Consider the following 288,358-nt stretch of genomic DNA (forward strand, 5'->3'; position numbering starts at 1 on the left):
CAACAGGATAGGGGATAACTTGCTGATAAGTGAGTATCTCACTGCTGATACCCCCCCAGAATAAGACTGGGACTCCAGTTTCCTGCTCTACCAGTCACTGTGGGGGTTTCTCACCCCCCCCCCCCTCACCCCCACCCCCATTCGTATCAAAGGGGTTGATGGTAATGCCCTAACGTAGTACTCTGTTTCACCGCCTTTAGCTTGGATACAAGATGTGATACCGGGGGGCATGGATGCTCTAGTGTTAAGTGGGGCCACCTTTTGCTTGGATACAAGATGTGATACGGGCTGGCATGGAATCTCTAGTGCCCTGTTGGTCCAGCTTTCATATAAGATGTGATACGGTTGGGCATGGAGGCTCCAGTTCACTGTTGTACCACCTCTAACAGCTGAGCTGTCATTAGCTCCCTTCCGACAATGCTTTCAGTTTTCAGGCGCCATAAGTTATTGCACCGCTGAGGTTCAGCTGCAGCACCACCGGCCGCACTGTGTTCTAATGCCAATTTGGAGCCATTACTCTAGGCCCGGGCCTATGGCTGCTTTGAGATGCCCATAATGAATCTCCTTGTGGGTGGTGCTACACTAACCAAAAAGCTACAGCGTCAGCCAATCACAGTGCTTGCTCAGTGACATATGCAAATGAGCAGGTGGTATAAGGCACATGACAAAGCAACAGTTTTCTCAATGGAAATCTCCTAATGGGTAATGTCAGTTGGCTCTTTCGGCGTTTTCAGGGAAAATGCAGTGTCTAAATAAACTTTGTTGTGTCGTCATGATTTCACTTTTGTTGGTTTTCAACTATTCTCTAATTAGAGTAAAAGGATGTTAAATGAGTCCTTAATTTAATACAGAGCCCAGAAGGTTGCGTCTCGTACAAACCCTAGGCCCCTACGGTAAAAGTAAAGTCTACTGGTGCAAGCACCGAGTCGTGAGTGACATAACATCACTGCTGATATCCCTCGCCCCCCCAGAATGAGAATGGGACTCCGTTTTTTTGCTCTACCTGTCACCGTGGGGGTTTCTTCCCCCGCCCCATTCGTATCAAAGGAGTTGTTGGTAATGTCCTAGCATAGTACCCTGTTTCACTGCCTTTAGCTTGGATACAAGATGCGATACTGGGGGGCATGGATGCTCTAATGTTAAGTAGGGCCACCATTTGCTTGGATACAAGATGTGAGATACAGGCTGGCATGGAAGCTCTAGTGCCCTGTTGGTCGAGCTTTCATATAAGATGTGATACGGTTGGGCATGAAGGCTTCAGCTCACCGTTGTACCACCTCTGATAGATGAGCTGTCATCAGCTCCCTTCCGACAATGCTTTCAGTTTTCAGGCCCCTGAGGTTCAGCTGCAGCACCACCGGCCGCACTGTGTTCTAATGCCAATTTGGAGCCATTATCCTAGGCCCGGGCCTATGGCTGCTTTGAGATGCCCATAATGAATCTCCTTGTGGGTGGTGCTACACTAACCATAAAGCTACAGTGTCAGCCAATCACAGCGCTTGCTCAGTGACATATGCAAATGAGCTGGTGGAATAAGCAGATAGGCAGTGACAAAGTAACAGTTTTCTCAATGGAAATCTCCTAATGGGTAATCTCAGTTGGCTCTTTCGGCGTTTTCAGCAGGCGGAGATAATATTTTGGCAGGAATTTTCCGTTCTGTTTTTATAAGTAAAATGCGTGCGTCTCCCTAAGGACAAAGACTCTGCGGTTGGCGGCATATAAATAGTGCTCAGGTTTACAGTCATGATTGGGTGGTACTATGGGTCGACCGTCACAACGACAAGTGGATGTGGTGGAGTTTGTGAGGCCCGGTGAGCCAAGGCAGGTGAGGGTCAGCGTCACTCATTGCCACCTACATTTTTGGTGGCTAACAGCTTCGTGGACAGTGCAGCGTTCGGGTGACGGGTACAAATCGCGCCTTGGCAACATCTGCACAATGTAAGAGACCTGTAATGATTTTCTCTGGTCTTCTATATAGAAACTGTTAGGTTAAATGGATGTCCATGGAGGGGGTGGAGCTTGCCGATGGCGTGATAAGTCGAGAGTGAGAAGAGCTCCGACGGCAGCGGCTACTTACAGGCTCTCTCTCTCTCTCTCTCTCTCTCTCTCTCTCTCTCTCTCTTTCTCTCTTTCTCTCTTTCTCTCTCTCTCTCTCTCTCTCATCTTTTCATCTATCTATAAAAAAAGCCAATAAACAGAAAGACTCCCGTTTGCTTCCATTCCTTCTGGTTTCCGTTTTTTTGGACAGTAAAATAGCGCAGTCTGCAGCAAATCATGGAGATGACCGGACTTAGATTGTGCCAGCAATATTTTGATCGAAAACCAGCCTGCTTTAGTAAATCCCTGCAGCCCTGTAAAGTAACAATTCTATTCTGCTCTTAGAACTCTACAGGCTACAAAATGTAACATTGCAGCAATAATCAGCTGCAGTCACAACACAGAGCTGCTATGGAGCTGAGAACTGCAAGCCTGAGAATCGCAGACCTCCTTCACCTGTATTGGGGCTCTCTCACACCAGCGCTTTCCGTGTACGTATCTGCTGCGCAGGAGCCTGCAGCAAGTACGCAAGGAATCACATTTGCTGTGTGCCGACAACCCCCATACACTACCTATGGGTTTTAATAGTTGCTGTTCCTTCGCCCAATTTTCTGCGCACAAAATTGCCTATATGAGGTCGCCCTTAATGTCAGATTGGTGATGCGTATTAGGCCAGGCTCAGACAGATGGAGTGGAATTGCGCAGGCATTTAAAGGCATGTACTGTAGCTTTTTTTCGTTCACACATTTAAATATGAATTGCGTATTACGCGAGAGGAAAATAATTGTAACATGCTTTATTTTGCCACGGACGGCCTTCATTGAAGTCAGTGGAGGCCATCCAACCTCGAGCCCATACGCAATTGACTTTATGTATGGGCTGCAGGTACTCAAGTCATCACTTACCGACGAAATAAAAACATTGTAGAAAACAAACTGTACTGTGCATGGCTGATGGGTAGCCACATCTATCTATCTATCTATCTAATCGTCTGCTATGGTCTACAGCCACCCCGCTCTGACATGGAGGTATTAGCAGCTAAAAATGTAACCCTAACACAGAAACAACCCCTAACCCTAAGCCTCCATCCCAGCATTAAGTAAATCCCCACACTGCTAGGACCTTTGAGTACCTTGCTGCACGCAGCCAATCAGCAGCATGTGGGCGTGCACTTGGTGTCAAAAACTGGGGTCCGTGCTCTGGAATTCCCTAGGAAAACTGCCCGCAGCCACTGTCCCTACCTACTTGCCCCCCTGGGCTAACCCCCAGGGTGACAACTGGGTGATGGTCCCTATTCTACTCTAGGGATGTGGGGCAGTAGTCAGGTTACAACCAAACACTGAGACAAACAACACAAAGGCTGGTCAAGAAATCCGGATCTGCAACAGGAGGGTACACAGTACAAAGGGTCAGGCAAAGGCAAGGTCAGGGTACACGCAGGAGTAAATCAGAAAGTCAGTCAAAAAACAAGGAACATGAGTGCTGTAGAAGAACAAACAAACACTGGCAAAAACAGGAGGTAACAGAGGAGTTTAAGGCCTCATGTCCACGGGGAAAATCAGGGATGCCGCGGATTCTCCATGCAGAATCCCGCAGCGAGTCCCTCCTTTCCCGGGGACAAGAGGCTAAAAATAAGAATAAACTCACATGTCCGAATGATGCAGATTTTCCCTCCGTTGCGGCCGGATCTTCTTTCTTCGGCCCAGCGGATGTGCTCGGCACGCCGGCAGCGTGCCGCGCCCATGCACCGGGCACATCCCCCGGGCCGAGGAAAGAAGATCCGGCCGCATCGTCCGGACACGGAAGTTTTAATTCTGGTACAGGTGTTCCGTGGATCCGGACGGCTTCCATAGGCTTCAATAGAAGCCTGCGGGAGCCGTCCCCGCGGGAGACCCGCACTAAAATGGAGCATGTCGCGTTTTTTTGCCCGCACGCAGATGCGCACCTGAAGGGAAAAATGACATCCGCAGGTATTTAACTACCTGCGGGTGTCCAATGCATCTCTATGGGGCACGGATCCGCGTGCAGGAAAAAAGCTGCAGATTTTAAAGGCCTAAATGCTGCCAGAATTCCTGCCCCAGCGGCTGGTTGGGGCAGAGAGTCCTGACAGCCACAGGAACCAATCACAAGGCGCTGGGAGAACCAGCCCCCCGGCCGCAGCATAACCAACCGAGCCAAGCCGCCCAAGTGTCATGGCAATGGGATGTGGCGTGGGGCAGCACATCCGCGCCCCTAGCAACCCAGCGACGTCCAGGATACCTGCAACCAGGGGAGGTCACAAAGACCGGAGTCCCCTTGCCTCGCACCCCTGCAGCCCAGGTGCCAGGACTGGCAGTGAGGACACAGAGACCTCGAGAGCCACCGGTCCTGACACTGGGTGGATACAGGCCATCACTAGCTCTCCACCCATTCTGCTAGTGGTGACAAGATACAATAATACCGATAATTTTTTAGGCCACATGAAAGATGTAATCACCTGACAAACAAGCATTCACTTATTCATCGCATTATTGGCGGCACCTACACACAGCCTGATGATCAGGAAACAAAGTCTAAATAGCTCCCAAGTTCCGAATGGGGCTGCCCTTGTCAGGGTGCTTGACCCACTTTAGGAAGGTTCCGTCATGCCAGTTTGGTTAGTGTTAGCACTCCCCTTCTCATTTGTGTTATCGCTATTAACCTGTTTTATATGTCTGCGTTCTTGTTAAAATATGTGTTTAAGGACAGAGGACATTCAGGACAGAGAACTGACCACTCCGAGGAAACCGCGCCAAGTAAATATATAAAGGGGATTCAAGAAGAATGCTGCAAAAGGAACGCTGATTTATTCATCTGTGTAAGGAACATCCAACAGCCGGAAAGACAGGAAAAGACAGAAGAACTCTTCAAGTTTTTAATGCATCTTACAGATGTTTGATGGGGGGGCGTTGGTGACACAACAAATGTCAAGTCGGTAGTCCAGTTGTGGCCACAAGCGTCCCGGCATATCCTCTGTTAGAGATTCCACCGCAGCAGACATGCAATGTCTTAGGTCATCTATCACCAGCAAAGGAGCCGACATCGAGTGTCTGTAAGGTGTAAGAAAGCAGGTTTCATCACCAACACAGAAGGGGGTTCTTTACTGTAAGAGCAGTGAGACTGTGGAACTCTCTGCCTGCGGATGTGGTGATGGCAAAATCGATAGAGGAGTTTAAGAGAGGACTAGATGTCTTTCTAGAGCGGAAGGATATTACAGGATATAGACATTAGGTGACCAGCAGGTTGTTGATCCGGGTCTACAGACAGGTAGGAACTATGAGAGGTTGATCCAGGGATTATTCTGATTGCCATTATGGAGTCGGGAAGGAATTTTTCCCTCAAAGGGTCTAATTGGCTTCTGCCTCTTGGGGTTTTTGCCTTCCTCTGGATCAACAAGGAGAGAGAAACAGGCTGAACTAGATGGACATTGTCTTCATTCAGCCTAACATACTGTTACTATGTATTAGCACATGCGCCCATGTGGTTTTGCCCTGTGTTCCCCAGTTTAAAAAATGCATACCCTGCAATATACTTTTAAAGGGGTTGTACCACAATTAGGGCCTATTCACACAAACACATTTGCACTGTGTATTACACATTTGAAATTTCCCCGTACAACACGCAGTGTATATAACCAGCTGATTTCAATGGGCTCACTCACATGTACATTCTTTCCATGCGATTTCAGTTGTGGAAGAGAATCCCACTTCATGACCTATTTTGGTGCTTATTACACATTTATCTTAATTGATCTTTGAAATTAAAGGGAGCATGCTTGCTTGCTTATCGCGCATATAATTACGCAGGGCATGCGCGCATGAAGAATACAGTAAAATACACACAGCCGTGCGCAAAAATGCTACATGCAACGCTCAAATAGACAGAGTAAATACGTCCATGTGAAGCTGGTCTTACATGTGATCCCCTAGCAACAGGATAGGGGATAACTTGCTGATAAGTGAGTATCTCACTGCTGATACCCCCCCAGAATAAGACTGGGACTCCAGTTTCCTGCTCTACCTGTCACTGTGGGGGTTTCCCCCCCCCCTCACCCCCACCCCCATTCGTATCAAAGAGGTTGATAGTAATGCCCTAGCGTAGTACCCTGTTTCACTGCCTTTAGCTTGGATACAAGATGTGATACGGGGGAGCATGGATGCTCTAGTGTTAAGTAGGGCCACCTTTTGCTTGGATACAAGATGTGATACCGCCTGGCATGCAATCTCTAGTGCCCTGTTGGTCCAGCTTTCATATAAGATGTGATACCGTTGGGCATGGAGGCTCCAGTTTACTGTTGTACCACCTCTAACAGCTGAGCTGTCATCAGCTCCCTTCCGACAATGCTTTCAGTTTTCAGGCCCCATAAGTTATTGCACCTCTGGGGTCCAGCTGCAGCACCACCGGCCGCACTGTGTTCTAATGCCAATTTGGAGCCATTACCCTAGGCCCGGGCCTATGGCTGCTTTGAGATGCCCATAATGAATCTCCTTGTGGGTGGTGCTACACTAACCATAAAGCTACAGTGTCAGCCAATCACAGCGCTTGCTCGGTGACATATGCAAATGAGCTGGTGGAATAAGCAGATAGGCACGTGACAAAGCAACAGTTTTCTCAATGGGAATCTCCTAATGGGTAATGTCAGTTGGTTCTTTCGGCGTTTTCAGCAGGCGGAGCTAATATTTTGGCAGGAATTTTCCTTTCTGTTGTGATAAGTAAAATGCGTGCGTCTCCCTAAGGACAAAGACTCTGCGGTTGGCGGCATATAAATAGTGCTCAGGTTTACAGTCATGATTGGGTGGTACTATGGGTCGACCGTCACAACGGCAAGTGGGTGCGGCAGTGGAGTTGTGAGGCCCGGTGAGCCAAGGCAGGTGAGGGTTAGCGTCACCCATAGCCACCTACCTTTTTGGTGGCTAACAGCTTGGTGGGCAGTGCAGCGTTCGGGTGACGGCTACAAATCGCGCCTTGGCAACATCTGCAATGTAAGAGACCTGTAATGATTTTCTCTGGTCTTCTATATAGAAACTGTTAGGTTAAATGGATGTCCATGGCGCTGTGGGTAGAGTGTATGTGTGGTGGGAAAGTGCAGTGTCTAAATAAACTTTGTTGTGTCGTCATGATTTCACTTTTGTTGGTTTATAATTATTCTCTAATTAGAGTAAAAGGATGTGAAATGAGTCCTTAATTTAATACAGAGCCCAGAAGGTTGGGTCTTGTACAAACCCTAGGCCCCTACGGTAAAAGTAAAGTCCACTGGTACAAGCACTGAGTTATGAGTGATGTGGTATGCCTTCACCAGTAATCTTTACCCCCCAGCAAGCTAGGTACTCATTGTACCAACCTTGGAACGATGAGTCGACCCAGAGCCGGCTACCAAATGCATGCAGGGATGGAACCCGCAAGCTCCCGGTCATGAGCAAGAGCTTAGGACCACATACTGCTGGCCTAACACACAAGGCTCACAAGGTAACTAAGAACCCGCTTACATATACAAGCCTCATCCAGTGTCTAGCTTGGAAGCATGATGTGATGTAGACAGGCATGAAGGGTCTAGTATCCTGTTGTACCGCCTATCTTTTAAGCCCTTCCCCGAAAATTACTACACCACTGGCTGGCAGCTCATTGCTTTCAATGGAGCTGGCTGTATTGCCTGTTACATAGAATTCAATGGGAGAACATCATTCTCCTCTGCCACAGCTGTGACAGATGAGGATCACAAACACAACTGTCAGACGTGCGTACAAACACCCGTGTGACCGAGCCCTTGGGGCTTTTACCCGCTAGCATTTTTTTAAATGCTGTGATATCGCTGCATTTTTTTCAATGGGACTTTCTAATGTTAAAATCGCATCGCACAAAAATCGCAACAGCACAAACTTGCAATTTTTGTGCGATGCGATTTTAATATTACAAAGTCCCATCTAAAAAAAAACCAGCGATATCGCAGCATTAAAAAAACCGCTAGTGGGTTAAAGCCCTAAACCGAGCACATAGTGACAGTGTTCACAGCTACAGTCAGATTACAGCCTGAATAGAACAGGCTGATACTTTGTATCTCTTTGATTTGTGTTTATAAACACTTCACAGGATTACATATAACAAGTAACTAACTTCACCCCTGTGTGCAAAAGTTCATCCTACTCCGAAGACCTGGAGACAGACAAGTGGAATGTAGACACACGTTTCCTATCGAGTTTCCTATTGTTTGCACAACGCACGCTGCGCAGTATATTTTCCCGCCCCATTGAAAACAATGGGCGATGCGTTCTGAGGAATGAGAAAATATAGGACATGCCAGGAAATTTTTCCTGCACCACATCGCTCGTGTATATGACTCCATTCAAAAGAATTGGGTTCATTTTTGTGCAAGATTTGTGTGTTTTGTAACTGCGATTACTGTGACATTTTGAACGCCGCGGTAATCGCAATATAATGTTCTCATTCATTTTAGTTTAGTTAACCTGCACCTGTAAGGGTTCGACTACACCGAGTAAATTTCCCCTCCCTCACAAGCTCAGTGTCCTTTGAAGCCGGTGGAGTTTAGGTCTGTTGAAGCCTGTGGGGCATGAGGCCCTGAGGTCTATGTGGACCTGGTGCATGAAGCGGACAAGGGGTAGTCGGCCCCTTGCTTTTCGCCTGTTAGGGCGGAGTCACCTTCCTGGAAGGATGCTGAAAGAAGCAGTATGCGTTACTGCTACGTTCTAAACACTGATGGTGTGTGCACTGTGACCTACAACAGTGCAAAGCTGCATATGGTATGCTGGACTGTATGTGTATGCTGGACTTTTTTTTATGTTTTTGGACATCATTGCGGTGCTGCCACCCCTGGGCAAGTGAAAGATCCCAGGCAAGTAGCCTGTACTTCCCACAACATTATATGGCATATTAAATAGTGCCATTGAAAAACATAACCAAGCCCTAATATGACTCGCCTTAAAAATAAAAAAGTTATGTGGGGGGTCTGGAACGCAGACCGAAATGCGAATGTTGCCTGTGTCCAAATTAAAAGGAAATATTATATAGAGTACTCATAGAGAACCATAATAAATCACTACACATAAGACCGTCTAGTGATCAGAATGAATTCTGTTTATTGTTGTACATTGCTAGTTTATATGCAAGTTGTAAAGAAGGCGTTTCCAAATGTTACCTGATGCCTGGTTACAAAGTACTTTTGGCGACTGTAAATCAACAAGCTTTTCTAAACAAAAGGTATCAACAAAACTGTTTGAAGTAGACATAAAAACAGTTACAGTGTGATAATAAAGATTGATTCCTGGCTGTCTACTGGCTGAGTACCTTGTTAATTACATTTCTCGTTTGACTAGAAGTGTAATCTTCAAAGTTCATCAACAATTTGCACATCAAAAGAGGGGACATTGTTTTTAGTTTACACATAGACAAAACTGGTTCAGCCACCTACTCGGGAGTCAGCACAAAGTTGGTAAGTTGGTATTCAGTAAGATAGCTGAATAAAATCTAATTGATCATACATTTAGTATTCTAAAATCAATATTCAAATAAACGCTTGAATATACCTTTTTACATATTATTCTATATCCAAATTCTACTAGCAACTTCCGGAATGTTTTACATATAATACATAACATTATATAACCAAATAACTAATGTCACATTTATTACACTGTTCCCTTATCTTTCTTATGTTAGGTTATTAAAAATAATGATTGACCCCTATCATTCCCCCATTTGGACATCAGAGCCACCATTATCTCCTGGTACTGTCACCCATAGGTGCTGGGTTCCCAGGTAGGAATGGTGCACTCTATGTCCATCTAGGATATGAAGACATAATATCAAATATTGCAAGTCAATCAAGTTTACAATACAGTAATCTTAGATTTATCAACATCAATATCATCATAGTCATATTAGACACTTAAAGGGGTGTAGAAAATCGGCATTCAGTACATTTAGCTATGCATAAAATTATTACCTTAATTGCAATATATATATATATATATACACATAAGATTATACTAGTCGGACGATTGCAGAGTAGCTGTTACTTCTGTTGCCTTAATTCGTTGGCATTTCCCGATTTCATTAGAGTCACAAGTAAAATTACAACATTCTTCAGCCAACGCAACATTTCTCACCTAAAACCGAGTTATATTCGTCCAATGTGTATATTCAATGGTATCGCAATGGGGACAATATTCAAATAAATTAAGGAAGGTGTTTTCCTGAACAACATTGTCATCTACTTCATCACTATCATTGTGTACTATTGAGCGTATGTCTCGAAGAGTCTCTACAGGAATGGGGACAGATAATAGAAAAGTCCGCAAAATGTCCTCTCCACTCCTGAGGTTGGGCATACATGTGTGGGAAATATTTGCTCATCCAGTCCATCGCTTCTCCATGTGGATCGTTCGTAGTGGTGTTTCCCAATAAGAAGACAGTCCAATAAGACAAATGCAAAAGTCAAAATCAAAATGTCCATTACCTCCCCCACCCAAACAACGCCGGGATCCCACCCATCATTTTTCCTCTGGCTCGGGAACTTTCTTGCAGTGGGAGGCATGTATCCACTTTTACAGAAGTAGGCGTTGACAACAGAACTTGGTATGGTCGTCAAACCTTGGGTCCAAGGCCTTTATTACGTGTCTTTTTGCGACCACCCAGTCTCCAGGCTGCAAGAAATGAGTCCCCTCTAGATTGTCAGGGTCTGGAATTGGGGAAAACACTAGATCGGGTGTTATTTTCAGTTTACGACATAGTTCTTGTACATATTCAATAACCTTATCACACCCCTGCTGTAGGGCCTGTGGATGGTACAGGCCTAATCTTGGCATAGAGCCAAACAACACTTCTTTTAACTTAAGCATATAATTTTAGTTCTTTCAACTTTGTTAAACTCTGCGGGTGGTATGGAGTGTAAAACGCTTGTTCCACCCCAAGGCTGACATCACCTCTCGCATCACTTAACCTGTAAATTGTGTACCTCTGTCACTCTCAATTGTCTCTAGTACCCCAAATCTACATACAAGTTCTGACACAAGTTTAGTCACTGTACATTGTGCGGTGGCTTTGAACAGGTCCACGCACACAAGGACGTACTCATACCTGCCTGATTTGGGAAGCCGGATGTAATCGATTTGTAATCTCTGAATAGGATACAGTGGTCTGGGGGTGCACTTCACATGCCTTCACATATGCCTTTGCCAACCTGTCGAACCCTGGAGCATACTATACCTTGTCCACAACAGAAACCATGGCATTCCAAGAGGCATGCACTTTCCCGTGAGCTAGGACGGCGAGGTGGGTGTAGGCAGCCGCTGGTACATCATCTACGTCCCGTAGGACGCCAAATCCCAAATCAACAAGAGTGGTGGGACCAAGATCCAACTTACAGCACAAGGGGTCTTGCGTCCTGTCCTAGGAGAGCTGCAGCCTTGGCTGCCCTATCCCCTTGCTCTCTGGTGACTGCCCCTGCGTGTGTGCTTTAACCTTTATTATGGCCACCTGTCCTGGCAACATGATAGCTTAATGGGCTTGCCTTGTGCCGTGAGAAAGCTCCTGGACCGCCAGATGGGTCCATAATCGTGTGCAGTACCAAAGGCGTACCTGGAATCAGTGTAGATATTAGTAGTGGTATATTTTTCAATCGTACAGGCCTCAGTTCCTGCGCTGACATGTATGGCGGCAGTGGCTTTTGTACAAGCATCTCATTCAGTGTGACTACTTCAAAACCTGTTACAAACCTTCCTTCGTCATTCAGGTATCTAGATCCATCCACAAACATTTCAAGGTGGGGGTTTAGGAGGGGTTTGTCAGTGACATGTGCGAACCCAGCTGTAATCATGCTGGCGTTCTGCGTCAAAAGGCCTCCTCTTCATCAGTCAGAGAATTTGCAAAAAGCTGGTCCTCTGTACTTACTCCCCCATTTGAATCAGTGTCACCTAATGGTAATAAGGTGGCCGGATTCAAAGTGGTGCAACGTTGAAATGAGACATTGGATGAAGAGTGTAAATGCAAGTTCCATTTTGATCTGTCTAGCACGGGACAGATGTCTATGGCTTACCTGTGTCAGGATACCATGTATGTCATGTGGGGTGTAGATCACCATGGTGTGATCTAAGAAGTTTCTCTTTGCTGGCTTTGCAGCCATTCTACTCTGATGGAGGAAACACAAAAGGCTTAGTGATGCATTGAGGTAACTATTTGTGTCAGCAGTACATAAAAGAAAATAAAAACAAATCATCAACATATTACAAGAGGGCGGTGCCCTTGGGAATTGGCCAGGTGTCTAATACCAGTTTCATGAATCTGGTGAACTGGTTTTGGGCTATTCTGTGCCCCTTGTGGCAGCACTATCCAACAGTACTGCTTTCCTCTGAAATTAAATACAAACAAATACAGACAGTCTGTCGAGGTCCGTCTGACTGGTAGCCCAAAGGCTCGAAGGAACGACACTAAGAACTTGTTTCTCTGCGTGCGTAAAAGTGAAGACAGGTAGAGGTGTCGCTAGGTCTGCTGCCATCCGACAGAAGGTCGGGTGACTTTCAGACCTGGGGTGTATACGAGCCCCACCGGACGAGTGAAGTTCGATACAAGATCCCAAGGATCCCATCATTTCGGTTCCCAATATGCTTTCAGGACTTTCCAGCACAAGGAAGCGCATGAGGCATCGTGACCCTTTAAACATTACCTCTAGTGGTTCAGTTTCTGCCAGCTGAATCGGCACTCCTGAAACCCTTTGCACCGATTACTGCTAGACAATCAGGCTGGTATTCTATTTAAAATAGATCAGAACCTTGTTGCAAAAAAAAAATTAAAAATTTAGAAATTGCTGACCTGCAATACCTGGATCAATTATGTCAGATGTCCAGTTCCTTGGGCTAAGCAATGACTCAGGAATTGGAGTTTGTCTTGGAGGTGGCTTACTATTTGTCAGGACCTGCAGAAAGCTGAGTTTCTGCAGTAGCTATCAAGACAAATACATGAGCCGGATCCACCAAGAGAGCAGTTAGTTTACAAACCTCCTCTGAACTGTAACTTGAGGTCTCAACCCGTACCGATCCATCCGGTGAAAATTTGATGGATGCAGATAAGGCTTGTAAGATATCAGTACAAATAACAGAGACATAAATTACAACAAGGCAGAATAATCCACAAACATCTATCCACATTGAAATATGATATTCCTTAAGCAAATTCATTATTAATCTGATCCTGCCTGCAATGTCTCATCAAATTTGAGAAGGAAAAAAAAACTTTTCCTAACTGCCCAAGCTCCTCACCCCCTCCCTTTGTAGACAAAAGAAGGATGAAACATTACCTACTTTTACATTATCTAACTCCACCCCTTGATGCTGGTCGTCTGCATGTCTCTCCTTCAGAACATTCTCTCAGAGACAGTGCAGTACTAACAGCATTTAGCAGTGATATAGACGTCCAACCAATCACAGAACTGAGATTTACCCAAAAAGCAAAAAAATATATCTTAAAATCCCTATGTTCTCTATTTTTAAGACCGTATAATTCACATAATTCATTACAAGTTTCTTATTTCATCAGCGTCTGTCTTCCTTTCTATGACACTGAATTTTATCTCTCTATGAAACAGAACAATAGCTAAGATATTAATAAGCAACTAAAACATTCAGACTTTAAACAGCATTAATTATTAGTAATTACAAGACGTATACTTCTCTCCTAGGATGGTCTGTGTTGAGGGTGGAGCAAGACCTCTTCCTATTGTTCTTCCCTCCCATCTCCTTACATCACCTAGCTCCACCCCCTGTGGTCTGGCTCAGCGTTTGGTCTTTCTTGCCTCATTTAGTTTCTAGCCACCTGACAGTATATACCATATAACACAAGTATCTCATGTGAAGTAGAAACTGGGATTGTATTTACTGTTCATAGAACTTCCCATATTGAACAAAGTATATATATAAGAAAAACTCTTATGTACCGCGGTTTTTACATATTTTGTTCAGAATAGGCTATCCAATGACAAACATAATACAACTTATGCCCATTTCCACCTACATATTTATATTCCCCACTCCAAATAGCAACTATTATTACCGTGCATTGTTAAACCTTCTACCTTTCCTTAACTCATTGACTTGCTTTTTTATTTACTATAACCTTCAGCTAAAATTGCTTACATCAACTTTACACTCAGGAAAAAAAAAACCACACAGTATATATACTTCATTGTTCTTTTGAACCCCCACAGATGTGAGTGGGGTATAACTTTCTTACACTTACATGAAAAAGACTAAGACGTACAACAAAGATTAGTTTACATAACAACAAGACTTACAAGACAAACAATAATGGTTATTTGTCACATAATTGTCCACAGATTTTGCATGAACTTACTTTATGTCCCAGAGGGACACAAACTATAAGAGGATTCCCTTTCTCTGATAACCCCTTACTGCCGTATCTATACTTGCCTTAATCCATCTGTCTAACATATTTTTATACAACCTTTTGACTATCTCTGAATCTTTTCCCCAAACTTGCTGGTCTAAGACTCCCAAAATTCTAAACACCTTACTACATTCTTCTTCCCACAGCTAACGTGCCTTATTTGTCTTTTTCTATTTCTCTAGCTGATTTCCATATAGGCATACTACTTGCCCTGTACGTTTCCCATATTGTCTGTTCCTTTATCTAAACCGGCGTCTCTGATATCTTTCATATGCTTTTTCCCGTACTATTGCCAGAACCCATAGTTAAAGGTTCCCGCTTTTCTAAGTCCTATCTGTCTATATATTTTATACGTTTGTCTGCGTACGTCTCCCCCTTCCCTTTCTCTTATGGACTTACCTCTTGATTTACCACTGTTACACAGCATTGAGGATGCATACGGCTTTCCTCAGATAAATCTGGCGGTCCCTTCTTACCAAGCCCGCAGCTGGCAGGACAATTATTTCTCACACAGACCTCTATTTCCCACTATTCATCACCAAGTAAAACAGGACCTGATATCACATAGTAAACTTAGGACCCCTGGTCCCTGGTCCTGGAATAGTTTTACGGACTCCTTAAGGGGGGGGGGGGTTTAGGGGACTTCTGGTGATATTATAACAGACTCAGTAAAAGCAAATTATGGCTAACATGACACAGACTATCAACGTACAGATTTCAACAATTACTACAGGCAACATGGCAATATACACACAAGGGTTCTTCCGTCTAGCACGGTCACTAAGAACACCGTAAATAACAGGCAGAAGCGTCTTATATAACATACAGCCACTCACCCCCTGTCAACACGAGACTGAATGAAGCCAGGAGAGCCCAGAGCTTGAGTGGTAAGTCAAGAGCTTACCGTATACCGGTGTTTTGTAGATCTGGGGTCCCGTGGCCTCTGGTCCGGCTGGTCGGCAGGTAGTGTCGTCAGGTATTGGCTGCAGTAAGGAGTTAGCTTCTGCCCCACGTTGGGCGCCAAATAAACTGTGGGGGGTCTGGAACGCAGACCGAAATGCGAATGTTGCCTGTGTCCAAATTAAAAGGAAATATTATATAGAGTACTCATAGAGAACCATAATAAATCACTACACATAAGACCGTCTAGTGATCAGAATGAATTCTGTTTATTGTTGTACATTGCTAGTTTATATGCAAGTTGTAAAGAAGGCGTTTCCAAATGTTACCTGATGCCTAGTTACAAAGTACTTTTGGCGACTGTAAATCAACAAGCTTTTCTAAACAAAAGGTATCAACAAAACTGTTTGAAGTAGACATAAAAACAGTTACAGTGTGATAATAAAGATTGATTCCTGGCTGTCTACTGGCTGAGTACCTTGTTAATTACATTTCTCGTTTGACTAGAAGTGTAATCTTCAAAGTTCATCAACAATTTGCACATCAAAAGAGGGGAAATTGTTTTTAGTTTACACATAGACAAAACTGGTTCAGCCACCTACTCGGGAGTCAGCACAAAGTTGGTAAGTTGGTATTCAGTAAGATAGCTGAATAAAATCTAATTGATCATACATTTAGTATTCTAAAATCAATATTCAAATAAACGCTTGAATATACCTTTTTACATATTATTCTATATCCAAATTCTACTAGCAACTTCCGGAATGTTTTACATATAATACATAACATTATATAACCAAATAACTAATGTCACATTTATTACACTGTTCCCTTATCTTTCTTATGTTAGGTTATTAAAAATAATGATTGACCCCTATCAGTTATGATATTTTTTTTGAAAGTTGGAGGGGAAAAAAAAAATGGCTGCAGTGAGAAGAAATTAAGGAGCTCCTTCGTTGCAATTTGCATCTTCTCTCTTGTTGCTGTCATCCGTGCCGAGTAAGAAAAGAATTGAAGATGCACAGTGCCGGGTGCCACAATATCAACAATACATATATTGTGTATACAGCACCAGTTCTCTCCTCTTGCCACCCATTATAGGAATGCATCAGAGCATGAATTGTCGTGTCGATTCATCCCATCTTCAATATACCACCAAAAAGCTTCAGAATATCAGCATATCCATATGGGTACTTTATTAGGCACCAAAAGCATAGACAAAATACAGCAACGTTTCGGTTGTTACCAAACTTTTTAAACTTTTTTAGGTCTGTTCTACTCCCATTCACTTCATTGAGAGCTACAGAAACAGCACTGTGTTAAGCGCTTGGCTCTTTCCATAAGCTCAGGCTAGGATGACGAAAGCCATGACATCAGTTTCCCTTCTTGTCTTTCCCAAAAGCCAAGATCGGAATACTCTTGTAAAGGGTTGCCTTGCGCTATTACTGTTGAGAACAGGTTTTCTCCTCTGAGCCCCCATCCCATACTCAGCCAACTTATCTCCACAAAAACAGAAGGATTGAGCATGTTCATCCTCCTCTCCGCAATATCTGCCATCGGGAAGAATAAAGTTCGGAGTAGGTTGCAGACAGGTAAGTGTCCAATACAGCAAGCCGACAACAGAAGTGGAGGGCAGATTTATAAAGCATGCTTTTTTATATTTTAAAAGCCATCTTGTGTCCAATTTTCAGAATTACAATGTAGATTTGCAAGATGGAGCAGAAATGAGGACCTCTAGTGGAGGACGTTAACAATCTAGATGTAAACTGGGAGGCTGAAACCTGTGGATTTCATGAAGGTACCCACTTTCTGTAAGTAACTAAAGATAATTAATTTTACCCAACTTTTACAGCACCTATCTAGATGGATGGCTATTTTGGACTTCATAGACAACAGACCTGAGAGGATAACAAGGGTGCAAGTTGGGGGGCACCTGGGAAATAAATAAAATCTTGTTATTTGTATAGCACAAACTTATTCCACAGCGCTTTCAGATAATTTATTACCTCCACCAAGCTGCGTGCTCATTTTACTGATCTCAGAAGGATGGAAGGCTGAGTTAACCCTGATCCGGCTATCTGAACCACACGGGGATTGATCCTACAACATTCAGGTTGTGAGTGAGAGCTTAGGACTGCATTTCTCCTGCCTTAACATTCTGTGCCACATTAATGACCATAACATAATAAATTTCCACTTGTCTTTCAAAAGACAGTTTTATTGGGGAGCTTCGAAAATACTAAACTTTAAGAAGGCCAAGTTGGTTATGCTCAGAGATGCCCTTAACCTTATTGACTGGGACAATGCCCTCAAAAATAAGAGTACAAACAATAAATGGGAAATGTTTAAAAACATCCTGATTATAAAAACTTAACTCCTTCTCTTAATCCCCCCATCCGTAAATACCCTAAGGCTCTAATTATCAAAATGGTACACACTGGTTAAATGTTATTTCTTCTAATTGGAGCATTGGTAGATCCTGCTATCAAATCAGGGCTTATATCTAGACCAGTCCCTTTGATTTCCCTGGTGGGTAACTCCGGTACATCAGGCAGTTCCTTGACGGCCATGATAGAGGACCCTGTTTCACCCACACTGATTAGCCACATTATATAAACCTGGAACTGCCTCTCTCTCAGTGTGTGATTATTGTGCTCCCATCCAGTAAGCAAGCTTTCTCACCAGCTGCTCCTGTATTCTGCTACCTAATATACCTACCTGTGTACCGACCTCTGGCTTAACTTACCACACCAGTTACAACAAAGGGACTCTAACCCTGATCCAGTTCATTACAGTCCTCTATATTAGCCCCAGTAGTAATAGTGACCTCTACAGTGGCCTAATTAGCAATAGCATCCCCTATATTAGCCCCAGTAGTAATAGTGACATCTACAGTGGCCTCATTAGTATATCATCCTCCATATTAGCCCCAGTAGTAATAGTGACCTGTACAGTGGCCTCAGTAGTAATAGTGTCCCCTATATTAGCCGCAGTAGTAAATGTCACCCTCACAGTGGCCTCAGTAGTAATAGTGCCCCCATATTAGCCCCAGTAGTAATAGTGACATCTACAGTGGCCTCAGTAGTAATACTGACCTCTACAGTGGCCTTAGTAGTAATAGTGACCGCTATATTAGCCCCAGTAGTAATATAGCCCGGACTCCTCCTCCCTTCTCCTCCTGTGCAATTAAAGGGGTTGTCCCGCGGCAGCAAGTGGGTCTATACACTTCTGTATGGCCATATTAATGCACTTTGTAATGTACATTGTGCATTAATTATGAGCCATACAGAAGTTATCAAAAGTTTTATACTTACCTGCTCCGTTGCTGGCGTCCTCGTCTCCATGGTGCCGACTAATTTTCGGCCTCCGATGGCCAAATTAGCCGCGCTTGCGCAGTCCGGGTCTTCTGCTGTCTTCAATGGGGCCGCTCGTGCAGAATGCCGGCTCAATGGGGCCGCTCGTGCAGAATGCCGGCTCCGTGTAGCTCCGCCCCATCACGTGCCGATTCCAGCCAATCAGGAGGCTGGAATCGGCAATGGACCGCACAGAAGAGCTGCGGTCCACGGAGGGAGCAGACCCCGGCGGCCATCTTCAGCAGGTGAGTATGAAGACGCCGGACCGCCGGGATTCAGGTAAGCACTCTCCGGTTTGTTTTTTTAACCCCTGCATCGGGGTTGTCTCGCGCCGAACGGGGGGTTAAAAAAAAAATAAAACCCGTTTCGGCGCGGGACAACCCCTTTAATGAGGAGAGGTCAGGGGAGGAGGATCCCGGGTGCACACACTGCTGTCAGATTTATCAGGCCATCCATACTCTTCTAGGAAATATGCAAATGGGAAGATGGAACAATACCTCTGCAGCGCCACCTATTGGAAGGCAATCACCCCGAAACAGCTGTCAGTGTATTCTAGCTTTGGCTAACAATTCTCAGCCATTGTTATCAGGCTTGCTTAAAAAGTCTGACATTGACTTGTAGGAATGCTGCCTTTCTATAGATGGCAATTCAGAGGTATTGTTCCATCGCCCATTTGCGTAAGGAAAGATATGAAGCACGTATTAATAGAATTTGATCTGGGGACAATTAGACAGCAGTGGAAGAAAATGATGTACCGAGTGATGAAGATGATACTGGAGACTGGAGCAGGTGATGGAACCGAAATAGCAACCGGAAATAAACACTGTCCTTTGCTAGATCTCTCTAATTCTGTTCCCCGATCTCCTCCTAATGTTATCCCTCACACTGACACCACTATCCCTAGGTCACCCTCAGCTATCCCTTCTGAAATGTCCCTGACTGCAATATTGTCTCTAATTTCCTGAGGGCACAAATGCCCAGACAATACTGGAAATAAAGCTGTCGGGTCAGCGGACATGGATCCACTAAGCCACAGACTGGTTCCGCTATGAGTCAAATTTTGAGACGACCCGGGTCTTCACTCTTCAACCCCACCAATCGGGATGTGGTCTTCGTTGTGAGGTCCCCAGGCTGTTACTCAAGATGTGGTCCCAGTATTGTGGCAACTGACACTACTTTAGGCCTAGGCATGGTACCTGAGTGTGTGAACAAGAGCATAGTCAGACATACTTCAACATGAGGAACAAGACAGAGGCCAGACAGAAGTGTATAACAAGCTGGTGTCAGGAGTAGAGACAGGAATGTAGTTAGGGTTGTCAGCCAATGTCAGGAAGCCAAAGAAACAGAACAAACTTCATAACACCTTGAGTGAGTTCAAAATGACCACAATACTCAGGCACCCTCCACAGGAGGAGGATGTCTAATATAACCAGGGCTCAACTATGACTGGAGGCATTTATTTAGGCATACTGTCCATTTAAGAGTGCGGCCGAAAAGGCACGCACCCTCCGGGCTGCTGTAACAGACAGTGCAGATGCCAGAGCCAGGCATCTGCCACAAAGATGAGCTGTGAGCACGCCGCAGATGCCAGAAGGGGTAAGTCAGCAGTTCCACACTGTAACAAAAGCAAACCAGACTGAGACAAACAAGGAGCACAGACTAGACTAGGCCCGAATACCAAGGGTAATTCTCACTGACTAGACAGACAGAAAATCCTTGAACTCAGGACCACATGCTGAAGACTAAGAACTAGAAATAATGGATGACAATAATTGTCACAGCTATCAGCCGCAGACTACTACAGCGAGGCTAGCAAATAGCAACTCCACCGTAATAGGCTGAACACAGTGTTCAATTGACCCAGTCCAATGGCTCAGCCCCCAGGAACAGCTGGGTGGCAACTTACACCACACGAACTTAGAAGTGAGAAGATAATGTTGCCAGGCATTGTCCTGTTGATCGTAACATAGTAGTGTTGATAAAATGGGTAACAATGCTTCATGCACTCTTTGTCGAAACAATTCAACAGCTAGAAGAAGTTGTCGTTTTGCAGCAAAACGTGGCATGCAGAATACATCTTAGGCAGATATGCAAATGATTAGCGTTGTGATGTGATTAGGTCAGCGGTCTTGTCACCGGAGGCCCTGAAACTGGTTGCCCCTTGGCCTATAAAAGGCTCTCGGAGGCTCCTTGTGTGTAGTGACCTCTTCTTCTGCTTGTGTAGAGCTTGTTGACTGCTAGATGCCTCTACGATGCAGAGAAGAGATGTCACCCCGTTACCAGAGTCTGAGAGGGGCACATTATTGGGATGTGAGAAGCCGGATGGTCGTATTGATGAATTGTCCCCCACTGGCCGATCTGACCAGACTGTTAGGGGGTGTTGGAACCAGTGGAGACATGAGGGCACACAAGGCAACCGGCCTCAGGAAACACCCTCAACAGACCACCAGTAGAGAGCATTGTCCGACAAGCACGAGAAGCCCCAACTGTTTCATTTTCCACCATCCAGAGTCCGGTGGTCTCACGGCCCCCATTACATGTGCTGCCTTTGACACCCACTGTCGCCTTAGTTTGCAGTGGTGTCATGAACAACAAAACTGAACTGCTATGGAGTAGAACCGGGTTGTCTTCAGCGATGAATCCAGGTTTAGTTTGGGCGCTGATGATGGCCGTGTTTGTGTCCAGGAAACTAGAGCTGAGCACCTCAATCCTGCCTTTGCTGTGGAGTGGCACACTGCCCCCTGCTGGTGTGATGGTCTGGGGGCCACCGCATACAACAGTCGGTCACCCCTAGTAGTGGTACAAGGTACAATCATAGCTCAGCGATATGTTCAGGAAATCCTACAGCCACATGTGTTCCTCTCATGGCGGCTTCCAGCAGAATAATGCTCGGCCGCACAAATAAGGGGGTCACAGGAGCCCCCACAACATTGTCACACTTCCATGGCTGGCCAGTGGCCAGATTTATCACCAATAGAACACGTATAGGACCATCCGGGATGCCAATTTCAACAGCCTACGAGTTTGCTCGATCACCAAACACATAGGCTGTTGATAAAAAATGTAAAAATCACATCACATTCACATGAACATTACAGAAAAGTAGAGCATGCTGCGATTTTTCAATCTCACAGCATTGCCAGGAGAGAAAAATTGCACATGTAAATAGACCCATTGAAAACAATGGGGTCTATGTCTGTGCAAGTTTTGAGCATTTTCCAATACACAAAACTTGCATGGGAAATTTGCCTGTATAAACACACCCTCAGGATAGGTTTCCATCTGCGTTAATCATTTTTCATTTTCTCTTCCATTATTGGAACAGAAAACCAAAACTATACAGAGCAGCTCCATCATATGACAGCCGATCCAGACACAATGGACTTAATAGGTTATGCCATGGAGTCTGGCATTTTACTCGAAAAAAACTGCTGCATGTGTTGCGACCAAGCGCAGACCTTAAAGGGGGTGCAAGGGGGAAAATGGTGGCTCTGCTGCCCCCCATCTGAAGGTAAAACGCGGCCTGGCTCGGCTGCACACAGTGGTAAAATCAGGCAGTTCTCATAACCTGCTTCCCACGGAGTCAGGTAAAGTAAGATGTCAGTCTGTCGTGATGCCAGCCTGTCAACGGGTAGGGACCTGTTCCAGGCAGAAACCATAAATATAAAAAGTGGAGAACTCAACAATAATAGGGGTAGTAGTCCTTGTCCCTGGAGCACTAAGTGTAGTACCTCAGTGCAGTGTATCGATGAGGGAAAGACACTTCAGGAAACAGACTGCAGCTGATGAAAACAGTTCAACCTTTTATTTGCAGGGAGCGAGGGTTCTTGACTTTGCATTTACATTTACTAGCAGTAACTGTTAAATAACATTGACTTGAGATAGTTGACGACTCGGCATTGCATTAGTAGACATTGCATTGAAACACTTTTTCAGGGGGGCTGTGGCAACATATTGCAGTACAACACTTCCAGATTTCATTCCTAGCTTTGACTAATGCTTTGCAGACAAATTACTGACTTGCTGACTTGTTCCTTTCCTGTACTGCTCTTCTCTGTCTTTCCACTCTCTCTCTCCTCTGCTAAAACTCCAGCCACCACTTCTCTTGTTAGGTACTCACACTTAGATGTTCTCCTTGTGCAGCGACCGAGAACCCGGCCCTTGGCCGTGGAGACAGCGGGGTACAAGATGGCAGCGGTTCACGGTGGCTTTACCGTCTCCTTCCCCAAAGACTGAAGTATAGCCCAGCTCAGTCACTAGCAAGGGAGATAAGATTTTAGCAGACTTGCTTACCACAGAACTGTCCTAGATTATTGTTGTGACGCCAGTGTCCCTAGATAAGCAACAAGTTACTCGCGATGAATAAATGAATCCACAAACAAAGGTGCTTTTCAAAACCAGGGACACACAGTTTCCTTTAACTCATGATCCAACTTTGATTTTCCAACACAGCAAATTACTTGTACGTCTCAACATGAAGATACAGGCTTCAGAATAGATTTTTGAGCTCTACCTTTACGAACACACTCTACAACAGAAAGTTCTTTTTCCTAAAGCACACACATCCTCAGTCGCTGTTATCTAAAGGACACTATCTTGGGTTACACAGCCTTTCAAATCACTCTTACTTTAGCTGTTAGCTGTAACGGACTTTTGCGCTTCCCCTCTGGATGCAGTTTAGCGGGAGTACGTGCGGCACTTGCATTCTCACACCAACTCTCAAGCAGCATCTCCTGTGCTTGCATCCCCAGGGGAGACAAGCTTCTAGCAGCAGAGACATCACTGTGGCTTAGCCCCGGCAGGAGCATCAGCCTGTCTCTCCTGCGTGCACCCCCTTCTCTGACCACCAACTACTCTCTTCCCCATTTTTCTCTCACACAACTCCTCCCCCTATTCCCAAACTACCAATCACATCACAGTAATAGGACAAGGAGACATACAAACTTAACTTACTAAAAGACAAACAGACTTACATATGATGGAGGGACCCTAACTCTTGGTCACTACACTTGTAACTCCATGACTAGGCTCCAGAACTAGACTACCTCTTAGAAGACTTTGTGTAGATGTTCGCCTTGTAACTCCCTGATCTCTATCTATGTCTGTCTTCTCTCAGCTATCTCCAAGACTAGACTTTCTCCATGGCTGAGCTCCAGGACTAGACTGCCTAACCACACCCAAGTACTAGCTTTTATACCTTCCCACTAACCAATCCTGGACTCGAGGAAATTCCTTCTACCCAATCCCAGAGCTAGCTAGAGGTAGTTGACAAGACACAGAACAAGTTGGGTTACATTCTGCAAAGTCATTTGCAAATTAGCTAGAGAGACAGCAAACATTGACCTTTTGGTGACTTGCCTAGGCCAATACACATAACCAAACACAGTTTAACAGAAATACACACATCCACTTCACTTGAAGTAGCTAATAAAGTGCTGTGGGGACCCACTATCTCTGGGCCACTGCACATGCTGCTATATTTTTCATTTAATGGTGAAGTAACTGCAACATAAACGTGAACCTAGCCATGTGCTGGATTCTTACACAGCGTATTTAGGCATTTTTAACGGTTTGCTTTTTAGCATGCTCTTGAACAGTTGACAGGAAGGGTTCATCGACTCATGCTGCTTGCACCAGATTCTGCCCCTCCCATCAGCATGGTGCAACAGAAATTTGGATTGATCTGACCAGATGATGATTATCACTGCTCAGTAACATAATTTTTGCACACAGGAGTCCCGCCTTTCTGTTTCTCTTAGGGCTCCTACACACTTGCGTTTTTCTTGCGCGTTTTTTCACGCGATATTGCTGTGTTTTTTTAATTGCGATTGTCAGTGGGATTTTTTAATGTTAAAAACGCATCGCAGGTTGGTGCTTTGCAATTTTTGTGTGATGCGTTTTTAACATTAGAAAGTCCCATTGACGATCACGGGGAAAAAACGCAGCGATATCGCGTGAAAAAAAACGTGCAAGAAAAACGCAAGAGTGCATGAGCCCTAAGACAGCAATGGCGCTGGAACTGGTCGTCTGCTATTATAGCCCATCCGCGCTAAAGAACAGTGAGTTGTGAATTCAGACGTGTTAGTTGGAGCACTAGCGATGCATTCAGTGTCAATTTGCTTGCTAGCAAATTGTTCAGTGCTTCTCCATCAGTGCGATTCCAAAAATCCTCCTCAGACCCCTTTCGCTAGCGATTTGTTTACATTCACAGGATCCCCTTTCACTGGATGTTTTTCCTCAATCATACTTTTCTACACGGCTGCATGAAAGGAATCCCACAAGGTTGGCAGTGAAATCCTGACCCCGGCTAGTCTAGCAACAATGACCAGGCCTCGCTGGAAGTCACCCAGATCGCTGGATTTTCCTAATGTGGATTAATACTAAATGTGATCCTCGGAAAACTTGATCCTTGATCATACGCTGCAATCTGGGCATGTACAGTGTATATATATATATATATATATATATATATGAGGGGCTGCTGATAAGTCTCTGGCTTTGTGTTCCTTTTCTGTTTCTATGGTAACGGGTGTTACATCACATGAAAGCCTTATGTGTCTAATATATGTTCAAAATTCAAAAGCCTGCGAGTGAAAACGTCCCGGTCCATTTGTCAGCGTTTCTGGACTGATAAGAACTTCCTGGATCGACTGGTCACTATGGATGAGACCTGGATTTATTTGTATGACCCTGAAACCAAGGAGCAGTCAAAAGAGTGGAGGCACAGTGGTTCTCCTTGCCCAAAGAAGTTCAGCCACTAAGGTGATGGTGTCTGTGTTCTGGGATAAGGAGGGTGGGCTGCTAGAGGACGACCTTCACAATGGTTCCACCATCAATGCCAGGTATTACATTGAACTTTTGGACCAATTGAAGGCAGCTCTGAAGGCCAAAAGGTGTGTCAAGCTGTCCAAAGGAATCTTGTTCCTGCAACACAACGCCTCCGCTCACTGCACAAGCGACCACGGCAAAACTGGTGGAGCTAGGCTTCCAGCTGGTTGACCACCCACCTTATTCACCAGATCTAGCTCCCTCCGACTATCATCTGTTTCCAAACCTGAAGAAACACCACAGGGGGACCAAATTTCACACCATTTCTGATGCCATGGCTGCTACAGATGACTGGTTTGAGGCACAACCGAAATCCTTCTTTTTGCAAGGCTTACAGAACTTGGAATTCAGATGTAAGAAGTGTGTTGGCATCAGTGGAGAGTATGTGGAAGAAATGGAAAGTTTCATCTTCCTATCTCGTTTCTTTCTGGGTAAAGCCAAAGACTTATCAGCAGCCTCTCTTATATATGCAAGAGCATTTTTTTATTGCGTGTAAAGTGTGCAATCGTATACCGGAGAAGCCCAGGTTACACCAGATCACTATATACATGCTGGTATAACCTGGGTATCTCCTGTATATAATTATATTTGTATAGCTGATATAAGTTATACATCCTGTATATAGTGATATGGACCATACTGGTATAACCTGTGAATCTCCTGTATATAATTATTCATGTACAGCTGATATAAGGTATACATCTCCCTGTATATAGTGATATAGACCATGCTGGTATAACCTGGGTATCTTCTATATATAATTATATATGTACAGCTGGTATAAGTTATACATCTTCTGTATATAGTGATATGGACCATGCTGGTATAACCTGCGTATCTCCTATATATAATTATATACTGTATGTACAGCTGGTATAAGTTATACATCTTCTGTATATAGTGATATGGACCATGCTGTTATTACCTGGGTATTTCCTGTATATAAGTATATATATGCAAGCTAGTATAAGCTAGGGTGGGGTCACACGAGCGTGATTGGCTGAGCACTTCAGAGCTACCAGCAGGCGGGGATTTTAAATCCCTGGGCTCTGATAGCTCAGAACTACAGAGCCGGGGACAGCTGCAGAAGCCGCAGCTGAGCCCCGACCGGTGAGTATTGTTTTTTTCTGTTTTTTACACTATTTTAAATGGCTTTTCAAGGAAGGGCTTATGAAGTCCTTCCCTGAAAAGCCATTGACGGCTGCCGGGGCTCAGCGGCGACTTCTGCCTCTGTCCCTGCCTCTGTAGTGCTGCTGAGCTATCAGCAGCTGGGGATTTAAAATCCCCGCCTGCTGGTAGCTCTGATTGTGATTGGCTGAAGCACTCAGCCAATCACAATCAGAGCTACCAGCAGGCGGGGATTTTGAATCCCCGGCTGCTGATAGCTGAGAACTACAGTGTCGAGGACAGTGGCAGAAGTTGTGGTTGAGCCCCGGCAGGTGATTATTGATTTTCTTTTTTGTACACTTTTTTGAAATGGCTTTTTAGGGAGGGGCTTATGAAGCCCTTCCCTGAAAAGCCATTGACGGCTGCCGGGGCTCAGCGGCAACTTCTGCCGCTGTCCCTGGCTCTATAGTTCTCATCTATCAGCAGCCAGGGATTTAAAATCCCCGCCTGCTGGTAGCTCTGATTGTGATTGGCTGAAGCGCTCAGCCAATTACAATCAGAGCTACCAGCAGGCGGGGATTCTAAATCCCCAACTGCTGATAGCTGAGAACTACAGAGCCGGGGACAGCGCCAGAAGTCGTGGCTAAGCCCCGGCAGCTGAAGGAAGGCTTTTTTGTTGTTTTTTTTTTTTTAACACCACTTTTCTTGGATTTTCAGGGAAGGGCTTATGTTTAAAGCCCTTCCCTGAAATCCAATGACGGCAATGCCGGCAGCAGGATTCTCTACCGCAGCTGTCATGTGTGACAGCTGCAGTAGAGAATTGAATAATTCCTCTGCTGCATCTGCCAACAGATGTAGCAGCAGGGAATTCTTTTAACTAGCGGGGGTGAAGGAAACATGCGGCAGATGTGTTCTTCATGCCTGCGGGGCATGCGGCGGAGATGTAAGTATTTTTTTTTTTTTTTTTACACTAAAATGTTTCTTTTTCAGGGAAGGGCTTATATGTAAAGCCCTTCCCTGAAAAAGAATGTAGGGGGCCGACAGAGCATTGTTTTCAATGGAGCTGCCGGCAGCAGCTGCGGCTCCATTGAAAACAATGTGTGCATTCCCAATGGTGCGCATGTCCTATCTTTGCAGGCACGCACCTGCAAAGTACGCACATGTGCACACACCATTGGGAATACAATGTTGCAAATACAAGCATGTTTTTGTGCGTGCGTATGCACGCACAAAAAACACGCTCATGTGATCCCACCCTTACATGCCACCCTTACCAGCTATACATGTGTAGTGCACACACTCTGGTTACACTGCATAGTCCGCTCCATCGGACGGACAAATCACATGGTCGCCAGTGCACTGATAGACTGCAGTTGTGATGAATCAGTGGTAGGCAGGACCACGTGCCAAGGGAGTCCGCAGCATGGAATTGTCTGCCGGTTGTCCCTGGTAACGGCTCTCCCCTCGCTGAGCGTCACCCAGAGCCGGCTGGCGGTAGTGAAGCAGCATATGGCAGAGGCCCGTCGGCTCCCATTCGCTGGGTCACAATTGCGCCCCCCAGCAGTACGCCAGTGATATATAGTATACTCATTTGAATAATTGCAGCACTCCTTATGGCTACTAGATGAGCTCCAAAGGTCATTCTGTCTTGAATCAAAGCGTTCATTGTTCTTATTCCAGAAATATTTTCTTGAGAAATATGTAAAGGTCACGCAAAACTATTCACTGTTTGGTAAGCTGTTAACTTAGAGTAATAATTGATTTTTTTTTTCCGTCATGGAGGAAATTCCTGACATTACAAATCTTCTAATGTACACAAGGTTCCTCCAGACAATCATCAGCAATAAGCTGCTTTTAGCGAGCCGTCTCAGATACAATCTCCTATATGTAATGGCATCAGCAGTCTATTGACTTGCTAAGAGCCATTAATAGCGATGAGTGCCTCCTTGAAGAAGGGAGAATTTCTTTACTACATAAAACTGGCGGCTATTAGAACCAATGGTTTCCTATGGGAACGCTTCTAAAATTCCTTCATCTGAACTTGCCCATAAGAAACCATTGATTCTAATAGCCGTGCAAAAATCACACGCGTAGGTCCCCATGTGAAAGAGGCCTAATAGTTATACTTACCACCTAAAAGCAATAGTGCCAGATGCAGAAGGCGATAGCATCTCTTTCTTCCCTCCAGTATCATTTCTTCCCTCCAAAATATTATCTTTCCTCTCCCACCGATATCATCTGCCCATCTGACTCCCCTAGAATGACCTCTTATCCTAGTAACATCTCTCCCCCATATCATTTCTCCACCAAAGTATCCTCTACCCATTACCTCTACCCCACTAGTATAATTCCCCCCACCCCAGTAGCATCTCTCCCACATTTCTATTGCCATCACCATCATTTCTCGCCCCAATATTATAATCTCCCCTCCAATATAAACCCTTCCCCAACTATAACTGATTTCCCCCTTACAGTATATCTCTCTCTCCTCCCACACAGTAGGGTCCCTATTGCTAGGTGGGGGCCACTATTACTAGAAAGGAGCCACCCAGCAAGCACACTATTACTAGGTAGGGGCCACCCAGTGGGGGCACTACTACAAGGTGGGGCCATTTAGCAGGGTCACTATAACTAGATGGGGGCCACACAACAGGGGCGCTATATATTACAAGGTGGGGACCACTATTACAATAGGAGGGAAATGAGATGTTCATTAGCTGTATAGGAAGAGTGCACAGAAGTGAGTAGTGGATGGAAGAAATCTCAGTGGTGGTCTTGACCCAAAAAGAAGCAAAGTGAATATGTGCGACTCCAAACAGAGATGACATCACCTGTGATCCCTGGAGGTAAAGGCCCATTTACACACAATGATTATCGCTCAAAATTGTCTCAAAAGCCAATTGTTTGAGCAATAATCGTCGTGTGTAAATGCTCCCATCTTTCACTCTTCGGCTGAACGATGATTTTTAGGTAAGCATAAAAGCCATCGTTCATCCGGAGAGAAGATAACACAGACCGCATGCTGTGTTTTCTGTCCATGGTGCTGTATTTTCCACAGGAGTGCTGATTACATTGTATTCCACTTGCAGCCCTGCGGCAGAACAAAGGAGCTGAATGCTATTCTGAATGCTGACCACCTGCTGTTCCCTGCATACAACTCCTGGAGGCTCATTTACATGCAAATGAAGGTGATAATCTGCTAATGGACATTAGAGTCCATTAGCAGTTTATACAAAACTATCACTCAAAACCTATCTTTTGAACCATTATTTATGCGTATAAATGGGCCATTACTGCACTGCAACCACTATCACTGTGCAGAGCTGTTATTTGAGTACATTACATGGTAACTGTATAATTTAGAGGTATACTACAGCTGAGCTGCTGCCATATTAAAAAGGTTGTCTTTTAAAATATATATATAACTTTTTTCTTGGGGGTGCAAATTCTGAGTTTTGCTATGGAGTTCTATGAGTTCTTTGTATGCCCCTGCTTCTACTTTCAGCCCAAACCTTTCTTAGATCCCTGTAATTCGGTGAGTTTAGGTCAGTACGCCTGTGTTCAGGCTGGGACGCTCCTCATGTAAAACGCACCCGCAATATGTTCATCTAAAACCGTCCATATAGAGAAGAAATATAGTTCTTGGTTCTGGGGCTGTATTTATGTTATGATTTAGGTTCTGGGGCTACATTTATGTTAGGAGCTTGGTTGTGGTGAGGCATTTATGTGTTGGGCTTGGTTCTGGTGCTGTTTATTTCTTCATTAAAGTTAGTTCTGGTACCGTATTTATGTTAAATGAACAGGTTAAGAGTAAAAGAACACAGTTGGGGCTGGCTTCATATGGCTAAATCACGCCCACCCGCAGTGGATAACGGCCACATACATGTTGCCAGTAATTTGTGTGGGCAGGGTTTTCCGTGGTTTTGGCCAGCTGCAATGTGTGTTTCCATCCTAAAGTTGCATTCACATGTAGCGGAGTTTCCACAGAAGAAAAATCTGAAGCAAATCCATACCTTTGGGTGCAAATTTGGATGCATATTTTGGTACGATTTCACCCTGCCACATGTGAACATACTGCAAGGATGGCAAAGGGTCAGTGTTGTGTGCTTGCCACCCAGGTTAAAATGTGCTAGCCAGCCCCTTCCTCCCACACAGTATATCTCCCCCACTGTATATCTGTTCCTCCCACAATATATCTCTTTTCTCCAACATTATATCTCTCACCCAACAGTATCTCCCCCCACCCTACAGTATATCCTCTCACAGTATCTCTCACCCAACAGTATATCTGCTGCCCACAGTATCTCCCCCCACCCTACAGTATATCCTCTCACAGTATCTCTCACCCAACAGTATATCTGCTGCCCACAGTATCTCCCCCCACCCCACAGTATATCCTCTCACAGTATCTCTCACTCCCCCAATAGTATATCTGTACCCCACATAATATATCTATTTACCCCCACTATATTTCTGCCTCCCCCACAATATCGCGCTCTCTTCTCAACAGTATATGTGCCCCTCTACATTATACTTCTTTTGGCCGACCCCATAGTATATCTATCCACCAAAGCATATCTTTCTCTTCCACCCAAACAGTATTTGAAGTACGGCATAAGCGACTTCGTATGTAACCTTATAAAGTGTAAATTGTCCAACAACTGAAGCCAGACGACAAGCGGCGGAGATAAGAATTCGCTATCAAAATGCTTGATCCTATCAACACCGACTGTCACTTTCTTGGAAGCATCTTGTTTGTCTGGATATGTAAATTGGCATAAAGTGCGGATAAGGGGAACAGATAACCCCCATGTCTACAAGGAACATGTCCCAGATAACCCGAAATTGGATGCTTGCTGTGATCTAATGAAGGATAGGATTATCAAGCCATTTTTTTCAGTGAACGTACAGTAACTGGCCCTGTATATCTTGACATATTGAAACAGTTACTGTATAAGTAGACGATCTTTAACCTAACATCATCATCCAGCAAGATGCATCTCCTCCACATTGGAATATGGATGTTCAGTGTTCCCTCAATAGCACCTTTTCAGATCACTGGTGGTCGCCCCATTCACAAGATCATACATGGATGAATTTCTTCCTCTGGGGTTATGTAAAGGACCGAATATTTGGGACTACAGTGAAATCTTCAAGATTTGTGTGATACGACAATACCCAGTCATTGTTACAAGGCCTGTATAAAGAGTGTAATATTGACTAGCAGGAATGTTGCCTTCCAATAAGTGGCGCTGCAGAGGTATTGTTTCATCTCCCTTATTTACATATTACCCAGAGGAGTATGAAAGTCTCCTCACTCACCTTCTAGGTGCTTTACCTAAGGAGAAAAGATAGTGTTCCTAATGATTGGAACTGTAACAGTGGACATGTTGGAGAGAACATAATAAGAGTACAGACTGGATATTGTCGTGTCACCAAGGGGCACATGCAGAGATTTTTTAGTGTGTGCCAAAAACAAGTACAGTGATACCTTGGGTTGGGAGTGCCTCAGCTTACAAGCTTTTTGACTTGAGTGCAGGCTCTCTCCCACATTTTTGCTCTGATTTAAGAACTAAAACTTGAGTTACGAGCCTTGCTCTCAATGGGGCACCGCTGCTGCTGGTGGCCCCATTGAATGCAATGGCCTCCCGGCAACCCCTGCAGTGATTTTCGGGGAAGAGCTTTAAAGGAGATGTCTCGAGGAAGCAGTGAATTTTTTTTTTGCCCAGTCCCCCTAATTAAACATACATTACTAATTACCCCTGTAAATTACTTTCCTAGCTGGTTTCTACTTACCGTTCCAGCGTTTCAGCAACTTATAAAACTTTTTCCCAAGATGGCCGCCAGCTCTTTTCGCATCGCTTGCTGTAGCCCGACGTGCGCGCTCCCGAGACGCTACCAGCTGTGTCTCCATGGCAACCAGACACCCCGCAGCCGCCGACCGGACCCCTGGAGTGAACACCGCCGACCTGTCACCCACCGCCAGGCACAAGGTAAGCGGCGCAGCCCCCCCCCCCCCCATCACAGCCCCCCCGGCCCAGCGACAGCCCCCCCCCCGGCCCAGCGCTAGTTCCCCCGGCGCAGCGGCAGCCCCCCCGGCCTAGCGACAGCCCCCCGGCCTAGCGACAGCCCCCCCCATCGCAGCGGCAGCCCCCCCGGCCTAGCGACAGCCCCCCCCCCATCGCAGCGGCAGCCCCCCCGGCCTAGCGCTAGTTCCCCCGGCGCAGCGGCAGCCCCCCCGGCCTAGCGACAGCCCCCCCCCATCGCAGCGGCAGCCCCCCCGGCCTAGCGCTAGTTCCCTCGGCGCAGCGGCAGCCCCCCCGGCTCATCACTTACCAGGACAGCTGGACGGCGGGACAGCTGGGCGGCTTCTCCGGAGGCTCGGCAGCTCTGCACCTTCCTCTAACAGAGGAAGGTACAGAATGGCCGCTCCAGCGCGCTCCCGAGCAGTGACAGCTCGTCTGCGCATGCGCAGAAGAGCTGTAGCGGGGAGCACACTGAAGCGGCTTGTGCTGAATGAGAAGACCGGACTGCGCAAGCGCGTCTAAAAAAGCAAGCTGCCGGCGAATTTAGACGGAACCATGGAGACGAGGACGCTAGCAACGGAGCAGGTAAGTGGAATAACTTCTGTATGGCTCATATTTAATGCACGATGTATATTACAAAGTGCATTAATATGGCCATACGGAAGTGTATAACCCCACTTGGTTTCGCGAGACCACCCCTTTAAATATAAATCATCCTTAGCTGTAGTAAAAAATATATACCCACCTGTCCGCCGCTGCCAGGGCTCAGGCGTGTCTAGCCGTCGATTGTTCTCTCTGCATTTTTAATCCCCGCTTGCTGAAAAGCTTCAGAGCAGTGCAGGGAGAACAAGCGGCAGCTAGACGCGCCTGAGCCCCAGCAGACAAGTGAGTATATATATTTTTTATTTTTTTACTACAGCTAGGGATGATTTTCAGGGAAGAGCTTATATTTAAATCCCTTCCCTGAAAATCACTGCAGGGGTGCCTGCGTCCTATTGCTTTCAATGGGGCAACGCCATTCCCATTGAAATCAGTGGGAGAGCTTCGCGATCCAGAACGGATTAATGGCTTTTCCATTCATTTCAATGGGGAAAATTGATTTGACTTACAAGTGTTTTGGGTTAAGAGCTCCATCACCGAACGAATGAAACTCTTAACCCAAGGCACCACTGTAGTTTCATTTTCCTACCATTCTTACTTTCTGCCCTGCAAACTGATAAAATGTAGGAGGTTTGAATGGAACACCTTCTATTTAAGACAGTGTAGCAGTAAACCTTTATAGCACGTCAGGCTTAGGGTGCATTTACACGAAACGATTATTGTTCAAACAAACAAAAGTGAACAATAATCGTTCAGTTTAAATGTTAGCCAAAGACGAACCAGAATTGTGCGCTTCTTGTTCGTTGTTCAATAAAAACCATCGTCGGCTCGTTGGCTTTTTGTTGCGTTTAAACCCTTTTCCTTCAGTGTTTCCCATAGGAATGTGAAGAGGTGAACGAGAAGTTCACGATTCCCAATGAGGATTTGCCTGTCTAAATAGACTGCACGAGTGCGAGTGAGCTGGTGATGACGTCAGCAGCTCGTTCACGTGGGCAAAGGAAAATCGTGAGGTTCTGGTTTTGTGTAAAAGGAGCATTAGGTACAGTGGTTCAGCTCTAGTACACCTCTAAATAATGCAGTCAGCAAATAATAGATACCAGCCCTACACAGTGATAGTGATTACCGCCAGTGACTCAGATGACGTCTTCTCTGATTGGTGTTGTTTACTTTGTTTTCTTCTCCATCTGTGTCCAAGACTGCCATGCCCGCCATGTCTTACCTTTGCACACTATTCCGCCCTGCTGCCATCCTTGCCCCTCTCAGTGTCCACCATACAAAGTAACAGATCATCTTTTGGAAGAACTGGCCAATTCACTCACCTTACTCCAGTGTTTGTGTATCATTGACAACTAGGGTTGCCACACAGCCAGTTACTCACCGGCCTGGCTGGTAACTAAGTCTAAAGGCCGGTGCCAATATTTACTAGCCATATCAATGGCTATTAAACAATAATTGTCAGTTGTGAGCATATTTAGCCGGGCAGCAACCGCACAGCATCTAGTATATCACTCACTCTCTAGCTTCAACCCTAATCAGAGCTGTGACCCCTGACCTCCCTTCCCAGCGTCTGTGTTCCTGCACATCCTGTAGGCAGTGCAGACTCCGGGAGGAGAGGTCAGGGGTTACAGCTCTGATCACAGCGGCAGTGTAGTGGCCCAGAACAACATCCTGGTCCCCTCCATAAATATCATACATGTTTTGTCTTATGTAGATGCATTGTTTAAAGCTGTCGTGCCATTTTATGTATGTGTGTTGCACAGCTGCAGCATCTGAAGCGTTAACTTCAATAAAATCATAGCATGCCTGTAAATGTATCAGTTGGCCTTGTCATTTGGTACAAGTGAGGTTATAAATGTGAGTGTATGAGAGCGGGAAAGGAGTCCATCTTGTCCATCTGTGAGTGCTACCACAGAGCCACATGGAAGGACCTTTAGTTTCCATGTAGGTGAAGATGAAGGAAGAAGAGCAACATCCCATAGCATTTGGAGTGTGGATGTGAGAGGAGTGAGTCCCTGCAACAGAGAGAGCGCACTACCCCAGTTTGTAAAACAGGTACCCGTTCACATCACAGGCTTTTCCTGTGTGGCCGTCCATGGTTAGGATCACTGCACAGAGGTACTCTATTGAGACACCCACGTATCTGCTCTGCGGGGTGTATATTGGCTAAGCCTTCTTTAGAAATTGCCTGCCAGAGTGTCTTAGGGGTGACTCCTACCCCCCTTCCTCTTCTGGAGTGCTTCCAATCCAGGACCCAGTGACATACAGATAATGTAGACTTTAAAGCCGTATTCATCCTGTGTATCCTCCGTACCGCTGAGCTTTAGCTTGTAACTACCTGAAGTGAATTGTACCTGTATTACCTGTTATACACGTTTATTACCAAGTAAAAGTTTTACTGGCCCCTAACCGTTCCTGGGGACCAGAGGTACTACACACAAGTCTCTGTATTCATTTCTCTGCCACATAGAATAACAGTGTGTGGGAATGGTGGCGTCACGAGTGATAATTACTACTACTTCCCCCATCCCATTTATTGGCAGTCCCTGCCAAAGAAGTGTCGAAGCTGGCCTGTGATCATGCTCTAGCCTTGGCTACATGTCATCCCTCAGGGACCAGAGCCTGGTAAGCGCCACCGTGATGAGACAACACTTATCTCTCCCAGCTCTTCATGTTAGCCAGGTGCCCAGGGTCACCCCTCTAGGGTGTTGCAGCAGGATGCTAAAGAGACAGAGAGATGGAGTGACATACTAGATGATGTAGGATTGCTGCCTGTCCGCAGGTTCAGGCTTTATTCACACAAGCGTATATACGCAGCTATTTGCTCGCGTAAATATGCCAGCCATCAGATAGAATGCATTGGATTCAATGCATTCATTCAGCCGGCTCGGCATATTTACGCAGGTAAATAGCTGCGTATATACGCTTGTGTGAATAAAGCCTCAGGGTGCGGAGAGTACAGAGATGGCCCTATTATTATTGTGGCCACAATTGGGGCATCATTACTACTGGGGGCACTGTTAATATTGGGACCACAACTGGGTCTATAACTACTATTAGGGGCATTATTGCTTTTGAGTCCGCAACTGGGTGCACAATTACTGGCCACATCTGGTTGCACTGTTACTATTGGGGCCACAACTGGTTTTGCTGTTACTATTGGGGTCACAACTGGGTGCAATAACACTATTGGGGGCACTATTACTATTGGGGCCACTATTGCAGGCACTATTACTATTAGGGCCACTGAAGGGGCACAGTTACTATTTGGGCCACTGCTATGGGCATTATTAGTATTGAGGCCACAACTAGAGGCACTATTACTATTGAAGACACTACTAAGGGTATTATTACTATTTGGGCACCACAACTGGGGGTACTATTACTATTGGAGCCACCAACGGTGGCACAATTACTAGTTGCGACCACTAGAATAATGGAGATAAAAATGTACATCATTATACACACCCCTAAACCACAGCCGCTTTTACCTTGGCCAGTATTTTTTTTTGTGTGACAAAGGTGTCAAACCTATTAGTAGCAGTTTTAGGCTGAGTGTAGACTGTGAAATAGCTTTCTGCTGGGGCTATTAAAGAAACCCAAGTTTTTCACTTTTTTTAAAACTTTGTTTGCCTCACTGAAGTCACTGGTTCCCCTGTTGGTTCCATTTGACTAGAGTTTTCGGGTATTCATAACTAACCCTATGCCAAAAAATAATCATCTTTTTCTACATATATAACTCCTTTCAGCTGTACAGTATGACTTGGACAATGTATTATTTAGGTAGCATCTAGTCAAGGAGGCCATCTTGAAGTTAATGCATTAAGAATAATGTCTCCAACCCCTTGGCCTCTCTCTTCATGGTTTAACTTACATCAGTCAGGTTCTAGCCAAACATTCTAATCCAATGGGCACAAATAGTGAATTTGTACGTAGGATTGTGGCATCAGCTAGTTTCACATGCAATTAAGGCTTTGTATTGACAGTATTTTTCACTACACTGTGGAATTCCGTCTGGGTGTTCCATCACTGATGCCGAAAACAGCATTGTGATGAACCAGTCACTGCCATTAGTGGTAACGAGACCAATTTAGTGTCCGTTTAACAAAGGTTCCATTTGTTTCCGTTATATTTGAAGTTATAGAATAATGTAGTCAACTACAATGTGGATTTTCTGAGCCTTCAACTCTTCAAAAGAGGGGGCGAAATCAGCACAAATCCATGTAAAAAACTGGATGAAAATCCTATTTTTTTGCTGATTTTGGCTTGAATCCGCACCAAATTTTATCAGGCTTTGTATGCCTTTACCTAATGTGCAAAGCACCTGGGAAACGCAAGTGCAGAAGCCAGGGAGGGCCTGGGAAATTTAAAATCTCCTTGCTCCTGACTACCAAAAGTAGGCAAGAACCTGGAGCAGTGACTGGGGGCCTCGTTCAGCGGTCCATGGTATAACTCCTCATCACAGCGGTATAACTCCTCATCAGCATGGGTTCATGAGGGGTCGCTCATGTCAGACCAATTTGATCAGCTTCTACAATGAAGTAAGTTCTAGGCCGGACCTGGGAGAGTCTATTGATCTTGTATATATGGATTTTTCTAAAGCATTTGACACCGTGCCGCATAATAGGTTGATATATGAAAGGGGACAGCTCGGCCTGGGCGAAAACGTGTGTAAGTGGGTAAAGAAGTGGCTCAGAGATAGAAAGCAGAGGGTGGTAATAAATGGTTCGTACTCTGATTGGACCACAGTCACTAGCGGGGTGCCACAGGGTTCAGTATTAGGCCCCATTCTGTTCAAATATATTTATCAATGACCTGATAGAGGGACTGCACAGTAAAATATCAATATTTGCAAAGGAGGACGATGTACGGCTGCAAATGGACCTGGATAAGCTGGGGGCTTGGGTAGAAAAATGGCAAATGAAGTTCAATGTGGATAAGATTATGCACATGGGCAGGAGAAACGGATGTCAGTAATATACACTAAATGGGGTACTGCTAGGGGAAAGTGATATGGAAAAAGACCTGGGGATACTAATTTACTGTAGACTTAACTGGAGCAATCAATGCCAGTCAGCTGCTGCAAAGGCAAATAAAGTTTTGGGGTGCATTAAAAAAGGTATAGGGGCGAAGGATGGGAACATTATCCTTCCACTATATAAGGCATTTGTCAGGCCTCATCTGGAATACTGCGTACAGTTTTGGTCACCGGGGCTCAGGAAAGATGTTGCAGTGCTTGAGAGGGTTCAAAGAAGGGCAACTAAATTAATAAACGAAATGGGAGAACTGGAATACCCAGAGAGGCTATGAAAATTGGAAAAAAGACGGCCAAGGGGCGATCAAATAACTATGTATAAATACATTAGGGAACAATACAAGGATCTCTCCCATGATCTGTTTATACCCAGGACTGCGACGGTAACAGGAAGGCATCCGCTACGTCTAGAAGAAAGCAGGTTTCATCACCAACACAGAAGGGGGTTCCTTACTGTACGGGCAGTGAGACTGTGGAACTCTCTGCCTGAGGACGTGGTGATGGCAAAATCCATAGAGGAGTTTAAGAGGGGACTAGATGTCTTTCTAGAGCGCTACGATATTACAGGATATAGACAATGAATAACCAGAGAGGTTGTTAATCCGGGTCTTGGAGTCAGGTAGAAACTTTCAAACGTTGATCCAGGGATTATTCTGATGGCCATTATGGGGTCGGGAAGGAAATTTTCCCCCTAAATGGGCTAAATTGGCTTCTGCCTCATTGGGAATTTTTTTGCCTTCCTCTGAATCAACAAGTGGGGGTGGAAACAGGCTAAATTGGATGGACATTGTCCTCTTTCAGCCTAACATACTATGTTACTATGTATTTTACTACTGTGTGTTCCCTGAAAATAAGACCTACCCCGATAATAAGCCCTACTCTGATTTTTGGGTGGGTGAGGCTTAAAATATAAGCCATCCCCTGAAAATAAGCCTTAGCTAAACTACATTAAAAAAAGCAATACTCACCTAGTTGGCGGTGGTCGGGTCCCTCGCCCTGGTCTCCAGCGTTGCTGCAGGCTTCTGCGTAGTCCTGAATGCCAATAGAGCATTTCTACCTGGTAGCGGGGCTTGAATACTCCGCCTCCAGCAAGCGATTGCTCTGATTGGTTCATCGAGCGCTGCCTTAGCCAATCAGAGCCGGTGGTCAATTAACCAATCACAGCCATTCAATAATATCATTCAGTGCGGATATCTTTACTTTACTGCGGATATCTGTGACTTAGAGCCCATTGTGCTCTATGGTAGTGGATATACCAGCAGCCCATACGCAATTATATTGTTTATGGGCTGCGGGTACAGGTGTCATCACTAAGCGATGGCGTGGGAAATACAAGCAAACAAAAAAAGGTGTACTGTGCATGACCACCTGTGTAAGTACGCAGTTATGCGCAGTACATTACGCGGCCGTACACAGGGCCACGGCCGGGCTCACAGCTGGGATCTTCTGCAGGCCTCCTCAAGTGGATTCCACATACGGCCGTGTGAGCCTGGCATTATTCAGACCACTACCTGTAATACGTAATTTACAAGAAGCCCCAGGAACACTCGACCTTCCTGCAGTTCTGGGCGCCTTCTATTTGAGACCGCCGCACCCCAACAAGCTACGAAGCCTCACAGAGTGCCACTTTTTACAGCCCATCCCTGCCACTGAGGTCAAGAAATACTTCCCAAAAAAGTGTCAGGTTTGAAGCAAACATGGGAGGAGGGATACCCGGTTTTATTGCCCCATGTACCCCTTCCAACCAGGCCTCAGTAATTACCCCTGTTTTGAGACATACCACACAGTTTACATTATTACTTTTATCTGAGATTTAGGGAATGCCAAAAGGGAGGGGGGATTATTTTTAGGGAGTAATTTTTTTTCTGCACAAGTGCGCAATTGGGCCTGGAATTTATTCAGTTTTGCCCTGAATTCCAATGGGTGTTCCTTCCATTACAGGCCTAGCCATGCGTCCAGTAAGCAGATTGGGGCTAGAATGGGGGTATTGCTAAATACAGAAGAACCAGTGCTATAAAATTTGGGGTGCATCTCCCCAGTTTTCCCTGCTTGAAACAAAGAAAGCAGTCATGAAAGTGACATTTATGAAAAAAAATAATTTTACTTATATTTCACATTTTTCATAATTTTGGGGTCAAAATTAGAGATGAGCGAGCGTACTCGGAAAAGCACTACTCGCTCGAGTAATGTGCTTTATCCGAGTATCGCTGTGCTCGGGTCTGAAGATTCGGGTGCCGCTGCGGCTGACAGGTGAGTCGCAGCGGGGAGCAGGGGAGAGCGGGCGGGAGAGAGGGAGAGAAAGATCTTACCTCCGTTCCTCCCCGCTCTCCCCTGCAGCTCCCCGCTCCGTGCCGGCACCCGAATCTTCAGACCCGAGCACAGCGATACTCGGATAAAGCAAATTACTCGAGCGAGTAGTGCTTTTCCGAGTACGCTCGCTCATCTCTAGTCAAAATGCTCAGTACACACCTAGATAAATGGACTAAGGGGTGTCAATTTCAAAATGAAGTCGTTTGTGGGGGCGTTCTATCAAAAATGGGGGGAAAAACGGCTGTACCTATCATTCTGACACCTATGAGCCTTTGCAATCTTGGCTTGGTGTAAGAAAACAAAATGTTCCTCAAATTTTTTGGAACTAATGTTAAATTTGCACATCTCCTAAATAGTTTTTTAAAAAGCTAAAGTTTTTCAAATGTGCTTCCAGAATAAAGTAAACAGATGGAAATATATATATATTATCAAAAATTTGAACAGTATGAAGCTATGTTGAGTGAGTCTATGCTAGAGATTCTGCTTTTGGTTCTTCTTGAAAGAGACAGTTAGTTAGCAGGCGAGAGAGAAGTCAGCCCCACAGACACAGATTGGTCTGTGCGTGAACAGAATGGAAGAAGCTGAGCGATTCCCTTCTGCTTGGCCAGGGACCAGTCTACCCAGGATATGCTGGTGCTACTACTAAGCACTGAGTGAGAAAGAGGGACAGCTGCTTGAAAGAGAAAGGCACCAGAAGCGTTAATGTTGACAGGTAGAGTGTTGGAGAGAGACAGAGTCGCCAGGTGCGGGATCACAAAGATAACTAGGACTGTGGATTGTCCGGATACTCTGAGAATCCTCCCTGTCACACCACCTTCTCCTGCAGTAATTGTGCCAAACCGTTGTTGTAAAGTGAACTGTTGCTGAAGTTACAGTAAACAGGCATTACCGACCGTTCCTGGCTTGTCCAAAAATTTTCCCTGTGTGTGGACTAAGATATTTACTTCCTCAAGATTCACCGTAGAGGACGGAACGGAGGCGTCACGAGTGACAAGAAGATTACAGGTAACCTCTGGTTACTTTTCCCTGTGACCTCCCCCAGCAGTAACTTGGTCGGGTCATGAGCTACCCTCAGGGGAGGAGATGGTAGAGCCAACATGACAAAAATTCTTATCTACCCCACCATCTCCTCGGCTGTGGGCCCGCTCCTCGGACGCTGCACATCATTACTGTGAAATGGCAATCCTCAGGTGCGTGTTTCACACATTTTAGAGGTTTGCAAGTGTTTCGCATTAATTTCAATGGGAAACATCACATCGCACTTGCATGCAATATCTTTAAAGGTCCCGTTGAAAACAATTGGCGAGGCTTTCTGAGGGAACGCCAAAAGATAGAACATGCTGAAATATTTTTTACACGCAACATCGCCATTTCAAGTCCATTCAAAAAAATGTAGTTTGCATTTGTGCCAGTTTTGTGCGTCTCGCAATGCACAAACCTCACGCGAGATTCTCGCCCCTGTGAATGTAGTCTAACGCTGCTTTCAGACGAGCGTATTTCACATGTGTATTTGGTCTGTATTTTGCGGACCGTAATACAGAGTTAATGTTAATCTACAGGGCTATTTAGATGGCCATATTTTATATGTCCTATTTTTTGTGTATTTGCCTCAGTATTTGGATTCTTTTCTATTGGGTAAATACGATTTGGTATTTTCCAAGTAGAAATAAAAATATATAGAGGTAAATGCTGAGGAAAATACTGATATCATATGAATGCCATATCCTCTGTAATTTGACACGTGTACGCATTCGCATTGCGGACATACAGTTAGGGCCAGAAATATTTGGACAGTAACACAATTTTCGCGAGTTGGGCTCTGCATGCCATCGCATTGGATTTGAAATGAAGCCTCTACAACAGAATTCAAGTGCAGATTGTAACGTTTAATTTAAAGGGTTGAGCAAAAATATTTGATAGAAAATGTAGGAATTGTACACATTTCTTTACAAACACTCCACATTTAAGGAGCTCAAAAGTAATTGGACAAATAAACATAACCCAAACAAAATATTTTTTGGTTCAATATTTTGTTGCGAATCCTTTGGAGGCAATCACTGCCTTAAGTCTGGAACCCATGGACATCACCAAACGCTGGGTTTCCTCCTTCTTAATGCTTTGCCAGGCCTTTACAGCCGCAGCCTTCAGGTCTTGCTTGTTTGTGGGTCTTTCCGTCTGAAGTCTGGATTTGAGCAAGTGAAATGCATGCTCAATTGGGTTAAGATCTGGTGATTGACTTGGCCATTGCAGAATGTTCCACTTTTTTGCACTCATGAACTCCTGGGTAGCTTTGGCTGTATGCTTGGGGTCATTGTCCATCTGTACTGTGAAGCGCCGTCTGATCAACTTTGCAGCATTTGGCTGAATCTGGGCTGAAAGTATATCCCGGTACACTTCAGAATTCATCCGGCTACTCTTGTCTGCTGTTATGTCATCAATAAACACAAGTGACCCAGTGCCATTGAAAGCCATGCATGCCCATGCCATCACGTTGCCTCCACCATGTTTTACAGAGGATGTGGTGTGCCTTGGATCATGTGCCGTTCCCTTTCTTCTCCAAACTTTTTTCTTCCCATCATTCTGGTACAGGTTGATCTTTGTCTCATCTGTCCATAGAATACTTTTCCAGAACTGGGCTGGCTTCTTGAGGTGTTTTTCGGCAAATTTAACTCTGGCCTCTCTATTTTTGGAATTGATGAATGGTTTGCATCTAGATGTGAACCCTTTGTATTTACTTTCATGGAGTCTTCTCTTTACTGTTGACTTAGAGACAGATACACCTACTTCCCTGAGAGTGTTCTGGACTTCAGTTGATGTTGTAAACAGGTTCTTCTTCACCAAAGAAAGTATGCGGCGATCATCCACCACCGTTGTCTTCCGTGGACGCCCAGGCCTTTTTGAGTTCCCAAGCTCACCAGTGAATTCCTTTTTTCTCAGAATGTACCCGACTGTTGATTTTGCTACTCCAAGCATGTCTGCTATCTCTCTGATGGATTTTTTCTTTTTTTTCAGCCTCAGGATGTTCTGCTTCACCTCAATTGAGAGTTCCTTTGACTGCATGTTGTCTGGTCACAGCAACAGCTTCCAAATGCAAACCCACACACCTGGAATCAACCCCAGACCTTTTAACTACTTAATTGATTACAGGTTAACGAGGGAGATGCCTTCTGAGTTAATTGCAGCCCTTAGATTCCATTGTCCAATTACTTTTGGTCCCTTGAAAAAGAGGAGGCTATGCATTACAGAGGTATGATTCCTAAACCCTTTCTCCGATTTGGATGTGGAAACTCTCATATTGCAGCTGGGAGTGTGCACTTTCAGCCCATATTATATATAAAATTGTATTTCTGAACATGTTTTTGTAAACAGCTAAAATAACAAAACTTGTGTCACTGTCCAAATATTTCTGGCCCTAACTGTATGACAATACGCTTGTCTGTAGCCAGCCTAACACAGAGGTTGACTTCCTTTTTCTCCCTGCCCTGTGGATGTTTACTCAAAATGCTCAATAAAAGATGTAAATAATTGAAAGTTTTTTTATTGCAGAATTTAATCTTGCGGTTTTGAAGTAAAGATGCGCAAATTTGATCACGTGCGATATTCCAGCCCTAAAGGTATAACATTTGGCACATAAATGTCTGCGCGGACTAATTCCACCCCACGTGAAAGGCCTCTTACATGAAGCAACTATTGTACAGATAGTCGCTCAGAAAACTTGTTCCCCCAATACCTATGTATGTGTTCATGAAGACACCCCAGGTTCCTATTGCATATTAAAGGGATTGTCAGGTTACTGGACAATCCAACTTCAATGGAGCTGAAGGGGTTAAAATAATAAACTGAAACATAGTTACCCCTCTGTGGCTGCTGGGATCCAGCACTGCTGTAGTCCCGGTGGTTGTTGTGATTGCTGATGTCACAGGAACTCAAGTGACGGCTACAGAGTCACGTTCCTGAACTCCTGGTGTCATGGCGCTCAGGATGTGAATGCCGATACTAGGGTAATGAGCGATGATGCTGCAGCCTCTCATTGGCTGCAGTGGTCACCTGAGTTCCTGTGAAATCAACAATCACAACAACCACCGGGACCACAGCGAGTCTGCTAAGCTGGATCCCAGTTCCCACGGATGGTTAAGTATGATTTCAATGGGTTCACGCAAAAAAACAAAAAAAAAGCGTGGCATTCTGTATTTTTCTGCACATGAAAACAGCCCATATTGAACTAATTAGCTTAATTGCCCATTTCAATGAATGGGAGCATGGTCACATGTTTTTTTGCGTGTGCGCAAATGCCATGGTTTTCCAATGTGGTTATTGGCCATGTCATTTTTACTGGTGAAACATGTAAAATAAATGTTTCAGCTGTAAAAAAAATAAGTGGCCAATTACTAAATTGTAAATCCCTTATCTGCAAGCCAAACGAACTGACTGTTGGGGAGTTGGAGCACATATGGACAGCAATCTCCATTCAAGTCTATGATGTTCATGAAAACAGAGCAGCAAACACAGACCAGATGCCAGGAAGACTTCCGCCATACCACCAGTCAGAGCAAGGGCCTTCTATATAGTTGTAGGAGTGTAGCAGAAGTCACAATCCTGGAAGGCACCCCATGAAGTGGCGGTATGAAGAGTTTTCCACCTGGTTAAATCCGCATCAAGCATCGAGGCTCATTATGTCCAATGTCTACTTTGCAGATGGTTTGTGCTTTAGTTCTATGGGGTGGTTTTGAGAGGTTAATCGTCATGTTGCTAGGTGTGCTGGAAGTCTCGCACAGGTATGCTTTAGTTAAAGTTTAGTTAAAGTCTACTCCGGGTGTGGAAGGTCCATGAGTTTGTGCAGGTGGAGCAAAAGGAACCGGGGGTATATCGTTTAACGGGAGAGTTGGGTAGAGTGAACTGGATAGATCAACAACACCTTGAGGGGGAATAGAAGAAACATAAGATGACAAACTAAACTGGCCCAATTTCTTCTCTATAGCCTGGACTCTTGTGGCTAAGTTATCGATTTACTCTCAGTCCTGAGGAATATCTCCTTACGAGTCTTCTAAATTGTCCACTCGACTCAAGGTTTCCACTAACTTTAACAAGCCCTCGATCCGAGGTTGGCCCAAGGCTTCTGAGCTTCCGCCACTTTCAGTGCTCCCCGGACTTGACCCAATGTTAGACCCTTGTCCACTGCTGCCATCTCTACTGTCGACTCTATCTCTTCTTGAGTCATCAGGTTGGCCATCCTCATGGAGATTTTCGCTTTTCTTCTGCTCTTCTCTAGTTCCTGTCCTGCTTTCCCTTGACATTGCCGATATCAACCAACCTAAGCCTGCTTGCCCTTGCAAGGATGTATTTATAGGCCATTCTCACACATGCATTTGAAATTGCAGCAATTTTACTGTTATTTTGAGCTGTGTTTTTTAACGCATGTCACAGCTTTGGCCGGTTGCACACTGGTAGATTTTAATTGCAGAATCCACGATCGTCACTCACGCGTATTCCGGAACACATTAAAAGAATGTAACATTCACATGTCGCTCACATGAGCAGATAGCGATTGTAATTTCCATGAGCGGGCATGCGTTGGACCTGGTCCAGAGCAGGGGCAGCCAATTATAGGGACTTAATTATGTGGTTTCTATGAAAACCCATAATGGGGAGTTAGGTTCTGCATAAATTGGTGGAATTTGGGCTAAACGGGCTGCCTTGTAATAGTTAAGGAGGTTAGGTACCAAAAGGGCCCCTGATTTCTTGTGATGGAACATTATGTTCTTTGGTATTCTATGACGTTTATGGGACCAGATAAAGGACATGATTCGTTTTTGTAGAGCCAGTATGACCTGATGTGGTACTGGGACCGGGACCGTTCTCAATAGGTATAACATACCATTTTGATACTGTGTATCCAGCCTATCTAGGAGAGGTAGGGGCATTCCCACTTTAGCAGGTCCTGTTTAAGCTTCTGGAAGAAGGGTTCATAATTCCAGTTATGGATAGAGTCTATGTTATTTGTTAGCCTAATCCCAAGATAAGGTAGGAATTGTGGACAGATGCGGAAATTGGAAATTAATTTCAATAGGTTTTTGAGTGTGGGAGGGGACACTACAGTGAAGAATTTCAGACTTAGATTGGCTAATTTTAAGGCCGGATGCCGTTTCGAAATTCCCTATCTCTGACAGTAAATTAGGGAGAGAAGTAATGGGTTTTGTCAGTGTCAGGAGAAGGTCGTCAGCGAAGAGGATACGTTTTGTTTTTGAGAATCCACAGGGACTCCGACTATGTTAGGATTATAGTGTATGGCTATAGCTAGGGGTTCTATCACCAGTGTGAACAAGGCTGGAGAGAGTGGGCACCCCTGTCTAGTGCCTCTTGATGTATTAACTGGAATAGGTTTGGTAGAGGGGACTTTAAGGAAGGCTGTGGGTTTAGATTAGAGGGCTGTAATATGCTTTAGGAAGGGGCCTCCAAATCCCATCCGGAGGAGAACGAGTTGTAGGTAAGACCACGACAGGCTATCAAAAGCTTTTTCAATGTCAAGGGTAAGAACTGTTACTGGTGTTTTTTGGAGGTTTGCCATGTAAATGAGGTTCAATATTTTGCGAACGTTATCGGGGTCTGTCTACCTGGGATGAATCTCACCTGATCTCGATGTACCAGGGAAGGCAGAAGTTTAACCCATTAGTGACGAAGCCAAATTTTGGAAATCTGACATGCGTCGTTCAACGTAGCATAACTCCGTAAAGGCTTTACATATCCAAGTGATTCTGACATTGTTTTTTCGCCACATGTTGTTCTTCATTTTGGTTGTAAAAAGAGACCGATATAATTAGTGTATATTTATTAAAAGCGCCGAAAGTGCGAAAATTTTCAACTGTAATATCTCAAAAATGTCCTAACATACTGTACAAATTTTTGATAAGATATATATTTCCATCTGTTTACTTTATTCTGAATGCACACTTGAAAAACTTTTGTGTTTTTTTAACCATTTAGATGACGTACAAATTTAACATTACTTTTCAGCATTTTGAAGAACACTTTGTTTTCCTGCACCAAGCCAAGTTTGCAAAGGCTCATTAGTGTCAGAATAATAGATACCCCCCCAAATGACCCCATTTTAAAAACTACACCCCTGAATGTATCCACTGAGGGGTGTCATGAGTATTTTGACCCCACCTTTTTTTTTCAGGAATTAATTAAATTTAGAGGAGAAAAAATAAAATTTCATATTTTTGCAAATATGTCATTTTAAAGACATATATTGTTTTCCTATAGTGCACATGAAAATGAGGATTTACACCCCAAAATGGATACCCCCGTTTCTCCTGTGTTCAGAGACATACCCATTGTGGCCCTAATCTTTTGTCTGGATGCACAAAGGGACCCAAAATGAAAGGAGTAGTCGGTGTCTTTCAGAACATAAATTTTGCTTGAAGGCGTTTTAGGCCCCATTGCCCACTTGTAGAGCCCTTGAGCGGCCAAAATGACAAAGAACCCCCACAAGTGACCCCATTTTGAAAACTACACCCCTTAACGAATTTATCTAGGGGTGTACTGTGTATTTTTACACTACAATTTTTGAATAAATCTAAGCAAAGCAGTAGGAAAAAAATTACAATTTTCATTTTTTTGGCAGTTGTATCAATTTAAAAACTGTTTTTTTGTACAGCACACATAGGAATGAAGACTTTCACCCCAAAATGGATACCCCTGTTTGTCCCGTGTTCAGAACCATACCCCTAGTGGCCCTAATCTACTTAAAGGACACATGGCTAGGCCTATAATAGAAGGAGCACCCGTTGGATTTCAGGGTACAACGGAATAAATTCCAGGCCCCATCGCCCACTTATAGAGCCATTGAGTGGCCAAAACGATAAAGAACCCCCACAAATGACCCCTTTTTAAAAACTAGACCCCTTAACGAATTCATCTAGGGGTGTACTGCATATTTTGACCTCACAGTATTTGAATAAATCTAAGCAAAGCAGAAGGAAAAAATTAAGATTTTCATTTTTTTGGCAATTTTCGTCAATTTAAAAACAGGTTTTTTTGTACAGTGTACATAGGAATGAAGACCTTCACCCCAAAATGGATACCCCCGTTTGTCCCGTGTTCAAAAACATACCCATTGTGGCCCTAATCTACTTACAGGAAACATGGCAAGGCCTATAATGGAGGGAACACCTGTTGGATTGCAGGGTACAACTGAATAAATTCCAGGCCCCATTGCCCACTTGTACGGAATAAAAATTGACACCTTAAAAAAATATCCCCCCCCTTTCCCCCGCCCACACACACTCTGCACCCTTTTCGGCGTTCCCCAAACCTTAGATAAAAGTAATAATGTGAACTGTGTAGTATTTCCGAAGACAGGGGTAATTACGGAGGCTGGTTGGAATGGGTACATGGGGCAATAAAACCGTGTTTCCCCCCTTCTCTCATGCTTTTTGGGGGTATTTCGTGACCTCAGTAGCGGGTATGGGGTGTAAAAAGTGGCACTCTGTGAGTCTCCGTAAGCTTGATGAGGTGCGGTGGTCTCGCACAGAAGGTGCTCAACAAGCTGCTCCTGTAACTGCAGGAAGGCGAGCGTTCCGCGGGCTTCTTGTAAATTACGGATTACAGGTAGCGGTCTGAACAACGCCGGGCTCACGCAGCCGTAGGCGGAATCCGCAGCGGATCCCGGCTGTGACCCTGCATACGGCCACGTAATGTACTACACATAACTGCCTACTCAGACAGGCGGTCATGCGCAGTACTTTTTTTTTGTTTGCATTTCCCGCACCTTCGTTTAGCGATGACACGGGTACCCGCAGCCCGTATACAACGTAGTTGCACATGGGCTGCGGGTATATCCGCGACCATGGAGCACAATGGGCTCTATGTTGCGGATATCTGCGGTAAAATAGAACATGCTGCGTTCTCTTTTCTGCGAGTAGATTACGAAATTCCGACCCGCTAATGTGAGTGGAATTGTGTAATCCAATGCAATTGATCTGCATATTACCGCGGATAAGACGCATGCGGAATCCGTAATTCGTATCCGGTCATGTGAGACCGGCCTAAGGTAGATCGCTACCTTTTTATCACGTGACCGGGGACCGCTCAACGAGGCCACCCGTCACTGCTCCAGGCTCTCGGCGACCGTTGGTCGCCGAGAGCAAGGTGATTTTAAATTTCCTAGGCTCCCAGACTCCTGCGCATGTGTCCGGTGTTTTACCGGCGTTCGCATGCGCAGAATCCGGGAAACTTCACGGAGGAAGATCGCATCTGGGTGCAAATACGGAGGCCTCCGGTAAAAAGTTTCATCTCCTCTCACCGATCACATCGGTGAGGGGAGATGAAACTTCACCTTTTTTTTACTTTTACGTGATCGTCATTATCCATTGGATAACGGCGAACACGTGATCAGGAACCGCTCACCGCGGCCCCCCGTGACATCTCCAGGCTCTCCGCTAAGTTTTGTAGCCAGGAGCAGGGAGATTTTAAATTACCACAGCTTTTGCGCATGCGCCTGCCATTTTGGCGACAGGCGCGTGCGCAGAAGCTGGGGTAAGGTCCGCGGATAAATCCGCGAGCCTTAGGTACGTCATTTCATCCTCCCTCACAGATATGATCCGTGGGGGGAGATGAAACGCAAGCTTTTTTAACTTTTTTAAACTTTTTTTTTTACTTTTAACACTTTTTTTTTTTTTTTACTTTTTACCCCCTTTTTTTACTTTTTACACTTTTTTTTAACTTTACATGATCACTGTCATCCATTGGATGACAGTGATCACGTCCCCAGTGACATCTCTCTGCTCCTGGCTACACATGGCAGCCAGGAGCAGAGGGATTTTAAATTTCCCGGGGCTCGAGCCCCTCTGTGCACGCGCCCAATGATTGACATCAGGCGCAGATGGGCACTTAGGGTCCCGGGACATCGCAGAGAACCCGAGGTAAGTATTTTCACCTCCCCTCATAGATCCGATCCATGAGGGGCGGTGAAACTTTACTTTTTTAAAACTTTTTCGCAATCGCCGCTATCCAATGGATAGCGGCGATCACGTGCCCGGGGAACGCTCACAGCGGTCCCCGGTAACACCTCCTGGTTCTCAGCTACCTTCAGGAGCCGGGAGCCAGGAGTTTTTAAATTTGCCGGGGGCCCCCGGGCTTCTGCGCATGCGCGTGACGTCAACATCTGGCGCGCATGCGCAGAAGGCCGGCGGCGGGTCCGGGAGGACCAGATCTCCGGGGGACACCGCAGACAAGCCGGGTGAGTATTTTCAGCTACCCTGATGGATCCGATCCATCAGGGCAGCTGAATATCTGACTTTTTTACTACTTTTATTTACTGTATTGCGATCGGCGCTAGCGCCGCTCGCAATGCCGGGGGGGACTGCCCGCATCCTGGGATGACAGCTCCATGCTGTCGGCTACTTGTGGGCACTGACAGCATGGAGCTGTCACGTCCTCAGGCAAGTGGGCATTAATCCTAAGAGGACGCATAAAACTACGTCCTCTAGGATTAAAGCCCACTTGCTGAGGACGTAGTTTCCCGATGGGGCAGTCGTTAAGGGGTTAAATCTGGAGGCCATGATGGATGTAAGGAGTTTGAGGTCAATATTTAGGAGGGATATATAGTTAGATGGGGTAGTGGGATCTTTCCCGAGTTTCGGTATGGTCGTTATGAGGTGGATTTTGCCTTGTTGTAGGATGTGGTTGTATGGGCAACTGCTTTACGTTTCCTTCATACTAATTTAAACTCCTTAGTAGACATAATCACACATCATAATGACCTGTATGTATGTGAAAAGGCGGCAGTGCATGTAAGGGCGAGCACCCACTGGCGTTTGCGTTTTCCGCGGGAAAACAACGCAGCGTTTTCGCCGCGTTTCCCGCAATTTTTCCGCGCGTTTTTCGCGGCGTTTTCGCGGCTTTTCCATTAATTTCCATTGACTTTCATGGGTGCATTAGGAGAAAAATAAGGACACATATGCAACTGACAGTTCCTATGTTAAAAACGCAAACGCAACTCAAAAAAAACGCCAGTGGACAGGAACACATGTTATCTCTATGCCTGTGCAGGAAAAACGCAAAACGCAAAACGCAGGTAAAAAAACGCCAGTGGGTGCTCGCCCTAAGTGAGGAGGCGCAGGACATGTTTGTGAGGAGGCGTCAGGAGATGTATGTGAGGAGGCTCTGCGGCAAGTATGGGAGCAGTCACTGAGACATGTATATGAGGAGATACCAGGACATATATGTGAGGATGCATCAGGACATGTATGTGAGGAAACGGCAGTACATGTATGTGAGGAAACGGCAGTACATGTATGTGAGGAGGCGGCAGTACATGCATGTGAAGAGGCGCAGGACATGTTTGTGAGGAGGTGCCAAGACATGTATATGAGGAGGTGCCAAGACATGTATGTGAGGAGGCGGCAAGACACATATGTGAGAAGGTGGCAAGACACGTATGTGAGAAGGTGGCAAGACATGTATGTGAGGAGACGGCAGGACATGTATATGAGGAGGTACCAGGACATGTATGTGAGGATGCATCAGGACATGTATGTGAGGAAGGGGCCAGTACATGTGTGTGAGGAGGTGGTAGGACATGTATGTGAGGAAAGGGTCAGGACATGTATGTGAGCAAGCGGCAGGACATGATTGTGAGGAAGGGGGAAAGGACATGTATGTGAGGTGGCGGCAGGACATGTATGTGAGGAGGCGGCGGGACATGTATGTGAAGAAGGGGACAGAACATGTATGTGAGGAGGTCCCAGGACATGTATGTGAGGGGGCCTAGGGACATGTATATGGGGAAGGGGCCAGGACATGTATGTGAGGAGGCACACGGGCATGTATGTGAGGAAGGGGCTAGGACATGTATGTGAGGGGGTACCGAGACATGTATGTGAGGAGGCGGTGGGACATGTATGTGAGGAAGCGGCAGTACATGTATGTGACGAGGTGCAGAGGCATGTATGTGAGGGGGCGCAGGGATATGTAAGTGAGGGGGCGCCGAGACATGTATGTGAGGAGGCGGCTGGACATGTATGTGAGGAGGTGCAGGACATGTATGTGAGGGGGTGCCGAGACATGTATGTGAGGAGGCGGCGGGACATGTATGTGAGGAGGCGGCAGTACATGTTTCTGAGGAGGTGCAGGGGCATGTATGTGAGGGGGCGCTGGGATATGTATGTGAGGGGGTACCGAGACATGTATGTGAGGAGACGGTGGGACGTGTATGTGAGGAGGCGGAAGTACATGTATGTGACGAGGTGCAGGGGCATTTATGTGAGGGGGCGCAGGGATATGTAAGTGAGGGGGCGCCGAGACATGTGAGGAGGCAGTGGGACATGTATGTGAGGAGGTGCAGGACATGTATGTGAAGAGGCGGCGAGACATGTATGTGAGGAGGCGGCAGTACATGTATCTGAGGAGGTGCAGGGGCATGTATGTGAGGGGGCGCCGGGATATGTATGTGAGGGGGCGCCGGGACATGTATGTGAGAGGGCGCAGGATATGTATGTGAGGGGGCGCCGGGATACGTATGTGAGGGGGCGCTGGGACATGTATGTGAGGGGGCGCTGGGACATGTATGTGAGGAGGCTACACGTATGTGAGGAGGTGGCGGGACATGTGAGAAAGCGGCAGTACATGTATGTAAGGGGGTGACAGTACATGTATGTGAGGGGGCGCCAGAACATGTATGTGAGGGTGTCCCGGGACATGTATGTGAGGGGGCCCAGGGACATGTATGTGAGAGGGCGCAGGATATGTATGTGAGGGGGCGCCGGGATACGTATGTGAGGGGGCGCTGGGACATGTATGTGAGGGGGCGCTGGGACATGTATGTGAGGAGGCTACACGTATGTGAGGAGGTGGCGGGACATGTGAGAAAGCGGCAGTACATGTATGTAAGGGGGTGACAGTACATGTATGTGAGGGGGCGCCAGAACATGTATGTGAGGGTGTCCCGGGACATGTATGTGAGGGGGCCCAGGGACATGTATGTGAGGAACGGGCCAGGACATGTATGTGAGGGGGCCCAGGGACATGTATATGAGGAAGGGGCCAGGACATGTATGTGAGGAGACGCAAGGGCATGTATGTAAGGAGGGGGCTAGGACATGTATGTGAGGGGGTACCGAGACATGTATGTAAGGAGACGGCGGGACATGGATGTGAGGAGATGCAGGACATGTATGTGAGCGGGTGCCGAGACATGTATGTGAGGAGGTGGCAGTACATGTATGTGAGGAGGTGCAGGGGCATGTATGTAAGGGGGCATCGGGACATGTATGTGGGGGGGAGGTAGGACATATATGTGAGGGGTAGCAGGACATGTATGTGAGGAGGCGCTGGGACATGTATGTGAGGGGGCGCAGGAACATGTATGTGAGGGGGCGCTGTATGTGAGGAGGCTACACGTATGTGAGGAGGTGGCGGGACATGTATGTGAGAAGGTGGCAGTACATGTGTGTGAGGGGGCGGCAGTACATGTATGTGAGGGGGCGCCAGAACATGTGTGTGAGGAGGTCCTGGGACATGTATGTGAGGGGGCCCAGGGACATGTATATGAGAAAGGGGTCAAGACATGTATGTGAGGAGGCGCACGGACATGTATGTGAGGAAGGGGCTAGGACATGTATGTGAGGAGGCAGAGAGACATGCATATAAGGAGGCGGCGGGACATGTATGTGAGGAGGTGCAGGACATGCATGTGAGGGGGTGCCGAGACATGTATGTGAGGAGGTGGCGGGACATGTATGCGAGGGGGCGGCAGTACATTCGTGTGAGGAGGCGCAGGGACATGTATGTGAGGAGGCTACACGTATGCGAAGAGGTGGCGGCACATGTATGTGAGAAGGCAGCGGTACATGTATGTGCGGGGGTGCCGGAACATGTATGTGAGGAGGCAGTGAGATATGTATGTGAGGAGGCGCAGGGACATGTATGTGAGGGGGCGCCGGAACATGAATGTGAGGAGGTGCAGGGGCATGTATGTGAGGAGGCACAGGGACATGTATGTGAGGGGGCGCCGGAACATGAATGTGAGGAGGTGCAGGGGCATGTATGTGAGGAGGCGCAGGGACATGTATGTGAGGGGGCGCCGGAACATGAATGTGAGGAGGTGCAGGGGCATGTATGTGAGGAGGCACAGGGACATGTATGTGAGGGGGCACCGGGACATGTATGTGAGGGGGCGCAGGGACATGTATGTGAGGAAGGGGCTAGGACAGTTATGTGAGGAGGTGCAGGGGCATGTATGTAAGGAATGGACCAGGACATGTATGTTAGGGGGCGCCGGGACATGTATGTGAGGAAGGGGCCAGAACATGTATGTGAGGGGGCACCGGGACATGTATGTGAGGAAGGGGCCAGAACATATATGTGAGGGGGCACCGGGACATGTATGTGAAGAAGGGGCCAGGTCATGTACGTAAGGGGGCACCGGGACATGTATGTGAGGGGGTGCGGGTGCATGTACGTGAGGAGGCGCAGGGACATGTATGTGAAGAAGGGGCCAGAACATGTATGTGAGGGGGCGCCGGGACATGTATGTGAGGAAGGGACCAGAACATGTACGTGAGGAGGCGCAGGGATATGTATGTGAGGGGGCGCAGGGACATGTATGTGAGGGGGCGCCGGGACATGTACGTGAGGGGGCGCCGGGACATGCATGCCCGGCCGGGTGTGCCGAGCCGTGGGCTGCCGCCCCTCACACCCGTCACACCCGCCGGCGCCGCATCTCCTGCTTGCTGTTGTTATTGTTATTATTTTGCTCTAATGCTGATGTCATGACGTCACCGCTCAGCCGCTTAAGACACGGCTTCCTATTGGCCGCCCGCCGCTCGCAGCTCAGCCAATCCCATGTCTCACCGGCCGCGGGTGCAGGGTGACGTCACGCAGTTCCCGTCTGCTTTATTTTGCTTCTTCGGTCTCCGGAGCCGCCATTACAGGAAGAAAAGAACCGGAGCGCGGCGAGCTGGAGAACTCCGGAGCGGGCCAGAGCTGGGGGGACCGGACGAGCGGAAACCAGGGGGAGTCCGGTCCCGGGGGAGATGAGCGGGAGAGGGAAGCCGGCCACGGGATAAAGCCAGGTGAGCCCGCCGGTTACACGGAGTCCGCGCAGGTACTAGTGGTCGGCTATGTCCGCCATACACCCCGCAGCCGGCCTGTCGGCCTTTAGAGTGTCAGCTCTGCGGGCGAGGAGCTGTGGTCGCAGGAGGGCGCCCTCTCCTGCTGGCAGCCCGCATTATCACCTCCCAAGTCCTTGAAGTGTCCTCTCCTGGCAGCCCCCCTGTGGGGGACCCCTCTGAGGGCCTCCCTCCCCTCCCCCTCTGGGGCCACCACCCAGCTTTCCTGGCTCCTGACCGGTAGCCGACCCCAGCCCCCTATTAGCCCCCACATTGGATGTCGCCCGCTCTTGTAGCGACCGGCGCAGCGCCGAAAGTGCGAAATACGATTGCCATACGAATGCGGACTGATATATTAGCGGTCCGTCCCACTTATTCCAGCCCGTAAAGGGTTAATCTAGCGGTTGCCAGGACAACCAGAGTTGTATTTCTTGTTGGCGGACCCTTTGGTGTTGCGTTGTCTGCCGGCCGCTCTGCTCTACCAATCGGAAAGGGGGATAACTGAACGGGTTGTGCTGATTGGCTGGGAGCGGTTGGGTGTTGAGGCTCCTCCCTTGAGTCCTTTCCAGTTGGATGCCGGGCGCAGATCGGGAGAAATTGGCGACCGCTGGATTAACGGGGTATTCTCCGACTCTTGCGCCATCCACAGGGTAACGGTATGATGGGTGGCGTCCGCTGGGGCCCCCTCTTCTAGAGTCATGGCGGCACGCGCCTGCTGACGGAGATTATCGCCGCAGGCCCGCTGGGATGGAGCGGTACTGAGTGACCATTCAGTCTCGGGGTCAGTGGGGGTCTCTGCAGTTACCCCAGGACCAGAGGGGGTAGTTGACCTGCTTCCACGCCGTTCTTCCACGCTTTCCCTCTTTGGTCTTCCAAGATGGCCGCCGCGCTCCGGGTGTTTGCTGCTTTTGGATTGGTCAGCGCAGGTCGCATGAGAAATACTGTAAACCGGTGTCGTGCGCTACTAGTGTGCCGCATCGGAGAAGGGCTGCGGCCATCTTGGAGGAGGGAACGTCCGGTCACAGCTCCACCGATGTCCGCAGGTAGTATTACTAATGTTACCCTCCCCCGCCCAACTGGTGGCCGCTTTAACGGACCTCCGTCATCACGTTTGGGTCCCATGAACTGTTATGTGGCTTAAAAGGGGAGCGGCGCTGCACCCTCGCGCTTGTGAGCATGACGTGTTTCAAGCGGGAAAATAAAAAGCGTTTGGCGCTATATATATATATATATATATATTTTTTTTTAACTGCCCTAATAAATAACGGGCGATGTCGCCCCCCCCCCCCCCCCCAAAATGTGAAAAATTGCTGGGAGAAAAAAAAAAAATCGCCCGAGTAAATAGTTCTATTGCAAATAATGGATTCCACATCCGTGCCGTAGAAAACTAAAAACTATACCATACAAGTACGGCCCTATAGTGATACCCTGCAGCAACGCCCTAGAGTGGGCGGTGCCCGGGTATAAGGTTACCCGCTAACCACAGGATAGGACATGGCTTTATGATTGGTGCCCGCGGCCCCGAGAACGCTGCAGCTCCATTCACTTAAACAACAGCGCCAAAGTGTCTCAAAGCGCTTGAACTCTGTAATTCCCAGTAACGTGTCTGTGGGGCCCCTCGCTCTATTCACTCCGGACCCCTGTTCTCTAGATCGGTGGCGGCCATAAAGTTATCCTGTTGATGGGGGATAAGTTTGTAACTTGCCACATCCCCTTTAAAGGCTGGGCCATTAAAGGGGTTTCCAGGAAGTTTGTAGAGTCTTGAAGGCCCGATCCCGTTCTTGGCCATCTTGTCCGCTCACTTCTGGGCCGCAGCGGATGAGTGCTTCCAGGGGGCCAGGAGACTGCGGGGGCATTGAAGTGGCTGGAGGAGCGAAATAGTGTTTACTTGCAGTTGATGATTGCTCTCTAACAAGCCCTTGTATAGGGGTGACCTCCGGTGGACACCCATTGGTTGCTTGCTGTTGCTCCGTGTGATGTGTGCGGCCACTTATCGTGGTACGGCCATACTTGCGGCGTTGTCTGCAGGAGCGGTCGCTGTAAAGTGATCATCACGTGTTACACATGTAGCGTGTTACATGGCTGGGACGGTCGCTGGTGCCGCAGGCCTGTATACCTTGTACTGAAAGTGAATACTGTTTACTACGGGCGGACTAAAGCGTCCGGCGAAGTGTATAACCAGCGTCCAGTGGGGTGGGTGACATCGGGGCCTCCGCTGCTGTCACCGTGCCCATCTATACGGGGGATGGGCTGCTTGTCAACAGTGTTCCCACCCGTCTGCCCATTGTACCAGAGCATTAGCTGCACACTGTGTGACCTCGGGTGGCTGATGGTGCTGACGGCCTGTCACCTGCCGGCGGCACCCATGGAGGCTGGCGCTGGGTTTTACTATGTTTGTTACTCGTGTAACTCGTTTGCTCTCCTATTTTGGACTAACAGTTTCTATTTATGTAGCGATTTGTACTCCTCCGGTCTTGTGACTCACCTGACTCCGCAGGCCCGCATGTACATTCCGCCGTGAGCTCCTCCTGGCGCATAAATTACCGGACGTGGCAGCGAGGTGCCTTTAATAGGTGTCATCGCCGGCGGCTGACTGTGACGCGGTCCGGCAAGAGCGGGCAAAAACCCATTGCTTGACGTCACGTCATCCAGGCGGTCGGACATGGTTCAAAAGTGCAGGGGCGCTGGAACTTCCTTATGCTTCTGGGATAGAAAAGCGTAGCGCTCTGTGTTTTTCTGCACGCCCGGCTTACGCGGTTCTTAAAGGGGTTTTTTTTTTTTTGTAATTTTACTAAATTTAAACGTGTAGAACTACAGCCGTTCGGGTTGCGCTCGCGAATGCGGTGGTGCTCTGAAAAACTGGTGGTTTTCTAGCGCATTTTAATGCATGATCTGTTTGTCCTGCATAAAAAAAATAGCAAGTTTTTTTTTTGTTTGTTTGTTTTTTCTGCCTTATTTGTTTTTACCACTTCTAAAGAAAATAATGGGCGATTTGTGAACAAGAATCTATCAAAAAATGGGACATTCAGCAATTTTTCGAACTGGGTCAGCGGGTGTATTTACGCGGATGATGTTCCGTGCTTCGCACTTATATAGAAGCCGTTATAGGAAAGGCTGAAGGAGAAAAATATCCCATGGAAATTAACCCATAATTGCCTGTGTGACTATATCCGTAGTCCAAGTTTGACAAATAGCAGCGTGTCCGATATTTGGATGTTATCCCCATTATCCTGTAAAGAACCAAAAAACAATTACGTCGCCCTCGCATCCCATGTGATATACATGTGATTTTTATTTATTTATTTTTTTCTTTTCTTCCTCTATTGAAACATGATATTTTTCATGCATGTGCAGAGATGTGATGTATTTTTTTGTAAAATGCATCACACTTGCAGAAAAACGCAGGTCCCTGCGCAGTACAGCGAACCCGGAAGTGGATATGCATGTAAGCGGGGCTCATTGGCCGCGGGCAGTGCGGCATTCCCTGCGTGCCGTGGACAGGAGGCCTTACGCTCACATCTGCGTTTCAGCCAACAGCCCTAAATAGTGCAGCATGCCAGAACCCCAATGGACCCTATTATGGTCCGCGGGGTCTCTTGGGTGCCGTTTGGGTCCAGCAGGTACCGGATCCGGCGCTGCTTCGTTCCTCAACTCCTGTGATTGAGTAGAACGGGATTTATCTAGTCTTCCAGCCGCTTCTTAGTAACGGCGCTGGCAACCACTGTTGGCGTTATGGAAGGTCTCCGGAGGGCCGCAGGCTCCGACACCTGCTTACAGCCGCTCTACCTGAGATACCAGGCCTGCGCGATGCTCATATGTCCCCATAGAGAGGAGTGGGGGCTGTGCAGGAAGTTGGACAGAACCCGTTATATTCAATGTCTGCCAGCCGGGACTTACTACAACCAGAGCTGAACAGGTTAATGCTGATGTGACCCGGTTCTGTCTCCAATGAGAACAAGGGATCGGGTACGATGAGATCCAGTATAACGGATACGGCTTTCCCTGGAGGACCCCAGAAACGGTAGATGGTCAGCTGGTTCCTCCAAGGTGGTCAGGTTCGCCTAGATGTAATCGGGGCCGTACTTTACTTCTCGGAGGGCTCCTTCACACTGGCGCGAAAATTAGGCGATTTTCTTTTTCTTTTTTTTTTTTTTTTCTTGCGATGCGAAAGGGAGTGAAAGTACATGATTATGAAACCAATGGTTTTCAGTGGTTTATGCTCATTTGCGATGTTTTCACTCCTGCGATGCTGCGTTAGGCCGCCTGCACACGAGCGGAAATCCCGCCGCGGGATTTCCGCCGCTGAAAGTTTGCATAGGAGTGCATTAAAATACGCACTCCTATGCAGACGGCCGCGGTTTGGCCGCGCGAAATCTCGCGCAGCAAACAAACCGCGGCATGCCCTAATTTTCTGCGGGGCACGCAGTCACCCGGCCGCCGGCTCCAGTCTGCGCATGCGCCGGCTGCCGCGCCAGCCGGCACATGAAAGAGCCGGGGCCGCCAGGCGCGGGTGAGTACGCGCTCGTCCCTGCAGGCGCTTGGGTTGGATCGCGCAGCGAGAATTCTCGCTGCCGGAGCCGACCCGCTCTTCTGCAGGCGGCCTTAATAAAAGAAAAAATCACAGCATTCCCCTTTTTTTCTCTTTTTGTAATATCGGCCATTGTTTTCAATGGGGCCGGGGGCAGCAGCGTCGGCACCATTGAAATCAATGGGAGAAGATCGCTATCCCCTACCGCAGCTGTGACGGCTGCAGCAGGGGGGGATTCCTTCATCCCCGCAGGCATGTTAGGCTGTCGCATCCAGGGGTTTTCAATGGGGCCGGGGGCAGCAGCGGTGGTCCCATTGTAAACAGTGTGATAACATCGCGATCTCCTGCTGCTGCGGTGGGGATGAAGGGAACCCCATGGGGATGCCAGGCTGTTTTCATGTTAAAACCGCTTTGCATCCTGGGGATTTCAGAAGGATTGCGAAGGCGATTTCGGGCTGCGATTCACAGCTGGATATCGCCCTCGCCAGTGTGCAGGAGCCCTAGGGGCTTCATAACGGGGGTTTGTGTGCGCATAATCCCTTTTTTTTTCCCCCTTTTAATGCGATCAAATCAACGTGGTTTATTCCGTCTTAAGCGCGAAATGCAGAATGTAAATACATCAAAGCGATCGAGGCTTTAAAACTAAAGATTGGCGTGTTCCACGCAGAAGCGCCGTATGGCGGTACGTGGAGTACCAGTGAGCCTGTAGTATGGGAGCTGCTGGGACCCTCCAGTAGATCTGCCGTTGACATGACTAGTAGCAGCGGTCAGCCGTGTTCGTTGGCAGTAAGGGGTTAAAGACTGAAGATCTTGCGCCCCCTCCATCTCCGGTGGAGTGTGGGCTTGAGTTGCCCTGTAACATGGTAACCGGATTCCTCGCTCTGTCCGGCCTTCACACGTCTATTGCGGTCTGTGGAATGTATTTTGCACGCTTCTAAACTGCAACGTGATCACAAATTCCTCCCCTGGACGTCCTTCAGTCGTGGCGGGATTGTTCCCATGCACATTCTTGTACGGCGGCAGGAAGTGCAGTCAGGTGGGGCCGAGGCCGTCACAATGTGCCCCTCCAGGATGTGGTGTTATACCGGCGCGCTCACAGTCCTTCAGCCTTTCACATTCGCTGTGACCAAGAGGGACTGAGCGCCCAACGCTAAGCGAACGACGAGATTTTCATGCCTGCGTAAAAGTGTACGACGATCAAAAAGTGAAGGATTATTGTTCAGTCTAAACACGGGCCAGCGGCGATCGTTCTCTTGCGCTCTCTTGGATGATCATCATTCCATCTAAAAGCACCTGCAGTCTTGGATGTGACCTGTAGGGCATCTTACGGAGCTCTTCTTCCTCATTTGATATGCTGCATTTTCTAGCAAACATGTAAGGCGCTTGGCTCATGAGGAATTGGCGTACGTTCACGCTTTGTGGAAATGCAGGATTGGTTGCAGCAATTCGGCGGCAGTTTGCAGTACGGATGAGACATCCAGAAGTCCCGTCCACATGCTGTATAAAGAGACCTAAAGACTTTACCCCCGCGGAAGAACTGCGGCAAATTAAAGGGGATTAGCAGGCAATTCTTATCAAGGACCTAAACTCAGGATAGGTTATCAAAAGTTGATTGGTGGGGGTCCGTCACTCAGAACCCCAACTGATTGGCTGTTGGGGCATCCGCGATCACCGTAAAACACGCAGACTACTGAGCAGAAGCGGATCGCTCTGCCCCTTGTGTAGTGGGCTGAGCCTGTAAACACCAGCGCCGGCCACTACACCACATCTGCGTCTGCTCTGTACTCCTGGGTGGTCTGCCCTTGACAGCTGAATGGTTGGAATCCTGAGCGGCAAACCCCAGCTGATGACTACTGATGCCCTTTTCTGAGGATCGGTCATCAGAAAACCTGGAAAATCCCTTTGAGCCCTTAGTGACAATACGCCTTTTTATGACCGTTACTAATGGGCTTTTAAAGGGGCTATTCAGGGATATAAATTATTTATCTGCTGAGTTCAGACAAGGAGTCACATGGTATTGCGATGCTGTTACCGGGTGTGACGGAGCAAGGTGGTGGGTTGCTTTTTTTTTTTTTTTTTTTTTCTTTATCTGAGTCCCATGCCCGCTCTCTCCCATGTAAGTCTATGGCACGGCACGGGACTCTGTAAAGAGACTATCATGTGCCGCCGGGACTTCAGAGGAGGACACTGCTAGATTCAGGAAGCGGACGAGTATTTGTTTCCCTTGCCATCGCTTAGCATAATTGCGTATGGGCGGCGGGTATATCCGTGACCACAGAGAACAATGGGTTTTATGTCACGGATATCCGCGGAAAAATAGAGCATGCTACATTCTATTTTCTGCATGCGGATTACCCAATTCTGACCTGCTAATATGAGCGGAACTGTAAAATTCAATGCACTTGATTGAACCACTTATTACCGCGGATCAAACGCTTACGGAATCCGCAATTCAAATCCGGTCGTGTGAGACCGGCCTTTCGTATTTGCAAAAATAACAAATAAGCCTAAAAGGTCCTATTATTATTATTTTTTTTTTTTTTGCGTCTCTTCTGCATTTCTTGGATAAACGAACTACGGATTGTAGTGGTTATTGTTTTGCTTGCGTGACCCGTGTTAAACTGGTATGCCTTGGCATACGGACTACTACGGGACTAGCCAGATGTAGACCGACCGCACACAGACTGAAAATGCGCATGGTGTCATGGGCTGCAGAAATTGAGCAACTCGGTGAAAGTTGCACAGAACTTCTTGCCTGCTCTACCCCCGGGCTTTACTTACACCTGTCCATCGAGGGTTAAGTCGAGGTTTCCATTACATTCAATGGCAAGAATCCTGCAGCATGTGGGGCTATTGTTATAAAATCATTGGAGACGTCAATGGAACCCGGATGGAGCTCTTTATTGTAAGGTGCTGACTGATGAGGCTCGGCGCCGTACAGCTCGATATACACAGAAGCCCAGATGTTGGCAGAGGTGACCAAAGTCGGCATGTACCCCTGTATACTGTAGACGAGGGCATGAATGATGGTAAATGTCAACTAATGTGATCTTAAAACGGTTACCTGGTTCCTTGCAAGTGATGTCCCATCCTTGGTATGGTGCCAATATCAGATTGCTGGGGGCTGACTTTCGGCACCTCCACTGATCAACTTCTTGAAGGGGCTGTGGCTCCAGCAGGTTCCGAGACCCCTTATACACCATATAATTAGTAGTGTCTGTTCCTGGTATGTACCTCAGTTCAAATCTCTTTAATGGGCTGAAGCCGTAGTGAACTGTAATACCAGTTACAACCACTACCAAAAGTACAGCACTGTCACTCGTAAACAGTGTGGCGGGAATGACAGAGGCCCTTCAACAGCAGGTTAGGGGTGCTGAGAATCCAAATCCCCACTGATCTGATATTGAACCAGTTGTGCCAAATTATAAAGTTCCACCGGATAGGGGATGATATGATCTTTCGGGTCCAACCGTTGGGTCCCCCACTGGTCCTGAGAACAGGTGTCTGGTTGGTTCCTCAGTGAATGGAGCAGTGGCACCGCTGCGTGACCTTCACTCAGGAACCCCCTGCACCTCCATTCTTGTAGGGTTGGTAGGGGTGCCAGTGGGCAGTCTCCCTATCAGGGACTAATTTATAATTTGGTACAACTCTTTAAGTCCTCTGCAGATTTGCTGCTCTGGTACATGGAGTTCTTCAAGCACTGTTGGCCATGGGTGGATGCACTGTCTACATACGTGTAGGCTTGTCCCACTACACATGGAAAGAATCCGTCCGTGGGCTGTCCGGGACACCGAAGTCCTATTCTTGTGCGCGACTCGGACAAAAACGGGACAGGCTGCGATCTTTCTATCTTGCATTGGTGAGGGCAAAAAATCGCTCATGTACATCAACCCACTGGAAAGAATGGCGTGAGGTCCGTGCGTCTCACAATCGCACAGAACGTGTGTGCTGTTCACAGCCAAGAATTTTATTTATTTTTTTAGATGGCCGAATCGTTGCCTGTCCTTCCTGTTGGCCGTTATCAACCATTATTTTCTGTGGGAGCAAAAAAAAAAATGTAGTAAATTGCATGGCACAGGCATGGCAACGTGATTTTCATACAATCATGTGTTTCTTTTCTATTGCCACATGCAGTTTTTTTTAATGCGCGTGAAAATTTAATGTGCAGTGATGCATTTTTTCTTGCAAAACACATCACGCTTGCAGGCAAAATCGTAGCTTTGTAAAGGCAACAGCGGTCAAAGTTTCTTGGGCCAATATCGTGCTCGCCCGTGTAAATCCAGCATTGATTACAAGAGAAGCACTGGGAAAGATGCCGGGGGGATCATCGGCACTGACCGTGTACTCCAGGCGGCCGTGTATTTTTGGGCGTGAAGGCGATGCTCGTTACATGGATGGAGCATACTGTGTGGGTAGAAACTTGGCAGCCCTGGTATGGGAACCTTGTGCCCATCCTACGTGATACATTGTAACAGTCGTCTATTGTCTACTGGTGAAGCATTCCTCCAACCGATGCCGTTCCGTTTCTGGCCATTTATTGTTGGGGAAGCTACAGATTGCTTTCATGTCTCTTGTGGTTGTTTCTTACATGCTTTGTCCAAAAAAAAAATCCCACCCCTAGGAGTTGTCTGTCTCTTTTGCTGCCAAACTCGTCCTGGAGAGTTGTGGTGATTAGATGGACGGTCTTGCCACCCAAGACCCTATAAGTGGTTCCCCCCCTTGGCCTATAAGAGGCTCTCGGAGGCTCCTTGTGTGTAGTGGCCTCTTCTCCGATTGTGTAGAGCTTGTTGACCACTAGACGCCTCTACGACGCAGAGAAGAGATTTCACCCCGTTACCAGAGTCTGAGAGGGGCGAATTATTGGGATGTGAGAACCTGGAGGGTCGTATCCATGAATTGTCCCCCACCGGCCGTTCTGACCGGACTGTTAGGATTTAGAACCAGTGGATGGGGGCACACAAGGTGACCGGACTCAGGACGCCCCCTTCAGACCACCAGTAGAGGATTGTCACACAAGCAGCTCCAACTGTTTCACTGTCCAGCATCCAGAGACAGGGGGCGCCGTTGTTGCACCTTGTCTGTCGGAACCATTTCCAGGCACTTGGCTGAAGGACATTTAGTCTTGGGGCGCTCATTATGTGTACCACCTTTGACACCCACCCACCATCACCTCTGTTTGCAGTGGTAAAGTGAGCGACTAAACTAGAACCGGAATGTCCTCAGTGATGAATCCCGGTTTAGTTTGGGCGCTGACGATGGCTGTGTTCGTGTCTGTAGATCTCGAGGTGAGCGCCTCAATCCTGCCTTTGATGTGGAGCGTCACACTGCCCCCTGCTGCTGTGGTGGTCTGGGGTGGGATGTCATCACATACAACAGTCGGTCACCCCTAGTAGTGGTACCAGGGACAATGACAGCTCAGTGATATGTTCAGGACATCCTGCAGCCACATGTGTTCCTCTCATGGCGGCTTCCAGCAGGATTATGCTCGGCCGCAGACACAAGGGGGTCACAGGAGCCCCCACAATATTGTCACACTTCTGTGGCTTCCAGGGAACTAGATTTATCACCAATAGGACTTGTGTGGGACCAACTGGGATGCAACTTACAAGTTTGCATGATCTAGAGGCTACAGCAAATGTAGACCAATATGCCACAGGATGACATACAGAACCTGTATCCCTCTTTGCCCGCCTGTATCACATTACAACAGGGTACTAGAGCCTCCATGCCTGCCTGTATCACATCTTGTATCCAAGCTAGAGGACGTACAACAGAGTACTAGAGCCTCCATGCCTGCCTGTATTACATCTTGTATCCAAGCTAGAGGTGGTACAACAGGGTACTAGAGCCTCCATGCCCGCCCGTATCACATCTTATATCCAAGCTAGAGGCGGGCCAACAGGGTACTAGAGCCTCCATGCCCACCCGTATCACATCTTGTATCCAAGCTAGAGGCAGCCCAACAGGGTACTAGAGCCTCCATGCCCGCCTGTATCACATCTCGTATCAAAGCTAGAGGCGGTACAGCAGGATACTAGAGCCTCCATGCCTGCCCGTATCACATCTTGTATCCAAGCTAGAGGCGGGCCAACAGGGTACTAGAGCCTCCATGCCCGCCTGTATCACATCTCGTATCCAAGCTAGAGGCGGTACAACAGGGTACTAGAGCCTCCATGCCCACCCGTATCACATCTTGTATCCAAGCTAGAGGCAGCCCAACAGGGTACTAGAGCCTCCATGCCCGCCTGTATCACATCTCGTATCCAAGCTAGAGGCGGTACAGCAGGATACTAGAGCCTCCATGCCCGCCTGTATCACATCTCGTATCCAAGCTAGAGGCGGTACAGCAGGATACTAGAGCCTCCATGCCCCCCCGTATCACATCTTGTATCCAAGCTAGAGGCGGTACAACAGGGTAGTAGAGCCTCCATTCCAGGGGTCATTTTTCTGCAATACATTATCCTTTTGCTCCATTTTAATCACTTTTATCAACTTTAGTCGCACATGGAAAGCTTTATTAGATTCCGACAACCCCTTCTGGGGGGAAGGTTTGGGGATTTCTTTTTTGACAGTGAGTGTATTTTTTTGCTTGTTTTTTAGCGTAGTTTTACAGTTCGGTACGAACACACTTCATGCAGAATAGTAGACATCTGTATGTACTCCTTGCATTGAAGTACTGGGGGAAGGGATTACAGACGTTACATAATCTCTCGCGATGGAGCCTGCGAGTCGAAATATGTTGTATTTTATGGACATTTCTGATTAGGAGCGACCACGGAGCACGGATGACTGACGCATTAATCTTCTCACGGAGCGTCACAGAGGAAATCCTTCTCCTGCTTGGGGGGGCTACAAGGCGTACACTCCGCCGTTTAATAAAGGGCAAGAAGCTTTTATTCCTTTTTTTTTTTTTCTCTCTCTCTTCGGAGACTCTAATTATAAATTACGCTTAGAATGACTTTGAGGCGTTCTAATCAGGATTGCACTCCCGTACATGTGATCACCAGGTGACAACTGCGAGAGATGTCTGCCGCCAGGGTAGGAATTCTAAGAAATGAACTTGATCTTGGAATGACTTGTCGCTGTTGGGTTGTGTTTCACCGCCCCGGAGCTGCGCCTGAAGTGCCCGTTACTGAGCTTTAATTATTAAGCATGTGCCACTTTATCCCCTATTCGGTATAACATTCAGAGAGGGCATAAACAGGGATGTAGTAATCAATTTTGTTTTTGCTACGAGAGTACCGCTCGGGTATAATCACACAAGGCAGACTTGTTGCAGAGATTTCTCTTTTTATCTAAGTGGGGTTATAGAAATTCGTGCACATGCCGCCGGACAAAAATGTCGCATCAGATGTATGATGGCACGTAAATAATGGTGGTGTCAAATACAGTAACACATGCCTCAGCACTCACACCTCAATAAAACCGCATAACCATTTATACTAACCACAAAAAGATGCCAACTTCCTGGTGCGCCTTTTGATCAAAGCATGTGTGCCCATCTGCCACGTGCAGGCAAACCTTATTGGATGGGTACCTCTTTTGGGCAGAAGTCCCCTAAATGTATGTAGAAGTGAGTTACCTGGATATATAGTCACTGAAGCACCTGGGACAGATGGGTGAATGGAGTGCACGACAAAAGTATAGGCAGCCACTCCTGCACAAATGCACGTGCAACAAAAGATAGTCAGCGCTTCCAACAAATAAATGTGGTGATACGCTTACGGCATGGCTGCAACATATACACAAACAGAAGCGTCTCAGCACCTGTGCAACTTATGCAGATATGTACAACTGTTTATAGTAGGCACATAAAAATGCAAGGTTCTTGGTGCACATCGTGATCAAAACACGTGGACCCATGTGCTTGTCCAGGTGAACCGTATTGGTTCAACCATCTATCCCATGTGCTTTACTGACAGTGGATGGCCAAGTTAGAACAAAGGGTTATACCAGCAGCACTTATAAGAAACCCACCCTGGGTAGGACCAAGAAGTTGCAGCAGCCAAACAAGGATCCGAACCATAGTTCCTATAGATAATCCAGATATGAAGGCGACTTGGCAGCATAAACGGCGCAAACAAAGTAGATTTGTTTGATTCTCCCGTAACGCAAAGATACAGCTATGTTTTGCCCATTATAGTCTGGGTCAAGCTTGGCAAGGACTATATGGTCGAAACGTAGCTGTATTTGTGCGTTATGGGAGAATCAAACAAATCTACTTTGTTTGCACCGATTTATGCTGCCAAGTCATCTTTATATTAGATAGCCAAGTATTCTGCTTTCCCATTTAGGCCTGATGTCCACCGGCAGGTCAGATTCCGTGGGCAGGAGCCCGCAGCAGAATCCCACCCTGCCCGCGGCAAGAGGACATTACTTGCCCATCCTGGATCCTCTGCATGGCTGTGCTGGTCTTCCATCTTCTCCACTGTGGATACGCATTTTTTTTGGGGGGGGGGGGGGGGCTTTTCTTCTGCTTTCCGGCAGAAGCCGTGGCCCCTCGGCAGTGTCAGCTGCGGGCAGGCCACTGATCGGACTGTTATCCATTTGACTTCAACAGAAGACGTCCGTGCGAGACCCGCAGCTAAATGGAGCATGGCGCGATTTGGTTGTCTATGGGCGGCTTGAACTTCGGATCGTCCGCAGGTGTCCCGTGCCGATTCAGCACATCAGTTCTGCCCATGGACATTGGGCCTTATTTGGAGGATTTTTGCCTAAAGAGCTGACTGTAAAGTTATAAACCCATACAATATGGTTTACTTTGACATGGTGGATGGGCTCACATGTTTTGATCAAAATGTGTGCTAAGAACCTTGTATCTTTTTATGTGGTTAGTATAAACTAGAGATGTGCAATTTTATTCATGTATGCAATGTGTATGGGCACTGTGGCACCTGTTACTGTGCCCTTTTGTCTGCACGGTGCCAGGCTGTCTGGCTGTAGATAGTAGGATGGCCTTCGCAGGTCCGTTCAAAATCTCATATGATTTTGTCGGACATGATGATAAATGGGTACTAATGCGGTCATGGAGGGCCGCGCCATGGCACGTAGCCAAGTAACTTCGCATCGAGAAGTTTGCTGCTAGCGCTTCACTTTCTGGGTTGCTTTCTATTGATGTGTCAACCACTTCAAAGGGGTTTTCCATCTCTTAATTATTGATGACCTGTCCTCCGGCTAGCTCATCAATAGCTGGTTGGCCGCTTGAGACTGCTAGCGATCAGCTGTAGGAAGCAGATGGCTTTGTACACAGTAAAGCAGCCCTGGAGAACAGTCGACCAGCGGGTGCTCCAAGTGGCAGACCTCCGTGATCACCAATTGATGACCCGTCTTCAGTAGTCAAGAGGTGGACAACCCTTCAGTGCCACACTCTGCCATTAAAGAAGCTGGGGAAGGTTTAGGATTATGAAAACGGCATAATCTAGTGTACGCCCCGCACGCGCAAAAACTTTGCAACTTTTTGCAGGATAAAAGGGGGTATGACTTGTCAGAGGGCCGTGGTTGCCCCAGCTTCATGTAAAACTTTTGCTAGAAACGCGCCCCCCACCCCCATGCAGATTCGCGTATAGATTTGGCCACGACCAACCGGGCAAACTTGTACTACTTGGTATCGTCACGCACAGAAGTGCGAGGCAATTTTTTTCTTTTCTTGCGTAATGGTCTTTTTACGCGCTCCAAGTGGGGATCGGCACGCGCGTCCATCAGCTTTCATTTCATTTTCCTCCCATGTGGGCCGAGAACCTTCTTATGGGATCGCTAATCTCTCTCATCCCTCTCGGTTGGCTGTACGCCTCCATGTTCACACGGGTACATATACCGCAGAGCGGTGAGCATTTCTATGCTGGCCTAAAAGCTAATCGGCCCAACGCTGGTTGATGGATCTTTTCCACAACCTCAATGATCGGCACATGTAAAAAGATCCTAAATGTGTTTGGTTTGGCTGGTAACCTTGAATTACGAAGGGTGGGATAATTGCATTCATGCCTAATTGTTTGGTCATGTAGGGCTTTTTAAATAAAGATTGGTCTCGGAAATGAAAAAAAAACTTTCGATGAGCTGAAAGCTTGATGTATGCATTGAAGGCCGTGGTCAAGCAAGGGTTACCAATTCTCTAATGAACCCTGTGTGTATAGTCGGTAGAGCAATAAATCAGGCCAGATTGCCATATTGCATTAGCATTGGTTTGGCCTTGTAGCTATAATGTCATTTTTCACGGTCCTCGGGCTCATGTAGCGTTCTGCTTTATGGGTTAACAATCCATAGCTTCTCATAAGCTGCGTAGAGGTGACTGGAGCTGATCTCCTTGATGCCAGCTGTGCCGCGGATGACGGGCTGGGCACAGCCGTCGTAGAGAACTAGCATTGGATGGCCGCACTCCTGCAGTGGGTTGCAGTTTCTGTGTACCGATGACTTTCTGTCACACCATTTGGTGTAGTGTGAAGATGTCGGCCCGCCGTTCGGAGAAATGTTTTGCACCCCGGAACATTGGCTATAACCGTACAGTGTCCGGCAGCGCCAAAGAGTTTAGTTAAAGGGGTTGTCCGGTTACTGAACAACCCCGCTCAATAGGATCCCCTGTTTTAGAATAATGAAGTGAACTATAGGGGGGAAAAAAAACACGGAATACACCTATGTGAATGAGCTCGAATGTCCCTACAGAGAAGCTCCCGCCGGGGCCGTTCAGTGTAGATTAATTCTGTAGAACCTATAAACTTGCATGTGTCAACCGCCTCCAGGCCTTTACAATAGATAGTAAGTGCCGGCATTCCTGTTCGCCCACTGATGCTCTTCATTCCTTCTGCATGCCGCTGCTCAGTAGTCATTCTCTTCACTCCTGGTATAATGATGCCGAGTTCCCAGATCAAGAGCAATGAAGGCAAATGACCTGAAGAAAATGCGACAAAACCGACGTGCGTGGGTGGCGATCAGGGAGATTCGCACTGGGGATTTCCTCGTCTTCTGTCCACATCTTTTCCATTACAACCGAGCTTAATTCAAAGCACATCATCTTGGGGGGGACTTGGTAACGGACGGCTGTGTTTGGCTCCCGTCTGGACTGATGCATTATTGTGTGACATTACAGAGCGGTTTTATTCATGAGATGGGCTTGTTGGCAGGAACTTTCCCCCGAACACGGCGAAGAAGGAAGTTGTTTAATTGGATTTTGCATGCTGTAAAGTTTTTTTTTTTTGCTTTTGATAAACATTCAAGACGACTCGGCATGACTGGAACTCGTCTGTCCTGCGGAAGAGCCACGCGGTTTAGTGCATAAAAATAGACGGAATTTTACGGTATATTTTTTTGCGTACAACTTTTTTTTTTTTTTTTCATAACTGAATACATGCGTGTAAATATGCCCATATGTGGGCACCTAGACTTGGTGATGGCATTGTATAGAGCTCAGGATTGCAACCAAACAGCACAATGCTGTCCGCCGGAGCGAGAACAGTAAGCGGAGCTATAAATGGCCGTGTGACATTGCATTTCAGATTCCAACGGCACAATTGACAGAATAGGACAACAGGGGCATTGGCGTAATGCTGAACGTGGCAGCCGTAAGCTCTGGAGACCTTCTGCTCCGCTGCAGGGTTAGAGGCCTTCCTCTGGGGGGCGTACGAGGAGCCGTGGGTAATGAGCACAGATGAACCATAGCGGTGGCCTTTCATGCTTTCGCTCCGGATCAGCGTCGCTCCGCTTCCACTGCATTACCTTACAGGACTTGTACAAATCCACAATGTTACATTGGTTGTACGACAAGTGATCCTGTGTATTCTCAGTGCGGGGATAGCTTTCATATGGGATATGTGCAGCATGTATACACCTACAATAACAATATAATATGCAATAAAAATGTCGCAGGCGGTGACCACCGAGCAATTGGGCGTCCTTCAAATTTTGGGATTCTGATAGAGTATCTCAACTGCTGTCGTTAGGACAAACCCCGTCCCCCCGCCGGGCCCTGCTTAACATATAAAAAAAACTAGGGTATACTCTTTCCTGCTGGAGTCGCGGGACGTAGTTCAGTCGCCTCTGGTATTCGGCAGTGACTTGCAGGTAGTTAGATGGCTGAAGCCCGTGACCGCTAAAGCCAACCAGAGGCTGTAGCGCCATCACCTGCGTTCCTGGCATCAGCTGTCATATCATGGGCACCGTGATGCCAGGAATTTGGAGGCAGGACGCTGCCGCCTTTGATTGGCCAGTTGTCATTGGCTTCTGCCATCTGACTACGTGGAATGCCCGACACTCGCTCCCATGCTATTACACAGGAGCGAGTATCTCTGGCTCGCTCGCAGAGCGGCCAGCAGGGGACCCGGGCGGCTGAGGGAGATATCGCTCCTCGTGCTCCCCCACCCCTCTCCATACACGTAACACAGCGGCCATTCGGTACTGAACGGCTGCTGTTTACACTGAACGATCAGCTCATCGCCCATCGTTTAGGCTGCATTCAATCCTGAACCATGAGCGTTCAGTGTAAATAGCAGCTGTTCAGTACTCAGTGGCCGCTATGTTAAATGAATGGAGAGGGGCGGGGGAGAGCGAGGAGAGAAATCTCCTGCAGCCGCCTCGCCCCCCTGCTGGCCGCTGTGTGAGCGAGCCAGAGATACTTGCTCCAGGAGCGGGTACGTGCGGGGACAAGTGTTGGGCACCGTTTGCCCGACATTATATCCCATTTAGCCCGTACTTGCCCGAGCGTATCTGGCGGTGTTCAGGCTGCGAGATATACGTTCGCAGCACACAGCCAGCAAGTAATGACTTTTGCATATTGGCTGTGTGCCACCCATAGCCAATACAGAATCTCGACGTGTACCTAATATGCGCCAAGATAGAACATGCTGTGATTTTTCTTGCATGTGTGTTTTACATAAGTCAAATGAGCGGCAACATGGCTGCCTATGGCAGACTGGCACACCGTGTCTTACGTGTGCAAGACTTGTGACCCCCGGTGTGAAACGGACTGCCCGAGCGCAGACAAGATGGTGATGACATCAGCAGCTCGTCCGTACAAACGAGAATCGCGTGATTCTTGTTCGGCCTAAATGGGCCATTACACGGAACAAGCAGTCATTGGAACGATGACTGTAGTGGCTTTTCGGGGGACTGTGGCAGTTAATGGAACGACTGAGCGATCACTTTGCAAGTCATTGCATGTAAAAATGAACAAATCTTACTGTACGGTTTTACATGATCCAACTTTTTTTTGAGTTGCAATACCAGACACAACCAGTGGACAGTGTGGCGCTGTCTCTAGGAATAAATCTGCTATGTTTCTTTAGTCATGAAAGACAGCATTCAGGAAAATGACTAGGATGCCTATGGCACCTCGGACAAAGTATAGCATGTCCTCCGTCTGCAGCCCTGTAGGCAGTCTCCTGCATTGGCGCAAGCAGGGTAGGTCTCCATGCTTTCTGGTTTGCACTTTCTGAAGTTCTCCCCCACTTTCCCGTATCTGCCGCTCACTCTCATGATGCGTTTTTTGCTTACTATGACAGGCGGCTGGCAGCGGGTCTGGGGGGGGGTTATATTACTGATAGAGCTGGCCTGCTAGATGTTCCCCCAAATTCTCATGCCTTCCAGTTCCATCATGATGTCATCAGCCGTTACCATAGCGACTCCGGGTGAGTGATGTGTCTCAGCAGTCATCATACATCTGGGAGCTGAAGAAAAGCCGCTCCAAGACACATTGGTGGGGCTGGAAGCTGTCTGGATGCATTAAACATAGATGTTTGCCCTTAAAAGAAAAGCGGATCCCCAGGCGCTCCGCCGAGAAGTGCAAAAACTTACTTAAAAGCAGAGGGTTTTTTATTTATTTTTTTTTGCAGTTCATGCAATACTAAGCAGCGAGGCGGTCGGCTCTGATTGTCGGGATACTGGCTGAATCAGGTTTTACTGGCCGCAGTCCAACGCTTCCCATACATAGGCGGCTACAAGACAAAAGCGTGTCATGTCTTACGGACGCTGTAAATGCTTGTAATTTACCATTTAATCTGCTCCTTCAGAAAGTGGCTCGTGCTTAGAAGAAAACGGAAGAAGCTCATGTCACGGAGAGACGCTGGGCCGGCTTCACAACCCCCTGGGGAGGGGGTCCTGCCGCAGACCCTTAAGAGTTACCCCGGAGCTCCGGAAATTAACCCAACGGCTCAAAATGTTGTAAAAATGAATAATTCTAAACGAATTGGGTGATAAAACGGGCATTCACGAAGTTAGTTTACTAACCATGCAAGTCTGAGCATACTTGTGGAATCGGAGGTGTGGCCTGGGCGCACACAGACGGGTCAGACCGGCGATCATCCGCGGGAAGTAACTGCGAAGGATTGCGGATGCGAGTGGTTTTCCGTGCGGATGCACGCCATGTCCATGTAGAAGAACGATCTCCATCTCCCTTCCAGCTTTTCTATCTTGCTTTCCTTTTGACTTGCGAGGGTTTCCGCCGCTCATATTTAATCTTAATTGCGTACGGGCGACGGAGCGCTCGCATCCATTGACTTCACTGCGGGCTGTCCGCTAAAATAGAGCATGATGAGATTCTGCTTCCGCTCGCGGAACACACAGGACGTACCTGCGAGTGCGAACGAAAAGTCACATAATGCCTTCCAATGCCCACGTTGTACCACAGATCTTCCACGCAGACTGCGGTCGTGGATTCCGCAATTAAAATACATTCATAGGAGACTCCCCCTTAAGTAATTCCCCCCCCCCCCCCCTTTACAAAGCGGATTTGAATCCCACGCATAGAAAAATCGTTACAGACCGCGGCGCATAAACCAGAAGAAATGAACGGGACATTTCTGTCGTCGTTGCTGAGGATTTGGTTTGGATGCTGCGTACATCGGGAAGGACGGCCTCTAAATACCGGCATCTGCTCCTATTACATATAAGTAGCGGTGACTTACCTCCCTACATTGTTACAAGCGCCTACCTGGTAATTGTTACATGTCTGTGTGTTGTATCAGAGGTGTCTGTCGCTTCATGTTCTTATCCCGCTATTAATGGCCAAGCTACACAATGATTCATGTGAAATGTATTATTATATAGGAGGGAGGGTACGGGTTATTCATCGCATGCTCTTATGTACATTCACTTCCTATTCCAGCAGACAGGAGGTCAGTGCCGACTGAAAATGTTGTTTTCCCTATTCCCAGTTTTTCCCTTTGGTTAGTGGAGACCTCTTGTCCTGGTTGGAAGACTCATCAGGCCTGAGCAGATCTTGGATGGGCCGTACACCTTATATCTGTTGGCCTAAAGAGCGATCTCCCCTGATGCCGCCTCCATCCATACCCTCTATACGGCCTTTGTAGTGCGGGAAGTAAGCTTCTGCCAGCAGCTTATCTCCCCAAGAACAGAAAAGTTGAAATCCAACACTGCTGTTTGAGGCCCCCATAGATGGTTGACCTGTTCCACCGACCTGTTTCGAAGCGCCGGACGCGTTGTCATGTGGTCACGGTGGAACATGTGCATTTTTTTTTTACGCCACATGAAAATGCAGCGTGCCGCAGACCCAAAGGCCATGTAGCTGGCAAACTAGATGTAGGCAAACACTGCAGAAGTTTGCCTACTACTGCACCACCACCAAAAGAAGAGAAACAAATTCTGCAGGAAGTGGTCCCAGCCGTCCCCCGCTGACTTCAGGTCTACGCGAAGGCTGACCCGTGTAGGCAGTGCACAGTGCCCACCCCGGTGTGCTCTCCTTGGACGGTCTGTAGCGGCATCTTGCTGCTACCATCGTTGGCTTCCTCTTAGAGCCTCGTGTAAGGAAGCTGTTCCTGCTGATTTCCTCTATTTAGGTATCAGTGATTGAAAATCACTAGTGCATCTATCGGCACATGCAGCTGTGGTCTGCCAACCGGGACGTGGCGGCTAGAAGCCACGTCGGGGGTTTTCTTGGGAAAGAGTGCGCACTCGCACACGCACACACACGCGCGCACGCACACACACACACGAGGATATTGGCCTGATGACAAATTGGTTACCGGTTCTACCCTATGGAGGTGCTTGGGGTTCTGTAGGGCAACAAGGGATGTAACATACGAAGGTATAGCGCTTAATAGATGTAGAAGATTTGCACAAACAAGTCACGCCACTTTGTAGCACCTTCAAAATAGCAATATTGATGTAAGCAAACGCACGATATCACATAGAACACAACTGTGATCGCTGCCATTTTTCTCACAGCCATATCACTGTCACCCCATGTATAAGAGGCCTAACTCTGCAGCGCCAACTACTGGAAGGCAGCATTCCTGCAAGTCCGTGTTCTAGTCTTTCGACAAGCCTTCTAACAATGACTGGATATTGAAAGCCAAGCACAATCCCCACACATGGGCAGCTGTTGTGGGGTTCTTACCCGTGTGCAGTAGGTTTCTGGCCTGGCTAAGGAGATGTCTATAAACATGGGACAGAAGGGTATGGCTTCTCCTTTAAGTAGGTGTGTGAGATGACTTATAAGGCCAAGTTCAGGACACTATATCCTGCTGCAGAGGGACCCCAGGACCGGTGAGATCGGCGGCGGCGGTGTGGCTTTAGGGGTCGGCACCGTGCGCCCCTGTGTTCCTCCGCTCGCACATGACTCGCTGCCGCCTCTCGCTGTATATCCGTCCTCTGGAATTTGTGCTCCACTTCTATTCCCAAACAATGTAACCTGAGAAGCAGAAGCTTTCTAGCCTCGGCCACAAGGGCCCACCCTTCCTTCTCAGGCCTCTGCAGCAGAACAAAACCTCACCGCAGGCGCTCCACCGTGCCTTCATTGTAGAAATGGCTTCATGTGCGGATGGCAGACAGTAGCTAACATATACACAGTCCGATGCCGCACTTATATGCTGGAGCTCGGGACAGTGAGTATTGTAGGCCGCGGCGGGGGAAGGCGGCTCCTTGTTTGCATGAGAGACATTTAAAGGGACATTCCGGGTTTAGCAAAGACATGTTATTGTTTGAATATGTTCGTCTTTCAATCTCAAGACCTCTGCTTGCTGTTGTTGAATAGGAACTTGTGGTTTCACCTTTTGGGGTAAATATCTGCGCTGTGATGGGGACACGGGTGCCCGATTTACTTGGATGACAGAGCTCTAACTAGACTGTAGCAAGCCGTGTACATCGCGTGTTCACAAACACATGCTGTACCCTCTGGACAAACTGTGACACTATGAAACTGCAACACGGTAGCTGCAGGTGGCATGATGCCACTTTGTAACTGCTGCCAGTTGGGTATACCTTGCTGGGTTTCTGCTGTAATGTAACTTTGAGGTGAAAGTAAAACTTCACGTGCACAAAACCAGCTGCACACAAGGATTGTTTCCACTAACTACAAATATGTAAGTCTGCCTTTTGGATGGTGGTGTGATTTGGTGGAGGGGCGACTTCCAGCACTGCCAATAATCGGCAGAACAAAGTGGCCTTTTTTCAGCACCGCTCTTGTCCGTGTGCCTGTGTTTAAAGGGCTGGGGTGCTGTAGACGCTGTCCTATTGAGTGTGGGATGTTCCTCGGGGGTTGGACTTCCTCGAGCCACACTTCAATGACTTATTGAACATATAGACGACGTCGTTATAAGCGGGAAGCCCCCTATAAAAGATTTGTGAAGTAACTGTTGCCGCCACCACCTTTTCTTCTTGGCATCACTCAAGAAAGAAATGGGTGTTGAGTTATCTGGTTCTTTAAGACTGATGGCCTATCTTTAGGGCCCTTTTACAAGGGCCAACTTATCATTTTGGCTCATTCGCTCTTGTGCAGCCTGTTTTTATACAGGCAGATACAAGGTCGACTCCTGCAAAAGAGAATCATTCAGTCCTTTATATGCACTTATACAACGATTGTCAAAGACTGAACAACTACTGTTTTAAACCGAATGAGAAGTGAATGTCTGCATATAGCGAACGGTTTTCGTTTGTCATTTGCTGACGCTTGTTGGAATGATTATAGGTAAAAAAATATATATATATATAATCTTGTTTAATGTAATAGGACCCTTAGACTCTCAGCATCCCCAGGAATCAGTTGTTTGCTCCCATAAATGACGATTCCCCTTCTTTATTAACTAGGTACAGCGCCATACTTTTCAGTAGTGGCTGTGCCTGGTATTACAAGCCACTGCAACTTCGTCTCATACAAGTGAATGGCACTGAGCTGTAATACCTAGTATAGTTGTTGAAAAGAAAGTATCGAGCCGTATAAACTATAGAGCGTGAGAGCCATGACCCTTCAGTCGGTTAGGTGATCAGCGGGGTGCTGCGTTTGACTCTCGGTGAGCTAAATATTGATGGCCTAGCCAAAGGTAGTCGTACAAATCCATTTAGTGAGTGTATTAAAAGTATCCTTGGTGGCGAAAGAGTTAGTGCATGTCAGTGGGCAGCCAGAGATTCTGCTGGTTGTTTTTTTTTCTTATACCATGGCCATTCTTTAAGGGGGTTATCCAGACGTTAAAAACTGATAGCCTATCCTCAGGGTAGGCCATCAATATCTGATGGGTGAGGTACGAGCCTATACTATAACAGCTCTCACACGGGTGGCGGACCCCCACCGATCACACATTGATGATCTATTCTGATGCTAGGCCATCAATTTTCCAAAACCCGGATGACCCTTTAACACATACCGTCCTCTGACAGTTTCCCGATGGCTCCACAAGGGTTCTAGTAACACAGCGCAGGGCGACGCCGGGAGGATGTGTCAGCTGTTGCTAGGAAGCGGTTTACAATGTGGTTGTGGTAACTATGTAGTAATTCAGACACTTGCATCAGATGTTCTCTAGTACAACAGGAAGTCATGTGACAAGGTAGCATCACTAGATACTCCGTCTCCACTAATACTCAGCAGCCCTGGCCTGTCCGCACAGACCTCCATATGTGATGGGAGCCGCAGTACATGGATGTCACGGAGGAACGGAGTAGGTGAAACAATGCCAGGCAGGAAACTCCAGGATGTAGAAGGAAAAGTGCCAGCAGGAACATTTTTCCCTCTTTAGGCACCAGGAAACAAGCCTTGAAATAGAAGCTAATCTGTTTTCTGACTTGTTTTCCCTTTTTAAAAAAAATAAATAAAAATTCACTGCAGATGACCGACTGCGTGAATATGCGGTCATGCACAGTACATTACATGGAGTCAAGGCCGGGCTCACAGTTGGAATCCGCAAACTGATTCCACATATGGCCGTGTGAGCTCGTCCTTACTCAGGATAGGTAAACAGTATATTGGTGCAGTTCCCCCCCCCCCCCTGCAACCTCACTGATCAGCTGTTCACCGGGCCAATACGCTTGTGCACTGAACTGATTTCTGCAGGAAGCGGACAGCTCTGTTCCCACTGCAGTGGTGAAGATTGATAATGTAGCCAGTGTCTTTCATCTCAATGGGAACTTGGCCTGCAACACCAAACATGGCCACTACTTTTGAAACAGAGCTGTCTGCTTCCTGTAGAAATGAGCTTGGTGCACAAACGCACTGGCCCAGAAAACTGCTGATGGGTGGGGTCCTTGATGCCGGATCTCCATTGATCTATTATTGACCTATCCCGAGGATAGCTCATTAGTAGTGTACGCCTGGACAACTCGTTTTAAAGGGCTTATCACTAAAACCCCCTTCTGCATGCAGTAACGTAACAAATAGGCATATACTTGTCTGTCTTAACTTTCATTGTTGGCTGTGTATCCCCTTTTACACAGTGAGATGTCGTACGAACATAAAATCGGACACGCATGTTTACTCAAGGCAATGTTCAGGAACATGCATTTGGCCAAATATCAGCCTGTGTAAAAGGGCCTCTGGATGGCAGCAGGAAGGGGAATGCATCCAAGTCTTCAGAGAAGGCAGATCACACAGATATGTACTTTATATGTCCAAATAGAGAGGACACACAAGGCAGTCTGCAAGGGGAAGGGGTTGAATTGGAGAAGCTGGGTCTCAGTAGATAGAGAACCCATGGCAGACTCTGCAGAGGTAGGGAAGGGGAAATCCCCCATCTACCAAGCCATCAGTGTCTGTTGGCTCGGTAGATGGGGCATTTCCCTATGGCATTCCAAAAAACATTTGGAAACCCCGTCCCACTTCTGAGGCTAGCATAGTAAAGTCTGATCTGCCAGTGATTACTGGTCACTGGAGGGGCTTCCAGTTAATCTGCCATCATTGGGTTGTCACTATTACCGCCACCCTTGAGTCTGCTGTGTACGGGAAGGTGCCGCGATACTCTTGTACACAAGTACATGGTGACATAGTACATCAGAATCTGAAAACTATTTCTGGCCGTCAGTCTTGGCCTATTTCTGGACTAAAATAAACCTTGGGCTCTGAGCTTCCCCCGGCTGAGAATCCTCTGTTCTGGTTTAGGATAATGGAACAGATGGGGCCCGACCCTTGGAGGTCTGCGGATTATTCCTGAAAGGAGGCGCTGTCACTGCACAATGCTGCTGCCGTGGAGGGAGGGTATTTGGCACTTATTTATTTTATACCCCCTATTGCTTTAATGTCACCTTGAGCCGTTTATGGTCTCTGAACACCATGTCTTTTAGATCGCATAATTTAAATTACTACATTTAAAGGGGTCATACCGGAATCAACTTTTTGGGAAAAGTGTGATTGGTGGGCACCTCACAGCTGAGACCAACACGGATCCCAAGAACGGGGGTCCCGTGTCCCCAGTTCCTTATCACTGTGTGATAACTGCACAGTGATAAGGGGGGGGGGGTGTTCACAGGCTGGCACCCCTACACTTAGGCTGGGGTCACACAGGACGGAAAACTCATGGAATGACAGCAACGAAAAACCCCACGTTTTCCCCGGGATAAGCGCAGCTTCACCGCCTGCATTTCCACTGCGGCCATCTCTCCCCATAGAGAGGAGAGAGCTCGCAGTGGAAATAAAAAAAAGAATTGACATGCTGTGTCTTTTGTTTTCCATGTTGCACGTACGTTTCCGCGCGGTTTGGCTGCGGCGTGTGGACGAAACTTATTTTCAAAATCTCGTCCGCTTTGCTGGCTAATCCCGGGATTAGGAGCCGCGGGTGGAATTGCCATGCGGACGTTCCACGGCAATTCTGTCCCGTGTGAACACAGCCTGCAGGCTGACAGATCTGCAGACTGTTATAATCTCCATAGTCTCCGCCTCTCCTGCTGTTGCATCGTCTGTGTGCACACATTATATTGGCTTTACTAACCATTTGGCCAGAATGTCTCTGAATACCTGAATCCTCCTGGAAAAGCAGAGAGGTGGGCAATCAGATACTGCTGATTAGACCAGAGACAGTGCAATGCAGCATGGGAAGTCGGGGCAAAGAAGTCAGGACAGGGAACTACAGAGGCTTTATACGCAACTCCTCACTGATAGTGAATTGCCAACAGCAGAAAAACGGGGAGGACCACCTGAAAATCACAACTTGGGTGCCAAGTAATAACAGATGAGGGTGAGGAGAGCCTGGTGTGTTTTAGAAAACTTTTTGAAAACTTGGGCACCCTTTTTAACCATTCTGGCAAGTGTGGGAGGGTCCTGAGCGGGCAGCACAGTTAGTGTCCTTATCCCCTGATGGGCAAGTAGTATAGTCCAGGTTAGCCGCGTGGAGAGTTTGTTGCAGGTACAAGTCCGAGAGATGATAAAAACCAAGGGTGCGGACGAGAGGAGTCTTCCTGCCTCTGCCCTGGTTGGACCTTCAGATACTTTACAAGCCGGTGTGTAATAGTTGTGTGGCGCATGGACTTTGGCCCGTTCGCTGCTGGCAGAGCTGCGCTCCTTCCTGTAATGTTTGGGCTCCGCGCTGCTTTTACAGACAAGTTATTTAGTCTATTGTTATGTAGTTTGGAATAGTTGTGGGAAAGGTTCTAAATAAAGTTACACAAGCTAAATCCGGAGCTGGGGAGTCGGGGATGTACGTTTTTGGCTTTCTAGCTGAATATATAAAATGTCCCCCTAGAGAACTCATGTGGGGTCTTGTCAAGCGCTAAGAAACGAAACCTGCTTTGTCGGGCCACTCAAGTGCTTGGCTTTGAAGGCGGCAACCATATTTGACGCCAATAACGTACCCGGAGCATTTGTCATTATGGGGCAGGTTTTATAAAGTGACTTGCACTGCTTTTATATGGAACCATTATTGTTCAGATTCTCGCTGGATCACTTGGATCTGAACGAATCATTCTGCACCCGACAATCCTCCCATGTAAAAAGCCACTTTATAGGGATTATTTAACTTTTAAATGATTGCTTGATCTGATGTTTTGATAGGTCCTCAATAGCTAATCAGTTGGATTCTGTCACTTGGGATCCCCACTTATTAGTTCATGGCTAGCGCACAGCTCCATACACCATGTAGTGGCTCGGCATGGTATTGCAGGCACAAATTTCATTGATGCTTCCTTCCTGCAGTATCTGCCTTTGGGGAAAAGTTAAAACACCCCAATAAACGTGAGATAGTTGGATTCACTGAAATCTGCTTTCCTCTCCCAGAACGGCTCTACCTGCCCAGGTTCCGTGCAACCTGTAACCAGAGCTACTGCTTGGTATTAAAGGGAACCTGTCAACACCTTTTGAGCCCCATAAACTACGTTATGGGGCTCAGAAGTGAGGGAGGCTGAGGAACGGTGTTTAATACTCCACGGGTACCCTGTTCCGGTACTATGTCCGCATAAAGTTAGCACACGCTAGCTTGACCTTCTGTGTGCACAACTCCCATTCATCTCTGAGAGGTACGCATGCGGAGAGTTAATCTGCTGATACACTTCGCAGGGGCACACTGCTGAAACGGGGCGCCCAATGAGTAGGAAACGCAACTTTTTGAGCCTCCTAACGTAGTTCATGGAGCTTAAAGCTGATGACTGTGTCCCCTTTTTATAGGGGTATTCTGGTAATGTAAAGTTATCCACAGGCTGGGGCATAACTTGCCAATCAGAGATCCAACCATTGGGACCCCCATCACGCCATTCTCTTCGCTGTGATCTGCTAGAGATGGTCGAGTTCAAGTGCTTGGCAATCTCCAGCAGTCCTACTGAAGTGAATGGGACCGCGGGAGATTGCCGACAGCTTGAACTCTGCTTTCTCTGGCTGTTCCCGCTGAAGTGACTAGTGCACATGTGCAGACACCGCTGCTGAATTTTAGGGACATGCTGGCTTGTGAAATCTCTGGAATGGTGGGGGTCCCATCGGTCAGACCCCCACAGTTCAACATGGTTTCACCTAACATAACTTTAGATTACCACAATACCTCTTTTCATGTAGCTATAGGCACTAGAGGAACCCACAACCGCCTAGGGGCTTGAAAAAATGAGACCTGCCAGGAGATGACCTGTTTAAGGGTTTAATTGGTGCAAACTTTCTACAACTGAATATCCGCAGCAAAAAAGTGTCAAAATCTGCACTATTGATGCAGAAATTTGCCAAAGCTCCGCTGCAGACTTCAATTGGAAGGCTGAAATCTGCTGCAGACCCGTGGCAAAAATTGCTTCAAAATTTGCACCAAAAAATGCAGATTTTGACACTATGTGTAAAAACGCCCTATTAGTATTTTATTTCTGACCCTATTCCGCCTCCTTATCTAATAAGCCTTGTATTCCTCTCTTTCCAGCTTCCTGACAGACACCGCTGTCCAACCCTGGGAGTGTCACCATGACGGAGCATGGCATAAAGTGGGCTTGCGAATATTGTACTTACGAGAACTGGCCGTCGGCTATCAAATGCACAATGTGTCGTGCCCAGAGACCCAGCGGTGCTATCATCACAGAAGAACCGTTCAAAAGTAGTGCCCCTAACGTGGGTACTATAGAAAGAGGCGGCGGAAGTCCATTAATTTGCCCGGACTCCAGCGCCAGACCACGTGTGAAAACCTCATTTAGCATGGAAAACAGCAGTAAGTGGTCTTGCCACATGTGTACCTACCTGAACTGGCCCCGAGCCATCCGATGCACACAGTGTTTGTCCCAACGTAGGACACGTAGCCCCACAGAATCTCCGCAGTCCTCCGGATCAGGTTTACGGTCTGTCCCCAGCCCCGTCGACCCATGCGAGGAGTATAACGACCGCAATAAACTGAACATTAAAGGCCAGCACTGGACTTGTTCTGCTTGTACCTACGAGAACGGTGCAAAGGCCAAAAAATGTGTAGTGTGCGACCACCCTTCACCCAACAACATAGACTCCATAGAGCTGGCCGATACGGATGAGGCCTCCTCTATTATCAATGAGCAAGACCGGGCTCGCTGGAGAAGCGGCTGCAGCAGCAGCATCAGCCAGCGGAGGTCCCCGCCGATGCCCAAGCGAGATTCCGAGATGGATTTCCAAAGGATTGAACTAGCCGGGGCGGCTGGCAACAAGGATGAGCTAGAATTGGACCTCAAGAAGTTGAAGCAAATTAGAAACCGAATGAGGAAGACAGATTGGCTGTTCCTGAATGCGTGCGTGGGTAAGTGATGATGGAGATCTGTACGGTAACGCGTGCAGAGCAGTGGAGAAGATCTAGAAATGTGTTGCACAGAGTGGAAGATGAGCCAGCTTTTTTAATAATTAACCCTTTAACCACCTGTATGCTTCTCTACTATGGTGATTTACGGAGTGTCCGTGACGTCCTAGCTCCTGCTCTGATGCGGTTTAACCCTTCAATCGCCATAGTTGAGCGGCTGTAGCATGATCAAGGGGTTCTCATTCCCCCTCCCCACATGAGCATAGACTAGGAAGGAACCTAGAATGGATGCCATGGCTGTCTGCTAGGGCACGGCAGCCTATGTTCTAGTGACGCAGCTCGTAATATAGCATCTTGCACAAGTATGCTAACACACACTGTAAGATTTAAAATAAACCTCTAAAATGGTTATCTTTTTAGGAACTAAACACCCTGGTCCTTTAGGGGTTAAAGGACCAGACACTTTATAGGGATTTTACCCATGTGGGGGTTTTACAGCCAAGGACCCGACCTGGTCTTGCTTGATTGCAGGAGCAGAGACTTTAATAATCCCATGCCATACTTCTGCTATTGGCCGAGATTAAAGACCAGGACCAAGCGTCATATATTTACTGCACTTGGTTCTTTAGGGGTTAAAGGGGTATTCTGGGATTTTATTTTCTATTGATAACCGACAGGAATCCGCTGCTCGGATCCTTAGGGCTCATGTCCACGGGCAAAATAAGAATTAAAATCCGCAGCAGATTTTAACTCTTCTCCTGCCCGCGGATCCGCGCCCCATAGGGATGCATTGACCACCCGCGGGGTAGATAAATACCCGCGGATGGTCAGTAAAAGTGAATAAAAAAAAAATGGAGCATGAAAAAATCTGGACCATGCTCCATTTTCGTGCGGGTCTCCCGCGGGGACGGCTCCCGCGGGCTTCTATGGAAGCCGTCCGGATCCGCAGGAGACAAAAATCAGATTTTACTCACCCGCTCCGTTTCTTCTCTTCGCCGCGGCGCCATCTTTTCTCAGTCGCGGCCGGATCATTTTGCTTCGGGCCGGCACATGCGCGGGGCACGTCACCGACGTCATCCTGCGCATCCGCCTAGCCGAAGAAAGAAGATCCGGCCGCGACGCAGAGAAGATGACGCCGCATCGAAGGAAGTATCCGGAGCGTGCGGGAGGTCAGTTAATTCTGATTTATTCCTATTTTCAGCGCTCATGTCCGTGGGGCAGGAGGGACCCACTACGGATTCTCCATGGAGAATCTGCAGCGGATCTGATTTTCCCCGTGGACATGAGGCCTTACTAATCGGCTGACTTCTGTTTGTAGAAGGTTCCTCCTAAGGAATCCTCCATTATTTTCTATTTAAAATCCTATCGCGCTCGCATGCTGTACCATGTGACTTTTACTGTTTGAAAACACTGGAAACCCTTTTCTTTTCAATTGTTGGGAAAATTACTTCTATATGAAGCGGGGAGCATTTACACGCAGCGAGAATCCTGTGATCCAGCTATTTGGTTTTTTTGGTGCTGACAGGAAGAGAAAGAAAAGTAACTATTTTTTTTTTTGCCATTTAATCGGCCCAATTGTTCAATTTCGTTCGCTTCTATGGATTTTCAGCAGTAATTGTTCCGTGTAAATGACCCTTATGTCTGTGGGGGAGTGTCCGCTTTACGTATGAGAAGTGCTCCCCCGTGCTTCACAGGTCCCGCATGTGGAATCCGGCTCCGCCATGTGCAGGCTGTGTAAGGCCCGATGTCCATGGGCAAACCTGATTTGTTGGGAGATCCGAAAATCAATCTGCCCACAGAGATGCGTGGGCGTCCACAAATGGATTCAAACTTGCAAATTTGATTTGCGGACCTTTTTGGTCCAGAAAACAAACCTCAGTCTGCTCCATTTTGGTACGGTTCTCACACGCACTGCTTCCATTGAAGTCAATGGAAGCCGGCCGATCCGCTGATATTGCTGATATACCGCGGGAAAGCAAGAGATTTAAAAAAACAAAACTAAAGAAAACTTTACTGCGCATGTCCGTCAGCGAGCTGTGAGTACAGCAAACCGGAAGTGGAGGAAACCGCACGGCTGCCGGGGAAATGTACCTCTGCACACCCAACAGCTGGTTCCACAGATTATTGCGCCTGTGTCTTACACAGAAGTAAATAGTTTAGGGTTGGTGGCGGAGCGCGCCGGGGAACACTGCAAACCACTCCGCAAGCGGCAGCCTCCCCAATTACTCCTGTAATCAGGTCGGCAAAAAGGTACAAAAGTGGAGAATCTAGTGCGCCGACGACCGGAGAACACTTTAAGGGCCAAGTGAAGACCCCAGTTCAACATAGGAAAAAAAAGTGTTGCTGTTAAAGGGGTTGTCCCGCGGCAGCAAGTAGGGTTATACACTTCTGTATGGCCATATTAATGCACTTTGTAATGTACATCGTGCATTAAATATAAGCCATACAGAAGTTATTCACTTACCTGTTCTGTTGCTGGCGTCCCCGTCGCCATGGTGCCGTCTAATTTCAGCGTCTAATCGCCCGATTAGACGCGCTTGCGCAGATGGGTCTTTTCCGTTCGGCTCGGCAGCAGCGGCGTTCTGGCTCCGCCCCCTTGTACGCGTCATCGCGTAGCTCTGCCCCGTCACATGTGCCGATTCCAGCCTCCTGATTGGCTGGAATCGGCACACGTGACAGGGCGGAGCTACGCGATGACGCGTACAAGGGGCGGAGCCAGAACACCGCTGCTGCCGAGCCGAGCGGAAAAGACCCATCTGCACAAGCGCGTCTAATCGGGCAATTAGACGCTGAAATTAGACGGCACCATGGCGACGGGGACGCTAGCAACGGAACAGGTAAGTGAATAACTTCTGTATGGCTCATATTTAATGCATGATGTACATTACAAAGTGCATTAATATGGCCATACAGAAGTGCATAACCCTACTTGCTATCGCGGGACAACCCCTTTAAGGCTTTGACTTGAGCCCCGGGTCTCCGGTCGTTGGGGGGGGGGCAGATTCTCCACTTTCATACTTTTTTGCGGTCCTGTTTACATGGGCCATCAGTCAGTTGGTTAGCTCGGTGCCCAGTCATGGTTGCTTGTACATGGCACAACTATGGCCTGAATTTGCCATTTCCAGCGATTATTTGGGCAATGATCGCCCCATGTAAAGGAATCTTAATAGTCTGACCGTTCAGGTTCTGTAGAGAAAACTATTTATTAGTCATCTCCTTATCCTTACTGGCAGGATTACAAAGGAAGGTAAGCACCTATATTTAGCTAACACAGGATCCACCCTAGGGGATTTTTCCAGCTCACCTCCTCCCCCTCTCTGCAGAATAACCTCTGTATAGGTCCCAGGGCATGCCTGAAAAAGATTCACAGAAGTTGGGGGGGGAACAATCCCGTTCACGCTATGGCCCATGACACTGCTGTAAAGCATCTCTGTAAATAATGTTAAGAGCAGCTCAGGCAGGATAGCGCCCCCTATAGTCATCTACAGACAATGCAATAAGAAAAATTCTACAATCTGAGAATAAAACCAGAATATAAAAATGGAAAAGGTTTGTCTATTTGGTTTCAATTAGTGGAAGAGAATAGGCGTTGTGTTCCCTTTAATGCGGCGCCCGTCTCCTCCGCAGGGATGTTTACCGTCTCGCCCCGAGATGCTAGAGAGCAGCAGGAGGAGACAGATGTGCCTTGTTCCGTGGACTGGATGGAGTCGCTGGGGCTTCTATAAATAGTGCGGATGAGTCACGGCGCGGCCGTGTAAAGTGCGTCCAGCGGAGCCGCTGATCTCTCCAGCTCTCTTGTAGCTGAGCTGTTCTCGGCGCCGCTTTATGATGAGGCTATTGTGAATCACTGGTTCATCTTGTGTGTAATATATGTATATAATAATGCATCAACGCTAGTGGTGATCTACCTGCTGGCCTCCGTGAACCGCAGGCGGGTTTGTAGGGGTTGGATTAGAACTACAAGTTATCCCTCATCTGGATGGGGGATAATCTGATGATCGATCCCTGCTGAAACACAACTGATCCTGAGAACGGGGGTCCCGTGTCCCCCTGCTATCACTACAGAGATGCCCCTCACACTGAATAGAGCGCTGGCCCCATCATGCGCGGTTGACGCTCCATACATTTCCATGGGGCCAACGGACATATCCAATTGCTTTCCACTGCACCAAATGTGTGAAAATGAATGGAGTGTGCCTGTGCGCCCGTCAGTGGAGGATGAGGGACAGGTGACCCCATTCTTGGGATCAGAGGGAGGTTTCAGCGGTGAGGGCCCCACCGATCAGCAAATTTAATCCCTCTCCTGTGGATACCTTGTAATTCTGGTACGACCCCTTTAATGCTACAGGCCATACATTTATGTCCCGGGGTTAAGTGTTTGTATGGAGGGGGATTGCAGAAACTTTGCCGGGAGCTTGGAGCAGGGAAACAGCTGTATGCAGAATACAAGCGGGGACACCCTGCTTGTCTTCTGCATCCTCCGCTGACAGCGCACGGTGATCGCTCATCTTGAGCTGTAAATGACACAACAATGATCGCTCAAAAGTCGCTTGAGCGACATCTTTTGAGCGATTATCGTTGCGTCTAAATGAGCCTTTAGACATTTAAAAAAGTTTTTTAGTACATCATGTGGTATCATCGAGAAATACAACTTGTCCCGTCAAAGGTGAGCCTTCAACGTCGATGGATAAATAAGTTATGATTTTTTTATTTTATTTTTTTTAAAGGGGAGAGGGGGAAAAAATGAAAATGAAAAGGGGGGTGGGACTTGTCCTTGAGGGATAAAAAGGGTTGTCTTCGGTACTGAGGACTTTTCCTCAGGATAGGTCATCAGTAGTTGATCGGTGGAGGTCTGCCGCTGTCAGTACAGCTGAGCCTGACTGTTATCGGTGGTCCGGCCTGGAAATGTAATGGACAACTTCACTCTAATTGAAATCAACGGGAGCAATGCCTTCTAGTAGACTTCCAGCACCTCATTGTGGTCAGAGCCGGAAGTGCACCAGAAGGCATCACTCCCATTATTACAATTCTGGCTCTGACCATCAATGCATAGCGGCTGTTGGATCAGCAGGGATCCGGAGTGGCAGACCGCCGCCAATCAACTGTTGATGATCTAGTCTATGGATGGGCCTTCAGTAGTAATTGCAGGGAAGACCCTTTTCTTTTCTAGCCATCATGCTTGTAATACTAGTTTAAAGACCAGCATCATCATCTGAGAGGTTTTGAGCATCATGCCGTTGCTTTGGCATCCATGCCACGCGATCTGCCAGCGGCGCCTTACACTGTCTGGTTGAACTCTCTGGCATCCGAACAGGGCAGCCCCTAACCATTATATCCAGTTATGCCTGAGCTGGTAAATGGTGATCATGGTGGCAGATGTGGCGTCGGCGCAGGCCTACTAATCGCAATCGTATTCAACATGGCAATTAAAGAAGATGGAACAATACCTCTGCAGCGCCACCTATTGGATGGAAGCGTTCCTGCATATCCATGTCGGAGCCTTTATAACAATGCCTGGGAATTAAGGTGGTATAGTTTCATCTTCCTTATTCGCATATTTCCCAGAGGAGGAACATGGCTTTATAAGGCCGGGCTGAAACGACCGTATTGTGTATTACGCAGGCTCTGTACGCCCGTGTGATACGATTACATTGCCTTACGCAGTACCGCTCTCAGCGTGTTGGAATTGCGTAATCTTCAATCGCAAAATAGAACGCAGCATATTCTATTTTGCCACGTATATACGTGAAATAAAGCCCACTGTTCTCTTTTGTTGCGTATATTCCCGGCAGCCCATGCGCCATTACATAGCGGGTATACGCATCATTGTTAAGCGACAGCTCGGGATATATATATGTTATACGTATGTACGTATATGCATACATAAGGATGTAATGTCCGGCCTAAGCCTCCTCCCAAATCTAGGTGCGCTCCCAAAGGAGATGATGCCCTTTCCGACCCACATTCCATATGATATGAATTATTGCTATAACTTATGTGCATCTGTCGGAGGTAGACGCACTCCTCCGACTTGCAGGCATCGCATGATGTTTACAGGGATCAGCCCTCTTCTAGCTATCGATGATCTGTTCTCAGGATAATACCTTGTAGTGGGACACTGCAGGGCGTCCTGTCATATCCCAGCAAGTGTATTGTGGAAGGGAATACACCCAGCGTCAGGTTAGATAACCGTTGGCAGATTGGCGCCTTTGACCCGCGGCGATCAGTTGTTCCTCCCTGGCTAGTGTCTGAGTACAGAGGTGTCTAGAGACCGGAAGCAGACAGCGCCTTTAAACTGTGCAATGGCCAAGGTTGGTATTGCAGGCCAAGTTCCGTTCACCTCCAGCTGCACCAACCCAGGCCACTGGCAGAAAGTAATCTGCTTCCGGCAGCAAAACTGCACCATACACCGACACTAACACTAACCTGGGGGAACAACTGATCACTTGGGGTCCCGGGCAGTGGACCCCTCCCAACCTACTATTAATGACCTACTTGAGGTTAGGGTATTAATGGATGGGAGTGGGACAACTGTTTTGGTTGGCGTCGGCAACCCCAGCAGCCCCAGTTACAATTAAAAACATCCCCTGTAATGACAATAGTCACTGGCAGAGCTGGTCAGGGTCTGATAGGACCCTTCAGCTCTGCTATAACGGGGGGCTCCCTGCAGTCACATGATCGCCAGGTCGCATAGTGGAAGAAACACTTAAACTTTCACTTCTTAGTACATAGCGATCATTCAGCACTATGTACCCGAGAAAGAAGACAGAAGTGGTTAAAAACCGCTTCTCCCTTCTCCTCCGGGTCCTCGGCTGTGTCTAAGAGCTGACGACCCGACCTGCTCCTGCTTGATTGCAGGAACAGAGGCTTTAATCCCGTGCTGTATTTTTGCTATCAGCTGGGATTTAAGCCCAGGACCAAGTATTGGGTTATTTACAGCGCTTGGTCCTTAAGAGGCATCTCTCCTATTGATTTCAATGGTAGTGAAGCAGTCTATTAACCCCTTATTACACTTCGTTGCAGTCAGTCAGCAGTGTAATATGGGCCATTGCTGCCATTGATTTCAGTAGGAGTGAAGCCTTTCTATTACACTTGCAACCCTGATCCCGAATGACTGCCTCTGGCCCCAGCTGATTGGTAGGGGTTCACAGCTCAGGATCCTCTCCAATCAACCATTGATGACCCCTCCTGTGCGTGGGTCATCAGTGGTAAAAGCCCAGAAAACCCCTTTAAGGGATTGAGTGTGAGCGACTACTCCCTGAAATCCCTGCCCTGGCAACAGAAGAGCTGCAGCCTCCGCGGGGTTAAGGCCTCTGAATACGATGCTTGTGCGCACATTTATTGATGTGTCAAATGACCACGTTCCAGTATGGGACAGTTCACCCCAGGAGTTGGGGCTCATGTCCACGAGCGTAAATACGCCGTGGGAGTACAGTGTTTAAAAACGCGATGGTGCCTGCGAATGATTGCGGATTTTCGGGGTCTCCATTAATATGCTAGATCAGGGGTCCCCAACCGCCGGGCCGCGGACCGGGGCCGGGCCGTTGGGTGTTTAGCGCCGGTCCGCGGCACCGCCGGGAACTTTCACTCTAAACACAAGGCCTGCGGGCCGAATCCGGCCCGCTGCCTTGTGCTATGTGGCCCGCGGCGTGCCGACGCCGCTGACCACCGAAGCGATTACCAGCGAGGGCGCCGCAGCTCCCCGCTGGTAATCGCGCTGATGCCGGCGCACACTGACGTCTGTGCAGCCAGGATACTCTTCCCCGAGTCCCCTGCTCATTAGTTCCGCAGGAGAGGACTCGGGGAGGAAGCGTTCCGGGCTGACGTCAGGGCAAGCAGACAGAGAGCGACAGCAGGGAGGAGGTAAGTATATGGGTTGGGGGGCTGCCTATTATGGGGGGGGCTGCCTATTACAGGGGAAGGGGCTGCCAATTACTGGGAGGGCTGGTTATTACTGGGGGCTACTTATTACAGGGGAAGGGGCTGCCTATTACTGGGAGGGCTGGTTATTACTGGGGGCTACTTATTACAGGGGAAGGGGCTGCCTGTTACTGGGGGGGGCTGGTTATTACTGGGGGCTACTTATTACAGGGGAAGGGGCTGCCTGTTACTGGGGGGGGGGCTGGTTATTACTGGGGGCTACTTATTACAGGGGAAGGGGCTGCCTATTACTGGGGGGGGCTGGTTATTACTGGGGGCTACTTATTACAGGGGAAGGGGCTGCCTATTACTGGGGGGCTGGTTATTACTGGGGGGTGGGGGCTACTTATTACAGGGGAAGGGGCTGTCTGTTACTGGGGGGGGCTGGTTATTACTGGGGGCTACTTATTACAGGGGAAGGGGCTGCCTATTACTGGGGGGGGGGCTGGTTATTACTGGGGGCTACTTATTACAGGGGAAGGGGCTGCCTATTACTGGGGGGGGGCTGCTTATTACTGGGGGCTACTTATTACAGGGGAAGGGGCTGCCTATTACTGGGGGGCTGGTTATTACTGGGGGGTGGGGGCTACTTATTACAGGGGAAGGGGCTGCCTATTACTGGGGGGGCTACTTACTACTGGGGGACCTGCTTATTACTGAGGGGGAGGGCTACTTATTACAGGGGAAGGGGCTGCTTATTACTGGGGGGGGGCTGGTTATTACTGGGGGCTACTTATTACAGGGGAAGGGGCTGCCTATTACTGGGGGGGGGGGCTGCTTATTACTGGGGGCTACTTATTACAGGGGAAGGGGCTGCCTATTACTGGGGGGCTGGTTATTACTGGGGGGTGGGGGCTACTTATTACAGGGGAAGGGGCTGCCTATTACTGGGGGACCTGCTTATTACAGGGGGGACCTGCTTATTACTGAGGGGGAGGGCTACTTATTACAGGGGAAGGGGCTGCTTATTACTGGGGGGGGGGGGCTGGTTATTACTGGGGGGGGGGCTACTTATTACAGGGGAAGGGGCTGCCTATTACTGGGGGGCTGCCTATTACAGGGGGGGCTGCCTATTACTGGGGGGGGGGGACCTGCTTATTACTGGAGGGGTTGCTTACTGGGGGGGCTGCTTATTACTGGGGGGGGGGGCTACTTATTACAGGGGAAGGGGCTGTCTATTACTGGGGGGGGCTGCCTATTACTGGCTGGGGGGACCTGCTTATTACTGGGGGGAACCTGCTTATTACTGGGGGGGCTGCTTATTACTGGGGGGGTGTTCTTATTACAGGGGAATGGGGTTGCTTATTACTGTGGGGACTGGTTATTACTGGGGGGGGGACCTGCGTATTACTGGGGGGGATTGCTTACTGGGGGGGGCTGCTTATTACTGGGGTGGGGTGGGGGCTACTTATTACAGGGGAAGGGGCTGCCTATTACTGGGGAGGCTGCCTATTACTGGGGGGGGGCTGCCGCCTAGTACTTGGGGGGGGGGGGGCTGCCTATTACTTGGGGGGGTGGGGCGCTGCCTATTACTGGGGGGGATGGCGCTGCCTATTACTGGGGGGGGGGACCTGCTTATTACTGGGGGGGGACCTGCTTATTACTGGGAGGGGACCTGCTTATTACTGGGGGGGGGACCTGCTTATTACAGGGGGAGGGGCTGCTAATTACTGAGAGGTGGGGGCTGTCTATTACTGAGGGATGGGGGCTGTCTATTACTGGGGGGGGAGATAAATTATATGCTGCCCTATGTGTGTGCTGGGGGGGGGGGGGAGATTATACACCGCCCTATGTGTGTACTGCCAGGACATTCTAATGTCATAACTAAATAAGAATGCACTAAACTCCAACCCCCTTCATAACCCCGCCCCCTATAACCAAAGCCCCGCCCATGTCCCGCCCAACCCTGCTGGGCCTTGTAAAAATGGTCTTGCTTGAAGCCGGTCCCTGGTGCCAAAAAGGTTGGGGACCACTGTGCTAGATTACCTCCCACAGCATAAATCCGCTGCAAACAGAACATGCCGCAATTTATTTCCTGCAGCGGAATTCCGCAAGTGATCATTGGCAGGCAGAAAGCGGTTAGGTTAGGCATCCGTGAATCATGTATGTTCTTATACAAAAAAAAAACCTGCTGCGGCCTGGGTATTTGTGCCGGCTTCTGCCGGTTTTGCCGTGACCGATTTGGCGGTCCCGTGTGGATGAGATTTTTGACACATGTCCACGTGGCAGGCTAACCCCAGGATTAGCGGCCGCAGGTGGATTTGATGCAGTGAAATTCTGCACGGAATCTCCGCGGCAAATCCATTCTGTGTGAACCCAGCCGGACACTTCATGTATCGGTCAAACGTAGATCAAGTGCCTACCCCTGACTGTTTGACCTCCGGTATGTTTGTGAACATGTTGTTTTTGGATGTTTTTTTTCTGTGCATTCGTCCATCACCGGTGTAAGCTGGAGGTCTCCATAAGCCTAATGTATGTTATCCAGGGCCTTAAAGGAAAACCTGTTCAGCTACACAAAGTTTAAGTTTTAAGAATGTTCAGGTTTGCTTGAAACGGTGTCCGTTTGGGGGAATTAAAAAGCAAAAAACAACTTGAGGCCTGCACACGGCGGGTCGGACCCACATGCAGGATTCCCACGGCGAGTTCGACCCAGTGCCCGGTCGGCGACCCCAGCCACGTGAGAAGATCGCTTAGTGGTACATTTACACATTGTGGAAATGCTAAAACAGAATCCAAATTTGCCCCATTAGGCCGCCGACACACGGCCGGATTTGTATTGCAGAAACCAGAGCTGGCGCCCGCCTCCAGGTTCCGCAGCAAACACCTTCCATAGCATGCTATGGAAACGCAATCTTTCCTGCCCACAAGCGGAAATCAATTGTGAAATCAATAGGCAGATTCAGTGCGGACGGCTTCCATTGAAGTAAATGGAAGCCATCCAACCGGCGGCCTTTCCGCAATCATCATTGCGGGAAAGCCACGGAGTCCGTGACATCTCATAGCAACGGCACAGCAAAATCTGTACTGCGCATGTGTGCCGGACGGGACATCCACAGTACAGAATAAAGGTACGCTGTGGTCACCGGCCGGGCACAGGGTCAGATCCCACATGCAGAATCCGACCCGGTCGTGTGCCGACAACCTTGGCACAGATGATACAGCGCTTCCAGTACCCAGCGGCCTCTAGTGAGCGCAGGCGGCCAGATGATGCTGGGGAGCGCTGACAGTGCAAAAACTTCAGAGGTGGGTGGGGGGGCGCTGCAACTTCTGAAATCGGATACAGATGCGCAGCCCTTTTTTTTTTTTTTTTCTTCAAAATCCGCAAAATGACTGTTTTTCATGCAGAGTTTGCCGTGGCAGAAATTCCGCAGCATTTCTAGTAAACATACCCCAGGCATCATGTTCCCCGCTGAGCTGCGCCGATTCTCCGTCGGGTGCCTCGTGTCAGATGCTCTTCTAGAAGCTGTCGTTACAGGGGAGAATACCGTCGTGATCTGGCACTGATGTGTAAACCTACCTTTTTTTTTTTTGCAAAGTTCTCGCTGATTTTTAGATGCCAGATCAAAATAATTTCAGTTATTATGTATAAATAATTTTGGGGGAAATCCCGCGATTTTATAAGAGTTCTGGGTAGCACCTCAAGAGTTCTGAAGAAAACTCTTAATGCCTGAAGCTCTAGAACCCATATTTACAATGTTCTTGCTGATTTTTAGATGCCGGATCCAAAAATTTCAGTTATGTGTAAATAATTTTGGGGGGAAATTCTGCGATTTTATAAGAGTTCTGGGTAGCACCTCAAGAGTTCTGAAAAAAAACCTCTTATTGCTCGAAGCTCTAATACCCATATTTACAAAGTTCTCGCTGATTTAGTAATATCATTTTTGGAAGTTAGCACCGCAGAGATTTGTTGCTTTTTTTTTTTTTGCTTAATTTGCTAGAACTATTTTTAAAATTAATTGGGAACTCTAGAACTCTTTGGGGTGCATCCAGAACTTATGAAAAAATCAACTTTTTTGAATGATGGGGTGCTGACTTCACAGAGGTGTAGAATACAGTTAAAATTATTGATACATCAAGTTGAATGAATGATGGCAGAATTGGCATATGTACCGTACTCCAAAAAATATAAAATTGGGGGGCTTGGATTGCAAAGATAAAAAAAAATGTAAGGGGGGCATGCTTGTTCTTTTTACAGGGGCTTTTCCAGTATTTAAAAAAATAAAATAAAATCCGGCCCCTAGGTACACTGCACAGTGGTCCAAATTAGTACTGCAAGATGAGTCCCATTCACTTGTATGGGACTCAGCCTGCAGTGCCAACTCTGGCCACTGCACAATGTACGGAGCTGCCTGTTTCCTGCAACAAAACTGAAAAATGGTAGAGGTTAATGAGCGCTGGTGACTCTTGATGGATTTCTCCTGCTTCTCTTTGGTTAAACTAATCCTGTAAGGAGTCCTCACAAGCCTGAACTTGTCTGCAAACGTCCGTGTGCTTTCTTTCTCAGGTGTGGTGGAGGGCGACCTATCGGCCGTGGAGGCTTACAAGACGTCAGGAGGAGACATCGCCCGGCAACTTTCTGCGGATGAAGTTCGTCTTTTGAACCGTCCATCGGCCTTCGATGTGGGTTACACTCTGGTGCACCTATCTATTCGCTTCCAGAGGCAGGACATGCTGGCCATACTTCTAACAGAAGTGAGCAGCTTTTCTAGTGCGGAGCTGCGCTCCTTCCGGTACCGCCGCCTGTGTACATTATGCCTGTGATAGTATTGGCTTGTCACATAGTTCCTTGTTACTCGCACTGTAGTTGCTTGTAGCTTCTCGGGGATGTGGGGGATATTCGGTTATATTCAGACTTGTGGATGAAGGACCTTACCCCCCAAATGACTGTAATCCCCATAGAGGTGCCTGGTAACTCATGTCTCCTGTTGTGGCTTCTGTACTTGCAGGTGTCTCAGCATGCAGCCAAATGCATCCCGGCCATGGTGTGTCCCGAACTTACCGAGCAAATCAGGAGGGAGATCGCCGCTTCCATGCACCAGAGGAAGGGAGACTTCGCTTGCTACTTCCTGACGGACCTCGTAACTTTCACTTTACCCGCAGGTAATCGCCGCGCCGCCTCCAATGTGTCTATACAGCACAGACGGATCCTTCTGTAGTGCAGGCAGTGTATTACTTGCATCAGTTCCCGCTCCTCTAAGGCCTTGTTCACTTGGTGTCCTCGGAGAAACACCGACCAATGCAAATGTTTGTTTTGCATCAGTTTGTGTTACATTTACGTGTGAGCGGCATCAAAGGGTGTTTGCATTCTATGCGAGCGCATTTTTGTTTCTCACTCATCCATTGACTTTTTAATGGACTATTTTTGTGAAACTGCAGTAAAACGGGGCAATCTGCAGCGTGCGGAGGAGTATTTCACTGTCAGACTAGGCAATGACACCGAATTGCTGGCAGAGAGGAGCAATTTTCAAATCTACATCAAAATCCACGTTAAACTTGCAGATTTTGCTGTGCATTTTTCCACACCCTAAGGCTAACTTCACTTGGGCGAGTGCTGTGAACCCCGCCCCCCCTATAGCGCACTCTCCAGCATGTCAATTCCCTAGGGATGTGAGGTGTCTTCATGGCAAAACGGCCTTGCGTCACTTTGTAGTGATTCGCTGTCGGGGTGGAGGATTGCAGAGTTTCTCCCATTGTTTTCAATGGAAGACATGGCATCACGTGCCCCTATCACAGTGATGGGAACCTTTTAGAGACGGAGTGCCCAAACTGCAACCCAAAACACACTTATTTACTACAAACTGCCAACATGTCAGTGGGCGGGGCTTATCACGACGTATGATTTTTAATCCCATTGTTCCCAAGGTGCACCAGCGATAATAGTGACAAACACCTGGGCAGAAACTACATGGACCCATTGTAGTCAGCAGGGGCTACTTAGTAGCGTTCTGGTCAGTCATTAAACTGATACTATTGGCCAATGAGTTTCTCTTTTTTTAACTCTGGTAATGGAGCAGGAAAACTGAATCTATTCGGCAAAGGTGAACGAGCAGCTTAGAAAAACATGGCTGCTTTCTTCCAGAAACTGCAGCAAGCCTGTCCATGGGTTGTTTGTCATTGCAGCTCAGTCCCATTCACTTCATGTTAAGCTGCAATACCGCACACTGCCCATGGACAGGTGAGTTCTTTTACGTTCTCTGACTTTCTGTAAAAAAAACCCCCACACTATGCAGAAACCGTCCCATTCACATTTATGGAATGACTTTTCAGAAGGCAGAAATTTCTCTAAGAGCTTTCATTAACGATGACCGTTTTTATTAAGCTTTGTAAGGCTCTGGTCACACATGCGTTGGAGACACTCGAAGCCTCCAGCCAAGATCCAGTACGAAATACTGCAGCATGCGGTATAGTTTTTGTCCAGAAGAATGCTGGGCAACATAGCCAAAACCCAAAGGACCCAATTATACTGGGTTTTCCCCGAAAATAAGACACTGTCTTATATCAATTTTTGCCCCAAAAGGGGCACAGGGTCTTATTTTCGGGTGATGTCTTATGCTCACCTAGCAGTTCCTATCTGGGTCCCTCCCGCTTGCCTCCCGCAAGCTTCTGTGTAATCCTCAACGCCAATTGAGCTTCTCTTGCTGGTGACGGGGCTTGAATACCCCGCCTCCAGCAAGTGATTGTCCTGATTGGCTAAGGCGACACTCGTGAACCAATCGCAGCCATTCAATGAATTGGCTGATTGGCTGAGGCGCCACTCGTGAACCAATCGCAGCCATTCAATGAATTGGCTGATTGGCTGAGGCGACGCTCGTGAACCAATCACAGCCATTCCATGAATTGGCTGATTGGCTGAGGCGGCGCTCGTGAACCAATCGCTTCCTGGAGGCTTTTTTTTTTTCTTCAAGTTAATTGCTCTTCACATGCAGTATTACTTCAGTGATTCATTGCCCCTTCTGTCTGCAGACATAGAGGATCTCCCTCCCCCTGTTCAGGAGAAACTGTTCGATGAAGTTCTGGACCGGGACGTTCAGAAAGGCAAGTGTGGTGCTGATCGAACAAACTTTTGCCTTTTAACCTAAAGCTGAATTAGTAACTTACGATCTGTGCGCTCCGTTCCAGAGCTAGAGGAGGAATCCCCAATTATTAACTGGTCGCTGGAGCTGGGGACCCGTCTGGACAGCAGACTTTATGCACTTTGGAACCGCACTGCAGGCGACTGCCTGCTGGACTCCGTACTACAAGCAACCTGGGGCATCTACGACAAAGACTCGGTGCTACGGAAGGCGCTGCACGACAGCCTCCACGACTGCTCCCACTGGTAAGAGCTCAAGGGGTCTTCACACTCAGGTTTGCGGTTTGTGTTCCCCCTTTTTGCTTTTGTAAAACTCTGTGATCTTGCAAGATTGTTTCTTGTAATCTTAATCCCTTAGTAACCGGCCTGTCTTGTGCCTCGAGGACCAAGCGATTCTCAGTGTTGTATTGCAAGAGCCGTAACTCATTGACATACAAATGAGGGCTTCTGTTTTGTGGGATCACTTGTATTTTTTTAATTGTATCAATATGGGGTACATAGAATGTGTTTTTATTAGCGAGCGCTGTGATTTGGCTGCCGGCACTCAATTAGCCAATCACAGCCCTCGCTTTGCTGGAGGCGGGGTATTCAAAGCCCCGTCACCAGCAGAATCTCCGCTGTGAGACGGGGAGGATGCAGATTACCGCAGTGCCGCCGAAGACCATTGGGATGCCGCGGAGCAAGTGAGTATTGTATTTTGTTTTCTTTGTGGGGCAGCTGAGCTAGATCCTCTTTTCGGGGGAGGCCTTATATTTCAAGCCTTCCCCGAAAACCCGATAGGTCCTACCCCAATAGTAAGACCTATTTTCGGGGAAACACGGTACGTACATACATACATACATACAAATTTTTATGCACAAAACCCCTTTCTAAACTTCGGTTTACAATAAATACTACATTTTCTAATGCGGGTTGTTTTTTTTTTTGGGTCCCTCAAAAGCAGTTGAAGATGAGATTGTACGATTGCTAGGATACTACACTGCATTACTTATGTAATTAATACTAGGTTGAGGTCACAGGCTTGGTAGAAGAGGATCTAATACGCTGAGTTACATGGCAGACACCGAGGCCCCCAGCTGCCAAGGGAAACCATCTGGCACCTTGCGATTGCGTTGTAGGGTGCTGATGGGTAATAAAAGGAGCCCCCTCCCCCTGTCATCTGCTTGCATGCTGCAGTTGCTATCGATTGTGGCATGGAAAGGGTTAAGCTACCAGGATTTGAATTTCCTGGCAGTTAGAGCCGGAACCTGCCTGTCCGTAGTTGGCTAAGCCACTGCTTTTTAACCCTTTCCTGCTATAGGATGTACAGTCACATCCTGGGGGTCGGGGTATATAAAAAGAGATCGCGGGGAGACCTCCCTTTATACAACGCGGGCACAAGCTGTTTATTGCAGCTGACAACTGCGGGCCATAGCTGTAATCAGCCGCGCGGCTGATCACTGTTAACCCTTTAAATGCCCTGAACGATGTTTGGGGGTCCCATATGGCCCACACCCCGCGATGAGATCGTAGGGAGCCGAGCGAGTATTATGGCAGCTAGGGGCCCTTCTGGGCTGTCTTGGGAGAATGCCTATTAAATAGAGATGAGCGAGTATACTCACTAAGGCACATTACTCGAGCGAGTGTTGCCTTAGCCGAGTATCTCCCCGCTTGTTTCTAAAGATTCGAGGGGTGGGGGAGAGCGGGGAGGAACTGAGGGGAGATCTCTCTCCCCCTGCTCCCCGCCGCAACTCACCTGTCACCCGCGCCGGCCCCCGAATCTTGAGACGAGCGGGGAGATGCTCTGCTAAGGCACTACTCGCTCGAGTAATGTGCCTTAGTGAGTATACTCACTCATCTCTACTATTAAACCATCCCGTGGGGTGGCTTGATGGACTTCCTGCCCGATCACAATATGATGTAATGCTATGGCATTACATCATACTGCAGGAGCGATCAAAGCATCACTAGTTGTGGTCCCTTAGGAGGGCTAAAAAAAGAGTAAAAATAATATGAATAAAGTTTTACTAATTCATTAAAAAAAAGTAATAAAAGTTTAAATCGCACCCCTTTTGCCATAACTACCGTATATACCGGCGTATAAGACGACTTTTGAACCCCGAAAAATCTGCTCTGAAGTCGGGGGTCGTCTTATACGCCGGTAATACCAAAAAAAAAGTGTAAAAAAAAAAATCATTACTCACCTCCCCCGGCGTTCTGTCGCGCTCCGGCAGGATGTCGCTCGCTCCTCGTCCCCGGCGCAGCATTGCTTTCTGAATGCGGGGCTTGGAATCCCCGCCTCCAGAAAGCTAATACACACGCCGTCAGCCAGTTACAGCCATTCAATGACAGCATTGAATGGCTGTGATTGGCTGAAGGCGCACATGGCTTCAGCCAATCACACTATTCAATGACATCATTGAATGGGTGTGATTGGCTGAAGCCACGTGCGCCTTCAGCCAATCACAGCCATTCAATGCTGTCATTGAATGGCTGTAACTGGCTGACGGCGTGTGTATTAGCTTTCTGGAGGCGGGGATTCCAAGCCCCGCATTCAGAAAGCAATGCTGCGCCGGGGACGAGGAGCGAGCGACATCCTGCCGGAGCGCGACAGAACGCCGGGGGAGGTGAGTAATTTTTTTTTTTTTACACTATATTACCGGCGTATAAGGTGAAAGTTGGGGGGTCGTCTTATACGCCGGTATATACGGTATATTATAAAAGAATCTAAATCCTAAAACAAAAATACATGTTTAGTATTGCTGCGTCCGTAAATGTCCGCTCTATCAAAGTAACGCGTTATTTACCCCGCACGGTGAACGTCGTCCGAAAAAATAAAAACGCCAGAAATGCACTTTTGGTCACCCTGTCTTCCAGAAAAATGCAATAAAAAGCTATCAAAAAGTCATATGTATTCCAAAATGGTATCAACGTAAACTACAGGGCGCCCCGCAAACAATGAGCCCTGCGTCGACTGAAAAGAAAAACAAAAAACACTAGTACTGCAAAAAAAAAAAAAAAAACCTATATAGGTTTGGTATCGTACCGAGCCATAGAATAAAGTTAGGTCATTTGTGTTGCAGTTTGTGCGCCGTAGAAACAAAACGCACCGAAAGATGGCGGAATGGCTTTTTTTTTTTTCCATTTTACTCCACTAGGCATTTTCTCCACATTTTTCAGTACATTAAATAGCACCATTGAAAACTACAACTTGTTCCGCAAAGAAACAAGCCCTCATACAGCGGCGGCGATGGATAAATAAAGGAGCTACGTTTTTGTTTTTTTTTTTGTTTTTTTTTAAAGGGGCGAGAAAAAAATGAAAAGGGCAGGGAAAAAACGCATCCTTAAGGGGTTCAGATGTATGTGGAGGTGTAAAGCCCATTAGTGAAGTCAGTATAAAGGTGTATTGGTCAGTAAGGGGTTAAGGATGTCACATGATGCTGCTTCACCCATTCTCCCAGCAGGGCATACTGATGGGCAATCTTGTGTTCTTCTTGTATTCAGGTTTTACAGCCGTTGGAAGGAGTGGGAGTCTTGGTACTCGCAGAGCTTCGGACTACACTTCTCTCTAAGAGAGGAACAATGGCAGGAAGACTGGGCTTTTATTCTCTCACTAGCAAGCCAGGTAAGGAGCGACAATCCTCCGTGTGCGGCATCCAAGGAGAGCACAAGAAAGGCTTTCAGAAGCCTCAGACGTTGTAATCGGTAGGACTTGCTGCGGTGTGCGGCAGCCTCCTACTGAGATCAGAGCAGATCCCTGACACATCTGAACATGGGGAGAGGCGAACATCATGTATCCTGGTGTATATGGGCGTGGTAGCGGTTGGATCGCGTTTACTAGGCCAATGGTTGCTTCTGCTTTACAGTGTGGACTATTGATTCCTTTTTTAAAAGGGTTGTCCCACTTTTAGCTGTTTTGCTGCAGCTCTGTGCATTGTTCAATGGCCCCAGGTGATACTGCATTCACTTCAAGAAGACTCAGACTGCAGTACCAACCCAGGCCACTGCGTAATGTACGGAGCTGTCTGCTTCCTGCAGCAAAACTGCAGGAAAATCCCTTTTAACAATATTGCGGCTTCTGTGTCCTTTTTTATCAGCACACAATTTGTTCAGCTGTACAAAGCGAATCAAAGGGGTTTTCTTTTAAGCGTTTTTTCAGATTTAGGAAAACTGCTGCTGTCTTCTGGAACGGGCTGCCCAGCTTGGTTGTGTCTGGTATGGCAGCTCCGCTCTATTGAAGTGATTGGGCTGAAGTACCAAACAGAGCCCATGGACAGGTTTAAGTAACACTGGTTTTGGAAGAAACCAGCAAGGTTTTTCTAATCTTGGAAGTCCTCTTCAAGCTTGAGCTCTGCTGCATAGACAAAGCTTTACAACATAATGTTCTGGATTCCTGCAGCTGCCACTAGAGGAAGCCAAGAGCTCATTACATAATGTTCTGTTCAATATATAACAGTAGGCAGGAAACTCCCTCTAGTGGTGGCTGCAGAACATGCAGCACATTGGTTCATATTTATGAAGAATGACCTTTTGCACCAATTTAAAGTGTCTTTTTTTTTTTTTTCTTTCTTTTCATCTTTTTAATAAGTTTGGCACATTTGAGGTTGTCTACAAGACCACAAATGACGTCTGTAGATTTGCAACAAAATCTGCATCATTTTCTGCTTAATAAATTCTGACTTCAAGCATGGGCCCAGTCCACGGGTTTATCGCAGATTTGGTGCACACTGATAAAAGTTGCAAGTTTTTATGCAAATCCATGATTATCAATTTTTTTTCTTTTTTTTTTTCTTTTTTAAATTCTTTATTGCAGCTTATTCCAAAAACTAGCGCAGTGCTTAGAGCGACCTTTCGGTCCTGGACAAACAATAATGGTGGTACTGCTTCTTGGACTACATGATGCACACTTAATGGTATGGGTCAGTAGTCTTAGACTCCACATGCTGCTCTGGCTGGCCACTGCTGCTCACATGGGTAGCATTGACCTATCAAAGCAGAGTGTAGTATCTTGTACTACTGATGCAGATTAATGCTCTGGGCATCAGGTAGTCAGAGAAGCGGTGCGGCCATCTTTTTGTCCAAGACCGGAGGGTGGCTTTAAAGGTGTTGGCCAATGAATGTTTTTAGTGAGACATCCACAGGATATAGGTGATGCAATTTGTTGACAAAAGTATTGGGACACCCATAGAAGGTGATGAAATTCACTTTTATTCACATTTCCCAATATAGTGTTGGGCGCCCTTTGGCCTCAATGACTGCAGTAGCCCTTCTAGGCATGTGGTTCCACCAAATTCCGATTGATCTGTGGAGGGATTTGCCTCCTTCACACGGTCGATGTTTTGTAGCCCATGTTTCTCTATGGAGCCTTCCTCTCTGTTGCATCACACAAACACGCGGTGACAGTAGGAAATATAAGCCCTAGCTGCAGTAAAAAAATAAAAAAACACATCACCTAGAAGCGCTGTCGGCTCCGGCACGTCTTCTTCCTGGCACTGGTCTACAGCATCTCTTCGGGCGGGGATTGGAAAATTCCCGTGCCCAGGAAGAGCTGCCTTTGGCTGAGCCGTGGCCCTCAGCTCTTCGAACCAAGGTTTGATGAATGGCTGTAATTGGTTCGGAGAGGTTCAGATAATGATGTGGGGAATGATGGACGTGTACAGCTACGCCAATCTAGTATGTCCCAAAAATACTCTATTGGATTGAGATCGGCAGATGTTCTGCTCCTCAAACCAAGCCTAACACTTTGTGCCGTAGGACATGGTGCACGGTCATGTTGGTAGAGACACCAAAGTATTGCCACAGGGTAGATAATGCCACATGGTACAGGATGTCTCTATACCCATTGGTGTTGAGGGTCCGAGTCCTTCCCAGCAGAAACACCCCCACATCATACTAGAACCTGTACTATACCTAACTGTTGGGACAATGTAGTCACGTAGTAACAGCACTTCGTGCAGCCGCCATACCCAAGTGTGGCCATCTGATTGGAAGATGGTGTACAGTGATTCATCTGTCCAACAATTCCACTCTGTTACAGTCCAAGAACGACGCTCCAGGCCCCATCGCAGGCGCTTCTGTGCATTCACTACTGTGATGTGCAGCTGCTCGTCCATGGTAACCCTTCACATGCAGTTCCCTACGAAGGGTTCAGGTGCTAACTGCTGTCCCAATGGCCTGTGAGACCTAAGCGAGGGCAGACCATGCCTTCATAGCTTCTCTACGTGCTGTCGGTCTACGAGATCTTCCTGGATGTGCCTGCACGCACACACCAAATGGCTCCCATTTCTGAATTTCCTAGCTAACAGTGAACTTTGGGTGGTCCCAAAGTGCTGCCATACGGAGTGGTTGCTCAGGTGACCTCCCACCACCAGACCCCGTTGGAAGTCGATCAGCTCTACACCTGGTGACATTCTGATGGTTCCTGTGCTGGGATACACCTGTGTGATACTCTCCTTTTATATCTAATGCTCTCACGGCCGATTTGTATATCCTCTTCATCTGAAAACACCGCACTGGTGGGGGTCCCAATATGAATAACTTGTGGGGGTCCCAATACTTTTGTCAATATAGCGTATAAGTGCGATTGTTGTGTGTCTGACTGCTGGGAACCCCCTTAGATCACAAGCATGTCGAAATGCAAAGTCCTCCTGGGTGACTGGCTGGGCGGTGCACATGTATGATCACGACTGTATTGTCTTTTGAGTCATTGCCTTTGGAGCCATTTTCTTTTACCCTGTATACACGTGTTGTAATGCCATTGGTTTGTGTGCACATACATGTACATTCCCTCCAGAGCCTCTGCCGTGTATGATGTCTCTTCTAGAAGCTTTATTTTTTTGTTATATAAGCCGGCTTATTAATCCTGTATGTTCTATCTCCTTCTGTTGTAGCCAGGGGCCAGCCTGGAGCAAACGCACATCTTTGTTCTTGCGCATATTCTCAGAAGACCAATTATAGTATATGGAGTGAAATATTACAAGAGCTTCCGTGGGGAGACTTTGGGATACACTCGTTTTCAAGGTATAAGTTAGGCCTACTACATCACACCAGTACAATATGCATAATCTGTTGTCTATGCACACTTCTACACCCTCCAGGTGGTGCACAATTTGTGCTTTCTAGGTGCTGAGTAGTTGAAGTCACTTGTTACAGACTTGGCTTTGTAATGGTGCCATATAATCACAGACTGGTAGAGTTGGAAGGGACCTCCAGGGTCATCGGGTCCAACCCCCTGCTCAGTGCAGGATTTACTAAATCATCCCAGACAGATGTCTGTCTAGCCTTTGTTTGAAGACTTACATTGAAGGAGAACTCTCCACCTCCCGTAGTAACCTGTTCCAATCATTGATCACCCTCGCTGTCTAATATCTAATCTTTGCAAGCTAAACATTCCCAGATCCTTTAACCGTTCCTCATAGGACATGATTTGCAGACCGTTCACCATTTGGTAACTCTTCTCTGAACTTGATTGAGTTTGTCAATGTGTTGTTTTTGGTTTTTTGTTTTGGTTTTTTTTAATTATTTTAATCGGGGTGCCCAGAACTGGACACAGTATTCCATTTGCGGTCCGATCAAGAATGAGTAGAGGGAAATAATGACCACACATGATCTAGACTCTATGCTTCTCTTAATACATCCCAGAATTGTTTGCTTTTTTGGCTGCTGCATCACATTGTTTACTCATGTTCAGTCTGTGATCTATTAGTATACCCAAGTCTTTTTCACATGTCCTGCTGCTTAGCTCAGTTGCTCCAATTTGTTGTCCTTTTTTTCATTTTTCTTGCTCAAATGTAGAACTTTGCATCTTTTTCCCCTATTTAAATACCATTCTGTTAGTCACTGCCCACTGTTCAAGCTTTTCTAGATCTTTCTGAATCCTCTTTCTCTCTTCCCTAGTGTTAGCTATCCCTCCTAGCTTTGTGTCGTCAGCAAATTTGATCAGTTTCCCATCAATTCCCTCTTCTAGATCATTAAAAAATGTTGAACATTACTGGGCCTAGGACAGAGCCTTGTGGTCCCCGCTTCAGACATTCTTCCACTTAGATGGATTCACAACCAGCCAAGTGATCATGCTCAAAGAGTGGTCATAAATGGCTGCACATCCAGCAGTTGCATTGTCAATCCTCCTAATTGGTCATCCTTTCAATAAGGATGGTATGAGCTACTTTGTCAAATGCTTTACTAAAGTCAAGATATAGTAGAGCTACTGCATTTCCCTGATCAACTCTGTCTATGATTCTGTAATAGAAGAAAATTAGATTAGTCTGGCATGACTTGTTTGTTACAAACCCATGCTGGCTCTGGTTAATTACTCCATTTTCATCCAAGTACTTGCATACATGCTGTTTATTAATTTGTTCAAAGATCTTTCCCAGTATAGAAGTCAGGCTCACAGGCCTGTAGTTTCCTGGATCCACCTTGGGGGAGAATGGGGACAACCTTTGCCTGTCTCCGGTCTTCTCAGACTTCTCCTGTTCTTCAAAAGTTTTTAAAGATTGTGGCGGGTGGTTCAGTTACCTCCACTGCTTCCTTTAGTGTCCTAGGATGTAATTCATCTGGACCTTGAGACTTGAATTCATTTAAGTTAGCTAAGAGCTCCCTCACCATCTCCCTGCTTATAGAGAAGCTGATTTTTTTTTTATTTTTTAATTCCCCCAATAGCACAGGGAAGATCAGTTGATGTTACATCTACTTTCTGAGAGAAAACAGATACAAAAATAGGAATTTAAAAGTTTGGCCTTCTCAACATCATTTGTAAACAATTCACAATTTTTATCTTGTAAACCTCTTATAGCATCATTTTTTTAAGCTATGCCCCCACACTTTCCATTTTGATAAATACATACTAAAAAGTCACTAAATGCTTCCCATTCTTCTTTTAGGGATTGTTAACGATTTGCGAAATGAGATTCTCAAAGCACAAACTTGCCATCCTCCTTGGACATTTGTGACTGTCTTATCATAGAACTTCAATCTCGTGAAAGTGTATACTTGCACTCAGATGCAACTGCTTCTCTTGACTCTGACATCATAGCTTCATCAGGGAAGTCTTGTCACAGTCCTGCACAGGCCACACCAGCAAGTTTGTGTAACTACTTCATGATACACCCCCTTAAATCTTGGCCGTACTAGCATAAAGTTACTTAAAGGGGTTGTTCTACCAAAACACATTGTTCCCTTTTCACGAGATGGGGAATAACTAACTGATCAGTGGGGGGGGGGGGGGGGTAACTGCTGGAACCCCCATGATGATGAGTACTGGTGATCCCTGAGGATCCCTTAGTGAATGGTGTGGCTGCCACTCCATTCATTTCAGTAGTACTGTCAGAGAGCTGAGCACTAAGTCTGCTATCTCTAGCAGTTCCATTGAAATGGAGTGATGGTGCATCACTCCGTTCATTTGGGAACTGTCAGGGTTCCAGCAGTTTGACCCTCCTGATTAGCTAATTATCCCCTATCAACAGGATAGGGACTAAGTTCTTTCAGTGGGACAACCCCTTAGTGTCCTTTTGCAGGCTTTCGTACATTGCCGCTTAGCTTAAAGGTCCAACTAAACCATTCATTTGACACGGCTGCTTTCTTTTTCCAGGAGTGTACTTGCCGCTTCTGTGGGAGCAGAGTTTCTGCTGGAAGAGCCCCATTGCTTTGGGTTACACGAGGGGACACTTCTCAGCCCTGGTAGCAATGGAGAACGACGGCTATGACAATCGCGGAGCCGGTGCAAACCTGAACACAGATGACGATGTAACGGTTACATTTCTGCCTCTGGTGGACAGTGAGAGGAAGCTCCTGCACATTCACTTCCTGTCGGCCCAAGAGGTAAGTAGTCGTGTTACCTGCTTCATTCTTCTTACTTGGGATATGTTCACACATCTGGTTTAGCTGGAGCAGGAATCTTGTAGACAGCGTTTGGTTCTTCGGTATGAGAGACTCCCACTACAGACTTGTAGAAGGCATCGGTGCCTGTGAATGAGGCATCGGCCTTGGCTTCTGTTCACACCACATTTTATACTCTATTATATATGTTGGGGAAACGACTCCTCCCGTAGAAGTCTACCAGAATGCTGCAATGTATACTGCCTAGGCATATAATGGGGTATGTCTCCCATAGGAGAAGGAAGCCCTATTCATACGCTTGGCACATTTCCCCATTGTATATTTCAAGCATTGGGCTGCAAAGGGAGGTGAGCGCAGCCTTAGAAATGATGGCAATCAGATGCCGTAATAATGGGAATGTATCTCCTGTGGATGGGGAATAACTTGCTGATCGGTGGGGGTCTTACTGATAAGACCCCCGCCCATCTCGATCTGTATCCCCCATGTACCTGTCACTGTGGGATTGCTTCTTCGCCTGCAGTGATTTCAAAACAAGTGGAACACTGCCTTACAATTGCGCATCCACCGCCACCCCATTAATGTCAATGGGGCTGATGGAATGCCCGAGCGCTTGCCACTCGTCTGGGTCTGCAGTCCCAATGAAAGTGAATAACCATCGCCGCTTGCACGACCAGCGCTACATTAAAGCTCCTCCTCACTGCGGGGGTGCATTGATGATGATGATGGGTGACACAAGGACCTCCGTTCTTGGGATCATGGAGGTCTCAGTGAGACCCCATCAGCAAGTAATTCTGGTACAACCCCATTTAACATGTCTTGCAGCGTGACTAAGTATGTAAGCCAAACCAGAATACCCATGTATTCTGTAGACCAGTGTTCCCCAACTCCAGTCCTCAGGGACCACCAACAGGTCATGTTTTCAGGATTTCCTCAGTGTTGCACAGGTGATGTAATTATAGTCGGCGCCTCACACATTACCACAGGTGTTCTCACCATAGGATATCCTGAAAGCATGACCTGTTGGTGGTCCCTGAGGACTGGAGTTGGGGACCCCTGCTGTAGACAACTGGTTTTAAGGTTCTTGCCCCTCATCAGAGCCTAGTTGGGTCCAGTTGGTGGCATTGAGAGGCCATCAATGTGAGTCCAGGGGGGGAAGGTTGTATTGTTTCTGTGTGCTACCACTTCTATATGGAGCGATTGTGATAGACGATCGATGGGTGCAGTCACTTTTTCTGGCGCCCCCATTCTGGGTTAGATCCTCAGTATACTTTTCGCTGTGCGGCCGGTAACTTTGGTACTCTTGAGACTCTACATACTCGTATCACATGTAACATTCTGTATGACTTGTATGGCATCGTACTTCTCTGTACATATAAAGACGGTTACACAATGGCATTATCTTGTCTTTCAGCTTGGCAACGAGGACCAGCAGGAAAAGCTCCTGCGAGAATGGTTGGACTGTTGTGTGACTGAAGGCGGCGTGTTGGTCGCCATGCAGAAAAGCTCCCGCCGCCGTAACCACCCCCTAGTGACGCAGATGGTGGAAAAGTGGTTAGACGGTTACCGTCAGATCCGCCCGTGTACGGCACTGTCTGACGGAGAGGAAGACGAAGAAGACGAGGACGAGTGAGAAGAAGCTCTAGCGTTTGAAGGCTTGATGTCTGAACCGCACGTGATGTGGGTCATGACTGGGACCTGAGGTAATGGGACCCTGCCTCAAATGTATGAGGCCTGACACATGGAGGAATGCTCGAGCCCACCTAATCCTGAGGAAACGGCACCTGTAGCTCCGAAGAAGACATCCTCGTCATTGAGACTGGACACTTTTTTTTTTTTTTTTTCTCATTTTGTCTCTCCCTCCTCCTCTGGGTTGTAAATCTTGGCGTATAATGCATGTGTTGTGCAATGGTGGGGGGAGAGTACTATGAAGGTGAAAATCCCATGGTCAACCCGTCAGCATAATGGGCTGGTCACTCTTTGCTTTCCCCTAGTTCCTGACTTTTTTTTTTCTTTTTGTTTTAATTGCAAGGCTTATGTTTCCCTTTCACTTATTTTTAAATTTGCCCCTCACTTGATTTTAACCCCGGCGTTCCTAGACAGGCCGAGATTCGTATATTGCACACTTATAGACAAAAGGCTTGTGTCTGTCTTAAGCAATAAAGGGGTTAACCATATTTTTAGGATTCTATATGCAAAGTGGTAAGAACACGTCCCCGGCCTGCCTTCCTGCACACGGTCTCCGATGGCGACCGAGTCCATTTTTCTTGGTTTTATTTTCCTTTTTGTTTTTGTGGTATTGAAATTTAGTAAATGGGAGAAAAGTTGAAGACTTATTTTGGGTTCTTTTTTTTTTTTTACCCCCCTCTGAAGTCGGCTTTTTGCTTCATCTTTCTTCCATGTCACCCGAGTATTTTTTTGTTGTTTTCAGAAAACTAAATATATTTATTTGTCCCCTCCTCCTACGCAGGAATTAGGCTCTAAAGCGATTGTGTGCAGTTTTCCAGCTTGGACTTGATTGCGAATGTGGCACAAATACATCGTCTTGCTGTGAACCTCGCGCTGCTCTCTGTCTCACTTTGTACTAGTCGTCTGGAAGGGTTTAACCTGAGTTGAAGGCCGTATTAGCACGGTTGATTTTTCTTGTGAGTTTTACGTATCGCGTGACGCGCACAAGAACAGAACCCGATATTTGCAATGGCTCTATTCATACAATTTTTTTTTTTTTTTTTTTTTTTTTTCTTTCCGCGCAGCGATACTGCAAGACAGAGAAATAACAGCATGTCCTACTTTTGGCAGTCTCGCCCATTACTTCATCTGGGGCCAAAAAAACGGATTGCACGCGAGTGTAAGGAAATGCCGTGTGATCCTACTGCTAATGTACCGGAGAAAAGGTTTTCGTGTGTGTTTTAAAAAACAAAGGCTGAATGCCCACAGATGGATTTTTGCGGCAGAATTCGTGGCCAGACGCCCGCCACAAATTCCATGATAAGATTCCAGGATTTAAATTTATTTTTTATTTTTTTTTAATTGCTCCCTCAGAAAATAATGTGCAGATATTTTCCACAAAATGACACATGCCACACATTTTCTATCTTGCGGCATCAATGCCAGAGGAAAAACACGCACTTGTGAGATGCACAAAACCTACCAAAATACAACCCATTCTGCGATGGGTATAAGTTACAACACGCAAAACTCGGGTGTGAATACGGCCTCAAGGGAGTCTGGCACAAGAGAGAAGTCTTAGAGAGAAGTTTACACCTGCCTTTTGGGCAAATCTCATTAGCATTACTGTGGGAGCAGCACGCTCTGGGTTAAAATTTTCAGAGGTCATCTGTCACACTGAAGTGGTCTCTGTTGTCTGCAACCCCTCCACTCTCCGAATGACGGCTCTAGAGTTCAGCTCCAGCTGTTGGAGGGATGCTGATCACAACAGAGAAGAAGCTTTGGTTTTGGCAGTCGCCTTCTGGCCACTTGTGGGGGGGTGTGGCGGTTGCCTTCTGGCCACTTGTGGGGGGGTGTGGCGGTCGCCTTCTGGCCACTTGTGGGGGGGTGTGGCGGTCGCCTTCTGGCCACTTGTGGGGGGGTGTGGCGGTCGCCTTCTGGCCACTTGTGCGGGGGGTGTGGCGGTCGCCTTCTGGCCACTTGTGCGGGGGGGGGTGGCGGTCGCCTTCTGGCCACTTGTGCGGGGGGTGTGGCGGTCGCCTTCTGGCCACTTGTGCGGGGGGTGTGGCGGTCGCCTTCTGGCCACTTGTGCGGGGGGTGTGGCGGTCGCCTTCTGGCCACTTGTGCGGGGGGTGTGGCGGTCGCCTTCTGGCCACTTGTGCGGGGGGTGTGGCGGTCGCCTTCTGGCCACTTGTGGGGGGGGGGGGTGTGGCGGTCGCCTTCTGGCCACTTGTGGGGGGGGGGGGGGTGTGGCGGTCGCCTTCTGGCCACTTGTGGGGGGGGGGGGGGTGGTGGCGGTCGCCTTCTGGCCACTTGTGGGGGGGGGGGGGGGGTGGCGGTCGCCTTCTGGCCACTTGTGGGGGGGGGGGGTGGCGGTCGCCTTCTGGCCACTTGTGGGGGGGGGGGGGGGGGTGGCGGTCGCCTTCTGGCCACTTGTGTGGGGGGGGTGGCGGTCGCCTTCTGGCCACTTGTGGGGGGGGGGGGGGGGGTGTGTGGCGGTCGCCTTCTGGCCACTTGTGGGGGGGGGGGGGGTGGCGGTCGCCTTCTGGCCACTTGTGGGGGGGGGGGGGTGGCGGCGGTCGCCTTCTGGCCACTTGTGGGGGGTAGCGGAGACCATTGACAACACAAAAAAGAACACATCTGGGACTCGGACTAATTGGTCTTCTCAAGCAGTGCATCTTTGCCACGCACTAACGAACATACCTTGCACGTGGAAAAAGTACAGTAAATACACCGAAGTGCGCGCAAAAAAAAAGCGTAGTTTATTCCGTAAATACACGCGTTAGGCGTGTGCATCTAGCCTTCGGCCTCCTTCCCACGATCCTCTGCTCATGGCCACACAGCACTGATTTGCTGCTGATATCTGAGCAGACTCTCCACACAGAAAACCAGCATTTCCGCAGTAGCAGCAAAGTGGATGAGATTTTAAAAACCTTGTGCCTGCGCTGTGGGGGGAAAAAAAAACACTGTGGCAAGTGACCTGCAGAGCAGATTTTTGGTCCGCAACATTACAGCACCAGATCCTCTGTGTGGATTCCTCCTCTCCAAACTAGGGGGGTGAATTCTGCAGCAAATGGTGCAGTTTTTAATGTGCATTTTCCACTGTGGAAAGTTTTTTTTTTACTGGAGACGTTTCGCAGCAAATGTGTCCCGTGTGGCAATGAGACGTCTTACTAACGATGGGCTATATTGCAGTCACTTCCATACAGTGCAGCATCCGGCCTGATGCATCTTGCTGCGGAGAATTCTCCCTGCTCACTCTCTATGCTCCAACACTCCCATGATGCATCAGCACAACATTACATGAGCAGCTACAGTGTGTACCATCTCTGCCTGCAGGGAGGACATTGCAGCTCAGTTATAGCAGATTATATCTTTATAGTGAGGAGGCTAATGGATCAACCTGTCCATAAGGCTGATATTTACACAGGCATATTGAGTTTTCGGCAGCACAATATCTATTGGTTTTCAGACCAAAACTGGACATTCCCTGCCTATTGCGGGTTTTTCGGGTCTGTCCCCATCTAATGAGCTTGTGTGGTAGAGCCCAGCACACAGACATTAAGCTGACTGAAGAACTGACTTTTTGTGAGAACATAAAGCGAAGTAATTCCCAGGTGGTCAGGAGGGTAAGGGTATTTTAGATTTATTTTGACTTGTGTTCTGCACTTGCTTGGCATTCTGAAGCTAGAGCGCGCTCCAGGCACCAAGGCCGGCTTTTCACGGGCGAGAAGATTGCTCTGTGAGATGCATGAATATGAACCCCATTCTATTTATTGTTTCCTCTTCCCATAGCGCAGCAAACAAATTGTGGCACGTCCTATCTGCGGGCGGGCCCTCGCGTCACACCTACTATTGCTTTCAATGGGGCTGTTGGCTAGCGCTACACATGAGTGCGATGCGAGGTTTCACCAGTGAAAATAATGGGAGAAACTCTGTGATCCTCCGCTACAGTTGATCACTACTTCCACCACCTCATCTACCGTGATTCACGGTCCAATATCTCACTCGCCCTGTGACGTTAGCCTCACGCAGTAACTCTTACACACTGGTGTACGGTCGTGTGAGCCTGGCCTAGACATACGGTAGAAGAGCCAATGTTCTTATCCCACTTTTGGGTGCAGTGACCATAACATAAAGGTCCGAGTGATAACCGCCAACCCGGATTGGACCATTTTTTTTTTTATAGTCCTGCTCTTCCACCACCGGACGTGGACGTGTTTCTAGGTGGACTTCTATCATCACCGCAATCCGGCCCTCATGGCCTTCCTTGCATAACTGATATGGCAGATGCTGACCAGGATTGACACTTACCCCATGAAAGGCAACTAAGAAAATATGGCTAAGGCTCCTTCACACAAGCATGTGGGTATTTGTGCGCGGCGTAGTTTGTAAACAAAGATCCATTGATTACCAGAGCTAATTAGCCTAAGTGTGAGATTTTTCCTGCACAATTCATAAAGCTCCTTGCATATTTTGTACAACCCTATTGACTCCTAGGGGGATGTTTAGTGCGCAAATGTGCAGGAAAATTCACATATGGATTTTAATAGGTTTGCTCATAAGTTCTATTCACTGCGTATTGCGCTTGCTCATATACCTGTTTGAAGGGGACCTAACCCTTTTCTTCCTGGGATAATGTATTGTGCTCCCCTGCATGAGGTTACATACAGTTCGAAGAACCCCCTTCCCAAAACTCGTTCAGTCCATTTTGCAAAGTTTTCAGGAGAGTGGGTGGTGCGGGGGTGAAAGGGGGAATTTTAGATGTATTTTTCCTGGAGTTCTACAGCTAGGGGGCGCTCCGGGCTCCAAATACAAAAGCTTGACATTTTTAGCTCTCCGCAATAGACACCTATGATCCGAATAAGCACCAATTTCAGTGCACACACTCATCTAAGTAAGGATTACAGATCCTTATCCCCATATCGCAACGCACTACTGTCTAGTTCAGTGGGCGGCACTTGTTTTCACGAAGATAATGCGGGCTTCTCTATTGATTTTCGGAATGATTCTCCTACTTCAAGGGGTTTTCCAGGGACATTCTAGTGATGTATCCTCCAGTCATCACAGTGGATCACCTCGGGTCCATTGCTTGGGACCTAGGCCGATCAGCTGCCTGGGCATTGAGGTACAGAGTAAAAGCTGCTACTCCGACCCTTGTATAGTGGCTGGTGCTTGAAACTGCAGCTACAGTTGCCATTGATTTGAGGGGGTGGAGCAGTGGCCAGCAATAGTATTTCCCTGGAACCCCCTTTACTAGAGTAGCCAACCCGCATCACATTAGTGGATGGGACACACTTTCAGCACTTTTTTCGGGGACCGAGCTCTTCGCTTCCATCGGCATAAAATGAAGAATGCCACATTTTTAAAATTTATTTTACTTCAAAGTCAGTGGGCTCGTCTTTCTGGCGCCTGAATTTATAGTCCATTTAAAAAAACAAAAACCAAAGCCCAGTTGAGAACACACAGTATGAGAAGTGAAATACTAGAGTCACTCTACAACAACCTAAAGGGGAAAATGGGAATATAAAGAAAAATAGTGATTTAGAATAACAAAATACAATTGTTTTGCATGTAGACAACAGACATTTGGTTTCCTGAGCCAGTGGAGCATTAGGACAAACGAGAGACAAACGTCACACTAATTGATTCCTTCCAGGCTGGTGTCATAGGAGCTCTAATGCAGGAATGTGGTGTCACGAACCTGCTGGGCAGCCGGTCCTGCGCCCGGCCCTTCATCCCTCCGCAGGTCGTACGGAACCGTAGGATATGGTTTGTGACGCCTATTATGTGGATGGATGAAGAGCTTGCTCCTGTACCCTGTCATATCTACTTCCCAGTATGTTGTGGCCATGTTGGCTACCACTGCTGGTTCGTCACCTTGTGTCCATGTTGTGTTAGATGCACTTTTTGTCCCAAGGTGCAACATGGTCAGTTCCTTTTTTTTTTTTTTGTTTGCCAGGCAATGGCCTGTGTGATTGCCAGAGCCGCTTCCTATTGCTAAATGCAGCCTTTGTGTGAGGCTGCTGGACGGTGTGGGCACTGTGGGCTGATTGAGCGGAAGGTATCCCTTGTCAAGAGTTATTCCTTCTGACGGCAGGAGGGCTGGCCAGAGCTGGTAAGGGACCTGGAGACAAAAATAAAAAGTCAGAATAGACAAAATTATACCTGGAGGAGAGTTAGAGCTCATACCACTTACAGGTGTCATATGTCAACTCTAGCAGTATGTCAAGCCCCTCAGCAAATTAGACAAAACTACCCTTTACGACCAAAGGTATCCAATGCCTGAGCAAGAATCCTAAGTAGTATGGATTTACAGATGTTAGTTCTTAGTTGGGCCTCCTTTGGCCCTATTAACATTGGATACTCTCCATGACATACTTTCTGCTAACATCTGATACTTCAGCTGGTATTTCCCTCCATTCATCCTGCAAACAGCTGGTGCATTCTTGTAAAGAAAACAAATGTTATTCACATTTCCTGACTCGACGTTCCAGTTTGTTTCAAAGAGGTGCAGCCAGTCCAATCGTGGAACTATTGTTAACAGGGCTAGATTTGTGACAAGGCGCGTTGTCTTGTTGGAAGTATTGCTGACCATTCCCAGAATATTACCACATCGTCAGCAGCACATTATCTAGAATGTCGAGGTATATCTCCTTCAAAAAGAGTTTTTGCCACTACAACCAAAGGACCTCTGCCGTACTTAACTGTTGGTACAACACACTTAGGCATAGCTCTTTCCCGGGCGCCCTCCACACCCAGGTACATCCATCTGATATGAAGATGGAGTAGTGTAATTTGTCACGCCATTGAACGTTCTCCTATTCCTCGACTGTCCAATGATGACGCTCCTTGAACCATTGTAAATGAGTCGATGGATCTTTTGTTGTAGAACTCTCCAGCAATTTGCAGGATGAATGGAGGGAAATGCCAGCTAAAGTGTATTGGACATTAGCAGAAAGTATGTCATGTAAATGTATCCGGTGCCATTAGGGCCAAGGGAGCCCCATTAAGTATTAACTTATGGTAGCACAGTGTATCTGGTTATAGATCCGCATAGCTTCAGTGACAAACACAGCCGCTGCTGTGGTTGTATCGATTTTATATATTTTGGGCACGGGGTGCGAAACTCTATAAAACGTAACACACAGAGAATAGAAGCCATTGTTTTCAAGCATGCAAGGGGTTCCCTCACATTGTTTTTGTGCACAAAATACATAACAGGCTCTATTTTTGTGCGCATTTGCACACAAAAGGCCTCATAGGATATGGGGGCGCGCAAATGTACCCCAGAGCTGTACAAAATCACGTAATGAGTTGTGCGATTGTGCAGGGAAATTGAACAGGCAGCCTAATTAGTCCCTGTTGTTATCAATCACTACGGCAGTGGGTCCTGCGCCGATATGAACGGTCCCGGCCGAGCAGAAAAGTACGGTAAAAGAAGTGCAATTACATCACACTATGGCGAGCATGCCTACGCTCATCTGCCGGAGCTCTTATGCCTACTCGTGTGTTATGTCTGTTAAATCCGCAAAAAAAAAAAGAAACTGAAACCGAGCCAAATTTCGTGTTCTGCATTATTCAAAGGAGAGGAAAAAAAAAAAGACTGACATCTGTTTTTTTTTTTTTTTTTATTTCATCCCCATTGACTTGAATGGGCAGATCTCACTGATACAACAGATCAGCATAGGGCATGTGATGAGGGTTTTCACGTAGGCACTGCTGCACCATGGACTAATATAGGCCTATAGACGGTCTGGTTTTTGGATTTTTTTTTTCTTCTATATTACTTATGTCTAAAATGAAAATAAAAAACAAGACGCCTACAAACTTGGCAAGAAAGAGGCTTAAATATATGCGCTCCTCTCACTCCCTCACAATACATTAAGAAATTGAAAATCTCTTAGACCGAGTAACTTTTAAAGAAATCCTTTATAACAATACAGATCTTATATTTCATGAAGCCTTAGACCGGAGCGAAGATCTTAAACATCACAACTATAAGGCAGGTCAGTGACCACCCGGCCACTCTTCACAGTAACATCTCATTTTATTAGGGACTGTGCCAATTAAAACCTGCAGTAACACAACTGGCCACATGGGGTCAGCAAAGTTTTATTTAAAAAGGACAACTCCAGCAAAAACACAGTTATTCCATGCCTGCCTCGCTGCCGATTGACTGTCACACTCTGGAGGTCTCCATGTAGTGCAGCCCTTCACAAGACACAAAGAACCACCCGCCCACTGCAGATCCACAGGAGACCACGAACTTTTTTTGACGATCCAGCTAAGCAAGTGCCAAAAAGAATTCCAGCGACCCAGAAAAATATTAAAAATCCACTTTCATTTTTTTTTTCCTCTTATAAAATAAAGATGAAAAAGAATGTAGAAGAGATGCAGCAGACGGGTTGTTTTAGTGTGGGGCGGGGGAAGAGGGGGGGGGGGTCACCTTTCACTTATTAAAAAGACACTTTATTTCACGATTAAAAGGAATTCCAGTTCATCTAAAGCCACAGAAAAATGTTAAAGTTGAATGAAGACCCCCTCCCCATCTTCTGCTTATCAGGCCGTGTATTAGCTGAGGCGATGCCATTTCTGCCTGCTGTGGGGTGTGGAACACAGTTTAATTATCATTACCTTCTATAGTGACCTAAATAAGCTACAGCCCATAAATACATATACGTAGACTAGAAATATCTCCGCCGTACTAGAAATGTCATGTGCAATTCCACCTTAAGCAATCTACATCTCTTGCGCCCCATCGGACAGTATCGGCGCTTATTTAAGAAGGCAGATTCTGCTCTGGTCAGTGATTACGCTGCTTATTCCTTTTTGTGTGTATATTCATTGCAATGTTCATACATACAAAACAGAAGCCCACATGAGCGCCCCATTGATGTCCTGCATAAATATGCAGGGACTACACTTGTATGACACAGTCAATGGGATTGCATAAATAGGCAGTGACTTCTCTCTTTGGGAATCCGGCGGTTGTGGGAACGGAGATCCGGCTTTCGTTTTGTACAGGATTTTGGCTACAGCATGTAACAAATGTTTACATTCAATTATAGCAAATAGAGCTTGGAAGTGGTGAGAATTCTTCCCCTCTCAGGGGTTTTCAAGGGCTAATTGGGAGCCACCCTTACATCTTACATGCCACCAAGCAATGGAGGATGCCTCTTCTATGGCAGCTAGAAGTCTCAAATTTACTGAACGTTAGCACTGTGCTGTAACAGGTAGTTTTTAGGGGGGGGGGGGATTGGGGGAGTTTCTTGTTACCAGCCCAGACTGGTGCTTTTCAATATGCTTATGCAGTTATGGAAGTGTGTCCTTGTCTCTTGCATATGCAGCATCGGAGGAGGCGGCACCCTCAGCCAGAGGAGACAGCAGGGTAAACAAAGTGGCAAACTGGTGCGGGGCTCTACAGTCTCCTCCAAAAGGAGTGGCTAAGAACCAGCCCTAGTTATTAACCAGGGAAGATCACATTTAGTAACCCGGGGTTCCTTAAGTTCCTGTTTTGTCACCGTGACGCCAACGTTCCTGAATCCACAGCAGATCAGCTTGAATAAAGTAGTCCACACACAGAACGCAGAACGGTCCCGATTCTTGTAGAAAAAGTAGTCTTGTTCTTTTACTTCAACGTCTTTTTCAATCAACAGAACAACAACAACTTGTACAGTATTACATTATTATTAGTAGGCTTACATTTCTTGCCCATTTTCCTTTAACTCGTGCAGTTCAGCTTTCCCCCGTTATTACATCCACAGTCTCAGAGATCCAACAGATAACTGGACGGACTCTAAACCCCTTTCACACTTGTGGTTAACACCAGGCGGTTACTCACTGCTATCGCATGACTTGTGGTTTCTGAATAGGAACATGTGGTTCGCAGCATGTCCTGGGTTCCAAAACCCTAAAAAGGGCAAACTTCTATAAGGAGGGACTCTGCCATGACCGACCTGACAGGAGCAGCAGCCCATCTCTCTATCTCCATCGCTCAACCAACTCCAGCTCTCTACTCACAACACATCACGCACACACCAGCCAATACACAACTAGACAAATTGGTCCATTTTTCAGACGTTAATACAAATGCTGACTCCTACCACATGACAATGACACAAGACATACATAAAAGCATGCATTCTAAAATGCTGGAGGGGACCACAAACTCTGGGCCACTACACATACTGCAGGGAAGCCTCCACCTCTCACCGACTGCAGCATCTAAGGCGTTAACTGTGATCACAGCCAACTCTAATTGATAGACCCTTACATTATACAGTTGGGAAGAGGGTTAAATACACAATGCTGCCAAAATGCAAACAATGCATCAAATCCAAGCCTACAGCAATACAGTCACCATAGACGGCCACTGCTGGTAGTATGGGTTGTGCTCCATGAGTAAACATGGCAGAGTCCTAGGATGCCACAATGCAGCTAGTGTACCCACAGATCTGCCCCAGGAAGTTCTATTAATCTAGTAAGGAAGCATCGAGCAGCATACAGCATCCAAGAGCAACAGACCATGGGAATTGTTGAAGCGTGTGATGTTTGAATCTCTCGTGTGTGTAATAGACCAGGGATGGAGAATGGAGGCAAACTGCTTCTGGAAGTGACATCCGTAGGAGAACTCTGTGCCGGGAGTTTCATGAAGGGTTTTCATAGTTGAGCGGTTGCATACAACCCTTAAAAGGGCCACTACGATTTTTTTTTTTTTATCAATTCCTTACATAGAATAACTATCAGTATATATAAGTGAGCTAGTGTTACCATGGTTAGTTAGTTATTTCTTTGGTTCTGAGACTCCCAGACGCTTTTCTCAGATGGTCAGGCCTGAGATCACATGACCAACTCAGATTGACTCGGTGGTTATAGGTTCTTAAATTTAAGTCAGTTTGTGAGATCCATGTAATAGCATCAACCACAGAAACTGCCTTGAGGGGGACACATACACTCCTAACAGTTACTGCTGATGATCACACAGGTATAATAGAGGAGAGCACAGCTCACCCTCCTGACTGTGTATACTTCTATATTTACCTTAACAAAAACAAAAAAGCTACAGCCCATAGAAGGTAATGATAAATAAACGGTTCTCCCACCAGGCAAAAAATGATATAGCCTCTAGTTAATGCATCATGGGAAATATGTGAAAGTAAACAAAATCTCATTCTCAAGATGATGCCTGATAAGTAACAGAGAGGGGGCTGCACCGCCTGGGAGTGGCTGGGATATACAGAAGACCTCCAAAGTGACAGGCAGTCAGGTGAGGGGGGTGGGGTAGGGCAAGGATGAAAAAATGGATTTTCACCAGAGTTGCCCTTTAAACTCACCCTGTTCAATGCCAAGCAGCTGCTGGAGTGAAGTAAAGCAGTTGGCACTAGACTCTGGAAAGGTAAATCACATTTCAGTGGAAGGCTGACGGCAGAGTCTGAGTTGGGTGAATATAGAGTGAATGCTATCAACTAATATTGGGTGGAGTAGACATAAAAAGTTATAGGGCCATTTTCAGGGGATGTCACCTTTATTTCCAGTGAAGGGTAATATACATTTGACACATACAGCTTTAGAGACTGTTTTTCCTGCTTAGGTCTATAAAGAGATGGTCGCAGAGATGAGTGAGCATGCTCGGCTAAGGCAGTTACTCGAGTGACTGTTCTCAAGTAACTGCTTACCGGTCCGAGCCGGGGGGGGGGGGGGGTGATCCCTCTTCCCCCCGCTGCCACCCCCTGAGCCTGCTCGAGCAACTGCCTTATCCGAGCATGCTCGCGCATCTCTAATGGGTTGGTGTGACTGCTCAGAGGTTTGAACTCAACGTCAGCCAACACTTTTAGGATGGATGAGATCAGAGTACAAGATGACCTCCTCTGCCCACATCGGGGCCTGACCTCACAAATCCTACTTTAGCTAAATGGGTACAAGTTCCTGCAGACACGCTCCAAAATCTTATGGAAAGAATGGAGGCTGTTAGAGCCACAGAAGGGGCCCAACTCTATAGTCTTGGAATTGGGATGTCCAACAAGCCTGTATAGGTGTAATGGTCAGATGTCCTTGTACTTTTGGCCATACAGGTAACCTCGTCTATGGATTGCGAGGTCTTATCGCTGGAGCAGCCAATAGCGTTCCATAGTTATTCCGGGTGGTGTTAGCCTAAGTTCACACGGGGCAGAATTTCCGTGTGGAAAGTCAGCATGGCAGTTCCACATGCGGCTCCTTTTGGTGCAGCCATTCTGCTGAAATTCAGTCCTGTGTGACCCCAGCCTGCTGTACATCCTCTCAGAATCACTGTAAGAAAAAAATAGTTCACGGGCGACATCACACAGATTCCGTCCATGTCTGACACTGGCAGAACTCGTATAGAAAATGAACCTATTTTAATGGGTTAATTCACATGAGCGAAAATATGATTTTTCAAACTTGAACCATCAGTCTGCACGGAAATAGGACATGCAATATTATAGAATGAGCGATGTTTCACTAAGAGTCTGGCACCTCGCACAGCACACTGATGGGGCCAAAAATGTCAGGCACACCTTCCTCTTGGCTGCGTGTGTACAGCCTTACGCTGCAGCGCTTTGTCTTTAGCGTTACATAGTTGGCGTTTTCCTCTTTCCATCAGTCCCAGAAGATAATGGTTGTGTGATAATCAGTCTACAGGATGGTCACACTTGGCAGAGTTACAAAAAGGCAATACAAATCTGCCCTGTAGCCCTAAGCTGGACTCACTGCGCAGTTTTGGGGTATTTTGTTTTATTTTTTTTTTAAATAAAAGCCAGAAGTGGCTTCAAAATTAATAGGAAATAAAAAAGGAAGGACTTCAACTTCTCCTTCCTGCTGATCCACTTCTGGCTTTGGCTTACACAGCATCGAAGATAGATTCCAGCCCTACATAAGAGAAGCCAGGGGGCGCTCCGCACAGTAATAGAAATTTTATTACAAAAAGCACCATTAGAAAAATACATTAACATTTCAAGTCCAAGACTGTAAATTGAGGTATTGGACACTCCTGTGTAAGTCAGTCTGAATATTCATGTCCTATGGAGCGGAGGTACGTGGGTAGGTACACAAGATCTGGGAACGGCGGAAAACGGGAGACGTTTTCTTTTCTACACCTCAAGGGGAAAAAAATTGCTGAAAAGTAAAAACATCAGTAATCTAGAAGATAAATAGAATTTACATTGTAGATTTGCTACCTGTAGAGCTTCAGTTTGATAACCAGCAATTATACCCTGTGTAAGCCAGTGATACGAAAGCTGTATGCAAGCCCTCTTCCCCATATCTAAGGTTAGCCAGACATCCTCTGGCACATGCGATCTATTGCTTTGCTATTGGCATCAGGTTTTTCCAAGAGCCAGTCATTTTACCTGTGTGCCAGCCACAGATGCCCATCCACACGCTACTCCTTGGCGGTCTGCCTTGGTAGGTGGATGCCAGACCTACACTGAAGCCTGATGTATTGGACTTGCATAAAGTCTGCCACCCAGGTACTTGGTGAGGTGCCCGGTGTAAGAACATAGAATTGTGCATTATTCTTGGGCCTGCATCACGATCAACTGGTCACTCAGTAACTATGAGGCCGCCCCTGATGTGTACCTTCCAAGACTGAAGTAATCACCCCGGAGGTGGTACAGGACCACCTCCACAATCCAAGCCCACAGACAGAGGAGTCTATTTTCTGCTCATATTTAGTCTGCATTAAATTCATGTGTTCAGTCAGTATAAAATACAATGGGTCCACACGAGCAGGAAAATAAAAAATGTGTAGTATAAAATTGGGCGGGGGTGTGACTTAAATCTGGAACATGTGAGATTATGCTGCGGCTTTTCACCTCTACAAGTAAGCTGGTAAAATTTGGGTCAAAATCCGTGTGGATGTAGCCTAAAGTGGTATTCCTCCATGTTCTGCGGCCAGCGGTGGATGGGGTCGGCTAGTAGTGTGCTGCGCTGATTAATAGAGTGGTTCCCCTTCTACTACTTTCATATACCATACCAGCACATAAACAGGTTTGGTGAAAACAATACCCGACTAAGAATGTGGTTACTTCGGTTTTCTTCGTCTATCATGTAATTTTGTTTCAACGTTAACCCCTTTAGTGGCACGACCCGGAAGATCTCCGGGGCTTGATGCAGTGACCATGCAGGTGAACCCCGGAAGATTTCCGTGGACAGCTCTAGTGCTGAAATGTGCAGAGCACTGAGCTGTCCTCTAAAATCTTGGGGGGGGGGGGGGGGGGGGGGTTTACTGCATACTCAGTGCAGCAAGCCCCGGATATTTCCCTTCCATAATACCAACTGTCAAAGCAGTACAGTACTTTTAAATACTTGCGAGATTAAATTGCATTGTTGACTCATTTAAAAAACCTGCCCTGTGAGGCCTGACATGGTAATAATAAACCTGCCACTGAAGGGGTTAAACCATTCATTGTGAGAAATTACAATAAAAAGGGACACCTGGAAGAAGGCAAGTATTTTCCCACAAGTTCCTGCGCTTTTGCGTCCGAGCGCTCCTGCTCCGGCGACCATTTTTGGCCCTTTCTGGCAGCTGAAGACGGCCCTATTTGGAGCTTATATAGCGCTCTATGGGACGGTCTGCTGCCAGAAGGAGCCGCAAATGGCCAACAAAAGCAGGAGCGCTCGGAAGTAAAAGTGCAGGAACTCTTCAAAACGGGATTGCTCAGGATTAGAAAAACATGGCTGCTCTCTTCCAAAAACAGCGCTACCCCTGTCCATGGTATTGCAGCCTAGTCCTATTCCTTTTAATGGAACTAGGCTGCAATACCACACACAACCCATGGACAGGGGTGACGCTGTTCTTAGAAGACAGAAGCCATGTTTTTCTAACTCTGGACAACCCCTTTAATAATATACGACACACACAGTCAAACCATAAAAGTGGCTACAAAGTACTTACATACTGGAAGCCGCGATCAACGCTTCTCTCCCTGGAGAGGCTGCACACACACGGATCTGAATAACCAAACGTGACACTTGTTATAGGAGCCGCTGCCCATTACAGCTTACGCACACTGGGGCATATTTACTAAGGGTCCTTTCAGGCGAGCCGCTTCTTGTTGGCTCTCGTGCCGCCTGTTTAGACAGGCAGATGCATCATTGGGTCGTACAAACGAGAAATTGTTCGGTTTAAGCCGCTCTCGTTCAGTCCCTCTCATTCACCGATACAGCGAATGTGAAGTCTGATTGGCGAATGAGCCAGCAATGATTTTTAGGTCTGCAGAAAATGGACAAACAAAATGAGAACGATTTCCGTTCGTTCTTGGCTCGCGGTTAGACCGAGCGATTATAATTAATAACGATTATAGTTCATTTTTGCTTGTTTGAATTTTTTTTTTGACGATTACACCGTGCAACACAATTTCTGTAACACATAAGCAGATAGGCGGCTTATAGTAACTTTAGTGCACTGAATTCAAATAGGATATCCGTTTTTTTCTGCCACGTAAGGTTTCCCAATTATGGGGAATAATGTCATCCAATTGCCGCTGTATTGTATTTGTTGGAAATCTGCCAATACAATTAATCCAATAAAAAGAACAAAAGTGATTGCACAACTACTTGCAATCACTGTTACATACCATGTACTGACTGAACACTATAAGGGTAGGTTTATGTGACATATAGGGGATGTTTCCACGTGGTGGAGACACTGCAGATCATCCAGCAATAAGCTCTAATTAATGAACAGAGCTTTTACAGGTCATGGGTTAGACTAAATAAAAGAATCAAAATCTGTAAAAGCACGATCTATCAAAGTAATGCATTATGTATCCAGCATGGTAAACGTTGTCCAAAAAAAGATTAAGAACTCCAGAAATGTGCTTTTTTTGGTCATTCTGTCGCCAAGAAAAAAAAAAAATGCAATAAAAAGCGATCAAAATATCGTACGTAATCCAAAATGGTACTAACGCAAACTAGACGACGTCCCGCAAGAAATCAGCCCTTACACAACTATGTGGATGAAACAATAAAAAAAAAAATTAAAAAGAAATGTAAAAAAAAGTCATTGCGCGCAGATGGCGGCAGAAAAACAAAAAAATAAATTAATGTCTTTGAGAAAAAAAAAAAAAAAAAATTGTACAGCAAAAAACTACCCCGTTTCCCTGAAAATAAGTCATACCCTGAAAATAAGACCTAGCATCATTTTCCAGAATTTTTGAGGATGCTTGAAATATAAGCCCTACTCCAAAATTAAGCCCTGCTAACAGTTAATTAAAAAAAAGTCAATTTAGTGTCCAGGCAGCTATACATGTAAAAAAAGTTATATTTTTGTTCAAAAAGGTTTAAGACACTGTCTTATTTTGGGGGGAAACATGGTATATAAGTTTGGTATGATCATTTTATTCTATGGGTCATTAGGATTACTATCATTCATGTCATTTTTGTTGCAGTTTGTGCGCCGTAGAAACAAGACGCACCGAAAGATGGCGGAATTTCCATGTTTTTTTCCCCTATTGCTCCACTTAAACCTTTTTTAAAAAATGTTCTGTACATTATATGGTACATTAAAGAGTAATAATAAAAATACAACTCCTCCTGCAAAAAACAAGCCCTCATACGGCTACATTAATGGATAAATAAAAAAAAAAAAGTTACACTTTTTTAAAAGGAAAAAAAAGAAGCTTGTCACTAGGGGGTTAAATAAGTTGAATGAGACGTGCGGCTATTATTCAGTTTTACCAGTGTAATCAGCAGGTTTTAATTTTACAGAAACATAAAAAATTTTAAAAATTTGTTGCACAGTGTAATCGCTCCGTCTTGGGCGTTCCAGACATATGCCCAATGTTCCCCGTCACTGCCCAACTTCTTGAAGAGGTGTAGGCGCTGGTTGCATCTATGCGTACTCGTACCATCAATGTGAAGGTTATTTCGCTTCTAGAACAAATGTAACTTTCCTAGTAACCATTGTGACTTCTCACCTGTAGGCGACTCCATTTATATCCACGTTGCCCCCTATCTGATCAACTGTAGGCCACTGTGTTGTTGTTGATGCCACTAAAAATTCTTTGTTCACGCAGTTTCTGAGACTGTCTGGAATTCGACCTTGTAGAGAATTGAAATCAGAATTATCAGCTCATCCACACCTTAGGAGCCTGAAAATAAAAAAACTTCCCTTGCTAGACTATTTCCTGCCACAAGGAGGCAGTAGAGAAGGAATAACCAAGTGAAGTAGGCTTGTATAAAACACACAACCCCACTTGACCTCTACTCCATAATGTCCGACACATGAGATACTTACAAGCAAATATCCTGACTACCCTGAAAATTAAAAGCTTTCCAGGCAGCACCAGCTGTCAGTGCCGGGATACACTGGGGCCGGAGTGAAAGCCGCTGCTCCGACCCCTGTGTAGTGGCCAGCGCTTGTAATTGTGAGCACAGCTCTCATCAAAATCAATAAGAGCTGCACTTGTAATTGTGAGCACAGCTCTCGTCAATTACAAGTCCCAGCCACTACACAGGGGTCGGAGCAGTGGTTCCACCCCATCTCTGATGTATCCCAGCACGGACAGCCAGCGCTGCCTGGATACCCCCTTTAGCCCCGAACTCATTCTGGTCCTAGGCCTAGGGGAACAAGGTTTCTCCTTGTGGAGACCACCAAGTTGGCATAGGTAGTCATGTAGGCTGTGCAAGGCTAAACCCACCTCAAAAAGCTTCTCATCCAGTCAACCAGTACTCTGCTCTGACCAGGGACAGCTTTCCTTATAGAGAAGAGTCTGGTTTGGCTCATAGGCCAGGTTGTGTTTCAAGGCCTGTTAAAGGGTTGGACATTTGGATAGCAACCCAATTAGCCATAGGTGGCAGCAAGGGTCCATTTAGATGGGGCAAATGATGCCCGACACTCATCCTGCGTGTCCTCGCTCACGGGAGCTAGTAGTGCTGGCTTGCTCACAGAGCGGCCAGCAGGGAGGGGGGGGGGGGGGGGAATGTCTGCAGAAGATTTCTCTCCTCTCGCTCCCCTGCCCCTCTCCATTGACTTAACATAGCAGCCGTTCAATATTGAAAGGCTGCTATGTATACTGAGCGATAAGCTCATCATCCATAATTTATGCAGCATAAATTATGGACGATGAGCTGATCATTCAGTGTAAATAGCAGCCTTCAGTACTGAACGGTCGCTATGTTAAGTCAATGGAAAGGGGCGGTGGGAGCGAGAGGAGAGAAAGGTCCTCCTGCTGCCCCCCGCTGTGAGCAAACTATACTAGCTCCTGTGCAGCAGCATGAGAACAAGTATGTGCAGGGATGAGCGTCGGGCATAGTTTGCCCGACATTCGGCCCGTCGAAAAGGAACTTAAGACAATTTTCTTCCCCCAGGATTACTTACATATTCTGTCCCTAAAGTAGTCTCCTCACAGGGGTTTTCTGGAAAATGCAGATCTGGGATGTTTATGTAGGGTTGTTATGACACCGCCTTCTCTGATAATATGGGCATAAGCATTAGGCTGTAAGCCAGCATGGGGCACTCCATGCATCTGTGTCACTGGCACACTTTACATGTCTTCTCTGTATGCAAGTACACCCAGATAGAGATGTCGGATTGCTGTAAAACTCGGCCTGCAGTTATGCATCAAGCGGATAAGGGATTACAACTATAGTCCGATTAGATGAAAGGTCTTACCACCAGATGGTATAAAAGTGCTTCCCCATTGCCCAATAAAAAGGCTCTCGGAGGCGACTTTTGTGTAGTGGACCTTGTGTTCAGAAATCACCGACCACTAGATGCCTCTATGGCGCTCGAAGACCCTTTGCCCAGTTAGACTTTGAGAGGGGCTCCTAATTATAATGAGAGAAGCTGAATGGGCGTTTCGGTGAATTTCCTGCCATCTAGGCCGGTCTGACCAAGTTGTTAGGTGTCGGGAGCAGCGGATACGTGAGGGCACGATCACACGGCGAACAGGCTCCAGACACCTGGATAGTCCGCCAGTTGAGAGGATCATTTGATCCACAGACTAGCACATCGAACAGTTTCATTGTCCACCATCTAGACACAGGTGGCACCTTCATTACAGACCTGTTAAGTGTCTGGAAATGGTTCGGGGGAGAGAGGGAAGAAAATTTGCTGTCATGGCGCCCAATACGTATCCTGCCATGAACACACCAACAGTGTTAACTACATCTACAGAAGTATCGTGAACAAGAAAACTGGACTGCTATGGGCTGGAACAGTCTGATCCTTAGCGACTAATCTGAGATCTGTTTGGGAGCCAAGAACAGTCGTGTTCAAGTATGAATCCCGTTCTCTGATTTGTGTTCCACAGAACTTGCAATTAGCTCTCCAATGCAAAAATTCTAACACACAGGAAAAAAAGTTGACAGAAGTTTGGCTTTGCTGACACCAACTTTTTGTATCTTTCAAAATAGGAAACCTTTTGTGTTGCTATTGACTTCTGTAGAAGAATAGATCTTGCTTTCTGCTTACAATGGAACAGAAACGAGCCGGCATCACTTCTGTGTCCTGCTGCGTTGTGTCTGATACTTTAGCTCTGCAGGTTTGCTATTGTATTAGTCAGGGAAAGAAATTCACTGATGCCCATTTTCTCCCCAGAACACAAGCGCAGGACAGCTGAGCGCGTACTTCAGAACTGCATATAATAGAGCAGATCTTTGATTTCTGGAGGCCTGTAAATATATCCCGGGAGGAGGAAAATGAATGTGAATGATGCCGAATGTCCCAACAGGACTGTACAGGTGAAAGAAAGGATTTAAAAGCTCATTTCCCATCTTGCACAGTGATGGCAAATTGCTAGGGAATGCCATTACGTTATGATCCGCAGGAGTCTAACCTCTGGGACCCCCACTGTGACTGAGAATAAAAGGGGCCGCAGGGTGGATTTAGCCCTATGTCCCATTCTAAAGTTTTCCCTGCACTGCAGCACTTGCAGCCGCCCGACAGTTGGCACCATTCTGGGGGTCCCCAAAGGTTGCAAACATGCAAGGCTGAAACAGTGAAGGGGATGTAGTGCTACACTAGGGACTATGTCCCCTTCATTCTGAGGTTCCCAGAGGTCAGATCCCCACCGATGGTGCATCACTAGGATATTCCACAGATTTATCATCACTTCAAGATTTTAACTAGTAAAAACAAATCCTGCGGGTCCTCGTTGTTCCCCAAGGTCCGCTGTTGGGTTAATGTCTACAGGGAAATCATAAGCTCTATCAAATAAAATCTGAGCCATTGCAGGGAGCAGCTAACAAACACCTTTATGGGTTGACTTGGGTCAATTTTGGGTAACATTTATTCTAAACATTAGACGCTAGACCAAATGGAAGATGCATCCTCTAGAACATCTATATGGATTAACAGTGCAAGGACAAAGGCGGCCTGATGACAAGGGTGTACGTATGATAGAGGCAGACCACGCGACTGCTATGGGGTCCATGGAGATGGGGTGGTCCAGCTCTGAATGCATCATCCCTATTGCGACTGGGTAGCAAGACGACATGTAGGACCAGGACCTTCCTCCAAAGAGGAACTGCACTGTTAGCAAGCAAAGTGGTGGGCAAGTGGCACAAGACTCATTTTAAAGGGCATGGAATAGGTAAAAACACCAGGCACTCCTGTCCTTTGTGGGGTGGCCATAGCAGTCACTGTAAGGGGGGCTCCGTTAAGTTTTTGCTATAGAGCCCCATGTCTTTTATGTACATCACTATCTGATGAGATATTTTAGGTTTTGGGTGGAGCGGTGCCTAACAGAGGTTGACCGTTGCAGATAATGCCTAGTTGCATGCAATAATAGTATTTGCTCAAATGGATGTAATAAAGGGGAGTGCCCCCTTGCTCGGGGATTCCCCTCTATTAATCTGAGCCAACAAGCCCTTTAAAAAGGTTTTATACCGCTAAACCTCTGTTTATGCTGATTGTATATATTTTCCACATTGAAGACTATGCGGCGGTGGCCTTACCTGTGACAGCTCTGCGCATCTCGGTAGCTGCAGCTTCTCTCATCTCCAGGGATGCCTGCTCGCTGTACCATGCTGTATGCGGAGTGCTGATCAGGTTAGGGACATCTTTAAGTGAACCCTGAGCGAACCTACAAAGTACAATAAGTTAGGTCATCAACAATCTTCAGTACTCTTACCTAGTAAATGTATAAGGAACTCTGCACAAAATGTACAAGGAGCTCACAGTTGGACCCTCACACAATGATGGCATAGACCTTCGTGACCCCCCCCCCCCCCCCCCCCAACCCCTATAGACTTCTGGGATGACATAATGGTTCTCACACGGTATGTATAGGAGTTGAATAAGCAATACTCACGTGAACGGTTCAGACTCGTGAACGTCTAGAGCTGCTCCTCTAATTCTGCCCTCCTTCAGTGCCTGAGCCAAAGCCTTTTCATCTACTAAACCTCCACGTGCCGTATTCACCAGGAAAGCCCCCTGCCTCATCTGCAGAGAAAGCGCAGCCCATAGTTGTAAGGCTCGATGGGTTTTATAAACCTCTACTTATCCATCATTTCTATCTAATATTGGACATTGCTTTTGCACAGGCACAACTAATAGCAGCAGTGGAAAAATCAAGCTCTACTCAAGGCGGACTGAAACTTAAACTGCACTGAATCTGAAAAGGACATTTAAATTTGTTTTTTGTTAAAACTTTTTCCTTTACTTTGGGAAAATGTAAGCAGCCATCTATATATAATAAATCCTACAATATTCCCGATTTTAAACTGGCCAAAAGCCCACAACTGACCAGTCTCTGTTTCTGCAATTAAATTGCTAGCTTTGCTGTATAGACTTGGACATGGTCAGCAGAGCAGCATTGATTTTAGAGGATAGCTCTTTTATACTGTTGGAAATTTAGATACTAGGATGGTAAGGGTCCTTTTTAGATGGAAAGAGTGGACCGGAGATCTATTCTGGTCACAGAGAACAGATAGTCCTTCATAGATGAATGATTGTCTGTTTGCAATGGTCTATTGTCGTTTTTTCGTTAAGTGTAGGCAGGTATAAAAATCAAACGATAAGCGACCAAATCATTGTTAGTCGTTCAGTTGCCGGCAGCATTTACACTGAATGATTATTAAGGTTTCGCTCTGTGCGTAAAGACCCCAATGATAAACACAGATCGGCTCAGGATGCAGATTTCGTCCCACTCCCTGCTTTCTGGGGATGGGGCGTACTGGATTACTTCCGGGAGACCATTAAGGTACCTTTACATGGAATGACTGTCGGGCACACAACTGCCCAACAGCCATCCCAACGACTATCACTCCTATAAAAAAGGTACCTTTAGTCTAGTGAAACTTTACGTTCCATAAACGCCCATTTAATTTGGCTGTAAGAACGCACCCACCCTGCCGCTCCCTCTATACAGGAAGAAGGGGCGCGTCTCCAATATTGGCAACTTTGTCAATTTCTATATTATGGAAACTGTCGGTAAAAGTCTAGAATTGACAACTATACATATGTTGAATATTATGTCATGAGGTGGAAGAAATGGCTGTTCTATTCTTTCTTTGTATTGGTCATTGATGAAAAGCGGTTGCATGCAAATTTGCAGATTGGAGGGAAGACGCAAAAAATAAGCAGATGAATAAATAACCCCTGTAGCCCCAGATACCACCTGAGGAACAAAATTGCTGGACACACAAGTACTAAGTCACAAGGAGAAAGAGGCAGCAGTCAAATAGTAATCACTCCACTTCTCGGCGTGGATTCACGCGGGCGATATTCCTGCGAGAATTCTGCCAAATTCTGGGATGGACAGAACTCGCACGAATAAAAAAAAAACTAAAAAAAAAACTCATTCAGTTGGGTCAGGGTTAAAAATCGCGATTGCATGGCATGTCTTTCTTTGCAGAAAACCACTGACAGCATCCATTACTATGCAGCTCCTCAACGTGTCCAATCTAATGTGACGGCTTATGTAACCCTGCAGAAGAGCAATGGATGACTGCAAGCGCTAAATTACCATGAAGAAGCGTCCGTGACAGACACGCAAGGTGGACATTTACCTGCTTGATCGTGAAGTCGTTAATGAGGTGGTGGTTGTGTTCATTCAGGTTACAGTGCAGAGACACGCAGTCGCTTTGGTAGAGCAAGTCCTGCAGCGTGTACACCCTCTGCACCCCCAGCGAGCGCTCCGTCCCGTCCTGCAGGTATGGGTCATAAAAGAGAACATTGAAGCCAAACACCTTGGCCCTCACGGCCACTGCCTGTCCTACACGACCTGCGAGAGAAATATCACCGGGAGAGAGGTCAGCGGAGCCATACTGGCCACATACAACACGCCGCTAACAACGTACAAATGGCTCTAACATAAACGACACTGATCCATATGCAGAATATTGGGGCAAAAGGGAGAAGTTGGACCGGGAACACATGAGATGGAATGGAGAATGAACTTCCTAAACTAACTTCTGCACAATTCATGAGGCACAACTGACCCTCGGGAGTCAACTTCAGTGCCCGAGGGCAGCACAATCTGGCGGTGGGTTTTCAGATAGATGTCAACTAAGTGTTCTGTCTACAGCAGTTTAGCTAATTATGTGCAGTGAGTGCTAAGAAGATCTAATCTGTAGAGTACAGGGGATTAGAGATTACGGACAGAAAGCCACTCTGGTCACAGCTTACATCTGACAGTGCCAAGAAAATATCAAGGAGGGAAGAGAAATGACCAAACACCAAATAGTAACGTAGTAATGTAGAATATACAAAGTTGAACTAATGAATGTCAATAGTAGAACCAGATGGGTATATCTAACACCGGAAATATCCATTAGCCTATATTTGGGGACAGACTGATCGAAAGTTCAAGATTTTTTTTTTCTACCCAACTCATCCATTTTAAAATCACATGTTCAGGTTCCTCAAGTTCAAGAAAGCGGCGTGACTATATTTAATCTGTTTGGCGTCACGTGGCGCACATGACCTGGTCTACCGCATTTAACAAATCTTCCTTACACTTTGTTGCAATACTATATTTATAATTCAAGAGCGTTGGTCGCCCAATGATCCGGGGGGGGGGGGGAACCTTCTTGGAAATACTTCTTTGCCCAAATCGGGCCGTGTGAAGGTGCTGATCACCCAATAAACGAGCAATCAGAGGGGAAAAAACATATGTTGTTGACAGCACATTTACCGGTGTGAATGGGGAGGGTGAGCCGTCGACAACTATGAAAAAGTATGAGGAGGGAACGATTGTATAAATGATCGATTGTCCCTTAGACTCTGTCAACCTCATTCATCAGCACTCCGCTTCAGCAGCAAATGGCAGGATGTAAAAAAAAAAAAAAAAAAGGACCCTAAAAGTGACCCTCTGGCCCTGGACAAAGATGGCCGCAATGCTTCTCTGGCTACCTGATGAAATGTGCATTCATTTGTATTATTAGTCTGATACACTTAATGCTACTTTAATTGGCCAGGACTGATCACATGAGCAGCAGGGGACAGTCAGAGCAGCATGTAATTCAGGGGTGTCACTCATTTTCACCGAGGGCCACATCAGCATTATGGTTACAAGGTTCTAGTCCAAAAGAAGTGGGGCTCATGTCCTCCCACCCAACACAGACACTTGGGGCACAATCCCCAGCCCACCAAACACAGACATTGTAGTCTGCAGCCAGCCTGTGTACCTTGAGTTTGACACACGTGATGTAGCGTTTGATAGCGTGCATCAGGGAGTCAAAAAATGATGCGGTCATCTTTGCTTGTCCAGGAGCGGAGGGTCACTTAAACACCACTATTCACTATAAGCCGTGGGAAGCGTGGACACTTTCTATAGACTCCCTTCTTAGCGATGGATAAAGCATTCACAAATTGCTCTACCCAATTAACGGAGACGCTGTTCAATCACAGTTGCATATTTACTTCCATCTCCTGTTCTGCACTGATCTCTATGAGGCAGATGAAGCTGAACATGATCAGTCAATGATGCTCCGCTTCCAGTCACCAACAGCAAGTACAACACTAAAAAGATAAAATTACTCACTGGAGCCCGGGTATACCTCTTCACTACCCTAAACTGTCAGAAATGTTACTTATACCCCCTCCCCAGCAGCGTAGGCTCAGTTTGTTCTGCAGGAAATGGACATATTTGGACAAATAGCGCTGGTTGTACTTCAAACGGCTGTAGTCCCAGTTCTATCAGGGCTGCCAACATGCTTTTATGTCATTTTAAAGCAAAGCTCAAGACACTTAGCAATAGTACCGATGGAACTGGAGATACATCTGTTTGAAGTGGGGTAGAGAATACCTAATTCACAGCTATTTCATTGTGTGTACAGAGCAGGAGGAGTGGGAGAGGGCAGTGGACAAGCAGGCAGTAGAGAATAGATCTGTGATTCTCCTGCCTGTCCCAGGGGAGGGGTAACATGGGAGTTTTATCCACATAATCACCCCTATCAATCAGAGATCATATCTGCTCATTGTCACATGTGGTGGGTCTTTTTTTAATGTATATCACCTCATCCATAACATCCTGTACTATAAAACATTGCATTATTTATCTAGCATTGTAAGTTTCTTAAGAAAAAAAAAAAGCCAAAACAACATTTTTGTCATCAGGTTTCCCCAAAACAGGAATAAAAACTAATCAAAAAGGTCATAAACCTCAAAATGGTAGCAATACACTTGCTAGTCAATTTAAGACTGCTGACGGCAAGGCTCCTGCTCTAACCAGCAGGTGCACAGAAACATCAGATCCAGGCAGTTTAACTTCTTACATGTCACAATCAATAGCAACTTCAGCATTTAAGCACATGACAGGGGGAGGGGGATCCCTCTGCAATCACACTGCGGCGTGTCAGTGTGTGACAAAGTACCAATGAGTTCCCATGGCAGCCAGAAGCCTAACAAAGGCCTCCACGTCCGCCATGTAACTCTGCCTATTAGACCCTGCCGCTGGTAAATTTTAGGATGCTGCTGTCATATACAGTGCATTCAACTAAGCCTAAGTAATGTAGTGTACTATTCTAGTGACCAAACTATCGCATCTTCAGGTTCCCTTGAGGGGCTAAAAAAATAGCATCAGGAAAGTTCAATAAAGTTTAAATTTAAAGAAAACCAGTTTAAAAAAGAAAAAAGAAAAAAGAAAAAAAAAAAACCGCCTCCCAAAAAACTGCAATAGACAGCAATCCCAAAGCCATATGTACCTCAAAACAGTACCAATTAATACTACAACCCTTCCTGCAAACAAGATCCGTTGCTGGAAAAATACAAAAAGTTATCGATCTTCGAATGCAGCGATGCAGATTCAATAGTTTTTCTTTAAAAATTATGTTTTTATTGTGCAAAAGTAGTAAATAATTAAATCTATGTAAAACTTAGCATCGCAGTAATCGTGCGGATCCAGAAAGTTATGTTATGGTTACAGAATGGGGAATGTTGCAAACACAGGACCCTAAAACAATGTCGGATTTCCTGAAGAGTTCTTCCATCTTACCCCCACAAAAAAAAAATTGGAATAAAAGTTCTACAACATACATGTACCCCTGAGTGGTGCCATTAAGACACAATTTTTTTTTCAATTTTTTTTTTTTTTTTTAAAGCCCACGTACAGCCATGTCCACAAGTTATCCCTCTTGCCATGCGATGATGGCAATCGCTTGATCCTTAAAGAGAACAATAGGCTCATCACCATACACAATCCATGTATTAGTCTGCACCACTCAGTAAAGCCATTGAAGTCTACATTTATCACTTACCAAATCCTATCAAGCCTAGAGTCTCCCCTCGGACACGAGCCGCCCCGGATGCCACCTCTCTTATCTGCTCCACGCTGTGCACCCTCGTGCCCTCCCGCAGCGCTTGGTACAACCAGGTGTTCCTCCGATATAGATTTAGGATATGACAGATTGTGGAATCTGCTGTCTCCTCCACTGCTGCTGAGGGGATATTACACACGGCCACTCCTAAAATACAGAAAGGGTCAGCAAGGGTGCACATTAAAAACACACAAAAAGCAACTCATTCACAACAGTTACATAAAAGGCGTTTTCCCACCTGACTCCTCAACTTTCAAATAGATCCACTTTAACAAACTGTCCCACTTCTAGTGATTGATGATCTTATCCTCAGGACAGTTATCAAAAGCACATAGGTGGTGGTTCACCATTCGGATACCCTGGTGGTCAACCATTTACCCCCTAAGCTGGCGTTTTAGTAACTAGAGCTGTTCTGCTGCCGAAATCGCAGGCTATGTTCCATTCAGTAGAATATGGACTCTCTGCCTTCAATACGAACCCAGAACACTGGTCCCAGGTGGTGGACCCCGACCAATCTACTATTTATGATGTATCCTGAGAATAGGTCCTCAATAGCTTAAAGTTGGAGAACTCCTACAGCATTCTTAAAAGCAGCTGGCCAGAGTTAATGGCCCTTTTCAGATTCCCATTGGCCCATGTCATAACACAACTGCAAGGTGCCAATGAGTCCAAAGGCAGTCCGAAGTCTAGTGAAGGCTCTCAGAGCTGTCATGTATTGCGGTCTACCAAACTCTGCCTGAAGCAGGGTTTAGTAAACCAATGTAAAAAAAATACAATATACTTCAATAGTATTGAAATATTGCATTATATTGTACAAGTGATTAGATGCCCTCTATGGGGACCAAAAAAAAAAAAAAGAAAAAAAAGTTTAACTAAATAAAATGAAGACTTCCAGCTTTCAAGTTAGAAAATAAAAATCGAATTAAAACAAAAAAGTTGATATCTTCGCATCCATAAAAGTCTGAAATATCAAAAAAAATTATTATACAGTGACCTGAAGGGTCAGAATTGCTGTAAAGTTTTTTTTGTAATCCCATCAAAGAAAAAAAAAAAAAGTTCTCACACTGCCTCAAAGAAAAAGTTTAAAAAAAAAAATTTTTAAAGACTTTTGTTGCCTCATTTCGACCCCCAAAACTTTTTTTTAAACTTTATATTTTGTAGAGGAAGTAAAAACATAATAAAGACTATATAAATTTGGTATCACCGTAATCATTGTGACCCAGTGAATAAAAAGTAACATCTAATTTTTTTACTAAGCAGTGAACACGGTTTGCTTTCTTTCCGGTTTCACCCGACTTAGGGAATGATTTGTAATTTTGGTACAAACCTTTCTATCCAACATGCCCATTGGTGGGGGTGTCCAGCGTCCCGTCCTTCTCACGGCAGGCTTTTTGCACCCCCCACAGTGAGGCTACATTCACATGGGCGAGCACAATGGCGCACTCGTCAACGTACGTTTTATCAGTGAATGCAAACAGTTTTTCATACAAAAACTGCCTTTTGTAAAATGGAGATCCTCAGACGCGCGTGAAACGGAAAGTACTTCCTATTGATTTCAATGGGAAAAATCACAACGCACACGGCATGTGATGTGTTGGACTGTCCCATTGAAAACAGGCAATGGCATTTCAAGAGACGCGAAAAATAGGACATGCAGCGATTTTTGTGCTTTTATATTTTTGAGGGGGAAAAAAAATATATATATAGCTTCTCTGTATGACTATTCAAAAGAATAACGTTAATAATCGTTTGAGTTTTGTGCGTCTCGCAATGTACAGAACTCGCACGAGTAGCCTGAGGAGGAGTATGAATGGAGTGATGGTCGCGCAAGCACGCTGCCACTTCATTCATTTTCAATGGGCCTGTGGAGATAGCGTTCCGGTATTTCCGCCAGCCCAACTGAAATGAATGTAGTGCCGACAGTGCATGCTCCACCAGCGCTCCATTCAATGTGACAGCGGGTGGGAGAAGCATCTGTTGCCCTCATCCACTCCCGGCTCGATTATTGCAACTCGTTGCTGATTGGCCTCCCCTGCACCAGACTCTACCCTCTCCAATCCATCCTGAATGCGGCAGCCAGGCTCATCTTCCTGTCCAGACGCTACTCGGACGCCTCTGCCCTGTGCCAGTCACTGCACTGGCAGCTCGTTAAATACAGAATTCAATTTAAACTCACTACCTTCATCCACAAAGCCCTCCACAGCGCAGCGCCCCCTATATTTCCTCCCTCATCTCAATCCATCAACCAGCCCGGGCTCTCCGCTCTGCTAACGAAACCAGATTGAGTGCCCCTTTAATTCGAACTTCTCATTCCTGCCTCCAAGACTTCTCCAGAGCAGCAGCGGTCCTCTGGAACGCACTACCAAAGGATACCCGGGCAATCCAGGACTCGCAGAACTTCAGGCGTGCTCTAAAAACGCACCTCTTCAGGGAGGCATACCGCATTCCCTAAACAAACCCCTCTGTACGCCGCCTGATAACAAGCTCCCTGACCTACTGACTGCAATCCCTGCTAGCCATCATAAACCGCTCCTGCAGTCATACCGATTCTGCCGTCACACAGCTAAATGTCTGACCATTGTCTGTGTATAGCATCCCTCACTCTCCACCCCGCCATACAGTGCACATCTCCAGCCCCTTTACCTTCTGTATCACCCCATTACTTGTAGTATGTAAGCTCGTTGGAGCAGGACCCGCACCCCTATTGTTTCCATCAATTGATTACTATGTAACCGCGGTTCTGTAATGTTTGTACTGTTGTCTTTCTGTATCCCCTGTCTATGTAAGCGCTGCGGAATATGTTGGCGCTATACAAATAAAGTTGTTTATTATTATTATTATTATCTCCACTGTAACAAGGGATCGGTGAGGCCCCCCCCCCCCCCCATGATCAGCAAGTTATCCCCGATCCTGTGGATAGGGCATAACTTGTAATTCTGGTACAACCCCTTTAAATAAGATTTTTAAAAATACAGCTCGCCACTCTAAAGACACGTGCCCAAATGTGGCGCACCCTACAGGCTGTACGTGGTGTAGACAAGTAGCACAGGAAAACTGCAATTTTCCAAGATTGCTACCGCTTGGTCAGCGTCAAGCAAAGTGCTGGTGAACGGAACATACAGTTTTAAACCTACTCTACCAATTAGCCTCTAAACTTCTAGTACCGACACAGCCCCCCCCCCACCACCACACCCCCACCCACCCCCTTCCTCCCGACGGCTCCACAGGAACAGTCTCTCCCCCTCCCCACTAATATCATATTCTTTAACATCCTGGAGTGCTGCTAGAACATGAAAAGTTGTTTCAGTGTCCAAAAGAAATTCTGCCTATTAAAATATCATGGAACTGAGAAAACAGCAAAGTGTAGATGGCTAAATTATTAAATGCTTTAAAGCAGGCAGGACCATCAAGGTGAATCTGTAATGATCGGAGAATACTAAATGCAGTAACATTACTGCGGTACAGGGTATTGGATTAGTCATAAAAAAGGTTTATTAATGTGACTGGAGAGCTATAGGACTACCAAGGAATAGATTTTATGCAGACATCATAGAAGGCTATGAAATATTCAGTAAGCAACTAATGTATTCCCAGGAAATTCCCTACATCTGTTACGTAGCAATGACACCATGATGAAATGTCCAGTGTAATGACCATCAGCTAGAGGGATCTGCAGACGATAAAAGCAGTCGACTTCTAGCATTCACCAAAAACCGTAAGAGTCTAAAGATTAGAGGGGGTTTCCTCCCACTTCTAGGCATTTTCAGACAGCTCTATATATTGTTTAGTGGCCTAGGTTGGTACTGCATGCTGAGTCATTCATTTTAATAGGATTCAGCCTATAGTACCAACATTGGCCACTATGCAATGTACAGAGCTGTTTGAAAAAACTAGAAGTGGGAGAACCCCTTTAAAGGGAACCAGTCATCATATTGTCACCTACCCGAAACAGTGATATAATGGGCATTTGCATAGTTACGCTGTTAACCATCCTGTGCCAAGCATACTTGTAAAGTGAAGGGATTTAGTTTTCCAACGAACAAGCAAATTATCTGTGATCGGTCAGATGGGCGTGCCGGACCATCTCAGGAGGCCTATATACATACCCAAACAGCGCCCACTCTGCTGCAGTCTACATCTCATGTACGCCTCAATGCTCAACGTGATCGGCACATGCACAGTTGGATTTCATTAATTAACCGATCACGTTGGTCGCAGTACGTGCAAGAGATGCTGCAGTGATGATGCGCACAGAGTGGGGCAGTGTTTGGGGACGTACGCATGCCTCGCAAGGGGGTCCAGCCTACCAAGGATGGTCCGGCACGCCCATCGGACCGATCACTGATAATTTGTATGCTCGGCCCAGGATGGTTAATAAGGTAACTAAATAGCGTTTATAGAAATGCCCATTACGTCACTGTTAATAGGTGAAAATATGGCGACCGGTTCCCTTTAAATAATGTAGCTGTAAAGTTACTTTACTACAAAGATACATACAGAGAAAACCCGAGGGGAGTCACACAGTCACTCCGCAGCACCTACCTAGATCTCCGGCTGCCTTGATGTCGATGTTGTCATATCCGCTGCCTATCCGCACTATGACACGAAGAGACTTAAACTTCTCCAAGTCTTCCCGTGTCAGTGTGATGGTGTGATACATCATGGCACCCACCGCTTCATTCAGCACCTACAACACAGGGATGGTCACAAGTCTTCTCAATATCATTTATTACTTCCAATGGCTCTTTCATATAGGTGTATGGAATGTAGCATTTTTACTGCGTGTATATACACGTATTTAGTGCGTAGCATTTTTTCTGCGCAGGTATTCACGCTCAGTCATGCTTCTATAGCATACACATTGCAGCATAATTGCCATAACTTTATTCTATGGGTTAGTACGATTACAAGGATACCAAATTTATATATGGTAGTTTTACTCTTGCTGTACCATTTTTTTTTAAATAGTTCTTTTCTGCTGCCGTCTTGACACTCAATTTTTTTTTAACTTTTCCGTCTATATAGTTGTGCAAGGATTAATTTTTTGCGGGGCATCCTGTAGTTTTTTTATTGGTGCCATTTTGGAGTTCGTGTGACTTTAATGCTTATTGTATTTTTTTCCTTTGAGATGGTTTGACTTAAAATGGGCAATTCTGGTGTTTATTTACATGGGGAAAGTACTTTTTTTATTTTACTTTTTTTTTATTCTTTCCAGTAATTATATAATATAAAAATATTATAATATATATATTAGTCCTCATAGGGGACTTGAACTTGCGATCATTTGCTTGCTCATTCAGTATAATGTAATACCACTGCATTATATCACAGGCACCTTCATAGGCATTTAATCATGTCAGCCCTGGGGGCCTTCAGAAGGCTTCAAGCTGCCATGGTAAACGAACAGCCCCCCCCCCCCATGACCACATCACAGGGGTGGGAGCGTTCGGAAACCCCCGAATGATTGAGATATTTAGATGCCACTGTCAGACTTGCCAGTGGCATTTAGAGGGTTAAGAATCACGATGAGCATTAAACAGCCACGATCAGCGCCATCACAGAAAGCCGGCACCCACCTTCTATGGAGCGGGATTGGCTCGTGATCCCGCTCCATATAAAACCCGCACACCCAGGATGTAACTGTACATCCTGTGGGGTTAAGAGATTTTAACAGGCATTGTCCAAAGTAAGAAAAACAAGACCGCTTTCTTCCAGAAAGAGCTCCACCCCTGCCCATTGTTTGCGTCTGGTATTGCAGTTCAATGGCACTAAAGTGAAGTGGTCACGTTCTTCTAATACTGAACAACCCAAGACTCCCTAGAGATCAGCGAGATCTGTGGGGGAACCTAGCTGTGGACATTTAATGCCCCGACATCACCAACACAAGAAAAATGAGTGATTGTTCTCAGCAAGAGAAACCAAGTAATCTTGTAGATATGATACCTTTTAATGGCTAACAAAAATACATGATGTTATAGCGAGCTTCCGAATCTATGCAGCGTTCTGCTTAAATAGAGCTGGAGAGCCATGCATAGTTATACACACATACTTATGACAAGGCACAGACATGAATGTGATTAATTTGCACTTAAAAAAATACCAGGACAGAAATACAAACATCGTGTGTGTGTGTGTGGGGGGGGGGGGGGGGGGGGGGGGGGAAGGTGTCACTAGGCCAGCATTGTGAACTGCGCTATAGATTGCTCATACTTCCTCACGCATAAATCCTCGTGAAGAATTTAGCGCTCTATTAAAGGGTCAAAAGTTGTCATGAAATTTATATTCCCAAATTCTTCTATGGCTTTGCGACTTGAAATTGCCTTTTAGTATCATAGCTTTCATGTGCTCAATGTCGTGTCTATGACTAGAAAAATGCTCCGCCACAGGTAATTCTGTCTTTCTTTCTTTAATCGTGTGGCGATGAGATCTCATCCTCGCTTTAAGTTTTTGTCCTGTTTCTCCAACATAAAAGGCCCCCAACAAGACATTTACTGCACAAGATCAGGTATATAACATCAGACGAGGAACATGTGAATGTCCCCGGGATCTTATAGTCCTGCTGTGTGTTGCGGATCCGTATCCTGTCCGCAGTCAGTATATGTCAGCAGGTCTTACAGCTCCTTACTTTACAGAGATAAGTTCCTTTTTGTGTGTCAGAGGGTAATGCACTCTTGATTATAAAGTTCTTCAAGTTTGGAGGTTGCCTGTAACACAGAAGGGGAGGGTCTGGGAATATCATTGTCAGATGGTCATCCTTGTGTAGGGTATGGTGGAGTTTCTTTGCGGTTTTCCTTAGTACCTCTAGTTGCAGATTGTAGGTCACTTCTAGAGGCACACGATTGTTTCTCCTGGTATTGGAGTAGTTGATTTTTGGGTATCCTGGTGGCTCTGGGGATTTGGTCATCAATTGAGGTGGGATGGTAGCCAGATTCAAAAATGTCCTTTTAAGATGGTATAGATGTTCCTGTCTGTTGGGTTGGAGGAGATCTGGTTGTACCTGATGGACTTTTTGATGTGCTTAGTATGGTAATTGTCCTATCTAAGGTATGTGGGATGATCAATCGATTTTCGGTATAGGGATGTCTGTATTGAGTTGTTTGAAATTTGTATGGCGGTGTCCAAAGAGTTGATTTCTGTATACGAGTAGCTTAAGGTCAGGTTAATGGTGGGGTGAAATGCATTGAATCTCTCATGGAATTTTATTACTTCATGTTCGGTGTTGGTCCAGATGATTATGATGTCATCAATGTAACAGAAGTAGGCCAATGGTTTGCTGTAGCAGGAGGCCAGAAAGTCACTCCAGTTTAGTCATGAAAAGGTTGGCATATTGTGGTGCCACTTTACTGCCCATGGCGGTTCCAGTGAGTTGCAGGAATATCTTTGCCAAAGGAGAAATAACTGTGTGTGAGGATGGATCTTGTGAGTTGTAACATGGATTTAGAGACAACCCCATTGGCCTCAAGGTGTATCTGGCAGACAGTCAGTCCATCTTCATGTGAGATGTAAGGATTCCTCTTCCATGGTAGCCAGAATATGGTTGATAGTTTGCTCAGTAGGTCCATGGTGTCTTGCAAGTAGCTGGTTGTACTCTTCACCATTAGTTTTAGGACACCTTCTACTCAACCTGAGATTCCTTCAGTGAGGGTTCCCTGGGTTGCCAGCTTTGTGTAGTTTTGGAAGGATGTAGAATGTTCCAACCCTGGGGTTCTCCGATATAAAGTCCAAAATGGAGCATTATGTAGTGTATTAAAATCAATGCTCTCGTAAGACATGGGCATCCCAAATGTGGGTTGTCCCTCTTAACGCAGCGTACTCCAAGGGTGCCTTGTACACCGCACAGATCGTGCCACAAGCAGATCTCTGCTGACTGCAAGGTGGTGCTTGTCATTGTTTAGTCCGTGTGCTGCCCAGCATTTGGCAGAGATCCGCTCATATCTTCGATGGCAATCCATAATGTGTGTAGGCTGCGCTGTACGGTATATGGAAATTGGTTTTATAAACCAGACAACCCTTTTAATCAAACACAAAAGTGTGGAGAGCTGAGGCGCCCTGGGACTAGATAAGAGGTTAAATCAACCCTTTAGTTTCAGGAAAAAATTCTGTCCAAGGTCTGGAGGGTGGAGTGGGTACATCACCTGTAGTTTGTGTGAAACTGGGACCCTGGACCAGCGGAACTGAATGACAGTCAAGATAGTTGTCACCACTTTTAGACAACGTAATGGTCCATAGTGCATTAGTAGTGTTAGGACTACCAATGCAATACATTGCTGAATGGCAGGTCTGGCCAATCACAAGTTAGTGCATATAGAAAATGGCAGCGGCCATCTTGGCCACGCGAAAATAGCATCATGAGCCAGCAGAACCAAATGATGGCCAACAAAATCAACTACAGGCAATATATGCCCTCCACCCTCTGGTTCTGGGAGAGAATTTTGCCCCAAATCTGGAGGGTCACTTTAACACTCAAACTACAATACTGCACTCTAACTGGGGCCAAAAACTTTAGCGACTAAAACTCAACATGTTAAAAGTACCATTCATGACCCAGTCTATATCTGATGATGTCCGTGTAAAGAAAGTGCCTGTAACTATCACGATGCAAGAAAGATCACACAACACTGCAAGTCTTCCGGCTCCTCGAATCACAAGAAGTAATTTTGCTTACCTTTTCATGGATCTCTTGTGTAGACTGGGCATCACAAAACGCCACAGTCGCCAAGTCTTTTAAGATTGGCATCTCCACTGTGCAGTCCCTTCCATCCAACAGAGCTATAAGCGGGCGAGGGTGCATCGGACCATTGACTGTCTGGGGCCTCATACCTAGAACACAATAGAGACAAAAGCAGGAAGCTCAGATGACGGAGATACACAAGATGGACGATGAGATAAAATCGCTCCCCGACAGAAAGTGATAAGAGGCAGGTGAATAAAAACGGAATGTGATCTGAAATATTATACTGTTTAATCTACATCTCATCGTCTCGTTTCCCGATTGTAGATGGAGAAAATAGAGCTGTTGTGACAACCGTTCAGCATTTCCAGTAGTATCTCTATGAAACTGTATCTGGATTCTACTAGTATAGCACCATCATGTCCTACAGGGCTGTACAAGGAATCTATCCAACCACATCAGTCAGTTTCCAGTAGGGTTAAAAAGGTCATTGTCCCATCTCAAACCCACAAATACCGTACGTGCTCCACAGCCAATCTCAGAGAAAGAATTGGCCAACAGTACGTTCTTGAACACGGGAGTACATGGTGGAAAACCCCAAAATATTAATGCAGATATTGCCCACAGTAATGCTGCAAGGCAAAAGACCACTGAGCTTCTTATTCTGCCCCAATATAAGGTCACAGACTTTATTCCAGGTAGGGTCTACTGGGGCGTGTCTATAGCACTATGCAAACATTTTAAAACAGGCGGCGGAAAACAAAATGCTTCAAAATAAGAAGGCTCTTAAAAACAGCAGTGTTCATAGTTTTGTCAATTGATCGAATGAGATTTATAAAAAGAAAACAAAAAAAAAAAAAAAATCACATCAATATTTGGTGTGACCACCCTTTGCCTTCAAAAACTGTGTGCAAGTGTACCTAGAAAAACTGATGGAGAGCTGAGTGCCTTCAAAATGCCAAGATGTCTGGAACAACCTTCCTGCTAAGCACAGATCTGCTGTGGATGTCAGCTTGCTCAAATCTTTGTCTCTTCATGTAATCCTAGACAGACTCGATGATTAAGAAATCAAGGCTCTGTGGAAGCCATATTATCACTTCCAGGACTCCTTGTTCTTCTGTACACTGAAGATAGTTAAATGACATTGACTGTATGTTTGGGGTCGTTGTCCTGCTAAAGAATAAATTTAGAGCTAATCAGACCTGATGGTATTACATGATGGATAAGTATCTGCCTGTATTTCTCGGTATCGAGGACACCTTTAATCCTGACCAAATCCCCAACTGCATTTGCTGAAATGCAGCCTCAAACTTGCAGGGAACCTCCACCATGCTTCACTGCTGCCTGCAGTCACTCATCATTGTACAGCTCTCACCCATGCTTCACTGCTGCCTGCAGACACATTGTACAGCTCTCACCCATGCTTCACTGCTGCCTGCAGACACTCATCATTGTACAGCTCTCTCCCATGCTTCACTGCTGCCTGCAGACACATTGTACAGCTCTCCAACATGCTTCACTGCTGCCTACAGACACTCATTATTGTACAGCTCTCCAACATGCTTTACTGCTGCCTACAGACACTCATTCTACCACTCAACACCATGCTTCACTGCTGCCTACAGACACTCATTGTACCGCTCTTCACCATGCTTCACTGCTGCCTAGAGACAGACACTCATTGTACCACTCTCCAGCGTTCAGCAAACAAACTGCCTTTCGTTACAGACAATTATTTTGATTCATCAGTCCAGAGCACCTGTTGCCATTTTTCTGCACCCCAGTTTTTAGGCTTTTGTGCCTAGTGGATTCACTTGGCCTTGTTTCTACATTGAAGATATGCGTTTTTGGCAGCAATTCTTCCATGAAGACCATTTCTACCCAGACTTCTCCGAACAGTAGATGGGTGTACTTGGATGCCAAAGGTTTCTGACAGTTCTTAGCTGATCGCACTCCTGGACATCTTGCATTTTCAAAAGGGAAGTAAACAAAGTGTCATTCATCTGCTTCACTAAGCTTCCTTGGCCGACCACTACGTCTAGTCCTCAACATTGTCCATTTCTTTGCGATTCTTCAAAAGAGCTTGACCACCACATCTTGATACCCCAGTATTCTGTGAAAGCTTTGCCTGGAAGAGACCTTGCTGATGCAGTATAACTACCTTGTGTGTTACTGTGCTCAGTTTTGCCATGGTATATAATCTGTTACATGAAATGGTCTTCCACAACCTCACCTTTGCAGCAGGGTTTGGCTGTACCTTGCCCAGTTTGAAGCCTCCTACACAGCTGTTTGTTTCAGTTATGACCATTTCAATATACATATGAAAATGATCATTTTCACTTGTTTGGTATAATTGGTTAATCATACACCCGACATAATTCTATAAAATCCCTGACTTTGTGCAAGTATACCTAAAAGAATTGATGCTGCTTTGAGGGCAAAAAGTGTGGTCACACAACATATTAATTTGTTTTAGATTTCCCTTTTCTTCATTCACTTTGCATTTTGTTATTTGACAAAAATAAACTAACACTTCTATTTTTGAAAGCGTTATTTGCAGCATTTTTTCCACTCCTGCTTAAAACTTTTGCGGAGTACCGTATGTGGTTGCTCACAGTTTCCACCTGCAATAAACCATGTGAGGGGTTACAGCAGCAGGACTAAAGGCAACTGTATGTACAACCCCAAGTCCAAATAAAATTGGTACGATGTAAAATGTAAAGAAAGAAAAAAATGCAATGATTTGGAAATCTCACAGAACACATCAGAAGGTTCGTAAGACATTTCATAAAGAAAAAAATAACTCCTCTAGAAATTGATGGCAGCAACACATCTCACAAAAGTTGTGACAGGAATAATGTTAGAGAGGCAGAGTCTCTTAGAAGAAAAGATGGCCAGAGGTTCACCAATCTGTAAAAAAACTGAGTCTAAAAAATGTGGAACAATTTCAGAAAAATGTTACTCTTTCCCACAAGCATATATCAACCGCTGTTTGCACGGACAGACAATATACGCTATGCTGGGAGAGATAAAACTGGTGAACGGGCGCACAAATCAAACGTTTGTGTGCCTGTTCAGACGGCATGGGTCCTAGAGCATATATGCCGAGACTACCATGCCGTCACCCCTTTCCCCTCCCTCCCCCTCGCAGGCTCACCTATGCTCTCCTCCCAGTTTGTTCTTTGCAATGGGAGGGGCCAAGTGCCATCCCACCTTCTCCCATTGATGGCTATGGACAAGGGGTGGGGAGATGGGGGGGGGGGTGAAATTGGCTCTGCCCCAGTCTCGCCTCTTGTCCACAGCCAGCAATGGGAGGAGTCAGGACGACGCTTAGCTCCAAATGTCCTGCCCCCTCCCATTGCAAAGAACAAGCGGGGAGGAGAACAAAGGTGAGCCTGCACAGGGAGGAAGGAAAGTAGAGCGAGGGAGTTTAGCAGCCACACTGCTAAACTCCCTCCCACCTCCGGCTGCTGTCATGGGCTCCCATAGGAGCTCATGCAGCAGTCTACGTATTCCGGCCCAAAAGATAGTTCCAGGACTAATCTTTTGGGCCCGAAGTAAAAACGCCCGGGGCTATATTGGCCTGGCTGGGCGCTTTTACGTTTCAGGAATACGGCCATGTGATCTGATGCATTGGATTCCAATGCATCACATCACAGCGGATATTGGCCGACCGTGAAAAGGGCCGGCCGATATACACTCGAGGCCTCAATGTAAAATTTTGAAGACTTTGAATATCCCACCATCTACTGTACATAAGATGAATTTCTCCAGATTCTCTTAATTTTTTGATGTGTACAAAAGGGACAAGACCAATGGTCAATATTGAGATGCTCAAGATCTACGGGCCCTCAGACGTCACTGCATAAAAACCACACCTGATTCTGCAATGCAAATCACCGCATGGGCTCAGGAATACTTCCAGAAATAATTGTCTGTGAACAGAGTTTGCTGAGGAATTCTCAAATGTGAGTTAAAGCTGTATCATACAAAGAAGAAGCCATATAGCAACACAATCCAGAAATACCGGCGTCTTTTCTGGGCCAAAGCTAATTTAGAATGGACTGAGGCAAAAATGGAAACTAGTCGGTGATCAAATAAATCAAAATTTAAAATTCGTTTTAGGAACCACGGACGTTGTGTTCTGCAGATTCAAGAGGAGCTGGACCTACCTGATTGTTATCAGTGCACAGTTCAAGAGCCTGCATCTCTGATAGTATGGGGTTGTAATAGTGCCTTTGGCATGGGCACTTACACATCTTAAGAGGCACTATCAATGCGGAGCACTATATAGAGGTTTTAGAACACCAGATAACGTCTCTTTCATGGAAGGTCTTGCATATTTCAGCAAGACAATGCTAAACCACATGCTGCATCCATCACGACAATATGGCCTCCCAGAAGAGGAGTCCAGGGGCTGAACCGGCCGCCTGCAGTCCAGAGCGTTCACCAATAGAAAACATTTGGAGCATTATGGGAAAAAAAAAATCCAGCAAAGACGACCCAGAACTGTTGAGCCACAACAATCCAACATCAGACAAGAATGGGGCAACATTTTTCTCCCAAAACTCCAGCAATTGGTCTCCGCACTCCCCACTTTATAGGTAAATAGAAAAGGGGATGCTACACTATGGTAGACACGGCCCCGGCCCAACTTTTTCGAGGTGTGTTGTTGCCATCAAATTTTTTAAGTGACAATTTAATAAAATGGAAAAAGGTTTCCCTTCCAACTTCTGACATGTGTTCTTATGTTCCATTTTTTCTTTACAACCCCAACTGCAAACAAGTTGGGACGCTGTAAAATGGAATTACTAAAAACTAATATGGTGGTTTAAGTAGGAGACAGAACTATTAGTGCCCCCTATTGAGCAAACTTTCTATATCAGATCTTGTGTGTTTCTATGGTATCTGCATCCTGTCAAATGAGACCACAGTCTACAGTAATACTGCAAAATAGCAGCTAATATCCCCAATTATCACATTTCCAATCACACCCTTTACTACTCTACCACTGACTATAATTAGAGAATTAACACCCTCCTGTGCCACAGAGGTTCGCGGTACAATATGCCAATACAATTTAGGCATTAATAGCCAGCGGTTCACATTACTAAACCCTTCCTCCTGTAAACACGCAGCGGTAGGACGGAGCTGTAGCCGTGTAAGCATTAGCCGCCATCCCTCCCTCCAGAGTCCACAGGCCCCGGCAGATAAATATGGAGGTTACTGTGGAGATGCTCATCCTGGGAGTTCAGCGACTCCGTCTGGTTGCTGAGTAACGCAATTCTATTTCGCTCGGATAAACTGTTTCTCATAACCTTCTCTGTGAGCGGTTGGGTTGTGGAAGGAGATTAAAGGAAAAACAAAGCATGAAAATCCAAGACCACAAATTAGTAAAGATGGCTACAGAGTAATCCTGATTGATCACCACAGAGCCGCTGATGACTGTAGAGAAAAAAAATGCCACAGAGTGATAATGTGTAGCGAGATACCAGCCGGACATGGCAATGTATTGGTGGAAGCAGTATGCACTAAAGTTGTAGACGTCTAAAATCACACAATGGGCGCTCTGCAGGTACGACACACCTGTATGACTGCTGGAGAGGTCTGTGTAACTCAAATTGAGTAAAAGTCGCATTACATGACCATAGTAGTCACCCAATATGTAACATAGAAAGAAAAGGATAACTGAACCACTAATGTTGGTTTCTAATAGGGAGACCATTCCTAGCCGCAGTCTAAAAATTAACGGCCCCCTTGTTCAGGCTTCATGTATTCTGCAAAGTGGAAACTCTGTACAAACAATGCTTCCCGTTGTGGCGGACCCATCATATCCCCGCATCACACAATCTTTTGCTTTGGCTGGAAACTGTGCAAAAACTTCAATTTTCCAGCAGCGCCACCACAGGCAAAATTTTAACACTTCCTGCGGACAACTTTGTATGCAGTTAATGAGCCTTGGATTTCATGACAAGTTTGACAGGAGCTTTTAACTAATTTCACAATCCCATACTTTGTACTTGAATGGCCATTGCGGGATTGTGTCTCCCCGTGCACAAAAGAGCCGCAGTCTTGATACTCCCACATAGAAAACGCATGTACAGGTTTTGGGGCTTATTGGGAAAATGGAAACCCCGATCTTTTGGCTTTACTTGACACCAATGGTTAGAAATATACCAAGTGTACACAGATCAGAAGTAGGATGTGTCGATGACTCAATGAGTGTTACCTGCAGCCCCAAGTCCAGCATGACTGCTGCCATAGTACAGAAACTGCCCCCCAAAAAGTGCAAGGATGCCAAGTCTAACGCCCCCAATATGGCAGATCTCACTAGATCAGATCATTGTAACACAGCATATGCCAACAAGAGTGCTGGAGTAGCCAAGGGCCAGAAGACCATCTGCAGCAGCCACAGCAGAGACCAGACCTAGAGACTACCATCTGAAATACAGTCTGAAAATAAAAGGGTTGTCCAGGACTGAATTATTAACGTCAAGATAGGTTATCAATAGTTGATCAGCATTTGTCCACCGTCCAGGACACTTGCTGATCAGTGCATGTGCATACCAGCCCAGCAAAAAGCGGATTTCTGCAGGAAGCAGACAGCTCCGTTCCCACTGCAATGGTCAGGCTTGGTATTGCAAGTCACATTTCATTTTAGTTCAATGGGAGTTTTGCAATACCAATCCTGGCCACTGCATTAAGCACAGAGCTCTCTGCTTCCTGCAGAAATCAGCTCAGTGCTTGAGCACAACAACCCAGCAAACAGCTGATCGGCAAGGATTGACCACCACTGATCTACTATTGATGTCCTATCCCAAGGATAGACCGTCAATAGTTTACAACCAGACAACTCCTTTAAACTAGAGAGGTGTAACCACCATCACCAAATCATAGCTTTCATTTTCTAAACTGCATTCTAGTTCAATGGAATGTGACAGGTTGCTATGGAAACACCCATCCACACCGCCATTACTCCATTTATAGGCGCTGTGTTCTAACCAGCGCCTTCACCTGGATCATAACCACAGCTACAAAATTATTTACACCATATAGATTATAAAACTGCAGTGAAAAATAGAATTACCGCAATTGTAAAAAAAAAAAAAAAAGTTCCATTCCAAAGAATTTGACATTTAATTTGAGGTCAAGGGATTCCTCTAAATGATATTCAGATGGGAATGCTTGTAGGTAAACTGTGTTGGGCATCATACTATTTTTTTTCTTAAAGCCCCCCTGCACACATACTGTACCCCCAAAAATATTAAATATGGCACATTTTCAGCATTTCTTCATAAAAACATGATCACCCAGATCAAAACTATAAAAGCCTACAGGAGAGAGAACGTCTGTACAAAAATCACATATAGGGAACTTTTCCCCTTCAGTTCAGAACAAGCATGATGAACTCTGATAGCTTTCACGGATTTCTTGTTCGAGCCCCAAATGGTTAACAAAAGGCCCATTCACACAGGCGTTTCTCCTGTCCGGGTCTTTAAGAGAGACTGGACACAAGACAGCACATGGGCTCATTTAAAGTAAACTGGGCGAATAACGGGCTTTAACGAAGCGACGGTCCACATAAAAAGTCTGCAGCATGTCCTATTTTGAGCAAAACTGCCCATAAAAAGTCTATCAGAGCATAAGGAAAAAAAAAGAAGAGCTGTGAACATGGATGTTACATGCATGTGCGTTGATCTTTTTTTAATGCAGTGCACACATAGGATACAAAATTTAAAAAAAAGTGACAGTTGGGCCTTTTTTTTGCGTGTAAAACAGACAAGTTGAGAAACGCATACAACATATATACACACGCAGTGAAATCTGTTTATCTCTCACAGACCGACTTTGCATATACTCATGTGAATGAGCCCTTACGTTGTTGCCCACACTGCCGGTTGAGAGGTCACGGATGCCGTGCACCTTTCACATCAACTTCTACACCTACTTGGAGATAGCAAAAACCACAATGGGATGGCCTTTGCCATGTGTGAGCATACACTTATAGGGCAAAAGAGGAGGAAAACAAGCAAAAAGCAGATTTGTGTATCTGAAAATCCATTCCATACATCTAAATGGGGAGGTTTCTGCTAAAGGTGCAGGAATTTCTCCCAAATCAGATGAATGGGCCAGTCACAGAAAGTGCTGCAACAAAACTACCTCGAGTGAATATAGGCTTTAAACCCAATATATCCCGAATCTAAAAAGGAAGTTTACTCTAGACTTTACATTCGGGGTACATTTTGCAGTACGAGTAAAGCAAAATTTGTAACTAAACAAAATTAGAATTACTTGGCTCTGGAGATGCCATGGTGGAGACAATGATGGGTGGTCCGGTCCGTCTGGTTAATTTCTGGTAAGGTGAGTGGAGAGAGGTCTGACTGGCTATATTAGCTGATGGCAAGCTCATAGAGGTCTCCAGATGGCTCCCCTGTTTGCGTAGTAGTTGTGGGCTGCAGTGTGGGCTGTGCACCGGTGAGGAGGGTGGGAGGCGCTCTCTCTTCATCAGCTCCATGGGCACGGTGTAGCTTGTAGGGTAAGCCGTCTTTGGCCCAGTGCTGACGTTAGTATGTACAACAGTCATAGGGATGCCGGACTGGGCAGAGTAGGCAGAAGCGGGTCGAGGTTGCACAGTGTAGGCTGCAGTTTGCATGAGCTGTGGATTTTGCATAACCATTCCACAAGTTGGGTAGCTGGCAGTTTCCAACAAGTGCTGGGATGGGGCACTAGATGGCCGGCGGTTGAGTTCAGCCATTCGTGGTGAAACTGGCTGCAAAGACATGGAATGTGTTGGGTTAGGCGCCCCATCCATCATAGGGCTGTTAAGAGGCTGTGCATTGAAGTCGTTGCGCATAAGATCCCCGCGATGACTGAAGCTGTTGGAGCGAGTCCGGGATCTCAGAGAGTTGGTTTTTTGTTGATCTTGTCTTAGCATCTGCAGATCTGTCCTGTAGCTCTTGATAAGTCCTGAAAGCAATCGCGCCTGGCCAAGATTAGCAGCCACCGATTTAATGTCATGTTCTTCCATGACAGCCAGTGAACTGGGCGTGTCGAATCCTTGCTGTATTAATGCGCTAATAGTACTTTCAGAGAGGCCTTCGTTTCGCAGGGCTGTAAGGAACTCCATATCTAAAGTCCTCTTCAATTCGGATCCGGAGAGTGACATAGGAATCTGAGCATGTGCCGGAGCCATGGAGTTCTCGTAGCTATCATAAGCCATCTTTGCACCGACGTTCTCCCTTTGCGGGCCATGATAACCACGGTTTGCCGAAAGAGATGGAGTCCCCAGTGTGCCATCCATAGCAGCAGATTCTCCGGGCTCCACCACAAGGCAAGTAGGAGCAGTCTGTCTCCCTGTCGAGGGATCAATGGATCTTTCCATCATCTCATTATACAGCTGTCTACCGGGGAAGGTAGACCCCTCGGATCCATACCTGGGGTTGGGTGGTTCTACGTTGTATCGAGCAGGCGAAGAATCACGACTCCTTGAACGCTGTCCCTCAGTGATGACCCTCCCTGCAGGATCTCTATACATGCGACCTAATTCTTGTGGGTGATAGGAACGTGCAGGAGTTTGATCCCAGGCTGTCCGGCTTGCGGGGGGTCCGTAAGTGTGTCCTGCACGATTTAGCATTGGGTCTCTATAATAACGAGGATCCTCCAGGGATCTGCTCAGCAAAGGCGGCTCATTATAATAATCATGAGTGTGCACAGATCCACGCCCAGACATTGCCACCTGTCTCTCGTAGGGATAGACGAAGTCTGGAACGGAGTTATTCCTCGCTGGCCTGCGATCTTGACGCACTAAGTGACCTTGCTGACCTCGGATATATGCGTCCGGGTAGGAACAGACGTCCGCCTTTATCTCCGAGCTGCCTGGCACGATAATATCGCGGGATCTGCCGCTTGGCAGCTTGCAAAAAGCTTCCTCTCCGTTGTAGGTCAGAGAATTGTTTATGCCGGCTGCTCTGTGATATCCTGATGAGACGTCTCCCTCCCAGCTGCCTTCATACCAACCTGCAGCATCCCAGCTACGAGAACGGCTGATGTTTGTGTGCTTGCTTGGAACCGGCATTGGAAAAAAAAAAAAACACAACCAACCTCTCGGCTTAGATACTGAGCTAGAGGAGGAGGCAAAGAATCGTCTCAGTTAAAAATCTTCTGTTACACGTATCAAAAAAAAAAAGGAAAAAAAAAACACTACACAATAAAATAGACGTAGCTGCACCTGAGCTCTCCGGAGGCACAAACAGAAAACAGGCGGCTTGAGTTACAAAAGTATCGGCTGAATTATTAATCCCCGGTAATAGAAGAGGACACAGTACAACACCCCGCAGATAGTGGTTTCAGCAGGCTTCAGGCACAGACTGGGCGCCCGCAACTAATCCGCCCAGCTTTGCCTGGATGTGATGGGGACATTTTATTTGTATGGATAACTGTGCACAGATTAGAAAACCTGCAAAGCCCTAATCCGGCGTGACAGAGTGGGCCCAGTAGGAGACCCTCCCCGGCATCTCATCGCAGACACCCCTTGATTGCTGCATCTCGCACATCCTCATGCCAGTATACATTCGTGGAAATGGACGTGGGAAAAATTTTTTTTTTTAAAAAAACCTCTCGGCTTCTACTAAACCTCATGAATGACAGGACCAGGATTTAGTAACGGCATGATGCAATGCTGCGGGATTCAGGGGAAACTGATTAAATACTGGCAAGTTGTGTGTAAGCTGCAAAAAAAAGCACTAGGATATCAGAAAGCAGATCTAATATAATATACAGTATTTAAGTTGCAGACAAGGGTCTGCAGCAGCCCCCATACTTGGTGCATCCTCCATATTAGCACTATGTGCGAGGTCCTATAAATTAGGATATAGGCTCCCTTTATACAAAGCGATAGATTGTTCGCACGAGCGAACGCTTTTGGAACGATAATCGTTCGGATTAAAAGGGCCCCATTCCAGAAGGAACAGGACGCCTGAGCAAGAATCAAAAGGATTTCCATATGTTAATACCTAGTGAGGCCTCCTATGGCCCTAATGACATAGGACATTTCTGTGGCATATTTTCTACAGACATCGGATACACTTTAGCTGGTATTTCCTTCCATTCATCCTGCAAATGTCTGAGGAGTTTTTTTTCAAAGAAGCTGTTTATATTTCTGACCCAACGTTCTAGTTTACCCCAAAGTTTTCTCTAAGAAGAAGGACGCCGTCACCTGACATTCCAGTGCATCCCAAAGATGTTCAGTAAGGTTCAGGTCGGGACTCTGCAGCCAGTCCAATCATGGAACATCCAGATCCTCAAATCAACGTAAACCAGCGTTGAATCTGTGACAAGGTGTGTTGTCTTGTTGGAAGTATGGACGCCCATTACCAGAGTATTACCACATTGGCAGAAGCACATTGTCTAGAATGTCAAGATATACCTCTGTGTTCATGATTCGTCACTACAACCAATGGGCCGAGACCATGCCATGTAAAACATTCCAAAACCTTAAAGGGGTTGTCTCGTGAAATCAAGTGGGGGTAAGCACTTCTGTATGGCCATATTAATGCACTTTGTAATATACATCGTGCATTAATTATGAGCCATACAGAAGTTATTCACTTACCTGCTCCGTTGCTAGCGTCCCCGTCGCCATGGATCCGTCTAAATTCGCTGTCTTCTGGCGTTTTTAGACGCGCTTGCGCAGTCCGGTCTTCTCCCTGGTGAATGGGGCCGCTCGTGCCGGAGAGCTGGTCCTCGTAGCTCCGCCCCATCACGTGTGCCGATTCCAGCCAATCAGGAGGCTGGAATCGGCAATGGACCGCACAGAGCCCACGGTGCACCATGGGAGAAGACCTGCGGTGCATCGTGGGTGAAGATCCCGGCGGCCATCTTGGTAAAGGAAGAAAGAAGTCGCCGCAGCGCGGGGATTCGGGTAAGTAATAAACTTTTTTTTTTTTTAACCCATCCCTTGGGTTTGTCTCGCGCCGAATGGGGGGCCTATTGAATTTTAAAAAAACCCGTTTCGGCGTGAGACAACCCCTTTAAGGAAACTCGCACTGTACCCAATTAGTGGCACACCACACTCAAGCAAAAGGTGTTCCCAGACGTAGCCATCTGATTTCAAGATGGAGTAGTACGATTCATCAGTTGTCCAATGAGGATGCTCCTTGCACCATTATAGATTTGCCTATGCATCTTTGAGAGAACGCGACAGTTGTTTGCAGGATGAATGGAGGGAAACACCAACTTAAGCGAATCAGACATTAGTAGAAAAGTATGCCACATAGATGTCTGATGTCATTAGGGCCAAAAGAGCCCCACTAAGTATTGTATGGAAATAAATACTACTTTTGATTCTTGCTCAGGTGGCTAATTACTTTTTGTAGGATTGTGTATAAAGTATGTGTGTAGTCGAGCGTATAGACCCACGTGCCCAGCAATGAAAATAGAACACCCTGCATTTTTTCCTATGTCGCTGAGTATTTAGGAGGCTGAAGGAAGTCATTCCACCTGAAGACCCAAATCCATTTACACTTAAATGCATCCTTAGCATAATGAATTTCCTGATCCAGCTTGTCACTACCCAAACCAGCGGCTTATTCCTGCCCATCACACTAACTCACACTGACCTTAATCCTGGCGGGATCACGCAGTAATCCTTAAATCTATATGCAGAGGACAAATATACAACGCACAGGCACGAGGGTGTAATTACTTCCCTACAAAAAGGTCCTTTGATGACTGCAGAAAATAGTTGCCGTGGAGCATGTCCCCACGTTTTACTGGTTGCAGCCCCGACGCAGAGGACCTCACAGGGGGAAATGCAGAGGGAGCAGATGCGTCTCCCATTAGCTCGCCATGTTGGGATTAGGTGGGCATTAACCCATTCACAGCAGTTTAACCCTTCCTAAATGGGTCACAGCAAATGGAGGTTATGCAAGAACTCATGTGGTGACCGAACTTCATCAATTGCTACAGGATTAAACATAATGAAGCTTGCAAGAACCGCAACAGGGAACATCCTAGAAAGGCTGGCCTAGAAATGAAACTTACCGTGTGACTAACATTGAGATAAGCAAATGATTACAATATCAGAGCAACAGGATCCTTTATTGCAGAAAACTGAACCCTTGAAGGGAGGCTCTAGTACCCTGTTGTACCGCCTCTAGCTTGGATACAAGATGTGATACAGGCGGGCATGGAGGCTCTAGTACCCTGTTGTACCGCCTCTACCTTGGCTACAAGATGTGATATGGGGGGCATGGAGGCTCTAGTACCCTGTTGTACCGCCTCTAGCTTGGATACAAGATGTGATACAGGCAGGCATGGAGGCTTTAGTACCCTGTTGTACTGCCTCTACCTTGGATACAAGATATGATACAAGTAGGCATAGAGGCTCTAGTATCCTGCTGTACTGCCTCTAGCTTGGATACAAGATGTGATACCGGCGGGCATGGAGGCTCTAGTACCCAGTTGTACCGCCTCTAGCTTGGATGCAAGATACAAGTAGATGCATGACACAAGTAGGCATGGAGGCATACAGGTTCCATATCGTATCCTGAGGCATATCCCTCCACATTTGCTGTAAAATGAGCCTCTAGATCATGCAATCTCTTACGCAGTTGAAGTTGGCATTCCAGATGGTCACGTACATGTCCTATTGGCAATAAATCTAGTGACCGGGCAGCCACGGAAGTTTGGTATAGTTGTGGAGACATTCCTGTGACCCCCTTGTGTGTGCGGCCGAGCATTATCCTGCTGGAAGCCGCCATGAGAGGAACACATGTGGCTGCAGGATGTCCTGAACATATCGCTGAGCTGGCATTGAGCCTCGTACCACTACTAGGGGTGACCGACTGTCGTATGCAATGGCCCCCCAGAGCATCCCACTAGCAGGGTGCAAAAGTGCTGCTCCACAGCAAAGGTAGGATTGAGGCGCCCATCCCAAGGTCTCCAGACACTAACCCGGCCGTCGTCAGCGCCCAAACTAAACCTGGATTCATTGCTAAAGACAACCGAGTTCCACTTGGTAGCGTCTAGTTTCATTGTTCACGACACCAAAGCAAAAAGAGGGGACAGTGGGTGTCAAACATAGTACGCGTAATGAAAATTGTGAGACCAAACGTCCTTCAGCCAAACGCCTGGAACTTGTTCCGACAAATCACAGGCATCTGTACTGATGGCGGCAACTGTCTCAGGATGGTGGCCAATGAAACAGTTGGAGCTGCTTGTGTTTGCTGGACAATCAGACCATCCTCTCTACTGGTGGTCTTTTAAGTGCGCCCTGAGCCCAGTCGCCTGTACCCTTACTCATCCACTGATCCTAATAGCCCAGGTGGTGGGCCATTCATCGATACGACCATCCACCTTTTCAAATCCCAATAATGCGCCCCTCTCAAACCCTGTTAACAGAGAAATCTCTTCTCTGTGTCGTAGAAGCTAATGTGAGCAGAACTGCGTAAGCAAATGTAAGATTGCCCGCGAGTTACTGCATATCACACAGGCATACTGCGCACGAGTAATATGCGGTAATCATACGCTCGTGTGAACCCAGCCCAAGTAACGAATATTACAGAACAGTTTACTATCACTGTGAATGGAATTACGGAAAATCACCTTGATATGAGTAAAAAAAAAAGCTTCAGATTTTCTACTGTAATTGTACTGTAACTAGACTGCCGGTGTGCTGTGGAAATTCAGCAACAATCTGCACTAATTCTGCAACGTGTGAACGCAGTCTAAAGAAAGGATGCTGCTGGAGTGAGAGCACCATTGATCAAACATTAATGGCTTAACCTAATTACAGACCAATAATATTAAGGGCCCCTGTCCACGGGCGTTGCGGTATCCCACGGCAGATCTATGCCGTGGGAGCCACCGCCCGGGAGCAGGAGCCAGCAGACAGTCTGACCGCGGAGAATCTCGGCAATTGCCGGCCGCTAGCAGAGAAACGCAATGATTCTTCGCTCATGGATGGGGGGGGGCATTTTCCATAGCAACGCTATGGAAAGCTTCAGACAGCGCAATTCGCCGGTGATTTACTGCCGGCGAAATCATGCCTGTGGACAGGGGGCCTAAAAGGTTTACCTAACTTTTTTTTAGAATAAGCTGCCAAGGTATAACACTAGATGTAACATCAACTGATCTTCCCTGTGCTACTGGGGAATAAAATAATGCAGCCATCTATAAGAGAGATGGTGAGGGAACACTTTGATAACAAATGAAATCAAGTCTTAAGGTTCAGATGAATTACATCCTAGGATACTGAAGGAAGCACCAGAGGTAATTGCTGAACCACTCAACAGAATCTTTGAAAATTCCTGGAGAACAGGAGAAGTCCCAGAAGATTGGAAAAAGGCTGATGTTGTCCCATCTTCAAAAAAAAGGGAAGAAGATGGACCCAGGAAACTACAGGCCTGTGAGTCCGACTTCTATACTAGAAAAAAAAATCTTTGAATAAATTATTAAATGGCATGTATGCCAGTACTTGGATGAGAATGGAGTAATTAACCAGAGCCAGCATGGGTTTGTAACAGACAAGTCATGTCAGACGGATCCAATTTCCTTCTATGACAGAATCACCGACTGGGTTGATCAGGAAAATGCGGTAGATCTAGTAAATCTTGACTTTAGCAATGCATTTGACAAATCTCATACCATACTTCTTGGGAAAAAAAAAAAAAAAAAGATCAAATATGGGATTGAAAAGGCAACTATTAGGTCGATTTTATACTGGCTAAGTGATCGTACTCAAAAAATGGTCATAAATGGCTGCATATCCAATTGGGAAAATGTGTCAAGTGTGGAACCACAAGCCTCTGTCCTAGGCCCAGTAGTAGACAGCATTTTTATAAATGATCTGGAGGAGGAAATTGAGGAGAAGCTAATTAAATTTGCAGATGACATAAAGCTAGGAAGGATAGCTAACAATAGAGAGGAGAGCAGATTAAAAAAGACCTAGAACAGCTTGAACAGTGGGCAGCAACTAACAAGTTATCAAACTAGCAGAAATGCAAAGTCCTACATCTGGCAAGAAAAATGAAAAAAAAAAAAAAAAGCATACAGACTGGGAGGAATTGGGCTAAGCAGCACATGTGAAAAAGACTTGGGTATACTAATAGATCATAGACTGAATATGAGTCAACAATGTGATGCAGCAGCCAAAAAGGCTAACACAATTCTGGGATGTATTAAGAGAAGCATAGAGTCTCGATCACGTGAGCTAATTATCTACCCTCTACTCTTACTTATTCAGACCTCATCTGGAATACTGTGTCTAGTTCTGGGCACCCCAATTTAAAAAAAAAAAAAAAAGACAAATTTAAAAAAAGCTACTAGGATGGCGAGTGCTCTGTAAATCATGTCCTATGAGGAACGGTTAAAGGATCTGAGAATATTTCGCTTGCAAAAAAAAAAAGAAGGCTGAGAGGGGACTTAATAGCTGTCTACAAATATCTGAAGGGCTGTCACAGTGCAGAGGGATCAGCCCTATTCTCATTTGCACAAGGAAAGACTAGAAGCAATGGGATGAAACAGAAAGGGAGGAGACACAAAAATAAATAAAAAGTAAAAAAAAATATCTGACAGTGAGGGTGATAAATGAGTGGAACAGGTTGCCACAGGAGGTGGTAGGTTCTTCAATTTAATTTTTCACACAGAGGCTGGACAGATATCTGTCTGGGATGATTTGGTGATCCTGCACTGAGCAGGGGGTTGGACCCGATGACCCTGGAGGTCCCTTCCAATTCTACCATTCTATAAATCTATGTGCGCATTATAGGACTTATATTCTGCATTTATCACCTTTTCTCCCTATACAAGCTGTTTATATGATTGGCAGTTCTCTAAAAACTAGTGGGAGGAGCCTGGTTTTCAGCACAATCATCATGGAGGACACTACAGCACTACTGAGCAATTTACATGAGAACAGGAGCAGACAACTCACCTTTAGCTCCAGCAGGACTTCTGTTTGTCTCTCCCTTCTACTCTCAGACATCACCCCCCTTCTCTACTTTGTCGTGCCTTCCTGCTGTCTCCAGTCACCCATTTGACAGCAGGCACTGGACCGCAAGTTGGGACAGTCACTTTAGAGGGATTCAACACAAAATTATCATTTTCACGTAGTTAAATAGAACAGGGACCTGGTGGGCCTTTGTGGTAGGGGTTTGTAAATGTGTTACTAACGTGGTTTTTAAGTACTGTGTCTCTTGGTGCCAGGTGGAAGGACACAAATGTGAGGAGATACTACAGCTTAGTACGGATGAAGCAAAAAGAAGATCCAGCAAGTACATAGGGTTACCACCTATGCTCCATGCAACGTAGTCCTAACTGAGGACAGACATTGAGCTAGCACAGAGGCATGAAGAATTGTACCACACCAGGCCTGTAGTTGCAAAGTAAGGCCTCATGTCCATGAGCGGGTCAGATTTCACATGTGGGAGCCAACAGTGGAATCAGACCCTGCCCACGGCCGGCCACCCAGCATACCTGTCCGGGTCTGTACTGCGGGTGTGTGCGGAAGCGCCAGCCAGCACACACACAGTATTTTTAATTTTTTTTTTTTTTTTTTTTAATTCCTGCTTTCCCGTGGAATCCGCATCCTGTCTACAAGGTCAATTGCGGATGGGCCACGGATCAGACCGCTTCCATTGACTTCAATGAAAGCCGTCCGTGCGGGAACCGCACTAAAATGGAGCATGCTGCAATTTGTTTTCTGCATGTGGAATCTGGAAAAGAAATCTCATGTCAAAAATTCAAGTGCGGATGCCCATGGTTCCCTATGGGCGGCTTGAACTGTGGATCTTCCACGCGGATTCCACAATTTTAAATCTGCCTTGTGGACATTGGGCCTTAGTCTTCAGAAAAGAGTGTGTTGGCCTCCAGCGGAGGAACGGGAGGGCATATTGACCAGCTTGGAAGGATCGCTGATCAACAAATCGGTCTCCTCACATTTACCTGACCAAAACTTGGCACTGGGAAGACAGCAAGACTGATTGTGCCTCTTGCCATAAGGGACGGTTTTCAGTTCATGTGAGTGACGTTATTTGTTGGAGCAAGAAGGAAGTCTGTCCCCCTGCAATGCCTGGCAAGGTATAAAGTGCCTGGCAAGGCTTGCAACCGGGCCATTGCGGAATGGGTGGTAGAGGCATCACAGGAAATGGAAACCACTGGGAAGAGTCTGACAGACTCCCCTGCAGCAAGTCAATCAAGAAACCTGCCCGAGGCTACTTCCAAAAAGATGGCATCAGCACACACTTGCTACTCATCACATCGGCACCATATAACCACAAGTAGTTCGAAAAGTAAAATCATCATTTAAACTCTCCGAAGCCTCTTTTAAAACCCAATTCTACCAACAGTAACTACCCAGTTTACTTTGATTCTGCATATACGCAGTGTATAGAACTATGTGTAGCTGTATCTACTGTAGAAGAGACTTCCTCCCCATGCCACACAGTCTTATAGTATATCCTTCCCACTCAAGCAACCGGCTTCCCGCCTAGGAACAAGCAAATTCAGTGGAATAGTCCAAGACTGTCGGCTGTGCGCCAAAGATCCACAACATCTCCACCAAACAGCAGCAAAGTATCAAAATTCACTTCTGCCATGCAGAGTTAATCCTTTGCAACAATATGTCACTTAAAGGAGATGTCCCGCGCCGAAACGGGTTTTTTTTTTTTTTAACCCCCCCCCCCCCCCGTTCGGCGCGAGACAACCCCGATGCAGGGGTTAAAAAACCCACCCGCACAGCGCTTACCTGAATCCCGGCGGTCCGGCGTCTTCATACTCACCTGCTGAAGATGGCCGCCGGGATCCTCTGTCTTCATGGACCGCAGGGCTTCTCTGCGGTCCATTGCCGATTCCAGCCTCCTGATTGGCTGGAATCGGCACGTGACGGGGCGGAGCTACACGGAGCTACACAGAGCCCCATAGAGAAGAGGAGAAGACCCGGACTGCGCAAGCGCGGCTAATTTGGCCATCGGAGGGCGAAAATTAGTCGGCACCATGGAGACGAGGACGCCAGCAACGGAGCAGGTAAGTATAAAACTTTTTATAACTTCTGTATGGCTCATAATTAATGCACAATGTACATTACAAAGTGCATTATTATGGCCATGCAGAAGTGTATAGACCCACTTGCTGCCTCGGGACAACCCCTTTAAGAATGAAGTTCCTTATGAGCAGATGATCATAACTACATGCAAAAGAAGTATGGGAGCATGGAAAAGGTAGGTTGTGGGCACCATGGCCTTCAGTGTTCTCAATATAGGAACAGTGAATGTGTAGCTGCTACTGTTTACGGGGACACTGACTACATATGAAAGTCTAATGGATGGAATGTATAAAAAGTCTATGACCACTAGAAAAGAATCAGATGCAGAAGAAGAAACACTCTGAAACATTGTTTGCTGCTTCAATCTGTCTGAAGAGCGGCAGACTGAGTCAGCGGTAAATAAAGTATCCATTTCTCCTGGAACGTGATCGCTCCCAGGTAATGTTCACGGCAGCCCAGTTTCCAAAGCAGAGGCGTCTTCAAATACAACGGAGGAACAAACTGAAGGTATAGGGGACAAAAGCACGTTAAAAAAATAAAGGGAGGGCGCAGATCTCATAACAGTAAGGTTAAAGGGCACCCGGATCAGTTACCGATCACCAGGGACCTATGAATAAATAACACACGGATGATGAATGCATCAATGATCACATTTCAAAAGGACTCCACAAAGTAACCAGGAATGACATTAAAAATGCTGGAACAAGGGGCTCATCTGCAAGAAGAGTGTTCGCTCCAACACATATATGCCATTCAGTAGCTCCTCAAGAACTGGAAGCTACAGAAGTGGTTAAATACAAAAGTTTCCACGCCAGATGGCGAACCGCGTAAAGTTGCATAAATTCAAAAAACATTAGGGAGTTGTCACTTTGTCAAGACTGTCGAGGTAACCTGCTAGACAGCTGCCACCGCACAGCAATGGCTGGGATCCTAGAACGCTCATACCCTGGGCATTTAACCCTTGCAATGCAGCTTCCTCTCCGTGGCCCCCTCCCCACATCAGTTCCAACTATTGCCAAAATGTGCAGGATAAGGATCCCAAGCAAGACACAAGGATCGGACATGAAACACCAAAAAAATATGTTGCTCACAGTTCTTTCATCCTCACTAGAGATGAGAGAGTATACTCGCTAAAGGCAATTGCTCGAGCAAGCTTTGCCTTTAGCGAGTACCTGCCCGCTCGAGATGAAAGGTTCGGGTGCCGGCGTGGGGGAGCGGTGAGTAGCGGCAGTCAGCAGGAGGGAGCGGGGGGGGGGGGGGAAGAGAGATCTCCCCTCCGTTCCTCCCCGCCCGCCGCCGGCACCCGAACCTTTTGTCTCGAGCGGGCAGGTACTCGCTAAAGGCAATGCTCGCTCGAGCAATTGCCTTTAGCGAGTATACTCGCTCATCTCCAATCCTCACATAACTGTCTAAATGGCACATTCAACTCAAGCCCTAACTGCAATCAGGGCGTAGCTAAAGGCTCATGGACCTTAGTGCAAAAGTTTATCTTGGGGTCCCCAAACTTCTCTTAACCCCTTAATGCAGAGCTGTAACGTGAAGCTTCTGGGCCGCAATGCAAAACCTGTAACAGAGCCCCCAACTATAATGCTTTATTCATAGTACTGGGCTCCTTATATGGAGAAAAGAGGCCTTATGGTCCCTCTAAGGCTCCTGGGCCCGGGTGCAACCGCATCCCCTGCATCCTCTATAGTGAGCCAGTGACTGCAATAAGTCATCCTAGAGAGGCGCTCCGCTCCATTTCCTTTGTACAGTTCTGCCCTCAGATCCGGACAGTGAAAATACCAGACCCATCCGGCACACACCAGACCCAAGTGGCCAACATTGACTATAATGGGGTCTGCCTGGCTTTTGTCATTATGACCGGTATTTTCTCAGATGAAGCAGCACAGCATGTTGCACCATTTTGTATGGGATTTTGTGCCGATGCAGGTACGAATGGGGCCCTTAAGGGGCATTTAAAAAAAAAATCGTTCAAAATGAACAAAAGCGAAATTATAATCGTGCAGTCTAAACGCAGCCAGTGACCGAACCATGAATAATCACTTTTCGTTCATCATTGATTTGATGCAGGCATAAAAATCATTGACTTATTCACTAATTATTCGATTTAAATACTAATCATTCAGTGGCGCTCACTTCTTATACAGCGAATGCGAAAGACTGAATGATTCTCATTTGACCGAGCCAACGATGTATCAGCTGGTATAAAATGGCTGCGCAAGCGAATGAACATACTCCGACATAGTTTGGGTACTCCTCTTCGCTTCGTTACGATAACAGAGCTATTGGCAGTCAACCCAGCACTGAAGAAGAGTTAGGTCACCTGCACATGAGCGGGTCGGATTCCGCAAGCTCATTGCGGAAGGGGTGGCTCCCATAGACTTTAATGGAAGCCGTCAGTGCGAAGTCCGCACAGAATTGCAGCATGTTGCGATTTCTTCTGCATGAGCAGAAAAAAGTTAAAAATTTAAAAACACAATCACTATCGATTTCCGCTCGTGGAGAGGAAATAGCGATTTGCCATAGGATGCTATAGGCTGTATTTGCTGCGGAATTCGGAAGTGGACACCTGCGCTGGACTCCGCAATACAAATCCGCCCGTGTGCAGCCGGCCTTATGGTAACGAACGTGTAACCCGTTTAACAATAAAATGTAAAACATTAAAACTTTTACTGTGGCTTTAACCCCTTAATGTGGCCATTTTATTTTCTTCAGTTTTGTTTTCTTCTCTCCACTTTCAAAAAAAAATCATAAGTTATTTTCCAGTAAACAGCCATCTGAGGGCTTATTTTTTGTGAGCCAATTTAATGTGCCATACAATGTACTGAAGACGACAAAAAATAAATAAATAAAAAAATTTTTTAAAAAACCCACATCTTTGGGTGGGGGTTATTTTTACAGCATACACACTGCATGCAGCAAAAATGACAACTTTATTCTGTGGTACTGTACGATTACATCTGCAGCAGCGTTTGTAAACCTGTCCGAAACCTACACGAGTGGGAACTGGTTCCATGCAGACTGGACGCAAGTGTGATCCACATACTAAAGACTGTATAGACAAGGATATAAGGAAAAAAAAAAAAGTTTAGGGTGTGTGACGCGACCTCTAGACATAATTAAACGAGATTGTATATTGCCAAACTTCTCTATTTATTGATTAAAACCAGCACATCTACGCGTTTCGAGATTGGCAAACCTCTTCCTCAGTACTTGCTGGGGATAAACGACTGGATGCTGACAGTGCATCTCTCAGAGAAGATTCAGCAATGCTGTGTATCGCCACCAAGTGCTGAAGAAGAGGCCCAACAACCTCGAAACGTGTACATGCTGGTTTTAATCAATAGAGAAGTTTGGCAATATACAAGCTTATGCAATTCTATTACTTCTGAAGTTGGGGGTTGCGTTACTTGGGGTGAGCTGCCCTTTTATAGAGACTCCTTTCCTCTGTCTCTGTAACCTCTCTCTAACTTACCAGCCTTCAAGAAGAGGACACAGTTTCCAAAATTTATATCTCCATTTTCCACTGGGATTGCTCCACCACTTTTAGCCTCCAGTACTCTACATACCAAAGACTGTAGACAGAAGTCTCAGAATCTGTACATAACTTCTGCAGATACAGCCTAGACAAGGTCACCTTCCCAGCCGAACCATCCACTACCCGATTAACAGCTGTCAGAAAGTATCCAAAATTGATGTCTAGCATGTTTATTATACCACCCATTCCTACTTCTGCGCTGTGGGCCAGGTAAAAGCCCTGGTCACCGCTGCTGAGCCACCGCTGGGAGACCCACAACCTATGTCTCATCCCAAGCAAAAATACGCTCCGCCGATTTACAAAGGTTATCAAGGTTACCAAAAATTCTGGGTAAATTAACAGACGTAGCAATAGAGCTGAAGAGACAGACATGGTGAGGCACAATTACATTGTCAAGACTAGATAATTTTATACCTCTAAGCCAAGTCTGTGCCAAGCTTCCTTAGGCTTTAGTCGGACGGCATGGGACCATTTGACTTTTATTACACCCAGATCTTACTTTTAAAACGTTTATAGTGCATTATAAAAGTTCAATAAAACGTTTTTGTGGAATATTTTTGTAGAGTCTTCAAAATACAGCATACCATAGATATTGCATTTTTCCCCACAGGAGTCTCTATAAGACTTGAAAAACACCAGGAAAAAAAAAAAAAAAAGGCACCAAAAGAACTTTATATGTGACTGGCCAACACTTCTCAATCTAGACTCCCCCCCTTTCCCTCTCACATGACATCTGGTTCTGCCAATTGTGGGAAGAAACCATACACAGTTAGATAAAATCTACCCCATAGAGTCCCGCTCACTATCTGGTAGTCGCTAGACACATTAGATTCTGAACAGAGTATCAACATCTGTGGCCAGAAGAAGCCATGGATAGGATGCGAGACAAGCAAGATCTAGAGTTGGAAAGTGGCCTTCACTTAAAGCTTAACTTTTGTATCTGTGCAGGGTCTATCCTATGAGGCCTAGAGGGACGTAAACAGAGGCGTAACCTGAAGTTTCTGGGCCCCAGTGCAAAACCTGTAACAGGGCCCCCAACTAGAATGCTTTATTCATAGTACTTCCTACATGGCAAACAGAGATCTTATGGGTCCCCTAAGGCTCCTGGGCCTGGGTGCAACTGCATCCCCTGACTCCCCTATAGTTACGCCCCTTGACCCAAGTATGTCCTAAAAAGGACGAATATACATACAGCTTACCAACAAGGAGAACACTAATATTATATATTCATACAAATTCAAACATACAAAGAAAGGGGAACTTAACCAAACCAACTGATGAGAGCAAGCTCTGCCTATAAGCCCAATAAGGGTGGCCCCGCATCAGCAACCCAGGATGACCCGGTCTTTTCCTGGTTGACAACAGGAAATGTGGAAAAGGATAGATGAATAGTAAAAAAAAAGGTAGAAACAACAGATGCACAGGAATAAGGTGTAACCACACCCCAAATAATGCCATTACCAGCCAACCTTTTTTAGCAAGGCAAGATCAGAAACCACCAACTGGAGCAGAAACACTTCAAGCAGAAGGTCTTAGACAGCAGTAGACAGGTACTCAATGGAGAGCTAAAAACTAGCAGGCCAGACAAACTGAGGAGTATAACCGGCACCCTCAGAGGAGGGGCCAGAATATACACAGAATAATCGTGATTGGCTGCCCGAGATATCTCACCTCCAAGCCAATTACTACATGTTATTTAGGGGTGAGGTATGTCACTGTCAACACCCAGCAGTGACAATAAACTGCACACATGCTGGCGCAAGGACAGTGATGTCACCCCGGACCCCATCCTCACTCTGCAGCCAGTGCAGTCACATTATCCCTCCATAATGTTCACTGACATGTAGTGGGTTAAAAAACAGGTTTGGTACACAGTAGCTCGTTGAATTATGTATATTCCCCGTTTAAATAAGAGAAGGGGAAGTAGTCTGTCACGCAGTTGGGTCTTCTGAGAGAGCGGGGAATTCAGGGTCATGTATGACGGAGGAGCTACTGCAGAGCTAGGGGTGGGCGGATGAGCAGGTATGATCAAGGCCATAACATCACTTTAGGATTGTGCATTGATGAAGATATCGGGAGTTTATATACTATAAACTAGAAGCCAGGACTCATGTACGCTAGCCATGAAGCTCAGCAACCGAGCGCATCACTCAAGATGTGCGCTTCATACAGTGCAATCTCCAAGCATCATCCCACTGTGATTTAATATTCATCCATCCTGTAGGTCACATCAGGACAGCAATCTGCTCGAAGTTTTTTGTCTAAGCTAGGCTCTCTGGAAGAGGAAGACAGACTGCAGATCTGCTTTAGGCTCTGCTCACGTCCGAGTCTTCCATCAGAGATACAGTACCAGTCAAAAGTTTGGACACCTTTTTATTCCATTTTTCTTTTCAATTTCCTACATTGTAGAGTCATACCGAAAACCATGAAAGAGACATAGAATTAAGGAAACAAAACAAAAAAGTAGTGTTGAACCAGAATGCGTTTTATATTTTAGGTACTTTAACTCTTTCCAATCCAATTTGTATCCTCCTTTTCCTAGGGGGCTTACTCTTTTTCTGCCATTATACAACGGTGCTATCTGCTGGCTAAAGCCAGTACTGCCTGAGGTGACACGTTGGATAGGCTCTGACAGCAGAGAGGCTGACAATATACAGTAAGAGAACCCCGACGGACGTCTTCCAACATCGGAGCTGTACAGCCTTAAATTATAACGTCTTTAGGCGTCACAGTGGATTGGAAAGGGTTAAAGTTGCCCCCTTTTGCCTTCACGACAGCTTGGCACTCTTGGCTCTCTCTCAATCAGCTTCATGAGGTCGTCAACTGGAATGGTTTTCAGTGAATACATATGCCTTGTCACGAGTTAAGGGTTTCTTGCCTTCTTAGGCCGGCTTCACACGGGCGAGAACAATGGGAGAACGTCGCGATCCCCTGCTGCACCTGTGACTTCCACACCAAGAGATTTTTTTCAGCCCCATGGAGAATCCCTCAGGAAGCAGCCGGGGGAATCCCTTAAGAAGCAGCGGGTGTGAAGTGATTCCCCGCAGTGATGCGAGGGCGTTTTCACATGAAACCGCCCCACATCCAGGGGTTTCACATATGAGTGCAAGTGTATTTATGTGCGCATTTGCGCAATAAATATTGCATTTAACTTTTTTGCTCGCACATGCTCTAATTGGGCACAAGAAAAAAACAAAAAAACGCAAGAACTGATTTCAGTGGCTAATTAAGTTTAAGATGTGCCATTTTTTGTGTGCAATCCAAACGAAAATAGAACATGCTGCGTACTGTTGCGAACGAAATGCACGCGCAAAATACACTCATGTTAGCGATACAGTGTTTTGTCCTATCCTGTCCTAATCTACATTATGGCACCAACAACTCAACTAAGAGCCATTTTTAAAATCGTCTGGATTCCCGCGATCCAGCGAGAAGTGCATTTAGACTTAACGACAAATCATTTAAGTGTAGCGCTAAAAAAAAAAAAAAAAAAAAATGTAGTCCCCCCTCAAACTCCTCTGTGGATTTTGCCATCACCACATCCTCCGGCAGAGTTCCAGTCTCACTGCTTTTACAGTAAAGAACCCGATCAAACCTGCTTTCCTTCAGACACATGCACTTGCGTGTCCTGCGATGTGCACGCAAGTGCAATGTGATGTTTTGCATTGAAATCTATGGGAAAACACTTGCCAATCATCTGACACATGCGAAACAAGCGCCGAAGGATTGGAATATCAGAAGTGATGCAACGTTTCTGCATGAAAAACACCTCCCATCCGCAGGTAAGATGCACGTTGGCAAGAGCGGTAGTCAGGCTGGGTCTCTCCAGATATTGCACTCCCCAGTATGAATGTAGCCTTACACAAATTATATATAATATATGTCAGGTCACTGTAAATGTGGCAATACCCATCAAGAAAAAAAAAAGGAAGATGAATTGTAGTCCCACATGAGGCCATTCGATCGCTTATGTAAAACACTGCACTACTTCTGTAGTGCAGTGTATAATGCCTGTAAGAGGCAGCATATTAAACTCTGGTTTCATGGCAGACCCAGGGATCATAGGGAGGCCTTCAGCTGCCAAACCAACACTTTGGCACCCTATGATCAAGTCATGGGGGGGGGGGGGGGGGGGGGTAAGAAACAATTAATGATGGAGCTCCCTCCCTCTGGAAAAAAACAAAAAAAAACAAAAAAACAACCAAAGCCGGACCCCTTCAGCCAATCGTCCACAACAGTCATATGCCAATCTCATAGCATTATGGCTCCCAGCATCTGAGCGCTACTGCCAAGAGACTGGCACGTGACCTCTATTCGTTGCAAATACGGACAGCACACAGGTGTGAAAGTCACTCTTATGACTAACCCTTACTGTAATGCAGGGGTACTCGGCTAGTTTTAGTATGCGCCAAAAAAATCATACATACGCGAGACAGACATATCAATACTACCAGTCTTCTAGCCCAATGATGCCATATGTGTGCCGGGCAGCAGGTGTGCCAGTCTTCATAAAGCTGCCCCATACAGTGTGAACAAACAGGGTAGCTGCCAAATAAGCCAACATGTCTTCACTTGGCTGACAGAAGGGTTAAAACCTGAAAAACAAGATGCTAATCCTTCCCCGGAACCGAGCTAAAAGCTTCTTTACTCAACACTTCCAAAATATTATACAAGACGCTTAGAACACCCATACTGCATTACACAGATGTAGCAGAGCTGAAGGCGTCATCTCATTATTTAGTCCGGCACCGCACGTATTTTGCTGAACGAACAATGCTTTTTTGCAGTGGCATATTTTACCGACCTTTTTACGCCCGCAAGACGTTCGTGTGCCGCAAAGACGCACCGATTGACACGGCCAAATAGTCTTACCGAGTTCTTTTTTCTGCACAATTACGCAGTGTTTCACGCATTCCTTTGCATATTGCATGCACATTTTCACACCCCCACATGGACTTCTATGGGGACCTTTGGTGTGCAAGGACGCAGAAAAATAGAGCAAGTTTTGGGGTTTTTTTTTCCCGCAAAATGCGTGCAAAAAAAATGCAGAATTGTGAATGAGCCCATTGAAATTAATTTTAATTTCTGCATATTGCATGTGGGTAGTCGGTCTTAGGCCATATTCGCACAAGGCAGAATTTGCTGCGCAGCGCAAAATCCACACCATTTGGTGCAGAACCTCCCTTTAGTTTGAAGAAGTGAAATCTGCACTGCAAATCTGCTAAAGTAGACAATTTGCGAATTTAAATTCTGCGTTTCCATAGCGGGTTCCCCCCCGCAGCAAGATTTTGAAAATATCTGATCCCCATTGCTGCTACCTTAAATGCCACGTATTTTCTGTGCGGAGGGTCTGGACAGAAAATCAGTAGAAAGATACCCCCCATGTGACCACAACCATAGGGCTGCATGCTTTGTGCATCATTAGTCGCAGTCGTTTCCCTCGCAGTCCTGTATAAAGCCATAGATAATGTATCGTTACTGGTGCCAAATGGCAAACTCAGCTCTGCTACACCCGTCAGAGGAGGAGAATACTCAAGAGCTTGAGCGGCACGGCAGCACCTGCCAGTCTGCAGCAGATTTCATTCCAGTTAAATCTCTTCCGTAAGAATTACCGCGGGCGAATGGTGTCCCCGCCTATTAATAGCCTCATCTGAATACACATCCTGCGCCGGCGCCTATTTATACACCATATCCAGATGCAGATTCGTTAATAACTCGCATTACGTCAGCATTCGCTGAGCGCATCTGTGGCTTATTCATGTCCCTGGCTGCGGACCGAGAGGCAGATGGTGGAGAGGCAAGGATTGGGGAAGCGGAGTCTTGTGTTGCCCCCTACTGAGCGGCCACTCGAGGTAAAGAAGGGAGATTACGAAGCCCAGCTCAGGACGCGTTAGTTACGGCATGGGAGCAAACGTCAACCAGGAATATTTGAGGAGCTTTAGAAAATGACTTGACGGCTCGGAAGGGCTTGGGCTGTCTCTACGCAGAAGGCAAGGGCATTTTGTAGGTTGCATCTATACTGAAGGAAAGGCCGTACATTCAGCGAGACGCCGACTGCAGGGTATTGGAGTTACTATACAGAGTCCCTGCAGGTGGAGAAGATGTAGAACAGGTGGGAGAAGGTTCTGCACCTATAACTAGGTGTGTGGTCTGCAGGACTCATTCACACGGAAGCATTTGTGCACAAAGAACTTGCACGTACAATACGCAGAATATAGGACTCCTTGATTTCAATGGGTTTGGTCACATGTGCGTATTTGGCGTGTGCAGTTTAATTGCACGAATACGCAGCATGCGCTATTTTCTTGCACATTTGCGCAGGGAAAGAGACATCTTGAACTCATTAAACTAATTGGCCATTTCAGTGACAATGGCAAATGTGCAAAAACACAGAGCAAATACGCATATGCTCATGTGAATCCTGCCTTAGGGCTACACAGAATTATTGTCAAGCATTTAAAAGGGTATACCTGTCCATTTTAAACTGATCACCTATCCCTGGCTAGGGCATCAATAGTTGATGGATGGGGGGGGGGGCGTCTGCTGCTTAGTTCCTCTGTCCATCAGCGGAGGATCTAGCTTGCTGTACTCTGCAGCAGGCCCGACGTAGTCAATGGTCAGAGGAGGGGGAGCGCCAGCTTCCCTCGGCACACTACTCTGCTAGACTTCCTGCTCAGGATAGGATATGTCCGGACCCTGAGGGGGCCAGGAAGCAGAGCAGCATTCCCATTGAGTTCAATGGGAGTCAAGCTGGTGTTGACCCCGGATCCTCTGACAACAACGTCTGGCCTGCTACAGAGAGCAACTGATAGACGGGGGTCCCAAAACAGTGAAGAGGTCATCAGTTAAAATAGACTGAAATATCCCTTTAAGTGCCCAACAGTCAACCCAGTGATTATCACTCTTATGCTTTTATACAGGAGCGAAAATCGTTCAGTGAATGGAGGTGAAGCGGACCAGAGATTGCTGTAAATGGAAGCGGCTGGCCAAAAGCAAACAGGCAGATGATAGATGAATAATTGTCTGTTTACATCGGCATATAGTCATTTTAGGAAGGCATCAAATAATATTATAAGCAAACAAATTATCCTTCCTTTAGTCGCTGGCAGCATTTACACTGAACGATTATCCTTCAGATTCACACGATACAACGATAATTATTGTGTAAAACGTCCCTCAGAAGATAATAAAGTTGTATTCTGCAAGACAAACTATGTTTATCATCCTGCAAGGCCCTTTGAGAAAAAAAGTCACATGTCGCTGTTAGGTCCTGCACTAGTGCTTTGATCTACCAGGACCTGAAATTTGTACAGATTGTCCAAATATAAAAAGAAGGGTTTCTTGCACTCCATTATACGATGCAGCAGCCAGAGGGAAAAGTGAATGAGCTACACAGCCTGAACGGACGGAAAGCAGCAGGGGAAGTAGATATGCCGATTACTTTTCACAGCATCTGATTGCGAGTGCATTCATACCCTACCCCAGCCTTCCCAATATAAGCTGGCTATGAAGTCGGCACACCAATGGTGGTACAATAATCCAGATGGAAGAGTGGAGACCGCCACTAATACTGGTTAGACAAAAGTAACCAAAAAATGGCCAAAACAGAAAGAATACTGGGAGTAAGGCGCATCCCGATGAAATAAGAGATGCACAAGTCCACAGATTTATCAGACTTCTTCATTTATTGATGTTACCAGTATATAACACACACACACACACACGTTTCAAGGGAATATGCCTCTTCTTCAAAGACACATGTTCGGGCTCATCCTCACCATACCAGATCTACACCCCCAGGAACACTGAGGAAGAGGCAGATTAACTTGGAACACATCTTTTTATGCGGGTACCATCAATAAATGGAGAAGTCCGATAATAAGTCTGTGGACTTGCGCATATGTATTTTTTCACGGGGTTGCACCTTATCCCTAATATTCCTTGCATTTTTACACTTATTACCAATATATCCATCCCTGCACGTGTAGCATTACCCTGATTGGCTGCACTCGGAGCCCCACAGCAAGGGCTAGCTATGAGAGATGAGCGAGCACCCAAATGCTCGGGTCCGCGTTATTCGAGTCGAGCTTTTCGTAAAATTCGAGAGCTCTACTAGAGTAACGAACCACATTGACTATAATGGGAGACTCAATCATTTTTGTATGTGTGGGGGGTGGGGGGGGGGCGGGTCTCTCTGGGGAGGGGCCAAAACAGACATCACAGCAGGGAGGAGCCAAAAACTGGGGCGGGGGTCGAACACGGCTTGATGCTTGTTCGGCTAACGAGCACCATTGAGTACACTGATACTCGAACGAGCATCAAGCTCGGCAGAGTATGTTCACTCAACTCTACTAGCTATACTTTGGAGTTTTGGAACTTCCTCATGGTCGAGGTGTTTCTCAAAGTACCAAGTATCCATTCATTTACTTTTGAGGACGCTCCCCTCTTTTTCCTTCCTGCTAGTACCGATAAAAGTACCAACGAAAACTTGCTATTATCCCTGACTTCATAATTAACCATGAAGTGGACCAGAGTCAGCTTGCATTCATGTTAATGGAATAGCTTGAGCACAAGTTACATGATTTTTCCTAACCCTTACGTCGTGACTACCACCGATCTTAGTCATTTGATTTTACTGCTCTTACAGATTACGGTTCTTGAAGTAATTTTTTTTTTTTTTTTAGTGTTTCACAGATTCTATTAAATTGTAGATTTTAAATGTTACTGGGTTTAGGATGTATTCATTTTATATGGTTTATTTACTTTCTAGGACTTGGTATTCATGGTTTATTCCAATAGTTTATTCGAGTTGTATTTGGTTATTTAATTCAATTTTATATTGCATATTTCTTCCTGGATTTCTAATCCTTTTATTGTAACTGCATCTATAAAAAGTTATATACATCCATTTTATGTCTCTATGCTAATTCTATATTGTATCTGAAGCCATATTATTTAGATTACAGTTACTTACACTCTTTTCACATTGGTTTTATTTCACTGGCCTTGTAATGTGCTTATTTGTCCACTAGATGGCAGAGATGTACCAATAGCTTGCATTTACAGTCAATGCAATTATAGTAAGTGGCCAGGGTGGAACGCAAATCCATAAATGCTAGGTGTCCCACATGACACTTCCCGTTTCTAGCCTGCACGCTCTGCGACAAGGCGCGTTAGCCACTGCATTTGGTGCTAAATACGCAAGCTGTTTTTTCGTAATAAATATGCTTCCTTGAAGCAATTTTTTTTACTTCACTTGAGAAATGGGTATTGTAACATCCCTGAAACGTGTTGCCTGTGTGCCTGCCTATTGGCTGTGAATGAGGTCCTTTCAATAAAAATTGGTGGTATTCGTATCCCTTTTTTTGAGACATTGACATCCTGCTCCATTTTTTATATATCTTCCTGGATTCCCCTGGTCGTTAATAAACGATAATTATTTCACTAAAAGCAGGTCTTTAGTTTCAAAAGGTTTTTATAAAAGTAGCACAAACTCAAATAGATGCCATTTATGTAATAATTTTCCCCACGCAGGGGCGTACATAGCAAAAGGGCAAAAATAAAAACATTCTTGTACTCAGAGTAGAGATTCAATCTGAGATTTTTTCATGGGTTATCACAAATTCTACAGTTTGCCACTTTCTATGAGAGTCTTAAAACTAAAACAGTAAAACTTATTCAAACCTTAACTTTTGGTCATTCGGCTTCTTTTTAGCTTCTCAAACTCAGAAGGTTCACGACTAAAGAGTCTCAAATATACAGTCCACAGGAGTGCTCTTAGTTGAAAGCAAATTGTGTCTAAAACCTGGGATATCGACCGGGGTAATCCAAGGTTCCCACACTTCACCAAATCTTTTCAACGTACCTGACTGTATGGCGTGTAGCCTTTCAGATAGGGCTAATTGTGAAACTCTGTCCAGCACTTCCCTGAAGGACAGGCGGGGCTGTTTCCATCTGGCCGCTATATGAATTCTGGTCGCCATACATATGGTCTGTATGAGTTCGGGAGCTTGATATTTAACCCTAGGCAGGCGGTCTCCCAGAAGAAGCATTGTGGGGGATATTTGAAATGGGCCTATGAATAACCTGTGTATCAGGCATGTACCTGAGACCAAAGTCTGGATACCCCCGGACATGTCTGCCAAATATGTAGTTGGGATCCCATCTCCGAACATCCCCTGAAGCATAGGGGTGAGGTGGATGGATAACATTTATTAATTCTCACCGGTACTAAATGGGTGTGATGTAGGATTTTTATAGAGGTCCCCATTAAGATGACCTGGCGATTGCCTTTAGAGATGGTTTCCCAACAGTGGGGCCACCTGTACTCCAACAAGCTGATTTGTAAATCAGTCCCCCAGCAGAGCATAAATGTAGGTTTACCTCCTGCGACTGGACTATTCAGGATATTATAGATCAGGGACAGGGTACCCTTTCTCATGGGATCGCGTCTGCATAGTCTTAAGCATCATCAGGTCTGGAATTTCTAGAGGCAATCCCAGCGAGTGCAAGAAATGATAGACCCAATTGATCCGATAGTTCTGTGCCGAAGGAGGGTTAAATTTGGCCTGAAATTGAGCAAGTGATAAAAGATGGGATCCCTCTACAATATGGGCCAGATCCGTCACCTCATTATTCTTCCACCATTGGAAGTGAACCAGATCCTGACTCGGTGGGAATTGTGTTAGAAGTTATGGGCAGCATCCGTGAGGAAGATAGATGGTATCTGAAGCGGCTGTTCCTCCAAACCTGCATTGAATAATACGTGAAACGGGCAAGTTATGCATAAATAGGGCCGTTCGTCCACATCAGGTTTGGGAATGTATTAGGGGCTATTCTGGCTGCCTCTATGTCTACCCATAACGGGGCTGTAGTGCCTCCCAAGGTCTCTATCCATTGAGCCAATCTTGCCGCAGTCTAGTATTTTTTCAAATTAGGGACAGAGAGACCCCTTTACTTTTATGATAATGCATGCGGGAGCTCAATCCTAGGGCGCTTATTGGCCCAGATAAATCTGAATATGGTTCGTTGAAAGTTTGCCAATACGGCTCTAGGGATTGGGGTAGGTAGCGTCCGAAATAGATATAATATACGGGGTACTCAATTCATTTTTACTGCATGAATCCTTCCCACCCAGGATTTAGTGGATCATCCCATTTAGTCAATTCTGCTGAAAGTTTCTGTATCATAGGGGGATAGCTTCACTTATCTAGGGTGGCCAGGGAAGTGGGCAGGTTTATATGGGGTGTATTGGAAACCAAAATTCAAATCAATGAGTTTATTAAGGGACGGTGGAGAATAGGCAATATCACATTTGTCTGGGTTTATTCTAAACCCTGTGAGCTTAGCCCACTTATTTAGTAGCCCCATTAAGTTAGGCAGAGAGGTTAGCGGTTGGATCCATCGCGAGGGGTTCAATTGCCAACGCAAATAGTGCCGACGAGAGAGGGCATCCCTGGCGAGTACCCCTTTTAATTGATAGGGGATTTCTTGTTTGTGGGAAGTTTTAACCAGGTAGAGGGGGTAGAGCAGTGTTTCTCAACTCCAGTCCTCAGGACCCCCAAACAGGTCATGTTTTCAGTATTTCCTCAGTATTGTACAGGTGATCTAATTATCAGTTCCTCAGACATTGCCACATGTGTTCTTCCTATAGGATACCGTGAAAACATGACCTGTTTGGGGGTCCCGAGGACTAGAGTTGAGAAACACTGGGGTAGAGTAAAGAGCCCTAATAGCTTGTGTAAAGGCCCCGTCAAATCCCATCAACCTCAGAATATAAAACAAGTTTCTATGTTACCCTTATGTTCTTTATAAAGCGACGCGCAATATTTAGTGAAGGTATTGTAGATTTTATCTGGGTTGGTGGTGGTCTTATTATGTGGTGTATAAAGTTTGAAAACAGTTCATTCTCTCTCACACAATTTTGATGCTAATAGTCTGTCTGGTTTGTTGGCATATTTATAGTATCTATACCCGGTCCATTGAAGCGCCTTCTCCACCTTTTCTGACAGAAGGGTGTTAAAGCAGCAGTTTAACGTCTGTGATTTCTTTGGTCGTGGCCCTTGAGGGAAGGCGTTGATTATAGGTTTCCAGTAAAATAGTCTTCTCTCCAGGGCCAAAAAGGCCTGGAACATTTTTTTTTTTTTTGGGGGGGACGCCAAGCGAATAAACTGACCTTGGATGTATGCTTTATGAGAAAGCCATATCCAATGAGGATGCGATTCCTGAAGAGAATTATGACCAAATAATTCCGATAGTTGACTGGAGATCTGTGCCGAAACATTAGGGTCCCGGACCAGGAAAAAAGAAAAAGTGTATTCCCTGTCATTCCCATGAACCTCCCTCCAACTATCTGCTAGTGCCAGCATGGACAGCTTGCTTTCCCAATCTTTCCGTTGACGTACTGAGAATCTATCTAGGCTATTGTTTGACCCATCCAAGGTTTCGGAGAAAGGAAAGTTAAAATCTCCCGCCCATAAGATTTGATAATGGGAATACGTGTGGAGTTTTTAAGCAATCAATCTGATGGTAGGAAAGAGATTCTGCGAGGGGGCGTAAATATTAATTATGGCCAACGGTCGATTATGTAATTTACCTAGAAGTAAAAACAGTCTTTTAGGTCAGGGATACCTGTAACAACTCTACACCCAGATAACCGGGGAGGACTCTTCCAGTCCACTCGTGAGGGTGGGGTGGGGGAAGCTCTTGGCTCTAACCACCATTTTGCACTCCTTTCCCTGTTCACCCATAGAAAACTGCCCATAGGACAATTGCTAGAACCTTGTAACAAATTTGGAGATACTCCTCTCAGCTTAGCTGCTCCCTGCACACCCTGCCAGCTTCTCAATTGTTGTATCCCTTTCTCCAGGAGGGAACAGTCCTTCGGACTGTATCCATGACACTGCAGGACACCAGGAGAGACTCCTGCTTCAACCTCTGTCCTGCACCGATCACCTCTCTCAACTATTTCCTGTCTCTTCTTCCTGCTCCGCTATGTTCCTCCATTTCTGTCCCCTCTAAGGAGGCACAACCATTACAACGAACTCATGCCATCATTAAAACAATTATAAAATGTACCCCTCTTACACCCATATAAACAGAGTGGCGGTGAACTTGCAACAAAAAGGCATACGTTTGACACATGGCACAACTCCTTTAAGGGTGAGAGTACAAAAACTTATACCATCCCCTTGACTGCAACGACTATCTACGGTAGCATCTGTACCACATCCACAGGATTAGGAGAAAAGGTTTTGCTAGTTTTGCCCAGAAACACCACTACTTGTGTCCACAGACACAGTCTGTTAGTGTAGACTCCCATTGACTCACAGTGCTTAGGGCAACTGTCGAATTATATTGTGTTTCTGATAGCAAGGATACATTAGTACTTCAGATTGTGATATTCTTGCCTTTTTTTTTTTTTTTTTTTTTTTTAAAGAGACCCATTAAATTCCAGGGGCCGTCAGAGTCCATTCAGGCCAGTCCATAAAGAAAGTTTTGCCATTAATGGGATTTTGCCAGAAAGATTGCAAACTAACATGTTAGGACTAGAGATGAGCGAACGTGCTCGGCCACGCCCCTTTTTCGCCCAAATACCGCGATTTTCGAGTACTTCCGTACTCGGGCGAAAAAATTCGGGGGTCGCCGTGGCGGCGCGGGGGGTTGCAGCGGGGAGTGGGGGGGGAGAGGGAGAGAGAGAGGGCTCCCCCCTGTTCCCCGCTGCTACCCCCCACGCCGCCACGCCTCTCCCTGCCCCCCGGCGCACCCGAGTACTTTTCACCCGAGTAGTGAAGTACTCGAAAATCGCGGTGCTCGATTGCGAAAATCGCCCTTACCGAGTACGTTCGCTCATCTCTAGTTAGGACATATAGTACAAAGTAATGTACTACGGCAGGTGGCGTTCTTTGATGACCCACTCACATGGCATATAGTTCATCAGTTTTCACACAGCGGGCTCAGAACTGTGGCGGCGGCACAATGAGATACGTTTAAAAGGCAAGTATATTGAAAATGTTCACTGCTGGTCTAATCCATTAGGGACAAGGCCAATTTTTTGAGATTCCGCAGTATTTCCGCCCTGTGTAGACACACGCTTAGGCCGGCTGCACATGGGCGAGCCGGACCCCGCATACCCGCTTCATCTCTAATGTGGGTGACCACGGAGGGTCACAGGCAGTCATGTGCTGGACAGTTTCTCTCAATATATGTATTTCCCGTGCTGTCGCTAGGCGATGACTTAAATAGAGGCAGTCCGCGCGGAGTCTGCATCAAAATAGAGGATGCTGCGATTTTTTCTCCGTTCACGGCATATGCAATTCGTGAAACTATATTCCTTTCAATGCGTGCGATTTGCTACAGATCCACCAAGCAGACAACAACCACAGATTCCGCAATGGGAATCCACTCATGTGAAGCCAGCCCTAAAGTACTGAAACATTTATATGGATTCCCGCAGCGGAGTTTGACCCGATGCCTGGCTGGTAACCCAAGTGTACCTCCGCGCAGTCTTCTCCTCTGCTGCTGATGTGCCGTCCGACGCACATGCGCAGTACAAAGGACGCTGCACTGTCGCTATGGAGAGGACGCGGTTGCTGCAACCATTCTGCGATGAGGATTGCAGAATGGCCGTGGGATGGACGGCTTCCACTGACTTCAATGGAAGCCGGCCGTATGTAGCCTGCAAAAATCGCAATAGATTTCCGCTCGTGGGCAGAAAATCGCTATTTGCCATAGCATACTATAGGCTGAATTTGCTGCAGAATCCAGGGGCGGAATCCCGCTGCAGATTTCGCAATGCAAATCCACCCAGGTGCAGGAGGCCCAAGTCGGGTGAAAAATGGGGGAAAAAAAATATTTACACACTTGCACCGTTTTGCAGGAGTAAGCTGTGGTTTTTATCAGTATCATTTTGGGGAACATGCAACTTTTTAATAATTTTAGGAGTCAACAAAATGCGCAATTCTATTAGTTAGGACTTTTCCCAGAAGTAGCAATATTAGTTACATTATTTTTGTGTTTAATTAAATTCTTAAAGTTTTTTTTAATAAACGTAAATTTTCTAGTGGGACTTTTAAGTGTTTCAAAATAAATGTTCCTTGAAGTAGAAGTATTAGAAATACTAGAAGTGATAAAATGACTAGGATGGCAGGCCTGAAGGCTTTCACTAGGCCTCCGGGTGCCATGACAATCAAAACAAATCCCATGATGGTGTTGTGGAGGTGGGTGTGATCAGAGATAGTGAGAGACCCCCTCCCTCTATCTAACCACTTAGATGCCATGGTAAGAATTGACCACAACACCTAAGGTTTAAACAGCCAGGTGACTTTCCCTACAGCTGGCACACACCATGTATGGAGTGGGCTTGATACTCAAAGCCACTGTATACCAACTCCATGCACATCCACCACACATACATGGTGAGGTTGCAAAGGTGTTAATGGAACGTAAATTACATTAAAAAAATAAATAAAAACCCACACATCTAATATTTATATTTTTGGTGCAGTTTTCCTTAATTTTATTATTTTGAAGCATTATCTTCCAGACTGCTGGACATAAATACAGAACATATGAACACAGAAGAAAATAAATGAATGTACTACAAACATGAGTGATAGAGGGGATACAGAAACAGAAGGCCCTGCTCACAAGAATTAAGGGGGTCATACACATTTAATAGCAGTCTTCTCCAGCAGTTTTCCACTTTACTCCTCCACAAACATGGTTTGTCCAAGCAGAGAAGAAGACGCTGGAGCTTCAGAAGCAGCTGAGGGATCCCTCTGCATAACCAGTGGAGCAGAGAGAGAAGCTAGACTGAGCATGTGTGACCACTTTTGAACAATTACTGAGGTGGACACAATAGAAACAGCAGGTGGCGCTATTCTAACATTAGTCCTGGAATATCTGGGGATAGAAACATTTGTATTCAGTGTAAATAATATTTGAAATTATGGGCCGATTTAAACTATAAGCTAGGGCTGGTTGATTAATTGCCATCTTAAATGCTGCACAATTTTGATTTTCATGAGAATTCTGGAGTCAATATTAGCCCCTCCCCCAGCGTGATGTGCACCGATGAACTGTGAAGCGATGCCAGGATCAAGCATACAGCTAATAGGTTGAGGCTTTGCCAATCAATGCTGCTCTTGTATATTGCATTGTATGTCAGCTTACCAGTGCCTAGACAGCATGAGAGAAGAAGGAGCAGCGCTGCTGAAAAAAGGGGAAGGTGCTCTCCAGGGTGTGGGGAGGCCGCAATGACCAACCAGGGGGCTGTGCAGGGCACAGGGGAGGCCGCGATGACCAACCAGGGGGCTCTGCAGGGCGCGGGGAGGCCGTGATGACCAAGGGAGTGGAACCCCATCCTTCATGTGTAGCTCACTAACATAAGTACTGCATTCTTTTACACAAGTCATGCACACACAATGCCTTAATACATGCAGTACGTAAGAATTGTCCCAAATAAGTCAGGTAAGCAGTATACACTCAGGAATTGCCATGCAATTCCTCATGTAAAGGTGTTTCCTGGGATACTCTTAGGCTGGGTTCACACCTGCACTATTATTTCCATTGTTCGGCTGAACTATGAAAAGAAGTGGGGCTTCAGATTCAACATAAGACATGTAGGAATGGTGCCCAACTGACTCCACGAACCATAAATGGGGTGCATCGGGTTTCTGTCATGCCAGCTGCCATTTGCCTGACAAAATAATGCAGCATGCTGTGCTAGAGACACCAAACAGAGGGCCCAACTCAGTCTTGGCTAAATTAAAAAAAAAGTTTTTGGAATATAAAAAAAAAAAATTCTAGTGTTTTAGCAAGTTTAATGTGCGATGGCAAATTCAGTAATGCAGAGCCAATCGGATCTGTTCCGCTTTAAATGCGGCAGACATTCAAGAGTTTTTCTGGCCAAATAGGTCATCAGTAGTTTTTGCCTGGAAACCCCTTTAGAGAAGTGGTCACATCACTATTAGGACCTCATTGGGGGATGCTTCCCCTGAAGCAAACGATAGTAACAGGAAGGTATTCAATAACAGCCATAGCGAATGCTCCTGATGCTTCAGCGCTCGGCCCGGTCTAGGTTCTTTGGAACGGATCTATAGGATACAGCTTGGAAGGGATACCATCAGCGATTTACATGTGACAAGTGGCATTTCTCACCTTCACAGAGCTGGTCCAGCCGCAGCCTCTTCACTTTTTGTCTATCCAACAAGTCCATCTTCTGCGGTGCTATACCCTGGCATATCTAGCCCATGTTCCTGCTCGCCAGGCTGCCAAGAAGCAAGGAGTCAAATAAGTTCTCAAGAAACAGCAGCTTATATCATGATACCAGTCTATTTACAAGTAGCAATAAATGCATAGACCATAAACTACAGAGTATCCTTCCTTACCTTTCCTCTTGTCTCAACATATCCTGAGATGTGCGGCGCAAGATTCTTCAAGAAAAAAAACTCGATTTTATGATACGCCGATGCGAGATCTCTAGCCTCTATTTATCTATGTCGCCCCTCAGTGGTTGTGATGAGAGTTGCAGCTTGTCAAGGTTTTTGCCGGCGCATTGCGATAATCTATTGAGCAGCTTTAAATGAGAAATTGATGTTCTTAACCAAATTGGAGCCAAATAAGTGTGGACGCATCTGTCTAGTCAGCTGGGTATGAGGTCCCGCACACAGATTCCGACTTTTCGAATGGAACAGTAAAACGGAAAGCCCTAGCGCCAATGTGAACGAGCCCTTACTTGTTTTAGCAGATTACCAGAGGGAAGGGACACATTTTACCATTCTTCTGTATGATCCGGACCCCGAGGTCCTGCAATGTGACTTTTACACTAACATGCAAAACAATGGTACCGACCTTTCCCAAGGACAGGCCATGCATACATGTTAAAGGGCTTCACACAATCCCAAATCAAACCTGACCACATCATTGTCATTAGTGGCTGCAGCCTTCATACTTAATGGGCTTTTGCCTGATCCTTTGTCAACCCCAAACTTACGGTCAAGGAGACATTCGCGTCGCCCCCAGTGTACTGACTGCATGTAAACCAGCATGGAATCAGTCCATCTACTTTTTTAGAAACTGAAATAATTTCTGTTACCACTAGAGGGCAGTAAGTGTACATAACATAGATACACATTTATATCACTATATCTTCCGGCTGCTTGAGCTTTTTTTCTCTGTTATAAAAGGGTCCATGCTGCGTGGACGGACCCCAACAAGTAGAAGCAGTAACAATACTTCTGCAATACGACACATGAAGGAGCATGCCATTTTTTCGGCTCGGGGAGAAGAAATAAATTGCTGGTTTACAAGTGCGATACTGGTCCGAGTTTCTCAGTTTGATACCATACTCGCCCGAGGATCTACGGCATTAATTAGAGCTAGTCTGGGTCTGCAAGCAAACAGCAATTCTAGCCAATACAGGGCGCCGCCAGCGTGAAAGCTGCATTTTTCCAGTAGTAAAAGAAATTTATATGCGAGTGCGATGCAATTTTTTTGGCTCCCATACAAACTAATGGGAGATTCCTGAAGAGGAGGTAGGTCATGCAGGGGTTTTCCAATTTTGCACAATTGGCGGAAGTGAAAAACTACTGATGTGGATTAACCCATAGAATTTACATGGGAAAATAACCCATTGACTTCAATCTATATCTCCACTGGACGGAACTCGCATGGGAAAATCTGGAGTAAATACGGCCTCCGTTGAATACACAGATGGCTATAAATGGTTTATAGATGCTCTATGGAGAGTCTGGCTGTTATAAACGGCTCTACAAAAAGTGCAAACCAGGACTATAATAATGCTGAACATGGAAGCCAACTAAGTCGCTATAACAGGGCAGCATCCTGCCCCTAGGTCATCCGTCGGCAGTGCCATGCAGATGTTCCTACCCCATGACACTACAGAACAAGCGATTAGAAGCTGCTCTGACGTTTTCCTTCAGTGGCCAAAGTTACTAAAATTAAAAAGTTAAGTTGATATAAATCTGTGCAGAAAATCTAAAAATTGTTTAAAAAAAAACAAAACAAAAAAAAAAAAAAAAACCACACAACAACTACCAGCAAACAAGTGCTAGGAATATGTTGTCAAACATACCTCCAGTGAAAACCAGAAATGTCTGTGCCCTCAGGCCCGTCCGCATGTACAAGCTCAGCAGTATGTGCCTCAAGCCTCACCTCCATAACTCACTAACAGGAAGCTGTCTGCAACGCTACAGATTAGTGGTGCTACAGCTCTGACTTGGTCACTGTTTCTACATGTCTAGTAACTTACTTTGCGCTATATACTACTACCCCTCCCCTCTTAGGCCTCAGTCACACGGGCGCATCGGCACCCGTACACCGGCGCCGATGCGCCCGTGTGACTGACACCAGCAGACGGACGTACCTGCAGACGGCCGTCTCTCTGCAGTGCTGGAGGAAAGAACATGTGACCGGCTTCATTGCCGGTCATGTGTTTTTTCCTCCGGCGCTGCAGAGAGACAGCCGTCTTCAGGTACGTCCGTCTCCTTCCTGCAGTTACACGGGCGCATCGGCGCCAGTGTATGGGTGCCGATGCGCCCGTGTGACTGAGGCCTTACAGTGCAGAGACCAAGGGAGAGACTGTGCTGGACTCATTGCTGATGCTGCTGTAATCACAGTATTTATAAGCAAGATTTCTCTACACAAACAGCACGGCTTGCAGCTCCCCGTTTGGCTAAGGCTGTATGCGCGCAGTCTCGGCAATAAATCGGCGCTCCCTGCTAGGCTATGAACATTACATCACTAGTGACGTAGCATACATTGCCCGGCAAGAAGACTGCCTGTGAATGGACGCTTTGTCACTGGAAGTAGAAGATCCGACCAGCTTGAGGCGAGATGACCCGGGGAACTGGAGAAGATGCAGTAAATAGACTAGGGAGGGATAGATAAGTAAAGAATTTAAGGCTAAAGATGTGAACAGAACCTTAGATAAAGTGATTTTAGATAATTTCTCATTATCTAGCAATGTCTCTCAACAGGGAGGAAGTAAAGGGCTGCAATAAATTAGGTCTTATCCTACTCTGACTGATACTGAATGGAGTGTGTGGTCTCCAACAGCTTAGTGGACTTATGTTTTAACTGGCATTTACACACGAGTGCTATGGTGTTTTTAAGTGGAAGACTGCAGTTACATTCAGGCTGGTGTCATCTGCCTGTAGCAGAGGTCTAACTCTGGTGCCAGTTTTCAGTAATGCCCTTATGCCGTTGACTCTGGTTGGGTGGGGACAATGGTGTATGGAGTTAAATACCCATGAATTATTGCTTGGCTTTACAACATGTTCCTTTTAGAACCTTCAGAGGTTACTTTTTTTTTTAAACTAGCTTTGCTGCTGTGGATTAAAAGGATTTAAGCTGCCTGTTGATTGGCTGATAATCTAGGTATACAAGGCCTATGGTGCAATTCAGCAGTGTTTGCAGAGAGTCTTGTGAGGAACAAGCTGCCCCAGTGCTGCTGGAGAGCCGAGAGCCAAATTACTGAAGTGGCGCTACCCAGCTGTTGCAACGCCAGTGCCAGAGGGAGGTCTGCCAATCATCCAAGTAAACATCAGCTGCAATTTAAAGATTGCAAGTGGGGAGCAGTCAACAGGAAAAAGACCACCAGTGAGAGCAGATAGACCAACAGTCAGTAGCTGGATATTCAAATTTCGGTGGGGTGTAATCATGACTTCCATCATCCAGGCCCTTCACTACTAAAACAAACATCATTATACAACCTCCCCAAAGGTACTGTGCTAATAACTTGTTTAGGGGACAGTGACTACATATCTGAGTTAGTGGATTTAGTCATCTGGTTAACCGGAATTCCTGCAAGACTAAGGGACAATAATCAGTCAGATTCTTGCTTGATTGCGGAAATCTGAACGATAATTGTTAAGTGTAAATGCTACCAGTAACTGAAAGACAAAATGAAGATTTGTTCACTTATTGCTCGTTTTCAATGTAGACAGGCATAAAAACCCAAAAACAGTGTAAACAGGCAGTTGTTAATTTATGAACTGCCTGTTTACTGTGAAAGGAGGTGGATCGCTGGAAGGGATCCCCGACCCGCTCGGTCTCAATTTACTGAGTGATCATCTCTCCTGTGTGAAAGCACAGAAGCAATTATTGCTTGGATGACTGTCAGTCGCTTCTGTACCCAACTATCGCCCCGTGTAAGGGCACTTCAGTGGACACTTTCTTTTCAATCAGCATATTCGGAGCCATTTACCCCTGGCCTGGGTAAACTGTTGACCGAATTCTATATTGCGTGCCCGGTATTGAGGACACCCTATTCGCAGGATACATTAATTTGAACGCTAGTAAACTGGTCGCATTGTATCCAAATAATACAGTTATAGGTTATTGCCATGCTGTTCTTTATTGTACATTTAGTAAAGCATGGTTTGTGCAACTGAACTGGTGCAACACCTCTTCGTATCCGGTGTCATATTCCACACCTGCAACTCGTTTCAACAGTATAGTTGATTTTAGAGGAAAAAAAACAAAAAATAAATAAAACAGACTAAGGCCTCGTTTACACGGGAGACAAAGTCACGTTGCTACAATGCTACAAACATGTATGTGAAGCCCATGCTTTCCTACGGGTTCCTTCACACATGAGATGTTTTGTAGCATGCAACAACCCAACACAAAAACCTCGCAGTTCCAGCGATATGCCCGCGACTCGCGAAGTTTTGTAGCCTATTTTTTCCAATGGAGCCTTCCTCTCTGTTGCATTGCACGAAAACGCGATTTGCGCGCTGCAACATTGACAGCATACATCACCTTAGGAGCAATGTCCGACACGACAGCAGCTTCTCCCCGGGTCCCCGGCATTGTTTCTCTTCATTATCTTCTGTCCTGGAAGCGCTGGCTGTGATTGGCTGACACTTAGCTAATCACAGCCAGCACTTGATAAATGGCTGTGATTGGTTTATCGAGCGCTGCTGTGATTGGCTGATGTTTAGCCAATCACAGCCAGCGCTTACAGGAGACAGGGATTTTTAAATCCCCGATCAAAAGAGAAGATGACAACCAGTGCCGGGGACCCAGGGAGAAGCTGTAGCAGAGCCATTGACATCGCTTCTAGGTTTTTTCTTTAGCTGCGGCTTATTTTCAGGGTGCGATGCAACAGAGGAAGGCTCCATAGGGAAACATGGGCTACCATACCTCACGAGTCATAGGCATATCGCGGGACCTCGCACGTGTGAAGCAACCCATAGGAAAGCATGGGCTTCACATACATGCCATTTGTAGGATTGTAGCAACGTGTCAAAATCCCGCAACTTTGTCGCCTGTGTGAACGATGCCTTAAAGCCTACTAGAATTTTACAAATCGGTAACATGAAAGAGGCAAGACTTGCTAAATACCCCTTTCCCGACTCTGGCATGTCAATCTCTGGACCAATATGGAGAGTACCGTGTTTCCCCGAAAATAAGACAGTGTCTTATATTAATTTTTGTTCAAAAAGGTTTAACTTTTTTTATATGTATAGCTGCCTGGACACTATTTAAATTGACTTTTTAAATTAACTTAGCAGGGCTTAATTTTGGAATAGGGCTTATATTTCACGCATCCTCAAAAATCCTGGAAAATCATGCTATGTCTTACTTTCAGGGAAACAGGGTAAAGAGTTGCAAAGAGCCAACATATTCTAATAGACATTCTGGAGGACAATAAAGCGAAGACGGTCGTCCATGATTTACATTACAGCCTCGTTTAATTTGTGCTCGGATGATTACATTAAATGATAGATGCACTTCTTAGAGAATTTATCTATAATTAAGAGATACCATGTTGTCACCTCGGTCACAAATAAAAAGTATAAACATGTCAGGCATCGGGAACACAAAAGCCTCCATTCCTGAAGGTCATCAGAGTTGCCTAGCAACGTAAAGGAGAATTACAATTTATATATGCAACGGGAAGCGTGATTTTATTAGCCTTGACAGCCATTTTCCTGACAAGTTCTGCCTCGTTCTCTTGCCGTCAATAGTTTCTATTACATGCAATACACTGGAGTCAGATTTTGGGGCCATAAACTAATATAAAAAGGGCAAAGTTCAGCTACAGCGATTTCTGCTCATGAGGCGGCACCACTCGCAATAGAACATTCGCATAAAATTCTCCTTTAACCCCATTTTTTGGGACGTACTCCTAGGAGCTCATAGCATATGGAGTTCTCATTGAGGTCAATATATAAAGCCTGGTTCACGCTGACGCGTTTTCCCACGTGCGTATATCTCTCACGCAAGCATGCAGCACATACGCAATGACATGTATACTTGCTGCGTGCCGCCAACCCCCATAAACTATCTTAGCATGCAGTATGCGCCAAGATAGTGCATGCTACATTTTTTTTTTCATGCACGTATTTTGCGCAGCTCGTTTGAGTGGCGGCATAATTTAAGTTTATGGAATTTACTACTGTGCATTATGCGTACAAAAATTGCGCAGGTACGGTCGTGTGAGCCCAGCCCAAGTCATATGCAGTAAGGGTGAAGCAACGCAATCCAGCCAGACTGCCCCCACCCAGGGTGGTCAGTCAGTTTTGCAGTAAAACCATGTAATCACTGGCCATTATGTGCAGCCCCATACTGTGTATTCTTATACGTAGCCCTAGAGCTCCTCCTAGTGGTGGCTGCAGGCAGACACAATTTCAGCTTTTTTCTCTGTGCGTAAGGAAGCATGGGGCAGATTTATGAAACGGTCTAGAAGAACAATTGTCTTATTTGCCATTACCAACCAATCACAGCTCAGCTTTTATTTTACCAGAGCAGAATACAGAATGAAAGCTGTACAGGGATTGGTTCCTAGGGGGCAACTAAAACAGTAGTTCTTTTAGACAGGGTCATAAAACTTCCCAATGGTTAAGAGAGCTGTGTAATAGGACTAGAAAGATACAAAAATGTGTCCGCACCGGTCCACAGGTTCTGTGTGGTACTGCAGTTTAACATCATTCACTTCAGTGGAATAGAGCTGCAATGCCAGGCACAACCTGTAGGGAACAGTGGGGCAGTTTCTAAAAGAGAACAGCCAAACTTTTCTAATCCTGGACATCAGATTTAGGAATTTCATCAGCACAATTTTTGATGTATTAAAGGAGCAGATGGTTTACCCATTGCCCAACGAGTGCCAAGTCGTGTTCAATAGTGTCATACAGCAACCGTTTAGTGCATACAAAGGCACAAATACCACATGCTGTGTGAAGTTGGCACCCCATTGCTCACATAATCACAGACTTTACAGATTGCCATACTTTACCCGAATAGTCAGTGCCCACGTAATGTAATTTTGGCTATTTAGTGCGCCAGTGAGCAATAGTGCCCAAATAATGCCAGCCCCTTGAGAGCCCCTATGCCATCATCACGGTATTCCAATGTACACAACGGCTCATATAGCCAAACCGTGCTGTACTTTGATACAGTGCCAACTTAGATGGCACATGGCCATGAACAGAAATGAAGTGCATCACGCAGGCAGATGTGAACTCACCTGGTCACACACAGTTTGGCTTTGAGCCATCTGCGGAAGCAGCACCTGAAAACCCCAGTTTCTACCCTTGACCCCTCCAAGTGGGATATAATCTTTGTTGCGGGGTCCCCAGGACATTACTTGCACAGATACCTGGTGGTGTGGCTGCTGATGCTGCACAGGGCCGCGTCACTGTACCCAAGGTTGTACACTAGAGAGTAGTAGCTTGACTGGCAGAGGTCTGAGCAGGCAGCAAGCAATAGAGTAGTCCAGTAATCAGAGCCCAGGTCAGAGCACAGAAGTCAGAGTAGTTGAGGATCAAGCAGGAGTCAAAAACGGAAATGAGTACAAAGGGTGCCTTTGTCACAAAAAGACTACAAGAGACCAAACTGCTTCTGCATCTTCTGTAGGGGAGGAAGCATAAGAGAAAGCAGCAGCTGACTGGTAGAGGGTCCGATAGGGATGTGCACACTGGCCCTTTAAGAGGCCAGACAGGAGTGCACCCTATGGATAGAATACAAAGAGGAGGTAGAGGTGCAGCCGTATTGTGGACAAAGTGCAGGTGCAACACTGCTCCGTAGCAGGGGAGCCACAGCGGTAGCGCATCACGACAAGAAGTAGTCATAGTAGTAGCAGCTTTAAAGGCACTAATTTTTTTTGTAGCATTTCTCATGTTTTTGTGCCATTTTCTCCTAAATTACTCAAATGGAACGAAAATTCCATGGAGGTACTGAAATGTAGTTTTTAATAAGAAACTGTTTAATGAAGGTCCCCCCCCCCCCCCCCCCACCCCTCCCCCTGCGTTTGACATTCCCTCAGATAATTTACAATACATCGTTAACATGGCGCAAGATCATAATGGAGCCCCTTACAGAGATTAGTGCTGCTCATATGCCATTACACTGTGTAACTACAGTTTATAAAGCAGTGATATATATGGCCCAGCTACTCTGATACAAGTGAACTATCCTGACTATAGCCTGACTTGTGGAAGCTATGCCATAGATGGTAGAGATGGTGAAGTTGGTGAACGGGCTGAATGTAACTTTTGAAAGAAAGTTTACTCAATACTCCTAAAATGTTGGTGGTCCTCCTGTGCCTCAGTGGTTAGCACTGTAGCCTTGCAGTGCTGGGATGCTACAGTAGGTTCAAATCTGACAACTGCATGTCTTGTACGCCCTTTCCGTGTTCCATAGTCCCATTATACAGCAGACAGTACGCGGTGCTTTACATCACTTGATGCAAAGTGAAATACAAACTTCATGCAGATGTTGGCCTTGATCAGGTCAACAACAAGAAGGAAGCAGCATGGTGGCTCAGTGGTTAGTACTGATGCCTTGCAGCACTGGGGTTCAAATCTGACCAGGGATAACATTCGCATGTTCTGCTCAGACTCCAAGAACATTAATAGGTGATTGTGAGCCCCAATGGGGAGAGAAAACATGAAGTGATGGAAAGCGTTGCATAAAATATATGCGCTATATAAATAAAGGTGAATTTCACACGGGCGAGCAAGATATCGGGCCAGGAAACTGTGCGATCTTGTGAATGTGCGATGAACGAGAGGAGTTTGCGTTAAACAAGCCTCCCATCACTTCTGGGAAGTTGCGGTCCTCCTACATATGACTTGTGCATTTTTCTTTTGAATACAAATTTTTCTTGGAGATTAGGTCAAAAAAGCGCAATTCTGGCATTCTGTATTTTTATTTCTGGCAACAATCACTGTGCAGGATAAAAAAAATTTAAAAAAATTTTTTTAAAAAAAAGGCAAGCCAAAACAACAACAACAAAAAAAAGGCATGTAAGGCCGGATTCACATGGCCGAGAATCTCATGCGAGTTTAGTGTGTTGCGAGAAGCACGAATACGGACTCCATTCTTTTGAATGGAGTCATATATAGGAACGATATTTTCCATCACCACCTCATGGCGAGGTAAAAGGGAAAGGATTGTGGCAGGTCTTATCTTTTCACATTCCTTGGAACGCATCGCCCATTGTTTTCAATGGGATAGTAAAACACATCGTACACCGTGCACACGATGCAAGGTGTCCCATTGAAAACAACGGGAAACACTTGCCGATCCTCTGACCCGCCTGAAAGCGGCACCGGAGGCTCGCTACTTCACAGAAGAAGGGACGGTAGACGTTATTGCCAAAACACCACCATAAAATGGACGTTGGCAAGCTCAATATTAGGCCGAGTTTCTCGGCCAGATATTGGTGCTCGCCGGCGAGTAGGTAGCCCTTGGCCTCATGTCCATGGGGAAAATGGAATTTAAAAATCTGCGTAGGTGTCCTGTGCGTGCAATCCAGGCCACAGGGAATCACTGGGCACCCACAGGGAATCACTGGGCACCCACAGGGAATCACTGGGCACCCACAGGGAATCACTGGGCACCCACAGGGAGTCAAATACCTGCGGATGTCATTTACCCTGGCACGCGTGTGAAAACAACTGCAGCATGCTCCATTTTCACCAGCTTTCCCATACGGACGGCTTTCACTGAAGTCAATGGAAGCCGTTCGCACCATGGCACAAGTGCAGCTGCACTGCGTCGATGCTGCGGATCTGCAGCAAAGAAGCAGGACACTGAAGAGAAAAAAAAACGCTGCCGGCGTCACAAGCGCATCTGCCGTGCAGAAGAAAGATCCGGCCGCGAGGAGAGGCGCACCACATCCGGACAGGTGAGTTAATGTATTTTTTCGGCCTCATGTCTGTGGGCACAGCTGGAAACTGCTCAGAGATTCTGCACTAGGAATCCGTGCGTGCCCGTGAACACCAGGCCTTACTTTGATAAATCAAACTCTTACAGACAAGGCAATACCAAAACAGTTTTTTTTTAAATTATAGATATGGGAAAGAGAAGGAAATTTTTTTTTTTAATTACATTATACCGCATTTTGACAGGCAGCCTAAAAACGCCTTCAGAAGGCCTCTGGCTGCCAAGGCAACCAAACGGCACCTCAAGATCTCATTGCAGGGGGAAGGGGCGTTTAAGACCCCTGAACTTAGATCAGGACATTTAAGTGTTGCCGCCAGAAGAGTGTCAAGGGGTTAAACAGCTGGAATATACTAACTCTATGCAGATGTCAGATTCGAACCTAGGACCTCAGTTCTGCAAGGCAACAGTGATAACCGCTGAGCCAAAGAAAAAGAAAAACCATCAACATCCACCTTCTTCTGCGGGTTGGGCCAAGACGACCCATCCGAGGTTTTGGTTCATCGCAAACTGAACTTCCTGCAGAAGTTCAACCCAAAACGAGGTTCAACTATTTCAGTTAGCTGAAAACTTCTAGCTGGTTATCTTGAAGAAATCTGTAGTATGAAATTTTTTAGCATTTTAATCGTACTCATCAAGGGTGAACTAACCTTAGAGACGGCCCCTGAAATTTTCGACCTGTCGGTGGGGTGTCTACTGAGCATCTCACCACCCTCCTCTTCTAGACGGTGGTACAGACTAACAGTATACCGCAATCCTTGGATATAATGCCATCAACTAGAGTCCTTGCTGTTTAAAATACCGGCCAGTATAACTTATCACCTTAAAGTTGCCATTTCCTACTAAAGAGGAGGGTCCAGCACATCAATTCCGGAACAGTCCCAAGGGTGAATCACTAGCAACCAGAGCCATTAATTCAATGCACAGGCTGCACACTTATGAGCCTCAAGTCCCTAAAACAATTTTATGCAAACAGCCGTCTCTATAACTACACATCCTTATTACATGATCATCATTTAGAATTTCTAAGACAAGAAGAGGCCACAGCTGTTCTCTGAGAGATAATAAAAGGCACTTAGAGTGAAAAATGAGGTCGGTAAGTAATTAGATAAATAGGAAGGTTTAACACAGGGTTTGACAAAATACTGGCGACTTTAGGAGACCGTTAGACCACTCCAAGAGCCAACCGACATTTAGGAGCCCATCTAGAAGGAAACTCATATGGATCAACAGAAAACATTAGAAAAGGTTAGGTAGGGAGTTTCTACAGTAGTGGCCATCTGGTTCCTATCCTTTCCTGGTTTAATAAGAGGATTTAGAAGCCATGTCTACCTTCCCAAGAATTTTATTTATTGACTATATAAGACATGCCAAGTGAAAGAAACCAAAAAAAAAAAAAAAAGAAACTTAAGGGCCAGTCTATTGATTTACTGCCAGTCATTATGACCAGGTCAGATTTACTTGGGTTTATGCTGTCTGTAACTAGTCAATTTCTCAAATCTGAGTGATGCTACTACAGGTCACCTTTCACATAAACTGCTGAGACGGATACAGACACTCCAAATGACAGAGCTCCTGACACACAGGTATAATAGAAGAGATCACAACTAGAGATGAGCGTGTCTACTCAGTTCGGGTGTTTTTGAACTCGAGCACCGCTTTTTCCAAGTAACTCACTACTCGGACGAAAAGATTCGGGGGGGCGGCGTGGTGGAGCGAGGGGTAGCAGTGGGGAACAGGGGGGAGCTCTCTCTCTCCCCCACCCACTCCCCTTTGCAACCCCCTGCTCACCCCCGGCGCCCCCCGAATCTTTTTGTCCGAGTAGTGAGTTACTCGGAAAAAGCGGTGCTCGAGTTCAAAAACACCCGAACCGAGTAGGTTTGCTCATCTCTAAATCACAACTCATCCTCCCAACTATATACTTATGGGCTTCAGATTATTTAGGAGAGTATTGCTGGTAATTATAATTAAACTTCTCCCCAGCAGGTTAAAATTACAACTTTTTTGCAAACTTGATTGACATCCACTGGACAGTAAAAGGCACATTACAAGGAAGGACGGCAGTCTTTAAGTGAGAGAGTGTTAGGTAAAACCATGTTTATTAAAGGGGATATCCAGGCAGGCAAAATATGTACCTGATCCAGTGAAGCCGACACCACCACTGGGTTATGTGGTTGTAACTCTTCCTCCACCTTCCTATTGTAAGGACGAGGCTGGCTGTTGAAGAACCAGCCCCGCTCGGACAATCGGAAGATGGAGGAAGACTCAACCACGTGACCCTGTGGCGGCACCGCTGGATTGGTTAAGTATTTTGGCTGTCTGGATAATCCCTTTAAAGCCTCAAGAACACAGCAAAGCCATGTGCAGCTGCACGGGGCTCAGTAGGCATTACTCAGCCATTCTCCCTTAGAAGCAACACCCCTAGGCAACAATACCTTATAAAATAGCATCAAATGAGCCTTCATATAAAACTGGAGGCAGGGGGCCCCATAGGCATATCACAGCTCCATACAAAGAAGAAATAGGTTTTTGTGTGTGCACCCCTAGTATAAGCTGCCTGGTTCAGCCACATCTAATACACAGAATGGAATACAGCCTTATGGAGGCGAGCGACTAATATAATGAAACACCAATTATACTCTGGCCAGAATACAACACAAAGTGTCAGGAAACACTAGATTACACATCCCCAATTCAGGGGCATTAAATGAGCACAGCATACAATATGGTGTACAGCTCAATGATATCCTCCTCTGTAAGGCACACTATAGCATCCATACTATCCCACAAGCTCATTGCCTTCTAGATGTTCTACTAATGAGGCACAGAACTTGCCGGCTGCAGGCAGAAGTCGCCAGCAGGTATTGCTGCCATACATTACTGGTGTTCTGGCCGCTTCAGTCATTGGGCACTAATTGGCAGCCAATGTCCATGGAATACTAATAACCTATAAAGGAAAGTTACAAGTCCTGATGAAGAAACAGCAAGTCCTGCAGCCCTCATCGGAATGAAGAGAATTACAGAGGCAGAATGAGTGGTGGCAAGTTCGTTCTTGGGGTACTTTTAGGCTGGCTTCACACGGACGTTTTTGCGCACATAATACGCAAAGAATAGAAACCAATGATTTCTATCAGTCCATTCACATGTGTGTATTTTGGTACATGCATTTTGGTCATGCAAAAAAAAAAAAAAAAAAAATATGATATGCAGAACGATAGGACATGTTCTATTTGCACACCAAAAGGTCCCAATAGAAGTCAATGAGGTGGTGCGCACTATGCAAGTAGATGCGTGGAATTACGCAGGGTTTCAAAGGGAAAAAACCCTTTGGAACTCTGGTGAATTACCCATTTCAAATCGAGAGTTTGTGTCCCATGTGCAGAAGAACATACCCAGAGGTCAGAAAAGGTACAATAAGATGCGCCAAAACGTGAGCAAAAAAGCCTCATAGGGCAAAACAGTTGCCCTTACACTTGTGCAAATCCTTACATGGGCCAACTATAGGCCGAAGAAGAATTCAAAGAGCAGTTTTAAAGGAGCTTTTTGCCCTCTTTTTCACTAATGACCTACCCTTTTACTGCTCACTAGAAAAGCTCAATACTACAGGCCATCAGTAGTTGATGGACGGGGGTCTGCCACTCTGAACCCCCGCCTAGCAGCCGATCGCTCAGCGGGCTGGATGTTATCATATGTGGACAGGGGAGGAAGTGGGAGCGATAGCTTCACTCCCATTGAAAAATCAAATGGAAGCCCCTCACTGCTACAGCACTTCCCGCTCAGGACAGGATGTCCCGACCAGAAGAGAAGCAGGAAGTGGAGGTGCAGCACAGCCCTTCCATTAATTTGAATGGGAGTGAAGCCAGCGCGCACACTTCCTGGGTTGACGGCTAATGACAATGTCCTGCCCACTACGATCAGCTGATAGACGGGGATCCTGAATGGCAGACCCCATACCATCAACTATGGATAGCCAACTCGGAGGCTAGGTCATCAGTAAAAAAGGTCAGGCAACCCCTTTAAGCGATAGTGGTCCAAAGTAAACGGAGCGAGAAACCTCTCAGTTGCTAGTCGCTTTGTGTCAGCTCACTGAAACGAAGAGCCTCGGGAGCCACGTCTTGCTCAGTATAAACAGGCAATCATTCATCGCCTCCATTCACTGAATGACTATTGCTCCTGTGTGATAGTTATCCTGACTAAAAAGTACCGTTAGACCAATCTCACAAACAAGTGGGCAAACATGTGCACCATCAGCATGCAAGAGGAGTATACACCAAGCCCGCCCCCCCCCCCCTATATTAGAAGGTTCTGTGAGTGGCCGTCTCATCGGTGTCCTCCACAGGTGTAATTGGCTCCCTCATTTGGCAGTATGGCTGCCTGCATGCTGAGGTTGGTGCACATGTTTGCCCTGTGTCAGTAAGTATATGGCCGTTGTCAGTAATTGTTTTTATATTTTCCTTTCTGTGATAGTCTCCTTGTTTGTGAGATTGTAAGTACCAATTTGTGGTTCAGAGGCAGCCATGCATTTTACCTTTCCCACTGAATTGAATGAGCGCTAAACAATGACATTTTTTTTTTTAAAGATCCCAATGTTGTGTGCACAGACTCATATGGCAGTGCCCTATAGGTCCACCTAAAAAGAGACCTGTAGGAACTAGGGAGGAATTTAGTACCCAGTTTCCCCAAAAATAAGACCTACCCTGAAAATAAGATCTACCCAGTTTTTTCAGGATTTTTGGGGAGGCTTTAAATATAAGCCCCACCCTGAAAATAAGCCTTAGCTGTATTACATAAAAAATAAAAATAAATACTTACCTAGCAGGCTCAGTCCAGGTCCTCCTGCTGCTGTCCAAAGCTCCACCATTACAGGATTCATAAATCCCACCTCCAGGAAGTAATTGTTTCTGATTAGTAGCTCAGCCAATCACAGCCATCACGTTGTGGAGGTGGGGGGGTTATGAATTCGCCAATCAATACTGCGGCTCAGTGCATCGGAGCTCCGGAGATCAGCAGGAGGGACCTGCAGCGAGCTTGCTAAGTATAGTAAGACATCCCCCGAAAAGAAGACCTAGCACCTCTTTTGGGGCAAAAAATTTATATAAGACAGGGTCTTATTTTCACGGAAAACACGATATGCGTAGCATTTTTAAAGTCCACTTTGTTGGAGGTAACATTACCTGCAACAAATGTATCAAAAGGTCATACATTGTTGAGAAATTGGTCACATCTTGGGGCCTTGGATGCCTTTCCTTGAGCGATAGAATATTATATGTTAGAATCATTAAGAACTTCCAAAAAAGGGTTGGTGACCCGGGGATTATGCCGATTGCCAGATTAGAGTCAGGAAGGAACTTTTTCCTCTTAAAAATTAGGGAAAATTGGCTTCCACCTCATTGGGTTGTTTTGCCTTCCTCTGGATCAACATGGAGGGGGGGGGGGGGGGGGGTACCAGGCTAAACTGGACGACATATTCCTTTTTTGGGCCTTACATACTATGTTACCAAATAACTATCTTTACATACACATTATATTATAGCTATATTAACAAGGTGAACATCAAAACAAATGTTGAGAACAACACTTGCGTCTCTCCAACAGCACATCATCCGAGAAAGTCATGGCTTTGGTATCCCAGGCTGGCTCAGGAATTAATGACTTTACCATCGAGAAAACTCTGAGGTCTGCAAGCCATCTCATCTTCCCCCATGAAGGCCAAGAGCGCAGAGCTTCTGCATAGCGAAATATAAATAATCTTTAACTATATTTCAGCTACTATTATATTACTGCAATATTATCAGTCAAACACAGAAAACTGGAATCTGAGGTCAATCAATCACAATCAACAGGTCAATTGCTGAGGGGTGCAGAGCAGATCGCAGGCGTTAGGCCAATTAGTAGCACGGTGAATGAACACTCCTAATTGTCATGTGTATCTCCCAGCTCCATAGGCTACAAGCTTAAAACGACCTCCAGGTTTTAGGAGTGGCTGTCCTCAATGAGGTTACCACAACGGGCTATGCTCGGCCGCAGGCCAGAAGAGACATGTGGCCTATGCCATACCACTGCAGGTGAGATGGAACAAGAACAAGACAAGCAAAGGGTTTAATCGTTCTCCCTCTGTGGTACACTTAATTTTGGAGGCACTATGGGATAGCATTATTACTATTAATGGTGGGAGAATTAGTATAGGTGGCACTATTTGGGGCACTTCGTCACTTCTACTTTTTTGGGGACCAGGATATCGTTTTCTTTGGAAGCTCCATTACTATTGAGGGCATTATAGTCGAGTTTTTCTGGTGGAATGTAAAGGAGAACTTACTGTTGGGGCACTCTGCCTGGCACAATTTTTGTAAGTACATAGTAGACACTATTGCCATCAGGGGCACCATCACTCTCAGAGGCACCATTTGCTAAGCATGGTTTTTGAGGGTGGTATGTGTTGCACAATTAATTGTAGGGGGCACTACTAGTTTTTTTTAAGAAGGTAAACTGTACGGCACTAATAATCCTTAGTAGAGCATTTGGGGACACTTGGCAGCCCAAGAGACACAGTACTAATAGTAGCAGCAGAATGACACAGTTAGGGCACAAGGATGAGGAATCTGCATTCAGGAGATGGAGAGGATCACAGACACAAAAAAAAAAAAAAGTAAGGAACCCAAGACGTGCCTTCAGAAGTTGCTGCACAGACATGTGACTGGAAGCAGCATTCACGGTGGTCTGGAGCAATTGGAGAACATGAGGAAAACATCTACAATCAGAAGACATCACCTGTGAGTCACTGAAAGTTTATCTGTAGTGCTGTATTCTCCTGTATGTTCAGGGACAGTTCTCTGGCAGTGCCCTTGCTAACTTTCACAGCATTCCCCCTGTGGTCCTTTCATAACTTATCAAGTAGAGCTCAAAGTTACCAATCCATGGTTGACTTTCCCCATTTTACAATGTATGTATCACGTTTGATGCAGTTACTGTGCATACAGAATCAGAACGGTATAATTTGCAAATATTGAAGTCTAGTTGTACTCATGCTGTGCATTAATAGAAGAAACATGCTGTATGATCAGAAACATCCCAACATCCTGCAGTCGGAATAAGAAAGCTCTTTCTGTTGAAAACTCAAGTGAACCCTAGGCCTAAAATAACCCAAGTAATGCAGAGCATAAAGCGAACAATACGGTCTTTACCATGCGCGGGGCGGCTATTTTTAGAGAAACGACTCTTTTCACTAGACTACATCTCCGTTACAATAAGTACAGAAAAAGCTCAATAATTACAGCTGCAGACTACAGATGTAACAATGAGAATCTGCTCAGCAAATTATAGGCCATGGAAGGGCTCACCCAATGGACAATGTTGTGAGTATTCGGCCTTTTCACACTAGCGTTTTACTTACAGTTTAACTGTTCCATTTTGGGGGGGGGGGGCGGGCAGTTAATCGGAAAGACAACATTTTATTCTTTGTGCCAATAGACATGCATTCAAAAAAAAATTTTGATTTTAATTCTGCAGCATGTCAATTCATTTCTGCAGACTGTCATCTTGGAATTTACTCCTTTCAATGAGGCGGGCGAATTCCGCAGCCCATCCACAAAAAAAACTCATATGTAACACATACAGATTCTGCAGCGGCCCCAAGGGGGTGTGTCCCAATGCAGCATATTTTGCAGTATTAGACTATACGGACTTACAGAATTTGTATGATAGTGCACCGCATGAAATTGGGAGGTACATGGAGATGCATTATGGACAAGCTGTGTGCCAGTTTATCATCCGTGTAATACAGATCCCAAATACGACCGTGGGCATAAGGCCCAAGAGATACAAATAAAAGAGCTTTAACCACTTCCTACATGTACAGTGGATGCCAAGTTTCATTGTACGAAGCCCTGCTCAACGTGCAGCACATGTCCGCTGTCTTTGATAGCTGGCACTTGGCCGTAGCGGTGGGGATTGGAGATCACTTCAAGCCCCAGAATTGACAGTAGCATTTAAAGAGTGCTCCCCCTTTCACCCGAATGGCCTGCCCACAAGGACATCGCTGGCTGCTGTTTTTTTGCCATGTAAGCCTGAGGGCCTGTGAAGGCCCCCAGACCTGCCTATGGCAGAGCTTAATAGAGTTCTAGTTAAACTATGATATACTGAAATACTGAAGTATTGCAGTATACTGTACAGGCAAGATATTAGGCAAAATCTTATCATAATTTTCCTTTGTTTACTAATAATTAAGTTCATTAAACTCTTTCCCAGTCACCACATGGGGAGGAAAAAAAAAAAAACTGGATCACCACATCCATAAAAGTCAAATTTATCAAGATATCACATTTATCCCATATAGTGAACACCAATAGGAAAAATAAAATAAAAATTCTGCAGCAACAGACCTGCATTTTTTTGGGGCACACCCAACACGAAAAAAAAAAAAGGGAAGAAAAGCAATCAGAAAGTCACTTGTACTCTGAAACAGTACCAATGAATACTACAGGTTGGCCCAGCAAATACAAGCCCTCACACAGCTGTGACCATCAAGTTATATGGGGGGGGGGGGGTCAGAGTGTCACCTTAAGATCTATGGCACCAAGACAATAGGATGCAGTTATTGAAGTTTGGAAAAGACGACACACACTGTATTTTCGCCTTGCTGGCAGGTAAGTTTCCATTGTCTCCCGCAAGGGCGCCTATGCAAGGCTTGCAATTTATATGCAGCCTTAATCCATTACTAACTAGACTAGGAGAGCAGAATATAAATGCTTTCCATAAATTGGATGGACAGCAAATGTGAAACGTATCCTTAATCTCAGGGAGATAAACAGGTTTTCCTGAAGCCTCTCACCTTATTAAACGGAATACTCATGCATACAAATTAGCAACAAGCGATGACATTTCCAAGATGAAACCTTCTCATTTACAAACTATTCTAGAGCGGTTTAAAGCTGTCACATTCATTTCCCTCTACACATCTTGTAAATGTCACAGATCCTAGAAGAGCGATGGCGGCATTGTTTTTTTAAATGCGCCGTTTTACTTGGTCCAAGGTGAATCATCCATCGGTCACCGAGTGCGGCTGACATCTGCAACGACCATGTCTTACACTCTCTGCCCTTCCTCAGGAGGCTGATGAATGGTTTGTCACCGCAGATAAGGATGCAGCCTTTCTTGCCAGAAATCACAGTCGCTTAATGACATGGGCCGATTGAATTAAGTCATATACCCCCAACCCCCCCTACAGCATTTTATCCCCACCCGAATGTTTGGTGGTCTATACAGGAAGTACACCCACCCAGCTTTTACTCATTAGTTCACTTTTCTGAAGCAACTAGTTCACGCTCCACCATTGTCCAAGTAACTTTAAAAAAAGGGTTGTTCCAAGGACTGGACACCAATCACTAGGCGGTTATCAGCGTCCGATCACTGGAGATCACATCACTGCACCACAATGTCTGGCATAGTCCTTACCTTGTATTGCCGCCACTTTATTCCAAGGGCTCATTCACACGGGCGTAAATACGCTGCATACGTTTTATGCACGTATAGTAAAGAAAACCATTGATTTCAATGGCAGACTAAGGCCGCCAGCAGACGGGCGGAAATTCCGCGGCGGGATTTCCACCGCTGGAAGCCTGCATAGGATTGCGTTAACAAACGCAGCGGTATGTTTGTTTGTCAGCCCCGCACAGAAACGTCACTCACCCGCCGCCGGTCTGCACATGAAAGATCCGGAGCTGCGGGGCGCGGGCGAGTACGCGCTGCTCTCTGCAGGCGATCAGGTCGGGTCCCGCAGTGAGAATTCTCGCTGCCGGATCCGACCCGGCTGTCTGCAGGCGGCCTAAAGCCACTTTCATATATGAGTTCAGTGAAATGCCCCTCGAAACGGCAGTATTTTTAAGAGGCGTTTTTGAACGCATGGTACAAAGTTTGACAGCGCTTTTTAATGCGCCCCATCATTGCATTAAAAAAAACAGATAGCACTCTGCGAGATCCCATTAAAATCTATGGGAATGTTGTACCACAATAGATACGGTGTGCCAATCGCGGTAAAAAGCGCCCGTTATCAGCGTGGCCTGACTGGAGGCGCGTCCTTAGTCTCCGTAAGGCTGCCTGCACAAGAACTGATTTTTGCTGTTGGATCAGCGGCGGGCGTCCGTGCTGCGGATCCACAGCAAATACTGTCCATAGCATGCTATGAGAAAATGCTTTTTCCTGCACACAGTCGGAAAACAATTGCGGTGGATTCTGCGTGGAGGGCTTCCATTGAACTCAATAGAAGGCCCACGGCCCATCCGCAGATAACATTGCAGATAGGGTGCGGATTCAGCGTCAGGAAAAAAAAAAAAAATCTGTACTGCACATGTCCAACGGTGGCTCGCCGGGTCCATCCGGAGCACAGATGAAGAGAAGAAAAGCAGATAAGCGCGGACGCTGCTGCTGTCAGGGTTGGATTCCGCTGCGGGTTCCTGCCGTGTGTAGGCGGCCCAAGATCCATCAGTGAGGCTGGACTGACGGCTTATCATCACTTACATTTTGTGGTGGCCACAAGTGATCTGTGTTGTGGTCCTGAGCTGGCAGGTAAAAACTGCAGAACAGTAGAGAGAAGAGCTGAAAACTCAAAGGTGCCACTAGGTGGAAGGATTATCGTTTAAAAAAGCCAAACATTCAAATGAGCGAAAGTGACCGCAATCATTCAGTCTAAACTAAGAATGAGGATAGTTCACTTTTCGATCATTCATATTATGCAGGCATAAAACCCATTGTTGGCTCATTCGCTTATCATTGGGTCTAAGCAGCAATCATTCAGACCTTCTCAGTCACTAATGTGAAAGACTGAATGATTCTCGTTAGAACTAGCCAATGATGCATCTGCCTGTATGAACAGGCTGCCCAAGAGATAACGAACGAGTGGTGATGTCACTTGTTCATCCAACCAGAATGGGCTCATCTGAAAAGGACCCCAAGGCTGCCACCACACAAGTATTAGCGGCAGCCGCTCGTGCTCGCATTTTCCTGGTAATTGAAGTTCCATCTCCACCCCAGAGAAAAAAAAAAGTATATAATAAAAGTTGTAGCAACACACATGTACCCCAGACCCTAGAATGGTGCCATTAGGAAACACAGCTCGTCCTACAAAAAACAAGCCCTCATCCAACTATGTCAACGACGCAATGCAATCGCTTAGTCCTTAAGGCACAAAATAGGAGTTAAGACGTTTTTCATATTGAAGTATACAACCGATTCATACAGAATCAGAACTTAAAGTCCTTCTAAGCAGGGTGACTGCCAGGAGCGATAGTCATTCAGTGACTGAGAGCGGAGTGGGCGGGAGATCACTAAGGCCACCTATCCCCATGCACTGGACATAGGGAGTGGCTTAAGAATTGAGCGCAGACTGGTTCCATGGGCTGATAGTCACTTCGCTTTTAGTTCAACTAAACACCAAGCGACTCCCACAAATGAGCGATTTCTCACTCCGAGGCCCGTCGATGGCCGCTTGCACATGGGGCGACTATCACCCGAATTCAGTTTAAAGTGTAAAAGGTACCTTTAGGCCGCCTGCACACGACCGAGTCAGATTCTGCATGCGGAATCCGACCCTGTGCCCGGCCGGTGAGCCCTGCGTACCTGTCCGGATTCTTCATATTCCATACCGTGCATGGGCAGTACAGATTACGCCACACCACTGCTAGGCTATAACGCAGATTCTGCGACATTTCTACAACGATGATTGTGGAAGGGCCGTGGGTGCTGACGGCTTACATTGACTTCAATGGAAGCTGTCCGCATCGAGTCTGCTAAAAAAAAAAAAAAGCGATTTTTTTCCTCACGCGAGCATGACACGCACACACACACGCACTTTCCATAGCATGCTTATGGCAGGTATTCACTATGGGATATGGAGGTGGACACCCACTCCGGATTCCGCAATGCAAATCGGGCCATGTGTAGGCTGCATTGATCCCACCAACATTACAGCCTCAGTTTACAAAGATTCCATTGTATTATAAAACGTATCCAAATAGTGGCAGATGGACCCCACTGACTCATAATGGTTTTTGTGGTTATCACAGCAATAACCGCTCTGCCTGCTACACTGCTTGCTGTCAAAAGGGAACAAAAACCCTGAAAAAAAAAAATTATAATAACTAATGATGCCAATGTGAACAGCCTTAAAATGGAATATTGCAGGACTTCTACTATTGACTACTTATTCTCAGGATAGGTCATTACTGGTTGATCGACGGGCGCCCACCGATCAGCTGACTAGTTTGCCTGCCGTCAGTGCAGTGGGACAGATGCCATCATAGGTGGTCAGGGAAGTAATAATCGTCTGACCCTGATCACAATAAAGAGCTGGAGGTGTAATAGGAGGCAGAAGTCCCATTGATTTCAATGGGAATAAAGCTGGCTTCATTCACTTCTGGCACTGACCAGTGATGATGATGTCCGGCCCTCTGAATGATCAGTGGGGATCTTGAGTGGTAGACCCCAACTGATGATCTATCCAGAGTATAGGTCCTCGGTAAAGTCCCAGAATACCCCTTTAAATGTAAAGCTGTTACCTTGGACATTCTGGTATGGTCATTCTTGAAATAAGGTTTGGATGGGAAACTCATCTGTATTGTACGAACAGCTGTAAGACCACAATGAAGAATGTGCAGCAGGTTTATGAAAACACATAGCAAGAATGCCCAAAGATTTTTAATCAATAGGTATTTCATAAATCAAACAAATTAAAGTCACAATGAAAGTCCTACATTTTCGGAGAAGTAGCACCTCCCAGTAATATTCACTAGGGAGCTCTTTATAATCCTGGCACGTTGTTCAATCTCCTCCATATATTGCCACTATATTAACAGCACACATGCCTACTTTAATGAGTATGTAAATCATACATTCTCTTTCAAAGCCAGATTGTGAACGGTGCAATTTAGACGCATGTTCCACCCTTAAAAAGGGGCTATCTGCTTGTAAACTATTGAAGACTTATCCCGAGGATAGGCCATCAATAGTAGATTGGCAGGGGTCTGTTGCCTGGGACCCCCTGCTGATCAGCTGTTTGTCAGGTTGGCACGCTTGTACACTGAGCCGATTTCTGCAGGAAGCAGACAGCTCTGTTCTTACTGCAGTGGCCAAGCTTTGTATTGCAGGCAAATTCCGATTCATTTCATTGGGAACTTGGCTTGCAATACCAAGACTAGCCACTACAGTAAGAACAGAGCTGTCTGCTTTCTGCAGAAATCAGTGCAGCACATGAATACACCGGCCTAGCAAACAGCTGATAAGCAGGGGCCCTAAGCAATGGACCTCTGGTATCCACTATTGATGACTTATCCTGAGGATAGGCCATCAGTCATTTACAACTGGACAATCCTCTGAATTGAAAGAGTGGGGTTGGCCGTTAGGAATCCTAGCCAGAGTAGAGAACAGTACTTAAAAGGGTCTCTCTCTGGAGGATCCATCCTGCATTATATAGATTTTTAATTTGAATAGGCACTGTATGCAAATAAGGAAGATGGAAAAATACCTCTGTAGCGCCACCTATTGGATGACAGCATTCTTAATCAATGTGACTTTTTAACAAGTCTTAACAGTGATTGGGAGTAGGAAACCAAGCCAGAAAACCATACAAAGACATGGAATCCAGCTTCAAGTCTGGCCAGTGACCCTGCGTACCTGATTAAACTGTATTGTGAATGACCATGGCGGCTCGCAGACGGTCATGTGCAGTATAGAGGTTTTTTCCCCTTTGCTTGTACTTCTCGCACAGTCGCTTAGCGATGATGCAGGTGCCCATACGCAACATTAATTGCATATGGACTGCGGATCGGATGCCTCCAGTGACTTCAATGAAGGCTGTCCGCACAGAGCCCGCGGCAAAATAAAGCATGCTGCGATTTTTCTTCCACTCGCGGAATATACAATTCGTATCACTAAAGGGGAAAAAAAAAGGCGCCTTTCATGCCCGTTTTGACACGTCCATGTAAACGGCAATTGCGGATTCTGCAATTAGAATCAACTTGTGCAAGACAACCCCCCCCCCCCCCCGCCCCCATGGGTACATTCTCACAAGCGCGAATCTAGTGTGAGTTATGTGCATTGGGAGATGTGTAAACGTAAGCAGACAGATGTAGCATGTCCTATTTTGGTCTGTATCCATGGAACAGAATCGCCCATTAAGGCCAGCTACACATGACCAGGTTGGACTCCGCGTGCTGAGTCGGCATCTGCGCATACTAATCTTTCCTTCTTTTCTGGTCCGCACGGTGAGTGGTCGGACATGCGCAGTACAGTTTTGTTTTTTTTTTAATCCCTGCTTTTACCACACCGTAACTAGGCGATATTGCGGAATGATCACGGGTACCCGCATTGTCAACGCAGATGGGCAGCAGGTCAGACTGCTTCCATTGAGTTCAACGCTTTTCCCTATCATGCTATGAAAAGGTATTTGCTGCGGAATCTGGAGGCTGATGCCCACTCCGGATTCCGCAATAAAAATCCGACCGTGTGCAGGCAGCCTAAAGTCTATGAGTGCATAAAAAAAAAAAAGCAGTGAAGACGCATTAGCATCTGTGCTCACTGCAATTCTTTTTGTGCCCTCTTTTCTGAGAGTTGTGACAATACTGATGTCACTTGAGCCTTCTTGCGGTCATGAAACTCAGGATGACATGGATGTAAAAAAAAAAAAAAAAAACACACACATACACCCAAAAAAAATTAAAAAATTATCACACTCCTGCAGTGAAAACCGTGCGTTTTTCATGGACCACAACGGCATGAGTGTGTGAACTTGATTCAAGTTTTCCCAAGAATTACAGCCGATAACCAATTCTGACCATTCTAAAAGTGCTGAGCCCTTTTATTCATGAATGATAGGCTCCCCCAATGCTGAATGACAGCTTTCTTCCTATACTGTACACAGGAAAAAGCTGTCAATCAGCAGCAGCTGAGTGGAGGAGCCAGCAGCTCATGAACATCTTCTAGTAGTCCATTGGAAACGAGTGGTGGTGCCCATGTGCGACCATCACTTCCTTCACTGAAGGACAGTCTAGACCCCAGTTCTCAGGATCGATGGAGGCCCCAGCAGTTTGACACCTACCTATTAGTACATTAGCCCCTATAAGGGATAACCTGCTTTCGTGGGATGACCCCTTTAAAAGGGGTTGTCCAAGTTCATTTGATACAGAAGGCCTGGCGATGTCCCATAACCCTGCCACAAGAGCTTCTACATTAGAAGTCCCAAGGCATATTTACGGAACATCAGTCATGTCCCTGTCCAGCCTCTAGTGGTCACACGCGTAAACAACCACACATGTACAGACAATGCAGCCACTGCAGACAATCCCTTTAAGCCATTTTCAATTTTGCATCAAAATCCAGAGGTAGCCCTGCAGATTTTAGTACAGAATTTACTAAGTGTTGTAGTGCGTCTTACAGGCCATTTCCACACTGTGAAAGACGCCTAGGGTTTAATCAGATGCAAGAGTTATGCTGCGCGGCACTCTCCAAAAATCAGTTTTACCGTGCCTTCTGCGGATCAGCAGCTAGGTGAAACTCCTCATAACAGCAAGTCTGCAACAATTCATTGCAAAACCACCTGCAATTCGCAGTATCGTCCATGTGACAGGCCTGGAAATTGGTCAAATTAAGGGCTAAAAGTTGCGGATGCGCAAATACGCTCACCGCTACAGAACGTATTAGTGAATGAAGCAGTCAAACTATTTTTTTTCCCAACTTTACAAAAAAAAAAAAAAAAAATTATTAAATTACACAGAAGATAGTTTTTCTATATGCAAGAAAGATACGGCAGGACCCATGTGCGAGAAAGAAAGGGCAAGTCCTATCTTTTCTCGTGGGTAGTATTAACGCATGCGAATTCTGCTAGTCAAAACTATTGAAATCAATGGTTTCATCCCGTTCGGCGGGTGCGATTTTCATACCCGCCAAATGGGACAAATTCATGGCCGTCTGTCTAAGCCTTAGGGTGCGGGCAGACGAGCGTAGGCGTATTTACGTTCGCACAAGCGCAACGTATAATCGCCCGAGCGATCGTTTTTCACCGATCACGACCAGAGCTGGAAAGCGTATTTTCGTTTGTTCCTACTTTGCAAACGGTCTTTTCGGCGATCGAATATGCATTGGCGCGTATTTCGGTTGCATATGTTCCGTTTTTTTTCGAATTGCCGTTTTTACGCGCCGTAAAATCGCCCATGTGAACGAATACATTCGAAACCATTGCCTCAGATGGTCACGTATATACGTTTGGTCGCAAAAACGCGCCGTTTATGCGCTCGTCTGCCCGCACCCTTAAGGATGAAGTCATATGTCCTAGTCAGACCACCACATTGTCTCACACCGATTTCCGCTAAATCATTAGAAAGCTACATCGTTTTGCTACAATTCTGTGCTACCATAGGCTCTCACCCAATGAATACTATGAATGGTGTAACATTAATCGGCAAAACATATTATCCAAAAAAGGCCACAAATGATACAAACACAAATGTATCGAGTTATTGTGTCATTGTAGCGACCAGCGATTATAAATAGGAGTGCGGATAACAGAAGCTGGGGCCGGCCACATTGTCCCTGCATACATACAAGACGCTAATTAAAAAGGCTGAATATTATAAATCTGCGCTCATGGGAGGTTGTGGCTCAGGCTTCTGAGGATGCAGCATAATATCTATTAAATGTCTATTTTGCAGGGAAATTTCCATTAAACCTGATATAGCACAATCTGGCAGAATTCCTAGAAGGGTGCAGCACAGCTGGAGGCTTGACAGCAAAAAACGGAGATGCAAGTCCATGACATTCAGGGTGGCTGGCCCAAATATTATATACATATAGTCACATCTGGTGCTACTTTAGCAGTTATGTCTTGTCCCCCATTGGTTTAGTATATAAGCACAGTGTAATACATACATATATGGAATAGAAGCAAATCCAGGGGTAGACATTACTATAGGGCTTCAGGGCCAGCCAGACCACTCAAAGCCAGTTTAATTGTCTGTGTGTGTGTGTGGCCCAGCAATAAAATTCTGTAGACCTTAAAACCAACCTAAAAAAAAAAAAGTTTGCGAGTTTCTAGAAGCATTAGCTTCTTGGCTTATGAGGTTTGACCACTCGTTAGGGTGGAATTATTTATTGCAAAGGTTTGCAATCTTGTGGAATACTCTGCACAAAATCTGCACTCCTAACATGCAAATTTTGATGTAGATCAAAAATGTAAAAAAAAAAAAAATTTAAAGAAAAGAAAATTCTGCCAAAATCCGCTTTAAAAACGTGCAAATTTTGGTGTGGAATTCCAGTACAGCATATTCCGCTATGAGATTATTAAATAATGCCACGCGTGTGAAAGTCCTTATGTACCTTTCACACGCGGCAAATATTTCTACATGGCACACCCAAAGACGCTGAAAATTCAGCACCAAATCCATATGTATATATGGATTACGGAAGATTAAGCTGCGTGCAGAAATAGCCCACACGCATGTGAAAGGGCCCTTATGAAGCGTATGGGGGCTGCAGTTCTTAAAGCCCAATCTATATTGCGCCTTTCAGGCTGGTCTTATTTTGTTGCTTATTACGCCCTTTATAGGCTATGGGGGTTTAAAAACCACACAGTAAATACACTTGGTACATAAGTATTGACTGCGTATTGCACATGTGAAAAATAGGCATGCAATACGCAGCTCCCATTAGCCTTCTGTAACAACTTATTGCACACGTCATGCACTAGCATAGGGGTCACATCATATGTTCTTGCAATTGCACACATAATTCTATTGCACACATCTAATTTCAGAGCTCTATTACCTCCCCCACCAGCAGATAAGCACTGAATACATTTCAATAAAGCCAGCGCACCTTTCATACACTCAGCCCAATATCACTGACACAAAGGCTTTCATTCAAAGTTCATGCCTCATTCACTCCCTGTACCTCCAGAGGGGAGAGGGGAGGGGGTCATTGCAGCCATCACTCCAGTCCTAAATCACATTTATTCCTTGCTCATGCAATCCCAAGGGGGGGGCGCAGAATAATCCTATATGCACAACATTAATTCAGCTCCCCTGTCTCTTCAAGCTTGATGCTATTGCAGTGCTTGTGCCAAGTATAAAAGCAGCATCCCCTCCAGACAATGAGCAGCAATCACACAGTCAGCAAAGTGGAGAGATGGGAAGAAGAGGCTTGTACCTTGCTCCATCCTGGGGGCCAGTGCCCTGAGTCTCATCCAACTCCAGAGCTTGCAGCACAATCCCTGCTCTCACACTCAGTGGTCCTCTGCTGCAGTGAGATGGACACAGGCGCAGCAGGGGGCTCCTTCCTCTCTTGCCCACCTCCCCTTCACTTTTAGTTAGGCGTGGTCTGGAAGTGCAGACCAATAATACAAGACTGGGCACTGGGACTCCAGAGCAGTCACCCCCCAGCAGCAACAGCAGAGGGGAGGCAGGAGGTGCAGCCTGTGTGTGGGAGAGAGGAAATCCAGTGACAATGGGTGGGGATGAGTGCTCTGATGACTCCTCTGATGAGCTCACATCCTGGAATACACTCGCTACAGAGTTACTTTTTGGATGACTACAATTCTCCCGAAATCCCTACATTCCTATCTCTCCAAATTCCAAGAAGCAAAACTTATTTTTCTCCCTTTTATGCTAACCAGTTTATGGCATCACCTATATACACACACATTATTTGGGGTGGGGTGTTGCTAAATTATATTACCTACCATTCTGTTACCCTTGTTGTAATAGTTGTGGGGATACCAAATGTGTGTACACAGTGTTTTATTACTTTTAAAGAGTTTATTTATTTCACTTTTGTAACTTTTTAAGGATGCGGACCATCCCCCCCACCCCCACCCCACCCCACCCCACCCACCACTTGGTTTTTTCCTCTCCACTCATAACTCTTTATTTTCCTGTCGACGTAGCTGTCTGACTGCTTGTTTTTTGTAGAAGGAGTTGTATCTTTCAGTGGTGCCGTTTAATGTACCATATAATGTGCTGGGGGGGGGGGGGGGGGAAGACATCCGTGCTGCTTGCGATTTTCTTGCGATACATATATATTTTTTAAGGTTTTTCTATTTTCTTCCACCATCTTCTGACTGCCACAAATCTAGTGGTGCGAGGGCTCATTTTGTTTACGGCACAACTTGTGGTTTCAATTGGTACCATTTTAGAGTGATTACAACTTTTTGGATCACTTTTTATTACATTCTTATTCTGGAAGACAGGGTGGCCAAAAAAGTACAATTCTAGCATTGTATATGGTTCTTTCCACAATCTTCACCATTCGGGACAAATATGTATTATCTTAATAGAGTGGATTTTTATGGACTCTGCGCTAAATAGGTTTTATTTTTTATTCTAATTATGGGAGAAGAGGGGGGGGGGGGTTTGAACTTTTTACATTTCAAACAAGTGCCGAAGATGCAGAGAAGACATGCGGCAGAGCTGGACAGCACCTCTTAGGTGATTTTTTTTTTCCTTCCATGCAGCTAGGGCTTATTTTAGGAGAAACCATAGAATTTCCTTCTGCAAAAGTTGCATCGCACGAAAACTGCATTTTCATGCGATGCAACACAAAACGAAAGGTCTATAGGGAAACATGGGCTACAAATCACAGCAATATTCAGCAACCCACGATGTCACATGCTACAAAACATCACTAGTGTGAAGGAACCCATTGGATAGCATGGGCTTCACATACATGTGATCTGTAGCACTGTCATATTGTGCGAAAATTGTGCAATTTTGACGCACATGTGAAAGCAGTCTAATGCAATACCACAGTATTGCATTATTATATATTCTGACAGCCAATCTATCACGACATATCACAGATACATTTTGATAGGCATTCATTCATGGCAGCCCTCTGGAATCCCTGGGCTGCCACGACAACTGAACGGCATCTAACAAACGCATCACAAGGGGGCTGTTGGGGAACCCTCTCCATATATATGATGCTCCCACAACAAATATGTCTTTAGGAGTGAAGGGGTTAATGTTAAGACTTTTTTTTGTTCCAGTAAGGCTGGTTTCACACGGGTGATAAAAAAAAAACAACCCACAATGAAAAGCTTCAGGGCTTATTCACACCAGCATATATATGGCGCGTTTTTACGCCCGACTGTATATACACGACCATCTGAGGCAATGGTTTCCAATGTATTCGTTCACATGGGCTATTATTCGGTGCATAAAAACGACGACCCGCTGAAAATAAAACATACGCGACCAAAATACGCGCGGATGCATATGTGGTGGTCAAAAAGATAGTTTTGTAAGTATGAACAGGCGAGATACGCTAACTAGCCCTGGCCGTGATCGCCAGAAAACGTCCTTTCCGGCGATTATACGCAGTGGAAGAGCGAACGTAAATATGCTTACGCTCATGTGAATAAGCCCTCAATCTTTTTCAGTTCTCCATTCACATTCCTTATTTTACGTTGTAGTCTAGGGGAGATGGAAAATAAGAGGAAAGCAAGCAGTTTTCACCAGTTTTTGTTTAAGCACAGAAAGCAGAAGACAGCGAAGACCGGATCAACACGGATCCATTTAAAATGCTGAGAATGGAGGGGAAACAAACAGGAAGCACACTTTCCATTTTTTTCTGAAGGATCCGTATGATGGTTCCACTAAAAAAAAAACAGAAATATTGATTTTTGTTCTTCTACGTTTCACTTCAGGTTTGTACATTTTCCATTTTTCTTAAACCAGAATCCACTGATTGCAATACATTTATTACTTCTTGTGTATGAAACCCTGACAGGCATCGGTGCGGCTCCTTCACATCAACGACGCTGATTTCTACTGAAAAACAAAAAAGTTAAAAAAAAAAAATGTAGTGCAATACGCGGCACTATGTTGTCCTGTAAAATGCCAAATGGAAACCAAATGGAACCCTTTATAGTCAATCGGGTCCATTCAGAGACTTGCGGTTCCGTTAGAAGACGGATCCATTCGGTCAGGGATTGCCGATTTCTTGCTAGTGCCAAGGGCTTTGTGGAGCTCGTACTTACCCTTTGGGCGCCTTCACATAACTACATTGTTCACAATACGCAGCGGAAGTTGTCGCTCAGACAGCTGTAATTTGCTGTGTCCCCCACAAGAGGCACGCAGTAAGTATGCAATAACGTTGTTTACTTGCTGCGTGCCGCCAATTGCTATGCACTTTCCTAGGATGCATGCATAATATGCACCGAGATAGAACATGGTGCGATTTATGTGAGCGGCAAAAATGGTAGCCTATGGGAGATTGGTACAGCGTACTACACGCGTAATATGCCATGACCAGATGCGTGTGACCCCCGCCTAGAACTACAGTGCATTACATATAAGCTGTATCCATCCTCATGTGATACATGCACTTAGATCCCATACTACAGTTCCATAAAATGTGCCTGTATGTATAAGCCCAGGCAGCAGGTCTAAGGTATACAGACTCAGAACGGTCCATATATTATCCCCTTGGGTGTCAAAGTAGTATGCAATGTATTGCAGGCAAGCTGCACAACTTTTTACCAAAGCCAGTGTTTCATAGGCCAGTCTTATTCCAAAGTACCCTAGAACACAATGCCACAACCTTATTAAGGAACACACAACTAAAGGCCGGCTTCACACTGACGTATTTGTGCGCACAACTAGCATACGCAATACACAGAATATACAACCTATTGAGATCAATGGGTTCTTTCATCGTTCTGTATTTTGATCATGCAAAAAAAAAGTTCTATCTTTCTGCGTAATTGGTGCACCAAAGGTTCACAAGAAGCTACTGGCGCGTGCAGAATATGCAAGGAGATGCGTGAAACACTGCATAATGCCACTGGAAAAAAAAACAAAAACAAACACACATATGGAACTAATTGGACAAATTAGCCATTTCAATCGGTTTGCGTCCCACGCAAAAACAAACATGCCCCGTGGGCAGAAAAAGTACAGTACAATATGCCAACACATATGGAAGAAAAAAAAAAGGCCTTGCTCATAGCGCAAACACATTACGCTAAGGTGTACAGAATTGCATCAGAAGTCCCAATCTGAACCTCTGTCGCCAATTCCAGCAACAACAAAAAAAATAAAAAAAATAAAAAAACCAACACACACACACCTCTCTTTTTCATGCTGGAAGACCAGACAAATACTGGACAGACCCCTTTATATAGTCAATGGGGTCCATTTCATGCCATTTGGTTCCATTATAAGAAAAGTCCATTCAACCAGGGGTTGCAGTTTTACTGCTCCCCACACATAGTAGGAACACAGAAAACCCACGCACTAGTCATTTATAAGTTTAGTACATGTTTAGCAAGAAAATACATTGTCAGCTATGATCAGGTATAGATTCGCGCCATAGTTGTCAGTGGAGGCCGCTTCCACTAAAAGCCACCAAAGTAAAACCGTAAGACTCAGATTTTTGCACAAACATGGCTTTTGCTTGTTTCTTAAGCCAAAAAACTGGTTTACACAAATTACTTATTCTCCCATATCATTCAAATGATGGGGCCAAAAACACAACATCCCCCCCATCATATAGTGCAACCGCTGTATATAAGGGTTGTTTTGCTTCTTTTCAGTAAGACTTCATAGAAGAACACATTTGTGTGACCAGTTCCCCTCTTTTCTCACCCCGCTGGTCGTTACCCACAAGCCAGTTCTGAGTCATGACTGCTACAGCTGGGAACCTTCTGCAACCTCCTTAAACCAGACAAGACTGATTCTCGTTGGTTGGGGGCTGATTTTGGAAGGGGAAATCTGTTCTAAATTTCCCTTCTCATTCACTGCTTTGTCACAAGTTACTCAAGACTGGACTTGCGTAGGTTGAGTGCAGGAGGTAGATATTCTATTTTCTTACTTTTTTATGTAAAAAAAAATGTAATAAATTGCACACCACTTTTTTGTTAAAAAAATTAATTTGATAAAATCCATATATTTGACATCATTGCATACATAAAGACATGTTTAGTGCATTAAAAACACTTTTCATCCTTCACGGAACACACTTTAAAAATACGTAAAAAAACAAAAAACTGATTTAGGACTTATTCAGACGACCATATATCAGCTGGGTTTCCACGCTGAGCCAATATACGGTGTCCTCATTTGCGCCCCCTCTCCACCCCTTGCCACTATTTGCAATGGGAAGGGCATGATGGGCGGAGCTAAGACCCAAATCTTAGCTCCGCCCCCTTTCCCACACTCCTATTGCAAATAGTGGTGAGGGGCGGGGAAGAGGCTAGAGCTCAGTTCCTGCTCCTGGCTCTTCCATCCTCCTCCCCTCCCTGTATATCGGCTTGGCGTGAAAACGCAGCCGACATACGGTATCTGAATAAGCCCTTAAAATGCTTCTTTAGTTAATTTTGCCTTCTAAAAAAATGCAATAAAAGTTGTCAAAAAAAGTCAGACGTGCCCTAAAATGCTACTAATAAAAACTACAGCTCATCATGGAAAAAAGAAGCCCTCACACAGCTATGTTGATGGAAAAATAAAAAACTTATTGGTCTCTGAATGCATATTATTTTCCAAAAACTGTTTTTTATTGCAAAAAAGTAGAAAAACCTTAAAAAATATATAACTTTAGTATTCTCGTAATAGTACCAACCTATAGGAAAAATAGTTGTAATGTCATATATACCGTATAGTGAACACCGTACGGAAAAAAATTGGCAGAACTGAGGTGTTTTAACTCCCTGCCTTACAAAACAATTAATAAAAGTTAGGGCTTATTCAGCAGACCGTATATCGGCCAGGTATTCACACCCAGCTGATATATGGCGCCTCTCTCTGCAGGGGGAGGAGGCTGGAAGAGCCGGGAGCAGTGCACTCAGCTCCCGCCTCCTCTCCGCCCCTTGGCACTATTTGCAATGAGAGATGCGGCGAGGAGGCTGAGCTAAGTTCCGGAAGTCATCCCCGCCCCCGTTGCAAATAGTGCTGAGGGGCGGAGAGCGGAGCTCAGTGCACTGCCCCCAGCTCTTCCAACCTCCTCCACCTGCAGAGAGGGACGCCGTATATCGGCCCGCATGAATATGCGGCCGATATACAGTCGTCTGAATAAGCCCTTATATGTACCCAAAAATGGTACCAATAAAAACTACAACTCCCCATGCAAGGAACAAGTCGTCGTACGGCTGTCTCCACAGAAAAGTAAAACGCTTATGGTTTTTCAACAGTAGAGATGAAAATGTTCTAAAAGTCCTTAGGCCTGCTTCACACTAGCATATTTTGCGCTGCTGATCACTGCATATTTGCGGAATGAACTATGGTTTTTTGGCGTGCATCAGCGTAGTTTACTGCATATTTATATGGTTAATTCATCTAGTTGTGTACCAGATGTGTTCTTTTTCCAGTGGAATTACGCAGTGTTGCGTCTGGGCAGCGTTCACACACGCAACCCTGTTCTGAGACAGAGCAAGGAATGCAAGAAAAAAAAGAGTCACACTGCACATATCCGTGTTATACGCAGACACGCGCAGTGCACTCGCAGCCACGCGGTCTCTGACGGCTCTCTGCCAGCCAAGCCGGTGGTATAAAATAGGTAAAATGCTGTGGAAAGACCCGCAGCATTTTACCGACTCGTTCGTGGGCATGAGCCCTTTACATCTGCTATTCTCATTCGAGACTCGCACCAGAATAGAACATGCAGTGATTTTCCCATTTTAACACCCGTTCAGACAGCTGAGTGCGGCAATTATACGCCGCACCCAGACTACTGTCAGTCGGTGGGACACAGTTTAGTTCTGCTAAACTGCCTCCCCCTCTCCACCCCCTCGCCGGCTGTTGGCAAAGGGAGGGGGCAGGACGGGGTGGGAGCTAGTGTGCTAAACCCCCGCCCCCTGTCCGCCCCTTGTCAGCTTCCAGCAATGGGAGGGGGCGGAAGAGGGTGGGAGCTTAGCACACTAGCTCCTGCCCCGTCCCACCCCCTTACATTGCAAACAGCCAGCAAGGGGTGGAAAGAAGGAGGGAAGGGGGTGGGAGTTTAGTAGACACACTGCTAAACTACCTCCCATCTCCCTTCTCCGGCAGCTACCATAGGCTCCCATAGGAGTCTATGGGACCGGCTGTATTCCAGTCAGAGAAGATAGTTCCAGAACTATCTTTCCTGGCCGGCTGCCAGACGGAATGTGCACCGTATGCGCTGTCTTTGCCGAACGGACATTTTACGCACTGTACTGAGGCATTGGAAACCAATGTTTTAGATGGGTGGCGTATATCGGCCAGCCGGGAAAACGTGGCTGTTATGCGTCGGTGTGAATGAAGCCTTACACATCCAATGAAAATACAGAGAGATCTGCACTAGATCAGGGTGGTCATTTCAGGAGGTGATCTTCAGGAAGAATTTCAATGTATGTGATATACAGTATATGAATCCTATATGAAGACAGCTATAGTCCCACTAAAACATGTCAGTCCCATACATGCCAGTAGGACGAAGCTAAGGGCGGAACATGTGCAGGGATTTCCAGATCCTCGATCATGTGGTAATACTTTTTACTATTTGCATGACATTGAGATTGGTTGCGCCTATTGTAGGTTTATATGGGCCTGGTTTTCTTTGGGAACGTCTTATGTGTGTGACCTGAGGGGATGGATTTCCCTTATATTGATGCTGCATTTCCTTTATGTTCTGTTTTTTGAATGCTTTTATTATATTTGTAGTTCTCAATAAACTTTTTTTAGTGATACATTTCTGCAGTCTTGGACATTTATTTTTGGGTCTAATATACAGTATATGTAGACAGACAGACGGACAAATGGATAGGCAGACAGAAGGATGGAAAGATGAATAGAAGGACGGATACATAGAAGGACATTTAGATAGATAGATGGATGGGCGAATAGACAGATCAATAGATGGGTAGATAGATAGATAGACAGACAGACATGCAGGCAGGCGGATGGACAGAAGAACAGATACATAGACAGACATAGATAGACAGACGAATAGATAAATAGACGGACGGACCGACAGATAGGCAGACAGAAGGATGGATGGATACATAGACAGAAGGACGTTTAGATAGATGGATAGGCGAACAGACAGATCAATAGATGGTAGATAGATAGACATATAGATAAATAGATATACTGATAGATAGACAGATAAATTAACAGACAGATGGTCAGAAAAACTCATACATAGACCGACAGATAGACAGATCAATAGACAAGTAGATAGACAGACAGACAGGTCAATAGATAGACAGATCCATAGATGGGTAGACGGATAAATATATAGATAGACAGATAGACAGACAGACATATAGATAGAAAGATGTAGTGGCCCAGTACATGCTTTCCTGGCCCCTTCCATAATGTCATACATGTATGTCTTATGTAGATGCTCTGTGCAAAACTGTCCTGTCATTCTGTTATGTGTATTGCACAGCTGCAGCAAACGAGAGGTTAAAGGGGTTGTCCCGCGCCGAAACGGGATTGTTTTTTTTTTCAACCCCCCTCCCCCCCCCCCCCCCCCCGTTCGGCGCGAGACAACCCCGATGCAGGGGTTAAAAAAGAACACCGGAGAGTGCTTACCTGAATCCCCGCGCTCCGGTGACTTCTTACTTACCTGCTGAAGATGGCCGCCGGGATCTTCACCCTCGGTGGACCGCAGGGCTTCTGTGCGGTCCATTGCCGATTCCAGCCTCCTGATTGGCTGGAATCGGCACGTGACGGGGCGGAGCTACAAGGAGGCGGCATCCAGCACGAGCGGCCCCATTGAGGAAAGAAGAAGACCCGGACTGCGCAAGCGCGTCTAATTTGGCCATTAGACGCCGAAAATTAGACGGCCTCCATGGAAACGAGGACGCTAGCAACGGAGCAGGTAAGTGAAAAACTTCTTATAACTTCTGTATGGCTCATAATTAATGCACAATGTACATTACAAAGTGCATTAATATGGCCATACAGAAGTGTATAGACCCACTTGCTGCCGCGGGACAACCCCTTTAATGTCTGCAAAGTGTGAGCTGACTTTCTGTAAATGTAGCAATTCATGTCCTGTCATGTGGTATGAGTGAGGCTATAAATGTGAGTGACTGAGAGAGGGAGAGGGGTTGAGTTCAGTTCAGTTCAGAGTTCCATCGGAGAGAGAAAAGCAAAGAGACACATAAGGGCACCTTCAGCCCCCATGTGTTGAAGATGGAAGAGGAGGAGAGGTTTCCCGGAGTGCTTGTTTCTGTGATGAGCCCCCAAGAGAGAGAGAGAGAGTGAGCAACTAGTAAGTAAGACTGTCTCAAGGCCTGGTGCAGAGAGGTATTCTTTTCTCAATTGTTCACACCCAGGTGTCCTAAAGTCTGGGACCGCTGGGTGGAGGTACGCGCCTACAATTGTCACACACACAGGTGTCCTGAAGTCTGGGATTGCTGTGTGGAGGTACTCCTTTTCAAATCTGTCTGTATATATCCATAATTCTCCCTGGACTTGGAATACTGTCTAGTTTTGCCTTGTATTGTTGGAGTTGTTACCCAGTAAAGTTGTTCTAGGCCCTGACCATTCCCAGGTACCTGAGGTACTCTATTCCTGTCTGCAGCCGTGACAACTTCATCACCTGTTCTTTAATCTATGGGGCATCCCTATCCTAGGGGTGTCCGGAAGAGGCCCGGCGCTGCCCTGGCCTTGGCTGCGTGCGTTCCTCCGGGAAGGAGCGCGCCGTGACAAGCCAGCACCTTGCCGTCTAAGCTCCTCAGCGTATGCCATGTGTCCAGGGTCACCCTACGGGACACTACACAGATAAATAGAAGCACCACTCTCTTATGAAAGCTGTCTAAAGGAAAATCTGCCTTTTTTGCCCATAGCAACCAATCACAGCGCAGCTTTCATTTTACCTCAGCAGTATAAGACATTAAAGCTGCGCTGTGATTGGTTGCTATGGGTTACACAGACAGATTTTCTCTTAGCTTTTCCGAGACTGTGGGGCCGGGATCAGAGGCGGCTACTTCTTCACGGCCCCCCTGTATAAGATATATTAGATGATAAGGAATTAAAACCAGCATCCATGTTTCTGAAGATAATTCTGTTCTCATCTCTGCTTTCGCTTTTGCCATAAGCTGGACGCCCCGATGCCCCACACTGCCCTCCGTCTTGCTGCCCGCAGGGTTATGTCCGCAGGCTCATCTCATTACATCTGTAAACTCTGTTCGTGCCTGGGCCTGAGGCTGGTTTTGTCGCTGTATATTTGACATTGCACGCGGCGACCCGTGAGCGGAGGGCGGACGCCTCCTCCAGCTGAATTCATAAATAAGCAGGAACATGGAAAACCGCTGCTTCATTCCCAGACATGGAGGCACAGGAACGCTCCAGCAAACTGAGATAACACTGGTTGTTTTATGTCCCCCAACTCCGGTAATAGTATGTAGCTGGCACTTTGTGGACATGGTCAGACAATTATTTAGATTATCAAGCGCTTTCAAGTAATTTATTTATTCCCCCCCCCCCCCCAGCAAGCTAGGTACCCAAAGGGCTTTAAAAACATGTTCATATTTGTGTCTCACGGCCGCAAAATAGGGCGAAGCGAAACCATTCATTACAATAGTTGCGTTTTTACCTTCGGCCATTGTTTTCAATGGGGCCGGAGAAAGCATGGTACAGCATACTAGTGTGATGCGATGCGAGGTTTCCCATTGAAAGCAATGGGAAACACTTGCCGATCCTCGTATACCTGTATTTTCTTCTTCTTTTTTGCACTGTGGATGGTACACACATGCGCAACACAGATTTTTTTTTAAACTCCTACTTTTCCCGTAGAATCCGCACCCGTCCACAATGTCAAATGCGGACCGGCCATCGGTCTGGTTGGCTTCCATTGACTTCAATGGAAGCCATCTGTGCATAATCCGCAGGAAAATGGAGCATGCTGTGATTTTTCATCCGCAATTGGTTTCCGCTCGTGTGCATGAAAAATCATTTTTGCATTGCATGCTATGGGCGGTATTTGCTGCAGAATGTGTAAGCGGTCGCCCACTCCAGATTCTGCAATTCAAATCTGCCTGTGTGCATTCACCAGCCAGGAATCACAGAGGATATGTATATATATTTCACCCCCTTAAGTCAAGCGTAATGGCTAATATTACATAATCTCCAACCAGAATTCCTGACTAATAAGGGGGTACAATGAACCCCAGTGTACTCCCTCCATACAGAGCCGTTACTAACACTCTACTGTGGTTTATGCTCTGCATAGAAAAAAAGATAAGAATCTTGCTGCCAACTGTTGAGCCCTAAGCAAGATACATTTGCTGAGAATCGGTTATTGGAACAAGGTTGCAACCACGCAGGCTCCCTCACATGGGCGTACGTGGGCTGCGTCTTACACACATAATACATAGTCTTAAAAGCCTATTGAATTACATTGGGCGACTCAGAACTGTGTTTTTTACATGCATATGATTAGTCAGGAAGGATTTTTTTCCCCTTGGGGAACATTGGCTTCTACCTCATTGTTTTTTTTTGCCTTCCTCTGGATCAACATTGGGGGGTAATAGTGCTGCGTCCAAGGAGCGGGTCCACACCCTAGGAGATAGCGGCGTAGATAAGGCCTTGTCATGGGGCACTACCATCTCCTCCCCTGGGGGTAGCACGGGACCCGACCAAGTTGCTGCTGGGGGAGTTTCACGGGGAAAATCCAATCCGCGGTTTACCTTAAAGTCGTCACTCGTGACGCCATCGTTCCATCCTCTGCGGTGAATCCAGAAGTTGGAATAAATAGTCCACACACACAGGAATACCTGTCTGAGCAAAACCGTTAACTCTGGGCCACTACAATAGGCTGAACTGGATGGACATATGTCTTTTTTAGGCCTTACTATGTTACTAGAATATGTGCGTGAAAAAACAAAGCAGCGTGTCCTATTTTGGCGAATAATGCGCACCAATTAAGGCTATGGGGATTTAACATACGCTGCAAATACACGGTAGGACTGAAAATCATTGCCGCATAACGGGACGAATCGAACCATTTTGTTTCACTATCGGGATTCTCGTGTGTTAATACTGCGTGCAAGAAAAGATAGGACTTGCCCTTACATGCATATTTGCCTGTGTACTGCATATTACGCACGTGAAAAATATGTGCGTAATACGCGGGTCATATGAATGAGCCCTCATGCTAACAAGCTGTACAAATCCCATCTACATTTTTTGGTAAAATGCTGGATACTAGGACAGAAACCCGAAGGGCCCTGGGTGCTGCCGGTGTCTGTCATGTGATGGATAGGGCTGTCTGTGATTTTCAGTTTTCTGTTCCTATGGAGAAACAGAAAACTGTAGACATTGAATGGGAATGCATGCTAGGTACTGACAAGGTACAATAGTACCTGCATGCTACTAATGGAGTGATTGAGACAGAGACAGTATTCCACTACACAGCTTACTGACCAAACATGTAAAACTGGTAAGGAAGCAGCATCCAGGCTTCAATGCAAACCTTTTTTTAGTTTTTTAATACATCTGTACAGGCAACTTTTCAACTAAATCTTGAGCCAAAATGTAGACCTGATGGAATAAACAATATAGATTATATCTGCCTCAGATACCCCCATAAGTGCTAATCTCAAATGACTTTGTAAATCCTTGCCCCGACTGTACTTATAAAGTGACTTGGATACAGGAGGGGAAGGGGGGAATCTGGACTGTTCAATACACTTAAAGACATGGCTGGTCTTGGCCACATGACACCTGGGAGGTCACAGCCTGTAGAAGTGGGCACCAGGTAGATGTAGGCTGGGGGTAATCGCCCTCCTTAGGTCCAACCAACCTGATGATGTATTTCCTCTGTGTAGCCGTGTCTTGTAAAGCTACATGATTCATTCTCCTACTGGCTCTGTATCCTTCACTCTGATGTTTCAAGATGCCGTTGTCAGCCCATTGGTGCATCTGTAACACAATTGTGGTGACTGAGACACAAGGTACACGCTGAGGAGCTGGCGGGGTAGAGATGGCACTTGTCACGGTAGCTCTACTAAACTTCTCCCCAGAGGGATGCGCGCAACCTCCAGCCAAGGCACCGCTTAGCCACTTCCAGGCAATTCTGGGACAGCGGTTGCCTGTATAGGGATGCGTAGTGCACCGTAGAAGTTGTCACTCGTGACGCCACCGTTCCTTCACACGGTTGTATCTCCAGCAATAGAAATAATAATGGCCACACAAGATGAAAGTTGAATACCCCAATCACTGAGAATGGACAGTGACTGGAACTTTTCTCCTGCAAACATGTATGACAATTATGGAGGGGCCACTACACAATCGCTTAATCCTTCTACTGTATTTATGTTATGAGCTTAGTTTTGATGCTGTGGTTTATGTTATGAGCTTGGTCCTGGTATTGTATCTATGTGCTAATGTTGGCATGTGCTGTATTTATATTATGAGTTTGGTTCTGGGGCTGTGTTTATGCACTGAGCTTTGCTCTGGTGCTGTATATATCTTCTAAGATTGGTTCTGATGCTGTATGCATGTACTTAGCTTGGTTCTGGTGCTGTATTTGTGTTACTAAGCTTTATGAACTTTGTTCTCATACAGTATTCTTAACTGAGCTGTTCTGGTATGGGTATGCTGCTATCTTGCCACTTTCTGCATAAGTAGAATACATGTAGATATATAGCCTTTTTTTCTCATTATGAGGGCAAAAATGAATTCTGCACAGGGTGCCATCTCACCTGAGGCGAGCATTGCTTAGAGGGTCTTCTCTCGCCACAGTCCATAAAATGACAGCAAAAATGTCAACCGTTCAACAGGATGCAATGCTGATGCCCTTCTCAGCCACTCCTCAATCCTGTGTATGAAGAAGGAACTTGCAAACATTTTAGACCTCAGCAGCAGCCTGCAAACAATACAGCTGCTGCTATGCTGTTTCCATGGTCACCATATTACCATTAATGAATAGGTAATGATAGGGAATTTTTGTTACAAGAGGTGAGGTGATTGTTATATTATTTGGACAATGAATTCAGAGAAAGAACATCAACAAATTGCTCTGGGAAGCGTATTACATCAATATATATTTAAATCACAGGCAAGCAAAGTGGAAGGAAGCTGGAAGAAAATCAAGTATGCATTGGCCACTTACATTAGTTCTCTGCTTGCCAGTGTGGTTGGCTGTGCCACGGACTCTACTGCCAATAACAGTACAATAAGCCGCGGGTTCCAAACAGATTCCGTTTATTCACTGTAGCTTCTGTTGTAAAAATATCCCGAGGCTTGATGGTTATACATGTTAGAAAGTAGCATGAAGAAAACATTGCGATAACGGCAAGACCGGGCTCACACAGGGCGGAGAAGACGAGTACTAATATCACATCCACAAAAACACCTACATACCGTGTTTCCCCGAAAATAAGACAGTGCCTTATATTAATTTTTGTTCAAAAAGGGTTAACTTTTTTACATGTATAGCTGCCTGGACACTATTTAAATTGACTTTTTTAATTAACTGTTAGCAGGGCTTAATTTTGGAGTAGGGCTTATATTTCAAGCATCCTCAAAAAGCCTGAAAAATCATTTTGCATCCTCAAAAATTCTGGAAAATCATGCTATGTCTTATTTTCAGGGAAACAGGGTAGTACTACTCACACGGTTCTTACTATCTGTCTAGATGGTGCGATTATTTATGAGACAAGAAATTCACAAATGTGATTTCCTTCTGTGGGAAAGAAAATGTACCCCTACATAGGAATTGTCCAAGAGTTTAACCCTTTGCAATCCAATTTGGGATTCAGGATATCCTAGGGGGCTTTCTCTTTCTGCCATTTCACAATGGCGCCATCTGCTGGCTAGAGCCAGTACTGCGGTATGGGACATGCTGGAGAGGCCTCCGACAACAGAGCGGCCAGTAATATACAGTAAGAATACCCTGCCGGACGTCTTCCGACATCGGAGCTGCACAGGGTTCAATCAAAATGTCTTCAGACGTCAGACAATGGATTGGAAAGGGTTAAGAAATGAAACAAGTTGCAAGAAATATATGTTATATAAAAAGCAAATATTTTTCACGCCCTACATCCTCTGAAGCTCCGATGCTCTTTACAACTGTAGCGACAATAGAAGAAATCTCCGCTATATCCTGCACTTATTACAGTCTTTTCTGACAACGGAGCTGTGCTCCCGAAAATGCGTTAACTATTGGCTGTTTTTTAACCTTTAATGAAGAAGAACCGGGTAAAATCATCTATTTGAATACCATTTTAGGAGTTGCACCTCCTCGTCCACAAATTTTCACGGTCCTTCCTAGTTGAATTGTCATGCTCCGTTACAAACGGTTCAGCGTTAGTGGACTGGCAGCACCTTAATCTACTACCTGTAATGAAGGCTCTACCCCTCTTATTACTTTCTTTGGACCCAGTGTCACATAACTGCTGTGTAAGAGGGTACTGGAGTGTGAATGGTACCATTTATTTCATTTTAAGCCTTTGCAATCCAATCTTGGATTCAGGGTTTTCCTAGGGGGCTTTCTCTTTCTGCCATTATACAATGGCGCCATCTGCTGGCTAGAGCCAGTACTGCGGCAAGGGACATGCTGGAGAGGCCCTGACAACAGAGCGGCCAGTAATTTACAGTAAGAATACTCTTCCGGACGTCTTCCGACATCGGAGCTGTACAGCCTTCAATCAGAATGTCTTCAGTGGATTGGAAAGGGTTAATGTTTCAGATCAGGAACGCTATATTTTCTCCTTAGGGGGAGCACCTAGAAGGTGAGTTTGTGAGGAGATTTAACAGGCCATTCATGCTCCTCTGGGTAATATGCAAATAAGGGAGATGGAACAATACCTCTGCAGTGCCACCTATTGGAAGGCAGCATTCCTGCAAGTCAATGTTAGACTCTTTATACAAGCCTTGTAACAATGAGTGGGAATTGCCAACGATAAGTTATGTCAGTTAGAGCCTGACAGAGCATTTGGTCTTCTTTGACTTTGATGGGTGTGTCAGTTGTTGGTGTACACCTGGGAGCAATTATGGAGGGTTTTTAGTTCCCTCCTGGCCTGAGTTCTGTGTTGGTTAATTTTAGTACAGTCCCCTTCTGCTGTGGTAGAGGTGGACGCATCGGAGATTGGGGTTGGGGCTGATCTTTCTCAGGGCACGGACACACTGCGGAACCTTCGTTCCTGTACGTTTTTCTCATGAAAGTTCTCTGCTGCTGAGCAAAATTATAATAGGGGGCAGAGAACTGATGGCCATGAAGTTCGTTTTTGAGGAGTGGCGTCAACTCTTTGAAGGGACACAACATAAAGTGACGGTGTTCACCAACCATAAAGACTTGATCTACCTCGAGTCAGCAAAAAGGCTTAATCCCAGATAGGCGTGCTGGTCCTTGTTCTTTTCACGTTTCAACTTTGTGATCACGTCATTTCTCATGTGGTAAGATTACATGGATTACCGGTTAACATGATCTCCAACCGGGAAGTACAGTTTGTTTCCAAATTCTGGCGGTCTCCAACTCTCCTTCTCCTCCGCATATGATCCTCAGACAAACAGAAAGGTTTAATCAAAATTTAGAGCAATACTTGCGGTGCTATATTTCAAATAATCAGGAGGAGTGGTCCGAATATTTGCCTTTGGCTAAGTTCGCACTTCGCCATTTTTTTGAAGCCATGGATTTTACTCTTGTTTTCGTTTGTTCACTAAGCATGTTCAGAGGTATTGCAGGAAGTGGAGTTTTCCTCTAATATTCAGCCGATTTGGGTGGAGGTCGAGAGCAATCTCAAGATGACCATAAGTAATTACAAGCAGGTAGCCGATTGCAGACTTTCAGAGGGGGTTGATTTCTTGGTGGGAGACAGAGTCTGGCTGTCTACCAAGGGTATTAAACTTAAGCAACAGTCCTTCAAACTTATCAATTTATCAGACCGTTCAAAATCATTGAGAAGATCAATGTGGTCTCTCTTAGGTTGGAGTTTCCGGACTCCTTGAGGATAGCTAATGTGTTTCACAAATCTCTACTTAAACAATATATTGATCCTGGGGTAGGTCACCCCCTCCTATCCTGGTCAAAGTGGATGGAAATCTTCAATTTGAGATCAGTCGCATTATAACATAGTATGCAAGGCTGAAAAAAGACAATGTCCCTCCAGTTCAGCCTGTCCCCTTCCCCCGCTCCCTGTGTTGATCCAAAGGAAGGCAAAAAAAATCCCACTGAGGTAGAAGTCAATTTACCCCATTTTGGTGGGAAAAAATCCTTCCCAACTTATAATGGCAGTCAGAATAATCCCTGGGTCAACATTTATAGACTCCAGCCATGTGAGGAACACGCTACAGTATTTGGTTAATTGGCGGGAATATGGGTCAGAGGAAAGGACATGAATGTCATTGTGGACCGGCACAGAATCTCCAGGACACGTCTCACACGGCTCCCTCACTCTTCTTGCAGCTCTCTCTCCCCCTGCAATGCAATCTCTCTAGTCTGAGTATCATTGGGATCGCTCTCCAGTTTGCCATGCTCTCACCTGGTGCCCTGCTCCTACAGTTCCCACCCAAGCGCACCGAGCCTGTGCACCTCTCTACCATCCCAGGTCCTCTAGATATCCCACCTGATCTCTGCAGCCAATGAGAAGTAGTATGCAATACTCCATAGAGAAATACGCAAAATGCAGTAATGTAGAGGTCGCCCTCATACCTTCCAAGGAAGCATGATCTGAGCCCCTTACACCAGTGCTCTCAACAAAACAGGAACAGCATCTCAGTAACTACTTTTACAGACTCTGTCAGCTTCAGTATATATAGAGATGTACATACAGCGTCACGAGGAGCATGACACAATAATTTTTTGGAGTGTTTTGCATGGGCCGTGCCCATGTACAGGTACTGTATTACAGCCCATAGGTTGCACATCACCATAATACGACCGTGTGCATGAGCCCTTAAGGATAAGCGGCATCTTCCATGCGGCCGGTGCAGCTCCTGCTCTGCCTGCATCGCACTTACACGGAAAGGTCCATTTGTTCACTTATAATATATTTTGACAGGACATATTTCTCGGTTGCCATGGTAGCAGAATAGAGCGCATTAGGCAGGTGTTAACAGAATTGCAATCAATATGAATCAGTTCATGGCCCATCATCCTAAGGAATGTGCGGGTATAAATCACATTAGATTTGCCTAAAGATTTCGCTGTGCGCAATTTATGTCAAAATCAACTGGAATATATCGAACAGCCTCGGAGCTTCGTTTTTCTTGGTTATTTGTTACACGAGGGAAGAAGGTTTTGTGGGACAAAACTATAAATAAATCTATTTTGCGCACTTGGCTTGAACATCATGAAGCTAAATAGATAAGGACTCCGATATTTGGACTAAGGAGAATTTATTTCTGTGTCTGCATCCACTGAAGGACACTTGAAGTGTAACCATTAACATATTACGTACGGCTGCAGTCATTCTAGTGGGCAGGTTTATTACATATTTCTTATGTTTAAGTCATGTTACCGGAGAACATGGAACAAGCGATAAATCTCTATAGAGCTCTATGAATGCATATCCGTAACAAAGACCTTGCTATTGTCAAAAACAATCCCTACCCTAGGCGGAGTTGTCAGAATTGAAAGAAACTTTCTATAAGTGATTGTTAAGTTGGTATAAGTAAGTGATTACAATATCAGAGCAAAAAGAGAATTTATTGTAGAAAACGTAACCCTTAACCCCTTTAATGGCACGCCCGGAAAATCTCTAGGGCTTGCTGCACTGAAATGTGCTGAAGACTACCTAAACCTGCCACTGAAGGGGTTAAAGGCGGGATCTAGTACCCTGACCTCCTCGGACCCCTTTCGGCAACAAATATTTTACATCCACAAGATCCCCTTTCACGGAATGCTTTTCCTTAATCCCACCGTATTCTCCAAACCACTGCACCAGAAAACCCTACAAGGTTGGCAGTGACATCCCGGCCCCGGCTAGTCCAGCACTGATGACCGGGGTCTGTCAGATCGCTGGATTTTCCCATCTGATGTGGATTCACACTGAAACTGATCCACAGAAAGCTTGTCATATGATTTTATGCTGCATTTCCATATAAGAAAGCTCCAATTGTGAAAGTGACAGGGTCTCTAATAAAGTGACTATTCAGTGATCATGAACAATCATTCATATGATTCAATCGTTCGTGCTCATCTTCCTGTCCAGCCGCTACTCGGACGCCTCTGCCCTGTGCCGGTCACTGCACTGGCTGCCCGTTAACTACAGAATTCAATTTAAATTGACTACCTTCATCCATAAAGCCCTCCACAGCACAGCGCCACCCTATATTGCCTCCCTTATCTCAATCCATCACCCAGCCCAGGCTCTCCGCTCTGCTAACGAAACCAGACTGAGCGCCCCTTTAATCCGAACCTCTTATTCCCGCCTCCAAGACTTCTCCAGAGCAGCACCAGTCCTCTGGAACGCACTACCAAAGGCTATCCGGGCAATCCAGGACTTACAAAACTTCAGGCGTGCTCTAAAAACGCACCTCTTCAGGGAGGCATACCGCATTCCCTAAACCAAACCCCTCTGTACTCCGCCTGATAACATGCTCCCTGACCTACTAACTGCAATCCCTGCTAGCCACCATCAACTGCCCCTGCAGTCATACCTATCCTGCTGTCACATGGCTGAACGTCTGACCATTGTTTATGTGTATAGAATCCCTCACTCTCCACCTCGCCATACCGCGCACATCTCCAGCCCTTTACCTTCTGTATCACACCAATACTTGTAGTAGGACCCTCACCCCTATTGTTTCCATCAACTGATTACAATGTAACCGTGGTCCCGCAATTTTTGTACTTTTGTCTTTCTGTATTCCCCATGTCTTTGTAAGCGCTGCCGAATATGTTGGCGCTATACAAATAAAGATTATTATATGAATGGCTGTTACATAATTCTACATTCCTCCTTGCAGCAATGCCTAAGGGACATGTATGGCCAGACATAGCATCTTTAAGAAGGCAGGCTGGTTGGTTGGCTTAAAGGGGTTGTTCGTTGTAAACTACTGATGGTCTTCCCTTAGGCCGAATGCACATGGCCAGGTTGGATCCTGCAGCAGAGTCTGATCCTTTGCCCGCCGGTGACACCCACGTACCTGTCTGGATTCTTCATAATCTCTATAGCGAATGTCCCGGGGCGTATATGCAGTACAGATTATGCTGCACTGTCACTATGCGATGACGTGGATTTGGCGACCTTTCCGCAATGATCATTGCACCAGGGCTGTGGATCGGAAGGCTTCCATTGACTTCAATGGAAGTCATCCGCGCGCAATTCGTGCTGAAATAGAACATGCTGTGATTTTTCCCTCCGCGATTGGAAAATTGTAATTACTTTCCGCTCGTGGACAGGGAAAAACTATTTTTTAATAGCATGTTTATGGGCAGTATTTGCGGCAGAATCTGGAGGCGGACACCGCTCTGGATTCTGTTGATTAGCTGTTCACTGGGCCAGTATGTTCATACACTGAGCTGATTTCTGCAGGAAGCAGATGGATCGGGTCTCACTGCAGTGGCCAGGCTTGGTATTACAGGCCAATCACATCAATAGGAACTTTGCCTGCAATACCAAAGTTGGCCACTGCAGTGAGAACAGAACTGTCTGCTTCCTGCAGAAATCAGCTCAGTGTGGAAGCAAACTGCCCCAGCAGACAGCTGATGAGTGGGAATCCTGAAAAGCCAATTGCCGCAGATTTACTATTGATGGCCTATCTTAAGGATGAGCCATCAATAGTTTATACCTGGATAACCCCTATAAGACAATCAATTTTAGGATGAATACTAGTACCATATTTCCCAGATAATAAGACCTACCCTGATAATAAGCCCTATCCTGATTTTCGGGGGGGGGGGGTCTTGAAATATAAGCACCCCCCCCCCCCAAAAAAAATAGCTACACTACATTAAAAAAAAAACTAATAAACAATACTCACCTTCAATGAATGGCTCTGATTGGCTGACGTGGTGCTCGATGAACCAATCAGAGCAATTGCTTGCTGGAGGCGGGGTATTCAAGCCCCACTACCAGGAAGAAATGCTCTGTCGGCGTTCAGGACTACATGGAAGCCTGCCTGCAGTGCCGGAGACCAGCGCAAGGGACCTGAAAGCTGTCTACTAGGTGAGTATTATAGGACACCCTTTGAAAATAAGGCACTGTGCCTCTTTTGGGGCAAAAATTAATATATGACAGTGTCTTATTTTCAGGGAAACATGGTATAATACTGTTTTCCCTGAAAATAGGTCCTACCTGGATAGTAAGACCTATCAGGTTTTCGGGGGAGGCTTGAAATATAAAACCTCCCCTGAAAATAGGACCTAGCTATTGTGCCCATAAAAAAAAAAACAATACTCACCTTGTCCACGGCGTCCCGATGTTCTCCGGCGGTACTGCAGCGGCTCGGCGTCCTCCTTGTCTCAGCTGATCTTCTGCTGCTGACAGGGCTTTGAATCACAGCGCTCGCTTTGCTGGAGGCGGGGTATTCAAAGCCCCGTCACCAGCAGAAGACCAGCTGTGAGACGAGGAGGACGCTGCGCTGCCGCCAGACACCATCGGGAGGCATCAGGACGCCGCAGACCAGGTGAATATAAGGCCTTCCCCCCTAAAAAAAAAATAAGACACTGTGCCCTTTTTGGGGCGAAAAGTAATATAAGACAGTGTCTTATTTGGGGGGAAACACAGTACCTGCAAAACGGCATATAACATGAAGGAATTCATACTAATTCCCAGCATACGTGTTTGATAAATCTGGACTTTTCCACCATACGTCATATCTCCATTTATTCTCCATGTCAAAACAGCAAGTTGAAAGTTGGCTAAAGCCTTGAATCAACACAACTGGTGTCATGCCTGAATGCGTTCCTATTATCCATGATCAGGAGGACAAATCAATAAGAACAATGCGTTTTGATTTGAGATCTAATATGAGTTATTACGCCTTCTCTTCTCCCCATTTTCCTATGTTAATGTGATTGGTTCCCTGGTCTGATCAATATTTGTTACCGCAATCACCGCTGTCCTTTTACATGAAAGGAAAGAAAAAAACACCCAACAACAATGTTTGACCCTCGTAAACCTCATCCCATGCAACCTGGCACCTAGTCCACATCTAAGTAGCATGTGGTTATCATCAAGGCCGCGCAGAAGTTAAGTGAGCAAGTAAATCAGTTATTGATTACTGGTGCCTTCAGGCATTTACCCTTTTATAGGCTCATCATGAAAGCAGCAGGGTTTGGAGGGAAACTCATTTCAATATGAACAGGCCTGACCCTTTATGTGACATCCACGCCGTCCTGTGCCGCGCGGCTCAATAACCATAAACATATTGGATTCACAAACACAACTTTGTTTCAGCTGCAAAATACTAATGAGATGTTAATACATGATACAAATGTATTGAATTCCTACCCACACAGCTATAATGAATGGAGCCATTCATTCAGGTACAGTTGGGGCACAGAATGCCATTTTCATAAAGCGGCTCTCATCTGCACTTAATGGGCACCAATTTATTTGTGTGTTTGTGCTTTCATAACTCACTGTCTAAATTACCATATATTAACCCTTCAACAATCTCTATTAAGGCAAATGTGTTATCAAAATGTATATATTATTCAACCTTTTTCTGATAATCTTGAAATATTCCATGTTTTCACACATAGTCACTAGAACAAACCAAAAAACCCTGACATTTCTAGTTTTCTGCTGCCTTGACAGCTTTACTGTGTAGACTGGTGCAGAGTTGTAATGGGCTCAAATGATGTTTCCTTGGATGGTATAACGACGTTTCTGATCTCTATGGAGTATTGCATACTACTTACCATTGGATGCAGAGATCAAGTGGGATGTCTGGAGGCCTGGGGATGATAGAGAGGTGCACAGGTTTGGTGTGCTTGGGTGGAAACTGAAGGAGCTGGACATCCGGTGACAGAGTGGTGATCAGCTTTGAGAGATGGCAAATGCAGGGAGGCAGAGTTGAAAGAGGAGTGAGGAGTTGGTTGAGGGAGCCAGGCAAGATGTGTCCTGGATAAAGATGAGTGAGCATACTCGATAAGGCAAACTACTCGAGCAAGTAGTGCCTTATTCGAGCACCTACCTGCCCGCTCGTCTCTAAAGATTCGGCTGCCAGCGCGGGTTAGAGGTGAGTTGCGGGAGTGAGCAGGGGGGAGTGGGGGGGAGTGAGAGAGAGATCTCCCCTCTGTTCCTCCCCGCTCTCCCCCGCCGCTCCCCGCCCCCTGCCAGCACCCGAATCTTTAGAGACGAACGGGCAGGTACTCAAATAAGGCTCTACTCGCTCGAGTAGTTTGCCTTATCGAGTATGCTCGCTCATCTCTAGTCCTGGATGTTCTGTGCCAGCTGGAGACGGACATTGGCATGAGAAAGAAGGGAACCTGTAACTAAGAAGCATGGACCCATAACGCATCAGAACCAACATTGTTGAGATAAAGCTGCAGGGATTATGGCTATATAGACTGCTACAGAGAGTCCATATCATCTTGCAGCTCTGTGCATCCTCAGCAAAGATGCTTTACCTATGCTATGGTACCAAACACGCTGCAGATATGTGAGGTGATCCCCAAGAAAAAATGCAATATGTGCACACGGATAGTGACTTAAGCGCCGGCCTGCCAGTTAGAAATACGCATGCTTCAGCCAACTGCAGGGAAATATATATTCATCCACCAGTTACAGACACGATATTGGAGAACTTTTGGTTCACTTTTGTATGCTGGTGACCGCCACTGCTGGGCTGAAACGTTTAGTGAGACTATCCGTGTTTTAGAATTGGGGTGATTGTTGCGGTTTATAAAAGATTAGTGGAATATTCTGCGCAATTTAGAGTTGCGCATATCCTTCATTAGAGTTAGTTAGGTTATCCAATGTTTCTGTAATAACTTCATACAGCTTATCTATTAAGGGAAGCTTCTCTAGCCAACTAAAGCTAGTCTCACAATACTGGATTTGAATTGCGGAATTCCGGGATCGCCAACCACACAGCCGATACATGGTGATACACGAGCATTGACTTATGCCGAATTGCTCAGACATTCAGGTAGGAATTGCGAATTACACAAACAGAAGAAAAAGCACAGCATGCTGTATTTTAGCGCGAATTCCGCATGTACAGGCTCCATTGATCTCTTTGGATGCATGCGATCAGCAGTGCATACGCAATTAACATTGCATATCGGCACAGATTCTCTTGCCACTTCCTAGCAGACCAGATTCAAAAGCTGGGATTTCGGGGGAAGGAGAAAGAATATTATTGCCTGGGCGATATTATCTGATGTCATTCCCTGCTTGCAAGCTTTCTTCCGTGCGGACGATAAGCTGTCAATACGCATTCATCCGCGTGGAAAACTGCACGCATACGTGCCCATTTCCAATTCGTTTACGAGATCGCAGGTCTTCCGGTGCTGATATCCGCGTGAAGAATCTGACTTATTCGTGTGATCCCAGCCTAATTCTCCAAGTGTATTTGTTATAACAAGTACATATATTTGTAAGCCTGATATCCATATCATACTCTAGTTCTTAAGCCACCTCCATCGTGATTGGGCAAGTACAAGACCTGAGCTTTAACGATAGCTCCATTGTACTGCAGGAGCCCAAGATAAAACAGGGTAGCGCCTCTATAAACTATATGCAGCGGCTGTGTAACTTTCTAGTTTCTCGAGAAGTTCTACTCCATCACTTCCAGGAGACTGCACCAGTCTTTGACCATTCTCTTGAAATGGTCAATTTTCAATTAGCTTCTCAGCAACCTTAAAGGGGTGTTCTGTTCTCCCAAACATGGCCGCAATGAGAACTCCCGGAGCATTGTTGCTGGAGTGGCAGGGATTTAACGGGTGTGTAACCTTTCTAACATTTACTGCTGTTCATTTAAATGGGTAAACTCTGGGATACGTAATTAAGACCACTCAAGCTCTTGTCTTGGCTCTGGGCAACAGGCTTACCACCAGGATGATTTATGACCCATAATTAATGTTTCTGGATAACAAGTATCATTTTGCCTGTTGTGAAATCCTGGCCTCTCGTTAGAAGGTTGCTATTAGCTCACACTCTCCTCTATGATGCCTGCTGTACTCTTCAACAATGTTTCCACCAACCCAATGTGTTTGTATAACGAAGGAGAACCAGAAACAAAGTGCATGCTTGGGTGTCATATATGTATTTTCCGGTGTAACGTGTTTCTATGTCATGCCTGCTCTTTGTTGAGTGGTTGTTCTTGCAGCAAAGGGATATAATCAAAGGACAGTGACAGATGCCATCTGCTTTCTTTGTGACAGAGTCACCGTTGTGCTGTGGAAGGCCAGCAGCCGGCCAGACTTGCTATCTCCTCCACACTCTTCAGATTCCCTGCCATCTGTTAGGAAAGTGTGTGTATGAACAAGTTCATCATCTGCAGCAGAATGTTCACAGCTTCTGCCATCGCTTGTCACCATCTGCCGCAGTCACATCACCTCCTCTGTGACGTCTGCTTTCTCCCTGTATATTACATTTACAAAAAAAACAATTGGTAGCATATCTCTATGATTATGTCCTCCTTGTGTATCTCTGTACCAGACCCCTATTTTACTGGAGAATGCAATGATCTATGGATTACTAAACAGCATGAAAGACTTAAAATATTTCTGATGGCTAGTGTTACGTTCGTGCAGGGGCACTAAAGCACCATGCTTCAACATGGACGCAAGATGGTGTCCTAGTAAAACAGCAAATACCTAAAAGCAGGGTAGGCGCCCTAAAAAGGACGGCCCTACCATTTTCATCTCGGACCTGCCTATTCCTGATTAAGAAGCTGGAGAGATGCACTAAACACTGGACACATAACTGTTGCCACCTATACACAGAACAGGACGGTTCATATACCACATGTCTGGCCACCTGCACAGACCCAATGAACATGTCACTGTTTACATCAACACACCAGGTAATGCATACCGTACAGAACAGGACTGTTTAGACAACACATGTCTGGCCACTTGCACAGACCTAACAGAACACATTGCTGTTCACACCAACATACCAGCTATTGCATACCACACAGAACAGTAACCCCACTCAGAACTCACATGCATACAGCTAGTAAACAATAACTGGTCCAAATGTTCTCATATCAAGTGAAAAGATAGTCAGCCACTGTGCTGACATAAAGGGAACAGTATCAGGAATCACCCATCTGACCATAAGTGACATCAGATGCCCGGAGGCTGCACCTCTAAAAAGGGGTTGGAATAAGATGCATAAGATGCAGACAAGGAATGCAGGTGTCCAGACCGTCCTCAGGGAAGGCTTCAGACTAACATGCATAACACCCAGCTCTGAGTCGGAATAACACAGAATAACATCCTCGAATAAGAGGGGCTGGTATATATGTGCAGCAAACCAGAGGGGATTGGCTGACTGGAGAAACTCCACTCATAGACAGCTCAATTATCCCACAGCTGTGAAGGTGTGCTCCTGGAAACCCATAGTACTACAGGTCCCAGCAGCACAACCTAACAACTAGAAAATGCATTTTTAAAGCTGTGATTATTTATAGATAATAGAGGGAGGTTCTCCATCTATTAGTCTAACCAGTGGTGACTTCACTTGCTTGCACGCTCATTTAAACTTAAATCGTCCCGTGGAAAAGGGGCATTAGTCCTTCGACTCTGGTTTATCATTATTTAAATGCTGTGTTCTTACGGAGAGGCCCAATCTTTTGCTAGTTTTTTTTTTAAATACAAGAGTACTTAACTATTATTGATCATTCAGTTTGGCCGGTGGCTAAAATCGAGCCGATTTGCTCAAAATCAGATGAGCCCGACTCGATTTTTTATGAAAATTGAGTTAGAATTGGCTACTTGGCAATAGTGTTGAGAAAACCCCCCCAAAACCCTTGCACCACTGGGGTTCCTCCTTTATTTACATAGCACATATATATCACACGGGAGGGGGAGAAGAAGGCATTGAACAAAGGAAGGAAAAGCACAGTGGCTCAGTGGTTAGAGCTGTTGTCTTGCCGTGCTGGGGTCCCAGGTTCAAACCAGGATGAGGGCAACCTCTGTATTGAGTGAATACTGATTGTAAGCCACAAAAAAGGGGTTTATTACTATTATGAAGAAGAAACTATGCAGATATTGTCCTTGGCAAAATTTGAGCCTATGATCTGACAGATGGAAGGCAGTGGTATCATCTACTCAGCGAGATAGAGGAGGGTTTTTTATTAAATGGTTGCATCCGGGACCTTCTGGAGGGCAAATAGTGAATCTGATTTTTACTTTCATTGACTTTAATGGGAATCAGGATTGGGTTAGCCCAATTCCTGACTATTTTTGGACAATTGGGTCATCCCGCCCTGAACTGATTATTCCAATAATTGCTCATCACTATATTTAACATCATAGATTTCAGTTGGAAACATAATGCTTTATTCATTCTGTGGTGGCACCGAAGGGGAATTAAAATAATTGTCAGGTTCCCCCATAGATAACACAGGTAAGACACCTTGTGATCAGCATATTTTTAAAAGCTCCTTCTAACAAAAATGGATTGACTGAAGTGAGCTATTCCTTTAGGGTAGTTTTGCACACAGTGTTTTTTTTAAAACAAATGTTGCCATTTTTTGTATTTTTTCCCAAAAATGCTATAGCTAGATGTCACATATTGTACGCATTACAATGCTTTGTTTGGACACTTTTCTGGTCATTTGGTTACTGTCGGGGGGACTTTACAAAAGGTTCAGTTCAGCTGGTTTGTCGAATTTCAGCAAAAAAGTTCAGTTTGATTAAAATCACTTTGATCCAAACCAGAACTTCACCAATACCCCTAAAACCGGTGTAGAACACTGTCTAAGAGCAAGAACAGCCATGTATAACACTCTTAGGTAACCAGCAGTGTTTCTAAGCACTTTTGAGCTATTTTTAATTCAAAGTTAATGAAGAAGAAGAAAGGAAGATCAATAGAGAGAAAAAGAGGAAGAAGAGAAGGAAGAGGAAAAAGAAGAGAAAAGAAGAATAGGAAAAGTAAGAGGAAGAAGAAAAAGAAACCAGAAGAGGAAGAAAAGGAAGTGAAAAAAGTTTTATTTTTCCTCTTCTTTCTTTTCTCCTTCTCCCTCTTCTTCGTCTCCTCGTGGCTGAGACAAGCTGCACATGGTTAGGGTTCACACCAAACCAAACCTTTAGCAACCTTTGACCTGAAACAGGCTTGACATTAGTTCTGGCTTTTTTCCCCATAACAATCTCTATATGACTTGAAAAACATAAAAAGTATGCAAAAAGTTTAATGAACAGAAAAAAAATATATGATTGTAGGAAACCCAAGAAAAACTAAAGATTCTGTGTGACAAATCTATCACATGTAGATAAGCCCTTACAATGTCTTTTTTCGCAGTCAGCCCCAATTACCAGACACAATGGAAGATTTTTACTGCAAGACTATTTGCCCTAGAAGAAAACATGGAACAATGTCAAAAAAGTGCCCACCACTGGGACCGTATACACTCCAAACACTGTCCTCATAATTGTCAGCCGCAGTACTCTCACAAACACCACAACACACTCTTCACAAGTGCCAGAGCCAACAGGGATGCCATAAGTGCCAGCCGCAGCGCCCCTGTAATTTCCAGCACAAGACATTTGTCCCAATTTCCTGCTCTGTACTGTTGTGATGACTGAAGTTTATAGAAAACTGTCTCAATTACAGAAAGTGGAAACAAAAGTACCAACTCATTAAAAAACATACTATCCTTCCAAATAGATAGACACAGGGAGGGTATGGTGCAGCTCAGATGCACTTTATATCACCTGTCAGCTTGTGCACCTTTATTAGTGTTATACTGCCATCCAGTGGTAGCATTGAGAAATTATAAGCAATGGCATTGCTTGCTGACATTGAGATTGGATTTTATGGACATACAGGTACTATACAGCCCAGGGCCGTTACATGGGATGCCTGGTAGAGGGGATCATTCGCCCGTTATGTCCCCTTCAGCAGTGTCTGCTTAGTTTCAACAAAAGCAAGGAAAGTTTAAGAGCGCTATATAGATAATAGCTGGGCTGAACCTGCAAGTCTCTGTACAACCTGGCAATTGACTGCAAATGGTGAGACTAGCAGCACTTATATAGTAGCAGCCTGGATCTAATTCTATCATATTGCCATTAGAGATGAGCTAGCACGCTCGTTTAAGGCCTTAAACGAGCGTGCTCGCTCATCTCTAATTGCCATATATCCTATCCCATTCTATCCTAGTATATCACTTTATTGTATACCAGAGACTGTATACAGGAAAGGTGTCCACAATGGAATTTATCATGGCTGATACAGATGTAATAGGGCTGAAATTTTCATTTAACACTTGGAAGCTGAATAAGTCTAGCGCTATATGACAACTTTGGTCATGACAGTGGTCGCGTGACCAAAGGTCTCTGTGTAGCCTTGTGACCTTGCACTTTCATTAAAGTCAATATTCTAGCGGTGCAACTCACAGGTTGCCCTGACTGTGTCCCGCAGATTACAAAAAGACAAACATTGATGGAATTTTTGCAATCTGCCAGTTATGGTTGTTGCAATTTGCCAGTCACACTGCGACCCCATTGACTTCAATGCACTGGCATAACTATAGGTGATGCAGGGGATGCGGCTGCACCCGGGCCCAGGAGCCTTAGGGGGCCCATAAGGCCTCTCTTCTCCATATAGGGAACCCAGTACTATGAATAAAACATTATAGTTGGGTCCCTGTTACAGGTTTTGCGCTAGGGAGCTTCAAGTTACGCCTCTGCATTAAGAGGTTAAGAGAAGTTGGGGGGTCCCAAGATAAATTTTTGCACCCAGGCCCATGAGCCTTTAGCTACACCCCTGCTTCAATGAGAACACGAGATCAAAGGGCCACGCTGTGATTTTTGGTTGTGCGACTCCTGTCTTGACCAAAGTTGCTGTGTAGTTCTAGCCTAAATCCAAAAGCATTATTTGCCACCCAATGTAAATTTCCAAATTTCCGCGTAAATGTCCCGCGCCGAAACGGGTTTGTTTTTTTTTCAATAGCCCCCCCCCCCCCCCCCCGTTCGGCGCGAGACAAACCCGATGCATGTGTTGAAAAAAAAAAACGGATAGTACTTACCCGAATCCCCGCGCTCCGGTGACTTCTTACTTACCTTGCAAAGATGGCCACCGGGATCTTCACCCTCGGTGGACCGCAGGTCTTCTGTGCGGTCCATTGCCGATTCCAGCCTCCTGATTGGCTGGAATCGGCACACGTGACGGGGCGGAGCTACGAGGAGCAGCTCTCCAGCACGAGCAGCCCCATTCAACACGGAGAAGACCGGACTGCGCAAGCGCGTCTAATCAGGCGATTAGACGCTGAAAATTAGACGGCACCATGGAGACGGGGACGCTAGCAACGGAACAGGTAAGTGAATAACTTCTGTATGGCTCATAATTAATGAACATAGTACATTACAAAGTGCATTAATATGGCCATACAGAAGTGTATACCCCCACTTTGTTTCGCGGGACAACCCCTTTAATGATACCGCTAGGAACTGTAAAAAGTTACAAGCTTTAAGCTACGCTGTATACTGGAATTACAATACATTATGGTAAACTTTACACGTGTGGTCAGTGATCTATGGCATATTTGGGCAAACAGATTTAGTTATAATCTGCAATTGTATTGATAGAGCTGAACAATTCTATCTATCTATCTATCTATCTATCTATCTATCTATCTATCTATCTATCTATCTATCTATCTATCTATCTATCTATCTATCTATCTATCTATCTATCCTAATGGGACACTTGTTACTTTCCATGAAACACACACAGGCTAAAGTGATACTACTACCCAATGAATGGTTGGAAAACTCCAGCTCTGCCCTCTGGTGGTCATCAGTGCTATTTACACTCAGCATCAGATCTCTTGGTCCATACACTTTTTTTTACTATAATGTCTTTCTTTTGAATAAAGTTTTGTAGTTGAACACTTTTTTTGTTTCTTTGGTATTTGAGAACAAAAAATGTATGTTAGACATATGGAGAAGTACAGTTTGTGTTTCCATATGTCCTCTATTGACTGTATTGTAGAAAAAATATATACACTGAGCTCGGCATTCTCCGGAGTCGCATTGCAAGTGAATGGAGAGTCAGCATGTTTGCACAACCAGCACTCCATCCAGTCTCCTCTTTATTGCGGTACGATGGATACAGGACCCCCGTTCTCCAAGTCATCAGGAGTCTCAGCAGACCCCCACTGATCAGCAAGTTCCTCCTATCCTGTGGATAGGGGATAACTTGTAACCTTGGTACATCCCCTGTAAACCCCAGCCTAGCCCATACGGAACTGACTGCAGCTTAGATCACTTTCACATGGAAACCACGGAAAGAACTGATATTTTCCATTACGCTTGTCTCAAAATCCGTGAGCAGAAAATTCCACATCATGTGGACTCTGGTGCAGATTTCCATAGCATTCCATCCAAGATTTAAGCTTGGAATCCGAAATTTCACCATGTGAATTGGGCCCAGCGGTCCACGGTCTGGCTGACATTGCACCAAGTATTTGCTCAGAATGTAACTGGTTTCTCATGAAGTTGAAGTCATCATCTTTTCGATAAAACTAAATGTCAGATTTGTGTGCATCCTGAATGCGTCTGAGGAGGAAAAGCACAATAGTAATAAAAATATCAGCACTTTATCATATCAGCAGGATTTTAGTCTTAAGGCAAGTAGGACTTGTCACACAATGGGAGGTTTATGTATTTGTCATTCTCTAAACAGATGGTAAAACTCTCTGGTTATATAAAAGAACATTCAGACAGCAAACTGGTGCTGCTATCCCTGCAGTCCTTCCATATGGTCTTGTATCAAGTCCCAGCAAAGAAACAGTTTGGAAAGCGAAATATGTGTTTCTTACCTGCTGCGACCACAGTCCAGTACCCCGCGCACAGAAACCAAATCAACCCTTTAGGCCGCCTGCACACGGGCGGACTTGCATTGCAGAATTCACGGTCGGTGTCCGCATTGCTGTTCCGCAGCAAATACCATCCATAGCATGCTATGGAAAAACACTTTTCCTGTACACTTGCGGAAACCAATTGCGGTTTCCATGAGCAGGGTAAAAGTCGCAGTATGTTCCATTCTCATGCGGTCTCCGCACGGACAGCTTCCATTGGAGTCAAACCTGGGAATAAAACCAAAATTACAGAAGAAAGGAGACACTCCAGACACCGAATGTGTATAGTTAATAATAGAACATTCAGCCAATGCTAAATAATTGACCCAGAGACTCTGACAATCACTCACGTACATTCTGAGGTACTGAAAAAGTTCCTGGTTCATACGTTCCATCTGCCCATTTCACTCCGGATGGAAGGCAGAGGAAAACGACAACCCGATACCAATACTCTTACAAAAAGCCCTCCAAAACTGGGCATCAAATTGGACTCCCTGGTCGGAAACAATATCCTTGGGGACCCCCTGCAGGCGCATAACCCCCTTGATAAATATGGTGGCTAACTCAGGAGTGGATGGAAGCTTATTAATGGCAGTAAAATGCACCATCTTGGAAAATCTGTTGACGACCACCAAGATGACCGAGCACCCCTGGGACTCTGGCAAGTCGGTAATAAAATCCAATCGACAGATGGGTCAATTGTCTCTCCGGAACGGGAAGAGGATGAAGCGGACCTTCAGGCCATCTTCGTACACTCTTCCCTCGGGCACAGATAGGACAGGACTTCACAAATTCCCTGACGTCCCAAGACATGTGTGGCCACCAATACATATGGCCACACAGCTCCAGGGTGCTTCGGACTCCTGGATGACCTGCTAAGACCGACAAATGAACTTCCTCGAATATGAGGAGCCGCAAGGCACAGGAAACAAATAACCTCCCGTCAGGGAGTCCTTTGGGAATGGACTGTTGAGCCGCCAAGAGTAAAGCAGAGGTGTCGGACATAAGGGTGACTACCACCACATCCGGCAGAAGCTCCTCTATCTCGGGTGATATACTCCTTCATTGCCTCGTGTTCAGGGACAGTTACAGTATGTTATATAGTCCCCCTTTAGGGATCTTACAGTCCTATTCCCGGTGCGAAGGTAATGTCTCAGAAAGTTGTTTGGAGAAGACATCAGAAAACTCCTAAATATACGGGGGTAACGCCTTTACCATATACTTTGTGGAGTGCACCTGGACGGAGACCAAATGCTCACCACAGCCTTCCCCCACTGTACTAGTTTAGAGGTGGACCAATCAAACTGGGGGTTGTGCTGCCGAAGCCAGGGTAATCCAAGGCCCAATCTACGGAAAGGCTCTCCATCACCAGGAATGAGCACACCTCTGAATGTAGCGCCCCTACAGAAAAAACTAGTTCAGGGGTCCTCTTACTGATTAACCCCGCTGATAACGGGGTGGAATCGATACCGATACTGGATGGGTGGGTTTACTGATAACAGGCATGCAGACATAGACTTAACAAACTCAAAATTAACAAAGTTCGTGGCGGCCCCCGAATCAATGAAGGCCAGAACATTGAGGATAAGGGTGTTATATGTAATAGAGAACAGCACCAACACTTTAGAACATTCCGGAAGTACCATCGCCTAGGAGCGGACGTTTTCCAACGGCTGTTTCTTGGGGCAGCTAGCCACCCAATGACCTGGACCTCCGCAATAGAGGCATAATTGGTTCCTGAGCCGGAATTCCTTGCGCTCCTTTGGGGACACGGAACCCACTTCCATTGCCTTGACTCCGTTGGTAACTGAGGTCAGGGGCAGATTCTCAGACCGGGTCCCGAGTTCGAACTGAGTCTTGCGTCGGGCCCTAAGACGACGGTCGGCCTTTACTGCGATAGTCATAGCCTGTTCTGAGGTCTTAGGTTCCTGGTGCGACAACAACAAATCTTTAACGGACTCAGACAACTCAGTCAGAAATATGATCGCTGCGGCCGACAGTGTTTGTTGCGAGAGGCGGAGGGAGAGAAGAGGAAGGAGGCGGCGAGGCAGCACCACAAGTCGGCACTCGCAGAGGGGAGGGTTGTTACACGTGGAGTCAGCAGCCAATTACAGGCTGCAGACTCCCACAGCGCGTGGCCCTCCCACTGATAGGCTGCAGCTGTGAGTGGTCACAGCTGCAGTCTATCAGTCACTGCCGGCCAGCGATTACCAGGGGGAGGGGCTAGTGCGGCTCTACTCACTTCCGCAGCGATGGATGCACAGCCTGTACATGAAAGTGCAGGAGGACCTGTGGTAACAGATCACATGACCTGGCTCCGGTCATGTGATTAAAGGTTTGGGACTTTCATTTACAGGCTGCCCACACACTGCTGCAGAGGTGAGTAGAGAAGTGAGTGTACTTAAATATTTATAGCTGGTATAAGTTATACCAGCTGTACATATATATTTATATACAGGAGACCTCCAAGTTACACCAGCATGGGACATACCACTATATACCGGGGGATATACATTTACTGTATATAGTGATATGTACCATGCTGGAGTAACCCGTGTATCACCTGTATATAATTATATATGTACAGCTGGTATAACTTATACATCCTGTATATAGTCATATAGACCATGCTGGTGTAACCTGGCCCAGTTTATATCAGCATGCTCTATATCATTATATACCGAATGTATAGTTTATAACAGCTCTACATGTATAATTACATACAGGAGATCTCCAGGTTACACCAGCATGGGACATACCACTATATACAGGGTATAAAGTGGTATATACTATATATTCTCCCTCATCTCAATCCATCACCCAGCCCGGGCTCTCCGCTCTGCTAACGAAACTAGACTGCCGCCCCCCTCTAATTCGAACTTCTCACTCCCGCCTCCAAGACTTCTCCAGAGCAGCACCGGTCCTCTGGAACGCACTACCAAAGGATACCCGGGCAATCCAGGACTCAAAAAACTTCAGGCGTGCTCTAAAACCGCACCTCTTCAGGGAGGCATACCGCATTCCCTAAACAAACTCCTCTGTACACTGCCTGATAACATGCTCCCTGACCTACTGACTGCAATCCCTGCTAGCCATCATAAACCGCTCCTGCAGTCATACCGTTTCTGCCGTCACATGGCTAAATGTTTGACCATTGTCTATGAGTATAGCATCCCTCACTCTCCACCTCGCCATACTTTGTACATCTCCAGCCCTTTACCTTCTGTATCACCCCAATACTTGTACTATGTAAGCTCGTTGGAGCAGGACCCTCACCCCTACTGTCTCCATCAACTGATTACTATGTAACCGTGGTTCTGTAATGTTTGTATTGTCTTTCTGTATCCCCCCTGTCTATGTAAGCGCTGCGGAATATGTTGGCGCTATACAAATAAAGATTAATATTATTATTTACTGTATATAGTGATATGTACCATGCTGGTGTAACCTGTGTATCTTCTGTATATAATTATGTATGTACAGCTGGTAGAAGCTCTACAGCCTGTATATAGTGATATAGACCATGCTGGTATAACCTGTGTATCTCCTGTATATAATTATATATATACAGCTAGTAGAAGCTCTACAGCCTGTATATAGTGATATAGACCATGCTGGTATACCCTGGCCCATTTTATATCAGCATGCTCTATATTACTATATACAAAATGTATAACTTATATCAGCTGTACATGTATAATTATATACAGAAGGTAGCCAGTTTTGGGTGGTTTCACATCTGCACTGGGGAATTCCGCTTTCCTGTTCCGTTTGGGGAGCAGGAAAGGGGGATCCCTGCGGCTGAATGGATCTTTTTATAGACGGAACCGAACAGCGCCGAAGGACTCCATTGACTATAATGGGGTCTATCCGATTTCCGATTTTGGACGAAAGAAAAAGCGTGGCACGCAACACTTTTTTTTCTGGTATTTGATGCCGGATCTGTGACAGAATCTCTGGCCAGTCTCAAAAAAGATGTGAACCCAGCCTTATAGCATGGCTGATATCACTGTATACAGGAGATGTATATACACCTCCTGTATATAGTGATATGGAGCATGCTGGTGTAACCTGGAGATAATTCTATATGTACAGCTGGTATAACCTGGGTATATACTGTATATAATTATATATGTATAACCTGGATATATACTGTATATAATTATATATGTACAGCTCGTATAGCTTGGGTATATACTGTATATAATTCTATATGTACAGCTGGTATAACCTGGGTATATACTGTATATAATTATATATGTATAGCTGGTATAACCTGCGTATTTACTGTATATAATTATATATGTATAACCTGGATATATACTGTATATAATTATATATGTACAGCTCGTATAGCTTGGGTATATACTGTATATAATTATATATGTACAGCTGGTATAACCTGGGTATATACTGTATATAATTATATATGTACAGCTCGTATAGCTTGGGTATATACTGTATATAATTATATATGTACAGCTCGTATAACCTGGGTATATACTGTATATTTGAACACTTGACACACAACTGAAAAACACATCAGAAACCTGCATGCTGTTTAAAAACTGCATGTGTTGTTTGAATCCACGTGCGGTTTTTGTTTCAACATATTTTATTGATTTTGTGTTGCATGTATAACATTACTTAACATGTAGCATTAGTAGCGTGAAATTCACATCTCAAACTTATTGTTGCAACTATTAAAGAAAACATTATGAAAGACAATGTTATTGTGTGTGAATTCTCTTCTGTTAGGCCGCCTGCACACGGGCGGAAATCCCGCAGCGGGATTTCCCGCGGGATTTCCGCCACTGAAAGTTTGCATAGGAGTGCATTACAATACGCACTCCTATGCAGACGGCCGCGGTTTGGCCGCGCGAAATCTCGCGCGGCAAACAAACCACGACATGTCCTATTTTTGTGCGGGGCACGCACTCACCCGGCCGCCGGCTCCGGTCTGCGCATGCGCCGGGTGCGTTGCAGCCGGCACATGAAAGAGCCAGGGCCGCCAGGCGCGGGTGAGTACGCGCTCGTCCCTGCAGGCTCTCGGGTCGGGTCCCGCGGCGAGAATTCTCGCTGCCGGATCCGACCCGCTCGTCTGCAGGCGGCCTTACTTAACAGACAAGGGAAGGTGGGAGGGGTACGATATAAGGGGAGAGCGGGGTCAGGGGGGGTGTAAGGGGGGATCCAGGTTGGTGCCCTTTGGTTATCCATACTACTTAAGGTGTGAGTTAGCTATTCACAGTTGCCGTCCTGTAGCCACCTAGTGATTACGGGAGAATTACGTGCGTCTATCCAGGCTGCCCAAGTGCGGTAGAAATTCTCTTGTCCGCTTGTGTCGTCCTGCGATCTTAGTCTCTCTAATCTTTCTATTTCGTCCAGTGTCCCTACCCACGCACTTCTGGGGATTTCCGTGTCCTGCTTCCAGAATCTGGGTATTAATTGCCTCGTAGCCATGATAAAGAATTTCAGCAGGCCTTTTTTGAGCGAGTGGATACCGGAGGGAGGAATGGATAGAAGTGCCACCTCGGGTGTCAGGGTCAATGATTCCCTGCACACCTTCCCGTATAATTTTTCCATGTCTCGCCAGATGGGTCTGATCATGGGGCACTCCCACCATATGTGTAGCATCGAGCCCACTTCCCCAAGGCATCGCCAGCAGGTATTTGAGGCCGATGGGAAGAGGGAGCGAAGCCTCTCCGGTGTCATGTACCATCTTGATAGTATTTTAAAGTTCAGCTCCTGCAGCCTACTTGCCACCGACATCTTATGGGTGTGTTGGAATGCTTTGCTCCAGAGCTCTCCAGGGAAGGATCTATCCAGGACCTCCTCCCACGCAGTGATCCACCTGGGGGTGTGACCATCAAGTTTCTCCTCCAGTAGCTGACTATACAGTATTGACACGGTATGCCTCGGCGCCTCTTCCCTGCTGCATAATTTCTCGAACGGGGTAAGGTTTAGGTTCCACCCCTGTTCGGGCCTCACCTTTCCCAGGTAACTACGGATCTGTAGCTATTGCATCCATGAACCCGGGGAAGTTCCCCCTGTTCCCTGTATGTTCGCCAGGTCGCGCACGCCCTGGGTGTCTATCACCTCCCCTATTTTAGCTTCCGTTCCGAGGGGTAGGAATCCCAGGCTGCGAATGCCCAGTGTTGCAGGGATCTGGGGGGAATCCAGGTGCGGTTTTTAATAGTGAATGCGGCTTTTGGATGTGATTTTAATTGTGGTTCAGAAATGCAACAAAATCCATGAACACAGTGTTAGGCCGGCTGCACACAACTGGGTCGGATTCTGCATGTGTGAGCCCGCGACGGAATCCAACCCTGTGCCCCGCTGTCATCCGCCTGTACCTGTAATTTCTTTCTTTTTTCTGTACTGCGGATGGTCCACAAGGTGAGCCGTCAGACATGCACAGTACGTTTTTTGTTTTTTTTTTAAATCACTGACTTTCCAGCGCCATCGCTGTGACTTTTCCGCAATGTCAGGGCGGCGGGTCGGACGGCTTGCATTGAGTTCAATAGAGGTCGTCTGTGCAGAATCTGCACTAAAATAGAGCATGCCATGATTTTTCCTCTGTGAACAGAAAACCGCAATTGCTTTCCGCTCATGTAGAGGAAAAAACGCTTTTCCATAGCATGCTATGGGCGGTACATGCTGCGAAATCCGTAGGCGGATGCACGCTCCATATTCCGCAATGCAAACCCAGCAGTGTACAGCCGGCCTTAGGCTAATTTCACACAAGTGAGTCTAATATTGGGCCGTGAAACTATGCCCCCTATCACACTCACCAACGTGTGCCGCCCCCACGGCTGTGAGGGGTTGTTGTGTTAAAACCAGCTCGCATCACATCATCATATTCTCGTGCGATGCAGAGAAAAAACAAAAAATAAAAAATCGCTCATGTATATGATTGCATTCAAAAGAATGGGGTTCAAACTCATATGTGATTTGTGCGTCTTGCAACGCACAAATCTCGCACAATCTTCGCAGCCGCGTTAAAGCAGCCTAAGATATTACCAACAGATTTTAACAGAGTCCAGGACATGAGTCATATTGAGAAAGCTTACGCTAAGGGGCTAGATCATGCATGTAAATTAGCACGGTTTAGGTATAGGTATGGGTACAGATGGAGGAGGGGGGGGCCCAGCTGAACTTTTGCACCTGGGCCCCTGAGCTTTTACGTATGCCCCTGAGCACCAGCAATGGTCTGCTCCTGTTGCTGGAGCCGCTCGTGCACCAACCCTGTTAAGGCCTGCACCTGATTAGCAAGGGCCGCAACAGCCTCCGTCTCGGGGTTCAAACGGGATGGTCGCAACAAGTTCCCAGCAACAATAAGCCCAGTGTTTCTGTTAGGGCTGGCCAGGGCAGATAGACAGGGAATCCCTAAGTCAACCCTCTCCTGTGTCCCTACCTACTTGCCCCCCTGGGCTAAGCCCCAGGGCAACAACTGGGCGACGGTCCCTGCGCTGCACTAGTGTCAGGGACCCCAGGAAGGAGGGACAGGGAGACAGACAGGTGGGAACCTGAATGCAGACAGGACGCAATCCGCAACCAAAGAATAGTCAAAACAGGCCAGGTCAGAACCAGAAAGCACCTGCGCAGTACAGAGGGATAAACCAGAGGTGAAGTCAGAGTCAAGCAGAAGTCAAACACTAAAAGTAAGGTCAATGATAGTGGGTGTCGGCAGAACGAATCAAAAACAAACACTGGCAAAGAAGGACTGGCTGAGCAGGTTATTATGTAGAATCATGAAACCGCCTCCGCCCAGTGGCGCACACTGACCAGAGTGCTGTGTGTCCGACTAGTAGACGGGCGCGCCCGCACACGATGCGGGGCACACTGCCAGCCACCGCGACCAACCACCAGAGTGGGGGAACCCCGGACAGAGACCCCAGTCCGGGTCCCCGCACCCCTGGTGGTAACCCCAATTGTAACACCCACACATCGGGTTCTGGATACCAGAGGGTGGGCATTGTTATTTCATGTTTGAGCGGCGACCCTCAAAACTGGGCATTTTGAATGTCTAGTTATGCCATTCGGGTTATGTAAGGCGCCAGCTATTTTTCAATGTTTTATGAACACCATTTTCCATGACATCCTGGGCACGTTCATGGTTGTATATTTGGAGGGCATTCTGATATTCTCTTCTGATTGGGAGAGCCATGTCAAGCATTTACAGACAGTTCTCTCCTGCCTTCGAGCTCATCATTTGTATGCCAAGTTGGAGAAATGCCTTTTCGGGGTACAGGAGATTACAACGCTTTTTAGGGTCTGCGAACTTCTACGGAAGTTTATTAAGAACTTTTTGGTGGTGGCCAAGCCCTTGACTAACCTGACTAAGAAGGGGGCTAGGATTGATTCCTGGTCGTAGGAGGCTGTGAAGGCCTTCGCGCTTCTCAAGAAGGCTTTCTCCACAGCACCAGTCTTGGCTTAGCCGGAGCTAGATCGCCGGTTCATCATTAGTAGATGCCCCTGAGCATCATGTGGGGGAAGTCCTCTCACAGGAATCTCACGGTCGAAGTGGTCTTCAACCCCGTGCGTTTTTTTCTAGGGAGTTTAATTAGGCAGAGTGCAACTATGATATTGGCAACAGGGAATTATTGGAAATAAAATGGGCATTTGATGAGTGGAGACATTTCTTAAAGGGCGCTCATCATACTATTACGGTCCTCACTGACCATAAGAATCTGGTTTATCTGGAGTCCGTTAAGCACTTGAACACACGTCAGACCAGGTGGGCATTGTTTTTTTTGCGCTTCAATTTTGTAGTCACATATGTGCCGGGGTCTAAGAATGTTAAAGCTGATGCTTTGTCACACTGCTTCGGGGTTCATCAGGTAGAGGAGCCTCAGCCGGAGAGTATTTTGAGCCCGGGCGTGGTGGTAGCCCCCCTTATGTCCGACACCACTGCTTTATTCCAGTCGGCCCAGTAGTCGGTTCCGCAAGGCCTTCCAAAAGGAAGGCTATTTGTACCCAATGCCTTTCGGCTCCTCATACCGGAGGAAGTTCATTCGTCGGTCTTAGCTGGTCATCCAGGAGTCCGAGGCACCCTGGAGCTGTGTGGCCGTTTGTATTAGTGGCCACAAATGTCTCAGGACGTCCGGGAGTTTGTCAAGTCCTGCCCAATCTGTGCTTGAGGGAAGAGTGTACGGAAACGGCCTGAAGGTCTGCTTTGTCCTCTTTCCATTCCAGAGAGACCATGGACCCATCTGTCGATGGATTTCATTACTGACTTGCCAGAGTCCCAGGGGTGCTCGGTCATCTTGGTGGTCGTCAACAGATTTTCCAAGATGGCGTATTTACTTCTCTTAAGAAGCTTCCGTCCGCACCTGAGTTAGTGACCATATTTGTCAGGGAGATTGTGCGCCTGGATGGGGTCCCTGAGGATATTGTTTCCGACCGAGGGGCCCAATTTGTTGCCCGGTTTTGAGGGCGTTTTGTAAAAATATTGGTATCGGATTGTCGTTTTCCTCTGCCTTCCACCCGGAGTCCAATGGGCAGATGGAACGTATGAACCAGGAACTGGTTCAGTACCTCAGAATGTATGTGAGTGATTGTCTGAGTTTCTGGATCAATTATCTAGCGTTGGCTGAATTTGCTTTCAATAATCATACACATTCGGCGCCTGTGTGTCTCTGTTCTTCTGTAATTTTGAATTTAATCCCAGGTTCTCGGTGTCCTTCCCCTACTCTTCTAACAATCTGTCTGCTGACGCTCAGGTTCTGGACCTACGGGAGGTGTGGGAAAAGGTGCAGGGCAACTTGGAGCGGTCCAGGGGTGCGGTGCTGAGGAGGAGTAGAGGTACACATGCTATCTCCGAACCTTTGTCTGTGGGCCAGTTGGTGTACCTATCTTCGAAGAACCTGAAGTTAAATGTTCCTTCGTTGAAGCTGGCTCCCTGATTTGTGGCCCCTTTCCCTATCACTAAAGTGATTAGTCCTTTGGCATATGAGCTGGCACTACCGGACACGTGGATAATCCACAGGGTGTTCCACAAATCGCTCCTCAAGAGGTACGTCCCCCCAGGGGGGCAAGTAGGTAGAGACACGGGAGAAGGTTGGCATAGGGATTCCCTGTCCATCTGCCCTGGCCAGCCCTAACAGTGGGGACGCAATTCAAAATACAACCTGCAGGCTTCCTGGATAGAGAAAAACGTCCTACGGTCACCAGAGAACACGTCAGGTAGAGAGATATTGGGTTCGACCCCCGATCCCAGGGCTGCAGCAGTTGTGACCGAGGTACTGGTAACGGTCTGGTCCTGTTGCTGGAGTCAGGTGGACAGGTCTTGCACCATACTTGTCAAGACTTGTACTTGATTGGCAAGAGCAGCCACAGCTTCCATATCTGGGGTCAAGCAGGAAAGTCAAAACGGGTATCCGGCAGCAATATGGGCCAGTGTTTCTGTTAGGACTGGCAGGGGCAAATGGCCAGGGAATCCCTACGCTAGCCCTCTCCCGTGTCCCAACCTACTTGCCTCCCTGGGCTAGGACCCAGGGTGACAACTGGGTGACAGTCCCTGCGCTGCACTAGTAACAGGGCCCCTAAGGAAGAAGGGACAGGGAGACTGACAGGTGAACACCGCGTAGGTGACTGGAAGCAAGAAATGAGTGGATCAGAGAGTAGTCGTAAAACAAGCAGGGTCAAACCAAAAGACATGTGCAGAGTACAGGAGGGCAAAACAGAGGCAGAGTCAAATGAAAGGCCAAAGTCGAACACACAGAAGTGTAATGCGGGTGTAGGCAGACAAGTCAAAACCAAACACTGGCAACCAGAATTTGGGCCAGCAAAGTATAAATGCAGAACTCCCCGCCCAGAGGGGCGGGGGCGAAGTCACATGGCGACCGGAAGGAATCATAAAGCCACCTCCCCCTGGCTGCGCACACCAGCCTGAGCGCCGCGCGGCCGACCGACGGACAGGTGCGCCCGCATATGACGTGGGATGCGCCGCCGGCCGCCGCAACTAACCGCCAGTGTGGGGGAACCCCACACAGATCCGCCAGCCCGGGCCCCCGCAGCACCAGGAGTAGTTGATTTCTGGGTATCCTGGTGGCTCTAGTGATTTGGTCATTAATTTAGGTGGGATGGTATGATTTAAAAATGTCTTTTTGAGATTGTGTAAATGTTCCTCTCTGTCTGTTAGGTTGGAGCAGCTCCGATTACATATTATGGCCTGGCTGTAGATGATGGACTTTGATGTGTTTAGGATGGGAACTGTCTTATCTGAAGTATGTGGGTTGATCAATCGGTTTTCGGTATAGGGATGTCTGTATTAAGTTGTTTAAAATTTTTATAGTGGTGCCCATAAAGTTGATTTCTGTATACAAGTAGCCTAATGTCAGGTTTATGGTGGGGTGGAATGCATTGAATCTCTCATAGAAATTTATTAGTTCTTGTTCAGTGATGGTCCAGATGAATTTGATGTCATCAATGTAGCAGAAGTAGGCCAATGGTTTACTGGAGCAAGTGGCCAGAAAGTCATTCTCCAGTTTTGCCATGAAAAGGTTGGCATATTGCGGTGCCATTTTACTGCCCATGGCGGTTCCAGTGAGCTGCAGGAATCTCTTTGCCAAAGGAGAAATAATTGTGTGTTAGGAAGAATCTTGTAATTTGTAATGCCAATTCAGAGGCAACCCCATTGGCCTCAAGGTGTGCCTGGCAGGCGGTCAATCCATCTTTGTGTAGGGTGAAAGGGTGTCTTCAGTGCAAGTTAAGGAGTTACCGGAATATATTGCTGATTTCGCTGAGGTTTTTGCTCCAGAGGGGGCAGATAACTTACAGCCTCACAGGGAGGGGGATTGCGCTATTGAACTTCCAAAGACTGTAGACTTCCAAAAAGCCATGTATTCAATCTAACTACACCTGAGAGACAGTCTATGAAAGTTTATATTCAGGACAGTTTGAAAAAGGGGCACATACGTCCCTCAAATTCCCCACTGGCCGCCGGGTTTTTCTTTGTCAAGAAAAAGGATGGGGGTTTGAGGCCCTGCATGGATTTCAAAGAGCTAAACAAAATCACCAAGCGTAATCTGTACCAATTGCCTCTCATTCCTGATCTGTTTTCACAGTTGAATGGCACCAGCTGGTTTTCAAAGTTGGATTTACGTGGGGCACATAATTTGATTCAGATTAACTAGGGGGATGAACAGAAAACCGCCTTTAACACCTCTGAAGGGCATTACAAGAACTTGGTGATGCTGTTTGGTTATACAAGTGCTCCTGCGGTTTTCCAGTCCTTTATCAATGAGATCCTCTATAAATTTATTGGCCACTTTGTTCTGGTAGACCTCGACAATATCCTTATCTTTTCGTCGGATTTTGATTCACATATTTCTCATGTTTGTCAGGTCCTCTAGGCATTGCGTGATAATAATTTATTTGCAAAAAAGGAAAAGTATGTTTTTTCTGTACAAGAGATCACATTTCTAGGACACATTATTACCACAAGGGGGTTCAAGATGGATCCAAAGAAGGTCTGGGCCATACAGGACTGAGTGCTACCAGAGAATGTGAAGGTGCTTCAGAGGTTTCTGGGGTTCGCCAATTATTATCGGAAATTTATTAGGGGATTTTTTTGGTGGTGGTCAAACCTTTGACGGATATGACAAAGAAAGGTTGCTTCTCTTCTAAATGGTCCCCAAGGGCATTACAATCTTTTCATTCTTTGAAGAGATGTTTTGCGACTGCTCCGGTTCTGGTGCAACCAGACTCCTCCAGACCTTTCAGGGTGGAGGATGATGCCTCAGAGTTTGGGGGGGTGGTGCTGTCTCAAAGAGATAGTACATAACAAGATCTGTGTTCCTCTGCATTTTTCTCGAATAAATTTTCTACTGCTGCGCAAAATTACGATATTGGTGACAGAGAGATGTTGGCTATTAAGTGGGCTTTCGAGGAGTGGGCTCGGCATAAGGTGACAGTATTTACAGTCCACAAGAACCTGATCTACTTAGAGTCAGCCAAAAGACTTAACCCAAGACAGGCGCGGTGGTCACTGTTTTTTTTGCACTTCGACTTTATGGTTACATATCGTCCTGGCAGTAAAAATGTTAAGGCCGATGTGCTTTCCCGGAGCCTTGTCCTGGTGGTTTCAGACGACCTCCCTGCATCCTTTCTTTCTGAGGGAGTTGTAGTGTCAGCAGTTTCACTAGATTTGGAGGAGCAGGTCCGTAAGGCACAGGATTTAGCCCCAGCAAGCCTTCGTTGGGAAAGCTTTGTGTTCCAGTTCACTTGAGGCTGCAGCTGCTGTCTGAAGTACATAGTTCTGTGTTAGCTGGTCATTCAGGGATTAATAATACCCAAAAATTACTCACAAGAACTTTTTGGTGGCCGTCATTACGATGAGATATTTTCAGTTTTGTCTCTTCTTGTGAGGTTCGTGCCAGAACAAAATCGCCTCGTACTGCCCCTGCCGGGAGATCGATTTCTTTGCCGATACCAGTGAGACCTTGGACTCATCTGTCTATGGACTTTATTACAGATTTGCCGCTTTCTGAAGGTAATACTGTCATCTGGGTTGTGGTAGATCATTTTAGCAAGGTGTGTCATTTTGTGGCTCTTCCCAATGCTAAAACCTTGTCCAGATTGCTCATTACTCATATTGTGAGATTGCATGGGTTACTAGCAAATATCATCTTCGATCGTGGGGTCCAGTTTGTTTCCAGGTTCTGGCTTTTGTTTGCTCTCAGTTGGGAATTCAGTTTTCTTTTACCTTTGGATATCACCTAGAGACTAATGGAGAAACTGAGAGATGTAACCAGAGTCTGGAACAATACTTGCAGTATTATGTCTCAGAGAAGTAGGAGGATTGGTCGGGGGTTTTACCTTTGGCTGAATTTGCACTTAACAGTAGATCGTTGGAATCTATGGGGACATCACCTTTCCTTTGTAATTATGGGTTTCATCCATGTTTTGGTCCCTTTTCCAAGAAGGTGTCAGAAGTACCGGAGGAAAATGAGTTTTCCTCTAGTGTCGAGGCAGTGTGGGAGGTTATTCAGAAGAACCTTCAGAGGATGGTTCAAAATTTCAAGCGGGTAGCAGATAATAGTCATTCTGAGGGGACTAATTCCTTGATGGGAGACTTGGTGTGGTTGTCAACTAAGAACATAAAAACATAAAACTCAAACAGCAGTCCTTCAAGTTTGGCCCGCGATTTATCGGCCCATTCAAAGCATTGAAAAAAATTAATCCTGTATTGTTTCAATTGGAGATTCCTAGTTCTATGAAAATAACTGTGTTTCACAAATCTCTCTTGAAGAAGTTTGTTGATTCATGAAATGGTTCATCTCCACCAGCCCCGGTTATGTGCGAGATCTGCAGGTTATGCTTCCAGCACGTCCTTGGTGGACATGACAATCAGCTTTTTTCGCAGTCCAGCTTTCACATTCATACATGGCTATGGGGAAAACGGTGGTTTGCACTATCTTGCGTTTAGTTGCTATACCGTTATCCCTTCTTTTCCAGATTTTGTGCATGTTTAGCATTGTGCATCGCCCCAATGCTATCCTGCATTTTATCTCTGCCATAGATTCTCCAGCCTGGTCAATTTTTAAACCAAGAAAGATGAAGTCTTGCACGCATTCTATGGCCTCATTGTCAATTTTGATTTGAAATTGGCCATTTTTTGTTGTCATAATTTTAGTCTTTTTTTAAATTCAGGTAGAGGCCCATTTTTTCACTTGGAGTTTTAATCTTACATATCAGCTGCTTCAGATCTGCTTCTATTTCTGCAAGCAGAGTTGTGTCATCCACACAACAGAGATTGTTGATGTTTCTTCCACCTATTTTTACCCCGGTTTCCAATTCGTCTAGGTACATTTTCCGCATGATCACTTCCACATATAGGTTAAACAAGAAGGGTGAGAGGATGCAGCCCTGCCGGACACCGTTGCCGATCCCAAACAACTTTGTGTCCCCATGCTGTGTTCTCACATTGGCTTCTTGATTGGTATAAAGTGATTTTATTAGCTTGACTAGATGTGCCGATATGCCCATCTCTTATAGGGCCTGCCATAGCTTGTCATGGTCGACGCAGTCAAAGGCCTTGATATAGTCGATTAAGCGCATGCATGTATAATTTTGGTATTCTCAAGTTTTTTTCCATAATCAATTGCAGGTTTGCAATATGGTGGCGGGTACCGCGTCCTCACCAGAATCCTGCCTGCACATCAGGGAGTGCCGCTTCATCTACTGATCTCAGTCTTTCCTGTATAATTTTGAGAAGGATCTTGCTTGCATGCGGAATGAGGGTTATTGTTCGGTAGTTGGAGCAATTCTGGGCATTGACTTTCTTTGATAGAGGGATGAAGACAGATCTTTCCCAGTCCTGTGGCAATTGTGTGGATGCCCATACTGCCTGGTACAGTGCTGTGATGGTTTTCACTGGTACTAGCAGCAATAGCTCTGCCGGTATGTTATCTATGCCTGGTGCTTTATTTTTGGCTATATGTTTCACTGCCATAACCACTTCTAAATCCATAAGGGAGGGCTCCAAGTCCACAGGTTCCATCTCATTCAATGGTCCAGGTATGTGGTTACAGGCATATAGTTCCTCTAAGTATTTCCTCCACCTATCCTTGATACTCTGTTAGTCATTCAGTTCCTTCCCATTTTGCCTTTGATTGTGCTGTTGCGTGCCATGAAAGGTATTTGGGCCACCTTGACCTGTGAGAATAGGTCTCGCATATGACCTTCCATGGCTTATGCTTCGAGCCATGTAGGTGTCATCCCTATACGCCGGGGCCCACGCCCAGATAAATGGGGAGGATTAGGGAAAGACTTACCCTCTAAAAACATTGCTTTGGAAACCCTATGAAAGAGCTCTCAAATGATTTAGATATGGTATCTGATGGTAGGCCCCCTAGGCCAAAGGGTTCTCTAAATGCGACTGGGGAAGAGCAAGGCCTGAGTACAAGTAGTCAGAGTTTTCCTCATGACGCAACTGGGGAAAAGACTTTAGGAAGCCCAGCTGCTGATGAACCTCATGATGAAAAAAAAGGACTGCGCTGTACCAAAGCTCACATAATAGGGAAATTGTGAAAGATGAAATTACAAGACTTAACATTGATATTCTTGAAATTAGCAAATTGCACTGGACAGGTAATGGATATTTTCAGTCTGATGACTTCACACTGCACTATGCCAGACACGAGGAAATCAAAAGGAGTAGAGTAGCCTTTATTACAAACAAGCAGACCCCAAAGGCAGTAGAAAGTTCTAGAACCATCAGCAACCATCTCATTGTTATCCAGATACGTGGTAAGTCAGTGAACATCTCAATCTTACAGGTCTATGCCCCAACGACAGATGCCAATGAGTAAACCATTGAAGATTTTTATGCCAATGTCCAGAAAACTCTAAACAAATTTACATTATTGCCGACTTCAATTCCAAAGTTGGGAGCCAGACAGAAGCAACCATCACAGGAAGATTTGGGCTTGGTGAAAGAAATGAAGCCGGTGATCGCCTGGTACAGTTCTGCCAAGAAAATCGGCTCAGGATAAGAAACACATGGTTTATGCAAACCAAATGCCGACTGTACACTTGGACATCTCCCAATGGCCTCCATCGAAATCAGACTGATTACATCCTGTGTAATCATCGTTGGCGAAGTTTAGTCGTTGCAATAAAAACCTTTCCCGGCACTGACTACAGCTCTGATCATGAACTCCTTGCAGCTAAGATCAAGATCAAATTCTGTAGCATTAAGAAAGGTGCTCCATTGAGAAAATCACCCAATCATACACTATTGAGGTAACTAACAGATTTGAACTGCTTGACACATTAGAAAAGCATCCAGAGGAACTATGGCACGATATACAGTCCACGGTTATGGAAACAGCCAGTAAGCAACTCACCTATAAGAAGCAGGAAAAACAACGCTATCGGTTGTCCGAGCAAACCCTCAGAATAGCCGATAAAACAAAAGCAGCCAAGACGGCCGTCAACAGAGACGAAGTTCAGCAACTAAATGCCGATTTTCAGCGAGCGGCAAGGAAATGGACCGGAATAAGCGTTGCAAACAACTCAACCCCAGATCCAACTGCACACTAATGGGGGGCAAAAACCCAGAAACAGCTGTCTGTGTATGGATTCTGACTTGGTTTTCCATTCCCAATCATTGCTCTACAGACATGTTTAAAGGGTCAAGCATTGATTTGAAGGAATGTTGCCATCTAATAGGTGGCGCTGCAGAGATATTCTTCCATCTACCTTTTTTGCATATTACCCAGAGGAGCATGGATGGCCTTATAAGTCTCCTCACTCACCTTCTTGGTGCTCTCTCCCAAAGGAGTGATATTACCCCTCCCAAACAACTCAAAGCAAAAGGGGAAATTATAACAACACCAAAAATAAGTGTGCTACGTATATGACCAGACAGAACATTGTAAGGGCATGTTTCTGTCCGGTATCCAGCAGGCTTCCCTCTAAAAAGCCCATATCTAAGCAGGGTTACAGAAAACTGGTGAAGAAGAGAGTTTCATTTAATCCAAATGGCACTGTCTATTTCATCCTGAAAAGAATAGTAGACTTTAAGACACCTGGGTCCCCTCATGTTGTACCAGCAATACCATGCAATTGGAGTAACTCTTCCCATGGCAAATATTCCCTAGATGATCACCAATCCTCCTCCTAAACTGTCTCCAGATTTTTCTCACATAGTCTAGGGAGCATCTGCAGAGATAAACAACACCAGGGGTCTCACAGCTACAAAAATCTCATATGTAGTAAACCTGATTAGAAATAACAATAGATTTAGTTTGTAAAATAAAAGGGCACGGAATAAACCTACCGCACTTACCTATGTCCAGGGGGTTTTGAGTCAACCAACTATTTTCTGGTCGGGGGCTTGATAATGGCTATGAACCAATCTATCTTTCGAGCTTCCCTTACGGAAGGTGCATTGTGGTCTATCGGAAATAATTCCATTGAGATCCTTGTCCTGAGTCAAAATCTCTCAAAACCTATTAATGATATCCAGGGCCTGTTTAGTTCTATCATCATAAGTTGTAATTAGTCTCCTGGTCTTATGGTCATCTTTTCTCCTTGGGGTCAGCAGAGTGGACCCATCTGACCTTAATGCATTGTTAAAGGCTGGACAGATATCAGTCTGGGATGATTTAGTGATCTTGCATTGAGCAGGGAGTTGGACCAGATGACTCTGGAGGTCCCTTCCAACTCTACCATTCTATGAACTTCATTGGGGTATCCTTTACTATAAACTGGTTTTCAAGTAACCTACTCCTTAAAAGGTATTAGTAGGGGAGCAGTAGGAGTTTTTTTTATCAATACTGTTTGTAAATTTGCTGATATTTTATTTTTTTGCATTGAATCAATTACAAAAAAAAACACTTGCAAAAGCGTAGATTACCCAGTAAGTACTTTAATGTAAAAGAGATGGTTGTAACTAACGTGTATCATGACTGAAACTGTTTAATAAGAGGTAAAGATGGTACTATTGATCACACTTCGTCGGCAGCAGAACATCGCAGGAAAGAACATTCTAATAATAAAGCAACATGGCAAATGATAATTAACTTGTTCCAATGTTACACTTGGGAGAAAACAGAGGAACAAATCAATCTTATTTTACCATTCCAAGTATAATTTAATCCATAAGGATGATTGCTTGAGGTGAAAAATGGCGAGATATTATCATAATAAGAGCCACAATCATCTAGTATACAGAAGACAGACATCAGTCTTATTTCTCTTTCCCAGTTGGTAAATTGATTGGAGTTCTACAAACCCTGGATTACTGCTGAAGGGAGAAGCTCCTGAGGTGGGGCGCAAGGCTGAAAGTCTCATGAGGGACCTGCAGGGTCTCAGGGACCATCTGCCTAGGTCCCTAGAGTCGGTGGGTAGTGGGCAAAGTGGGCCCTATTACAAGGATGCAGCAGTTAACCCATTGGCTGTCTGCAGCAGGTGGAATCAACGACAATCCCCACTCCCTCGATGCTTGAAAAAACTTCATTGGTAGTTTCTTCAAACCAAGGTATTGTCGAGGGAGAAGGAAGTGGGGCATGTGCAGGCTGGAATTGAGCAGATACTGCTGGATCTTCTGTTCAATGGTACTTGACTTGGGGAGACTTCCAGGTACAACAGTGGGGACCACTGAGGTATCACCATCAGTAACTGTTCGATGGAGCAAACCTGTGATGGGGAGCCTAATATGGACTTCCTCCCACATACAACAGACTGAAAGCTGTCAGAGAATTCAGCAATGTGATAAACAGACTTGTTTCTTATACTTAAGGACTCTATAGTGATGGAGTCTGTTCCACTATATTGGCACATAGCAAATGTGGTGCTGATATTCAAAAAGGGGTCCAAAAGTGAGCCTAGAAACTACAGGCTGGTAAGTCTTACTTCCATTGCGGGTAAAATGTTTCAAGGGTTTTTTAAGAGATGCTATCCCAGAGTATCTCAAGGAAAATAGCTGTATAACTCCCTATCAGCAGGGTTTATGAGAGATCGCTCCTGTCAAACCAATCTGATCAGCTTCTACGAGGAGGTAAGTTCTGGACTGGACAGGAGAGTCACTGGATCTTGTTCATCTGGACTTTTCAAAAGTGTTTGATACTGTGCCGCATAAAACGTTGGTGAAAATAGGTGTAAGTGGGTGCTGTAGACATGTGTAAAGAAAAGTACTGGAGGGAGTGTACATTTCACCCAAATGCTTAGCCTGGGTGAGATGTAAGTGCTGTGAAATATGTTGGTGCTATATAAATAAATGCAATGTAATAAATAACGGTTGCATTTCACAACCAGCAGCACATGCTCTGCTGCACAATACAAAAATACCCCCTGAGGAAGCTTGGGGCGAAACACGTGTCAGGGTGCAGGTGGTACGGTGGGCTTTACACATTATGTACTGCTGCTTATATGCATAGATTCAATGTTTTGTATGCTTGATGTGCCATTTTATATGATTAAATGTTTGTTGATACATAATTTTGCATACATGCAATTTTTGAGCATATATTTAATTCCATGAACTTGATATGTTGTATGCCTTCCTTCCGTCTGTCTTCTGCACATTGGAGACTCATCTCTATTGTACTGGAACATCTTTTTAATTGTAATGAATAAAATATAGAAATGTGTTTTTTGTGGAAGTTTTGCGTGCTGACCTATTATTTTTGGCTATATAAATAAAGATTATTATTATTATACATTCTCAGTATTCTGCTTCCAGCAGGTCAGTGTACACTACATCACTAGTGCCTAGCAGGAAATGCTGAATCCTATGCCAGGCAATTGCCATGACTGTGCATACTCGATGTATCGCCGCGAGTGTTCATATACTGTTGCCGCGAGACACCGGGGACCTGGAGGAGCCGGGAGAAGGTAGGTAAGGAGAAGATGTGGTAAGAAGACTGCCTGGGGAGGAATAAGTAAGTATAGATTTTTTTTTCTAATGACAAAACCCCTTTAACTGTAAACTTAACTGGAGCAATCAATGTCAGGCAGCTGCTGCCAAGGCAAATAGAATCCTTGGGTGCATCAAAAAAAGTCTAAGAGCACATAATGAGAACATTGTTCTTCTTCTTTACAAGTCACTGGTCAGACCTCACATGGAATATTATGTACAGTTTTTAGCATTGGCACTCAAGAAGGACAAATCAGAGCTTGAGCGGGTACAAAGGCGTGCAACTAAAGTAATAAATGGAATGGGCGGACTACAATAACCAGAGAGGTTACCAAATTCGGGGTTATTTCGTTTAAAAAAAAACGGCTGAGGGGCAACCTAATAACTATGTATAACTATATCAGGGGACAATACAGGGATCTCTCCCATCATCTATTTATACCCAGGACTGTGACTTTAACAAGGGGGCGCCCTCTACGTCTAGAGAAAAGCTCCCCCCCTGAGGATGTGGTGGTGGCAAACTCGATAGAAGAGTTTAAGAGGGGCCTGGACGTCTTTCTTGAGTGTAACAATAGTACATGTCATAGTCACCGATTACTTCAGAAGGGTCGGTGATCCGGGGATTATTCTGATTGCTAGATCGGAGTCAGGAAAGAATTTTTTTCCCTAAAATGAGGAAAATTGGTTTCTACCTCATTGGATTTTGCCTTCCTCTGGATTAACATTGGGGGGTAATAGGGTGAACTGGATGGACTTATGTCTTTTTTTAGCTTTACATACTTTGTTACTATGTTACATTACAGAATTCCATGACCTATTGGGCCTGTAGAAAGTTGTGTGACAACCTCTATGAGAACTATAATTGCAGCCAATGGTGGTGGCTGAAGGAGAACACTATATTATAACATGTCACAGTGAGAAATTATCCGGGTACTTAGATTTAGCACTATGACAAGGAAATGGGATCACAATGATGAACATGAGTTCTGTGTACAGTTATAGAGATGGCAGAGGTCTTTTCTCTCTCGGGACTCCAGTGGTTGATGGGGGTTTAGGAAGCATTCTGTGTACTTGATCATAGATATGCGCATTACAGTGAGGAACATAGTCCACATTTTATGTGCTTCTAACCCACCAGGGATTTTATCATTGATTCTCTTACTGATCCTTTCCACAAAGTATGTTACTTATTGCTGCAGGCTAAATTAAAACTTTCTGACTCTTTGGCAGAGAGGTAACAGCAAAAATATTTTAGTTCTTATTATTTATGTTAAATATGAGAACATGGAAATTGAGAATATATTAGTGGAAGGGGTCGTTATTACACAAGAGCTGAACACTAGCTTTGTTCTGGTTTGGGCAGTCACTGGCGGTCTTCTTGATTGAAAACCTTGGCCAACTCATGTGAATTTCTGTTACCGACCATCAGAATAATCTCATTTCTGTCCTGAATTGTGTATTATTTTCCATACCACATAATTCAACATAACTTTATTTATACTCAACATGACATCAGCAATAACTTGAAAATGATTGCATATATTGAACAAAAAATGCTACACCTGTCAATTTCTGATGAAATTCTACCCTTAAAGGGGTTGTCCCGCGAAAGCAAGTGGGGGTATACACTTCTGTATGGCCATATTAATGCACTTTGTAATATACATCGTGCATTAAATATGAGCCAAACAGAAGTTATTCACTTACCTGCTCCGTTGCTGGCGTCCCCGTCTCCATGGTGCCGTCTAATTTTCAGCGTCTAATCGCCCGATTAGACACGCTTGCGCAGTCCGGTCGTCTCCCTTCTGAATGGGGCCGCTCGTGCTGGAGAGCTGCTCCTTGTAGATCCGCCCCGTCGCGTGTGCCGATTCCAGCCAATCAGGAGGCTGGATTCGGCAATGGACCGCACAGAAGCCCTGCGGTCCACCGAGGGTGAAGATCCCGGCGGCCATCTTCGCAAGGTAAGTAAGAAGTCACCAGAGCGCGGGGATTCGGGTAAGTACTATCCGTTTTTTTTTTTTTTAAATCCCTGCATCGGGTTTGTCTCACGCCGAACGGGGGGGCTATTGAAAAAAAAAACCCGTTTTGGCGCGGGACAACCCCTTTAAATCATATATCAAATGACTCCATTTTTATTGAAGTTTCTTGAGTTGAATCCAAGATTGCCACCAAGATGGCCAAAAGAAATCCCCGAACTTCCAAAAGGTTTCCCCCACCCATCTAAGTGTTTTAGAAAGTTTCCTACTTGTGTCTCTTTGTCCCTGACTTTTGAATCACCCTGTATAATTCTTTGCATACCTATTTATCCCAGTGCATTATTGCCTGTGAATCTAATATACATAAAGTATGGCCAGATAGATATTATGACCAACAGCCCTAAAAAGGTACCTCTGATCTTAGTGCTTGGCCATTTTTACAGTCTAGACCTACTATAAAAGTTTTTCAGTTATATATTTATAAAGTTATGCAGCATTCTAAGATACATTGTTGCTCAGTCTATTCTTATGTTTCCATTCATTGACTGAAAGCAGAGATCTGTTGATGCACAACACATAAGATTCCCTTAAGGATGCTTTCACACATACTGGAATATTTCTACAACATGCAATGTAATATTCCACCTCAAAAATCTGAATCAAAATCAGTATGTCTAAATGCTGATTATGATATGGATTTGCTGCGGAATTAAGCCATTTTCAAATCCATGTCAAAATCCTCATATTAGATGTGGATTTTTCTTCACTGTGGAAAATTCTACTGCATGTTGCTGTACATGTGAAAGAATGTTTAGAGGGGTTGTCCCACTTCTTGCTGTTTAGCTGCAGGAAGCAGACAGCTCCATACATTACATATTGGCCTGGGTTAGTACTGTAATTCTCATTCACTTCAGTAGAACTCAGCCTGCAGTACCAACCCAGTCCACTATACAATGTATGGAGCTCTCTGCTTCCTTGCAGCAAAACAGCTAGAAGTGGGACAACCCCTTTGAATGTGAGAGCAAAGGGGTTTAGCTCTGTCTTCAACATTTAAGTGCTGTGATCACTGAATGTTATTTTCCTGAACGGTCAACATGAATTTTGAAACAGATCAGACGGTGGATAGGAACGGCTGTGCTAGGAATTGTGCTGCCAGCAAAACATAATTAGGTCTCATGCACACGGCTGTACACACTTTGACTTTTATTACAGTGTGCAATACTCAAGGCCGTTGTCTTGTAAGAGGGGCTTGAAACTATTTTGTTTTTTTTATTATTGGTGTTACTGCATCTTTAAATCTGCATCAAAGGTGAGGCTGGTGTCTTTTGGCTAGAGAGAGGACCAGAGGTGGTGGGTGGTGCTGCTGAGGAGCTAGAGAGAGGGCCATGTATGCAGACGTGAGACATATTAATCCATGGAACATTTCATATTTTCCGAATTTCTCTTTAACTTTGTCCCTTTGAGACTAGTCAGTTGTACTTTCAATGAGCTCAATCCTCACTTCATTCAGTACTGTACTTGACCCATCCCCCATACATGTACAACAACCTTATAACCTCTGCTATTGTATTTCTATATCATATTGTGATATAAACAGTCAACCAGATACATTTAGATACATGTGTAGCGGCCCAGCACATCATCCTGGTCTCCTTCATAAATGTCATACATGTTTGTCTTATGTGGATGCACTGTGCAAACTCTGTCTTGTCATTTCCAGTGTGTGTGTTACATAGCTGTGGCACTTGAGAGGTTAACTTTCATAAAATCCAAGTCTGCATGTAAATGTATTAAGTCTGTCATGTAATGTGGTATGAGAGAAGGTTATAAAAGTGAGTGTATGAGAGCGGGAAGGGGTTCAGTTCTGAGTCTTCATCTTCAACCTGTGCTCCACCTTGGCTTCCACCAAAAACAGAGCAACTTGGAAGCACCTTCAGCTTCCTTGTGGTGAAGATGGAGGAGAGATATCCCATGATGACTTTATTCTGCATGTGAGTGGAGTAAGCCCCAATTAGTGAGAGAGCAATTGTAGGTAATTCTCCAGACGAGGCCAGAGCAAAGGTACTACCTCTCTGTTTGATTTTCCTACGCGGCTGTCCAGAGCCAGGATCACCACGTAGAGGTACACCCTTTCTAACTTATGTCAGAGTGTCTGTGGAGTGACCCTACCCCTTTTCCTCCTCCGGAGTGTTCCCCACCAAGAGCGGTTCCTGGCAGATAACTTGTACTGCAGGACCAGTGTCATCCTGAGTTTCCTCCCTGACCTCAAATTGCTTTATCTTCCCTGCACTGTAAAGACTTTAAGTAAACTGCCTTGCATTATCTGTTGGAAGTTTTCCCAAAGTAAAAGTTTATTCCAGGACCTAACCATTCCTAGGAACCTGTGGTACTCTAAGACCGCCTCTGTCTTCATTTATTCCCTGCCAAAGGTCATACCGGTGTGTAGGAACGAAGGCGTCACCTGTGACAACTACATCCTCTATTTTTCTTGTGTTTATTGGCATTCCCTATCATAGGGATGTCTTTGAGTGGCCTGCAGAGATACTCTGGCCTTGACTACGGACATCCCTCCGGGAAGGAGTTTGGGAAGTGCCGCCGTGACAAGCCATCACTTTACCCTCCCAGCTTCCCACGTATGTCAGGTGTCCGGGGTCTCCCTATGGGATGCTGCACATGCCCTGTGATAATTTCATAGGTCACTACTTTGCTGTCTCTTGTGACTAGGATATACACTATGTATCATTTCCCTTGTGCACTCAGTTTACCTAATGTGCAAGTTCAGTTGTGCCAAGCCAAATGCATCCAGCCATTTGCATCATATCTTACTGTATTTGTGTCCTGCTTTGCGTTTAAGGTATATGCCTTTTTTCCATGGTAAGAGTCGGTTGACTTTATCCTTAAATTCCCTCAATGTGTGTGTGTGGGGGGGGGCTCATCGAGCCAATGCTGTACTATCAATTCTCTTGCGATATACAAGAGTCTTGCTACCGCTAGTTGTTCATGCTCCTCCACTGGTATATCACTTATATATCCTAGGATACATATTAATGGAGTAAACTCCAGATTTTTTTATATACAGTGTTAATCAGAGAGTGGAGCTCACTCTAGTATTGGTTCAGTCTTGGACAACCCCACATCATATGTATCAGTCCCGCTTCATGAGCTTTACAGCGAACACATAAAGGCCTATTCCTTACCCCTAAATCAAGCAAAAAGGTTGGGGTACGATATATTCTATGTATCAAATATATCTGTGATAGTCTATGTGATTTGCATAGGGATAACTTAAGGGTCATCTGCAGGATTTCATCCCAATGTCCTCTATGGGACCAATATCTGCCTCCCATTTATTCTTAATTGAGGATTTATTCTGTAGGTTTAAATATCCTTGTATATAATTGTATAACTGCGATATCTTCCCTGCGGTAGTTGATGCCGTACCTATAATGTAAGCCAATAAAAAATTTGTAGTTTTCATTTCCCTAGAGCTCACCTCCGTCTGGTATACGTGCCTCAACTGCAAGTACCTATAAAACTGTTTGTGCGGTAAATCATTATCACTTTGTAGTTGATCGAATGTCTTTATCGCTTCCCCTGACAGTATCTGAGAGATACGTAAAATGAAAAAAAAAAAAGCTTTGGTACCGTGTTAGCTAGTAAAAGTGTGATTGTTCGCAAAAAGAGAAATCAAGTAATCTTGTAGATGTGATACCTTTAATGGCTAATGAAAATACATGATGTTACAGCAAGCTTTCCGATCTTCTATGGACCCTTCATCAGGCTAAGAAACTGATTTGGATGGGGCACATATATATAATATACAAATGCAGAGACGACACCCCTCTTGATCTAAATACAAATGTGAGACTGATTTGCACTTAAAACTTAAAACACTACCAGACAAGCTTAGCAGAGAAATAAATACTTAATCAGTCCACTGAGCTAAGGATTGTGACAATTTTATGATGTCTGTTATCTCTCCTTTAACCCTGAACATAAAGAAGATGGAACAATAGTTCTGCAGCACCACCTACTGGATGGCAGCATTCCTTCAAATCAATTTCTGGATTTTTATGAAGCTTTTAAAAAAAACTGTGATTGGGAAGAGGACATTCCTCTTGACCTCCTTTAGACCTTTCCTATTTTCCACTTATGTAAAAATCCCACTCCGAGGTTCATTCCATTCTTGAGGGTATCAAAAATGTCCATAAATTTATACTCCCAAAATCTTCTGTGGTGCTGCAACTTGAAGTTGCCCTTCAGTATGATAACTCCCATCTGCTCAATGCTGTGTCCCTGACCACAAAAATGTTTTGCCACAGGTAATTGAGTGGCGATGAGATCTCATCCTGGCTCTCAGTTTTCTGCTACCTAAACACTCTGCACCATATGAGACTCAGAAGTACTCAACCATTTTTCCCATATCTTAATATATTTGTAGCCTGCGTTACATTTGAGGTATATCCCATTCTCTAATAGTAATATGCTGGTAACTTTGTCCCTAAATTTTTCCAGGGTGGGGGGGCATCTCATCTAACCAGTGCTGCGTTATCAATTTCCTCACAATATATAATAGCCTTGCTATTGCTACTTGTTCTTGCTCTTCCACTGGAAGGTCACTCACATATCCGAGGACGCACACCAATGGTGTAAGATCCAGACTGGCCTTATACATATTATTAATCAGGGAGTGTACCTCAGTCCAGTATCTATTTAGTTTGGGATAATGCCACATCATGTGCATCAGCCCCGCAGTTTGGGTTTTACAGCATACATAAGGGGTTACCTCTCATCCCTATATTATGCAGAAAAGCAAGTGGTACGATACACCCTGTGCAGCAGGTATATTTGAGAATATCTATCAGACTCGTTCAAAAGGAATTTAGGGGTCATCTATAAAATTTCAGCCCATTGTGAATCTTCTATGGGTCCAATATCTGCCTCCCACCTACTTTTGATCTGGGTTTCGTGAATTTAATTGGCACTGTAGGCTGCATTTTTTAATGAGTCTGTACCAACAAGGTGTGCATGAAGGTAAAACATAAATAGGGCAAGGGGTTGTAGGATGACCACTTTTAAAAGAATTCCTTACAGAAAGCACATAATGGATTGTGCTTTCTGGAAATTAGATTGATCGTAGACAACCCCTTAACCATTTATAGGAGAGGACATGCTTGAGGGAGTCTGGAGGGTAGCAGGAGAGAATCAGTTCTTTTCCCCCAATAGTTGATTCTTTTTAGCTCCCCCACCAGACTATAGATGATAGAAATAGCACAGTCATATTAAAGGGGGTTTCAATGAAGATAATATTGATGACCTAGGTCATCAATAGTTGATCAGCCAATGTCCGCCACTCTGGATCCCTGCAGATCAGCTGATCAGGTGCCCACTGACAGTGGGCATCAACTACTGATGAATAGAGATGAGCGAGTATACTACTCGCTAAGGCTAACTATTCGAGCGAGTAGTGCCTTAGCCGAGTATCCTCCCGCTCGTCTGTAAAGATTCGGCTGCCGGCGCGGGTGACAGGTGAGTTCCGGCAGTGCGCAGGGGGGAGCGGGGGGGGGGGGAGAGATCTCCCCTCCGTTCCTCCCCGCTCTGCCCCGCCGCCGGCCCCCGAATCTTTAGAGACGAGCGGGAGGATACTCGGCTAAGGCACTACTCGCTCGAGTAGTTAGCCTTAACGAGTATACTCGCTCATCTCTACTGATAGGTGATCAATAATTTTTTTGCGGAAAAACCCTTTAATTTATATACTTTTCTACAAACCATAATTGGACAGGTGAATAAGAATCAACAGTAGTATTTATTTCCATATGTTATTACCTAGAGGGGCTTCTTTGACCCTAATAACATTGGATACTCTCCGTGGCATACTTTCTACTAACGTCTGATACACTTCAGCTGATATTTCCTTCCATTCATCCTGCAAACATCTGGCAAGTTCTCTCTTAGAAGAAGGACGCTGTCACCTGACATTCCAGTGCATCCCAAAGATGTTCAGTCGGATTCAGGTCGGGACTCTGTGCAGCCAGTCCAATTATGGAACATCCATATCCACAAACCAATATAAAACAGTGTTGAATTTGTGAAAAGGTGCATTGTCTTGTTGGAAGTATTGCTGACCATTCCCAGAGTATTACCACATTGTCAGCAGAACATTATTGTCTAGAATGTCAGGGATAAACAACTTCAAAAGGGATTTATGAAACACCCTAGGCACCCTCCAATAACTCAGTAAATCCAACTCATAAGCTAGAATAAGATAAAACATGGTGCAAGCTTTACCAAGGGGAGCTTCAATTTTAAATTCTTCGTGGACAGATAGACCTTCTGATCGACCTCAAATGGCTCCGACACAGTGGACCTTTTACAACTTCGTAGTTGCATACGACCACTTGCTTCCTCCAGATTGTTGTGCACAGCATTCCAGACCTCACTAGTAACAACATCAACAGCGGGACAAGCTGTAGGTACTGGAATGGAAGTCCGGAACTGGGGATGCCCACTGAACACACAGAAGAAAGGTGACACCCCTGTCGCAGAACTGATACGATTATTTATGGCAAATTCGGCCAAAGGTAAAAACTCTACCCATCTACTGACCCTCTCGCCAACAAAAAGATACAAGTATTGTACTAGGTCTTGATTTTTACGTTCCGTTTGCCCATTCGTCTGCGGATGAAACGCTGATGAGAAAGACAGAGCTGTTCCCAAGTTTTTACAGAAGGTCCTCCAAAATTGGGCCACGAATTGCACCCCCCGATTCGAAACTATATTGACCGGTATTCCGTGCAATCTTATAATCTCTCTAATGAAAATCTTCACTAATTCAGCGGCTGACGGCAATTTTTTCAAAGCGACAATATGGGCCATTTTCGAGAACCTGTCAACAACTACCAAAATGGTGGAACAACCTTGTCACAGAGGCAGGTCAGTGATAAAATCCATGGATACATGCGACCATGGCCTACCAGGTACTAGCGACGGACTTAACGGTCCCTCAGGGCTCTTACGGCGACTCTTACCTCGTGTACAAGCTGAACACTGATTTACGAACTCCCGAACCTCCCGTGCCATGCCGGGCAACCAATAGAATCGGGAACATAGCTCAAGAGTCCCCTGGACTCCTGGATGCCCTGCAAAGATGGAGGAATGAGACTATTCCAGAACCAACAATCGCAGAGACCTCGGTACAAATAACTTCCCTGCTAGAACCCCCTCCAGGGCTTCTTGTTGATATTCCTGAAGCTGAGCCAGAATTTTCCGTGTTAGGACTGCCACCACGACACCGGGGGGGAGGATGCCTTCCGGAGAAGCGTCCTTAACCTCCGGAATCCCCAAACTGCGGGAAAGGGCGTCAGCTTTCACATTTTTATCTACCGGCAGGTACGTGACTGTAAAATTGAATCTCGAGAAGAAAAGAGCCCACCTGGCCTGCCGCGCATTAAGACGCTTAGCATTCTCAAGATACACTAAGTTCTTGTGATCGGTGAAGACTATCATCTGGTGTCAAGCCCCCTCCAGAAGATGACGCCATTCTTTAAATGCCCATTTTATTGCCAACAGTTCCCTGTTCCCAACATCACAGTTGCGCTCGTCGCTACTAAATTTACAGGAAAAAAAGGCACACGGACTATACCCTGAACGGCCCCCCAATTCCTGGGAGAGGACTGCCCCCACCCCAGCCTCCGAAGCATCTACTTCCACGAAAAAGGGCTTCTCAGGGTCAGGCTGAGCAAGCACCGATGCAGCTCAAAACGCTTCTGAAGCTTCTGGAGACCACAACGTCACGTCTGCTCCTTTTTTCGTGAGATCAGTTAGCGGTTGTGCAATCACTGAAAAATTTCTGATAAATTTTCTGTAAAAGTTGGCAAACCCAAGAAAGAGCTGAAAAGTCTTCAAAGTCTGGTTTAGCCAATTGTCTGATTGCCGCAACCTTGTCTGACTCCATACACACATCAGTTGGGGTAACGATACACCCAAGGAATGACACGCGTTTGACCCCAAATGAGCACTTCTCCAATTTAACATACAATTGGTACTCCTGTAGCCGTTTTAACACTAAATGAAGATGTCTGATTTGCGTGTCCTAATCCGACAAGTACACCAAAATGTCGTCCAAATAGACAACCATAAAAACCCCTAGATAATCGTGGAAGACTTCATTCATAAACCCCTGAAAAACCGCAGGGGCATTGCATAACCCAAAGGGCATAACCAGACACTCGAAGTGCCCCAACGAGGTGTTGAACACGGTCTTCCACTCGTCACCAGACTTAATACGTATAAGATTATAAGCCCCCCTAAGGTCAACCTTGGAGAACCAGTGTGTTCCCACCACCTGATTCAACAGATCAGGAATCAGGGGGAGCGAGCACTGATTTTTTATGGTGATCTTGTTTAACCCCTTCCCGCTCCAGGACGTACCGGTACGTCCTGGGAGCCTGAAGCTTCCCGCAACAGGACGTACCGGTACGTCCTGGGGATAGCGCTGGATCACATAAGATCCCGCGCTATCCCGCAGTGGGAGCCGGCTGTCAGTCACAGCCGGCGTCCCGCTGCAACAGCGGGGGGGCATCGGAGATGCGCCCCCCGCTGTCAATCCCTTCCCTGCCGCGATCTAAGTAGATCGCGGCAGGGAAAGAGTTCACAGAGAGATCGCGCTCCCTCTGTGTCTCCGGCCGGCTCTCGCGATGTCATCGCGAGAGCCCGGCCTGTCACCATGGCAACAGGACGCCAGACACTGGCGTCCTGTATTGCCTATGCCTATGATCGTTGTACAAGCGATAAGGCATGGCAGAGCAGTAGCTCTGCCATGCCTTATGACAGCGATCATAGACATAGTGCTGCAAGTCCCTCAGGGGGACTCAAATAGTGTAAAAAAAAGAAAAGAAAAATGTAAAAAAAGAAAAATGTTAAAAAAATATATTAAAAACCCCCTTTTTTATGCTTTTTCTAATATTAGCATAAAAAAATTAAAACCCCACATATTGGGTATTGACACATCCGTAACGACGTGTACAAAAAGTTGAACATGCTTTTTATTTTGTACGACCAAAAGCGTTAAAAAAAACGCTAAAAAACAGAGGCAAAATGCTAATTTTTAGCATTTTGCCTCACAAAAAATGCAATAAAAGTGATCAGAAAAGCCCAAAATGGTACCAATAAAAACTACAGCTCATCTCGCAAAAAATAAGCCCTCATAGAGCTTCGTACATAGAAAAATAAAAAAGTTACAGGACTTTGAATGCAGCCATAGAGAAAAAAAAAGATTTCCAAAAAAAAGGGGGTTTTATTGCAAAAAAGTGTAAAAACCTAAAAAAAAATACCAATTTTGGTATCGTTGTTACCGTACCGACCCGCAGAAAAAATTTGGTGTGTCATTTATGCTGCATGATTAACGCTGTAAAAAAAAGAAAAAGAAATCTATGGCAGAATTGATGCGTTTTCTCTCCCTGTTATCATAAAAAAAAAAATAAAACATTTTACGATATTGTCTATGTACCCAAAAGTGGCACCGTTAAAAACTACAGATCGCCACGCAGAAAACAAGCCCTTATACGGCCGCGTCCACGGAAAAATTAAAAAGTTATGGCTTTTGAAAAATGGAGATGGAAAAATACCAAAAAATCGCTTGGTCCTCAACGCCAAAATAGGCCGGTCATTAATGGGTTAAAGCCCGATAATCAACACTAGGCCGCAAAGACCCATCTTTCTTTTCAACAAAAAATAGGCCTGCTCCAGCTGGTGACTTTGATGGTCTGATATGTTCCTTGGCTTAAGCCTCTGAAATATAGGATTTAAGAGCCTCATGCTCCCAACCCGACAGATTAAATATGGCTCCCCTTAGGGATGAGACTATCCGGGACCAGATCAATCCTACAATCCCATTCGCGGTGTGGGGGTAATACCTCAGAAAGCTTCTTAGAGAACACATCCTGAAAATCCCGTAAATAGTCCGGAATACTAATAATATCGGTTGAGCACAATGTAACAGGCACTAGATGATCCTGACAGGACCCTCCCCACCGAACTAGCTCCAGAGTAGTCCAATTGAACTGAGGATGGTGCATCCTTAGCCACGGCAATCCCTGAACGATATCCACGGACATCTTCTCCATGACCAGAAACGAAATAACCTCCGAATGTAATGCGCCCACCATGAACCGAAGTTCTGGTGTCCTGCACCGCACTACCCCTGAGGACAAGGGGGTTGCATCGATACTGGTAAAGTGGATCGGCAAACCTAACGCGGTAAAACTTGATAACAGTGGTTTTACGAACGGCAAATGGATAAGGTTCGCTGCCGACCCAGAATCAATAAATGCCTGTCTCACCCTGTGAAAAGCCTTGTAAGACACACTACAAGGAACCAGTAATTTAGGGAGTACCTGACCTCCTAGATGACCCTCCCGACAGTCACCTAGGAGCTGAAGTTTTCCTGCTGCTTCCATATCTGCCTTTCTTGGCAGGACGCAATGCGATGGCCAGCCTTGCCACAGTAGAAACAGAGCTGGTTTGAAACCCGGAACCTCCGTTCTTCAGGACTCAACCGGTCCACTTCCATACCATCAGCTCCGGGGGTTGACAATGGGGTACAGGCTGTAGAAGTCGCCAGAGACTTAGCACCACGTTCTTAACGGTACTCTAGCTTAGCTTCCCTTCTAGACCTGAGTCTACGATCAGCTCTGACTGCCAATTCCATAGCCTGATTCAAAGTAGAGGGTGATGGATGGGACAGCAATAGATCTTTTACTGCATCAGACAGACCTACCAAAAACAAATCTTTGAGCGCACAGTCGTTTCATGCAGATTCACCTGAATACTGCCTGAAACTAGAGCAATATTCTTTTGCCGACTGGCGCTCCTGGCGTCGGGCCAACAACTGACGGACTGCGTAACCTGCACGATTGGGTTCATCAAAAATATTCCCAAGCTCAATGAAAAAAGAGTCTACCGACTGCAGACAAGCAGAATCAGCCGGCAAGGAATAGGCTCATAACTGAGGCCCTTCTCTGAGCAGAGATATAACAATCCCCACATGTTGGGGCTCGGACCCAGAGGACCGAGGCTGCAAGCAAAAAAACAATTTACAAGCCTCCCGGAAGACAAAGAATTTTTTCCAGTCCCCCAAGAACACCCCGGGTAATGGGCATTTAGGTTCAGGTACTGGATCAGCAGGCACAACTAACCGCTGCTCATGATGGCTGAGATGCCTGGACAGGTCCTGCACCATCCCGGCCAGGTCACGAATCTGACCAGCAATCGTATTGTAGGACTCACATCGTGAATTCCACCTCAAAAAAATGCAGGAAAAAATTTTTTGGGCCAGTTATTATGTTACAGTACTAGTAGTGTGCACAGGTACGCACGGCACGGAACTCCCTGACCATCACCCACACCAATGTCCCTTCCTGGAGGTAGCCCCAAAGGTGGACAGGCCCAGGCCGCCAACACTGACCCTACGCTGCCTAGTGGCAGGACAGGAATGAACCGCCGTACCTATGCAGATGACAGCTTACTAGTACCGACAGGCTAGGCTGATAGAAAAAAACAACACGACAGAAAACCAGAGAACACAGGCAGAGCTGGATCGAGACCAGGTAACTTTCACTGGAGCAGGACCGAACCCAGACACACAGGGAACGGAACCAATAACTGGCAACTGCTATCAGCAGCTGCCAGACTATATTTAGGAGTCTCTGCCCCTTGGGCGGAGACCAATCAAGCCGGCTGACTGGGGCTCCCAGCCAGCCACTAACTCACAGAGATAGACCGCGCGTGCCTCTCATAGCAGGCCCGCGCGCGCCAGAGGCCGCTCCCGCACACCGGAGCATGGCGCTGCCACCCACCGACCCGAACGTGGGCGCAACAGCATCCCGGAACGCCACAGCGAACCGAGCGATTGCCACCTGTTGTCCCTGACTGGCCTCATGGTAACAGCTTCGTGATGGATGACTTGTGTGCTGCATCATAACTCATATATTGACTAGCATGGATTGTGTCTTATTGGCATGTCATGTGTCCTAAACCATGTACATAAGATGCAGTCTTGGAGGTGTCAGCTACAGTTTTTGATGGGAACTGTTCATCTTCAAGACTGCATCTTATGTAGCATGGTTTAGTACACATGACAGGCCAATAAGACACAATCCATCCTACTGATAGAGGTGTCGTAGGCTAGTGTTTGCTACAATCTGGAAAATCTGACAAATAGCTTAGGGTGTGAATAGCTTTCAGTTGGACACATGCATTTGTGTTGATTGGAGCAAAGGTCCCCAGTGACATTTATCATGATGATTGCACAATAAGGCCTTGGTCAGACGAGCATTTTTTTTGCATGGAGAAATCCCCCATAGCTCCGCTCTTTCTCTCCACTATAGATAAATCCCTTGGGGAGAGAGGGGGAGGGAGTCCCCTACTGCCCCCCCCCCTTCAACCCCCCCACTGATGGGGAATTGCCCGGCAGGGGGGCAGGAGGAATACCCTGCTGCTTACAGCAGGGCATTTAAAACGTGCTGTCCAGAAGCACATTTTAAATGTCCCATTGTAAATTCATTAGTCCCTGCAGGGATTACCGGAACCCTCGGGGAGTCCCCTCATCTCCGCGGGGCCAAACAGGAGCTTACAACGGGACATTTAAAATGTGCTTCTGGGCAGCAAGTTTTAAATGCCCTACTGTAAGCAGCGGGGAATCTATTCCCTGTGCAGGAGATTCCATAAACTCCTGCTCCCATAGGAGTCAATGGAAAGATAGGTCAGATCCCGTCTTTGTTAAGTGCACGCCATTTTGCGCCGGTAACGATCTCTCATGTGAGCGCTTCTATAGGAACCCATTGGTTCTTTTAGAAGCGCTCTTTTTGCACGCCTATTGGTGCGCAAAAAAAATGCTCATCTGACCGGGCCCTAATGAAGTAACTCCAAAAAAAGCTAGCTTGGCATACAATATACAGTGTTAGGTCACGTAATAGTTGAGGAAGGACGGCGGGATCTGGTGCACATTTTACATTGGAGGACCAGGAGCTTAAAGGTATGATCTTATTCATGCTTCAATGTATGCATTCGCCAAGTTAACTGACCATTATACCATAAATGCTTCAAAAAGTTTAGCTTTTAATAGCAGTAAAACAGAACTAAGCTTTCATGTGTAATAACAGAATAGTACCTGCCCTTATTATGGATACATCCCTGATGTTATAGACACACAGGCAGAAGGTTGTTTTTATATTGATTCATAGAGAATATTGAGAGAAAACCTGTTTTCATGCTCCTTCATATTCCACACTACATACCGTGTTTCCCCAAAATAAGACAGTGTCTTATATTATTTTTTGTTCAAAAAGGTTTAACTTTTTTACATGTATAGCTGCCTGGACACTATTTAAATTGACTTTTTTAATTAACTGTTAGCAGGACTTAATTTTGGAGTAGGGCTTATATTTCAAGCATCCTCAAAAAGCCTGAAAAATCATTTTGCATCCTCAAAAATTCTGGAAAATCATGCTATGTCTTATTTTCAGGGTATGTCTTATTTTCAGGGAAACAGGGTACATCTGCAAGAAGACTTGCTATATTTCTTTATTTAATAATGTGCCCTGACTGCTATCTAAGGGGACCATAAGGGCGCATTCACACTAGAGTTTTTCCCATTTATTGCTGTTTGTGTTTTTAAATGACTGAACACGGAGAGAACATAGACCCCTTGAAATAAATTTGGTTAGTCATACAGGGTTTTTTTGTGTGAACCAATGGTAAGCATAAAAATTGAAGATCTGTATTCAAGGACTAGAATTGCCCATTGCAGCATTTAAAAAAATGCAGTAAACACGTATGTTACATACGTATGAGCGGCGGTTTTTATGCATGCTGCCAGTGAAAAAAAAGTGACATCATATAGAATGAAATTGCATGCAACATGCATATATACACATTAGAGATGAGCGAACCTACTCGGCCACGCCCCTTTTTCGCCCGAGCGCCGCGATTTTCGAGTACTTCCGTACTTGGGTGAAAAGATTCGGGGGTCACCGTGGGTGAATGGGGGGTTGCTGTGGGGAGTGGGGGGGAAAGATAGAGAGAGAGAGGGCTCCCCGCTGTTCCCTGCTGCTACCCCCCGCTCCACCACGCTTCCCCCCGCCCCCCGGTGCCCCCTGAATCTTTTCACCCGAGTACGGAAGTACTTGAAAATCGCGGTGCTCGATCGAGTAATTACTCGAAACGAGTACGTTCGCTCATCTCTAATACACATGTAGTAAAATCAGGCTATTTTTGGCAGACCGAAATTGCATTGCCGCATGTGAACGAAACCTTACTATTCATTAGAGCTTAAACACGTTGACTAGAGATGAGCGAGCATGCTCGTCCGAGCATTAGCATACTTAAAAGTACTCGTTACTCGAGCGAGCACCACGCGGTGTTCAAGAAAATTTCACCCTCTCCTTCCCACATGTTTAGCGGTTTTTTAGCCAATGAACATGCAGGGAAGGCTTTGGCACCTCCTGCTGTGACGTGCCAACCCTGTGCATGTCTATAGCAGTGATTGGCTGGCCGAATCAGGTGACCTAGGATCATAAAAACTCAGGTCACCTGATGCTCGCCTCACACGGAGGCTGGATTAGCTGAGGGACAGAGCTGCTGTGAATGAGGGAGAGCGGCAGTGTAGGTTAGAAGGAGCATTTAGGCAGGGATCCATCTTCAAAGAATCCAACAGTCCTTTTTAGGACTACAAGTCCATTTTTGTGCATCAGCAGTTTGGCTGCCTGGGACCAGTAGTGCGCACAAAGCATTCACAAGCATCCCGGCCGTATACTGCATACTGTTACCAGTTCTATACAGTATACTGCTGCTGGTGTACACAGACTATATAGGAACTAACAAAACTCCTCTCATTCTTCATTTTTTTATTTGTTTTTGGCTGAAAGCATTTGCATAATAGGCCCAAGTGTGTGTCTTGCTGATCCGCACTATATAACAAGACTGTACTCATTTTCACTGAACACGGTTACTAGGAAGGTCCACTTAACCACCGACACGTGGACAAGTAAATTGTTATTGGGGCGACCCTAGGCTCTTGCCCACAATTTGGCTTAATAGTGTGACCTGGGAGCCTCAGATGCAGCCATGCATGCTGCCCCTGCCATTCCCTATCCGTTTCTGTGGTGTTTCCATCACTTTCTGATGTTTTCAGGTTAATCACACACCCTCCCCTACGCAGGGCATGGGTCATCTTGAAAAATACTCGAGTCTCCCATTGACTTCAATGGGGTTCGTTACTCGAAACGAGCTCTCGAGCATTGCGAAATGTTCGACTCGAGTAACGAGCACCTGAGCATTTTGGTGCTCGCTCATCTCTATCGTTGACGGGTTTCTTCCCCTTACACAGCCATGATAATCACTGGACAAAATGAAACCACTGATATCAATAGGAGTTCTGTGGTTTCGTTTTCACTGCATGGATTTCTCGGCGGCGAATACTAAGGGCAGGGAAAGATAGGATCTGCCCTATGTTCCCCGTACGTAGTGAACACATGGTGCAGGGAAGATCAGGCAGCCGCTTTCTTCCTGCCTCTTTTTTTCAAACTTCTGCGCTCTTTTGAGCACTTATTGTAACAGTACTATGTAAGTAAAGGCGGTTTAACAAACTCCATTCACTTGCAGCAAAACAAAAATTTGCAGCGGAAAATACAGTAGTGATGCTGGGGATTTTCAAATCTGCTGCATGCTCTAATTTTTTTGGGTGTAAATGCCACAGATTTTCCCAATGAAATTCATGTATTGCAATGAGTGAATTCCATGGTGAAAACTCATATCAAAATCCACATCTAAATCTGCAGTTGTACAGTTCATGTATATACATAAAAATTTGTTTGCATATGTGTTTGTTAGATCTTCATCGTTTCCTACATGGCGTGATGTTGCTTATAGAGAACAATCGCAGCACAGCTTTAATTTTTCTGAAGAAGCTTAAGAAATGATGTTTGGTTGTTACGTGCAACAAACACTTTTTTTTTACAGTTTCCGTAAATGAGACCTGTTGAATTGTCTTCGGTAAAATAATGTGTTCTGTAATTCAAGATGGTGAATAATTTAGACATGTGGTGAATGCCTCCGAAAAAATGGAAACCCCATTAGACAAGTCCAGCTGAAAGCAAAGAAAGCAAAATTAATAAGCGTGAGACAAGTAAACAATGACCAGCAACTTAAGAATGAACAGGAGAAAGCCAGGACATCAAGGGCTGCAGAGACCTTTGAACAGCATGAGGCATAAATTCATAAAGAGAGGGAAAGCGCCAGGACATCAAGGGCTGCAGAGACCTTGGAACAGCATGAGGCATGAAATTTTAAAGAGAAACACAGAGCCAGTAGATCAAGGGTGACAAGGCATTCCAATTGGTTTCTGGAAGGTTTTCACAAAGACCACGATTAACATCCGACTGTTATAATTGGATGAATGGGGCAAATATATAGCTACTCTTATGCCAAGAAACGTAAAACAGAGCCTCCTGGAATGTGCAGTAGGAGTGGAAACCCAGACAACACCGAGTATATATGCTAGTGTCTGAAATAAAATGGTGATACGTGTCCTTTTAAAGCAGAATTACTGAAAACCTATATGGTACCAGGATTTGCAAGAGGGGTGGATGTGTAATTTATTGTATTAGATTTATAACCTAATGGACAATAGTATTTACTATGTTTAGTGCATTAATGATCAATGTCCACTAGAGGGTGATAAAAGACCAGCCTGCTTGCCTACAGTATATGAGTGCTCCTGTGTGCCATGGAGCTGGTTCATAGGGAACAGTATATTAATACTGTATATTTCTGCATTTCTGTGTTTATCTATTTCATTATTTCGTTATTTATAGTGACATTATCTCTCATCGATGTTGGGGTGGAATATGGCTAATAATAATGAAAAGTTGCAAATACTAATTCACACAAAAAAGAGAGGCAGGATGGATCTAAAAAGTAATTTCCCCGCTACTGTTTGCCCTAAAATTATCCTAAAATTGTAGAATATTAAATAAAATTTTAAAACACATCAGTAATAAGCCAGAAGCTCTCATCTAGTCAGTCCTCTGCACTGTAACACTTGTATCATATTGATATTTTGTGTTTAAAACTCCATGTAACTGTGATCACTGTGTTACAATCTATCCAGCTTGTATTATTTTTGCATTAGGCTTGTAATGAAAGGAGGATTTCTCAGGAGCAGAGTGTGTGAATGTGAAGAAGAAGTGCATTTACATGACATCTCTGGGTAATAGGGACACTTTATCCAGCTATTGTCCTGGTATTCATTATGTGGAGAGCTGCAGGCTGCTGACAGATCAGCTCTACATAAACTCACTGCAGAACTTATGATGATTTTACAGGCCTGACCAGAAAGACACTACGGATGGGGTCTATAAAGAGACATTAATATCCCCTCCCTGCTCTGCATCTACTGACAGCAATGAGACCTCCTGCTCCTACATCCACTCATATTGACTCCCTCCAGAACTCACTGTGTCTGAGAGGTTCCTCTTCCAGAACTAAATATTCATTCCAGCTAATGATGATGATGATGAGAAGTCAGGATAGGGTGAACAGTGATTAATTTAATACATCTATTCATTTATACTTATAAGAATTTACATAACAATAAGTGCAGAAAATGGACTAATAATTCTGTATTAATTATTATAAGTATTAATATTAATACTCAAACCTTAAATAACAACAAAAATAATAATATTAATAATAACAGGATTAGTTAAATCCTTTTTATTATAAAGAAATTTGTCAATGTTTTGCATTAGAATTGTTTATATGATTATAACTTTTCATGTTCAAGTGTTAAAACATAAACAATAGTACAACAAATAAATAATACAGCCCTTTTACAATGTTACAATTCATATAAAATCAGTAATATGACATATTTACATGGGCATTGGCGAATTCAGTCCATAAAAATTGGTCCAATTTTGTTGCAAATTTTGTAAGATTTTGCAATTTTTGCGTGCAATTTTCATCTTTTGTCAGTGGGGTTTTCAAACATGTATATATATATATATATATATCATGCCTTAATAGTTTTTTATGGTTGCTATGGTTACAGGTGTTTAAAACGGATCGCACTCGCATCATATATGTGCAATCCATTTTTTAAAATGCACCCATAGACTGGAATCGGTGCCATTCATCCGAAAATCACAACAAGTAGGACGTGCAGCTTTTCTTTTTGACTCAGACTGTTCATCCAAATAAAAAAGAAAGCCCATGTGAGTACTCGTACTGGAAAGAAAATGTTCGATTTGCATCTGATTTTGGACGGATTTTTACAATCCATGAAATAAATATCCCCTGCATGACTATATCCTTAGAGTATACGCACATGAACAATTTTTCCCTTTCTTAAAAATTGGACCAAAATAGGAAATAAAGCGTAATTTTTTAAAATGGTTATATTCACAAATGCAATTTTTTTTAAATTGGATAAACAGTCCGAGCAAAAAATATCTCAGCATGTTCTATTTTATTGTGATTTTCTGACAAAAAACTGCCCGTTTAAGTTTAATGGCTGCATTTAAACAGAATGGATTGCACTTGGTTGATGCGCTTGTGATCCATTTTTATTGCATGTAACCATGGTATCGTTTAAAATAAAGTGTGCAGAAGCCATCATGCGTTGGTTTTTTTTAATCGCATGCAAAAGGATGAAAATCGTGTTGAAAAATTGCAGAAATGCATAAAAACTGTATGAAAATTGGTACAATTTTTCAAGACTGAAAAAAATGCCTGTGTGGATCTACCCTTAGCAGTAATGACCATCAAACTCATTATTATGATCTGCACTATCATTACTAGCAGTATATGAAGAAGTCACTGGAATCCTTTTCATGCAAGATTACAAAAATAATGGGATCCAAATAAAATGACTAATAACTAAATCATAATCATACAAATTAGTAGCGGGTTTATATGTATTTTATGTTGTGATGTTTTATTACATTATATTTGTATTATTATTCCATTTGTGTTATTTAATATGATTAAATGTTAAACAGGTACAATATTATGACTATTGCTATTAACAAGAAAAGGTACAGCAGCACTTGAGCCCCCAAACCTACTAATTATGAATAAAGCTCTTCCCCTCCCAAGTGCAGAACATCACAGGATATAAAACACAGCAGAGTCTGTTTATCATTCAATAGAGTCGACAATAATCATCTATATCCCACTTCAGACTGCTGGACAATCAATGCTGAAGACGAGTGTACAATTACTGCTCAACAAGTGTCTGTGACAGCTCTAAATGACTGCTGCTGATGTGACAGTGACCAGAGACACCTGTCTATTACATACTGACTGCCTATTATGTGCAAGCAGCATCTAGCCAAATATCAGAGCCCAAATATAATGTCAATATCATGGTAATAAACACCTTTCAAAGATAACTGGCTGCATTGATGTCTGTGGAACTGTAAGTTCCTGCCATACTCCAGGGCAAGACTGGAAGGAAAGGCTGGGACTTGGTGAGCAACAGATTCTGGGGATGTATAAGGACATGATGATAGTAAAAAAAAGGAATCATTCAGCAATAGATTTCAAAACTGCAAATGTAGTAAATAATAACAAATGTAGTAAATAATTAGTGAAGCCCATATATCACCTGTTCTGTACTGAATATATGTAGATATTTATATGAGGGAAAAGAAAATACCCATCTGTTGGGTATGAGTTGCATGACCATAAGGAATATGCAATACAGTAGCGTAGATTCCATGTCCCTATGTTATATGGGACTTCCAGACTCCTATAGGCATTACTGGGTAATTAAAGTGACATGTCCGATGCTTTCTATTCATATGTTCTTATAAACAA

The 288,358-nt window shown here is 45.7% G+C and overlaps 2 protein-coding genes across 7 annotated transcripts; one reads left to right on the forward strand and one right to left on the reverse strand.

The window, feature by feature from the left end:
• Positions 1-55,492: 55,492 nt before the first annotated feature.
• ZRANB1 (zinc finger RANBP2-type containing 1) lies at positions 55,493-111,981 on the forward strand. Of its 2 annotated transcripts, none has more exons than XM_066601174.1 (10): positions 55,493-55,696; positions 83,786-84,619; positions 97,041-97,156; positions 97,483-97,636; positions 99,500-99,571; positions 99,656-99,854; positions 103,092-103,212; positions 106,478-106,607; positions 109,177-109,406; positions 110,836-111,981. In XM_066601174.1, the coding sequence occupies exons 2-10, from the start codon at positions 83,827-83,829 to the stop codon at positions 111,052-111,054; spliced, it is 2,034 nt and encodes a 677-aa protein (XP_066457271.1). In that variant the 5' UTR covers positions 55,493-55,696; positions 83,786-83,826; the 3' UTR covers positions 111,055-111,981. The 2 variants fall into 2 exon arrangements, with proteins under 2 accessions (XP_066457271.1, XP_066457270.1); XM_066601173.1 differs by having other exon boundaries at positions 55,494-55,696; positions 97,041-97,228.
• Positions 111,982-116,447: 4,466 nt separating this feature from the next.
• CTBP2 (C-terminal binding protein 2) lies at positions 116,448-214,705 on the reverse strand. Of its 5 annotated transcripts, none has more exons than XM_066601177.1 (11): positions 214,449-214,705; positions 186,228-186,337; positions 146,479-146,633; positions 142,356-142,500; positions 137,754-137,960; positions 134,064-134,278; positions 132,365-132,495; positions 132,009-132,136; positions 128,027-128,150; positions 126,004-126,059; positions 116,448-117,216 (listed from the first exon to the last, which is right to left on the reverse strand). In XM_066601177.1, exons 2-10 carry the CDS (start codon positions 186,283-186,285, stop codon positions 126,020-126,022), a joined length of 1,203 nt encoding a protein of 400 aa, XP_066457274.1. In that variant the 5' UTR covers positions 186,286-186,337; positions 214,449-214,705; the 3' UTR covers positions 116,448-117,216; positions 126,004-126,019. The 5 variants fall into 5 exon arrangements, with proteins under 5 accessions (XP_066457274.1, XP_066457275.1, XP_066457273.1 ...); XM_066601178.1 differs by lacking the exon at positions 214,449-214,705 and adding an exon at positions 188,164-188,348; XM_066601176.1 differs by lacking the exons at positions 186,228-186,337; positions 214,449-214,705 and adding exons at positions 154,777-156,301; positions 156,368-156,559.
• Between the last annotated feature and the right edge of the window lie 73,653 nt (positions 214,706-288,358).

The sequence above is a fragment of the Eleutherodactylus coqui genome, chromosome 4 (assembly GCF_035609145.1).
Source record: "Eleutherodactylus coqui strain aEleCoq1 chromosome 4, aEleCoq1.hap1, whole genome shotgun sequence".
Classification (NCBI taxonomy): Eukaryota; Metazoa; Chordata; class Amphibia; order Anura; family Eleutherodactylidae; genus Eleutherodactylus; species Eleutherodactylus coqui.

Excerpts from the sequence above, each read along its gene's own strand:
- CTBP2 (XM_066601176.1), bottom strand. The coding sequence starts at position 156,559 with ATGCCGGTTCCAAGCAAGCACACAAACATCAGCCGTTCTCGTAGCTGG. Across the intron at positions 146,634-154,776 it reads CATGGCATCTCCAGAGCCAA|GTATGAGGCCCCAGACAGTC; the intron begins GTAATTCTAATT and ends ATTGTGTTCTAG. Across the intron at positions 128,151-132,008 it reads GATGCGCAGAGCTGTCACAG|GTCGAATTCCAGACAGTCTC; the intron begins GTAAGGCCACCG and ends ATTCTCTACAAG.
- ZRANB1 (XM_066601173.1), top strand. The coding sequence starts at position 83,827 with ATGACGGAGCATGGCATAAAGTGGGCTTGCGAATATTGTACTTACGAG. Across the intron at positions 106,608-109,176 it reads GGGATACACTCGTTTTCAAG|GAGTGTACTTGCCGCTTCTG; the intron begins GTATAAGTTAGG and ends TTCTTTTTCCAG. Across the intron at positions 109,407-110,835 it reads ACTTCCTGTCGGCCCAAGAG|CTTGGCAACGAGGACCAGCA; the intron begins GTAAGTAGTCGT and ends CTTGTCTTTCAG.